This window comes from Dama dama, chromosome 17 (assembly GCF_033118175.1).
Source record: "Dama dama isolate Ldn47 chromosome 17, ASM3311817v1, whole genome shotgun sequence".
Classification (NCBI taxonomy): domain Eukaryota; kingdom Metazoa; phylum Chordata; class Mammalia; order Artiodactyla; family Cervidae; genus Dama; species Dama dama.
The window spans coordinates 20194857-20483214 of NC_083697.1; the positions used below are offsets into that span (position 1 = coordinate 20194857).

The 288358-nt window shown below is 39.9% G+C and overlaps 6 protein-coding genes across 31 annotated transcripts; 2 read left to right on the plus strand and 4 right to left on the minus strand.

Annotated features, from left to right (window-relative positions):
• The first annotated feature begins 6604 nt into the window (after positions 1-6604).
• On the plus strand, positions 6605-7547 carry NEUROG2 (neurogenin 2). Its single transcript, XM_061164174.1, has one exon. The coding sequence runs from the start codon at positions 6735-6737 to the stop codon at positions 7545-7547; it is 813 nt and encodes a 270-aa protein (XP_061020157.1). The 5' UTR covers positions 6605-6734.
• Positions 7548-34112: 26565 nt separating this feature from the next.
• On the minus strand, positions 34113-151868 carry ALPK1 (alpha kinase 1). 25 transcript variants are annotated; one of them, XM_061164190.1, is made up of 16 exons: positions 141386-141531; positions 132512-132559; positions 102033-102130; positions 87977-88156; positions 84156-84310; positions 57459-57657; positions 52730-52789; positions 50586-50672; positions 49516-49592; positions 47235-47330; positions 45548-45652; positions 42468-44592; positions 40159-40312; positions 36645-36807; positions 36090-36276; positions 34113-34758 (listed from the first exon to the last, which is right to left on the minus strand). In XM_061164190.1, the coding sequence occupies exons 4-16, from the start codon at positions 88095-88097 to the stop codon at positions 34559-34561; spliced, it is 3729 nt and encodes a 1242-aa protein (XP_061020173.1). In that variant the 5' UTR covers positions 88098-88156; positions 102033-102130; positions 132512-132559; positions 141386-141531; the 3' UTR covers positions 34113-34558. The 25 variants fall into 25 exon arrangements, with proteins under 25 accessions (XP_061020173.1, XP_061020175.1, XP_061020164.1 ...); XM_061164192.1 differs by lacking the exon at positions 141386-141531 and adding an exon at positions 140753-140947; XM_061164181.1 differs by lacking the exons at positions 102033-102130; positions 141386-141531 and adding an exon at positions 151759-151868.
• On the minus strand, positions 142706-143343 carry LOC133071583 (large ribosomal subunit protein mL39-like; the record flags this gene model as incomplete). Its single annotated transcript, XM_061164082.1, has 1 exon — positions 142706-143343. A coding segment is annotated over one exon (567 nt), but the record flags the coding sequence as incomplete, so codon positions are not given.
• A 165-nt stretch (positions 151869-152033) lies between the features above and the next one.
• On the plus strand, positions 152034-159601 carry TIFA (TRAF interacting protein with forkhead associated domain). The gene is made up of 2 exons (XM_061164205.1): positions 152034-152351; positions 158232-159601. Exon 2 carries the CDS (start codon positions 158256-158258, stop codon positions 158808-158810), a length of 555 nt encoding a protein of 184 aa, XP_061020188.1. The 5' UTR covers positions 152034-152351; positions 158232-158255; the 3' UTR covers positions 158811-159601.
• Positions 159602-167024: 7423 nt separating this feature from the next.
• Positions 167025-192805, minus strand: AP1AR (adaptor related protein complex 1 associated regulatory protein). Of its 2 annotated transcripts, XM_061164203.1 has the most exons (10): positions 192397-192805; positions 182053-182101; positions 180320-180346; positions 177793-177818; positions 175394-175490; positions 174101-174199; positions 171975-172033; positions 171211-171284; positions 170293-170421; positions 167025-167549 (listed from the first exon to the last, which is right to left on the minus strand). In XM_061164203.1, the coding sequence occupies exons 1-10, from the start codon at positions 192477-192479 to the stop codon at positions 167284-167286; spliced, it is 909 nt and encodes a 302-aa protein (XP_061020186.1). In that variant the 5' UTR covers positions 192480-192805; the 3' UTR covers positions 167025-167283. The 2 variants fall into 2 exon arrangements, with proteins under 2 accessions (XP_061020186.1, XP_061020187.1); XM_061164204.1 differs by lacking the exons at positions 177793-177818; positions 192397-192805.
• A 38014-nt stretch (positions 192806-230819) lies between these two features.
• On the minus strand, positions 230820-271920 carry FAM241A (family with sequence similarity 241 member A). The gene is made up of 2 exons (XM_061164207.1): positions 271614-271920; positions 230820-233190 (listed from the first exon to the last, which is right to left on the minus strand). The coding sequence occupies exons 1-2, from the start codon at positions 271779-271781 to the stop codon at positions 232945-232947; spliced, it is 414 nt and encodes a 137-aa protein (XP_061020190.1). The 5' UTR covers positions 271782-271920; the 3' UTR covers positions 230820-232944.
• Between the last annotated feature and the right edge of the window lie 16438 nt (positions 271921-288358).

Consider the following 288358-nt stretch of genomic DNA (forward strand, 5'->3'; position numbering starts at 1 on the left):
CAGCTTTCAGATCTTTTTTCCATTGCTTTGAAAGAGTTTTGTGTTTTTCAGGTTGGGGACTGTCCCTGCGAGAGAGCAGGCTGCCAAATTTCCTTTCTCTCTGTCTAACTCCTTACACAAACCCCAAAGAGTTCTTTCAGCAAATCATTAAATTCTACAGAGGTGGTCAAGCTCGCACTGCTTTTCATGAAACGGAGAAAGAAAAGGGTCCTTGAAGTTTAGAAGATGCCCAAGGAAAACTCCTTGAATGACATCAAAAGAATGAGTTTCCATAGCTGTTGAAGCACGAGGGCCGTGTATCCGCACAAAGAGGGACCGGGGCACCGGGACGGGCTCACAGCTCTGTCCCAGGACAATTGGGTCACTGAAATAGGGAATTAATTACCATTGGAGAGTGGGCAGCCCATTCACCACTGGCTGAGTTTTATTAAACGCCAATATAAATAACAAAACAACTCTTGTGGCTGCACTATTCCTACACGCCAAAGGAAGGATTATGCCGGGGATTAACATCTTAAAGTCTATGAGACTTTCTGACTCAAGGCTCGGAGCTGGTAATCGTGTTTGTCTCCTGGTTCAGCGATTAGTGCTCTCTTTCTTGCACTTTCCCCTGGATAGCCAATGTCCCTTTTTGCAGGCACAGAGTGGGTGAGGGGGCTTCTCTCCCTAGTGGCCCCCAGCCCCCCATTCAAGCGCCGGCTGTTCTTTTCCCCTTACCTGGGGAAAACAATCAGAGAGCTGGCGGAGACTGGCCAAATCTCCTACAGTGACTTCTTTCCTTCGTGGGAAAGAAGAGGAGTGCTCGGGCAGCGGGTCGCCTACCGAGTGCAGAGAAGCCTGCTGGGTGCTGCCTCTCCGGAGCTGCTGGGAAGACAGCAGAGAGGGCGCAAAAGGAAAGGAGCCTTTCCGCACCTGCCGGGTGGATTTCAACACCATCAAGACCTCGTGCGTCAAGCTGGATTCCCTGGATGGTTGGCTTGGGGCGCCAAAGCACATTATACGGGTTTAGTGCAAGGGAATAAGGGTCCCCAGAGAGGGGGGTTACGACCTTCTCTGCCTTGCACCTCCTCTTGTAGATTCCCCCCGCCGATCCCCAAATGCGGAAGGGGGAGGGGCTGGCGCAGTGAAGCTGCCCGCGCACCATCCCAGCTCTGCACCATCCCAGCTCCGACCTCTGCAGGAGGGTGACAAGCCCTCCCCCTCAGGACCCGAGGGAGAGATCCAGGGTGAGACTGAGGATTCCGCACAGGGGCCCTACAGTAAGGCGGGGAGGGAGGGGGTGATGAGTTTACACTGTTATTGTTCTTGACTTCCTTGGCTCCACAGAAGGGCACCCCCCCAAAAATCCGAGCCACTCTGCCTCCCAGCGCTTCACCATCTGCTCATCACTAGTAATGAACTCTGGCGTGGCGAGGAGCCCTCCGCGGGGAAGGGCGGGGGAAGCGGAGGGAGCTAATCGTTTCCACTCGGTCTTCACCCACTCTGGAAACCAGAGTGTTTCTAGTCCCCAACAAATAACTAAAGCTATTCAGGATTGGCTAACTTTTTCTGTCCATCTTTCCGCCTTTCGGAGAGCTAACCGGGTGGATTGGGATTTAGGCTACAAAGCCATCCTTGGCAGACGCATCATCTAGTCCTTTTTAGCAGAGCAGAGCCCCTCCCTTTCCTTGCAGGCAGGACGGTTTACTGTGAGCCTGGGGACGGGAGGCAAACTTATGCTCTTGTGCTTTCTGGGAAAAGGACCTTTCTTCACACCCATCCCCCCACATTCACCTGCAGCAGCAAAAGTGTGGCGGGGTGACCCTTTGTCCTCTTCGGCCACTTGTGAGGTCGAAGTGTGGATGGGATGTAGTCTCTGGCCCCACAGCAACACCTACCCTAAACTTCAGGGCTCTTGGGTCGTCTCAAAGTTCAAGCTTCTTAAAGACAACAAAGACTTTCTAAAGGTCTCCACCCCCCTCGCTGCTCCCCTTACTTCACTTTTCTCTCCCTACACATACTCGGGCCTCCTTTCTTTTTAAGGCTTGGGGATGAGTTTAAATCATTGGGCTCCCATTTCTTGATAACTGCCTGCTTTGAGCTTTTGTTCTCTTAAAGTAGGGATTGCACGCTGAAAGAGGGGCTGAAGATGAACAGTTTGACCCTTTAGGACAGTTCACGCAATGGACAGGAGCGGCCCTCGGTCACCAAATTCACTGACGCTATTCACGCGCTCCCCTCCCCCTTCGCATAACATTTCAGCCTCGTTTCATCTGGACAATCTTTTAGACCACACAAGTGCCTCTTGAATTTATTTAAGTTAAAAGAGTGCTAGAAGGGTCCAGCTAAGGATATCTGGCACTGGCCGCGTCTTTGAAAATCTGAGTACAAATCGAAATTGCTTTCTTTCAGCAAAACCAAGGAAAATGTGGAACAAATAAAATTTTGCGACTGAGTGTCAATGGCTGACTTCTGAATTGCACTACTGTGTTAATAGTTCTTGATGTTCTTTTCTTTTAAAAAACAATACTCTTCATAGTAGGGAAAATTTTCAGAAATATTATCAACAGTGATGCTTTTCTTGAAGGTTACAAAGCAAAAGTAGAAGCAAAATTCTTAAAATTCCAAGATAATGTTATTGTTTAGTCACTCAGTCGTGTCCAACTCTTTGCAACCCCATGGACTGTAGCCCATCAAACTCCTCTGTCCATCGGATTTCTCAGGCAAGAATACTGGAGTGAGCTGCCATTTCCTTTGCCAGGGGATCTTGCCACCCCAGGGATTGAACCCAGGTCTCCTTCATTGCAGGCAGATTTTTTTTTTTAAACTACTGAGCCACTAGGGAAGCTGGAAGATAATATAGGGGGGGTGATTAAAAAAACAAACAAACACAACTTTTGCACAGTAATCTAACACAAACCACTCACTGCATATAGCCAACCAACTCCTTACTTTAAAAAATAGTTATATAAACTCCATGATCTCTTTATAGCTACATAGATTAGAGATCGATTTCTGTCATTTGAATATGTACACAAGCTTATGTTTCTTTGCATATTTTTTCCTTTTGGAAAGAATCTCCTTTCCTGGAAATTTCCAGAATCAGAAATGTGCAATTTACCCTAATAATATTTTACTGTTACTAAATATCTGCACAGGATACTCTTAAATATTCATTATTAACTTCTTACAGACAGTATAGGAAGTTTGGGTTTTAACAAAGAAAAGCATGTACCCTTTCAGTGCATCATAAAAACATAAAATCTTGGAAGAAAATAAAAACTGAGTGGTCAGACACCAAAATAGTTTTAAAAATCATCTAAAGAAATCCATTGTGTGTTTCACCAGCACTAAACATTAAAACCAGCTTGATCTTGGTGTTTGTTTGGAGTTATACACAATTCATCAGGTTTTCCTTTAAGCCGCCACTTAATTGGATTCTGATTCTGTTTTCCCCCCTAATATATTTTATCATCAAATCAACCCAGCACTTCCTAGCCAGACCAAAAATTTAAGACCTGTCTAAAGAAGTATGTTTCTACTGATACTAAAGTAAACTTTCCTTTGTTTCTATTACATTAACCTATTGGCTTGTCTTTCTTTGCAGGCCACTCCTGCCATGAGATGTAGGTATGTAAAAGCTGACACTCCATAATATCTCCCATCATTCCAGTATTTGTTTTTAGCAGTCTTTGATCATTCCCTCAGAACCCAGCTTTCTCATCCTATTTCTTTCAAAATTAATACAAAAATCCTGCATCCATTCCCATGTGTTCCTTCAATTTTTGACTAGACAAGACATTAGAAAGTTTTCTTTTAGGGGGACTGTAAAGAGTATTTACTTATTTGGCCTCAGTGATCATATCCTATAAAATAATGCTAAAGTATGCATCAACCATGGTAAGCACTTTTGGTATCTTTCACTATTGATGCATCTTTTTCTTGAACAAACTCTCCTATGGAGTTCTTATTCTGCAGGTTCGTGATACAGAGAGAGACACCCAAAGAAGGATGGGACAGGCAGATGTTGTGTTCTGAAGAGACTAAACATTTCCCTTCTTTTTTGTTTAATATCTGCACTTCTGCCATAGGAAATTAAGCTGTTCTAAAAGAACTGAGGAGGGAACTGGGGAAATAATGCTATTATGTTTAGGGACTTTGCTTTTAAAGTGTGTGTGTGTGGGGGGGGGGGGATGCAAAGCACAAGTATCAACCAGCAAGGTGAAAATTGTGGCAATTTTCAAATAATTTCAAGACAAAGAAGTCTGAGGTTGGATAGCTGCAGCGGGTAGCAGTCCCTTTCATGAGATTCTAATTTTCATTTTCTTTACTTTATGCCTTCCAAGCCTGCTCATTATCTCCCTGAAGAAAACATTAAACAAATTAAAACCATGCCCACTTTCATCGTCCGCTTCTCTGAAATACAGCTTGTTTCCAATTCCTACAATCCGAATGAGACCGAGACCACAGACAACATTCTTTTTCTCTCACCACTTCTCAAATCTTAACATTTCCATTGAGCCTTGCTGAAACAATCTGCAAAAGAAACGCCTCTGCAATCTACTGGAGTCCAGATCCATTCCCGCTACCCATGCACCATCTAACCCTCGGCCCAGCACACACTTCTGGGTCCTGTGGTTCTAAGAAGCCAGCCACTTCGACACGAGGGTGGGCGTGAGGAGGAGGAGGAGGAGGAGGAGGGAGGAAGGGAGGGAGGGAGGGCTGTTGAGCAATTCAGGACAAGTTCCCTCCGAGGTCCAGTAGCCCTCCAGCTCTTTTTTCCTATTGAAAAGCCGGGAGAATCGGGAGGACGGGCCCCATGTCCCTACAACGCCCCCCAGCGCGGAGCAGAGGTCATGGAAATGTCAACGCAGCCCATTCGCTCTGCCGAGCTACAAGCTGGCGGCTCCTCCCGCGGCCACCGATGCAGGAAGCCCTTTGCGGTCCCGCCCCACCATAAACAGGGGTCAGCCCAAACGCCCCCCACCCTTCACCGAAAACCAAAATCCCCTATGGTGCAAAATCACACGTAAAATGAGGAGGCCCCTTTTAGCTCTAATATGTGAGTGTTTTCAGCTTCACCTTCTCTAAAAGCCCATCAGCTGCTCCTCCACTCGAGCTCCCTGTCAGGAGACGCCTGTGTGAATCCTCCGGCCTCCTCTCTCTCCACCCTTCCGCGTCAGACTTTCTGGAACCTACACATGCTTGCCCGCCAAGTGACCACATCTCGTCCTGCATACCCTGTGCCTCCTCTAACCAAAGGAAAGCGTTTTGAAATACTTCACTATTTGACACCGTTCCTAAGAAGCTTTGCCAAGAGGCGTCCGGCTGCAGCAGAGGGCTTCCTCCTTTTCCTGGGATTCTGACCCCTATTAACTAATTTCTCGGATCCCGACGTCCGGGAGCTCAGAGGCCAGACAGTGCCCGGTGCCTTGCGGCGCGTGCGCGTGCGCGTCGGGACGGGGGTGGGGTGCGGCCGCGAGGACTGGGACCCGGGCGGTCGCCTTGGTCTCCCCACCCGCCCCCAGCGCCCCGGCCCCTAATGAGCCGCTGAAAGGGAGCGGGCTCCTGTGCGCGTGGCTCGCAGGCCTCCCGGAGTCCGGGGCGCCCTGATTGGCCAGCTGCGCCTCGCGACCTCCATTCATTAATAAATTAGCGGCACGCTCCAGCCGAGCGCGAGCCACCAATCACAATGGGCAGCGACGGCGACAACAGCCGCAGCTTGAGCCGATGCCGCCGCTCCAGCAGTCCGACCGCAGCCTCGAGCTCCAACGGGAGCTTTAGAACCATGTTATGCTGATTAGATAAAGGGGGGAAAGAGAGGCGGGGGCCAGGGGAGGGGGGGAAGTGGGTGAAGAAAGAAAGAAATGAATGATGATAATGCAATGAAAAGAGTTAGCCGGGTAGGGAAAAGCGGGGGAGAAGGGGGGGCCGGCACAGGGGAGGGGAGGGGAAGGCGGCGGCCGAGGGTTGGGGTGGGGGGAGCTGGGGGCCCCGGGGGCAGATCTGATTGTTTTCTTGGTGGTATATAAGGGGTTTTAAGGAGAGTCGTGTGCCAGACACGCAGCCACTGAACCACAAGCAGCTTCGCTTTAACTGGAGTGCCTGGGAGTCGCGTGCCAGGAGCCGCACGTCCAGGGACTGACTGACAAGACAGACACGCACCACCAGCACAGCACACGAGACCCGGGCGGGTCGCCGAGGCCGCCGGGGCTCTTGGCAAAGTCGCCGGTCGGAGAGGTCCCCCGCGGAGCCGCGCCGCCGCAGCGCCAGGCCGGGTGCCTCCAGGCCCGCAGAAGGAGCAGCGCTGAGCTCCCGGCTGCGCGGAGAATCGCAGCACGCGCCAAGGAGCGACGCCGGGGCACGTTGAGAGAGAGAAGCAAGTAAGTACCCGCGCTGCGGCTTCCAACTCAGGGCCGTTTCCCGCACGGCGTCCCGCCACATCCGAACGCCCTTCGCTCGCGACGAATCTTTTGTCGCGGGGTCGCAGTCCCGTCCCGGGAGAGAACACAGCTGTCAGGGCGTGTCAGAGTTCGGAACCCAGTTGGCTGGCGACAGGGTCACAACAAGGGGCGCCCGCGAGCTGGGAGAACTCGGGCGGGGTTTCCTCCCCAACTTACTTTCCTCCTTGGCGCGATTCCGAGCGGGCCTCCTTGGGCGCGCAGCAGTAAGTCCCGCCAACACTGACAGCCTATCTCAGCTTCTATATTCACACCCCGTTTGGTTCTTTCTCCGGCTCTGCTCTCTTCTCCAGGATGTTCGTCAAATCCGAGACCTTGGAGTTAAAGGAGGAGGAGGACGTGCTGGTGCTGCTGGGCTCGGCCTCCCCCGCCTCGGCGGCTCTGACCCCTCTGTCTTCCAGCGCTGACGAGGAGGAAGAGGAGGAGCTGGGCGCGGCGGGCGGAGCGCGGCGGCAGCTTGGGGCAGAGGCCGCGCCCGCGGCGCTGGGCGGCTCGCCGGGAGGAGCCGAGGGCTGCCGGCCGGCGCGGCTGCTGGGTGTGGTGCATGAGTGCAAGCGGCGCCCTTCGAGGGCAAGGGCTGTTTCTCGCGGCGCCAAGACGGCCGAGACCGTGCAGCGCATCAAGAAGACCCGGAGACTGAAGGCCAACAACCGCGAGCGCAACCGCATGCACAATCTCAACGCGGCGCTGGACGCGCTGCGGGAGGTGCTCCCCACATTCCCGGAGGACGCCAAGCTGACCAAGATCGAGACCCTGCGTTTCGCCCACAACTACATATGGGCGCTCACCGAGACCCTGCGCCTGGCTGACCACTGTGGGGGCGGCGGCCTGCCCGGGGCGCTCTTCTCCGAGGCCGTCCTGCTGAGCCCGGGAGGCGCTAGTGCCGCCTTGAGCAACAGGGGAGACAGCCCTTCGCCCGCCTCCACGTGGAGCTGCACAAACAGCCCCGCGGAGTCTTCCTCGGCCTCCTCCAACTCCACCTCCCCCTACAGCTGCACTTTATCTCCCGCCAGCCCGGAGGGTTCAGACATGGACTATTGGCAGCCCCCACCTCCAGACAAGCACCGCTACGCACCTCACCTCCCCATAGTCAGGGATTGTATCTAGAACTGCCATCTCTGCTACCCACGCCAGGCCTTAGTGGGTACCCTTTCCTGCCCCCGATCAACCCTCCTCCCACCCACCCCCCCGCTTCCCATGCCCCGGAAACCATCTCACTTCTCTGAGCAAGTGTAGCCGTTCTGATTACTCGTTATTTGTTGCATTCCTTGGCTAAGGGCTTCCTTAGTTCAGCCGGGCTCTCTAATTTATTGGTGTGATGGAGCTTATTGTCAAAGAGGATTCTAGAGTTTAGGGTGGGGAGGGGGGAGGCACTTAAGGTAAAAAGATGCTGGGAAGAGATAAAGGTGAGACGTCTGAAGAGTTTGTAGAGCGGACTCAAGCTCCCGCCCTCTCGGTGCGATTCCTGCGAATCTCCCAGGGGGAACGCAACCGGTTCCTGTGATCTCTTCACCTTTGCTTCTACATAGAGATGTTAATGTCGAGTAGAAAGAAATGTATCTTAGCATCTGAATGATTTTACCGGTAATAATATTATCCACAGATTTGCAATGGCTGGCATCTGCTTTATTCCCAGTGCTGCCTGCGGGCTGTGGGAACTTCACCTGTCAAACCAAACTTTCCCTCTCTGATGTGCACTTTGTTCTGTTTCCCAGATTCGTCACAATGCCTATTGTCCCGCTCTTCTCTTTCCTTTTTCTTCTCCATTTTGCCATCTGTCTCTTATGATTTATAAGGGGGAAAAACTTGTTTTGTTAGAGGGCCAGGTTAGAAGTCATTGTATAATTTGTAGGCTTTGTAATGATTGAATGCAAGCGTGGAAATTTAGGCTGAACTCTCTATCAAAAGGAAAAATGTGGAGGAAAACGGAAAAATCAGGAGGGAGGCTTGCTTCATGAATTATTTATCTCGACCTTTTAGGGGAGAAGAAACTCCCCCATTCTTTCAAGAGATTAAAAATAAATCAACAGACTGAAAACCTAAGCAGACACGGAGCATTATCAGGATCAGCCACACACGTGTTTCCTTCTATTTATTACAAAGAAAAATTTCATGGGAAAAGTATGTATTTTTTGTATATTCTACAGAGTTTATTCTAGTATGTATTTACGTCTTGAAAGAACAAGAAAATTGTTCTTGTGATTAAACTATAAATAAAGTATCTAATTTTCATAATTTTTGTGTGTTTCATTATTACTTTTCCTGTTTAGGTGGCTTTTAGAAGAATGTTTCATTTTTTCCTTAACTCCCTATATCAAATTGAATAGAGTACTTGTTTTTGTTTTTTGTCAATGTTTGTGTGTGGATTTCATTGACACATAAGGTCTAAACAATCACAAGAAGCTGAATTACATTCAAGACACTAACATTGGCATAAAAGTGTAACTCTCCATACAAATAAAAGCTTGGTTTTTAAGAAATCAATTTCTGAGCAAACAGGTTTAGTTTAAAAAAAAAAGTTTTGGGAATTTAAATTATAATTAATGATGAGCACCAAAGTTCAGAAACTTTGCTTTTAAAAAATAGTATAGTTGAGCTATCTAGACGGAGTGTGTAGAAGTTTGGTTCTTACACTTCACTTTGAGCTTGTTATCATCTGTAAACAAAAGGGACTGGACAGTGATCTCTAACATCTGTGACATAACAGAGTGTTGAATAAATTCATTATTGGAAGCTGACTTCATGTTAGCCAATTCAGTCTTTGTTAAAACGGTTTACATAGTCAAAACATCTTCAGAAAGAAAGCAAAAATGGTTTCCTAATCTCCAGGATACATAACTCTGTAACTTGCAGCTCAGTCTCCAAAGCAGAAATCAATGCTCTTTGACTGGCCTTGGGTCAAAGATGACCAAGTGAAGGCTGACCACATTCTAGGTTTAAGTCCCTTAGGGGATGGCGGCCAGGACTTCACAAGCCAAAAAAAAAAAAAAATCACGCCTGCAAAGAAATGTTGGTTGTTCATAGTCCTCCCCCGCCTCATGAATTTCATATCTGCTTCTGGTTTAAGCAAATCCTCCACTACTCTGCATAAACTCATGATCATTCTAAAATGTCCTAATTACTCCTCCTCTCTGTTCATGTAGAAATATTGTGTTTAATAACTGAATAACTATTTATAAGAAAAGAAAGAACCAACCCAAGATTTGTTTGGATTTCATCTCTGGATGTAAGGGAGACTTGTTGGAAAACCCCTTCTAGTTTAAAGATTTTATATTGTTAACCACTCTTGATTATCCAATAAGGAGAAAGAGATATTCCTCTTACACTTCTATGTTTCTAGTGTTTAAAAAGCCAAGCAATTGTGGTATGAGAATTCTAAAACATCACAGTTTTAATGCCAGATCACTGCTCTTTTAGTGCTGGTGATGGTTATTGTGAGAACTTGCCAGGAAACAGGTTCCTGACACAGGTCTGGGGAGGCAACTCTTCAGGTGCAGGTACTCAGGAAAATTCGACTGGGGGGGGGAGGGGGGAGGGGGGGATGGGAATCCTATAACTAGGTGCTGACCCTGATGGCTTGTTTGGAGAGGCATGGATCGAGAGAGGGTTCAATAGTCACAGTTTTGATTAATGGTAATACAGCTAATGACTTAACCTGTGACCCAGTTGAATCTAGCAGCCGCCACCGCACAGCTACTCCAGGGCCAGGGTCTCGTTCAGCCAGAGTGTGCAGGTCCTCTTCCACATCAGAAGCACCTCATATATGGGAGGAATTCCGTCTACCCACTGTGATCTACACTCAGGCTTTCCCTTCTCTGTCTACAACACACCTTATTTTACACTGCTGTTGCTACTTAGCCGCTCCAGTCGTGTCCGACTCTGTGCGACCCCACGGACTGTATCCCACCAGGCTCCTCCATCTACGGGATTCTCCAGGGAAGAGTGCTGGAGCGGGTTGCCATTCCCTTCTGCAGGGGATCTTCCCAACCCAGGGATCGAAACCGGGTCTCCTGCACTGCAGGCATTCTTTACCACTGAGCCACCAGGGAAGCCCTATTTTACACTAAATAGGTGCAATTATTCTTTATGGCGTCTAATCACTTCTAGCGATTAAGAACGTTCTTTCTTCCTCACTTCGCACTAGGAGTTTTCCTTCCCAACCCACCGCAAGCTCCACAACCTGTGGGTTGAAGCCCAGTGGTCCTCTTCCCTCCCCTGTAAGGATGAGAACTACAGGTCGCAGCTTCAGCAGAAGGGAATACAGTCGCTCCTCGATTTAATCCATTCGTCCCTCCCCCATTGTGCCTGCCCCGTGACCAGCCTGGTTTATCTGCACCACGTAGGTTCCTGGGCAAGCTAAGCCAAGCCATTCTATTTCCGGAGCCCTCTGCTGAGAGACGTTTCAAGCAAGACCGTGGAACTGTTCTGATGACAGCCCCACACCGCTACAGTTGCCAGATCTTCCCAGCGCCAGCGGCGCGCGGCGGCGGCGCGTTTACCTAAGCGCGGTGTGAGGATGGTCCTGCCCTGGGTGGATCGTCGCTTTGGCGCCGCCAGGCTTCAGGCATTGATTGTATTTACTTGTTCTGAAGTGCCCAGGACTTAAGGTTGATTTTCCTTCACCAGATTTAAAATACATTCATCTGCGGGCGAACAAGGAGGAAAAGAAAAAACGGAGCGCCGCCAGGCGAAGCAGGAGCCAGAGGAGTACCCGGGTGCCCCTGGGCAGGAGCCGGGTGGGCGCCTTTCGGGAAGAGACCCCCGAGGGCCCGGTGGAGGTGAGGGCGTCGGAAGGCCCCGGGCGGCTTTGGCCGGGAAGGAGCAAGGGTCCCGTTTCCTGTAGAGGATGTCTAGGCCCGAGGCCCGCTTCTGCCGCGCCCACCCTCGGCTCTGGGTCGCCTGGGCTCCCGGCCGCGGCAAGGTCGGGTCTGCTGGAGAGACTGGAAGTTGCGAGCCGCTGCCGCCCACCGCGTGCACCCCCTGCATCGCATAGCCTCGGGCCGGTTGTGACTGCTGGGCGTCGACACCTGGAACCCGTTAAAAGCGCCTCCTCCTCACGCCCGGCCTCGGTCTTTCCCCACCCTCAGGCTCTCCGGGCCCAGGCGAGCTTTGAATGTATTAATTAAATAAAGCAGGCAGCCCTTGAATCGCGCCAATGCAGGGCGCTCCCGGGAGCGTGAAAGTCCTGGCCTCCGAATCCGCCAAAGAAAATGTGTGAAAAGAGAATTAGTGAAATTAGGTTAGACCAATAAAACGTGAGGGCGCCAGCATCACCCCCCCCCCCTCTCCCCCAGCCTGGGGCTAGAAGGGCTATCTAGTCTGATCTATTGTTTCCCGCCCTGGCAGGGGGTTCATTGTTTGATAAATAATTCCCCCTCCATTTTATTCTTAAAAAAAAAAAAAAGGTATTTGCATAATCACTGCTTTGATGTAGCCAGAAATCGGAGGCTTGGTCTCCCCAAGTCCGCTATTGGTAGCGAGGCAACCAAGCTCGGTCCAGATCTTTCACTTCACTGACAGTGTGTGGCAGATTGTCAGAAACAGCACTGTTCAGCTGCTGCCTCCTTTTTAAAAAGGATCCACTTTAATGATTAAACCTAAGGAATGTCCAAAAGGGGGGGGGGGGGGAGGGGAAGGACGAGGGTTCTCAACCCCCTCCACCTCCCTCTGTCCTTCAGGGGTCATTGTTCCCAGCAGTTTCTTTTCCGAAACCCTGGGGGGCGGGGGGGGAGGGCGCGGTTTGCGTCTCCCTTGGGGCTTCTCCACGTGGCTCGCCGTGGGCACCCGCAGGGGTCCACCAGGGCCGAGGAGGGGCGAGGTCGGCTAGAGCGGTCCTGCTCGTCCCTCACGCTTTTTTCTTTTCCGGGTTTGGTTTACCCAGCACCGCACTCCTCTCGCTCCCGCTTCTCCTGGCGGCCCACCTCTGGGTTTCTGCTTTTCCTTCATGTTCACCCCCAGATGGATGACTGGATGCGGTTTGTCTTCTGGAGGATGCCGAAGTGAGCTGCTCTTTGGTTTCCGAGTGGAAACGGAGTGGGGAGGGCCCCTGGGAACGCGACGTGGGGGCAGTTTCAGATGGTTCCCGACAGGCGAGAGGAGCAAAGAAATTCACTCATCCGGAAAGCAGATCGAAAAAGCCAGTGTGGCCGGAGCTGCGATTTCCCTGCAAGGTGGCGGGAGTCGGAAGATGGAGTGGGAAAGAGTCCTGATGGTGTGTGTGCGCTACAATAAATGATTTCTCCGTCTCTCTCTCTCTCTCTCTCTGCGGGAGGAGGGGACGCGATGAGAATGTTGCTGTCTGCTTTCGCTTGCGCCCAGCTTCTCCAACCGCTCAAGCGCAAATCGGGAAAAGTCAGCTTGGATTATTAGAAACACTACGTTAAAAAGCCGGGGCTGCCCCAGCAACTGGACAGGTGCCAGCTCTGATCTCCAGGCTGGGTAGGTTTCACCTGTGGCAGAAACGCACAGCCTCCCCCGCCCTGAGTCCAGAATTTCGGGAGGGCGGGAGTGGGGAGACTCCGGAGGGAAAGAAGAAGGATCCCTGAAGCACCTGAGCCACCGGGTCCCACTACCTGTCCGTCTTCCGAGTCCCCGCATCTCTCCGAGCTGGACCCCGGGCCATTCTTCAAGTGTCTCACCAGCTTTTGGACGCAGAGCTTCAACGGTTGCTTAGCTCATTAGAAATTCTCTTCTTTTTACTTTTGAAGGCTGTAGCCGTATAAACAATCGGTTTTCTTTGTATCATATAAAATAAAAGATTCAAGATTTCCCCCCAGAGGCAGCATACTTGTAATTTTGTTTGGACTTTGAGAGTAGCTCTGTAGACACTATAGGGTATACTGAATTTCAGAGATGTAAGAAATCGAGAGGCAAAAAGCTAAAATTATTTCAAAGGACATATCTCTAAGAGACACTGTTGGACTGTAGCTGGTCTTTGAACGATTTAATAACAAGTGTATCTCTGCTCTGATCTTGTTGAATTGTAGAACAGACCGTGACTCCAGTATTTTTCTTCACTTTTCCTTCCTTTCTAATGACTTCATCACTACTTTCTCCTTGTTTTTCTTCAGGACCTGCAGGCATACTTGGAGACTTTAAACCATGAAGCAAAGAACCAAAACCTTTCACCAATTTTATTTGATCTGGAAACAATTAAGTAAAAGTGCTGAAGTCCATGTTACATGGGGAACAGGAAACTTCAAAATAAGCAGAGAAAGCTGGGGGGCTGGTTTCCATGGTAGCAGCTTGCAGTAAAGCCTAATTCCTTGTGACAAAGAGGTCATCTTCCTTTCCAAATGTGTTTATGATCCCTTTGTGCATTGTATTTTGGCATAAAGGCTTCTATGCCCTGTCAGAGCTCCGCAGGCAGCTCTATGACTCTCAAGGGGGGTTATTGCCTCCTTGGTATAAGAATAGCAGAAAGAAGCCAAACTAGTGCCGGTGTGACAAAAGAGCCTCACGGGCTTGCTGTTGCTTTCTTTCTGTTAACATATAAATCTTGCTACGCATTGAAATAATTTAAAAATGAGAGATTCTGGGATAACTTTGATTGTGTTTTTTCAACTTTTTACATAAATTGAAACACTACGTGCAAACATGTACAAGAAGATTGATTCAGTGTGAGGATATAATTATTTTTGCCTCACTTTCCAGATAATTTTGGAAAAGAAATCAAATGAGGTAAAACCTGGAATATACCTTTGAAAATGTATGGAGAAAGTCTAACCATAAACTTCAGATGACTATTGCATTAATGCATTAATACTTCTTTCGTTTCACAGTGCCTAGAACAAGATCAAGAAGAAGACAGAAACAAATCTGTCTGAACTAGTATCTTCCTTCACTCAAAACTGCCATGGCAGCAGCTTGAAATAGACAAATAAGAAAACTTGAATTTTGCTAGTAGAGCAGTAAAGCCACTGAAAAGTTTTGAGGTCAAACCCAGTGTTTCTTCTGAATTAGAAGGAAGTCAAATCTTACTATGCAGCAGGAAATGGCACCCCACTCCACTACTTTTGCCTGGACAATCCCATGAATGGAGGAGCCTGGTAGGCTGCAGTCTATGGGACCGCTAAGAGTTGGACACAACTGAGCGACTTCACTTTCACTTTTCCCTTTCATGCATTGGAGAAGGAAACGGCAGTCCACTCCAGTGTTCTTGCCTGGAGAATCCCAGGGACAGAGGAGCCTGGTGGGATCCCACAGAATCAGACATGACTGAAGTGACTTAGCAGCAGCAGCAAACCTTACTAACAGAGCTCTTGATGGCTTTGCAACGGAAATTCCTATCACTTTCAGGAGACCTAGGAGAGTCCATCTGACATCCTCAGTCTGGGAAGAATCAGAAAGAGTGTAGTGAAAACAGTTTTATTTCTCGGTGAGCAAATAATTTAAAAGGGGTTTCAGTTCTACTAGGATAAAACTTCTGGAATCTTAGACTATTTTGCTCACTTACATTGGGGAGAGTTGTCGAGACTTCCTAGAGTTTTTTTCAGAGCAACATGGTTCTAAGCTACAGAAGGTGAAGCTGAGCTGATAAAGACACTGGTCAGAGACCCCTCACCTTTACGTTATTCTGAATCTCTCAGATATTTATGTTTTTGATGATAACAACATGTGTAAGATGGTAATGGTGATACTGCATTACAAAGCAGGCTGGAGCAAATCCCTATGGTGACAACTACCTGGTTCATAGTTCTCCAGATAATTGCTAATTCTATCTCTTTCCACTAAAAAGACAACAAAGTTCAATTTTCTTCAGTGGTGCTCTTTTCCAGTCAGTCAGTTCAGTCTCTCAGTCGTGTCTGACTCTTTGTGACCCCATGGACTGCAGCATACCAGGCTTCCCTGTCCATCACCAACTTCCGGAGCTTGCTCAAACTCATGTCCATCAAGTCAGTGATGTCATCCAATCATCTTATTCTCTTGTTGTCCTCTTCTCCTCCTGCCTTCAATCTTTCCCAGCATCAGGGTCTTTTCAAATGAGTCAACTCTTCACATGAGGTGGCCAAAGTATTGGAGTTTCAGCTTCAACATCAGTCCTTCCACAGAACACCCAGGCGTGATCTCCTTTAGGATGGACTGGTCGGATCTCCTTGCAGTCCAAGGGACTCTCAAGAGTCTTCTCCAACACCACAGTTCAAAAGCATCAGTTCCACTCAGCTGTCTTTATAGTCCAATTCTCACATCCATACATGACTACTGGAAAAACCATAGCTTTGACTAGAGAGACCTTTGTCAGTAATATCTCTGCTTTTTAATATGCTATCTAGGTTGGTCATAGCTTTTCTTCAAAGGGGCAAGCGTCTTTTAATTGCATCGTGCAGCCACCATCTGCCCCAGTAAAATAAGTGACAAGATCTTTTGTAAGAGAGCAGAAGGAGAGTATTCATAGATGGTGGACTTCTCCACTTTTTGATATTCATGACACACTTTAGAATTTTGATAGCATACTTGAAGGGATTGGGAATCTTCAAAAAACATACCAAAGCAGCTATGAGTATACCACACAGTATCTTCACCGCGTCTCACGGAATCTGTAATCGTCACAACCATCAGCCACTGCCCTTCAGCACTGTATCACTGTTTGAAAAGAATTATTTCTTGTCGTGATAGCGCCTCCCATATACACTTGGCAATATTCCTACATGTTTCATTGGTGCCATCTTTATTCTATTCTAGAATTCTTAAAGCCTATGATTTCATTTCATTCCATCTGGACAAACTCCTGCTGCTGGATACTGTGGAGGGCGTTTCTCATCTCTACCAATGTGGTTCTAACCCTACTGGGCATGCTTAGGCCCCTTACAATAGGACGAGACTTCATCTGTGGTCTCTATCTCCCTCTTCTCTTGAGTGGTGAGGCCAAAATATCAAAGCTGGTTGGTATTCTGGGTGATCATATAAAGAGTATATAAAGTGTCCACCTCAACTCACAGTGGATGTTACTTGAGGGAGAAAAGCTTTCGAGTTAAAAGCCATGAAGATTGGAAGGTTGTTATTGCATCATAACAGCCCACTTTGATTAACATGGATGTATATTTATTTGAAGACTTTATAACTTATTTGTAGCAAAAAAAAAAAAAGTCTGAAAACTTGGTGGCTTACCTCTGAATGGGGCTTCCCAGTGGTTCAGTGGTAAAGAATCTGCCTGCAGTGCAGGAGTCACAGAAGATGCGGGTTCAATCCTGGGTTGGGAAGATCCCCTTGGGGATGGCATGGTAACCCACTCCAGTATTCTTTTCTGAAGAATTCAATGGACATAGGAGCCTGGCAGTCCTGGCAGGAACCCTACAGTCCATAGGGTTGCATAGTTTGAAGATTCTGTTATAAAAGATAATTTTATTTTTGGACATGCAAGAAAGTTTTATAGCCATTCTATAAGTTATTTTTTAAAATCATCTTTATCATTTTTAACTGTACAGTTAGTTTAGTTTTAAGTATATTCACAGTGTTTTCAACCAATCTCCAGAACGTTTTCATTTTACAAAACTGTAACTCTACACACATCAAACAACAACTCCCCATTTCCCCTCCCCTCCAACCTCTGGCAACCAATATTTTTCTTTCTGGTCCTTTGAATTTGACTATTTTACATACCTTGTGTAATAAAAGCTATTTTATTTTTGAAGCATCTAGTGTCACTGTCCTCATTTTCTCTATTTTATTTTAATAAACTAATTTTATTTCTCCATGCTGCTAATGTAGAAGTAAGTATGTATGAAGTCCTTTTATTCACCACACCTAGCTTTTCTATCTTGTGGGAAATAACAGTACGGAGCTGTACTCTCCTTTACGTAGTGTTACTGATTGCCTGAAGGCGGTTTTCTGGGAGAGCATCCATTGCTTGAAGCCGTCTATCCTTGACAGAATCCTGCACATAATTATGTATTTGCTACGTCCTATCCAGAATGTTCTCCTGCATGCTTAGACGTGTCCAAGTCTTTGCGACCCTATGAACTGTAGCCTGCCAGGCCCCACTGTCTACAGGATTCTCCAGGCAAGAATACTGGAGTGGGTTGCCATTTCTTTCTCCAAATGGAAATCAACCCTGAATATTCATTGGAAGGACTGATGCTGAAGCTGAAGCTCCAGTATTTTGGCCAGCTGATGCGAAGCGCCGACACATTGGAAAAGACCCTGATACTGGGAAAAATAGAAGGCAGAAGGAGAAGGGGGCAGCAGAGGATTAGGTTAGATAGCATCACTAACTCAATGGACATGAGTTTGAGGCAAACTACAGGAGATAGTGAAGGACAGGGAAGCCTGGTGTGCTGCAGTCCATGGGGTCACAGAGTCGGACATGACTTAGTGACTGAACAACAACAAAACTCTGAATGTGATTGACATGGTACCATAGGTTCTGGAGGCTAGATGGAAGAGTAAATTGATTCCTGGGATGCTTAGATAGAACTCAAACAACAAATGAAATGTTATTTGATCTTGTTATATCCAAGCCTATAAGGGAACTATATCGATAAATTACAGATTTAGCTGAAGTACCAAAATCAGCTTATTAACTTTTTAGAGTATGTGATGAGGCTTCTCATTTTAGGGAAGCCAGAGCACTGAATTTTTGATAAGGGTCTTTTTTGTTACTGATTGGCTATGTGACCAGGGGTAAGTAAGTCTCTCAGCCTGATAAAACTAGATATTTCTAAAATTTCTTCTAGTTCTGACTTTCAAAGTTTTTTTGTTTTTGTTTTTTTATAGAATACTATAGGTTTGTTTTTAGAAACACTTTGGACAAACCTCAACAGTTTTATGTTGATACATATATTTTCAGAAGAACTGCTGGGTCGATTTTTTAAAAATAGATGAAGAAAGCAAATTTTAAGTTGCTTTTTATAACTGTGTCTTTAAAAAAGGAAGATGGAGGCTGGAGCAAGGCAACTGAAATGTCCCTCAAGCTAGGGTAATATTTAACAGTCACATCTAAGACTTGTCATGCACTTTGAATCCAATCTTGTATTTAGTCAGCATTTGCACTGAACAGAAAAAGTCAATCATTTTAGGTAGGGAAGAAAAGCAAACCTTTACAAAAAGCGTCTCTTTCAAGTTGTCTCCAAGTAGAAGATGACTATTTCTTTTATTCAGAGACTCGTAATTCTTCATCTGCCTTATTTTTCTCTCATCTTTAAAGGTATATCTTGATTTGGGCATCACGGATCTACAAACACATCACACAAGTAATTTAAAATGGTTTTTCTTGGGGGGAAAATAGATTAAGTCTCAGCTCCCCATGAATGCTCTTGCTCTTTCCTTTTTAATAAAGAAGAGTTAGACTGGACCAGTGCCGATGGCATATTTACCTTCATGAGCTGAAAAAAAAAAAAAAAGAAAAAAGTTAATTACTGCTCGGAGCAAGTTAGTCTGGCTGTCCTGAGCTGTCTTTTATTAGTTGTCCCCTTCATTAATTTCCCTCACTGGATTTGCTGCTAATAGCTGCCCGGTCCCAGTCAGCTCAAAGCCGCATCTGTGCCATTGAGCAGAAAAGTAGGATCCTGGCCAAAGGGGGGTGGAGATGGCATGAGGGAGACGCTATTTACAAATCAACTCTTATTAACATGATGGTCTGGTTTGCTTAAGAGGGGGAAGGGTGGGTCTCAGAGCAGAGAGCTCTAGAGAGCAGAGCAGAGGTAGTAAAACCTGGAGGAACCAGCCCCAAGCATGGCAGTTTGGAGTTTTGCTTGATTCCTTATGAACTAATGTTCTCCTCTCCTTGTTTTCCAAAGGCTGGATGAAGTATACTACTCTGTCACTGAATTTCATGAAAAGTAATAAAAATATGGCTCTTTTAGTAAGGAGATCTGATTTTCACCTTATCATGCAGAGACTTGGAGAGATCCAAGTCAACATATGATTTTGTCCTTTATAAGTTTATAGCTTATTTTTAGATATTAATTCAATTAAAGACAATGTATTGAATACATATATGATTCTTAAAATTCTTGTCCAGTTGTGTACCTTGCTTTGGAAAGGTCCAGCCATCTTTGTTTTTCTCACACCTATCACCAACAAGTACTTACTTACTAACTTATTTTGCTTATCTTGTCTCCCCTCCCTGGAACATCTATGAGGATGTGTGTGTGGGTGTGTGTGTGGGTGTGTGTGTGTTGTGTATGCATATTCATGCTTCCTTCAACAATATCTCCAGCAACTGTAACAGTGCCTCCCACATAGGAGGAGCTCGATAAGTATTTGTTGAGTTAATGCTGACGAAGGAAGGAAGTTTTTTATAGACAAATAACCATCAGCTCCAAATTCCTATTTATATGTATACTCAATTATGACACATCTCAAAAGTTCTCCCCTCCTTTGTTTGAGAAGAAGAAAGTAGGGAGTAGGAATGTTAATCCTCCCCTCGGCCCGTGTCGTAGATAGATGTGGTCATTATTAACAGGTCTGCCTTGTCCAATCCTTTTTTTTTTTTTTAATGCAATAGTTCACCTTTTCCAGCCATACCTAGAATCTTTTGAAGCCTTGACGAGCATACAGAAGACCTGAGAAAGGAGATGGTGGATTAGGTGGGAGTTAGCCGTTCCGGATATGTGCTCTGCAAAAACAGTTGTTTCAACAGGTTGAGGTGACCATAAGGCCTTTCTGTGTATGTTGTAATACACTTGTATCACACATACAATTCACATGGGTCTGTCACAGTAAGATAGAAAATTAAATCTGAATACTCAGAGTATCACATACCCGGGTTTGGGGATCAGTTAGCTTGGGTTCAAACTCCACTACTAATATTTATTAGCTGTGTGGTCACCTTAATTTTAGCTTTTGTTCCCTATTTCTAAATAGAGCTAAGTGAGCTAGTACACAGAATGTGGTTGGGACATAGAAAGTCCCAACAAATGGTTGCTATTTTGTTATTTTTTGGAAATGTGTACTAAATATGAAACCAAGGGTAGTCACCAGTTATCCTTTAAACTATAAATTGCTTAGTATATAATGGACTACAACTTACCTTCTCTGATGAATCTTCCCTTTGAGTATTTTTGCAAAAACTTGCATGTCCTCCAAGTGTCACGTCACCTGAACAATATTTGCTCAAGATGTTCTTTCATGAACTTGGGGTCAGCTGTGTCTAGTTTGAGCTGGTTTTGGCTGGCTCAGACCACTGACCCTCCAGCTGGGCATGCTCAAGTGTCTGCTTGGTGACCTGGTGACATCAGAAGCCCCCAGACATCAGAAGCCCCCTCACATTGTGCTAACCCCACCATTTTCTTCCCATGAAGACGTTTGCAACTGAGTTGTACCTTTGGAATCTACATGGAAGGACCATTATCTCACATTTTCCTTGTTTTTGATCACCTTTCTCCATGCTCCCCATGCCTCAGCTTTATCCCATAAATATCCCCAGCCTCTTGCCTGGGGGGAGGCAGATTTGAGACTTGGTCTCCTTTGTCCTCACTTGGCTGACTCCTGAATAAACCTTTTCCCTGCTTCAAACCTCCATGTCTCAGCACTTCGCATGCTGAACTTTGGGGCAAAGTTCAGAAACAAATATACATAGTATTTTAAGTATAAAAATCCAGATTAGTAAAAATCTAGAATAATCATAACTACTGTTGACTTGAGTGACATTATTTATAGTTAATAACTATAATTAATATAATTCTTTGGAGAGTGATATAAAATATTCATCCTTTGATAATATTATACATCATGGAACAAGAGAGGAGCTTATAGAGGGTGGCTTTGGAGGGGTTGTTTCAATGATTGAGAAGTACATCCCCTTGAACCTAAAATTCCATTTTTAGGGAGTTACCCCCAGAAATACTCTTTTTTGTCTCTTATTGTCTTTCTGTCTTTACATACACAAGTAACACACACACTCAGATGTTTATTATAGTATTACTTGTAGAAAAAAGTTTGGAATCAAGTTAAATGTTCATCAATAGGACATAAGTTAAACAAGGCATGGCACATTCACATGGTGCAATACTATCTACCATGCTAAGAATGGAATAACGCTAAGTGAATTGACTTGCAGTTGACCACAAGCTTATCTTCCATTACTAATACGGCCAATGTGGTTTCCAGGAAACATGGATGTTTCTATTGTCTCCAAACGGGGCTGACCACTAGAATCCCTAGTGTTATATTTTATAAATTCCCAGCTCCTTTTCCAGACTTACTATAGGATGAGACTTATTGAGGCTAGAGCCCAGAATCCGCTTTTTTTAAAAAACTAGAATGATTCTGACACAACCAGCTTGGCACTAGTTCTAGGATGGCCATTCAGAAACTGTGGAGCGAAATAGTACAGATAAATACAAAGGATTATTTCTAGATGGCCTTGATTAAAATGCACATACATAATTTGGAAGGGCTCTTTTGCAAAGTGAGGAGGAGCTGTATTAGGGTAATGCTTCCGATTTACCTTATTTGTGGTTTCTCACAGATGGGCTTTCTGATAGGATCTGGGGATCAGTGAGCCGCATGAAGCAGTTTGCAGCATCCCTTTGATGAATTCTGAGCCCTGGCTGGTACCTCTCAACTTCTCCCAGCCACACAAGCTTGCAGATCACCTTAGTACTAACGGGGTGAGGTAAGAAAGAAGCGGGTTTCTTGGGTAGCATCCTGACTGGCTGGAGGATCCAGGTACTCACACGTGCTCTCAGTTTTCCTGGTGAGAGAAATCTTGGCTGTGGGGGGTCATTCCTGGCACTGCGCCTCAGTAGAAGAACGATGTGGGCAAAGTGAAACTATTCCTCTTACCTCTTCAATGGTTTATTTTTGGATTCTTCAGTTTCAACGACATGCTGTGGTTTCTCTGCCAGACTTCTTGGCTCTAACAAAGATGTTCTTATCTGTGGATGATTACAAAAGTAGATGTACTGTGCGGGGAAGAAGATAGAGAACTCCTATTCTGCCATTCTGCTGATATCACTTCAATTACATTTCTCTGTGCTAGACTGAAATAAGAAAATCATACTATGCACAGCATCAAAGACTATGTATAGCATCAAAGTATAAACTACTCAGGAAAAATTAAATAAAATATGGGCAAAATGTACATGCTGAAAACTAGAAAGAATATGAGAAACATTAAAGAAGACTCAAGTACATGGAGAGATGTATGGTACTCATGGATCAGAATATTTCATATGGTTAAAAATGCCAATTTCCCCCTATTGTGGTCAGTCTGCAGATGCACAATGGAACCCTGCCCCATCCACAGTCTGGATGTCAACACTGATGATGCCACACATGTACCAAAGGGTGTGAGATTATTATTCACATAGGGAAGTTTTCTGGGAAGAACAAGGCAGCCTCCCAAAGGAGGGCAGAATGGCTTGAAAGAATGGGCTTAGGGTTTTATGGTGTTTAGAGGATGAGGCTTGTGTGAGAGTTCTTTCCATGGGTTGGGGTTTCGTGCTTTTAACCTCCTGCTTGTGCCAAAGGAGACAGCACCTGGGCTTTCTGGACAGCTTGTCCAGATGTGGGACAGAGAGGTAAGGCAGAGTGGTGGGGCTTCATTGCTGTCAATCAGCAAACATCAAAAGTCAGAGTCAGACACTTCATTAGAGTTCCAATTTGATTTATAAATCCAATACTAACCCAATTAAAAGTCCTCTTTATCCCTCATAATTTTTTTTCTGAAGTCTATTTTGCTTGATTTTAGTTTTATGATGTACCCTTAATCTCAATGATGCTTAGCTACTCTGGCTAAAGGACAAACCACAGTCTTTAATTCAAGAAACTTGAAAAATACCCTTCTTAATGCACTTTAAAACACTTGGTTTCCGAGCCAAAACCAATAAATTAGGTCTTCTTTATTGCTTATTTTTATAATAATTCAGTTCTTTATTTGAAGCATATTATGTAATAATACATATAATGACAACATTTATCATAATCATCTTAAAAATTAGATAACCAACAAATGTGACAGCATAATAGTAGAATACTCCTTGAGATAATGATGCCTTATCACTAGAATCCAAGAACAAGTAATAATCAATTTCTCCAGAGTCAAATTATTGGTCGATGCATCAAATAATGATAAAAATCAACATTTTAATACAACACTGGGAACCATTATATTTTTAAAATAATTTTAATTCATGTATTCAAAATAATTTAATTTTAAACACTAAAATCAAAATCATGGAAAATAAGAGGGGACTAAATCTCCCTAAGTGATGGAGCACTCATCTTTTTTTTTTTTACCCAGACAAAAAACAAAAACAAATAACAAACAAATAAAAGAAAAAAACCCTGTCCACGTAGGAGCTAATCCATTTTCCACACTCATTATCATTCAGATGAGTCTTTTGTAAGACAAAGATGGCGGCAGAGCTTTTTTCAGTGTCTGAGAACGCCTTTCTTATTTGGATTTTACAAATAAAGAGGACCCTCTGGATCTAATTAAGAGATTTTTCACCTGCCATCATTCATTCATTCAATTCACAAACATTTATGGAACACGTGCAATGTGCATGGCGCAACGTTAAATACTGTATTACACCAGGAGTTATGCCCCAATGGGTCAATCATAAAACTACACTCTTAATTAATCTTGTGATTTTTAATGATTTAATTCTTTCATTCAACAGGGCCTTATTAACGACCAAGTGCTAGGCTAGGCACTGGTGCTGACAAAATGAACTCACAGTCTCTGCTTTCACGTACTCATAATCTAATGGGGGAGGCAGATACATAAACAAGTAATTACTGTGCGATTGAGGTCTCACCATAAAAGGTTTGTGATGATGTAATGGAGACTCTGCAAGTGTGTGCAAGTGTGGATTTGTGTGCATGTGTAACTAGAGGGAAGCAGGAGAAGAGTCAGAGAAGGTCTCCTTGACGAGGTGACACTTGAGCTGAGTCTTGACGGGCAAGTAAGAGCTTCCCAGCAGAGGCAGAGGAGGATACTGCAGGCATGGGAAAGAGCCCCGGGAAACAGTTAAAGGAAGGCAAGTCACACCTGGGGAATTGCAGTCAGATGGGGCTGGGAGGATGTGGGGCTACCGGAGGTGAGATTGAAGAGAGATGGAACAAGAGGATCATGTTGAATATTATTTAGGCTGAATCATATGAACTTGCCAATATAAGATGATTTTGACTTAAAAACAAGTAATTCGATACAGCTGAAATATATTTCAAGGTAACATGATAATGGTGAATAAATATTAGTATTACAGAAAAAAACAAAGAAACTTTTTTGGCCAAAACCCAATAAATAACTACATGAATGGAACCTGCTACTGTTTCCATTGCTATTTACATTTCCTGCTTCTTCATACCCTGATTAGAACTGACTTTTCCTAAATACTTATAACCAATGCTACCAACAGGGGGTTAATTTCCAAAATATATAAACAGCTCACACAACTTAGAAGCAAAAACCTAAATAACCCAATAAAAAAAACAGGCAGGAGACCTAAATAGACATTTCTCCAAAGAAGACATATAAGTGGCCAATAGGCACATGAAAAGATGTTCAACATCACTAATTATCAGAGAAATGCAAATTAAAGCTACAATGAAGTATCACACCAGTCAGAATAGTCAATACTGAAAGTCTACAAATAACAAATGCTGGAAAGGGTGTGGAGAAAAGCGAATTCTCCCTCCCACATCGTTGGTAGGAATGTAAATTGGTACAGGGGCTATGGGGAATGGTATGGAGACTCTTTAAAAAATTAAAAATAGTTTTATTAATACCATATGATCCAGGAATCCCACTCCTGGGCATATATTCAGAAAAAAAACTTTAATTCACAAAAATACATGCTCGCCAATATTCATAGTGATAGTATTTACAATAGTCAAGACCTGGAAGTAACCTAAACGTCCACTGATAGATGAATGGATAAAGAAGATTTGGTACATATACATCATACAATGGAATATTACTTGTCAAAAAGAATGAAACAGTGTCATTTGAAGCAACATGGATGGACCTAGAGATTCTCACACTAAGTGATTAGATCAGAAAGAGAAAGACAAATATGATATCACTTATCTGTGCACTAAAAAATGACAGAAATGAACTTATTTGCAAAACAGAAACAGACTCACAGACATAGAAAATAGTTCATGGTTATCAAAGGGGAAAGAGGGTGAGGGAAGGATAAATTAGGAGTTTGGGATTAATGAGTATGCATTCTTGCACCTCATATAAATAAACAACAAGGTCCTACTATATAGCACAGGGAACTATATTCAATAACCTGTAATAAACCATAATGGAAAAGAAAGTACCGAGTCACTTTGCTGTACACCAGAAATGAACACAACAATGTAAATCAACTCTACTTCAATAAAAAAAAAATTTTTAAAAAGAGACGACTTCTTAAAAGCAAGACTATTCCCTGAGTCTGGGGGAGAATCCAAGATGACATGTAGTTAAGGGGTCTTGGCCACTAACGTTAGTGAGAGTGGGGCTGGGAAAATCAGCAGCACTGCAAAGGGAAAAGAGTTTAGATAATAATGATGACACAATTCTATCCTTTACTGAACACCAAGATATGCCAGCCACTGGACTAAGTCCTTCACATGTGTTACCTCAATCCTCATAACCCTCCAAGATGTCTCTTTTTACACCCATTTCACATATGGGAACTCAAAGGGTCTGAGAGGCTAGGCACTACTCTTCTAGTAAGTGGCAGAGCTGGGGTATATAACCATTGACGCTTCCCTTCAAGGAGACATAATGGGAGTGACTGCAGATAGACCTAGAAGGGACCATCTGACCACCAGCTGGTCTTTAAAAGTTGTTTCCCAGAAGTAGAAAGACCAGAAAATGTGTGTAGCCCCATGCATCATTTCAATGCCAGAAGTTCTTGATTTTTAACTTCCATGCTTTTGGTTTTAGAGAGGCAGGAAGGGAGAAAGAGGAGAGGGTGCAGGAGATTTGATAACATGGGAAGAAAAGTGAAGACAGGATGCTCTTTCCAAACTCCCTGGCAAGCGAGGAGCTGGCTCTATAATTTAACTCTGTTTACTGTTAGAGGACAGAGCACAACCTGCTTAGTGAAGTCCTTCCCAACAACAGCTAAACAGCGAGGCGAAGAAACTGTGTGGACATCATATAATGAAAACATTTTTCTTTATTTATTTCCCATAATATGTGCATAGGAAGGAATTTATAATCACAAAAATGCAACATCTAAATCTGAAACATGTTACCGAGGGAGTGTGCTTAGCCAGGAAACTTCAGACAAGGTTTTCATCTCTTCAGGATGATGGTCCAGTTGAGCTGCTGCAGTTCCCAGCGCCCTCACACACACAGCGGGAACAATGCCGTAGGCGCCCATGTGGTCCGCAATCACAGGGTCTCATCTATTATCCAAGTGGCCTATTCTAGAAACCACCTTTTGGGTGTGTCTTTTCATTTGTTTCTTCCGTCCCACATGCTGAGAGTGATGACAAGGGTCATTTTTAGTTAATACTGTGAACAGTGCACTTTAAGTGACCTTTCCAACTGAGAAGCAGCTATTCAGAATCTGGATTTTTAAACAGATTTCTCCAAAAAAAGTGGGTGTATTTCCTGAAAGGTCATACTTTTGAATTTAGACTTAGGTGCCTGTGGCTCTCTGAGTCTTAGTTATTTTCATAAGAAACATGATGTTGTTAAGTGTCCGAAAAAGAAAATAACTCTAGTGTTATTTTGCAGAGGCAAAAGGGAATATCGATTTTTAGTAGGATGAAATATATAATTAGTCTTTCCAAAGGAAAACACTACAATAAATACACAAACCAGTGGGCAGAGTCTCTTCTCTCTTCTAGCAATTGCCTGAGTAAGCTGTACCAAACTATAAAATGCTTCCTGAAAAAAATATTTTCTTGATGACTGGATTGATTTTTAAAATTTATAAAACATTAAATTTTCTTGAATATGTTTTTCAATTCACCCTTTTAGCATTTGAGATATACTCTGGTAGGAGTTCTGAGCAAGGCATTTTGGGCACATTTTCAAAAATCGACAAGGGAGTAAAACAGCTGACATATATCAAGTGACCAAAGCACTTAAGTCATCTCAATCTTTTAAGTTACTGACAAAAATCTGGCATCTCTTGACATATGGGCAACTTGAAGCTCTCAATTTCCCAATCATCAGCTGCTATGTTAGCCACTTGACAACAACAACAACAGCATGTTACTGGCCTGTATAGAAAGGGTCTAAAACAATAGGCTTCTTTTTGATTGCTTGCAGTTTTCCCTTCCCTCTGGTAACCGAGAGTTAAATGTAATAAAAGCTGATACCTAGCAACACAGAGTTTTAGAGATGCCAAATTTAATTCGACTTTATATGTGATTATGTTGTCTCAAGATACTTAGGAATGATTTTTGCTTGTTGAGTGTGTGTCCTTGCTCAGCTCAGACAAGGCAAAGACTGAGCTGCCAGGATGGAGTGGCAAGAAGAGGCAGGAGGGGATGAGCTCGTGTCTCTTTGCGGTAGGTTGTCGAGGTCATGCTGAACTGTGGAGCTGTCACTAATAGCCAGCTCAATCTCAGATAAGTGTCCTTTGGTGCTTGTCTGAAAGTCCTAGGACTTTGATAATTTAAATTGCCTCTGTCAGTACAATTTATGGCTTTGAGTCCTTGTACAAGGCATGTTTCAACGGCCCCGGGCTCCGTTGCATTTAACCTTTATCTACACCCATTGAAGGATCTTGCTAACTCGTCCACAGTGGGGCAAAGGGGCAAAGCCACTCAGATGATGCCTGCCTGTGTGCTAGTCTGGCCTGGCCTGGCTGCTGCACTGACATGCCCTGAAGGCTGGGGAAGGATACAGCTGGCCAGAGGCTCCCGTCCCTCATCCCATCCTCTGTGATGCAGGTGCCTCAGTGACTGCTGTCCGGCCCAAGGGAACGCTGCTCACGATCCAGGTGCTCGGCCCGGGGAGAATGTTCCCTATTGAAAACATGTTGGGAACACGGCCCTTCAAAGCCAGGCTCTGTGGGTCCTTCTGTTATTTGGAAAAGACCATGTCAAATGTCTAACAAAAGTGTTTAAATAGTCCCTCTCCTCTTTGGTGATTTGTGTAGGAAAAGAAGGTTAAATCGGGTGTTTGTCTTTGGCACAGAAAACATATTCTCTAGCACTATCATCTGTTCTTGCAGGACATGTATAGAACATATAGATGGTTACTAAGTAAGTAACGTTTGAAAATCTAGTTAAAAGTTACAAAATAGGGCATTCTTTGATTTGAAACCCTTTTGACTAGAAAAATGGTCTGCACCATTTAATAAAATTTGGTGTGGCAAAGTATAGGCAAAATGTAAAAACAGACATTTCTAACAACAGTGTTGTCTAAAATTCATGAGGACCTAAAAGTAAACAGAATTCTTTCTCATGTGTCATTTTCAGTGTAAGGCCTAAATGGCAGAACACAAACTAAACTTTAATATTATTTTAAGTTAAAAAATTTAGAGAGAAATGAATTTTTCTTATGATGACTTTAATTAATGCACTTACTTAATCTCAGTTTGATACTTACTCTAGTTTTCTTCCTTTTGAAAATTACTTTTAAAAACAAATATGACTGTTATAGATTCAAATATTTAAAAATCTGTTTTCTGTAATACAATAAATACTTGCCTCAGTGTAGTGAACTAAAGGCTGTAATCCCAGCCTTCCATTGTGAACTCATTTCTGTATGGGAGTCATTAAAAATTTTATCACTGTGTAGATCACACAATGGAATAACAGTGTTAATAACTGGATACTGTAGCTGCAGGATTGTAACCTACTCTTAGGAAGCTAACTGCCCCAGGGCCAGTGGCTGCTCATTTATTTCACTGTATTTAAATCAATTGCTAAGGCAGTCAGACAATAAATTGTGTATCCATCTCTGGTAATAAAATTGGCACCTCAAACAGCAGAGGCTTGTACAAAGATTTAATAGCTCCCCTGTTCAGGATGGATTCTTCTTTGTACCATCTTTTGCAGGCAAGTTGCCTACATGTAAAGTAACATTCTTATTTCTATCTTCTTGTTAAATTTTGTTTTACCACTGTACAGTTGAGCCCAACTTTTTCAGTTTCTGTAAAGCTTCCACTTATTGCTTGAGGGGAATTCTTTTGTCTGGGCAGCAGAACAAGATAACTGACTTAATCTTCCTAGGAACACGTGAGTCGCCATGTATCATTTTAATCTGCAAAACACTAGGGCTGAGTAGTGTCACATGCTGATTTTACTTTTCTATGAGAAAGTGACTCCCTGGTTCAATGATGGATTGCTTGTTCTCTTTAAACAACAGTCAAGATGGTGAATGCCCCGGGGTGATAGACAGGGTGTGCAATGGGTATGGGGGCCAATCTGAAGGCTTGGTTCAAGTTCACCTCACAAAGCTGGAGCAGTCTGCAAGCAGCATTCGAGAAAGGATTATTCACACTGGCATTATCGTTTTGAATGCATTTTTCTCCTTGTGCAGCTGCAAAGCTCCCTCACACTGAAGGTTTATGCACCATAATAAAGAGATTTATTTTTTTTTCTCTCACTTTCTCTGGCTTCTTACACTTTACACCTAGTTTCTACTGAACTGTTCAGGCAGAGGACATCTGTATATCCAAACTGCACAGAACAAGCATCATCTTCAAAACAATAGCAGTGCTGAAAGACAGTATTAAAAGTCTGATATTTTTGATGTCTGAAGGGACAGAAATTAAGTCTCCTTACATTGAACTCAACTCCTCAAACTCAGCTTTTAAAATATTGTCATTTCACAACTTTATACACAAGGGAGTACAATGAAAATGATTTAGTTTGCTTTAGAAAAATTATAATGGAATTTTTCTAAAAATTATTTGAAAATTTCCTAGTATCGATTTTGCTGTGAGAAATTAAAGAATAGGGGAAAGAAATTAGAAAAAGGTAAACAGAATGAAGCAAAATAATTTTCCTTATAAACAGAGAGGTAGGATTGGAGGGAATTTTGCCTTTCTTTCCTTCCAACTTTCCCCATCTTAGTGTTCATCAACTTACCTACCTACAACTCACCTTATTGGAGAATGGCTTTCTGAAAGCTGGAGCTCTCAGAGATTCTTTCCTTCTATAATTAAGACATAGGTTATTGTTGCCTCTTGCCCTATTGTAGCAAGAGGTAGTTATCTAGTAAGCACTTATTGAGCACAGAAAATACATAGAATTGCCACTGATGTCTCATTGATTTACTCACTGATTTAAACAAAAATGAACCATCAACTGTTAAGCAGACTGTATAATACCCGTGTGCGGTGGGGGATACAAAGGGGCCCAAGACTCAGTTTAGGCCAGTGAGACAGAGTCACCTTCGAGCTGGCCTCCAAGCGATTCCTGCCTCTGGCTGGCCACGCCCTTTGACCTCCCACACGGCACCGGGGTTGGTCTGTGTGGCTAATAGGTTATGACAGCGATGGTCTGTCACTTCTGAAGCGAGGTTATAGAAGACCTTGTGAGTTCAGCTTCTCTCACCCTTGGACTTTTTGCCCGGGCTTGAGCCAGCTGCCATGTTGTCATACGGACAGGCCCGTGTGGTGAAGAGCTAAGGCCTCTGGCCACCGGCCATCAGGGAAGAGGCGTCCCGCCAAGAGTCCCATGAGAGGGCCTGGAAGCAGACGCTCTGGTCGAAGTCATACTTTCAGGTGACTGCGGTCCCACTGACATCCGAGAGCAGTCCTCAGGAGAGGTTTTGAGCCAGCACTACTCAGCAGGGCCACTCGCCAATTTTTCATCTTGAGTAACTTTGAGATGGCAGATAAATGCGGTTATTAGCCTCTAAGTTTTGGGGTAACGTGTCATGTAGTAAAACATGAATAATACAACAGATAATTATAATTCTCCTATAATGTAGGTAATATGACACAAGAGTGTATTAGCTTCCATGATAACTGGGCCTGTGCAGTGATACTTGTATAGCTATTTGGGGAGGTCAAAGGAGGGGTAAGTTTCCGAGCTTGTGGAAAGGGAGTGAATGAGGATGATGGATATCAGGGAGGATTTTCTGAAGGAGGTGTCGGTTGAGGTGAGTATTCAAGGATGAGAAGATACAGGGGGGAATTGTCCCCGTCAGTATAAGAAAAACATGAAAACACTTTTCAAGTTACGAAGCATCTTCATGCTGGGGTAGAAGGACGCAGGCTGGATTACAAACTGACGTGATAAGCAATTCGGTGTTCCTAGAGTGTATTACAGGACTGGGAGTAGCAGTGGGCTAAAGGAGAAAGCACCATATGATCGTCCGATAATGTGGATTTTCTACTGAAAAAGAGAATCATTTGAATTTCTCATTAAATACTATTTTTTTGGTATAAGTAATACATGCTTATTGCAGAAAGCTTGGAAAAAATAGATGATAAAGAAGAAAATAAAATTCCCTACCACAAACTCACTAGCTAGGGAAAAACACAATGAAGATTTCCATGTATTATACATATATTATTTTTCCTATTTGCATACATATATATACCGAAATTATGATCAATACTATAATGCTGTTTTAGAGATTGCTTTTTTACTTCAAAGTTTGTGTGTAATTAAATATTTAAAAAATAGACAATTTAAATGAATGAATAATACTAATATGGATAAATTAAATATATAAAACTATTTCTCTGCTGTTGAAAAATTGTTTGCTTTTTACTATCATAAGCAAAGTTATGACAGACACACTTGTATAATCATTTGTTCATATTTCTGTTTATTTCCTCATTAGAGGTTTGTAGAAGTAGAATTACTCAGTCCAACATATATCGGATTTTTCTTGATAGTTTTTCCTTTATGCGATCTCACATTTTAAAAAAATTTTGTGGATATTTAAAAATGTATATAAAAGGGGAAAGATTAGTGTAATGAATCCTTATATACCCTTCTACTTGGCTTCAACACTATCAAGAAAGAGCCAAGCTTCTTTCATTTCTCCACTTCTCTTTGGCTTTTGTATTTTTAAAATACGCCACTTCATTAATTTTTATCTAACACTCAACACAAACTAAAAAATCCCTAATTGTCCCCAAAAAGTTATTTTATTATTGATTTATTATAGAGGTATAGAGTCACCTCATTATAACAAGAGACCTGCCTATCAGGAAATTCCAAGGGATTTAAGAGCTCTGTGCCAGGAATCAGGGGTGGAGACTATATATATATGTATACATATATATTCTGATTTTTCCAGATGTGGATAGGTTTGGGATAGTAAGCACATTTGCTTGTTCCCATTCTCAAATGAAAACTTTTAAGTGTTTCACTATTAATTATGATATTGCTGTTCAAAAGGAAAGTTAAAATACCTTTTTTCAGATTCAGGAAGTTTTTCTTTATGTCTAATTTGCAAAGAGCTTTTTTTAACCATAAATTGATTTTCAATGTTATTAAATAATTTTTTCATTCACCTTTGAAATGATGAATTTTCCCTATTATTTTGTTAATAGGATAAATTTTAAAAATTTTCTTTAATAAAGTTAAGTTTGGGTTTTTCAAGAAGCAAATGCTGAGAAGGAATGTGAGACATATGAGGTACTTATTGAGAGAAATGACTGTAAAGTGTAAATGAGAGAGAACAGGAGTATGCAGGGAGACCATGATGGAGGTCTGGCCCTGTGAAAGGGGAGGGCGAACAGAAGGGAGGTCACAGCAGAGATTACAGCAGAGTTCTGAGAAAGTTCTGGTCTGGCCATGGGAAGATTCTGTGCCACCCCCTGTCAGAAGCACTTTGAGCCTAGCGTCCATGTTTCACTCGGTCATTGGCTGAGGGCCCACAGTGGTGGATCGGATGGGGAGCAGGCTGGAGGTGTCCGCCACCTGTGTTCACAGCAAGAGAACGGGGTGGCTCGCACCAGCTCTAGCTGCAAGTGTAGACAGACATGTGCAGTAACCTCAAACTGAGAAAGGTGCAACCATCTAGAATTCAGAACTCAGAACGCTCATGTATGCAGGTCTGAGTCACATCACTAGATAATGCACTAAGATCTGTTGAAGTAATAGTTAAGAGAAATTTAGAATGAATAATGGAGGAAGGAGAGAGTGTGTACCAGCTGCAGTCCCAAAGACTAAGTACAATGAGGGATTATCTCACCAACCTCTTTTGTAAACTTCAGCAAGATCGTGGAAGCACTGCTCTCCAAACCTGTATGAAGCAGCACATCTGTGTGGTGCAAGGGCGGACTGTGGTGGCCATCTTCCCTCACACCTCCTGCAAATGTAAATGTGCTAGAAGAAAATATGAAGGGTTAAAAATAACAAAATCCCAGACATGGAGAACAGACTTATGGACAAGAGTGCGGGAGAAGCTGGAGAGGGTGAGAAAAATGGAGAGAGTAGCCTGGATGCATATATACTAACATACGTAAATAGGTAGCCACTAGGAATTTGTTGTATGACTCACAGAACTCAAACTGGGGCTCTGTAATAACCCAGACAGGGTGGAGATGGCAGGAGGTGGGAGGGAGACTCAAGAGGGAGGGGACATATGTACACCTATGGTTAATTTGTGTTGATGTATGACAGAAATCAAACCAATGTTGCAAAGCAATTAGCAATCAATTAAAAATAAATAAATATTTTAAAAAAAGAGAAAAAACAATAACAAAACTTGAGGAGGGAAGCTCTATGAATGACATATAACCTAGAAACCATAAAATAAAAGACTGATGAATTCACCTGTCTAAAAGAAATTCTGCATGGAAAAAAAGTTTCTTACAAAGTCAAAAGACAAAAAAATTGGAATGCATATCACAAAGGCCTGAATTCTTTAATATATTGTCTATAAAGAATTCCTAAGTCAATAAGAAAAACGCTAAAAGAATCAGTCTTGATGGATAGTGACTAAAGTCTCCAAATCTCGATGGCTTCAGCTAGAAAAGCTTATTTCTCAGATGTGCTTCATGTTCATTGTGGTCAGCTGGAGCTCTTTCCTATGTTTTTCTCATTGTGGGACTTCTGATACATTCTTGGCAATTGTGCAGAGGGAAAGAGACTCTGTAAGTGTTGCACTGGCAATTGAATATAGGCCTGAAGAAGATACTCTTCAATTCCTCTCAAAATTTATTGCCTAGAACCAGTCCCATGGCCCCACCTGAACCCAAGGACCAGGCTGGGCCATAATTTGTGTGCCTGGAAGGAGAGGAGAGCCCAGCATTGGTGAGCAGCATTGAGTGGTCACTACCACTCCAGACAGTCTATGAATTACTTGGTTTCTCAATTGAAGGTCTTGTCAAAGAAAGACGACGGCATATTTCGTTACATTCCACATGCTGGTTATTAAAGAAGTAAAAAATTCCTTTCTCTCCAAAATTGGTAGTGACGTCTTTCTGACCAACAGAGTGAATCTGGGGATCTGTGAGGTAGATGAGCCCTTTTCCATTCCCAGTCACCCAACCTAAAAAAGAAGTAAATATGTCTGAGAATTAAATCCTCTATACATTTTAGCAAAGTGCTTCAGAAAAAATATAATGTACATATAGTGAAATAGCCATTTTGTAACTTGGTCATCCTATTGTGTGAAAATCGTTCAGTTGTGTCCAACGCTGTGTGACCCCACAGGCTATATATAGTCCATGGAATTCTCCAGGCCAGAATACTGGGGTGGGTAGCCTTTCCCTTCTCCAGGGGATCTTCCCAATCCAGGAATTGAACCCAGGTCTCCCACATTGCAGGCAGATTCTTTACCAGCTGAGCTACAAGGGAAGCCCTATGGTTGATGATTAATAAATTTCTGCTAAGGGATCTGGTGTTGCATATTCCAATTATTGGTCTAAGAAGAATTTAATATTGGGTAATTAAATTTGTCAAATATGACATGCCCAGACAACCAGTTTTCAAGGAATTAGCGGTAGCACACACTTAGAGTAATTATTAAATCCCATTGAATATTTTTTGTTTTATGATTCAGAAGTTTCTTTAATGCCTTACTCATTAATTCATACATTCCTCTGTTCATTTAACAAATCTTTATTGAGTGTACACACTGTGCAAAACACTATTGTGTTTTGTGAACAAGGTAGTAAAAAAATCTCTGTACTTGGTGTCACATTCTTGTGAAGATCAATCAATGATATAAGTAAGCAAAATATATAACACAGAGTGATGGTAAATGCGATGGATAGGGGATAGAAAAAATCTTGGAGGATTATTATTAGAAATAATCATAACAAGACTCATTCATCACTTCAATAAAGTACAGAATGATGGCTAATAATTCTGTTAGATAAAATACCAAACTGAAACAAAATTTACATATTAATGCAGATTTTAAAGGAAGTTAGATTCAGGTATACAGCTTGCTGTTCCATAATGATCCCAGTTATGAAACCCAATATCACACCTGTAGTGAAGGTAAAGGGCTAGAGCAAAGAAAGTGTGGGAAGACTTTGACATACTAAAACACACAATCATAAGAAACCTACATCACCGAAATCCACCTGAGTAAAATTAAAAAAGAAAACTGTTATGGATTTGCTCTAGAAATAAGCTCAACAAAATGTGAGCCAGATCTTCTCACTGATCATCTGACACCCTTAGACACTTGTAGAAGCTTTAGAAAAAATTTCCCATGCATCATTTAGTATATACAGCAAGACTGATTCATTCCAAATAGTAGCCTGTGCACTAAACAACCTATTAAAATAATGACTAGCAAAGCTAGTTATAAAATCTCACATTTACATATAAATAATACTAAAATAAAAAATAACTCCCAGTTTCACATACCTTGTAAATCAACTACAACATCTCTATGATTGGAAAATTCATAAGAAAAGTGGCCATAAGCCAAGCCGTATTCTGTGGCTTTGTATTCTGTTTTCACCACTTTTGTGTTATTTGATAATTTTACAAATTCCCCTAGCATGTAAGGTTCCACACTGACACATCCTTTTATTGTCTTGCCTTCTAAAATCTGAAAAATAGAAACAGGAGACAGTATAACAATGGTGAAAGCCATGGGTTTTGAGGTCAGCAGATCTCAGCCTTTGAACTCAGGCTTCGCCACTTAGGAGCACTGTGGTTGTTCAGTCACTAAGTCATGTCCAGCTCTTTTGCGACCCTGTGGACTGTAGCCCACCAGGCTCCTCTGTCCATGGGATTCTCCAGGGAAGAATACTGGAGTGGGTTGCCATTTCCTTCTCCGGGGGATCTTCCCGACCCAGGGATCGAACCCAAGTCTCCTGCATTGGCAGGCGGATTCTTTACCACTGTGCCACCTGGGAAGCCTCAAAATATATTTCTAGATGTGTTTAATCATACCCCTGATTTCTTTAATCTTACCAGCAATACTGAGGATGGTATGTAGAATATCTGCGTATGAATCTTCTGCTCGTAAAGTCTCTTGTTAAATGCGGTCACGTAGTGTTGTGCGGTCATCTGCCTCTCCACGTCACTGAAGTGGTGCCAGAGCCCCTTTTGCTCCTTATATTCTTTCCCAACATATCTGTGAGTGCAGAAAAGCCACAGCAAGAAATGCAAAGTGATCCTACTCTAGAGTAAGAGAGAAGAGACTAAGAGAGAGATGCAAAAATGCTTGAGAGATGTTACTTTTTCTCTGTCTTAGTTAATATTATCTTATCTCATGACTCAGATAATTTTGTAAGAGCACGCTGAACAATGGAACACAATTCATACTAGCTGCCTGATGGTTAAGTTCATGTGTCATCTCGATTTGACCACAGGGTGCCCAAATATTGGGTCAAACACTATTCAGAGTGTTTCTGTGAGGGTATTTTGGATGAGTCTAACATTTACATCAATAGACTGAGTAATGAAGACTACCCTCCCTAGTGTGGGGGAGCCTCATCCGATCAACTGAAGGGCCAAATGGAACAGAAGGCTGAGCTTATTTCAAGAAAGAGAGAATTCTTCTTGCTGACTGCCTCTGACCCGGGACACCGGTCTTTTCCTGCTCTTGGACTTGAACTGAAACATCATCTCCTCCTGGGTCTCAATCCCGCTGGTCTTTGGGTTGGAAGTTTATATCGTCAGCTCTCCTGAATATCCAGTCAGCAGTAGATGCTGAAACTTGAGAGCATCCATAATTATGTGAGTCAAGTCCTAATAATAAATCTCTGTGCACGCGTGCGCGTGCACACACACACACACACACACACACACACACATGCACACAGGCTTCCCTGGTAGCTCAGCTGGGAAAGAATCCTCCTGCAATGTGGGAGACCCTGGTTTGATTCCTGGGTCGTGAAGATCCGCTGGAGAAGGGATAGGTTACCCACTCCAGTATTCTTGGGCTTCCCTGGTGGTTCAGATGGTAAAGAAACTGCCTGAAATGTGGGAGACCTAGGTTCAATCCCTGGGTTGGGAAGATCCTCTGGAGGAGGGTATGGCAACCCACTCCAGTATTCTTGCCTGGAGAATCCCCATGGACAGAGGAGCCTGGCTGTCGTCTATGGAGTCACAAAGAGTCAGACACAACTGAGTGACTAAGTACAGCACAGCATACACGCGCGCACACACACACACACACACACACACACACATATACATCTTATTGGTTTTGTGTTTCTGGAGAACCCTGATGAATACATTGACCCAGGGGTGATACCGATTTATTTTCTCCTTATAAGAGAAAGTGTTCACTTGTTGTAGCAGTTCACCAGATGTGGGTAAGTCAAGAAAACCAGCCAGGGTACTGGAAAACACATGGACTCTGGAACCAGATCTTTCGTTGACAGCAACATGACCTTATACAGGTCAGCAGATGAGTCAGAAGCCTTCCCCTCCCCGTTCCTTCTGTGATTACTTCATCTCTACAAATACTTGCTTTCTATCCTACAAATACTTTCTTCATCTCTACAAATACTTCCTAATATATGTACAACACTTTTTATACTATCCAGGATTCATTGTGATTCCTGTATTTGAAGATTAATATATTTGGGCAATTCTGGAAAACTATCAGAAATGATTTATTAAAATAATAATTCTTTCCTATTTGCTCTGTTGTCTTTTTCTGATCAGATGTATGTTAGACCCTCTTGCTCCATCTTCCATGTCTCTTCTTCTCTCTTTTATATCCCATCTCAGATCCTCCTATCATGTATCCTGTTGCTTAAGATTGCTGTAACAAAGTGCCACAAACTGGGTGGCTTAAGCAACAGAAATTGATTCCTCATAGTTTTAGACTCTACAAGTCCAAGGTCAAGGTGTCAGCAGAGTCACGCTCCCTCTGAAGATGCAAGGGAAGGAGCTTTTCCAGACTGTCAACTTTTCCAGACAGTTCTGGCTTGGTGGCCATATAGCTACAATTTTCACATGCATTCTCCCTGTGTGTGTCTATCTCCAAATTTCCTCTTTTTTATAAGGATATCAGTCGTAGTGGATTCTGGGCCTACCCTACTCCAGTTTAATCTCATCTTAATTAATTACATCTGCAGTGACTTTATTTCCAAATAAGATCACAGTCTAAGTTACTTAGGGTTACAACTTCAACCTGAATTTAGGGTGAGGGGGGGTCACAATTATACCTGTATCACCTGGCTCCACCACTTTGATGTGCGAACTTGGGGAGGTTTCTTAACATCTCTGTGTCTCAGCTCCCTCATCTGTAAGATGGGATAACAATAGTACCTACCTCATCAGGTTTTGTGAGGATTGATTAAGTTAGTATATAAATTACTTAAAACAGGGGCCTGGCACATGAAATTTACATGTTTACTATTGTTGTTATCATCAACATCCTTTTCAAGAAATGTATTTCTACTATTTAAGAATTTCCCAATTTCTCTCTTTTTTTCTCTTCCTATTTATTTCTTACATTTTTTTAGATTTGGGAAAAGAGCAAGGTCTACTTTAAAAGTCTTGCTCTATAGGTTCTTTAAAATATACATATGGTATAAAATTAGGCCTTATACCAAACGAGGACCACCTGTGATCACTAATTTGCAGGTAAGTTCTTGCTTAAAGTTGTCATCAAGAATTAAGGCCAAAAAAAAAAAAAAGAATTAAGGCCAAGCAAAAAATCTTTCTAGGTTATTTGCTTCAGTGACATGGCATTTTTTTAATTAACCTTTTTTGTTCGTTTGTTTTTGAGGATATAGCCATTCCTGAGTCAATGCTTCATATCAGCCGTCTCTCTGCCCGTCCCCTTTCATGCGTAACTTTTGTCACTAGCTGCTCCCTCATCCCACCCCTGCCCAAAACCTCTACAGAGAGGTGTCTTAAGGATTCAGCATTCATTTACATCCCTGAATATGTTTCGTTTCTGGCCTCAGAGGAGTTTTGTGCCTTTTTTCCCAGGCTCACTCATTTAATCAGAAGTGTGGCTTGCATGGTTTAACTAGCCTTTTTTGCCAGCATTTTCAATGAGAGTGTTCAAGACTCTCTGACTTGTCATGTGGCAAGAAACTCTATTTTTCTTATCTGTACCATGGGGTTAATGTTCTCCAAGGGGTTTAAAATCATGTATATGAGACATCCAGCCCAACGGCTGACATAGTGTGGGCTCTCTATCCATGGTGGTTGTTGCTCAGTTGCTAAGTCATGTCTGACTTTTTGGACTACATGTGACTCCACGGACTACAACACACTAGGCCTCCCTGTCCCTCACCATCTCCTGCAGTTTGCCCAAGTTCATGTCTGTTGAACCGGTGATGCCACCCAACCATCTATGGTAACTGTTATTAATTAGCTAATGAGGAAGAGGAAAAGGAGCTGAATTAGGAAACATTTAGCCACTTTTTCTAGCCCTTTTATAGTCTCATAAACAATTACTTAACAGAAGGGACAAATCAGCCCGTTATACATTATTATATATGTTTTTAAGCAATACCTGCCCAGAGTTTCCTCTTGATGAAGGTGATGTACCCAAAATGCATTTCTTTGTTTGCCTTTCTTCGCCACATGTAGGTAGTCCCCCAAATATGCAACCGTTTCTTGGGCTGTCCACAGTTCAGATTTCTTGGAATATTTTAACAAAAGAGCACCTTGAATAAAAGATAAGATGAATATTGACCTTATCTTTCAAAAAGATCTTGTAATTCATGGATAAGATGAATTGTAACACAGGTACCAACCTGTGTTCATTTGAAATATTCAACTTTTTAATATATTTTCTCAAATTTTATCCTGTTCCATGACTATTACTAAAAAGTTAGTGAAGTACAATAAGAAGGTAAAATTTGAGAAATTACAATGAAAATTGCCTTTGATTCACAAAATCTCTTGTTTGTGATGGCAAGGTATCAAGGCCAGAGCTTCTGTATGAAAGTAATGAAAAACAAAAGGGCTTTTCAAACAGCAAAAGCCCAGAGACCATCTTAGAACAAGTGACATGTGAATACACCTTCCTCTGATTATCTGGGAATCTCAAATAAAAGAGGCTGCTACCTATGTGAGTTCACATGGATAGAAGTCAGTTGAATAAGTTTACTCCAAAAGTTCCTGGCAACTCCAGGGATCCTAGATTACATATGAAAGTTCAACCTAATTTTCTCTTACATATTTTAAGTTGGGAAAGTCCAGGAATTACTGAGAAAATACAGCTACTGTACAAAGATGAAAACTCAACTGAAAAAGAAAAAGATAAAGAGGAAAAAATAAGGGTTATTTTCACCTTAAAGAAAGGAAGGCCAGTGTGAGCAAGAAAGGATCTCTTTGAGGGGAAGACCCAACATGAATCCTAAGAAAGAAATGCAACCTTTTGAGATCCAAGTTAAAGTGGACAAGGACCTCCAGTGACTAGGTTGTGGTAATGAATACATGAAGAGGAGACTCGGGAGAAGAGAGTACTTAGAGTGAAGTAAGCCCACAGGTCTGGGATGGGGGATGGCGAGGAATGAGACAACTGAGGTTGTGGAGAGATGATGCTCAGGGTTGGGTGACTCAATCAGAGAAGCTGGGGAAGGGAATGAAGGTGAACTGCATGTCCACACATGTAGAAAGGGCAGTGAACTAAGGCAAGAATCAAGGAGCAGATGCATAACTTGTCCAGTTTCTTCAGCTTTGGGGCTCGCTTCCTCCCATGTGCTTTTTCACCCATAAAGTGGCACGCAGACAAAACAATAAAGCAGCTCCCTAACTCTCAGAAATGGGACTTTGAAACTGCAGACTCTCACAGCAAGCAGGGAAACCCTATTATTAGAAACTTTTGCTTCTTTTGGCAACAACTTGATCTTCTAGTCTGACTTCAAGGTGGCAGGTAAAACACTGAAATACTTTGAAGCAGAAGTTCTTAACATTGGCTTTATACAAAAATCACCAGGGAGCTCTTAAAAAATACAGATGCCTGGACCCACACCATAGACTCACGAGACCGGAATCTCTGGGGTGAGGGATTGGAAGTTTTAAAGAGCGAAAAAGCCTCTTGGGAGATCCTCATGTGGCACCAGTGTTGAGAACTACTACTTTAGTATCCAGTGCTTACCAATCCACATAGCTTGTTTCCTCTGCAAGGCATTTTGCAATAGTTTTTTTTTCCTCATTCAAATAATTCTTCAGTACCTTGGAGGACATTATAATGTGATCCTCTGGGCTACGAGAAGAACCTTCTTTGGTGTTCTCCCCAGCTTCTCCACCACTTCTAAGCTGGGTTAGCCACACTGCTGGGAGGCCCCGGCTCAGGCTTCCCTGTGCTGTTCCTGAGGCCGGAAGCAGCTGCTAAACGCACACGATCAAAGCAGCGCCTGGCAAGAAACCGCTCAGCATAGGTGCGGACATGCCTGCTAGAAGGACGCTGTGTAACTAGGTCAAACTCCACCCCCCGGGGTTTTGAATGGGAAACAGAGAAAAACCAGCTGTGGCAATGAGGATCAATGGAGTATATATGATCAATGAGTGTATATGGCATCCAGAGCTGTTTCAAACCTGACTGATGACTGCTCCCACGTTCTGTAAGATCCTCCCTTACTGCCTATGTAGCACATCTCCAATGTATGAGGCAGCCTGAGTGAGTCTCTATTCTTTGCAACCTTTAGAGTCCATCAAACACAGAGAGAAGAGGCCCCTGAACTACATCTTTCTCTGTATACTCACAAAGCACCACAGGTGTCTATATCTTTCATGAGCTTTAAGTGATCCACAGAACAGAAACTTCAGAGGGCCCTCAACAAGCAGAGACGCTTCCTGAAAGGGTGTACTTACTATGTGCTCCGTGGAGTTGGCTGGATTTAAAAACGCCTGTATGCTCCAGCCTCTGGAACAGCCAATCATGCCTCACTCCTGCCAAGAGTTTTTCAAAGTCATCAGGCTGCAGGGTGCGGGCCTCAAGGATCGCCTGCTTTGTCATTCCTGGCAATGAAACAAAAGAACTTCCACTGGAATTCAGAAAAGACCATGGATTTTCTCCATCAGAAGAACCACTGGAGATTGCTGGTGATTTCAGCCACCGAGGTGAGGACAAGCTGGAGTTCTGGCTGCAGTTGAGCAGGTTTCCAGGCTCATTTGCTTCCTCCGTGGTAGTGCAGTCCTCGCTGAGGACAGGGCTGGAAGGCTTACTGCTTACTGAGGAATTCGGGATCTGGGCTCCCTGAATGTGTGGCTGCTTCCAAGTGCACGGTCTAGGGCAGCCACGTGTACTCGTGGTGTGAACATCTGCAGTGCCCAGCAGCGGGCTCTCCTCATCCACCGTGGAGGCATCAGGGTCAATGCCCTGCTCTTTGACTGAGTGACCATTTTTTCCCGAGTTAGGGTTTTGAACAAGCCAATGAGGAGTGAAAGAGTTACACGCTACCGTGGAACTTTTGTCCAGAGACTCGTCCACGACTGAGTGGAAGTCTACAGGAACATCTTCTGCTCTTTCTGCTATTTTTCCTTCTGGGTCAACCCAGCAGGGGCTATCTTTAAATGCAGGACCTGTGCCTCCTTTGATTTCTTCTCTCTTCTTTTCTTCATCCCCGTGCTTGGCGTCACCGTTGATTTCTCGAAACTCATCAATTGTTTCAAAGGTTTCTTCTTCTTGGATGGAAGGATATGTGGCCATGTTCTTAGGCCAACCAGAATCAGAAGTCCAAGAAACAGAACAAAATGAGGGTCTGGAATGAGCAGAAGTATTTCTGGACCCCACATTTCCAACTTCCTGCCTACCTTCTTTAAACCACCCTCCACCAAAGGCCAGTGAAATGTCTGTTGTGTTATGAGGTGGGAAGGTTGCCAAGGGCATGGACTTGTGCAGCTGACATTGAGAAGACTCTAAACTGTCATCCTTGGACACCTGGAGAGAGAGACCATGAAGCTCTGAAGACAGTGGATGCTCAGCTCTGCTGGCCCCATTCACCTCCTGCTCGTCTGACAGGGCAGTAGAACACTGAGTGTCCACAAGATGCTCTTCCTTGCTAAGCTCTTTTCCAGCGGACATATCATCAACATGATAATTCACTTCCTCCCAGCTTGTAGAAGATATGTACCCTGATAACTTGCTCCAAGAACTGGAGCTCTGGCTGTCACTCAGAGACTTGTTCAGAACAGCTCCCCCACCACTACTGTGGTCTGTTGACTCAGCTTCGGTCTCCACATCTTCATCCACGGAGACTCGAAATGCATCAGAACCGGCCCAGTTTCTCCTCCCCACCCTCCTGAGTTTCTCCTGACTGTTCATTGCAATTCGGGAGGAAGATATTACTATGCCTTTTTCAAAATGTGGTCTGTCCTCAGTGGCACTCACGGTATCTATGTTTTTTGTTTCTGTTTTTAGATCAGTGATACAGACTCCTGTTTTCATACCTTTCTGTTTATTTTTGTTGTTTCCACAAGTGCTTTCAAATATTTCACACACTGAAGTGTGGTGCTGTGAATAGGCTTCAAGGATTTTTTGGAAATCCACTTGCCCATGTAAGATGGGCTTCTCTAACCCACACTTGAATCCCTCGGGAACGTAAGACTTGTCATCTAAATTTGAGAAGCTTTGAACTTGTAACTGTTCCTTCACCCGGGTGATAACAGACATGATTTCCTGAGAGAGAGCTTCTCTCTCCCGACTTCCGGAGGAATTGCTGAAAGTATACAACTTTCCCATAGCTTCGCTACAGAGCTGACTTGCTGTTTGGACAGTCTCCATCTCCCCATAGAGTCTTTGGTGCACAGTGGTGAGACCAAAAGCAGCTTTAAGAAAACTATGGAGCTCCTGTTTTCCAGTAACTGGTTCATCACGTTTCTTGGCGAGGAGGCCAATTTCAAAGGCTTCTTTGGCTTCACATAGATATGAGTTTTTCATTCCTGGAGGACAGTCCTTAGAACTACTATATGACAACAGGCAAGTGCCACGAATATTCTGAGGAAAACATCAGATACAAAATCAGACACTGAATTAGAAACTGGAAGTGAATCGGAAAGTTTTCATTCCTGGAGGGCAGTCATCAGAAATAGTTTTTTCTTTTTTTAAAAAAACGTGTGCCATGGATATTCTAATAAAAATACATAAACATTGAGTCAAGGACCTGTGATCTTTTTGATGCCTCAGGGGATAGGACTAGGACACATGTGATTGGTTGGCACGAAGGGGTAAGAAATTAGCTTTAGCTTCCATCCTACTGTAGCCCTGATACTTTTGATCAAAGATGATAAAATTGCTGTCACTGTTGCTAATGTTAGTTTTAGCAAACAGAGTCTAAACATGGGACATGGATGTAATAATTTTGTTATATACAAACACATAATTTGTTTATTGATGGTCAAAACAATAGACTTGTGGCTTCCAAATCCCTCTGGGTATTTGAATCACCTGGGAGGTATTCCATAATGAATGATTTCTAGGTAAGAATACCAGGCCTTTACATTTAGTGGATTTAGGGTAGACCCAAAGAATATGTATTTTGAAAGGGCACGACTGAGCGACTTCACTTTCACTTTTCACTTTCATGCACTGGAGAAGGAAATGGCAACCCACTCCAGTGTTCTTGCCTGGAGAATCCCAGGGACGGGGGAGCCTGGTGGGCTGCAGTCTATGGGGTCGCACAGAGTCGGACACGACTGAAGCGACTTAGCAGCAGCAGACATGCGTGGGAGCCCTTGTTCTACAGCAGATAACATCATATCCTCGGGCTGCAGTAACTTAGCTCCCCATCAGCAGGATGTCACTACTCTGACTGATATGACCTCTACATACATGAAGTCTGCTCACAATTATCTAATGATGCACACGAATCCTATCTTAGGGTTAGACTCTTCCCTCCCCTGGTGATGTCTGTCTCTGGGTAGAGGAGCAAGGAGGGCTACGCCCTGTTTACCATAGCCGTGAGCACAAAGAGGGGCGTGTAGGGGCTGAAGGCAGCCGCCAGCTTGCAGGCTTCAGCGGCTGACAGCAAGTGGTGGTCAAACTCCTTCAGCAGGCCCTGCAAGGGAACAGGAGGCCAAGCGTACTGTGAGAAAACAAGAGGCCAAGTGTACTGCTGACAATGATTTACCCACTAGCAAAAGACAGGCTATAAAATTCCTTTGCTTTTCTTTCAAGGTTTTGAGGGGTGCCCTGTGCCTCATCACACTCATTTCAGAACAGTGCCAAGAAAGAGTAAGTGGGTAAAGACCCCAGGGCATTGACCATCCTTTCCCCCACACCCACACACCATCCATCTCCAACTCATACCACAGAGAGAGCCTCACACGTGCCAACATTCACAGTGCCTACCCACGCAAAGTAATTCAGACAAGTTTCTTCAGAGGATCATGCAGCTCTCTGTTCACAGAACTGTGAGCGTTTCACAGTCAGATTCACTAATGCTTTATGCATTGTTCTTGGCAAAGAAGCCTTTAACGTACAATTTCATAGCAATTAAGATTCATTCATTTATTCCAGAAATATGTATTGTGCCAAGCACTGTTCTAGTCATGAAGGAGAGAGGAGACAGTGAGCCTGCAATGAGCTTATTTTCTATCAAGGGAAGGGGATCAATCAGTATACAAAATAAGTAAAATGTGTAATATTTGAGATGGCAATAAATGTTCCAGAGAAAAATACAGCAAGAAGAGGTCAAGGAGGTCCAAGGCGGAAGGGCAGTATGCAATTTTAAACAATCCTCAGAGAACTTCACTGAACAAGGAACATAACCCCTTTCCTGTGTTTTGGTCTGTCTGATAGCAAAAGCAACATTTTGCTAAGCTTCAGAGAACAAGCAGCAAGCTATATAGGTTCTTATGCTATACTGATTAGTACTGAGTACAGTTACTACTGTTGTTTTGGTATTTGAAAAAAGGCAATGTTGATGACACGATTAAAAATGTCAATTTGAGTGCAGTGCAGGAGAAGAGTCAACGTCTGTGCAATGCTCTGAACGGGTTAGAGATCTGGTTTCTGCTCCCAGTTCTCTTTCTTACTGACTATGCAGGTTGCAGAGGTCACCTAGTTTCTCTAGACCTCAGTTTACTTTCCTCTAAAATGGGAGTGACACATTCTGCTCTAACTTATGCCTAGGTAGATGTGGTGTGTGTGGATCACATACATATGTAAACACACTTTTTGAGCTATAAAGCAATAAACAAACATTCATAATCATTATTATTACAGATAGAAGCCTGGACAAGCAACTGATGTGATTTGGACAGACTGTAATTAAAGTCTTAAAGTTATTACTCTCTTACTTTGTCATTGAGAGAGTCCAAGTGTGGAAACTGAATTTCGGGATAATCTGAAAGGAAATCATGGGGTTCAAAGCATTTATCACTTTGATTTCTTTCATTCATTCATTCATCAAGTCTTTTTTCCCCCAGTACCCTCTGTAGGTCTGGTGCTGTGCTAGGTGCTGGGGTAATAAAGTCAAATGGGACAACATAGGAGCTGTTCCTCAGGCTTGTTCACATTAGTCGAAGAGGGGAGATACTGTGCTCCCTGACTCCTGAAGAGAGAACTAGCCAAGAATAACACTGACAGTTTTGGAGGTGATCACGCTCTGCACCGTAGTATTGCCAAGTAATGATTACCAGGTTAATGTCAGGATTGCTTTTAAACTTTTCATAATCTTTCTTGCTCATGGAGATGAAGATGTCTGCCAATATACCTAGTGACGTGGAAATGCCCTGTAAGGAAATACAAACAAAACACAGATGAGGAACTTACAGTCAATTCTTGCTCTCAAGTCCCAAAGTCAACGACTGGCTCTCCATATGAACCATTGTTTATTATTATCATTTGTTATTATGACTCTGAAGATACTTCTCAACTGGATGTCACTGGGTTTGAAAGACTATCATATCCTGAGGACATGGGCATAATGTAAACTCAGCTATTTCTTAGCAGGGCTTTGATCAATCGTCAACATGAACTTGTCCACAATGCTAGGTATAAAGAACTGACCCAAGCAAGAGTCCCCACCCCCAACTCCATTTGTGTTGTTAAAAGGATTGTAGGCAGCAGTGTTGCTGACACAGTTCAGGGAAATGTGTAACCCAAAGCTTCAGTTAATGAGGAGAATATTCTCACAGAGTCACAGAGGATGAGTACACCAAGGAAAGCTAATGGTGCTTCTCAATTTCTCAAATAAAGATGCTATGTAAACGACTGAGGTCTTTCCCCACTTAACCAAAGGAGAATGATTTTACAGAATGCAACTGAGCCATCCCAACTTTGTTATGCAATGAGGTAAAGGCTAAATATATAATAAAATCAATACCAGTAGAAATAAATGAATAAGTAGAAATAAATATACAAACAGATAGTTGCAAATATATAGAGAAACACTAAATGCAGGCCAGGAGTCTAGTTGTGAGTAAGGATGAGCAGGACAGAGAGGGAGCTTTTAAATGTTTCTGGTCCTATTGTTCTTTCATTCATGCTCATGCTCAGTCATGTCTGACTCTTTGTGACCCCATAAACTGTAGCCCACCAGGCTACTCTGTCCATGGGGTTTCCCAGTCAAGAATACTGGAGAGGGCTGAATTTTCTTCTTCAGGGGATCTTTCCAACCTAGGGATTGAACCTGAGTTTCCTGCATTGGCAAGTGGATTCTTTACCACTGCGCCACCAGGGAAGTCCATCCTGGTCCTATTTCCATGTTCAGTTCAGTTTAGCTCAGTCACTAGTCATGCCTGACTCTTTGCGACCCCATGGACTGCAGCATACCAGGCTTCCCTGTCTATCACCAATTCTCAGAGTCTACTCAAACTCATGTCCATTGAGTCAGTGATGCCATCCAACCATCTCATCCTCTGTCGTCCTCTTCTCCTCCTGCCTTCAGTCTTTCTCAGCATCAGGGTCTTTTCCAATGAGTCAACTCTTCACATGAGGTGGTCAAAGTATTGGAGTTTCAGCTTCAGCATCAGTCCTTCCAAAGAATAGTCAGGACTGATTTCCTTTAGGACGGACTGGTTGGATCTCCTTGCAGTCCAAGGGACTCTCAAGAGTCTTCTCCAACACCACAGTTCAAAAGCATCAATTCTTCGGCACTCAGCTTTCTTTATAGTCCAACTCTCACATCCATACATGACTACTGGAAAAACCATAGCTTTGACTAGATGGACCTTTGTTGGCAAAGTAATGTCTCTGCTTTATAACACGCTGTCTAGGTTGGTCATAACTTTCCTTCCAAGGAGTAAGCGTCTTTTAATTTCATGGCTGCAATCACCATCTGCAGTGATTTTGGAGTCCAAGAAGATAAAGTCTGTCACTGTTTCCACTGTTTCCCCACCTATTTGCCATGAAGTGATGGGACAAGATGCCATGATCTTCGTCTTCTGAATGTTGAGCTTTAAAACAATTTTTCACTCTCCTCTTTCACTTTCATCCAGAGGCTCTTTAGTTCTCCTTCGCTTTCTGCCATAAGGGTGGTGTCATCTGCATATCTGAGGTTTTGATTTCTCCCGGCAATCTTGATTCCAGCATGTGCTTCACACAGTCCAGCATTTCTCATGATGTACTCTGCATATAAGTTAAATAAGCAGGGTGACAACCTACAGCCTTGACATACTCCTCTCCCAATTTGGAACCAGTCTGTTGTCCCATGTCCAGTTCTAACTGTTGCTTCTTGACCTGCAAACAGATTTCTCAGGAGGCAGTCAGGTGGTCTGGTATTCCCATCTCTTGAAGAATTTCCCACAGTTTGCTGTGATCCACACAGTCAAAGGATTTGGCATAGTCAATAAAGTAGAAGAATCAACAAAAATATAACCAATAAAATTGATAAATGATAAACTCGATTGTGCCATAAGGTGATAACTTTCCAAAGGCAAATATAGAAAATGAGAAAATAAACAGGAGACAAATAACCTTTTTATCTGGCTGAGGAAGTGTCAGGTATCCCGTGATTGAGGCCCATATTAATTCTGCGGCTTCATACCACATCCCTGCAAAGAAGGAGATAGGACAAACTGCTAGTATCTCTGCTCTTGTGTCAGAAAATACTTTTATTTATTATTTTTTCTTTTAGAAAATACTTTTAAAAACTAACACAGAAAGATGATTTTGCATTTTGTAAGAAAATTTACAACTAGACGAGATTGACAGCAATGAGCAGATAGCAACCTGCTAGAAAAACAACAATCTGCTTTTCTCGTTGGTTTAATACAGATAATTAATTTCTCCTGTTCACAGGGAAACAGTAAGAAATATTACATATCACATGTGTGCATATGAAATATATTAATATATAAATGATTATCTCCATTATTTTCAAGATAACAATTACCATCTTCTATTTAAAAATTTCAAATACATTAGTTTGCATTTTAAAATACAGTTAAGGTCCCTCTAAGCTTTGCTAGTAAAACTCAGAAATGCCCTCCGAGGAACAAACAGGTAAGTTATCATGGTGTGTGTATGCATGCAGTCATGTCTGACTCTTTGCAGCCCCATGGACAGTATGTGGCCTGTCAGGCTCCTCTGTCCATGGGATTTTACAGGCAAGAATACTGCAGTGGGTTGCCATTCCCTACTCCAGGGATCTTCCTGACCCAGAGACTGAACTCGTGTCTCTTGCATCTCCCGCATTGGCAGGTGGATTCTTTACCACTAGCGCCATCTGGGAAGCCCAGTTGTCAGCATAGGTTTAGAATAAGAGAGTCACTTATCACATGGAGTCCTGCTGAAATGACAGCCAGATGCCAGAAATAGTACCAAGAAAAGTCACAATATAGAAACGTGAGTTTCTTTAATAAAACTCACCAGAAAACTATTTTGTTTTGTTAATGCTCATAATATTCCTGGCATCTTAAGTGTCAGTCTCTTTTTGATGAGAAAACTAAGGAAGTAGAACAATATCAACCAGATACAATGAGAAAAGCCCACAGTGGAATCTCTTAGCAAGACTTGGTAAATGAGACTTGAGAGGATGACTGTACCCAACTTCTGCAGAATTTGCCCTCTTATCTGAATGCAGACTGATTGCACCAGGACCTTGTCGCTCTCATTTCTGTACAGCCAGGTACCTACAATAAAAGAGGGGGGCAAAGAAAAACATTTTTGGCCTTGAATTATTAAAAAAACAGCCTGTTGAAATATAACTATGTACATGGAAGCCTTCATGAACACGTGTGACATGGATTCGGTAGACAATCTCTTCTCTATATAGAATAAGGTCTAAACTCCTTGCTATAACCTACAAGGCTTCACAGAAGTTGACTCCTGCCTGGTCCCCACCTCTCCCCATAACCAACTGGGCACTGCTTGTGTCCCTTACAATAGCAGCCAACTCTTGCTGATGATAAAGAATCCACCTGTCAATATAGGAGATGCAAGAGATGCGGGTTTGATCCCTGGACCGGGAAGATCCCCTGGAGTAGGAAATGGCTACCTGCTCCAGTATTCTTGCCTAGAAAGTTTTGTGGACAGAGGAGCCTGGTGAGCTACAGTCCACAGGGTCATAAACAGTCAGACACGACTGAATGTGTGCGTGTGCGCACACACACTTGCTTCACGGTATCTGAACTTGTCACTCCCAGTACCTGGGATTCTGCTCCCTCCGACTCCTACTTCAGGGCTCATCCTCAGTGGTCTTGCCTCCAAGGCTTCCCAGGTTAATTAACTACAGTGTCCCCCCAACTGTCTCGTGGTTCCTGAGAGGAGGGCAGGATCCATCCCATTCACCCAAAATTGGTTTGGATGTTGAAACTGATGATTCCACACATGCACCGAGGGGATATGAAAAGACTTAGTGCTCACATAACGAGCCTTTCTGAGGAGGGCAGGGAAGGCACCTAAGCTGCTCCGTTTGACTGAAGTGAAGGGAGTGGTGGGTGGCTTCTCTTTTTATTTTGATTTGGGTGTGGGGCTGGGGTAAAGGTTTCCACAAGCTAGGCCAAGGTTTACTGATAAATGAGCTTTAAAAAAGCTCAGTCTGTCCAGATGTGGGGCACAAGGGAAGAAGCTGGGGCCTGATAACTGCCAGTGGCCAAACATAAAAAATAGTCAGGCTCTTTATTATAATCTCTCACTATTCTCTACCACATTGACCCCCCCTTACTTTCTCCCTGGCTTTTTATCTACATGTGTATGTGTGTTGGCAAGTGCAGAAGATGGGGAATAATGCATATTGTAGGTTAGTGATGGTGGCCACAGAAGAGAGGTATGTGGTCAATATTTTTATTTCCAATTGGCTTCCCACTGGAAATGTCTACAAGTTTCAGGGAGCTTGAGACCTTATATCCAAGTATATTGAGCTTAAAAGTCAACTAGGGGACTTCCCTAGCTTCAGTGGTTAAGATACTGCACTTTCCACTGCAGCGGGCACGGGTTCAATCCCTGGTCCAGGAACTAAGATCCCACATGCCGTGTATGGCACAGCCAAAAAATAGGAATAAAAAAATTTGACTGGGAATTGTGTTCAACTTGTTGGGAAACTTGTTGGCTTAAGCGCCCAGAAATTCAGACAAGATATCTGAGGCTTAAATTACTTGTTACTCAACTATTAGGACTTCCTTCCTTTCATGTATGATTAGCTAGTCTAAGAAATCCATTTCAAAGTAAGTTTTTACTACAGTTTCTCTGTAGCCAAATACAGTTTATTTTTCAGATCACTTAAATACATAAAACTATAAGTGTATTCTCCTGAACTTACAGGGTCAATTTCCATTCACAATTCTTTTTTTTTTTTTTTTTTAGGGAGGCAACGTGCTGGACCTCAGTTTCGATGAGGAGACGGTAGTGAGTTCTCCACAATTCTTTACAAAGCTTCAGCTGAGCCTTTTCTGAAGCCCAGGGAGTTACCTACTTTCACAGCTAATGCTGATTAGGTACCACACGCCACTCCACAGGGCAATATTAGAAGACGTGGTTGTTTTGTTTTCATTTTTAATAAGAGACAATGGAAACAGAGAAGTAAACTGCTTGACCGTAGCCATTTTTTTCATCAGGGGCAGAGCCAGTTCCAGGGAGCTCTGGGAATATCCAGCGTACACTAACTACGAAGCCCTTAGGTTGCTTCTAAGCTGGAACTCCGGTAGGGACAGTGAGTGAAGGTTATGGTGAAGATACGAGAGCACCTTACCCGTTGCTCCGTTGTTGCTTATTAGACTGCTCAGGATATACTCTGCTTTTAAAAGTTTCCCTGAAAAGAAGCAACCAAATGCCACATAATCAGTTTTGAACACGTGCTTTAAATACTACTGCTGTTCATGCTCTAAGGTTAACACATTATAACAGGGAAACATCCTATTTTAAAATTTAAAATCAGTAACCACATCACACACAAAAGTGAAAAAGAAGACACAGCTTTCAGGAGTTGGTAAGACGGGAAATTATGTAGTAACTGAACCTGCGATTAGACTCACATGTATACACACATGTGTATATGTATACACACACATTCATTTATATGAATAAATAATCCATTCATACAGAGTAAGGCTTGAGAAGTATAGGCAAACCTTTCTCAGAGGCTGCATCTCTTTCTTGTGAAAACTATGCCAGGACTCTAGTCCAAAAGTACAGTTGAGTTGCCTGTGAAGTGAAGAGGACTATTTATAGAATAATTAGGGCTTCCCTGGTGGCCCAATTGGTAAAGAATCCGCCTGCAATGCAGGAGACGGCCTGCAATGTAGGAGACCCAGGTTCAATCTCTGGTCAGGAAGATCCCCTGGAGAAGGAAACAAAAAACCCGCTCCAGGATTCTTGCCTGGGAAACCCCAGGGACAGAGGAGCCTGGTGTGCTACAGTCCATGGAGTCGCAAAGAGTTGCACACAGCTTAGTGACTAAACCACCATAGAATGATCAGGAAGGAATTTTCTAGGGGGTTGGTAGAGAAGTTCTTTGTAAACTTTTCACTGACTTCATCAACACCACATAGGAGGGGCCTAACCTATGAATTCATAGGCCTAACCTAATGCATAGGCCTAACCTGTGAATGTAAGTAGGAATCGCAATCACTTATCCTTTTATCCATTTCTGCTTCCAGGTCCCTCTAAGCCCTCCATGTTCTGGCCCCTGGGACTTCTTTGACCTCATCTCTACCTTCTTTCCCTCATCCTCACTCCTACTTTGGTGATAGTGGCTTCCCGACTATCCCTTGAACTGTCAGACTTGCTCCCACGTCAGGGTCTTTGTATTTGCAATTATTTTAGTTCGGAATGTTTTTATCTTAGATATCTACAAGGCTTGCTCCCTTCTCCTTTAGGTCTTTGCTCAAATGTCACTTCACTGTCTCATAAGGTCTTCCCTGACCACCCTATTTCACAGTGCACACACAGACATATACCTGATTGTGGCAGAGTGTGTTCCAAAGGTGGTCACAACAATCTCTTCCAACCCACATGTTCTTCTGCAATGTGACCCTGCCATTCCTCCAACAAGAAGTAGAATCTAGAATTTATTTTCCTTCTCCTTGAGCCTGAACTGGCCCTGTGACCTACTGTGGACAAAGGATGTGGCAGACATGACACTGTGTACCTTTCTGGTCTGGACATTAAGAGACACCTCTGGAGTGTGGATGTTTCTCTGGAGCATAGGCTTGTACTTGGTCCACTAGGTCCCAGAAATTTCAGTACTGAATTAGTTTTCTCTTAATTACTTGGTGGGGGATTCATTGTGGGTAAATTCAGACTCCACACAGACACTTGGCACAGACTTGTTGCTATTTCTTTTTGGATGGATATATACAAACACATTACTCCCTGGCAAATAGAAGGGGAAACGGTGGAAGTAGGGACAGATATCCTCTTCTCGGCCTCCAAAATTACCTCGGACAGGGACTGCAGCCATGAAATCAGAAGACAATTGCTTCTTGGCAGGAAAAGAGATGACAAACCTAGACAGTGTGTTGAAAAGCAGAGACATTACTCTGCCGACAAAGGTCCATATAGTCAAGGCTGTGGTCTTCCCAGTGGTCAGGTATGGTTGTGAGAGCTGGAGGCATAAAGAAGGCAGAGCACCAAAGAATTGATGCCTTCAAATTGTGGTGCTGGAGAAGAATCCTGAAAGTCCCTTGGACAGCAAGGAGATCAAACTAGTCAATCTTAAGGGAGATCAACCTTAAATATTCACTGGAAGGACTGATCCTGAAGCTGAAGTTCCAGTATTTAGATCATCTGATACAAACAGACAACTCATTGGAAAAGTCTCTGATGCTGGGAAAGATTGAAGGCAAAAGGAGAAGAGGGCATCAGAGGATGAGATGGCTGGACGGCATCACCAATGCAATGAACATGAACTTGGGCAAGCTCCGGGAGATGGTGAGGGACAGAGAGGCCTGGAGTGCTGCAGTCCATGGGGTCTCAAAGAGTCTGACATGACTGGGTGACTGAACAACAACAAAATATATATATATATCTATTTGGCTTCCATCTCAGAGCTTGGGCAGAGAGGAAGCTTCCCTCCCCCACTTCTCTGGCTGGGTTAGTAGAGCTGTTCAGTTCCATTTCATAGCTGTGCAAACTTTTAAGAATTTTATGCAAATATTTCACCCCATGAAGCCCAAGGCCCTGTCCCTGCACAGGAATTAAAGCGGCAATCCCTTAGACTGTAACCAAGTGTAAATCCCTTTGGTATAGAGTCAGGAGCAGTAATCTATTATTCTGACTTTGAACATCTATCTTTTGTGCATTTAAAAAAATTTAATTTACTATATTTATGTAATGGGAGAAGATTCCGCATTCTCCATGTTGATGGAACTGTAAGTCTGACTCTTTATCTCTAACTGTGGCTTGAAAGGTTTTATCTAATTTCAGGCAAGAGTGAGCTGAGCAGGCCCAGGGCATCCTCTCTTGCCTCTGAAATCTCATGATGTTGAATACTTAGACCTTTGGAATGGATTTTGAGTGGATACCAGGAAGGCTGAGTCAAAGGGCAAAACAGGAAGACTGTGCTGTCCCCTCGTATTATTTCCTTATCCGTATAGTATCACACACACACCTCTCCTGCATCAGGGTTTCCCAAATGCTGGGGATTGAGATGCCCTTCCCCTGTACCTTCTTTGCTTTCCAGGACACCGCCCCTGCTCTAAGCCTCCCTTTCTCTCTGGGAAACCCAGCGTAGGTAGAGGCTCAAGAGATGTTTAGGGGCAGATGTTTACAAGTAAGCACCTAATCCTGAGGCTGAGTTTGTTTTCTTCAGGAACTTCTGGCAGTATCTTTGAGGAAATGACAGCTCCAACTGCTGGAGAATAGGATCTAGGACTTTTACCTTAGACATGTGATATGTGGGCAGAGAAGTGTACTGCTCATGATGGTATCAAGGCTTAACCCATCATCAGGAGAAAAGTTCTATACTACCTTGGTGAGAGGTGTGAGAACCAACCAACCAACCAACCAACCAAATAAGTGAAAAGATTATTTGCTTGTGTAAAGCAAAGCTATCAACACGCCTGCCTACCAACTTGACCTTGATTAACAAGTCACACTACAGCAAATCAGTGTATTATAAAACATGCCCTCTGTTCCAAGTTCTATTTAATGAGAACAAACATTAGAACACTGCCTGCCCACACCCAGCCCTCATTTTTGGGTGCCACCACCCTCTCACCATAGAACGTTCTGCTGACACATCATTCCATCTGATGCTGTCAGGAGGAATATTAGCAGTTAGGTTTCTCTCATACCTTAAAGATGATAAACCCCACACATTATGAAAATGTCCCCAATTATGGACATTTGAATTAAGACTTTTTTTTTTCCCTAAGTTCAACTCTGTTGACGTGGTTACTTTAGAAAACTATATAAGCAAAAAAAAAAAAAAGAAAACTATATAATAAGACCCGGGTACAATTTACACACAGCTGCAAGAACTTGAGAGTGAATGAGCTTGGGCTTTTGAAAAGTTAGCCTCCATAAGCCCATTTCTCTCATGCCCTTTTACCTCTGCCCCTCTCTGTATCCAGCAACTGTCTCATTCAGTATAGTCAGTACAGTTCCTTTTCAAAGGAAATGAAGTAGTTAAAAGATATTTTAACCTCTTCAAGTCCAGAGTTATTAAAACAATAGCAATAACTAAACTCAGTTTTAAAAATGAGCCAGTTCTGTTTCTGGGAGAGGCAACTTGCATTCTATTTTTGTCCTTTACCCTTTCAGTCTTGGAAATGAGTACAGCAGGCTACAGGTTTCTAAATCTTATGGTTATCAGTAATTTAAATAATTCAAGAATTCTATGGAAGTGAACTTTGCGGTAACACAGAGCAGGCCCCTGCCCCCACCAGCCCTCCTCTACATTACAGCCTCAGTTAGAATGTCAGCCTCATTTTCCATTTCATTCAGAGTGACAGAAGGGAAAAAAAAGATACTTTAAGGCCTAATCAGGTACTGTACCGGTGCTCCTAGTGATGGAAAAAAAAATCTCAAATTACTTCAGTGGGTTTGTCAGCTCTATTGTTAGCATAGTCAAGTGGCCCTACAGAAAGGAGACAGGAGAGCTAAGAGAAAATAGTAGAATTCTAATCTGCTTTTTAAAGGCTCTTGGTCAGAAGTATAGCAATTCAGATACCCCTGTTTGAAAGCAGCGGGACAGATTTGTTAGACGACAAAAGCTCCAATTAGTATTTTCCACCCCCTTTCACAATTTTCTCTATTGCTTTTGGCTCTGAAACCCTTTATGCCAGGGCCTTTGTGCTGGCAAGAGGCGGGTGGAAGGGCGCCGCGGCAGGCCGGCCGGCGGGAGCGCTGGAGGCGGCAAGGGGAGGCCCGCGGGCCTCGGTTCCCGCCGGCCCCGCGGAAGTCAAGGAGCCCCGGGAGCAGACGCGCCCCGGACCGGGCGCCGCCGGGACCTGGGGGGCCCGCCAGAGGACGCCTACCTGCGTGCATTGAGATTCGGGCCTGGCGGACGACCAGCTGCGGGGCGATGGGCGTCGCGGGCTGCAGCCTGTGCAGCGCTTTGGCGACCCGCAGCAGCTGGCCCGAGGCGTCGAGCCCGTACAGGAGACGGTCGCTCAGGAACACGACGGCGGCGGCCGTGGCGCAGTCCCGGGCGAGGATGGAGGCTTTCAGGGACTCCTGGGGGGAACATCCACCGGACACCATCAACGGGACCGAAAGAGCGCCCGGCAGAAGAGAGAGCAGTCTTGGGACCAGGCTAGTCTAGGTATTGCGATCTAAAGAAGAACAACAAAACCTAGATCTAGGAGAGGAAACGGTAGGCGACTGGAGCCAAAGACAGTCATCATCATCGTCGTCATCCCAGTTCATTTGTGGGAGAAACTATTTTTTATTCCATCTTCCCTATTACATTTCTAAAATTATAGGGGTGATAAAATGCATATATCCTGTTATTAAAAATCCAAACAATATCAAGTCAAAATTAAATGTGCCCCTTTGCTTCCCAATGCTCTAACTTATTTTCCCCCTGCCTCCCACCAATTTCATTCTTGTTCTTCCTGATAATGGTTTCTCAGAGATCTTTCCAGAACTTCCTCTACCCTTTTATGTATATTTAGACATTAATTGATTCCCTGCGGTGCCTTACTTTCTTCCTCCCTTTCTCCTTTTCTCCCCTTTTTCTTTCTTCTCTCTTTTCTCTCCCTTTCTTTTCCTTCCTTTCCTTCCTAAATGAAATTACACTAGACATACTGTTGTGCTATTTGGTTTCTTCAGTCATCATAACATCTAGAATAGCTTTCCACATCAGTTCATAACACCCTGCTTCACTTATTACCTACATTTTAATTAATAAGAAATACAGAATTCTAGGTAATGTTTTATATTTATATGATCATGTTTAGTGAATGAATAAAATAAGAAACAGACATGAAAGTATAACAAAGAGTGAGAAATAGAGATTTAAATGAGGCAAAGTTTTATGGAAAAACACCATATTTAGGGCTTTTAAGGTATTATACAGTGAGTGAAAGTCACTCAGTTGTGTCCGACTCTTTGCAACCCCATGGACCATACCGTCCATGGAATTCTCCAGGCCAGAATACTGGAGTGGGTAGCCTTTCCCTTCTCCAGGGGATCTTCCCAACCCAGGGATCCGACCCAGGTTTCCCACATTGCAGGCAGATTCTTTACCAGCTGAGCCACAGGGGAAGCCCAAGAATACTGGAGTGGGTAGCCTATCCCTTCTCTGGCGGACCTTCAGCCAGATTCCTTACCAACTGAGCTATCAGGGAAGCCTAAGATATTATATTAAAGGCATTATTACACTAAAGACATTAAAAGTCATACAGCTGATAACATAAATGAATTTATCACCCATTTGCTAAACTGAATCAAGTAGAATGTTTTCTGGGCTTGTTAGTTCACATATGAAGCCTAGAAAGCACTGTAAGCATTGCCCATCTTCCTAATCTTTTTATACAAACACTGCTTTCTTCATCACATAAGTACTAACATTTATTGGGCAAAACTAGGTACCAGGCACAGTGCTAAGAGCTTTATATGTATTAATTTATTTAATCATCACCAAAAATTCAAAGAGGCAGATTCTATTTAATTATCAAAATCAGTATTTTAATCATCCAATTGAATTATTTCTCCCATTCTGACTCCAAATCCTACTGGGTTGGCCAAAAATGTTCATTTGGATTTTTCCAGAACATCCTATGGAAAACCCAAATGAATGTTTTGGCCAACTCAATATTTCTTTTCATTTATACCTTGCTACCAAGAGCCACCACAATAATCCTCTTTTCAAACTAATGCATTCTTGTTAAGGCTTTTAACCTATTACTGTGTTTTTTAAGTTTAAAAAGTGATAATGTGCTCTTGTATTTGTTCTTTCGTTCTGAGTTGATCACTGTTGAAATTGTGACATTAATAGTAGTACCACTTGTTAGGGGGATATCTCTTCTCTCCTTTTGATGTTTCCTTCCATGTGCAGGGAACTCAGTTACTGTAGCACTCCTGGCCTCTTTCTACTTATTCTGCCCCAGGAGAGGGGGACGATTTTGATTGGTAAACTTGGGAAGAAACTGGGCATGCATTGCTTAGCTCCTCAGTTTTTTCTTTGGGGATCAGAGTGTCTGAAGGAAATAGGGATTCTTCTCTGCTCTTCTGTGTCAGGCCTTCTCTAGAAAACCATCCTATGTGGGGTGTTCTGCTTGGTTTGGTAATCTCTGTGACTGAATGGGGAAGTCAGCATAATTCTGGGGTTCATCTAGCAGAACCCCTTGCCCTAAAACCTAGCTGTATCTTCCAAGTTAGCCTTTGTCAGAATTAAAGGTAATATTTAATCTCTTGTCTCCCTAACTCTTTTGTTTTATTTCTTAGGAGGGTAAGAGGGTTGTTATTTATGGGATCTGCCCAAAGACCCCAATGTTAATCATTACCTAACACACCATGTGTGCTAAGTCGCTTTAGTTGTGTCCGAAACCTTTGTGACTCTTTGTGTCCAAGGGATTCTCCAGGCAAGAATACTAGAGTGCCCTCATCCAGGGGACCTTTCCCACCCAGGTATCGAACCTGCATCTCTTTAGGTCTCCTGCATAGGCAGGCAGGTTCTTTATCACGAGTGCCATCTGGGAAGTCCACCTAACACACATAACCCTTTCTAAAGGAAACTGCTCTGCCCACAGCTCCTGCCTTTGAAGCAGCAACGTTTTGTGTTGACCTTGATCCCCTCTCCCCATCTTACCACCAGCTGAAGGCTAACCTAAGAGTACCTACCTCATACCTAGCCCATGACTCTCTGGCCTGGATTGAAAAATGAATTTATCAATCTAAACTAAGAAACACAGAATTTTCCAGTTGCTGCAGGATAGGAAGAAGCAGAGAGTAGAGTTTAGCTAAGCTACATTTATGTATAACACCCATGTGAAGGTCCGAGAATGTGACTGTGAATCCAGATCCACATTTTCACCAATGCTATTATTAGAGTTACAGGCTTCCTTTATCATCCCATGTGTATCTTCATAATAATGTACACCCTATTCTATGAATTTGCTTGTGTGCCTCTGTTTAACTCAACCAAAAATGCCTAACTAAAACTGAAATGCTCAAAACTTCTACTGAGGATTGTCAAGTAAATCATCAATCTGAAAAACACAAGTTTTAAAATGAGAATAAGTCAGTCATTTGACATTTGTAAGACATAAATTTAAAGGTAGAAAAGGAAGTTGCTGGCTTTATGCATGCCCAGCTCTGTTTAATGTGGAGTCTCTGATCAAGAGTTCCCTCTACATTAGGTGCACAACAACACGGCCCTTTGGTTTGCAACCTCAGCGGCTATCTGCAGAACGTGCAGCATCTGCCACTGCCAGGCTCTCTTAAACCGTTCTTTGAAACAGCAGCTCTATTCCTGTCACCCTGCTCATGACCCTGTGGAGGGGACTCAGCAAGCCACAGTGAGCCCCTTCTCTCTGAGGTGCGTGCCTGATGTTTAGTTCTGCTCTTCATTCTCATTCTGGATAAGAGTACCTACGTGGAAAAAAAAAAAAAGAGTACCTACGTGGGATGCAATGTTCAGAGGCAGGTCTGTTCTCCAGGGCTGATTCTCCTCCCTTTCCTCCTTGACAATAATGGTTTCCATCTTTGTGAAAAATGTTCACACAAATGATTTCATTTATATTTATAGTAACTACAAAATCTAAGTAGGGTAGGGAAACGGAGACTGAGAGGTCGACTTTCCAAAGTTACAAAGTCAAAAGGGTCAGGGTCAGGCAGGAAGGAACTCAAGTCTCTATCATTTTTTTTTTCCCCCTTTTCTGTTGTGGTAAAAAGCACAGAACATAAAATTTACCATCTTAGCTTTTTTTAAGTATGGCATTCAGTAGTGTTAAGTGTATTCACATTGTTGTAAATTAGATCTTCAGAACTTTTTTATCTTGCAAATATGAAACTCAATACACATTAAACAAACCCTTTCTCCCTTCTCTCTAGCCCCTGGTAACCACCGTTTTACTTTCTGTTTCTATGAATTTGACTCTTCTAAGGTATGTCATACTAGTGAATCATACAGATTTTGTCTTTCTGTGACTGGCTTACTTGACTTAGCATAAAGTCTTTAAAGTTCATCTATGTTGTAGTATGTGACAAAATTTCCTTCCTTTAAAATGTTGTATGGAATATAACAAAATATACCAGTTTTTGTTTATCCATTCATCTGTCAGTGGACATCTGAGTTGCTTCCACAGCTTGACTATTGTGAATAGCACTGCTATGAACATGGGTGTACAAATATCTCTTTGAGGCCCTGCTTTCAATTCTTTCAGATATATACCAAGAAGTGCGATGGCTGGATTAAATGGTAGTTACATTTTTAAGTTTTTGAGGAGCCGCCACACTGTTTTCCATGGAGCTTACACCATTTTACAATACTGTTAGGGGAAGCACACTGATTGAAACCGCCCACCCTGGCCAGGCACCATAGTAACCATTTGCATAAGTTGTTTTATGACAGGAGATCCTGATAAGGAATACGGAACTAATAAGCCACCACCAGCCGGAAGAGTTTGGGAAAGGTTGAAAGGAGACACCGCGTGTCTGTCCACTTCCCAGAATCCCTCTCGCTAGCATCTATCTTGGCTGAGCGATGCGTGCGCCACCAGGAAAGACTCTGAATTAGAATGATTGGCCAAAGACCATCCGGAAACTAATCCCATCACCATAAAACCCGAGACTGTGAGCCACGCGGCAGAGCAGTTCTCCTGGGTTCCCTTACCCTCCTGCTCTCCACCCAGGCGCCCTTTCCCAATAAAATCTCTTGGTTTGTCAGCACATGTGTCTCCTCAGATAATCATTTCCGAGTGTTAGACAAGAGCCCAGTTTCGAGCCCAGTTTCGGGCCCTGGAAGGGATCCCCCTTCCTGCAACAATACCACCAACAGTGCACAGAGCTTCAGTTTCTTCACAACCTCAGCTAATACTTGAGGAACTCAAGTCTCTTGAGGGTCAGTCTTTCTTCTGCTTCCCCCCTGTGTCTGATCAAGGTGATTCTGGGCAGGGCCTAATCCGCACAGGAATCTGGGCATAGGAATCTGAGTCTTTGGAGCTTGAACTCTTCACTTACTGAGTTCAAACAGTGGTTCTTAGGAAGCTGTATCCTGTATTATGATTAAAAAATTTTCTAAGAAAAAAAGAAAAACAGGGGCAAATAAAAACAAATCCCAATTGAAAAGAGTGTTCTTGTTATGTATTTTAAAATAAGGGAAAGAAAACTTTCCAGGAGATGACCTTTAATTTCAGTATTTTAAACCTCTCTAGTGAAAGCTGGTATGTACCATGAGACAAAATGATAATTTGGTGATTAACTGGAGATTATTCCAACTGGGCATTCCTTACACAGCTGAAAGGATGCTCTGTGAGTCTAGTGAAGTTATCTTCCCAAGTTGAGGAGATGGAACTTCTGAGTCTGTGGAAGATAAGGTGGCCAGAGTTCACAGAGCAAAGTACCAGAAGGAGAGAGCTGCACAAAGAAAGAAATCCAGAGATCTGCAGAAGGTCCCCTTGAATCTTCAGAATACTGATCAGCTCATGTTTGGAAAGACACCACCCAAGACTGGGGAAAGAACCACTTGATTGGGACAGAGGGAACAATCCCCAAGCCTCATGTAGTTTGTATTTCTTCCAGCCAGAGTAGGAAATCATGTCGTTCACAGGGCATGGGGTAGGATGTTCAGAAATATAATGCTTTAGTAGTGAGACAAAATTAACTTCAGAGAAAGTGGTTCTTGGCCCACTCTGAAAGTTTAGAAGCAAGCTTGAAATGGATCAAACTATTTCCTAACTTGACTGAGTTCCAGGAAAAAGTTCAAGAATATTTACAGGCACACAAAGAATCTGCCATATTATAAGGTAAAATTTATAATACCTAGAATCCAGCCAAAAATTAGCAGGCATGAAAGAAGCCTATACTAAAGAGGAAAAGAAATCAATAGAAGTTGAACCCCAAATGACACTCAAAACTGTATTTCTTAAGTTCAAGAAGGTACAGTAAAAATTAGGTGGAGTTAGGGACATCAGAGATATAAAAATGATCCAAATTCACTTCTAGGGATAAAAAATGTCTGCGATGAAACCATAAGTATCTGGATTGTGTCCAAGGTCTTCCGTTCATTTGCCATGGCAAGTTACTTAACTTCTCTGAGTCTCAATTTCCTCATCTGTGACATGTGGATAATATCGATTTTTAGTGCTGTTTGAGATTTAGAAGAAAGGTGGGTCAAATGTTCAGCACAGAGCCTGGCACATTATGGGTGCTTCATAAATGAAGGGGTACAAAGTAGGGAAGAGAATTTAATCCCTGTGCTACCATTCCCCTGTATGGCAAAATAGCAACAAGCGAAGATAGACTCCTAAAATAAATGTCAGTGGAGTTTTCAATAGAGCAAAAAGGAAATAACAGATCATTCCTATAGCATCTCTAAGGTTTATCTCAGAAAATGGTGAAGCCTCTCATTTAATTTCTTTCTTCTCTCTACCCTGTCTAAGGAGTGATATTACTAAAAACTGAGAAAAGAAAAGGAAAATGAGCAGGCTCCATGGCAGTTGGTGAAGGAAAGCTGGTGCTTGAAAGACAGCTTTCTCAGCATGCACGGGCGAGCTGCTTTTGGCTGTGGCCAATGGAGGAATCCCCCCGAGCACCTGTAAAGGATGCTGCAAACACCCTATTCTGTGTCCCGCGTGAACACGCCATATATTTGAGCAGAGAACATTGCCTCATCTATTTTTCCCCCTTCCACTCTTAATAGGTTGGAGCACAAAAGCCTGAGAGAGGGTGACCTGCCAGACAAAGGCCCTTTGAGTTCCTTGGAAAAGTAGACTTGGAGGAGGATGGAAGGAATCCAAGTGGCCCTATTATTTCCACTTGCACTAATTAGACATTTTTCTGTCAGCTATTGAGCACTGCTGAGAGGCCAAACTCTCTGAATTCATTTCTAAAGTGTTTACAGAAGTTTGCATCTGTTTGTGTCTCTTCAGGAGGAAAATAAGCACTTCAATAGCATTGTGGAAAATCTAAACGAAGCATCCTATTCTGGAGGGCCTGGCGTCCCCACAGCTGCATAATTTAACTCCGCTCAGGGCCCGAACCTTTCGCATCTCTCTCCAAAACCTAACGACGCAAAATGCAGAGAAAGTCAACTCAGGGGAATCTTTTCTTTCTTGTCATTGTCTTTCCTCTCCCTCCTTTGAAACGGCGGCCTGCTGTGCATCACATACAGATCTGGGTGGGTATCATGCTTGCAGTCCTGCTCTCGCGTTTCTACCAGCACTCTGAGAAATTAATACCCACTTTCATTTGCTGCCAAGTGAGGGGATAGTAAATTCCTCAGCAGCAAAGCCGAATACATCACCATCCTGGGAATCTCCCCCAAGTGTCTGCCCGGGGAGCACTCTGACTTCAGAAGGGGAAGAATGAAAGGGGGCCCCGGGTGTGTGGTAGGGAAGGACGCTGAAGAGAAAGTTTCCCTACATGGCAAACTGTGCCTGGGTTATGCACAATTAGATTAACATGAAAGAGAGCCCCTTTCCCTCCCCCACCCCCCAAAAAAGAAAGAAAAAGAAAACAACACAAAAACCCTAACCCACTGACTACGTGGCAGTACCTTTGAAATGCATATTGGTCTACGCGGTATTTGATTCAGGGGTCTTTTTGTTTGGGTTTTTAGGCCCACGACTGACCTGCCATCACAGAGTACTCAAAAATAAAATCTTCTAAGATGGTGTCACAGTAACAGAATTTTAGTGATGGAACCAATATAGTGTAAGTCAAAATTTTTTTAAAAAAGGAATTCTATTCCTTTATCTTTACTCAGAGGCTGACTTAAGAGAAAGCTTGTCCAAATAGGCACTAAATTGTGTTTTTCTTGTTGAGTGAACCTGTTTAAATGAAAATATATGGACACAGACAAAGCAGTGTGTATGCTGGATTTCTAAAGATAGGCTTACAAATGTGCACACACACATACCCCACATTTTTTCACATCTGTTTTCAGGATGGGAAATATGGGGTTCTAATTGAGTTTATGGTGCAAAGGGGAACTTCGTGGCGAGGAAGCTGAGTCAGGTGGTAAAGGAATTAAACTCCACAATGAGATTTCAATACACAGATGATTGAAAAAATGCTAAAGAGCCTGTTCTTTTACTGAACAGCAGCAAGGAAAAGTGTGTGCAGTTTCCGTAGTCCCTTGCATTAACGCTAGCCCCTCCCAGCGCTGAGCATCAAGTTTGGGTCCCAGCTATGGGTTCAAAGCCATGATGTGTTCACAGCAATGACAATGGCAGCTGTTCTCAAGGGGGGCTGGGTGAGGGGACTCAGAACCAAAGCCATCTGGCATTGCAATCGGCAGGCGCAGTGTAAAGGGAAATTATTGCTGCATAGCAAATTGGGAGATAGGAAAAAGGCAGGGGAAAGGGAGAGGGAGAAACGTCCCGAGGTGAGGAATTAGCAGAATAAACAAATGAAAAGTGATTGATGCCTACATAGTTACATGTCAACAATAAAGCAGAGTAACAGTCAACCGATCCAACTGGACTCCTCAAGGTCAAGGGAAGACCAAGCGCAAATGCTCCATGTTTGTTCACTCACTGAACCATGAGGAGGAGGAGGAGGGGAAAATCCTGAACTTTCTTACAGTTTATGCTCAGGGCTTATTAATATTTCCTCAATCTTTCCTTCATTTTACCAGTGGAACATGCAGATTCAAGCACTTTCAGAAAAGAATTATTGATATAACCTTTTTCTTGATCCCAATACCTGAAGATAATATTTTGGATCATCTATCCCTGCTTTCTTACCCTCCCTCTCACACATCTACTGTGAATGGAATTGTGTTGTCTGTTGAAAGAAAAAGAAAGCAATATCAAAATAGATCCACCAGGATGCTGGTGAAGCTCATGGCCCCTGAGCACCATGGACCTGCACCTGTCTTCTGGATTCCAGGTTGCTATGGCCACAATGACTCCCGTCATCATTCTTGGTGAGTTCAGGTTCCATACTGATGATTTACCCAGCACACATGATTTACCCTGTCTCTCTTGCCTCCTCGTCTCCAGTGAACTTGCTCTATGCTCAACCTTAGTCGCTCTCGTGGTCAGAACTTGCCATTTGATTTTCTGATCTTTATCTCCTATTCTCCCAGCTTTCTTCCTGGATAGCCCAACTTCAGTGATTCCGCAACACTTTGGGGATATCCACACTGCCTGCTAACCCTACTGTTTTGTTTGTTTGGCTATGCCACCAGTCCCTCAGGTCCTCACCTGCCGCTTTAAATTCCATGGTGCATCAACATAACAGCTTTTTAATAAGCATCCTTGATTCCTTTGCCACTTTCTCCTTCCTCCATATTTGTCTGGCAAGTCTAACCATGTTTACTGTTAAGGGGAAATGTTGGCCTCATATTAGAATCACCGGAGGAGGCTTTTTAAAAATCTAGATGCCCAGATGGCACCCTTGGCCTGTAAAATCAGAATCTCTGGACGTGTGCCCAGGCATCAATTGCTCCTTACCATGCCCAGGTGATACCAATGATCCCCAGGTGATTCCAGTGATCCCAGCTTTGAAACCACCTGTCCCTCACCTTTAGCCTCTTTCCCCACCCTTCCCTCCCTCCTCCCTGATGGGAGTGGAGTGAGTTTTCTAATGGGAATGGCACAGCAGGCGCAGACCTTCTTCTTTCTTCGAATCTTCCTCCCTGCTCTACAAAAAGGGAAGGGGCCTGGCAGCCACAAGATGCGTGAAGAATTTTCCAACTACTTGCCCAAAAACCTAAAGCTACGTTCTCCTGTTTTAGAATAATAAAGGTTGCTCTTTTACGTCTGTCTTTCAGTAGGTTCTGAACACAGGAGGAGAAGATGAATGTTATTTATTGTCACTTAATATTTTCAAATTATATCTAATTCTCTGCCTAACCTGGGCTTCTACCTAAGCAAATGAATGTGGCTGGAGAAAAACACACAACTGTAACACTTTAAATTTATGACCATAACCTGAAGCTGGCCCTCAGCATGGCCAGACAATCCAGCTACTTTACACCTTTGCTCCCTAAAGCTGCCACAGCCCCTTTAACCTCCTCTACTCAACTGATGACCTGGCTTCTGAATTCACTAATAGTCAGTGAGGTGAGAGCTTCCTTATTCTCTTCCCCAAATCTGCCAACCCGCTTGTGTTATAACTCATGTGTTCTCTCTACCCCTACTGGCATGTTTAAGACCAATCACCACTTACATACTCAAATCTATCTTGCCTTCTTTACTCTAGGACATGATGCCTGTAAACACCTTCTTTCACTTCTGCATCATTCATTTCCTCATCTCTGCTGGATCATTCTCACCAGCATACAAACACTGTAGCTTCCATCTTAAAAAGTCCTTCCTTAACCATATACCTCTTAGTCCTTTCAGGATGATATAACAATAATGTCATAAACTGGGTATTTTATGAGCAATAGAAGTTTATTTCTCATAGCTCTGGGGATTGGGAAGTCCGAGATTAAGGAACCAGCAGATCTGATGTTGGGTGAGGGTGTTCTTCCTGGTTTATAGGTGGCATCTTTTCTCCGTGTCTCTCTGGAACCTCTTTTTAAGGGCACTAATCCCATTCATGAGGACTCTGTCCTCAAGGCCTAATCACTTCCCCAAATCACCTCCTCCAAAACCATCACCTTGAAGGGTAGGATCTCAACCTATGAATGTGGGAGGAAAGGGTACAAATACCCAGTCCCCAGCATTCTCCTTCTAGCACCTGTCCCATTTCTCTGTCCCTCTTTAGAGTCAATCTCAAAAGAGTTGTCTAAACTCACTGTCATGCCTCCCACTTTTTAAAAAATCTATAGCTTTCATCCCCAACACTCCACTGAACCCATTCTTTTAAAGGTTGCCAACAGCCTCCAAATCCAATGATCGTTTATTAATCCTCATCTTATTCAAGCTCCTAGAATCATTTGGTGTGACAATCAACCCCTCCTTTTTTATTCATGTGATTTCTGGTATTTCACACTCTCCTGGTTTTCTTTCTCCTTCATTGACTGCTCACTCTACTTTACTGGCACATCCTTTCCAGCCTCTGAATGTTGACAGCCCAAGGATTCAGTCCTAAGACTGCTTCCGTTCTCTAGCACACACTCATTTAGACGGTCCCCTGGCCTCAAATATGACTCATGTTGATAACTCCAAACTAAAACACTATCCTATTGTCAAGCAATTATCCTCCAATTAAAAATAAATACATTTAAGTTAAAAAAGAAAAAAAATACTCTTCTGAGTCTCTTTCCTGCAGTGCTGTGCAGTATACGAAATTGCCTATGCAATAAATAGCCTGATGTGGATGTCAGTTACATACCTCAAACTTAATATGTTTGAAACAGAACACTTTAATTTCTCTTCTGTACTTGCTTCTCCATTTCAATAATGACAACTCATTCCTTCATTTGCTGAGGACAAAACTTTAGAGTTTTCACTCTGTTTGTGACTCTTCTCTCATACTCTATATTAATCCATCTGCAAATGATACTGGCTACACCTTTTTAAAAAAAATATTTATTTAAAAAAATTGGAGTATAGGGCTTCCCTGGTGGCTCGGTGGTTGCATTGATCTGCATTGATCTGCCTGTCAATGCAGGGGTCACAGGTTCAATCCCTGCTCTGGGAAGATACCACATGCTGCAGAGCAACTGAGTCCGTGCACCATAACTATTGAGCCTGTGCTCTGGAGCCTGGGAACCGCAACTACTGAAGCCTGTGAACCCTGGAGCCCATGCTCAGCAACAAGAGAAGTCTCCACGATGAGAATCCTGCGTGCCGCAACTAGAAAGGAGCTCCGGTTTGCAGCAACTAGAGAAAGCCCATACAGCAGTGAAGACCCAGCACAGCCAAAAAATAGTTAATTTAAAAAACTGGAGTATGATCGCTTTTCAGTGTTGTGTTAGTTTCTGCCGTACAACACTATGAATCAGCTATAAGTATATATATATATATATCCCTTCCCTCTTGAACCTTTCTCCCACCCCCTCATCCCACTCCTCTAGGTCATCACAGAGTACTGAGCTGAGCTGTATACAGTCGGTTCCCACCTTGAAAATATGCACAAGCCCTGACCACTTTTCATCTCCTCTAGAGCAACCACTTTAATTCAAGCCATTATTGTAAATTTGCCCTCCCTTATCCTGCTGTTCTCTGTCTGGCTGCCCTTTCCAATAAAGTCTCTTGCTTTGTCAGCGTGTGTGTCTCCTCAGACAACTCATTTCCAAGTGTTAGACAAGAGTCCACTCTTGGGCCCTGAAAGGGGTCCCCCTTCCTGCAACAATGCTGAAGCTGAAGCTCCAATACTTTGGCCACCTGATGCGAAGAGTCAACGCATTGGAAAAGACCCTGATTGCTGAGAAAGAATGAGGGCAAGAGGAGAAGGGGACAACAGAGGATGAGATGGTTGGATGGTATCAGTGGCTCGATGGACATGAGTCTGAGCAAGCTCTGGGAGTTGGTGAAGGACAGGGAAGCCTGGTATGTTGCAGTTCATGGGGTTGCAAAGAGTCAGGCATGACTCGGCGACTGAACAACACGCACCGTTCTAAGCATTCCATGTTATACATTCACTGAATCCTCTGAACAATCTATAAAGTGGGTAGTTATACCATTGTAGAAGTAGAGAAATGGAAGCCAAGTGTTTAGGTAAGGTGCCCAAGATAACAAAGCTAATAAGAGGCAGCACTAGGATTCCAACCCAGGTAGTCCAGCCCAAGTCAGCTTCCTTAATCCCTACCTATATGACTTTAATTTCAGCAAGATTGTCATTGCCATTGTTATCAAAACCACATACTAGAATAATGGCAGATACAGAGTACAAAGAGCCGTTTGGAGCTCATTGTCCCTAGGACTTTTCATTTGTTCCTAAAGTAATAATTATCATTGAAAGGTTTGAGAGCTTAATTATGCCTGTTGCAATTTTAAAAGCTATGGATGATCAGAGAAACAAATAGACTGATTTGTCACTTTATAATCTTATTATCCAAGAGAATCACATTTATATAAGCAAAGCAGAAATAAATGTTTTAACAGTAAGGGTTAGCCTTGCTGTAATAAAACCTCATTAAAAAAATCTCATACTACTAAACTAGGAAGTTATTCACAAAGTATGAATGGTTATTCACTAAATCAGAATCTCTGGATAGTAGAACTTGTGGAAAAAAATTTTAGAAGCTAAACTTTTCCTCATTCTTTCTCTCCCTCCCCAGCTAATGCACATTCCCACACAGATACACACAGATATACAGACACACAGACACACAGGTAATCCTGATTCAGTCAGTCCCTTGAGCAGTATTTAGAATCTCAACCATAAATTACTAAAATCATAAGCAAATCTAAATTATGTGCATTTTAAGCATATTAAGCAAAGATTTGGCCTTACACAAAGAATGACAAGAGGCTGCTGTAGTCCTGTGTTCAAAGTCATAAAATGTGAGGCTTACTGAGAGAGAATGTTAGAGGTCTGACTCCTATGCCCCTGTAACATTCTACTTGACAATGACTCCAGAGGCGCACAGGTTTCAATTTTATATACAGTGCCAGTGGGAAAAATTCGTGACTGCAAGGAGATCCAACCAGTCCATCCTAAAGGAGATCAGTCTTGGGTGTTCATTGGAAGGACTGAGGCTGAAGCTGAAACTCCAATACTTTGGCCACCTGATGCGAAGAGTTGACTCACTGGAAAAGACCCTGATGCTGGGAGGGATTGGGGGCAGGAGGAGAAGGGGACAACAGAGGATGAGATGGCTGGATGGCATCACCAACTCGATGGACCTGAGTTTGAGTAAACTCCGGGAGTTGGTGATGGACAGGGAGGCCTTGCGTGCTGCGGTTCATGGGGTCGCAAAGAGTCGGACACGACTGAGCGACTGAACTGAACTGAACATGATAGAAGGTTTTCAGTAACCATGAAAGAAACATATTTTGCTTTCAGTATTTACATGGTAAAGAAATATAAAAAGTTCTAGAACTGGGTCGGTAAAACTTTCAAAATGTGATGGATTGTACATATGTATGGAAAAAAGTCAGTTTGTTTGAGACTATTCTCAGGAGGAAGGGAGTCAAATCAGTTACTAGGGGGAGATACTGTGGGAAAGTGAAAAATACTGGGCTTGGATTGAACTGAGGCACTACTTGCTTTGGACCTCATTGTCCAAACCAAGTAAGTTACTTAATTTTTAAAATTTCATTCTGTTATATATAAAATAAGGATAATAAAACCACAGAGATTCCTGAGAAAATTAAAGAAAAATATATGTAAAGTGCCTTGCACTTAGTAGATACACAATGAATAACATTATTTTGAGAGTGGACTGATGGTAGGTCTGTGGAATCAGTCTCTCATATCTCAAAATATAATGAAAAATTTAAAAGTTTCCACCAAAGTTTACCACTGAGAAAGAAAGTAAGATTTACTGTAACATTTTAAAAAGTGGGTAGACCGTAGCCCCTTCCTTTGCCTGTATATCAGATGGTGACTCATGATGAACTGCACAGAGGAATTCCTCATCCTGGAGGGGCTGATGATGAGGACTCACCCATTGAACTGTTTCAGTTTATTATATTGCAGTTATACCTGGTTAAGTAGATTCGCAGTTTATATTATCACAAATCAAAGACACTTCAGAATAATTCATAATAAGAGAGGGAAAGACTGCAAAAATCTCAAGGCAAAGGTCTTTAAACAATAGTCAAATGTAAAGAGTTTGGACATCTTTGCTTTATAAACAGACAAGTGCTAGTTTTGTGTTTTGGCAGTGTGTGTGTGTTAGTAGCTCAGTCGTGTCCGACTCTTTGTGACCCCGTGGACTGTAGCCCTCCAGGCTCCTCTGTCCATGGGATTCTCCAGGCAAGCATACTGGAGTGGGTTGCCATTTCCTCCTCCAGGAGATCTTCCTGACCCAGGGACTGAACCTGTGTCTTTTGTGCTCCCGTATTGGCAGGTGGATTCTTTACCACTGATCTACCTGGGCAGCCCACTTTGGCAGTATCACAGCCAATAAGTTTTATCTGAGGTGTGATTATTGCTAATGGAAACAGACAAGTGCTCCAAATTTACTAGCCTTTTCTGTGATGACAAGTAGCTGACAACAGTATGTTATCCAACAGGTATTCTGAAAATATTTTTCAGATAATGATACTGGAAGTGTTTTCAGCATTGTCATTTTAAAAGAAAGTATCTATATTAAAAACACTGACACAAATGGGAAACTTTCAACCTGTTTAAACATCTTCCAAATGAAGAATTTGAATGAGTTTCGACATCCTTTGTTAAAAGGTAATTTCCAAAACTAACAAACAGACAAAAACGTAATGTCTTCTGATTACCTTGCAGAAACATACCATTGACATTAAGGAAAGTAGAAATTTGCTAGCTGAATTTCAACAAATGACTTTTCATAATTGGTGGATGGATTGAAATATGAGTAGTGTGAATTAGCAATCATAGCCTACCTCTTTTTTATTTGGATCTACATACCTTTGAGACAATTTTTTCAACTATTACAGTCATTAGAACTAAGTACTGAAATAAACTGTGCTAGCCATATCTTCAATGGGCAGTGCTAAGCTGAGTTTAAAAAATAGTTAATCATATTTAAGAACAATTTTAATACAAACAGAAAGGTTCTTGTGTCAATAATTCAGTTTTTAAAAAATTATTTTAAATATTAATTTAATATTTGTTTTGTTTTTCTTAAATTTCTATCCTATAGAAATATATAACATAGTAATGTTATATGCACATGCATATACTTTATTAAACAAACAAATATGTATTAGAGTGCCTGCTCAAAAGTTTTTACCAATGATCAGTAAAAAAAAATTAAAGACAACTGATTCAGAATGAATTAATCAATGAGATAGTGAAAGACTTTTCTTTTGTCCTATACAAACACATCCGAAAAAAGAAAGAAGTAATTCCAAATATCTTTGAATTTGTTGAGCTTAAAATTTTTTGGTTCCTGCCCTCTGAGGCAAGTTGGTTTAATAACCAAGGCAAGCAATTCTACATCATGAAGGGATAGTGGCAGGCAGAGGCGGGTGGCACAGAGGGGAGGCTAAGGGTCACATCCCAGCTTAACCACACTTTGTAGTGTGGATTGGGAACATCTCTCAAGCTCTCTGAGCCAATTGTCTCATCAGCAAAATGGGCATAATCAGTTCTATTTGCAGGGTTGTCATCAAATTAATATGTTGTTAAAAGCATATCATACAGAATCACATGAAGTTGTCAGTATCTGGTGCTTGTTGATATACAACACAACAGTGTGGTTCAACCAATATAAACAGCATCAGATATGTGGGGATATATATATATATATATTTAGAGATAATATTGTTCAACCTCCTTAATTTACTTAACATAAAATGTAGGAGGTGATGTTATTCCTTCTTGCTGACAGGACAGAATAAGCACATCCCTAGGACTGATAATTTTCTGAAGGTCATCACTTTCTTCTTTCTGCCCGGCACTTCAATCTGTTCATTTTCTGCATTGTGAACTGGATTGCTCTGCCCACTTGTCTTAGTTTGATCAACTCCACCAAGACTTGGCTCAGCTTTTGGGCCTCATTATGAGGAGACATGCAATTCATGCCATAGGGTTAGTCCTCATCAAAGGGATAACTTGCATGCCTGATTCTGTGGCAACCAAAGTTTCATCAGTAGAATTCTAAGGACAAGCCACCATTTTAATTTATCTTCCATTGAAACTTGAAAGTACCGTATTAAAAGGGGTAGTTTTTTGGCACAGTTTTAGAGCAGGGTTTAAATCCTTGGTGATTTTAATCATATTCTATCTTAAAGTCTGAATTCGCATAGGCCTTGGGACTAATATTTATCCTCTGAAGGTTTCATTCTCTTGGTGCCTAATTTTTACGTATTAAATGTAATTCATTTTTGAAGGACCCGAACCTTTTGTCTGGCTCCTTTTCAAAAGAAGGACTATAGTGTTCAGCAGAAGAAACTAAAGTTTTTTAATGTTGATTACTGAAAATTTTAAGATTTCTGTCTTAATTCTGCACTGAGTAAAAAAGTGAAATCACATTAACAGAGAGGAAAGAGGGCAGGTTTCAGGGCAGCTGAGACAATAGGAATGCACTGGGGAAAGGCTGCCCTGGCCCCATAACAGCCGTGTGTGAAGGATGGAATTGTGTAGACTCAGGGAAGACATGCCAGGCTCAGAAACCTGGGTACTAGGTCCTGCTGCCCCCACTAACAGGGGGTGTAACTTACAGCAAGTCACTTCTTACTCTCTCTGGGTTTCATTTCCCCATCTATCATATGATGGGCTTGAAATAGATGACCTTTAAATCTCCCTCCCTGGAAGAAAAGCTATGACTAACCTAGACAGTGTATTAAAAAGCAGAGACATCACTTTGCCAAACAAGGTCTATATAGTCAAAGCTATGGATTTTCCAGTAGTCAAGTATGGATGTGAGAGCTGGACCACAAAGAAGGCTGAATGCCAAAGAATTAATGCTTACAAACTGTGGTGCTGAAGAAGACTCTTCAGAGTGCCTTGGACAGAAAGGAGATCAAACCAGTCAATCCAAAAGGAAATCTACCCTGAATATTCACTGGAAGGACTGATGCTGAAGCTGTAGCTCCAATACTTTGGCCACCTGATGTGAAGAACCAGCTCATGGAAAATACCCTGATTCTGGGAAAGATTGAGGGTAGGAGAAGGGGGCTATAGAGGATGAGATGGTTGGATGGCATCACCGACTCAATGGACATGAGTTTGAGTATACTATGGGAGATAGTGAAGGATAGGAAGCCTGGCGTGCCACAGTTCATGGGGTTTCAGAGAGTTGGACATGACTAAGCAACTGAACAACAAAATTTCCCTCTAGTTTTGGTATTCTATCTTTCAATAAAGAAATAATTTGTATTATGAATATCAATTATATAGATATATATGTATATTCCATAGGTGTCTGTATGTGTATGCACACATATGTGCTAAAATGATCTCCAAAAACTTAACAGGAGAACTTAGCTTATAGCAGGCCATCAAATGGGAAAAGGAAAGATTCAGAAACAAGAGCACTGCATTTTGAATCCTCACTTTATTAGTGGAAAGATGCATGGTCGATGTCATTTAATTAATGGTATAAACTTTTCCATTAGAACCTGAGTTAAGTATTTGTTTTTGCTTTTAGAGAAGTGATGCACCATTACCTTACTATCCTTACTTAGGTTTTTGAATATTTGATCCTATTTAGATTTAAGGACAACTGGACAACAGATGCTTTTCTCTTTCTCTCAATCATCTTCCTTTTTTTTTTTTAAATAACAGTAAAAGATGTCTATTATGGAATTAAAGAAATATAAAAAAATTAACTTGTAATCCAGTCACTTTAATAAAAATGTTCATTCAAATTTATTTAGATTTTATTGTTCAGGATTAGTTTTAGGTGTTTTTGTAAAGTATACATGTTATTTATTATTTCTAAATTAACTGAGATTCCCCCACCCTCACGCCAAAGATTTAAGCAAGAAAAAATGTCAGATTGCAATATTAGAAAGATGGCTTTGGTTACAGTGCAGAGAAAACTTGTGGAGCCATGGCAATAATGGGGACTGTCCACCCATCTATTTCTGGGTCTCCTCCTTCTGCACACGTAGTACCATTGTGTTTCCCTGGCTCCTTGACGTGAGGCGTGACTGCGTGGCTTATCCTGACCAATGGCCACTTCTGTATGAAAATATTTAAGAGCCACTATGCAAGTCACAATTTCTTCTTCCCCTTGCCATAGCACTCAGCAATATTTTAAATGATAGGCATTCCAGGAAGCTGAGTCCCTGAGGAAGAGTGACATAAGGCTGAGCTCCCTCCATTGTCCCCTCAGATGGACACAAAGGAAGAACAAGGAACAAGTCTTTATTTACTTTAAGCCCCTAAGATTTTGGAGTTATTTGGATTTTTTTCCCGCAGCATAACCTTACTATCCTTATGATACAGGAGACATGACTAGATAGGGAAAGGAGTTGGATATGATCTAGGAAAGAGATGACAGGGTCTGAACCAGAATAGCTGCAGCAGGGTTGAAGATGTACTTGAGAGATATTTAAGGGGGAATCAGGAGGATGCGCTAATCAATGAGATATGAGAGTTGAGGGTGAAGATAGAGTTAAAGATGATTCCTAAGTCTTGATCTGGGTGACTGGGTGGCTCATGGTAACGTTTAATTACATGTGGCCACTGGAGGAGGATAAAATGTGATTGGTGGAGGGAGAAGGAGCAGGGAGATGAGGAGTTCAGGTTTTGACCTATTGGGGTGGAGCTGTCTGGAACATGCAAATAGAGATTTTTAGTGGGCTGTTGTATTGTGATTTGTTTTCTCCAATCTACTTTCTCCAGTCATGTTTAGGGATGATATAATACAGTAGATACTAGAACCTACATTTTTTTTTTCTTGTAGAAACTATTTTTATTGAAACGTTCTTTGGAACAAATTCTGTTCTTGACTGTGATTTATTTCACCTTCCCTCCTGTAGGGATATAAGATGACATGCTAAGAATCTTGAAGCCATTTGAGAGCCTTCTTGCTTCCTCATATACTACATGTGCATAAGCCAGCTTTCGCTTGGTGTGTTAGTTTCCTGTGGCTGACATAAGAAAGTACCACAAATGGAGCAGCTTACAACATAGAGATGTGCTATTTCAAAGTTTTGGAGGTTAGAGGTCTGAAATCAAAGTTTCCATAGAGTCATGCTCTGCTAAGGTTCCATGCCTTTCTCTCAGCTTCTGGTGTTGCCAGAAATCCCTGGTATTCCTTGGTCTGTAGCTGCATAACCTTAACTTCTGCCTCTGCCATCACATGGCATTCTCTCTTCATCTTTGTGTTTTCACATGGCTGTCTTCCAATACGGACACCAGTCAGATTGAATTAAGGGCTCATCCTATTCCGGTATGACCTTATCTGAGCAAATTACATCTGTAATGGGAACAGTCTCCGACTTTATTTTTGGGGGCTCCAAAATCACTGCAGATGGTGACTGCAGCCATGAAATTAAAAGATGCTTGCTCCTTGGAAGAAAAGTTATGACCAACCTAGACAGCATATTAAAAAGCCAAGACATTACTTTGCCAACAAAGGTCCATCTAGTCAAAGCTATGGTTTTTCCAGTGGTCATGTATGGATGTGAGAGTTGGACTATAAAGAAAGCTGAGCACCGAAGAATTGATGCTTTTGAACTGTGGTGTTGGAGAAGACGCTTGAGAGTCGCTCAGACTGCAAGGAGAGCAGACCAGTCCATCCTAAAAGAAATCAGTCCTGAATATTCATTGGAAGGACTGATGCTGAAGCTGAAACTTCAATACTTGGCCACCTGATGCGAAGAACCGAGTCATTGGAAAAGACCCTGATGCTGGGAAAGATTGAAGGCGGGAGGAGAAGAGGACGACAGAGGATGAGATGTTGGGATAGCATCACTGATGCAATGGACATGAATTTCAGTAGGATTCAGGAGTTGGTGATGGACAGGGAAGCCTGGCATGCTACAGTCCATGGGGTTGCGAAGAGTCGGACATGACTGAGTGACTGAACTGAACTGAACTGAATGGCCCTATTTTCAAATAAAGTCACTCTGAAGCATTGAGAGTTAGAACTTCAAAGTATTTTGATGGGAAAAAAATCAACCCATAACACTTGAGAAAACTATGATAACACCCAGATTTCAGGGCCTATAACAGTAAAGTTTTTGGTGGTTGTTTGTATTTCACATTTGGGTGCAGTTTGGATCCAACTCTGAGGCTCTGCTTCTGCCCCTTTCCAGGATCCAGACTGAGGGAGTAGCCCTTCTCCTGTTTATGAAGCAAATGAAAGCTTCCAACTGCTGAACTACACAATGGCTTATACTGCTTGGGACTGAGATACGTTATCACTTCTAATCTACCTTTCAATGGTAGGGCAGGTCATATGGCCAAGTTTGTAGGGATTAGAAGAGCATGTGTTGAGTACCTGCCACACATTTGGTGTTCAGTAAATGGAAGGGACCATGCCAATAAGCAGACTTTTGACAAAGGGTTGCCCTATCCATTCTTGCAGTTTTTCCAGAACATGAATTAGGTCTTCTATTTCTCTTACATTACTCTGGGTGATCTATATCAATGCCTGGCATGTGTTAACACTCAGTAAGGTTTTACTGAATGAATGAACAAATATACAGTTTATATTCACTTTGCTTTTTGCATCCTGATGAAGAACATTTTAGTTATTAAAACCCCAAGGCCATAGTTAAAGATGAAAACCTCATTTGAGAAAAATCAGTTGCTGAACAAATCATAATCCCAAATGTATCTATTATGGGTATTGAGTTCTCTATTATTAATATGAAAACTGTTATCTGAAATAAATGCTTTTAAAACGATTTTTAAGATGCTCTTTTAACCCAGAACTTATTCATGGAAGAAATTTTATTGTTCCCATGGAAAGCATCTCACCCTCTTACCCAGTCTTCATACCCTGCATATCTTTCTTTGACTTGACATTTCATTTTCTAATAAATTCATACTTTAGTTATCTTTTGCTAAAGGCCCTTTTTCACCTCTCTACTCCCAGGTTACTCACACTAGACTTTCAAAATATTTCCCTGCAATCTTGTGATGAGCAATTCTTACATTTATTCATGTTTTAATTCTTGACCATTTAATATTTTAAGTAGTTCAAAATCTAAAATACCAACTTAAAGGCACCCAGAATATCTAGAGACTTACTAAAAAATATTCAGAAAGGTAAATTTATCAAACTCCACTCACAAACATTTTCCAACCATATTAGCACAAGAAAACCAGTAATCATTTTTTTAAATCTCTCTTAAAATTACTGCAAGGTAGCACAGATATTTCCAAAAATGTCTGCTGAATAAAGGTTATCAGATTACCCATTTTCGTGGTTGTAAAGTTGAAAAGGAAATGAAAAAAAAATCCTCATTCTGAGCCTGCTTCATCTCCTTGTACTGGTAAGCCAGCCTGTGAAGTCTGCAGTGGGTCTCCTTACAGAGGTGCCACACTAAACTCAGGTTTCCTCCCCCACAGAAGTAGAGTTGGGGAGAGGCCAGTCCCTACCAGCACTAGGACCCCCAAATTTGCAGGGAATGCTCAAAGCCACGGTCTATGAAACAAGTCTTGGCCTGGCAACCCCATCTTCTCCCAACTGCCACTGACATGCAAATCCAAACATGCCCTTAATCCCCCTTTCAGAAGTTTTCTTTTCACATCTTCTCTAAATTATGTAGACATTGTCCTTGTCAGGAGTGTACAAGTTACTGAAGAAATCACAAAAGTTGGCAATCACATGGAGGCCAGGGCGTTCGTGTCTTGGCATCTCACAAGCAAGGACAGTTTTACTAGTTAGAATTCTGCTGTGTCCACCCAAACCAAGCTAAACAGAAGCTAACGCTAAAAGCGTCCAATACCTTTTGAAAAATCCATCAAAGGTTTTTCTGAATGATATTTATAAGGGCCTTACTGTTCCCTTTCAAAAACTGAAATGCCCTTCTTGGATACTTGAAAAAAATTGCTTGTGCTTTTCATCTTTCCCTCTCAGAGTGTAAACATTGTTTTGAGTGAAAGGAGCTGAAGGAGCGCTTACTTTCCCTTGAAATTTTATTTTTAAATAAGAGAGGGAGAAAATCCTTTTTCTGACTAATACTAATAATACAGGTCAAAGTGTCAGGGGATATACAATTAGATAGAAAACAAAAAAGGTTCCCCCTCTTTTTCCCACCGTACAATGGCACTGGAATATAAATTACCGATGAAGATGAAATAATACTTCAAAGCTTCTAGGGCAGGGTAGGGCAATGTTTACAAAGTATTTTCTATGGCACGATGAGACACTACAGATGACGGTAGCCCATGGACTTCAGGGTGTTGCTGAATAGTCTAAACTAGCATGAGGTAAGATTGTATGTCCCTATAGCCTGTGACCCTGTGATGGGCTTTGTTTCACAAGGGCAGCTGCAGTTATCAACAGATGTTTCAGCAATAAATAATTGGTATCATCTCGGAAAACACCCATCTACCTGGGGAGAGGGCATAATACCCAAAACACTGGCCGGCTATCACAGCCGCATTAATCTCCCATCTCTCCAGGTTTCTCGGGGAGCGTACTGCAGGTGTTTTTTCTGGGAGAGAGAGGACAAACTCTCTCAAGTCAGCAAGCTTTGTGTGGAGGGTAAAGGAGGTTGGCCCCTGCCATAAATTTCTGTCTGTGGCCACACAGCAAAGGAGAAAAGATGGGGGGGATGGGAAAGTAGGCGAGGGAGGAAACAGAGGAGGCTGTGGAACAGAAAGCAGAGCACAAAACACATGATTTTTTTGCTAATTAAGTTAAGCCTAAGTGAGAAACATTAGAAATGACCCTTCATTTTACCAACTCAGGCACTCAGCACAGTTTCACGCTTTGCTCTGTTATCTATGGAATTAAAGACAGTGTTTACACTCCAAATGTAATGCTAATTTTTAAAATGGAAGGGAAATTTTTTATGAGAAGGATTCATTTCAAGGCATAAAAGTATTGTGGAAATTTAGATTTACAAAAAAAAAAAAAAAAACCTGTAAGAGGAGATAACTGAAAAAAAAACTCAGCAACCTTTATTTTTTTATGTAAGAATAGACTCTCACAATTAATTGATTATTATAATAACCTGGCCTTCCAGCCTTGGTAAAATGTGATATTGAAACCAGTGGATAACGGGACAAAAACAAATCATGGAATTTCCTTGCGATACTTTTGACAAGCTAAGATAGCTCTACAGTTCTCCGTATTTACAAAACAGAGTGGTTTAGCAATTGTGCACTTGGGGTCTGACACAATAAGAAAGCATCTCAAGACTCTTTGGGAGGTGTGATTGCTTAATTTATAGCTTGCTGGGTAAGCTAAAGAAAATGATGCTCAGCATTCAAAAGGCTCCCAGGTTAAACACATTATGAGCTAAAGCAGCCTAATAGGCTGATTCCTAGAGCTGCCCCTGAGTGACCTTGTGAGCAGGGCATACATTTCTTAAATTCTCTGTGCCTTTATGCTCCCCCAATTGTGATATCTGTGCAATATATAGAGGGAAAGTAGAAGGAATAATGAATGGGCTCCTGAAACAGTCAACAACGATGAGCAGCTTGTCTCTCAACTCACATTAACCCCCAAGCGCAGCAAGACTTTAAAACACCATTTTCAGTTTTTTGGCCAATGTCACTACCAGCTTTGAATGCACCTAGGGCGATCTAGTAAGCGTGGATGGAATGAAGGGAGTAAAACCCTGGTCACAGAGATGTGCTTGCATCTCAGTCTATGCTGGAAATCCCGAGGAACTTTCTAAGCCTCAAAGGTCGAAGCAGGGGTCACTTCCTCTGTGAAGCCACCACACTCTCGCCTTCCTCGGAAGCCTTATGTAGATAGTGCTTATGTGCCACTGGCTGACGCACACAGGGCTTTCAAAGCCCTTCCCCTCTCACATTTTTGCTCAGGCTCTCTGTTTTTAATTTATAGCTTCCTGGGTAAGCTAAAGAAAATGATGCTCAGAGTTCAAAAAGCTCCCAGTTTAAACACATTATGGGCTAAAGCAGCCTAATGGACTTATTTGAACTGCCCTATCAATCATCACCCTGTTCTCTTTCCAACAGTCATTCTCAAACTCTAACATGCATCGGAATCATCTGAAGGGCTTGTCGATGTTGATTGCTAGACCCTCACCCCCAGAGTTTTTCATTCGGTAAGACTAGTAGACGGCCCAAGAATCTGAGCCAGGTTTTGGGTGATACTAAGTGCTTTGTTTGGAAGTCTAACTTACAGCACCACTGCTTTTGAGCTGCACTATCCAATTAGTGCAGAAGGAAATGGCAACTGGAGAAGAAAAATGGCAACTCACTGCAGTCTTCTTGCCTGGAGAATTCCATGGACAGAGGAGCCTGGAGGGCTACAGTCCCTGGGGTCACAAAGAGTTGGCCACGGCCGAGAAACTGAGCACATCTAATTAAATAGTACCCCTAGCCACATGGAAGTATGTACGTAGAAGTTCATTTTAAAAATGAAATAAAACTAAAAACTCAGTTCTTCAATCATTCTAGTCACATTTCAGGTGCTCAAGAGCCACACGAGGGCAGGGCTTAGCCTATCGGGCAACAGAAATATAGAACATTTCCATCATTGCGGAAAGTTACAGCCTACAGCTTGCACTAGAGTAAACGAGTTTCAGGGTTCCCACCTGGGCTCTCAAGTTCACCCCTTGGGGCTTCTGGAGGGAGAATTGGAGTAGGACGGAGGAAGGAGGTGAGTCACAGCTTCAGCCCTCACTAATCTGTTCCCATGAGAAAGTTAATCTCCCTGTACCTTAACTTTGTCATCTGCAAAATGGGTATGATAATGGTAATCATCACTGGAGGGCTATTTTGAAAATTAAATAAGATGATGCACATATAAGCATTCTATAAACCCAAAATGATATATACACTATAATTGTTTTCCATTCCACTTCTCCACAAATAACAGGCACACTTATTTAAAAACCCTGGCTCACCACCAGATTTGTTTGAAGTATTCACTTTCCTTTGCCTGTGGTCCTCAGTCTGTTTAACTTCAGTCTGTTTTTTGGAGGGTGGGAAATATTGATGAGGAGGTTACTGTTTCAATGAAGTCTCCAACGATGCTGTTATGTGTACATAGTTCAGGGGGATCTTTCTGGATTTTTGTTTTGATAGACAAAGATAATGTCTATTTATACATTTATTTTGGGATGACCCCCAAACACATTCCCATGTAAACCAATAAAATAAAAATTTTAAGAGATTATCATCACTTGTAATGCTTGGTCTCCATGCAAATGTCTGTATTTTATGTAAAAAAAAAAAAAAATACAAGCTAACAGAGTCTCTTCTTAGAGAATGTGATGGGGGGGACACTATCAAAAAGCAAATCGGCACTTATGGAAGCATCCCCAGAACCTAAGCCTGAAATCTGAGCTCCAATCTGAGTTCATGTTATTCTTGAGGCTCTTTCCCCTCTGGGGTAGAGGTACCCATTGGATTCATTTCCATTAAGTGAGTTAAGGAATAATAATGCCAATAACTCTGACAATACTTCCCAGACAGTGTGAATCATGAGGAGATAGGGAGAGAATAGGATTTCAGGCAGGACTCAGAAAGGGACATACCAGGCTTCAACAGCTTAGACACCAAGTCACATGAATGAAACAGTGACTGAGTTTATTTTTTTTAGTTACCCAACTCTTAGAAGGTAGCATTTCAAAATAAAAATGCTAGTGAAGCATGGTGGAATCAAAACTACTGCTTCCAGCCCACCAAGAATATGCAGATATTTCAGCATGACAGGTTCTCATTGGCCCACTGACCACGCTTCTCCACTTTTACTTGATCTGCCTTTCCAACAGAAGGTCTTATGGGCAAACAGAGCTCTTTGAAAAGCTTCCCCCCCACCCCCCCACCCCCCCAACATTAGTCAATTTGGCAGAGCTGACCGTAAGGGTAGGGGCTGTCTTATGCTTCAAAGAAATTTAATCTATTACACCATTTAGAGGCTAAATGCCTGACTTGGGGGTATCAAGGAACAGCTGGTGTGGTCTTCCTACCAGTAACTGCTGCAAGCTGGCGCCAATCACATCCTGCAGGTTTGTTTTGTCCTCTGGGCCCACAGCTTGTTTGTATTGCCACTTTTCAGGCACGAAGGGCCATTTCATTTCCTTTGCCTCCTGGATCAGGGTTCTTAACTCGCTGGGGAGTGAGGCTGAAAAGGTCAGAGTTCAGGTAAGGAAATTGCAGTTGAAGAAAAGGTTGTTGAGTTACCAATGTTATGATGAAGCACCTCAGTGGCACAATTTTTTTTTTCCCTACTTCTCACTGGCTGGCCTAACCTGGTGTTCTGACTCAAAGAATAATAGCAAAAAGCTATCTGTCAGGGGGTGGCTCTGGTCTACTTTGCCCTACAGGTAAATTGGGGTAGTCAGGCATTAAGAAAGGTTTTAGCAGGAAGTAAAGCACTTCAGTGACTGTCTCTGCATGAAGAATCAGAGAAAGGAATGAAGGAAATATTATTTTTCCTGTAAAATGAGAAAGGGCCTGAGATGGAATGGCATTTGGGGCTTGTAGCTAATGCAGCAAATCAATCTCTTTTTTACTCCTCTAAGACCTCACCTCGCCTCAGACTTTCACCGTGGACTATGTCTGAATATAGACAATGAATATAAACAAACCCACATCAATTTATTATGAAATAGCCTTGTATCACTTTAGGAGATATATTTAATCTCAATAGACATCAAATTTAATTAAAAATATAAGTCAATAATCTCTTATCCAAACTTGGGAAACCTAGAAAGCTTTGGAAACTAGATTTTTTTTTTTTTTTTAAGTTTGGCTCCCAAACCAGACTTGAATTGACTCAAGACTATTTGTAATCTTGCTATGGTGAGATCAGTCAACATTTTGCCCTGAAAATTTTAATGTTTGATGGTGCTGCCCCTAGCTTCTACTGCAATGTTAGTATAACAGAGGGTATATGCACTTCTTCTTCTTTTTTTTTTTCTCTCTCATACCTCTTTTGTCTTATTTAGCATATCTCATGTAAACACAAGACTAATCTTTTAACCATCATAGTGTGATTTACAAACACGGTAGGACATGATGCCTGTCTTCTGGAAGCTCACAGTCCACAGTCCAATGAAAGGACAGATGTGGCTAGAGAGCAGTGAGATGGGTGCTGAAAGGAGTGTGCTCCTGTGGGTTTGAGAATACTCCTGAGGAGCATCTCTGACTCTGCCTTGGCTCCTGATGCCTTTTTGTGCCCTTGTCACCAACTGGGCAAATGTAAGGAAGCCTCCTGATGGAGAGGGACTGCTTGGCATTGAGGGGATAACTCATGGGCTACGTCAATGAATGACTGATCTGGGCTGGCTCCTAAGCATGACTTACAAATATCACAGTGAAACCACTGTCCCCCCACCCCATTCAGTAACCCAGAACCACCGAGCCTCCTCTGGGCAATGGCTCTCCTCTAATGAAAGCAAAAACAGGGGGTTGGAGACCAACCTGATTCCCCAATCTCTTCTTACCACCACTGACATACTTTCAATCTCTGAAAATGTTTTCGATGTACATGTAGAGAAAATTTCTTAAATGATATTTCTAAATAGTCATGAATAGGATGACTATCCAGTTCTGTTTGCTTAGGACAGTCCTATGTAGTCATCGTGTGCTTGTTAACAGAGCCTTTTCACTCTCCAAAGTATTTCAATTCTGATCAATTATTTGGACACTCTGTCGATGAGTGTCAAGCTCAGGAGTCAAAGGAGTAGTTAAATGACAGAAGAAATGTGATTTCTGGATTCATAGAATTTCACTATGTTTTGGCACTAAATAGCTTTAAGTACTTTCAAACTTTCTTCATGGTGATGAGGAAAATCCATTTGTTATAAATAATATTTTTTCCTCCTCAATACCACTCTTTCCCTATAGGTCATGCCCGAACGTGGATTGTCCAGTGGGGCATACTGAAATAAAAGATGTCCCTGAAATATGTTTTTAAAATATATATCTGTTTGGATTTTAGTTCCTTCTCTTATCTCAGGGGGTTAGAGTCTCTAAGGCTGGTCACCTATGCTGACTGGGACAATTTCTGAGGGAAAACGATGGGGTTGAGAGGAGGAGGGAAAAGAATGAAACCTCCAGTGGTAAGGTTCGAGTCCGCCTGCTGTCCCATCGCCCTAAGTGACCCTGTGCTAATGCCTTTCTCTGGGAGCATGTGCGGGAGACATCGGTGGCCGTGGCAGCCTGAGCCGTGAGCTAGAGCTGCTCAGGACCCACGCCAGGGACAGGCTCTGTGCTCGGACCGCGCCCAGCCGCACCAATGGCTTGGGTGGACCATGCAACACGCAGTGGTGATGGGCAAATGCCGAGCTTGTCAACGGCTCAGCATAGGATTCCTCCCACGTTGGTTTATCAGATTCAGCCAACCCCAGCAGTCAGCCCCTGACGAGCAGGAGCCTCCTTTGCCTCTCTGATCCCTCACTTCCCCAAGCAGCTTACCTGGAGGGCCATGGCTAATTGAGTGATTTTGCAGTCGTGATTTGCCTTATCTGGAACTAAACTGATTATTTCTCCTATTCTGTGGCACTAGAGAAGAGAAAGAAAAAGAAAATGCTTCCCGCTTAGGGGTTCAGAGTCTTCACTACGGAGAACACAAAACTTAAAGGAATTTAAGCTGAAGGGACAAAGGACATGATGTAGTAAAAGGAGAAGAGAAAACGTTCAGGAGAAATAACAGAACACAACACACTGCCCCTGGGGAGAGCGAGGACCAACCCTGGGGCGAGCAAAATCAGACACTGGTGTTTCTGGCCAGTAAAGAAAGGAAACACTAAGGTTTTGAAACAACTGGACACAGGGCATTTTATCTTGAAAAGAGCATGGCTGGCAGACAGGTTACACAAAATTAGACTTCTAAAGGCACCTGAAGGTTCCCCTGTAAAAATATATGCACTTATATACAAGAATGTGGGGAAAATGCTCTCCTAGAAACTTTTCCCATTACATAATTAACAGAAACAAAAGAGATGGGGAGTGTGCATTTTATATGGGAATCTTATTTCTGTAACAAATAGCAGTCAACTAAAAATATAAAGAAAAATATTTAAAGCACATAAGAGAGATACCCTGATAGAAATGAAGGGAAATTTATCTGAATGCTAAGAAGAAATCTAAGGAAGAAAGGTTGCTTCTCCAAAACTAGCTAAAGAAGAAATTAGAATTGCTTTAGCTTTCTAGATTTTGTGATTGAAATTTCCCAAACAATGATTCATCTAAAACTATGTATGGTACAAACTATGAATGAGCAAAAAGGCCAAATTCTCAAATCCTGATAATGATACAATAAGTATTTATTAGTTTGAGTAAATTTATTTTATAAATGGTATGTAAATACAACACGAGAAACGAATTGATGGTCAAAAAAGAGAGATGGGACTGGTGAGATGACATATTTGTGGAAACTGTAGATGTCTATGGAAACTGATGAGGCACAAAACCTATTTTGAAACAAAAGTATGCACCACCATTCAGAAGTTGCTTCAATTTTTTAATAATTGAAATTTACGTGCACCAGCCCACTTGGACCCTTTGTTCTTCTTGAACTAAACTGTTTCTTGTAGCCCTCATGTTTACTGAAGCTTAAAATTCAAACTGACAGCAATTCACTGCAACAAAGTGGGCTTCCTCCCCTGCCCGTCCACCCGCAGCCCATGTCCCATTCATGCCCTAGAAATCCACTCATCTCTTGGTGGTCATCTGCCAAGAGAAGAAAAATAGGGCAGAGATGAGACCGTGTCGTTCAGACAGGGTAAAGGAGAGCAAACCTGCTGCTCCCCGCTGCCCCCAGCGCCTCTCATTGGGACCTCACCTCTGCATCTTTCGTCCTCCCTCTTGTCCTCCTCTGACATATCTGACGCCTCCAGTAGGAGCTGGTCCAGCACTTGCTTACACTCTTGCAGCAGCGTAGCTACAGCTTTTTGATTATTCATGACGATTACCCTTTCTTGATGATGAGTCAAGTGTCCCTGGGTCTACGGTGATCAATTACCTAGGAGAAGACATCGATTCTCAATAAAAGAGCCCCTTCAAGCCTTAGGTACCTGGTGAACAAAAGAAGGGGAAAGATGATTAACTGAAGCATCATCAATTATCTGTAAGACTCAAGCAGGGAGGGATAATAGAGCAAACACATGAAAATACATGACAGCCCCTGAGGACTTTATTAGGGGAGGGTGTGAAATTATTTCAGGCCTGGTCTAGATGGGCAGCACCTCGAAGGCATCAGACAGCAGAAGGGAGAGGGTCCTGGGGCAGACCCCGGTCACCCACAGTGTAGTCAGTGGCATCACATGGAGTCAAATGAAATGAATATACTCTATGATTTATGTATCTTCTGCATACTTCACATCAGTGCTTCTGGATCCCAGTGGCACACCACTTTCTGCTTCTCTGAAAGTCTACAGGAAGCATCTGGCTAACAGTTCTAATATTCAGACATAAGCACATGGTAATATGAAGTCTACCACTCTCATAACCCACTGCTGATTTCCCCTGTGCAGTATCCTTTGTGGTATTCAGCATCATATAATTTGGACCAAAATAGGCAATGACAGATGCCAAATTTAAAGCTCTTCACTGCCAGGCACATTGACAAATAAAATGGAGAAATGAAATCCCAGAAAATCCAATTTCCTAGATCCATCATATGGATAAGATCTACTTACATCCCATTTAACACACATACAGTTGAGAGACTTCTTATGTAAATATGAGTATGTTGTAATGAGCTATTGCAGTCAAGGTAATTTTAAGAACAAAATAACTCACTGACAGTATAAAAAATGCCTGACAAATAAATACCCAAAAGTCTCTTGATTAACAAATTATTTTTAAGTTGAAGCATACTTGATTTGGGCTTCCCCAGTGACTTAGCAGTAAAGAATCTGCCTGCAATGCAGGAGACGTGGGTTTGATCCCTGGGTCAGGAAGATCCCCTGGAAGAGGGCATGGCAACCCACTCCAGTATTCTTGCCTGGAGAATCTCATGGACAGAGGAGCCTGACAGGCTATAGTCCATAGGGTCACAAAGAAATGGACAGAAATGAAGTGACTGAGTATGCATGCACATGTAGTTGGTTTACAATGTTGTGTTAGTTTCTGGTATAGAGCAAAGTGATTCAATTTCATCTACATATTCCCTGTGCCATACAGTAGATCCTTGTTGTTTATCTATTTTATACACAGTAATTAACAAATCCTTTTGCTTTCCTTTTTTTAAAAAAAAATGTACATTATAAACAAAACAAAGGAAGTTATTCTCTTTCTGAATTTGCCAGAATAGACAGTGGAGATGCCATTTGGCTTAGGCACTCTTGTATGGCACTAAGAATCTTATTATCAATGCAAGAGAATCTGAAAAGGAAGAAAGTACAACAGATGTATGGATGACTCGACTCCCTCTGTCACCTAGCAGATCCATGCAACACAATAATTTACTGCTTTAGGAATCATTAAAAATATTAAAGTGGTGAGTTATTGTGTTGTTCTTGGGGAAAATGTGCTCTACTATCCTCACTTTAAGAAGCTGGTTTTGAATTTGAAATTGCAAGAAAGCATTTTTCTATCTTTTTTCTATTTTATGACTTAAAAGGAATAGAAAATGAAGGATAAGCTGTGAAATCTAAATTTTGTAATTCTCATTTTAACCTGAATTGTTATGCTTTAGGTTTTAAAACAGACACACACACATACTTCACACAGATGGAACTGCCAAAGCGAAATTTTAGAACGTGACAGACTTGTTTTGTGAAGACAACCATGTATTTGTTGAAGAAGAAAAGTAGAGGTTTTTCATGCAATGTTCTTGTTACTTGAAAGAGCATTCACATAAGTGAGGTCATGAAATTAGTTACTTGAAGCATTTAAATGTAAATATAAATCTAACTTCTTTTCTGTTTAAGATGTTTCAGAAAGTATTCCTGCTTGGATTGGGTTGTTGGACTAACCGGTTTTCAGTGTCCCTTTAAGCTCAAGTGTTTATAAGTCAGTGTTTCTGTGGTACAAGTTGACCATTAACTTGCTTTTCTATGAAAAGAACTAAACAATAATGACTGGTCAGAGTTAATTAGCAGACTAGAGTGAGCAAGAGGCCATGTAGCAATGATATCCCATTCCACCATTCCCTGAAAAAAGGAGATGGTGATTATAACAGGAAGCTACCTGGAGACCGGGAAATGCAGTTGCTGGATGAGAAGGTTAAGAACAAACATTGCTCAGAATGAGTTATGGGTGAGTAGGACACTTAATTTTCCTCAAGTCCTAAGTTAGATCAAGAAAGGGATTCTCTTTCTCCCTTTTTAAGGACTTCATATAGAAGCATTAGTCGCTTAGTTGTGTCTGACTCTTTGGGGCTCCATGGACTGTAGTCCGCCAGGCTCCTCTGTCCATGGGATTCTCCAGGGAAGAATACTGGAGTGGGTAGTCATTCCCTTCTCCAGGGGATCTTTCTGACCCAGGGATCAAATCCAGGTCTCTAGCACTGCAGGCAGATTCTTTACCATCTGAGTCACCAGGGAAGCCCAAAGAGAAGTGTAATAAGAAAATATGAGAGCTTGTGTGCAAAGAAATAAAACTGCACTATATAAAATTTTACTAGCACACCACGCCTTTGTCTAAAGGCTTATAGTAATGTTTTATTGGTGCTGTATCATCCTCTTAAGGCAGACAGTCGTCTTTCACTATAAATTTTATTTGCTTTGTTTCTGTTACTATTTTAAGCTGAAAGAATGTACTGTAGTAAAGAAAAGAGGACCTAGAAATAGGAAAACATATATGTAATAATGCTCAATGACTAATTCCACTTCATTCTCTACCATTAACTATCTGCCTGAGACCTCTGAGATTCACTTTTGAGATTCATTTTTCTCATCTATATTTTGAGCTGATTGATTAGGAACAGTTGTTAAAATCTTTCCAAGTCTTAAATTCCATACTCAGGAACACAGGGTTGTCTATTGCTAAACAACATCTGATGTTTATTTACTGAAAAATTCCTGGCTCTTTTCAAAACCCTGAAATATAATATTTTTATGCATACTTTCCTCTGTGGTTTAGAAGTGTTGGCTTGAATCTTAGAGGCTAGGTTATTGCTAAATATTCTTCTTTGCTTTTGTTTCCTTACTTGAAACCCTAATTCCTGATGCACAAGATCATAAATCTCTTCCCTTTGTCTAAGTGCAGTCAAAGAGAGATAAGATACATGGTTTTGTGAGGGCAAACAACAGGACTTGACCTAATCATTTGGGTAAGGATAGGGTGGGTTAAAGGGGGCTTCTCGGAGGATGTGATGCCTGAATCAAGCTCTGAAAGAGGAACAGGACTTACTGAAGTTAAAATGGTAGGGAACAGCCCTAACTAAAGTAGAAGGAAGTATAGAGGGAATGAAAGAAGGTCAGGTTGGCTGAACTATACACAAAAGGAGAAAGTTGATATGAAGTGATGCTGGAGGGGTAAGCAGGGACTCTTCAAGGCCTTGTGTACTAGGCCAGGAATTTTGTGCTTACCCAAGAGTCATAGAAAACTACTAGTAGCAATAGGAACACAACCAACTTTACACTTGGGAATGATCATTCTGTTTTGAACATAGTTTGTATATTGAGGGCAGGGAGGAAACAGCAAGTAGATCAGTTAAGTACTTATTGCAATAATCCAGGTGAGAGATACCAGGACTCTGGACTAGAGTGATGACATCAGAAGTATAGAAAATTGGACAGATTTGAGAACTGTTTATGGAATAGGTGCAGCTTTGGTGTTGGATGGCTAGGAATGCTCTTAAGGGTTAGTCCCAAATGTCTGCCTCACCATAGCTCAAAACTGAATGGATGATGTTAACATACTTTGAGACAGGGAATACAGACAAGAAAAGACATAAATACATCTATTTCTAGCAATATAGTAAGGAAGATAAATCATACTGCCCAACATAAGCACTGAGATTTTAATCAAGAAAGCATGTCTAAAAAGGAAGGACAGATTTCCAAGACAATGAATGTTTGTTACTTGTGAATTTCCAAACTGTACTGAAGATATTCTTTATACTTTTTTGAAAGTTACAGCATTTCCCCCTTTCCCTGTAGAATTCAGAAGAGACAATAGGAAGAAAATACTGTAATATGAGAAACACTTTGGAATCCAACCATCTGTCTAGATTTGTATGGTTCATTGTTAGACGTAACAGAGGCTGGAGCCCAGGAAATTTTCCTTCAGGCAACAGTCCCACTGAAAATTTTGGTCAGCTTCATGTATAAAAAGAATCATTTTCAATTTTAACACATATCAATTTTTTCCCCCTTGAATTGCAAAACTTTATGAGCTATACATTATTTCTAAATTGGAAAATGGATGTTTCCCAAAATTTTTTATAATCTATGTATTATTTTTTCTATTTTAATGTCCCCTATATTTTTTTCCTTAAAAATAAAATAGAAAGAGGCCAGAAAAAGCAATGAAACATGCAAACAGACAAATCTAGGATAACAAAGTTAGAATCATACAATTTAAGACACACATGCATACATATAGCCAAATGGCTATGTGTTCATACAGTTTGCATTTGATTTTGGCATATTGATACTTTAGTTTTATCCATGATTAAGAATTTAGCTGAGTGGCTAAGTTACAGAGTAACTGGCAAGTTGGCCATCATTAGAAAGAAGAAAATCAGTGAATTATTCAAAGCCCCATTTCTTTTGGTATTTATGCTTGGGTTTTTTCCACTGTATGATCAGTGCCTCTACTAGGGGATAAATTAGGGAAAATGAAAGAACTCCAAAGGTATTCCATGGTCTACTGGCTACCACCTCAGTAATAATTGACCAGCCAACTAGTGAGAATCTTAGACTTGAAGATGTGGGGAAGCATAAAGAAGTAAAAGAGATGGTCTCTACCATTAGGGAATTTACAATTAGTTAGAGGAATAACACATACATATATAAAAAATTAACTATACAAAGCATATCACACATGATTGTATTCTAAATGCTCAATTTAAATTATCTTTGGAATTCAATGAATGGTTGGTTAAATTTATAAGCAAGCTTATAGAACTCATGTAATTCATGTGCACATGAATAATTATACTAAAAATCTTTTTCATCTACATTCAAAATTATTTATCATATTGTTTTTAGGAAAAAATATATTCTGGTATCCAACATAAAACAAAAAGAATAAGTTTCTCCTATCAGGCCCTAGCAATGACAATCCAGTCTTTCCCACACTTTCACCCTTTTTTGAGCCACACCACAAGTCACCTCTGGCCATAATACCTCTCGTGCCGATTGGTGGTGAAGTGAAGTGAAAGTTGCTCAGTTGTGTCTGACTCTCTGTGACCCCATGGACTAAACAGTCCATGGAATTCTCCAGACCAGAATACTGGAGTGGGTAGCCTTTCCCTTCTCCAGGGGATCTTCCCAACCCAGGGATTGAACCCAGGTCTCCACATTGCAGGTGGATTCTTTACCAGCTGAGCCACAAGGGAAGCAATTGGTGGTGGAAATGGGTAAATAAAAAGAAAAAAAAGTCTGACTGGAGTATAACACAACTGTGTAGCTTGGTTGGATATGTTTGCATGACAGACATTTGTTAGCATTTAAAAACTGCATAAAAAGGGAAGAGAAGCCAACTTCTAAGTCACCAAATAGCTAAAGGGTAGACTTATACTTCTAGCAGCATGGAAGACTATGCTCTGACCAACATTCCTGCTGAAAACAACTAATAATACTGGAGAAGTATGTTAAAATCTCTAAAGTGTATCAGTGAAACAGCAAGAGAGGAAAGACTGCACAGAAGACAAAAAAATCAAGTAAAAACTGGAACCCAGAAAGGTAACACAGAAGCTAACCTTTGCCTTGAGTATATCTGCCGAGCATTGTGAGCTGAAACCGGTTTTCACTATTTTGGCACGTGGGAGGATAGGAAATAAAACCAAAGCCCTACCCAGGAGGGCAGTGTAAGAAGAGACCACCCCTCTACCTTGCATAAAACTGAGATCCTAAAAGCTTGCACTTTTAGCATAGGGGTGAGCTAAAATGTTTTTTCATCTTCTTCCCTTGCTTTCCAGGAAAACGGTCTATGTAAAATAGGCAGCCTCAAGGAAGAGAGCAAAAAGTTTTTCTCTTGTGAATCCGAAGCCACAGATCCAAAAAACCTCTAGCTGATAATTATTTTGAAGTAAATTATTTACAAATAAGCCCAGGTTGGTGATTTTCTTGGCCAACTGGTTGACTGAAACATAATCATCTCTAAAGGAATCTAATTTCAACCCAAGTTTCAAAGACTCTCACCTATAAAATACCAAGAAATATGAGCTCCTGATCAAAGCCATCAAAATGCATAAGGTAAAAAGAAACGATGAATGAAAGCAGAAACAACAGATAGTAAAATTAGACCCACAAGACTATAGATGATGGAATTTCAGATATATACTACAAAATATGCATGTTTAAAGAACTGAAAGAGTATGTTGAGTGTATGAATAAAGATCAAGAAACTATAAAAAGGCATATTAAAATCATAAAATTTCTATTACTTAATTTTAATAATTAAAAATTTTAAACATAAGGAATTGGATATATTTGATCAATTTAGCTCTGACTGAAGACAGAACTTTTGAAATGAATGATACATCAGAACATGCCACCTAGAAGGCAACAGAAAAAAGACAAAGGGATGGAAAATACGAGAGAGATTAAGAAACACAGAGGACTGAAGGAAAAGCTCTAACATATATTCAGAGTCCTAGACGAAAAGAAGCAGAATAAGTTTGGAGAGATAATGACTAACAACTTTTTGGCCAGGAGAAAGACAATAATCAGAATTCCCATGATACTCAAATAAATAAAAATTCATACCTAGAAATATCACAGTGAAACTAGGTAGCAAAAAAGATATAGAGAAGATCCTTAAAATGGCCAGAGAGAAAAGGCAGATTACCTTCAAAGACATAACAATAAATTTATAGATAGCTACCTAAAAGCAACAATGGAAACTAGGAGACAGTGAAAAGATAGCTTTAATATATACTAGAAGGGGAAACCCTGCAAAATAATAATAAACATCAACAGTTCCAAGCATATGTCTATAGTCAGTACTTTAGGTAGAAGGAAACAGGTGAAGAGCCAGAGATTCAAGGAGAAATAATAACCATTAAAGTGGTATGTTACTGGCTAAGTATAAACAAACAGTGATTGCAAAAAGCTACAACAACGTCTGCCTTGTAGGATGAAAAATATAAAAATATATATACAAACACAAATAACAAGCATATATGTCAGAAGGACAGTGATGGACATTTAAGTTTTCTAAGATCCTTGAGTTGGTCAGAAGGATTGGAGACATTAACATTAGACTCTGATAAAATGTCTAAGAAGATCCCTAAAAAATTAAAATAAAACATATAACTTTGAAACTAGTAGAAGGAAAAAAATGAAAAAAAAGTCTAAAAGAAGGCAAGAAAAAGGAAAATTAAGAAATATACTTCTAAATGACTCAAGTCAAAGAAGTCATTATTATGGAATGATAAATACTACATATCCAAGTGGAATTCAGAGTGGAACATAAACATATCAATGCTTCTGATAAAGATAAATGAATTAAATACTATAGTAAAATGATAACAAAATTATCATTATTTCAAATGATGATATCATTATTTCAAATATATCATTATTATAGTAAAATTCTGAAGGAGATGGGAATACCAGACCACCTGACCTGCTTCTTGAGAAACCTGTATGCAGGTCAGAAAGCAACAGTAAGAACTGGACATGGAACAACAGACTGGTTCCAAATAGGAAAAGGAGTACATTAAAGCTGTATATTGTCACCCTGCTTATTTAACTTATATGCAGTGTACATCATGAGAAACGCTGGGCTGGAGGAAGCACAAGCTGGAATCAAGATTGCAGGGAGAAATATCAATAACCTCAGATATGCAGATGACACCACCCTTATGGCGGAAAGTGAAGAAGAACTAAAGAGCCTCTTGATGAAAGTGAAAGAGGAGAGTCAAAAAGTTGGCTTAAAGCTCAACATTCAGAAAACTAAGATCATGGCATCTGGTCCCATCACCTCATGGGAAATAGTGTCAGACTCTATTTTTCTGGGCTCCAAAATCACTGCAGATGGTGATTGCAGCCATGAAATTAAAAGACCCTTACTCCTTGGAAGGAAAGCTATTGACCAACCTAGACAGCATATTAAAAAGCAGAGACATTACTTTGCCAACAAAGGTCTGTCTAGTCAAGGCTATGGTTTTTCCAGTCGTCATGTATGGATGTGAGAGTTGGACTGTAAAGAAAGCTGAGCACCAAAGAATTGATGCTTTTGAACTGTGGTGATGGAGAAGATTCTTGAGAGTCCCTTGGACTGCAAGGAGATCCAATCAGTCCATCCTAAAGGAGATCAGTCCTGGGTTTCCATTGGAGGGACTGGTGTTGAAACTGAAACTCCAATACTTTGGCCACCTGATGCGAAGAGCTTACTCATTTGAAAAGACCCTGATGCTGGGAAAGATTGAGGGCAGGTGGAGAAGGGGACGACAGAGGATGAGATGGTTGGATGGCATCACCGACTCAATGGACATGGATTTGGGTAGACTCCGGCAGTTGGTAATGGACAGGGAGGCCTGGCGTGCTGCGGTTCATGGGGTCTCAAAGAGTTGGACACGACTGAGTGACTGAACTGAAAATGATAATGATGGACTAGATGAAAATTAGCTATGTGGATTTAGCAAAGCATAAGAATATAGAAAAGGTAAAAGTAATTAGATGGAAAAAGATATACTAGAAAAATACTAACTAAAAGTTGATGTACTTATATTAATAGATAAAATATACTTTAAGGCAAGAAGCATTAATAGCATCAATAATTAATAAAAAATTGCCTTAAATGATGCAAAAATAATTGGCACTAAGATAGACCAAACTGATCTTCTAAATAAAATCAGGAGTGCAATACATATGAAAACTTGACTTACTACAGAGCTCAATATATAACATTGAGCTCACTGTTTTTTTTAAATCAATACAAGTCAGATTAAAGATCAAAATGTGAAAAACAAAGCCATTTAACTTCTTAAAAAAATACCTAAAAGATTATGACTTATGGTTAGGAAAGAATTTCTTAAACACAAAAATAGCAAATTATAAAGGAAAAGATTGATACATTTAATTAACTGGAAAGACACGTTTCTCATTAATAAAAAGACATCAAAAAGAAAATGAAAAGACAAGTCATAAACTGGGAGAGAGTATTTGTAACATATGTAACTGACAAAAGATTTCTATCCAGAGTATGTAAAGAATTCCTGTAAACCGGTGAGAGAAGGATCATAGAAGAAAAAGAATGAGCGAATAAATTGAAGAGATGCTTCCCACAAGGAAACATGGTGGTCAATGAACTTATGAACAGTATCCAACCTCATCAGTGATTGTTATTGTCCAGTCACTCAATCATATTCAACTCTCTGTGACTCCGTGGGCTGCAGCAGGTCAGGCTTACCTGTCTTTCACTATCTCCCAGAGTTTGCTCATCAGTAATTAAGAAATATAAACTCAAACCACAATGAAAAAACATTCACAACTTTTTGATTGGAAAAAAAAATGCAAGTTGGTTAACAGCTGTCAACAACAGTGAGCGTTAGTTATTCCCATTCACCACTGTTTGGTATTATCCAGTAAAATCAAAGATGCATACACACTGTGGCTTGGTGTCCACTCTTAGGCATATACTCTCGTTTAGGGAAGCTCTTGGACCTGGGTTGAGGAAATATGTATAAAAATGTCCACTGTGACACAGTTTGTAATAGCAAACAAAAGGAGGCGATTTGAATATCCATTAATAGGAAAATGAATTAGAAAACTGAGGTGTAATTATACACTTGAATAGAATAAGCAAATGAATGATTACAGTTACATACAACAACATGGATGAATCTTGGAAATAAAAAAGGAAGCCACAGATGAATACATGCATAAAATTTATAAACATTCACAGCTAAACAACATACCTAGGATACAAATATATAAGGTAAAATTATAAATAAAAGTAAGGGAATGATAAACTAAAAATTTAGAACACTGGATTTACTGAGGGAAGAGTGAAGAAGTTGGGACGCAGGTATATGGACACAGATTTCAAAGGAAGTGATAGATTCTTTTACTTAAATTAGTTGTTTGATCTATGGATATTCACTGTGTTCTGTGTATAGTACATCTACTTCACAATTTTTTGATACCTAGTTGACATCTAATGAAAAAACTAAAGATAATAAGATGGAAATTCAAGTCTAGGTGTATTGCATAGGTAATAAACCCTTAGGACTGGAGCCAGTGATTTCATCAAAAGAGAGTAAAAGGGTCAGGATTTCAGAGCAGGAAGGCACACTTGCATAGGGGTTTCTCCAGGGTAGGATTTGGAACAGTTGAAGAGAGAAGAGAAGGAAAGAAATCTAGTTGGGGAATGAAGTTCGACTTCAAGGAAGAGATCCTCCTCTTGTATTGGGAAGCCACGAGTATGCACAGGCTACTGAAAGAATCTATGAGACAGGTGGCTTGAACTGTTAGTTTAACAAACACTAGATTGAACACAAATTCATCTTTCATTCCATTGATAAAGCAATGTGTTGTGATTTTTAAAAAATAGTGAAATAGGCTTTGGAAAATTCTATTAGTGAAAATGAAGTTCTTTGCTATGGCTCTTTGGTACCAAGGTTTCCAGCCTCAGGGCCACAGCTTGTTAAAGTGGGAGGTTGGGGCCCAGCGCCGCCTCTTCCCTCTTTCTCTCCTGCTCTTGTATACCACCCTCTCCAGTTCCCTGCATGTGTTCATCAAACTTGACTGCACAGGAAAGTGCAATGAGAGTGTTCCGGGTCACAAACAGGTTACCTGCTGGCCTCAGGAAGAAAGAAGAGGAAAAAGAAGAAGCCATTGTTTCAGGGTCTGCCGCTCTTACTCCCGGCTACAGTTACCCACTTCGTCAGCTATGGTGACATCTGAAGAACTATTAGCCTAGCCCCCATGGCTAGAAAAGCAACTTCTCAGGTCAAGGTGAGTCAGGCCTGCCATCTGGTCCTGCTCTGGTCTCCTGTGCTTATGACTTCCAAATGATCCTTCTAGGAGAGTTTTCTTTGTATTTCTGCACCCTGAATAAAAGAAGAGCAGTCCCATATATGGACTCTGTTAGGTCTTAAATCCAGAACTGCATGATACTGGGAGCCATTCACAGAGTAGGCAAAATTATTCTTACATATTTGAAGGGCCTTCAATCTGAGGCATATCTTTTGGGAAGCAGATATTGTCTATTCAAACTCTAGGTAAAGAATTTGAGCCATGAAGAGGGGTGACGAGGCAGAAAGAGGTCAAGTAACAAGCAAAGATCAGGATAAGAATTCAGGGGTTCTATTCAGTTCAGTTCAGTTCAGTTGCTCAGTCGTGTCCAACTCTTTGCAACCCCATGAACTGCAGCACGCCAGGCCTCCCTGTCCATCACCAGCTCCCAAAGTTTACCCAGACTCATGTCCATTGAGTCAGTGATGCCATCTAACCATCTCATCCTCTGTTATCCCCTTCTCCTCCTGCCCTCAATCTTTCCCAGCATCCGGGTCTTTTCAAATGAGTCAGCTCTTTGCATCAGGTGGCCAAAGTATTGGAGTTTCAGCTTCAGGATCAGCTCTTCCAATGAACACCCAGGACTGATCTCCTTTAGGATGGACTGGTTGGATCTCCTTGCAGTCCAAGGGACTCTCAAGAGTCTTCTCCAGCACCACAGTTCAAAAGCATCAATTCTTTGGTGCTCAGCTTTCTGTATAGTCCAACTCTCACATCCATACATGACCACTGGAAAAACCATAGCCTTAACTAGATAGACCTTTGTTGGCAAAGTAATGTCTCTGCTTTTTAAGTCAGGGGTTCTAACTTGTCCTCAAAGCACACTTTGCTACCTTTTAAATAGTATTAGAGTTCTGGAGATTAACACAGCAAGTGTAATTTGCCAGAAGAGAAACAATTCTCTTTTAAAAGAGAAATTGCATTAAAAGGAGAAATGGAGTCTATGCTGTGGTGGATGAGGCAGCTGAAGGGCTCTGTTTACTTGTACAGTCAGAATGGCAAACTTCCTGAAGTCTCCAGGGATGGAATAGGGAGAAAGTCCAGCTGATGCTATGGGATGTATATGGAAATGGCATGAAGCATGCATGCCTATATGTGTGCTAAGTTGCTTCAGTCATGTCCAGCTTCTTGTGACCCTATGGAAGGTAGCCCACCAGGCTCCTCTTTCCATGGGATTCTCCAGGCAAGAGTACTGGAGTGGGTTGCCATTCCCTTCGCCAGGGAATCTTTTCACACCAGGAATCGAATCCATGTCTGTCTTCTGCGTTGACATGCGGGCTCTTAACTACTAGCGCCACCTGGGAAGCCCCTCATGAAGCGTTATGTACTTCTGATGAGGCCAGCAAATGTGAAGATTAAGATTAATTTTGCAACAAAATATTTTCAAATCTGTATATATAATTCCCACAGCCGAGAGTTATTTTTCAAAGAACCATGTGGATTTTGAAGTTAGAGACGGCCCACAAAGAAGCAGTCTGTACTGGAGAAAAGGAATGAGGGGACTCTGAAACTGTTGGAAGAGAAAAACAAAGGTACTGATATGAAGAACTGCAGTTTCATTGTATAAGTCATCCATAGGCAGTCAAGTGAAGCACTTGCATTTTGCAGTCAGGGTTCTTAGGTTTAAATTTCAGTTCCACTACTTGCCAGCTGAGCAGCCTTAGACAAATCATGTCTCAGTTTCCTCATCTCTAAAGAGGGGGTAGCAATAGGACTAATCCCACAGAGTGCTAAAAGGGTCAATGGAGTCAATATTTGTAAAATATGAAGAATGTTACCTAGAATGTAAAAAGTGCTTTGTAGGTATCGGTTACTGTTATCAATACAATTTTCAAGAAATAAAATTTTATTTTTTAAAGGGTCACCCAGTTCCTCCTTAATCTGCTTTTCTTTGGATTTGGTTTCCTTGTTGGCTTCATTAGAGTTTATGGCTTTGAGAAAAAAATTGCTTGGCTGTGTAAAGTCTGCACGTTCTTGATAATTTTCTCAGTATAAAGCCATGTAATAATGGGATTATCCCCTAAATAATTCTCCAGATCCACATTCAATTAAGGAATAAAATGCTCATAGAAAATTGAAATATTATGACCAGTCAGACAACTTCAGGAAGAAAGATGTGAATTTTATTTACTTTAAAAAGAACCTCTTAAACCCAGCTCACTTGGTTTAATCAGCTGTCTGAGTTGTCAGAAAAGTGAGCCCTGGAGCAGCTAAGGGAAAGGGCGGCCATCGGATTACAGATCAGACAGAAACACCTCTGGCCCCTTATCTTCTTCTTTGCTCTGAGACACAGGCAAAGCTCCTTATTTATTTCACACTTGCAGTGTCAAAGGCGCCTGGGGGTGGGCCTCTAGGCCGGGGATTGGCAGGCCACACTCCTGGACAGACAGAATAGAAGTCCTCCATGTGGCCGTGGGACTCAAACAGTGTGTTCAAGTCACCAGCAACCGATGGATCTTGGCAGGGATCCTGCTTCTGGCCTGGGAACAAGTACAGACTTGTGTTTCCTCCAGTGGCAAGTGGCCGTGATGAAGCAGCACTCAGATACTCACGTGCTTTGAGGGCCAAAAGGTAAAAGTGTTGTTCAGTGGGGCCAACATCCACACACCAAACCACTTAAACACAGTGACAACCCAGAGGCAAGGGGCTCTGTAGGACAAGGAGTTTACAACAGAATCTTGCTACTTTGTCTGATGGTAGAGAAAAAAAGAAGGGTCAGAAAAGGAAAGATAGCATGCTTACTTTTGGGGTATTTACCTCTTGAGGTCTAGCTTCTCTGGTGGCTCAGTCAGTGGTCAAGAATCCACCTGCCAATGCAGGAGATGTAGGTTCGAACCCTGGGTTGAGAAGATCCCCTGGAAAAGGAAATGGCAACCCACTCCAGTATTCTTGCTTGGGAAATGCCATGGAGAGAAGAGCTGGCAGGCTATAGTCCATGGGGTGGCAAAGAGTTGGACACAACTGAGTAACTAACACTTTTGCTTTCACTTTCACCTCTTGAGGTAGGTATCCCACCACACATGCAAACCCACAGAGTCCTCAGCATGGCTCATCTTAGCTAAAAAGTCTAAAGTACTGTCATACAGAGTGAAATAAGTCAGACAGAAAAAAAAAAACCCACAAATATTATAGATTAACACATATGTATGGAATCTAGAAAGATGGTACTGATGAACCTATCTGCAGGGCAGGAACAGAGACTCAGACATAGAGAACAGACTTATGGACACAGCGGGGGCACGAGTGGGTGGGACAAATCGAGAGAGTAACATTGAAATATATACGCTACCACGTGTGAAACAGCTAGCTGGTGGGAAGTTGCCCTGTGGCACAGGGAGCTAACTCAACCCGGTGCCCCATGAAAACCCAGAGGGGTGGGATGGGGTGGAGGTGGGAGGGAGGCTCAAGGAGGGGACACACTGAAGTCTATGGCTGATTCATGTTGATGTACGGCAGAAGCCAACACAACACTGTAAAGCAATTATCCTCCAATTTAAAGAAACGAATTAAAAAAAAATAAACAAAAAGGCTCAATTAAAAACCCAGGCCCACTCTGAACCTGCATAGAATCTGAAGGCCCTCTCTTCATCCGGCTGACTTGGAAAATGGGTACAGTTTTAGAATCTCAGGATTCTATGCTTTCTGTAAGAGTTCTGCTACTGAGTAAAATGCCACTCAGTCTCGGAACAAATGTGCTCAGCGTGTCAATCACCTGATTTGGGGGACAACTTGATGGTTTTTAAGCCACTCCACTCACTTTCTTTGGTAGTTCCTCAAGGCGAAGAAGTCTCATTTCCTCTTTTCTATAATAAAGGGAATAGAGATCTGAGACTTGGTGTTCACTCCTTTGCTTTTAGCTAATGAAGGACTATTTGCCAGTATAGAGTTAACAGTGACACAGAAAAAAGTTTTTTAAAAAATTAGTAAATCAGAAAAGACAAGTGAAACACACTAGTTTTTTACACAATCTATTACTGGCAAAAAATTTTTTTGTTTCCTACTGTTTCCTTAATGCTTTGTTTTAATAACTAACTTTTAGAGTTTTAAAATATAAAATGATACATACTGACTAGTATTTGCAAACTCCTGAGTGGTAGTTAAGCATTTATTGAGTATCCGTTATATACTGTACTTCAAACTTTTGAAAGTTACCAAGAAACAGAATAGACATTTCCAAGCCTCAAAGATAACCTCATTGGGGAAGTAAAATGAGTGTCTAATTCAACTTACAAAAAATTCCAAAGCAACATTCTGACCCACAGGATGAGTTTACTTAAATTTAGACAAGTCAGAGAATTGATTCTATCTTTCCCACTATTATAGAAGAAAAAGTATTTCATAGTACATATTGACAAGAGGAAATAGAAGAATTGGGTTGATTATTTTATTTTTATAAGATTACAATGGGGAAGGTGGCAAGTAATATGGTGCCAATTTGAAGATAAAGAAAGTCAGAAGTTTAGTGATTTGTCCAAGTTCAAATGGCAACTCAGTAGATTATCTGCCGGAGTTAGACACAAGCTTTTAAACATTCAATACACTGGTTTTTTTCATAAGATCACTCTGTGTCCTGTATTTTGTGGGGAAGAAACCAATAAACACACCAAAAAAAAATGTATTATTTAGGTATATGGTGATACTGTGACAGAAATGTATAACCTGATTTGTTTTAAAAAGCAGACTTGATTCTTAAATTTTAAAGTGCTGAAAACACAGCAGCTATGTTTTTTCTTGGGAAAAAAAAAAGTATCCTAATTTGACCTTATTCAAGCAGTAATATAATTCCAGGGGGACCAATGAAGAGAAAGGAAAGATCTGATGAAGTCTAAGTGGTGACTGCATTTATAGATTAATCCTGACAGGGAGGAAACACATCTCCTCCCAGGAGAGCTCAATACAGCCAACTGAGAAGTGAGGTCATTATTTATGAGCACAGTGGATTTTCTGATTACAATAAGCATTTGAATTTCTTTAAGTGAAACATTTTTTTTTAGTGGTAGTAAACTTAAAAATTAAGCACTGCACTGTCTTTTTTTTTTTTTTTTGTTATACTGGCTAAAATGCAATCCTCTCTTATTCTTTTTACTGCTTCATACAGCAATTTGTCTGCCCTGATCAAAATGGGAAAATGCTATACATTTATTTAAAAAATACTCACATACGAAAATCTGCAAGACCCCATATGGGGAAAGAATAGTATGAATGAATGGTCAGCACGATCTCCCCAGAGCAGTATCATTTCTGTCCATGTTCTACAGTGGCCTTCACATATATTAACAGTTTCATTTGAAGCTAAGAAGTTTAGAAAACTTACCTAATTGAATCAGTGAGGATGGGGTAGGAGCAGAATAATGATTCAACTTTTATTTTTCAATCAGATGAAAAATTCTCATTCTAGGAAGACACTACCACATACCACAAAATATACCATCTACATGTATCCCCAGTGAAAGTCATTATGAAAGAGTGTTCATGAAACCACTGTGTCATGGAAGCAAAACAACTAATTTGGAACATGAGAGCCAAGTAATCAAGCTTATTTTAAAAGGGAGGGTGGCAAAATATTAAGTCATATAATATTGTGATAATATTAAGTCACAATAAATTATATTAAGGAGTCCGTCTTAATCTTAAAGGTGAGATAACAGTATTGTGGTTACTGTAAATATAAGTTCATATCTTTTAAGGAAACACTCTGAAATATTTACAGATAAATCTATATGAATGGCAACCCTCTCCAGTATTCCTGCCTGGAAAATCCCATGGACTGAGGAGCCTGGGAGGCTACAGTCCATGGAGTCGCAAAGAGTCGGACACAACTGAGTGACTTCAGCTCAATTCTATATAAATCTGAGGTGTAGGGCATGGAAGTGCAGTTCTCTCATGGAAGTGGGGATGTAAATTAGGCAAAATTGGCTATAGGTTGATAAATGTTGAGGCTGAATCAAATTACATTAGATTTTGTATATTGCCCCCACCACTTCTGCACATATTTGAAATCTCTCTTTATAAAATTCTTTAAAGATTTTGTTTTGAGGACTGCAAAGCAAAAAGGAAGTCTTTCCAGGTGGCTCAGTGGTAAAGAATCCACTTGCCAATGCAGGAAATGCAGAAGCCCTGGGTTTGATCCCTCAGCTGGGAAGACCCCCTGGAGAAGGAAATGGCAACCCACTCCAGTATTCCTGCCTGGAAAATCCCATGGACAGAGGAGCCTGGTGGGCTACAGTCCATGGGGTCGCAAAGAGTCAGATATGAGTGAGCACCTGAGCACAGAGCACAGACAAAAAGGAATGGCTTTCATGACCCCTGAGAAGCAGCGAAAGACAATTCTGAAATTACTTTAATTCGGCCTAGTACCAGCTTTAGACTGGGCCAGCAAAATTGGGCTTCAGTTCCCTAATGTGGAGTAAGGCTCTGTAAAGTGAGGCTATGACTTGATCCAATTCCGTGATCAAGCCCAGGCTGTGATCGTCCATTTGGAGTGTCTGCCTAATGAGTTACCAGTAACACACTGTATTTTTTATCACAGCTCTATTCCACCTACACACCCATCATATAAATATGTAGGGTGTGCTGTTGCATTTCTCTGTTAGTTTGTGCTTTGAAATCACATTCTAAGTTTAATATTATCTTAAGCAAAATATAAACAAAGGGGCAAATGTGGAACATAAATAATCACACCAAATATTTCAAAGCTATTAGCACAGGTAAATGAATTCTGTCTATAAAAACACAAGAGGCTCATGCCCTATTAACACTGTCTTGGGAACTCAGAAGCTAAACTACTGTGAGTAAATAGAGAGGCCCTGCCTGTTTTTGCCAAACTGGGTAACATGCTCCTATTCTACTTTTAGAGAATTAAGAAGTTAAGCAAAACAAAAATTCAAAACCATGGAAGAAAAAAAATCTCCAACTTCATCTGTCTTCAAAAACTTTTTAAATGTGAAAAAGTAGTTTGATTAATTGAATGTTCAGGCATTTGAACTAAGTTAACTAATATTCTAAACCCATAGTTTGCTGACCCCAAAAGGCAGAGTGGAGAGGGAATTTTTCATTGGTTGAATGAATACTTTCTATACTTTATGTACTATATACCTCAGACACAATCCCTTTTGATATAGGCTTTATTATTCCCACTTTAGAAATAAGAAAATTGAGGGTCATGGAGGTTAAATAATTTGTCTTAAGATCACATAAAGAATAAGGGGGCATATTCAAACTTTCAAGAAGATTTTGACCCCATGGGTGTTTTTAAAGCCATTTGCCATCCAGCTTACTGACATAGTCTTGAATATTTCAGAGTGTGTTAATACACAGAAAGATAGGATTAACAGTAGCCTTTCTAGGTACTCTTATCGGACTTCTAATAAAGTAATTCTATAAATATGCATGTGTGTATCACATATGTATGCTTCCATTTTACTAATGAATCAATTTCTACCCAGCCTGGTCCAGAGAAAGTTGATCAAATTTCACAATTTTCTTTAAATACACTAGAGAGAGGCAGCTGAAAAGCCAGAGACTAATTCAGATGGTCACTCCTACTATTATCGCATTGGAAAGACAATTGCTCACAACTGAATTCTCTCTAGATTTCAACCAGCAGTAATTCAGGCCAGAACACGCTCTGCCGTCACACTATATTCTCCGAGTTCGCGGGAGTTTTGTTTCGTAAAGATAATTAAAGACATAGCAGTACCACTTGCTAGGATTCCTCTTTTTCTCTTTTACCTCTTATAAAGAAGAAACTTTAAAGATTAGATTTTTTTTCTTTTTCTAAAGCTGGGTATACCAACTGGCATCGGCTGTATTAAAATCAGGAGAAACCTCAATCAAAAAGCCCCTCGCGGAAGGCAGGCTTTCTTGTTAATATGCACCAACATGAAAGGCTTTCTTTTCATCCTATACAACTACAGTGTGTGTAAATTGCAGGGGGCTCATTGGCATAAATCTCGGCTGCGACCTCTGAGGTAAACTGGATTTACATTACTTTCTGACAAGAATTAAATGAAGGCCTTGTGGATATATGAACAGCCTTCTAGGCTGCAACAGATGGGCCTGAATGTGCTCCCTAGGAAAACTATCAGTGACATCTGTGTCCTCCAAATTCTGGTGGTCTCAGCCAATTAACAGGGGGGAAGAAAAGGTGGGGGTGGGGAGGCCATGACACAGCCCCCAGCCAAACTGAGGCAGAGTGTTTGTGTTTGGAGATGGGATCAGGCTGGCCCTAAGCGGTGAGGTTAGCACTTTATTGTCAGCATTCAAATGGAGAATGTGGCTTACACGCTATTTGTATACCACAGTGAGGATAATATGATTTTTCTCATTTGACCGGAGGAGATGGCCCTCTCTTGCAGCTGATATCATATTTCAGCGCGGTCTCTTTGAGACGGGTGTTTACTGTGGTCTCTTCCGAGGCAGGCTGATGGTGTTGCTGTCTGCCAGTTAATGCGGCGCATTCACGTGTCACGAAGCAGGTGAACTCCAAGACAAAACAGAGATCTCGCTTCAAAACGTTCTTCTTCAAAATCTATTCCTTTCCTCCTCCAAAGGAGCTTCTACTGATTTCTCAAGGAAGTGAAAAATCAAGGTTTTCTGGTTAAAAGCAAGTCAAGATAAATTACCTCACAGAACTTTCATGAAGTGATGGAAGAGTCCTTGAAAAGACAGCAAAATGAACCCTGAACCCTACTGTCTGAATTTATCGGATTTTGGCAGGCCAATCCCCCTGTGTTTAACGTGCAGGCGGAAGGAAAACTGGATGAACCTAAGCGGAGAATAAGAATCCCCTTGTACCCTCTCAGTTCCTTGGAGAGAACGGAGCAGACAACCAGGACTGGGGAGCTGGAGAGACAGCAGGGGAGACGAGTGTGAACATTTACTTGTTCAGGACCAGGAGGAATTAGGAGATGACTATTTGAGTATTCTAGATCCTGTGTCTTCCAGGTCCTAGGGCTAAGAACAGAGGCTTGGAACCCAAAGTACCCACGTCTGGCTCCACCACTTCCTGGATATGAGTCAATGGGCAAGTTACTGAACTTCTTTGAGCCTCAGTTTCCTCATCTGTAAAGTCAAGCTAATAATTGTATCTACCTCTTAATAAAGATAAAATAACCTCACACATGGAAAATATTTCTGACATTGTTTGACAGCTATTTCTATCCTGACTTTACAGAGAAGAGTACTGAGGGCACAAGGGTAGAGTCCCAAACCTCTCAACTGATTTTTCAAAGTGAAAGGCATTATGTTCTACTGGTTTTTAGAAATTCAGGAAACTGATTTTCAAAAGAAACAATTTGTATTGCTTTTAGGAACTTTATCATGCTTTAAAATTACACATTTCTTTTAATGTGTAAGATTTTGAAATTATGATTTGCTGAAATGAACTTATTATCAATAGCATCTAGATATCTCTGAAAATTATAAAATAGCCTTTCAAGAGGCTAATAAAATAGTATAGTTAGACACCTCCCCCAAATTTAAGCCATTTGTTTTAACTCCCTTTTCCTAGCTGTAGAAATAGAAGTGAGTGGCTTGTGCTACAGTCAACTGAGGTTATTATATGTGACGTTTTAGAAGACAATTGTTAACTGTGATAGTTTGGATATAAACTATTCAAAGGATTTACTCCTTTGTCCATGGTGTAGTTTAAAACACAGTAATTCCATGTAACAATTGCTTAGAACAACGGCAAAAAGAGGGCAAAGAGGGTAAGTGGACCTTCTGAACAAGAGAACCAATATCTAACCATACAAGCTCATCTTCCTGTGTTTTTAAAGTCTATTTTCACTTATGGATTCTTAGCCTCTTACTTTCTGCTCTGTATGATTTTCTAATGATCCAATTATGAGAACTTGAGCAAGCTGAGCCTCAAGGATTGCTTCTAGAGAAAGCCAAATTATTGGTTCACAAAGAAGCACTTGCTCTTTCTTCTTTACTCATTTGCTGGCTTTCAAAACTCATGGACTCAGTGATGAGGATGAAGACAATTGTGGGCACAATTTTGCACAAATTGAGAGGTTTTCAAAATCTTTACTAGGCTGCAATGCCAAACATAATCCTGTCTTATTCTGTTGGTATAATATCTTCATGTTGATCTATAGACAGCAGAGGGGCCTTTGTCTGCATAGAGATTCAGAAGAGAATTGACCCTAAACAAAAGCACCTGTTGTTTGGTTCTCGTAATAGCCTCAGAAGTGACCAGTTGGCTGCATTTTCCCCACACTCCTCCTTAGGCTTTTCCCAACACTACCATCTCACACATCATTACTGGACGTAAAAAGAGAATAATTGAGGAGAAGATCAATAAATTTAAAAGCCCTTTAAGGAAAGACATAATGAATTTGGTACAGCACATATTTTTAGATCAAAGATGCCTTTGAAGTGACAAAACCCTAATCCATAAACTGCTGAAGCACTTCCTTTCTCTCCCAAACTGCTTGTTGTCAAATAAAATGGAAGTTAAGGAAATTATCTTTATCTGAAAATGGCCAAAAGAAGCCATCACCTAATGACAGCCTTGTCACAAATGACAACTGGGGAAATTGTCAGGAAGGCAAGGCCTAACAAGCAGAGAAGTGGGCTTGCTGTTTGCACTAATCTGGCCATGCAGCCCCCACACACAATCCCAGTCAGCTTGCTGTGTGAAACAGCCAAGGCTTTGTCAGTGGTGGCAAGGACTGGAAAGAGTGCTCTTTCATGAATATGTATTACCACCCCTTGAAGCCTACAGAGACAAACCCTTCAAAACTGAGATATAAAACACATACACACTACTGAACAACAAAAACCAAGAGAATCTAAGCTATTCGGTTGAGTGTAGTGAAATGCTAGTAACTAATGAAAGATCACGCGTTGGAAATCGAGCCACGACACCCGGTTGCATGTGTGTGCAGGGCCTTTATTTCCTAGTAATTGAGATGAAATCTTTAGGGGGCTTTCAATCTTTGGGAACACGTGTATGGATTCTGAGAGCTACACACAGTTGCATGGTTTGCAAATCACACACCTTATAATAAGTTCACCTTCCCAATGCCAGATATATTCTGAAATTCTAAATATGTGAAAATAATTTTCATATTAACTGAGTATACATACAGTTTTAAGAAACTAATCAAATCTCACATTTGCTTCCAATGAAAGTAGTAAAAACACTATATGGAAAACTATGATAAAGATACAGTTGTCCAATATCAAGCAGAAAGATTGTGCAGGCAAAAGGACCACAAGCAAGAAATTTTAAGGTGAAATAGGGAAAAGACCCACCCCGCAAGCCCTCTGTAATCCTAAAATAGTATTTAAAAAATAGAATTAAATGTTTTTTAAAAATTCATATTATATGTATATCCTTTTCTACAAAGATAAATTATTTCATTTCTGGACAAAGATCTAGTAGGATGCATTTGAATGACTAAACTTTGGTTTTTCTACTGACATGGCAACTTAGTTTAAATATAAATATATGTGAATATATATTTAAATTCATTTTTATAGCAGCAGATGCATAGGCAGAAAAGTATAAGGTTGTTTCCCTTTTACTTGTTCTTCTGATATGATAAAGTTTGGTTTCCCACTGTGCAAGAGACAAAGCTCAGTTTTGAAGGTTTTAGATATTATGTAATGTTTGCCATAGACATTTACATTTCATTAGCATATTCTACTCCACGTGAAATCCAATGTTGAATGCTCCCAGCGCGCTAAAGCTAATCCTCTTTAAAGAGTTACAGGCTATATTACATGTGGCCACAGCAGCAGCCCTGCCATCGCTGCATCACTTTGAAGACGATGAACAGAGTTCTCTTGTGCGTCTGTCTGTATCCAGACTCATAAACCTCTGCTTTCTGTGCTGTGAAATCCTTCTGTTTTCATCAAGGAGAATTACGAGGAGGCTGAAATCCATGTTACCACTCTGAAAGCTGGACTGTACTTGAAGAGGAGATATTATGCTGATTTCACTTTTTCCTAAGTGTCTATCCACAATCTTTTCAACTAAGATTCAAATGAACTATAGTCAAGTGTTTTTGGTCCTTTGATTAGCATCAAGTTCTAACCACATCTTTCATCTAGGGAATCTGACCTTGGTTAATCAGAGGAAAGAGACTCAGTGATGCCACAGGTCTTTTTTTCTTTACCCTTATTTTTACAGGATAGCATTAAACATTTAGGTGCAGTAGTCTATAGTAGCTCACTTTCCTGTAGACAAAGATGGCTTAGCTGGTATTATTTATGCAGCAAATAGATAATCCAGTAATCCAATTTCAACAAAATATAACAAACTAAAAGTTGTACAACATTGCAGAAAATGTAAGTCTTTAGTTAGAAACAAAGAAGCAAGTACATCCTTCTACTGAGGATACTCCCTTACTAATGCTTAAATTATACTGCAAATAAAATTGATCATATTTATTTTATTACAATTAATTTGCAAAAATGGTTTATAAGTTGTCATTTGGAAAACAATTACTTGGTAAAAATTGCTGTTGAATATGTCTAGTATACTGCTTAATGTTATTTTACTTTTAGTTGCTCAGGCGTGTTTGACTCTTTTCGACCCCATGAACTTTGTAGCCTGTCAAGCCTCTGCCCATGGCATTTCTCCAGGCGAGAATACTGGAGTGGGTTGCTCTATTTCCTTCTCCAGAGAATCTTCCCAACCCAGGGATGGAACAGGTTCTCCTACACTGCAGGCAGATTCAATGTCTGAGCCACCAAGGGAGCCCTAATTTACTTAAGGTGGAACTGATCACAGAATCTGAGTTTCCCGGGAGTAAAGGCGAAAAGCGACAATATGATGAGGTTTAGATTTTTTTGGTTTCCATGCCAAATGGAAATATTTCTTTTTATTAGACTACAAAAACCTAAGCCTCATCACAGTGTCCCTTTTCGCCTTTATTTCCAGGAAACTCAGATTCTGTGATCAGTTCCATGTCAACCTTCACTTAGATAATCCATATAAACCATCTAATACAAATCCTTCATTATTTTGTTCACATTCTTTACTGTTGCCTGAGTAGTTCTTTTTTGGTAATTTTCAAATATTTTTGAACATGTGTGCAAGTTAAATACATTTCACAATAGAGTTCCTTATTTAACTTGGCCATTTTCTTTACAAGCATGTGCCAGAAAGTCTTTACAGACCAATGGACAGAATTCAGCATCTGGAGTTATTAATAAATGGGCCTGGATTTGTTGTATACCTGCTATGTGGCAGGGACAATTTCTTCCCTTCTGAGGTGACTGAGCTGTGAGTCAGGCAACCAATTCTTTCTCTCACTGTGGGCAACTTCAGCACTTCCATACACAAAAGAAAATTTTGCTATAAATTTTAAAGCTGTACACCTTTAATCCTGGTAATACATAAGTTCAAGTTGAGGTTTCATTTGCATAACTTGATAAATTTACTAAGAAGAATTAAACTGTACTGTTAAAATGAGTAAATTTTATGGTATGTAAATTGTATCTCAATAAAGATTTTAAAGGGCCTTCCTGGTGGCTCAGATGGTAAAGAATCTGCCTGCAATGCGGGAGACCTGCCCTCCATCCTTGGGTTGGGAAGATCCCCTGGAGGAGGGCATGGCAACCTACTCCAGTATTCTTGCCTGGAGAATCCCCATGGACAGAGGAACCTGGCGGGCTATAGTCCATGGGGTCACACAGAGTAAGGACCCTTAGTTAAAGGAAAGCTTTTAACTCCCCTTAGTTGCAGCCCCTTTAACTAAAATGTTAAAGGGGCTTCCCCAGCGGCTCAGCAGTAAAGAATCACCGGCCAAGCAGGAGACACAGGTCCAATCCCCGGGTTGGGAAGATCCCCTGGAGGAGGGCATGGCAACACACTCCAGTATTCTTCCCAGGAAGAATTCTATGGACAGAGAAGCCTGTGGACTACAGTCCATACGGTCACAAAGAGTCAGACAGGACAGAAGTGACTGAACAGGCATACAAAGATGTTAAAACTATATTTAGCAAAGTTTCATTCATTACGTTTTTATTATCTCTATTTACAAAAGAGGCAATGAGACTCAAGGAAATTGCATCTCAAGGCAAGGAGACTCAAGGAAGTAACCTACTTGCTGTTAGAGATTTTTGTTTTACATGATAGAATTCATACCTTCAACTGTAATTTCTGTCTGCCTGTGCCTCACTGATTGAATTAGCTGATTGAATTCCTACTGAATCTCCCTTCACCCACTCTATGAGTGAATCTATGCAGGGTACTTTCTTATCTATCTCCACTGTATCATGGTTACGCAGATCTATATATGTGTTAAAATGATAAAGACCAAACTAAAGGTCAATTTTACTGTATGTTAGGTTAAAAAGTAAATATAAATAAAGCCAATTTATGCTATTTTCCAACAGAAGAAAGAAAGGAGAAAGGAAAAAAGAGGAGGAAAAGAGGGAGGGAGAGAGAAAGAAAGGAAGGAAGGGAAAGGGAAAATATCAGCAAGTTTTAAGGTTTAGCCTTTTGAAACTGAGGTACCTAAATACCAGAAAAAGAGTCTGACCAAGTCATACCTCAAGGAATAGGTTTACACACACCCCCAAAAATTATATGATTTTTTTCTAACTTGTATCAGTAGGAACCAGGGGAATGTGTATGTAAATAAATTCTAAAATGATAAACTAAGAAGAGAAAAAGGAACATAGCTCCCCTGGGTCAAAATGATTAACATGGGAACGTTTAACAGAGACTTTAGATTCATTGTGCTATCCATGAGGTGGGGTTGGGTACCACAATTTGGTCAGAAAGTGTAAAATACATAAGACACCTTGATAAGACACATATGTCACTGAGGATAAGAGATAAATTCCATGAGAGTTCAGAGATCTACTAACTCACTGATGTTTCTGGGAGTCTAGATGTCGGGGGGTGTGCTTAGGTATCTCCTCCAAACTAGAGGATAGTTAACCGCACCTTGTATCTCTAATTCCATGAAGAAAGAGGCACACACATTTCATGGGACTTTAGTATAAGACAGGAAAAATAAAATTATATTTGTGTTGCTCCTTCCTACTTACTGAATAAACCATAAGGATTCTATATTTCAAGAGGGCCCAAAGCAAAGGAGTAGTCTTCAGTCAGTTCAGTTTAAAGAGTAAGCCGTTTTCACCAGCCGTTAGACCTTGTGACCGGGAAATCTAATGTGTGCAATATTTTGTAGCAGATCACTGAGCTTACAGAATTCCCAAATAAAATAGTACAGCCCCTAGAATTGAGAGAAAAGTCACACCTCTTTGATAAATAACTATTTTCCTCAAGAAACAGCTGCTGTTTTTTTTTTTCCCCCTGCTGCGTCCTGATAAAGACTGAATATCTGGCCATGTAGAATGAACTGATAGTGAGACCTGTGCTCTCTCTTCCAAATTAGATGCTATTTGATGGACCCCCTTATTAAATTGCTTCCCTGGTGGCCCATCAGAACAAGACCCACTTTCCCCCCTCAGCCAGTCTCCCCCATCAGGAAGGTTCCATAAGCCTCTTATCCTTATTCATCAGAGGACAGACAGAATGAAAACCACAATCACAGAAAACTAACCAATCTGATCACATGGACCACAGCCTTGTCTAACTCAGTGAAACTATGAGCCATGCCGTGTGGGGCCACCCAAGACGGACGGGTCATGGTGGCGAGTTCTGACAAAACGTGATCCACTATTGAAGGGAATGGCAAACCACCTCAGTATTCTTGCCTTGAGAACCCCACAAACAGTATGAAAAGGCAAAAAGATAGGACACCAACTCCTCAGGTTGGTAGGTGCCCAGTATGCTACTGGAGAAGAGTGGAGAAATCATTCCGGAAAGAATGAAGAGACAGAGCCAAAGCAAAAACAACACCCAGTTGTTGATGTGACTGGTGATGGAAGTAAAGTCCTATGCTGTAAGGAGCAATATGGCACAGGAACCTGGAATGTTAGGTCCATGAATCAAGATAAACTGGAAGCGGTCAAACAGGAGATGGCAAGAGTGAACATCGACATTTTAGGAATCAGCGAACTAAAATGGACTGGAATGGGGGAATTTAATTCAGATGATCATTATATCTACTACTGTAGGCAGGAATCCCTTAGAAGAAATGGAGTAGCCCTCATAGTCAACAAAAGAGTCCGAAATGCAGTACTTCGGTGCAGTCTTAAAAACGACAGAATGATCTCTGTTCGTTTCCAAGGCAAACCATTCAATATCACAGTAATCCAAGTCTATGCCCCAACCACTAATGCCGAAAAAGCTGAAGTTGAATGGTTCTATGGTGACCTACAACACCTTCTAGAACTAAAACCAAAAAAAAGATGTCCTTTTCATCACAGGGGACTGGAATGCAAAAGTAGGAAGTCAAGAGATACCTAGGGTAACAGGCAAGTTTGACCTTGGAGTACAAAGTGAAACAGGGTAAAGGTTAACAGAGTTTTGCCAAGAGAACGCACTAGTCATAGTAAACACCCTCTTCCAACAACGCAAGAGATGACTCTACACATGGACATCACCAGATGGTCAACACTGAAATAAGATTGATAATATTCTTTGCAGCTGAAGTTGGAGAAGCTCTATACAGTCAGCAAAACAAGACCGGGAGCTGACTGTGGCTCAGACCATGAACTCCTTATTGCCAAATTCAGACTTAAATTGAAGAAAGTAGGGAAAACCACTAGACCATTCAGGTATGACCTAAATCAAATCCCTTATACAGTGGAAGTGAGAAACAGATTTAAGGGACTAGATCTGATAGACAAGAATGCCTGATGAACTATGGATGGAGGTTCATGACATTGTACAGGAGACAGGCAGCAAGACCATCCCCAAGAAAAAGAAATGAAAAAAAGCAAAATGGCTGTCTGAGGGGGCCTTACAAATAGCTGTGAAAAGAAGTGAGGCAAAAAGCAAAGGAGAAAAGGAAAGATATACCCATTTGAATGCAGAGTTCCAGAGAATAACAAGGAGAGAGAAGTAAGCCTTCCTCAGTGATCAATGCAAAGACATAGAGGAAAACAGTAGAATGGGAAAGACTAGAGATCTCTTCAAGAAAATTAGAGATATCAGGGGAACATTTCATGCAAAGATGGGCTCAATAAAGGACAGAAATTGTATGGAACTAACAGAAGCAGAAGATATTAAGAAAAGGTGGCAAGAATACATGGAAGAACTATACAAAAATGATCCTCATGATCCAGATAACCACAATGTTGTGATCACTCACCTAGAGCCAGACATCCTGGAGTGCGTAGTCAAGTGGACCTTAGGAAGCATCACTACGAACAAAGCTAGTGGAGGTGATGGAATTCCAGTTAAGCTATTTCAAATCCTAAAAGATGATGCTGTGAAAGTGCTGCACTCAATAGGCCAGCAAATTTGGAAGACTCAGCAGTGGCCACAGGACTGGAAAAGGTCAGTTTTCATTCCAATTCCAAAGAAATGCAATGTCAAAGAATGTTCAGACTACCACACAATTGTACTCATCTCACACGCTAGCAAAGTAATGCTCAAATTTCTCCAAGCCAGGCTTCAACAACAAATGAACCATGAACTTCTAGATGTTCAAGCTGTATTTAGAAAAGGCAGAGGAACCGGAGATCAAATTGCCAACATCTGTTGGATCATCAAAAAAGCAAGAGAGTTCCAGAAAAACATCTACTTCTGCTTTATTGACTATGCCAAAGCCTTTGACTGTGTGGATCACAACAAACTGTGGGAAATTCTTCAAGAGATGGGCATACCAGACTGCCTTACCTGCCTCCAGATAAACTGTATGCAGGTCAAGAAGCAAGTTAGAACCAGACATGAACAACAGACTAGTTCCAAATTGGGAAAGGAGTATATCAAGGCTTATTTAACTTATATGCAGGGTACATCATGCATAATGCCAGGCTGGATGAAGTACAAGCTGGAATCAAGATTGCTGGGAGAAATGTCAATAACCTCAACTGTGCAGATGACACCACTCTTATGGCAGAAAGAGAGAACTAAAGAGCCTCTTAATGAAAGTGAAAGAGGAGAGTGAAAAAGCTGGCTTAAAACTCAACATTAAAAAAACAAAGATCATGGCATCCAGTCCCATCACTTTATGGCAAATAGATGGGGAAACAATGACAGTGACAGACTTTATTTTCTTGGACTCCAGAATCACTGCAGATGGTGATTGCAGCCATGAAATTAAAAGACACTTGCTCCTTGAAAGCAAAGCTATGAACAAAAGCAGAGACATTACTCTGCTGACACAGGTCCATCTAGTCAAAGCTAAGGTTTTTCCACTAGTCATGTATGGATGTGAGAATTGGACAATAAAGAAAGCTGAGCAGTCCCTTGCAGTCCAAGGGACTGTCAAGAGTCTTCTCCAGCACCACAGTTCAAAAGCATCAATTCTTTCATGCTCAGCTTTCTCTATGGGAAGGAGTAGAACCTCTCAGACTACCCTTCCCCTCCTCCTTACTGAGAGTACATTAAGAAAGTTATAATTGTAATATCATAATCAGTTGCTATGGGGGCTTTGGTCAATATTTATATTTTCCTGCTTGCATGGCAGTGTATATGTTCATGCAGTAACCTATTTCTTGTGCCCCCACTCCTTTTCACTTGTTATTTTACATAGGCTGTATTGGTGGTGGTTATCTTTATAGTTTAGTACATGAATAACATGTATGTAGCTTTCACAAAATCAAATGTTCTCTTATTTATCTTATTTAAGTGTCTGTGCAATAAATTCTTTCTAAAATTTATTTCTAAGGATGAAGGAATGTAAATTCTAAGGAATGTAAATTCCAGATGAATTTACACACTTTGCTGACTGATGAAAACCATACTATATAGCATGTTTCTCTTTTAAACTGGTTGTCTGGAAACAGAGCTTTTTATAAGCACCATTATAATGATCCATTCATTCAGGTTTCCAGACATGGCTTCCTTCCTTTCTTCTGAATGGTTTCTGATTAGTGCTTTTCATTTTATCTTTTCCTGCGCTGGTTTCTACACATTTTTTTCACTTCAGTTTCTGTTTATAAATGAATGTTCCCTTAGCGAAGCAGTTCATGACTTCCCTTAGCAGCAGTTCAGCCTTAGAATGGCCTGTTCATTCCACCAGTGCTTCCTCAGTGCTTATCACGTGCAGACACAATAGTCCTACTCCCATCACTGTACATGGTCCCCATGTCCTCGACCATCCCCATTATTTTATGTCAGATGTCATTGTCAATTCCATGAGCAACACTGGGGTGATGTGTGGCTCCTCTTATTTGGACTGTCTTTCAGGGTCTGCTTCTCACTGTTCGTCACTCCCAACCTCTACGATCTGTCTTTCACCAGTGGGTGCCTTTATACCCAAATCCAACTCTTAGGTAAGATCTTATAATTTCTGGATTTTCAAACAACTTCCCTATTCCCATAGCTTAGATTAACTGCAACTTTTTAGAAGCTACCTGAAAGCCAGAACTGCCTCATCCTGAGAGCAGAGAGGAAGAACTGCCTCTTCCTTTTGAAATGCACGAAGATGCTATGATCCTAGAGTGAAGATCCTGTGATTGTACAGTGGTTAGTACTCTGTGTAATAAAATAAATGAAGATATGAAATACATGGAATTAGGAAACAAGCACCGCGGTCTCTGGAGAGATGTGTTCTCCACTGGCCACAGTTAACCAGGATGTTAGTCAATCTCTTGAGAGTTTGGTTAGTAAAAATAAATGGATTAGGCTGTACACAATCTACTGCTCTTTTCTCTTCTTCTATTCTTTAGGAATAATATTTGTCTAACATTGGTACAATTACTCATGGGTAGGTTGCCTATCTTCCTCCTTTTTTTTTAACCCTAAATTGACATTTCCACCTTCCTGCATGCTTGTCCTACCCAAGCACATATATTAATTCTTTCAACATTTCTGTAAGTACCTACTGTGTGCCAAACACAAACTGTTTAAGGATCAAGAGATGAATATGATGCTGTTTCTGGACTCTGGAAGTCCACAGTTGTGGGGAGGCCAATGTGCAGACAATAATTACAGCCTCATAATAAATGACAGGGCAGAGGTACCACAGAAGTCTAAAGATGTCCCTTCACCTGACCCACAAGCTGAGAGGCCCTTTAGAGACAGTGACCCTGTTTTATAAGGCAGCACGTGGTCACCAGTCCATCATGCTGGGGGAGTTGCTGAGCTTTTTCCACAACTGAAAGAACCAGCAGAACATCTCAGGCCACTGTAGGAGCAGGCAGTTTTGGAAAGTCACACTAATTTCCCTACAGACTCACTTGTTATAGGGAGTTGTGACCTGGAATAGTAAAATCTGTACTCCAAAATAGAAATTTGAGGGAGAAAACCCCACATGCATCTAATAGGTAGGGCACATACATTGTACAAAGTACTACAGAGCTCCCTTAGTAGTCCTGAATGCCAAGTGTGGTGCTCTAGAAATCCTCAGCCAGTGAAATGATATCAATAAAGAATGGTAACTGGTCCCTAAAGAATTGCCTTGGGGAGGGTAACAGAACAAATACACCACAGCGGCAGTAACTGAACAAGGGAGGATATAATTATTTATAATATACAGATCCAAAGATACGGCTATTTTGGACATGCACAGTGGGTTCAGATACAGAATGTTACCTATGGATATTCTGAGAAGGTAATGTTTCTATACCCCTCAAGAGATTTACAAGAAATCTATTTATGTTCCCTACTTGACAGTCCTTTTCCTTGTATTACTAACTAGCAACCAGCATGGCTACTCAACCAAAACATTTCTACCAGCAAATGCAGTAGATACTGTCTGTCAGTAGCACATATGACTGAAGGTGGATTCATTCTGACATTCAGACTGATGGTCCCCTTGGAAGAAAGAACCCAGTGTGTTGGCAAAGGATGCTTTTGGCTTGGTGTGGGTTGTGCAGCTTTTTAATAATGTATCCACTTTTCTTAGTCCTCCCTTTAACAAAACAAAAACCACTGCTTTCTTTTCTATGTAGTCATTGTTTAATATTCACCCTATCCAAGTTCGCCATCTACAGGTCATATAGTTTACAATTGCTTTTAAGGTCTTGAGAACACATGTGAGAATTCACATGTGCCTTCTTTAGGGGGAGTTTACTCTGCTTCTGCTGCTATACTGGCCACCTAATGCGAAGAACTGACTCATCTGAAAAGACCCTGATGCTGGGAAAGATTAAAGGCGGCAGGAGAAAGGGACGACAGAGGATGAGATGGTTGGATGGCATCACCGACTCAACGGACATGAGTTTGGGTAAACTCCGGGAGTTGGTGATGGGCAGGGAGGCCTGGCATGCTGCAGTCCATGGGGTCGCAAAGAGTCGGACACAACTGAGAGAGTGAACTGAACTAAACTGAACTCTGCTGTTGATTGATACCACAACTGATGGCTATCTATTGCATAACTACTATCTTGTTAGCTGCTTCCTGGACTCTTACATTTGTCTACATGCAGGGATTTATTTTGAAAAGAAAGAAAGTGAAGTCACTCAGTTGTGTCCGACTCTCTGCAACCCCATGGACTGTAGCCTACCAGGATCCTCAGTCCATGGGATTTTCCAGGCAAGGATACTGGAGTGGGTTGCCATTTCCTTCTCCAGGGGATCTTCCCGACCCAGGGATTGAACCCAGGTCTCCCGCATTATAGGCAGATGCTTTACCGTCTGAGCTCCCAGGGAAGCCAGATACCAGTAAAGAAGAGCTATGACATACATGTTTCAGTGTGTTTAAGTTTCTAAACTTAAGCTTCTCAGATGGCACTAGTGGTAAAGAATTTGCCTGCCAATGCAGGAGACACAAGAGAAGCGGGTTCACTCCCTGTGTAGAGCCCCTGGGGCAAGAAACGGCAATCCACTCCAGTATTCTTGCCTGAAAAGTCCCATGGACAGAGGAGCCTGGCAGGCTACAGCCCATGGGGTCACAAAGAGTTGGACATGATTGAGCACGTGCTCACACATACACAAACTTAAAAAAATGCAACCTCCCTTCCAGTTAACAGGAAAATAACACACTTTTCATTGACCCTTGTATGACAAAGCACTAATTATCCTAACCACCCTTACCATTTACTGAGCACTTGGTTGGTACCGTTGGCCTAGGAACTTACAGACATTATCTAATCTAACACTTAAAGCGTATTTATAAGTATTTTTTCTCTGCACTGTGTAGATGAGAAATCTGCAGCTCTAAGGGGTTAAGCAGCTTAGTCAACAACACAGAGCGAGTTAGTAAGTTGGAGAGTTGGTCCTTGACATTGGTGTCACCTCAAAACTATGCTCTTGAAAAATATACCATATTGCTGCCAGGTATTTCATTTTTCCTTGTTTCAAGCCTATGATGATTGCCAATGAATTTTTCAACAACTCCCCTGCCTCTCAGGTTTGTATGTGTCCTCCCAGGCAGGGAGCAGGAAAGAATAACCTTTTTCTGTGGTGTGCTATTCAACAGCCAGGAGTACAACCAGAAACTGTCAAGAAGTCTCTGTATCACCAAGTCACTCCAGTAGCATTCCGGAGCTCAGGGTAAAGCTGTGACTCGCTGTTCTTCCTCCACCTGGAGCTTAGGTTGGCAAGTGTCCCAGTCATGTCTGACACTCTCCACTGACTTTAAATAAAGTCATGTTCAACCAACAATGCCTAAAGTCTGACCCTCTCTCCAAAAGGATCCTCAATCTGCAGTTTCTATCATGTTTTTTCTCAAAGGTTGCCTTTTAAGAAGATGAAGAAGCTTTATCTGGGGAGGTATTTTCTTTATTCTCGGTTGAATTTGAGTTTCTATTCATCCCCAAAAGGTGAGGTGCACTTGGACCATGTAGAGACATGCCCACTGAATTGGGAGATTCTTAGATTTAATTTAGCTGCAAAGGAACAGAACACACCCAAACTAACTTTAGCATAAAGGGGAAATTATTGGATGGACATAGGGCTATCTCATGGACATAGGGCAGAAAAAGAAGGTTGTCTTCATGAGGGATTGGAATCAGGAGATGGAAAGCTGTAGGAGGCAAAAGTAGTCTCTCTCTCTCTCCCATTTCCTCTCTCTCTCTCTCTCTCTCTCTCACACACACACACACACCACAGTCTGCTTTATTCATTCCACTAAGACTTACTGAAAGTCTTCTACGTCAGGCACCATGCTAGATGCAAAGACCACAGAGGTGAACAGAATAGACAGAGTCTAAATTATTTCTCTCTGTAAACCATCCTTATCTGATCCACTCACCCTGGCTTTACTTGCCCTCCTGATTCAAGCGCTCAATAGAAAATGACTCAGTCTGAGCATCCTTAAGTTCACAAACAAAGTCTTAGCACAACACACAGCTCATTACCTGTGGGCATCACCTGTCCATCCCTGGTCCAATCAGTTAAAGCAACAATGACTCTGGTGGTGGTGGGGGTTGTATAGGACAACCTCAGCAGTCGGGGAAGAACAACAGAGCAAACTGTGTGAAAATGGGATGTTGGCAATGAGCATATGGCTGGTAAAGAAATGATGATCATCTCTACTGCAAAGAATTCCAAACACAAAAGGATGATAAAAGTTTCCATAAACTCAAGGGAAGGAAAGGAAAGCAACTCAGGAAGCCTGAAAACTCACCATGAGGTGTGGGAGGATCTCCAGACATATGGCCTATGTTGGAGACCAGTTTGACTCGGAGTGGAAGGCTCCAAGTGAAGAATGAGTTACTCAAAAGCCCTATAACTGTGCCTCAGGGAAGCCTGGGTGACTTTCCTTGCAAGGGGAGAGAAAGAGAGCAAGGGAATCAGAGATCTTAAAAAACAAGGCCTTCCTTGAAAAGTCTGAACAACTTGTGGCAGCTTAGAAGTTCAAATTACCTAGGGCTGCTTGAAACATTTGTGAACCTTGGCAGCAGTCAATCTCCAATTTTAAGAGCAACAGTGACACTGCAGTAGTACTTGTAAAGATTGGAAAGCATCCTGAAAAAAATGGGGAGTGGAGAGGCTGAAAGTCGAAATAGGCAATAACAAAATTTTTGTGACTGTTGCCTAAGTTTTTTAGTCACCAGGGCTAATATCATCTTGGGAAACAGGAGTTACAATCATCAATGTAAAAAGTAACTCCCCTCTCAAGTATGGGCTGCCACCTTGCATGTCTCAAGTCAGTTCAGTTCAGTTCAGTTGCTCAGTCATGTCCGACTCTTTGCGACCCCATGGACTGCAGCACACCAGGCTTTCCTGTCCATCACCAACTCCTGGAGCTGGCTCAAACTCATGTCCATCAAGTCGGTGATGCCATCCAACCATCTCATCCTCTGTTGTCCCCTTCTCCTGTTTCAAGTACCTCACCTCTATACGCTGACAAGATATTTCAGGTTAATTCCTTTCCTTCAAGAGGATCTTAAGAGGAAAAGATATTTCATTTGTTCAACTGCACTTATCTAAGGAAGTGTTTAATTCTAACTAATCCAATTTACTAGCATACTCTAATTTGCAGCTCAATTTACCATTTTGAGAGAGTAAAAGTCATCCCTGATAAAAACCCTCTGATGAGTATAAAGTTCTTAACATTTTCAAAGAAACTCAGTATGTGGCAAAAAGGTTGCAGATGTAAAAAAACTATAGTTACTGTAATACTAACTTAGCAAGTTACAGACATTGCCTTAGGTTGTTTGGATTTAGTTGGTGGTTATTTTATATATGAGTCCTAGATTCACTTCTCATGAGGTAAAGTGTTTAGAAATTTTGTTATAAAACCAGGTAGACTAAAAAGTCTTATTCTCATTGACCCTCTGATTTTTTTTTCTTCTCATTGGGTTTAAAATCTAGAACTGCTTTCTCAGGGGACAAAGTGTTAGTTGCTCAGTCTTGTCTGACTCTTTTCGACCCCATGGACTGACGCCCACTGGGCTCCTCTGTCTGTAGGATTCTCCAGGCAAAAATACTGGAGTGGGTTGCCAGTTCCTTTTCCAGGGGTTCTTCCCAATCCAGGATTGAACCAGGGTCTCCTGCATTGCAGGCTGACTCTGGGTATGTTATGCTGCTGCTGCTAAGTCGCTTCAGTTGTGTCCGACTCTGTGCGACCCCATAAACGGCAGCCCACCAGGCTCCGCCGTCCCTGGGATTCTCCAAGCAAGAACACTGGAGTGGGGTGCCATTTCCTTTGCCGGGGTATGTTATGAATGCCTGACGAATCTCTTCTTTCTGGGCTATCTATCAGGTTGTATTTACAGCAACTCTGAGGAGTGAGGCAATGTCTTCCTCTGGGCCAAAGAGGATTCCTCAAGCTCGTTGTGACCCGGCTGCAACACAAACACACCAGCATGGATCTGGACTGCTCAGGATCACTCCTGCGACCCAAGAAGACATGAGGAGCTGACGGCAACATGATGGTCGTGCTACTTGCTGTGCTCTGAGTAGTAAAGTCCTTGGTCTTTGACCCAAGAGTCTCATGCCTTCAGTCGGCATCCGTGGAAAAGTGCCAGGCTAACGCACTAACTCTAAGGAAAGTAAAATAAAATCCCAGACCCTGAGACTTCATCTTGATTTCCAAGAATCATATCACCCTTAAACAAGCCTCTTACAGAGTAGAATTGCCTAAAAATCTGTGTCAACTGAAATAGGATAAAGGCAAAAATGTCAACTTTAGTCAATATATTTGTTTTTGTACTCTCTGCAATCTCCCAAATTTGTAGCCTGCATATTACAAACTGTGCTCTTCAAAATAAACAATTCTTAAAAATTAAGATCTGTGGTACTTTTCTTCCAACAACACAAACTAACCAAAATGTTCAGGGTTTCTGCTATGTGCCGTGGTTTGCAGTAGAGATATAAAGGTGAATAAGACACAGTCCCAGTCCTTTTAGGACTCCGGCTTTGATAGAGACAGCAAGCCCAAAGGTGTATCTCAAATACAAGCCTGAGTATGACCAGATACAGTTGAATTCTAAGCAAAGAATGGGTGAAGAATAGGGAAGAGGAGATTTAGTTCAGTTATTATTTATTCTGAAGGTAAAACAAGAGTCAAACATTGAAGGATGGCAACTGTAACAAGTGGGAAAAATGGGGGAGAGGCAGGGTATAGGAAACAAGGGAAATGGTGTGAGGAGATGCTGTGCAGACAGACAGCATGGGATAGGGACACGCAAGAACAAAGGGCAAAAGGATCTTGCAGATACTGACTGGAATCAGCAGGTGGTTCAGACTGCCTGGACGCCACTGAGAGATGGTGAGTTCAGACGAGTTCTGTTTGAAGTGCCCATGAAACCTCGCAGAGAAACTGCTCTCTACAAGAGGTGGGAAATGTGAGTTAAACCCACGAGAGAGATTAGAACAGGAGATAAACTTGGGAATAAGGGGCAATACTTGAAGCCATGACATGAGAATAAAGGAGGCAAAGTTAGGGTGTGCAGAGGACATGGACTTCTAGACTTCCAGAAGCCAAGTAGTAAAACAGTAGCCTGCAAAAGAAGTAGCCGGCCAAGTGTGAGAACCAGGAGACTGTGGAGACAAGATACTGCAGGAAGCCCCAGGAAGTGACTAGGAAGTGGCAACTAAATTGGGTGATTGGGAAGTTCCCATCAATTCTGTAAACAGACGTTTCAGAAGAGGACATTAGTTGATGGATGAGTGTTAAACAAGGAAGTGAAAGGGATGAAATGTAGACTTAAATAGGGACTACTATTTTGAGAAGTGTGGTTGTAAAAGAAGGGAAAAGATAGAATATAGTCTCAAAGGAAATGACTATTTCATAAAGAATGATTCAATTTGAATATGTGTGCAGGCTAAGGAGATGATGTCAGAAGGGAAAATTTTTAAAAAAGAGAAATGAAAGAAAGGGACAAGGAATAATGAGACAAGTCACAAAGAAGGTAAAAAGATGTCACTTTAACACAGAAAGGAGTAGGCTTGAATACAAGGTAGAATATTGTTTTTCTGAGGCAGAATGGAAGGGGGAACAAATGGCTAATGGTTCAGAGAAAATCTGAGCATTTTCCATGTATAATCTGGTAACCTATGAGTCAGATACAAGGAAATTTGGCAGGAGGAAATTCAGCTTGAAAAGAGAGAGCCTGGATTGAATAAAGTGCTGTGGAGAATTGAAAAGACAATTAAGGATGAAGAAAAGAGTCAATAAGCATCTCTCAGAGCCAGCTATGGTTCCTCATAATGGACCCCGGCAGAGTCAGCTGGGACACTGTATTAGCTCGGGCCTAGAGAGCTGAGAGAACCCGGGTCTGGGAAGTGTATACAATGGAGGTCAGAGACAAAACAGAAGTCTATAGTGCTTGTAGAAATTTAGATAACCTAATTTAACCAAGGGGTCTAGACTCACAGGGAAGCTAGAGAGTCTAGAAGTGGACTCATAGCCTGGGAAAACTGGGAATTGGGGTCTAGAGTGGGCTCACAGCCTGGGTAAACTGCCAATGAAGACAAATGAAAAAGAAGAGGGGGGATTATAATCACACACCAGTTTTTCAGACTTGATAGGGATCTGTAGTTTAGAGTGGATCAAGAGAGGACAGAGTCTCAGTGGCAGCTCAGGCTAGCCTGATGACTGGTGGAGTTGATTGAGGTGGTCTGGGAGGCTCGGGGCATTTTATAACACTTCAAATTGGCAAAGTGTTTTATTGCTGCTTATCAACTACCCAAATACTCTTTTGCAATGTTGTTTTCACACATCTGTAAATTTTATCTGATCCACTTTATGTATTGTTAAAACACATGGATAATACAAATGGGTGTTAAGAACTTCAGAGAAGTTGTTCTTGAGTCCTTTTAAAAATTTTATTTACTTTCCAACTTGGGGGTTGAACCCAAACTAATTTATTTATGGCCCTGGGGTAGACTGCTTTCCATCTTTTCTCTCACCTATAACTAATGAATAATTGTGAGGTTTTGTTTAAAGTCTATCTTCCCCACTATATTATACCCTTCAACAGGTCAGGGAATGTGCCTGTTTTGTTCTGTCCTATAGCCTGGGATATTCAACACTGAAAACAATTCCTAGTACATAAAGGTATTCAAAAAATACTTGCTCATGTGTGATTGCCAAGGGGAAGGAGGTGTGTTGGAGGGATGGAGTGGGAGTCTGGGGTTAGCTCACGCAAACTATTATATTTAGATGGATAGGTAACAAGGACCTGCTGAATAGCATAGAGAACTACATTCAATAGCCTGTGATAAGCCATAATAGAAAAGCATATATTTTTTAAAAAAGAATGGATATATATCTGGATATATATGTATAACTGAATCACTTCACTGTACGGCAGAAATTAGCACAACATTGTAAATCAACTATAGTTCAATTTCAAAAGTTGTGGTTGTTAAATGTTTCTAAAAGAAGATACTGGCTAAATATGGGCAGCCTCTGTTAGTTGATTAATGCCACTCATTGCTTACTGCATATATGATAAACTGGAAATGCTTCTTTTTATTTCATGAATATCTATAATGTTCAAAGAAGATAAGATGCCTTTTATTGTCTCTGTAAACTATTACATTCTCTGCATACACTGTTGAAATTACAAGAAACAGCATGCTTACTTTTAACTCATCCTCCAATCTCTTCCTTTTAAACTGATGTAAAATTTTCAGAGTATTTCTTAGTGTTAATCTTCATCAGTTTTAATAGAAATTTCCATAAATTTCTCATCTCATTGCATTATGAGAACATCAGATTTTCTGAAATTTCTGTGGCAATGTTTATGTCATAGTCTCTAGCTCAGAAAATAAGCCAGTTAATTAGGATGTTAGCCAGAAGGAATGTATCCATTCATTCAAATCATGGTCTTAACTCTGCAACTGAAGCATCTGTAAATATTATTCTTTATAGTGCCTCACTGCCGCCCTCTTCTGGTGGCACATAACAGCTTAGGCATATGAGATAACTCTTAATACATGTTCATTTTTACTTGGGCTTCCCTGGTGGCTCAGGGGTAAAGAATCCACCTGCAATGCAGGAGACACAGGTGCAGTTCCTGGGTCGGGAAGATCCCCTGGAGAAAGAAATGGCAATCCACTCCACTATTCTTGCCTGGAAAATCCCATGGACAGAGGCGCCTAGAGAGGTACAGTCAGTGGGATCGCAAAGAGCTGGACACGACTTAGTGACTGTGCACGCACGCGTATTTTTATTTACGAATGAAAACAAATATGGCATGCCACAAAACAAAAAAGTTATAAATAAATCACAAGACAGTCACCGTGTAAGAAACTGGAAAACTTTTTTGAAATATTAAAATAGTGACACATACCATTTACCTAACCAACAATCTTTTTTTAACCCTGTTTCAGTAAAAATCCATTAATTGTTTTGAATTTCAGTACAGAAAAAAATAATCCATTGTTTCATCTCTAGGATATTCCATTGTAACAACAATAAAAATCACACTGTGCTATGGAGAAATAGTGCTAACAAGGGCTTCCCTTGTGGCTCAGTTGGTAAAGAATCCACCTGCAATGTGGGAGACCTGAATTCGATCCCTGGGTTAGGAAGATCCCGTGGAGAAGGGAAAGGTTACCCTCTCCAGTATTCTGGCCTGGAGAAGTCCATGGACTGTACAGTTCCATGGAGTCGCAAAGAATCAGACATGACTGAGCGATTTTCACTCACTCACTAGCATTGCAAGGCATGTTTAAATGCCTTGAGAGAAAAAAAAAAAAGATCTATTGAACTATTAGAGTATTTTAGAGTGACTAAATATATGAAAGATATACTGGCAATTAAAAGAGTATTATCTGTTTATGAAATGCTCCAGAGGTCCTTCACCAGCAAATAATGCAGTGGTTCTGAACATACACGTGCACTGAAGCCTTTGTTCACGCTCGTCTTGACTGCTACCTTATTCACACTATACATCCTACAGCTGACGAAGCCTGACGAACTTCTCATAAATGCGGTCTCCCCTCTGCCTGTCTCTGCTGTTGCTGCCTGTTCCAGGTCCTCTCCAGTTCACACTGGTTTTCCTGCTATCTGCCTCTCTCTGTTTTCCACGCTCCACCCCTCAGGGTCTGCCAGATAGCTTCTTAAAAACAGAACAGCGTCACTTCTCTACTTAACAAGTCTGCTGGCTTTCTGTTGCCGCTGGGATGAAGTCTAGGCCTCTGATCTTGGCCTGGAGAGTCCACCCTGCCTTGCTCAGCTCGGCAAGTAATGTGGCACAGTTTCTGCCCTTGAGCACTTGCCCTTCGCGTCCCGGAACAGCATCCCATAGCACTCTGTTGCTTTTGACTCTGTGGCAGAGCTTGGTCCAAAGGCTCTGTTATACATCGGTTACTTAATTGTCTCCCAAGAGACTGTGAGGCCTGAGAGTGGCAGGGTCTTACTGGTTCTCTTTTGAATCTCCAGCACACGGCTGGAGCATGCCGTGTGACTAACACACGGGGGAAGCTCAGTGCAGGTTTGTGAACAGATGAATGAATGAACGAAGGCAGTTCTCCCCATCTTTAGTGAAATCTTCAGTTTTTGAGTTTTATAGTGCCACCTCTCTAAAACCTTTCTTGACTCTTACCTAGTGTTAAGTATGTGCCATCACAGTTTTTTGTTCATATAAGTTAGTTGTATATACTCCAGCCTCCTTTCAGGTCATAATTGGGGAAAAGCAGCCCGGGAAAGTGAAAAGGGCATGAGCTGGAGGTAGACAACCCTGAGCTTGTATTGCAGTCTTGCCACTCACTCTTCCTGTCACCTTCGATAGGTAACTCAGCTCTTTTTTAATTTTTTAAAGTTGAAGTATAGTTGATTCACAATATTGTGCCAATTTCTGCTGTTTAGCAAAGTGACTGAGTTAGACATATATTTCTTTTTTTCCTATTCTTTTCCATTATGGTTTATTACAAGGTATTAAACGTAGTTCCCTGTGCTATACCATAAGACCTTATTGTTAAATTATTTATTTTTTTTATCTATTGGCTGTGTCACACAGCTTGCAGGGGGCCTTACTTTCCTGACCAGGGATTGAACCTGTCCCCTCATCAGTGAAAGCACAGAGTCCTACTCATTGGACTGCCAGCGAATGCCCCAATTACTCTATTTTATTTGCTTTTCTAAAATGAACAAAACTTTCCTGGAAGTCCAGGGTTAAGGCTCTACAGTTCCACTGCAGGGAGCACAGTTTCCATCCCTGGTTGGGGAACTAAGATCCTGCACTGCTTATGACACATTCGAGATTTTAATGAAATTTTAGTATTTATTCCCTTTCCCTGAAGGTGAAAGTGAAAGTGAAAGTCACTCAGTCATGTCACTTCCCTTTGTGACCCCATGGACTATATACAGTCCATGGAATTCCCCAGACCATACCTAATTTAAATCTAGGTTTCCAGGGCTTCAAAAACTACAGGGACACAGTAATGTTTCCTGAGTAAATAAATGAATTCCAGAGTTGTATTTGGTCAAAAGTAGTATAAATACACATTGTAACAGACTTTTAAACTAATACAATTTCTTGTCATTCCTTCCGACTCAGTGTAAATATTGCATCTTAACACTCTGACATGGGTCAAATAAAATTTTTCTCATTTTTATGATTATAGTATCCAAAGTATACAGAGGTCACACAATTTGAAGCATAAATATTTTCTAATCTTTTGGGTATACTTCCATTTGTTTATTTTCTTTCCTGTAGTCATTGTAAAGTATCTCTATGAAGTGTTTCAATAAAATGAACTAATGTTTATATTTTAATGGAATAACTATATTATAATGTTAAGTAAGAAAAAATAGAATATAAATTAGTTCATACAGCATTATAGCAATTATATTTTAAAAAGTCACTGAGGATCAATGATTTTTTTTTCCAGAAATAGCAAAAATCCACCCTAAAATTCATATAAAACCTCAAGGGACCCTAAATAATCAAAACAATCTTTAAAAAGAAGAATAAAACTGGGGGCTGCCGTTTTTAGAAAAATTGGATTACATCAAATTAAAAAACTTTTGTTCATCAAAGGACACAGTAAACAGTGTGAAAAGGAAACCCATGGAATGGGGCAAGTATTTGCAAATAATATAACTGATAAGGAGTTTATATCCAGAATATACAAGGAATTCTTACTACCCAACAACACAAACAACCCAACTGAAAAATTAGTCAAGGGACTTCAACATTTCTCCAACGAAGATATACAAATGGCCAAGAAGCATAGGAAAAGATAAGCTCAATAAGCATAGGAAAAGATAAGCTTCCTGTTACTAACCATTAAGGAAATGAATAAGCTCACCTTTACTAACCACTAGGAAATGAAGATTAAAATTGAAATGAGACGCTGCCTCACACCCATTAGAATGGCTACTGTAAAAAAAACAGGAACAGAAAAAGTGCTGGCCACAATGTGGAGAAGTTGGAACCCTAGCACGCTGTTGGTGGGACTACAAAATGGTACAGCTGCTATGGAAAACAGCACGATGATTCTTCAAAAAATTAAAACATAGAAAAATCATATGATCCAGCAATTACACTTCCAAGTACATACCCAAAATAACTGAAAGCAGAGACTTGAAGAGATATCCATGCACAATAAAGATGGAAGCAAACTATATGTCCATTGACAGATAAATGGATATGAGAAATGTGGTATATACATATGATGGAATACTATTCAGCCTTAAAAGGGAACTTTTGACAATGGCTACAATAAGCATAAACTTGAGAACATCATACTAAGTGAAATAAATAAGTCACAAGAGAACAAATACTGCCTGATTCTACTCACACAAGGTACCTAGAGTTGTCAAATTCATAGAGACAGGAAGTAGAATGATGGTTGCCAGGGTTGGGTGGAGGGAAGAATGAAAAGTGATTGTTTGACTGTACAAAATGCAAAGAATTCAGTGGATGGATGGGAATGATGGTAGCACAACAATGTGAATGTAAATTAATACCACTTAAAAGTGTACATGTAAAAATAGTTATAAAAGTAAACTTCATGTTTACACAATTCATGCAAATAATTTAAAAATAGTCAGTAGCCAAGGAGCCCAACCTGGCTTTCTGTGATGACCCAGAAGGGTGGGATAGGCGGAAGTAAGGGAGGTTAAGGAGAGAAGGGATATACTTATAATTATGACTGATTCGCACTGTTTTACAAAATTGTAAAGCAATTTTCCACCAATTAAAAAATAAGGGGAACATAAAAAATTAATCAGAAGGAAATACACCAAAATATTGAATTTTTGCCTCTAAAGTAATACTTCTTGATTATTTTCCTCTTTTCATATTTTCTACAGTGACTATATAGAGTTATAATATATTAGGAGTTATATATATTAGGAAAAAAATAATTTAATTCAAAAGATTCATATGAAAACTTACCCCAAATCTGTGTTAGATTTCAATCCATTTCTGATTTAGAAGAACTTCCTAGTTAAAAAAAAAATTAAACACAGAGGCCTTTGAACAAACACAGTAAGAAACAATCTCTACTTTTTTATTTCCTGCATTGCATCATAAGCATTGCTGCATGCTTGCTATCTGAAACATCCAGATAAGAGAACAGAAGAAACTCATGTTCCTTTGTCCCCTGAGAGAGTGGAGAAGTTACAATTGGTCATCACAGTTCCTCACTTTCGATACACAGGAAGACAACTATTACTCCAATCAGACTTTTGTCCCATCACTCTACTGAAAATGCCTTGATTAAAGTCACTGATGAACTCTACATACCTAAATCCAACGGTCCGTTCTCATTCCTCATCTTAGTCAACACATCAGCAGCATGTGACGCAGACCCTGCCTCCTCTACCGCCCTCCAGGACACCACAGTCTTTTGGTTTTCCTTCAACATTACAGGTCAGCCCTTCATGGCCCTTTTGACTGGTTCTCTTCCTCTCCTAAATCCCATCATGTTGGAATGTGCAAAGACTCAGTCTCTGGCCCTCCTGCTTTCTCAGTCTAAATCCACTCCTTGGTGATTTCATTTATGGTTTTAAATAACATGTGCTTCCCTGGTGGCTCAGATGGAAAAGAATCTGCCTGTAATGCAGGAGACATGGGTTCGATCCCTGGGTGGGGAAGATACCCTGGAGAAGGGAATGCCTACCCACTCCAGTATCCTTGCCTGGATAATTCCATGGACAGAGGAGCCTGGTGGGTTCACTGTCCATGAGGTCCCAAAGAGTTGGACACGACTGAGTGACTAATACTTTAAATAACATGTATTGGTTGAAAATCAGCTATTTCCTCTCTCCTACTCAAACCTCTCTTGAACTTTACAGAAGCATATTTTCAACTGTTTGTTTGATTATGTGCCCTTGGATACTCAATAAACATCACATTTGCAAAAATGTCCACATTGAAATCCTGATCTGCCTCAGCTAATGACTCTACTTTTCCAGGCAAATGAAATGAAAGGCCAGCTCTTAGATGAACTGTGTGGTCAGAGAGGCTGAGTGGAAGCAGATGGGGTGATTGGAAGGGATACATTTTTTGGGAAAAATTTAGCCAGGGGAACTCCTTTGTTCCCTCATGTCCACTGAGTCTTTTACTTTGTATGCATGCAGCTTCAGTCTAAAAAGTCTTTCCTCTGACAACTGTGACTTGTGGGAATTATGATGTTAAGATGCTGTGGAACTTCTGAAATCTGTTGCATAATAAGCAATGCTTTTCTTTCACTCCAACTTCCCTTTTCACACATGGTGGCTACTAGGTTGCAAATGAGAGCTATTACCAGCCTACCAGATGCTTCCCAGAAGCCATGATCAAGAAGTATTTAAATCATAATAGATTTTAAGGTTGTACCACAGTTATATCTGATGTATTTTTTAAGAATCTAGAATTTTGAAACATTATTATGAGAGCAAAACTGTTATTGTAGAAAATTTGGAGAAAAAATATGGTAAAAAAGAAAAGAAGAATTACCCATGGTTGCACTAAGAAATAAGCATTATAGTTTGATAGCATTATTTCTCTGCATAGTTACAATATTTATAATGAAGCTTTAAAAAGTGTAAGTTCTCAAAATTTAAGTATTCTTTGACTATAATCAAGCAGTCTGATATCTCTCTCAACTGTGATGCCTAGATACATTCAGAAGTGATTTAACAAAACATTGTGACTCCATACTTATTTTGGTGGCGCTTCTTTTACTCACGCTGCTGCTGCTGCTGCTAAGTCGCTTCAGTCGTGTCCAACTCTGTGTGACCCCAAAGACGACAGCCCACCAGGCTCCCCCGTCCCTGGGATTCTCCAGGCAAGAACACTGGAGTGGGTTGCCATTTCCTTCTCCAATGCATGAAAATGAAAAGTGAAAGTGAAGTCGCTTAGTCGTGTCTGACTCTTCGGGACCCCATGGACTGCAGCCTACCAGGGTCCTCCGTCCATGGGATTTTCCAGGCAAGATTCCTGGAGTGGGTCACCATTGCCTTCTCCTCTTTCACTCTTATCCTATGGTTAACTCAGAGACAGTTTCTGCATGTGTTTTCTCTGTCAGCCCTACTTCAGAACTAGACTTCCTCACCACTTTGCCTGCCCCCCACATCCCACCTAACACAGATGACTAATCTCAACCCTCAGTAGTAACTGTTAGCTTTTATCAAAGTTTTCCTAAGAAAAGATCTCTCCTATTGTGTATGTGGCTGGCACGGTGCACTTGATAGCAGGATGCAGGAGCCTGGGATAAGGCCAGAACCTCCTTTGGAGTTATCTGTTCAAGTCAGGAAGGCAAGTGGAGGGCAGACAGAGTTGCAGGTACTGGGGAAAGTCTGGTTTGGCACATGTATCATCTTACTCAGAAGGGATATTAAGAGACAATTGGCAGAGTTCTAGTAAATGGTTGGAATTAGAGGTAGAGGAAGTGTATTGCATGATGTTAACAGCATAGCAAAGAGGTGGAAATAATCCCTGTTACCATTTATTAAGTAAATATGATGAATAATAGTACCTGTCTCACAAACTGTAGTGAGTATTAAATAAAATAAATGTATATAAGCCTTGTAGCAATAAGAGTGACATATGGTGGTCTCCCTGTATCCACAGGAGATTGTTTCTAAGACACCCCAGTGGATGCCTGAAACCATGGACAGAACTGATGGGATAAAATTTATATTTTAAAGGAAGACAAGAAAATTTAAGCATAAAATTCTCCCTCCATTTGGGCCTTCTCCCTCCCGGTTTAGTGTGCAGTGTTCATCTGCATTATAAAGGCTCCCCTGTCCATGGGATTCTCAGGATTCTCCAGGCAAGAATACTTGAGTGGATTGTCATGCCCTCCTCCAGGGGATCTTCACACCCCAGGGATTGAATCTGTGTCTCTTATGTCTCCTACATTGGCAGGCAGTTTCTTTATCACTAGCCCAATACATTATCCAGACCTCAAAGGTGGGAATGCAATGATCAAGTTTTTCCTTTCTTCAGTACTAACAATGTTTTCTTCTTTATTGTTAATCAAATTTTGGTTGACAGTATCAAACCCTGTATATACCCTACATACATATCTATGACAAAGTTTAATTTATAAATTAGGCACAGCAGAAGAATAACAATAACTAATAATAAAGGAGAACAATTGTAACAATACACTGTAAAAGAAGTTACATGAATGTTGTCTCTCTCTCAAAATAACTTTTTGCATAAATTTAATGCCTTTCTACTTTAACTACACATTAAGCTCAAACTATGTCAAAACATTTGCAATTTGAGGTGTGGCAGCCAAACTTGCACAAATTTTATTTTCTTTCTTCACAATTTCGTGAATAGAAGGCGTCCTTACAGTAGATCTTAGCAAATTCAGCATACAATTTTTTTCCTTCCCTTACTAAGTCAAGAACTTTCATCTTTCCACTGAGAGGAAGCACTTTATGGCTTCTCTTTGGCATACCTGAATTGCCAACGTCAGTACTCTGGCTCTTTAGGGCCATTATGAAGTAAAATAAGGCCGACTTGCGGCTGTGACCGAGTATTGGATAACCAAGATGGCCGCCAGGTGACTAACGGTGGGCAGCGCTCCACAAACACTCAAATCACGAGATTCACGCCTGGGCCAGAGCGCAGGATTTCCTCATGCTGCTCAAAAGGGAAGGTAATTTAATATTTCAGGGGTTTGTCCCTGGTGGTGCCAAAGGTAAAGAACTGGCCCGCCAGTGCAGGGGACATAAGAGATGTGTGTTCCCTCCTTGGGTTGGGAAGATTCCCCGGAAGAGATCTTGGCAACTCCTTCCGGTGTTCTTACCTGGAGAATCCCATGGACAGAGGAGCCTGGGGGCGGGTACAGTCCCTAGAGTTGCAGAGTTAGACATGGCTGAAGCGACTTAGCAAGCGCCTGATGGCTCCGTTGTAAAGAATCCATTGCAGGAGACACAAGTTTGATCCCTTCCCTCTGGGAAGATTCCACATGCTGAGGAGCAAATAAGCCCAGGCACCACAACTATTGCGCCTGTGTCCCAGAGCCCAGGAGCTGCAGATGCTGAGCTCACGGGCTGCAGCTGCTGAAGCCCACTCTCCGAGAGCCGGTGCTCCTCCGCAACAAGACGCTGCAGTGAGGGGAGGAGCCCCCCCGCCCCCAGCACCTAGAGAAAAGCCCGCTCAGCAACGAAGACGCAGCACAGCTAAAAGGTTTTCTTTTCAAATTAAAAAGAATTCACAAAATAAAATTTAGGAATTTCTAAATTTTTTCATTTAATATTTCTGGATCAAGAGTAACTAAAAGCATGAAAAGCAAAACCATAGATAGGGCGGCCGGGGGAGGGGGTGGACTACGGCACAGAATATGCTTAATAAACATGCATTAATAAATAATGAATGTGTGCATACTCAGTCATGTCCAACTCTTTTGCGACCCCGTGGACTGTAGCCCACCAGGCTTCTCTGTCCATGGGATTTTCCAGGCAAGAATGCTGGAGTAGGTTGTCATTTGCTTCTCCAGGGGGTCTTCCTGACCCAGGGATTGAAGCTGTATCTCCTGCATCTCCTGCACTGTAGATGGATTCTTTACCCCTGAGCCATCAGGGAAGCCTGAATAATAAACATTTATATTATTATTTAGAGGGGCTTCCCTGGTGGCTCAGCGGTAAAGAATCCACCTGAAATGCAGGAGACTCAGGAGATGCAGGTTTGAATCCTGGGTTGGAAAGATCCCCTGGAGGAGGGCATGGCAATCCACACCAGTATTCTTGCCTGGAGAATCCCATGGATTCTCTTGCTCCCAGTCTCTTTTCATTCATCACACATTAGGAGATCTGGTTCTAATTCTGCCTGTGTCACAAACTAGTTGTGTGAATTTAGGCAAGACCTCACTTTCCTCACTTTTAAAATTGGGGGAGTTTTAGAGATTACCATGCTAAGTGAAGTAAGTCAGACAGAGAAAGATGAAAATAGTATGACATCACTTATATGTGATAACTAAAAAAAATGATACAAAAGTACTTATTTACGAAACAGAAACAGACTCACAGACTTCAAAACAAACTTAAAGTTACCAAATGGGAAAGGTGGAGTGGTGGGGGATAAATTAGGAGATTGGGATTAACATATACACACTAGTACATATAAAATAGATAATCAACAAAGACCCCCTATATAGCACAGGGAACTCTACTGAATACTCTGTAATTCTTAGATGGGAAAGAATCTGAAAAAGAATATATATATATATACACATATAATGGAATCACTTTGCTGTACGCCTGAGACTAACACACCATTGTAAATTATACTCCAGTATAAAACAATTTTATGTATTTTTTAAAAATTTATTTAAAAATAAAATTTAAAAAAGAATGTTAGGAAAAGAAAAACGTTTGAATTAGGAGGGTTTGCTAAGGACTCTAAAGTCCTTTCCAGCTCTGTGATTCTACAATCCTATTTCACCTCTCTCAAAATTCAGCAGCAAGTGACTGAGGATCAGTGTCAGACTGGTCTGCTAGCATAGGAGCTACATGTTCTCCATGGGACTTAGAATTATTTCCTCCCTAGAATGAATTCCTTAAAATTGCCAGTATGACTATTTTAATGGTCACTGGCACATACCATGATATATTAATGGCCCTGGACCTAGAAGATATTTACCGTGTCCTCCCCAACTCCCACCCACCCCACCCCAATTTCAGAGATAATGGTGTCTCAGTGAAACAGGCAGAATGGAGCCATAATACTTACTCTGGATAATTCATCCTCTCTATGATTCTTATTTCAAAAACTATTAGCTAGATTCTGCATCTCTCCAATTTTATGACAAGTGGTGAGGGCTGTAGATCTGATAAGTTTGATAAAGCATTTATCTATCTATATTTTGTACATCTATAATTAGGCAATTCAACAGATCATGTTAACATTGAAATCTGTCACCAAGGACCAGTGAAGTTCAAAGATACTTCACTGGTTCAGAAAATATCCACTTCTCAAACATGTTAGGGCTGTATTTCCAAAACTTTAGCCATTTACATGCCACCTTCACAATCTTTACTATATCTGCATATTACCTGTAATAGTTTTTACTTAATCATTTCCTTAAAATCAATAGTAAATTTATTGTTACTTAACATCTTCCTGAGCAATAATATCCATGAAATTATAGATTTTAAAAGCTAATTACGTTTTCAATGTACCTTGAACTAAGCACAACTCAAATTTTCAAAGTTGGGATATGTGTCATCTAAAATTGGTGGTTTGTATACCATATTTTGGGCAAATTAAATTAATATGTAACTGATATTTAAGCTATGATCATCTCTTTCTGTTCTTCAGCCATAGAAGAATGACAGCGTCAGATAGTATTCTTACTTTTAAATCTGTCCATCCCATAGAACTCTAGAAACAAAGTGATCTCCAAAGCAACTTTGCAGAAATAGATGTCACTGTCAATTAAAAGGGACTTCCCAGGTGACTCAGTGGTAAAGAATCTGCCTGCCAACGCAGGAGATGCAGGAGAAGAGAGTTTGATCCCTGAGTTGAGACGATCCCTTGGAGGAGGAAATGGCAACCCTCTCCAGTATCCTTGCCTGGAAAACTCCATTGACAGAGGAGCCTGCTGTGCTACAGTCCATGGAGTCACCAAAGAGCCGGACACGACTTAGCAACTGAGCATGCTCGCATGTCAGTAACAAAGAACAGAGTATAGAGAGGCAACAAACACAATAAAAAGAAATGCGGAATTAGTTTACACCAAAAGTTTGAATGTGCAGTCCTGTTAAAGTTCTTCAACCTAGACACTTAAAACTCAGGAGATAAAAGCATTTCCAATGAACATTTTATTTTGAAAAGCCATCATTTTCTGAAATAGACTAAAGGACAGGAAAAGCAGTGTATGAGCTGTGTTCTGGGAAAGGGGTCAGTGAAATTCTTTAGGAATGGGAGAAGCCATGGAATTTCAGAAATATCTTGAGATGCACACACTTCCTCTTAATAAAAATTCCAGGTGCTAAACCCAAGCTTAGATCACACAGCACTTGAAGGGAGAGTGTTACAGCTTAACAAGTCAGGTGTGCTCATTACACAGTATTATTTTGTGTGGGATTTTATAATATCCATCATAATTTACATATGGCTTTTTCAACTTCAAAAAATATTTTTATATATTTATTGTCTCCCTACCCATGCAAGTGGATGCTATAAAATTCTGGTGTCTTGCTGACACCAGAATTGAAGAATTCATCTCAGGTTCAAAAAGACATTTGAAATAGAAAGTAAATTATTGCTAGAATAATTTAAAGTATTTTGTTTCTTTGCAGCTACAGGTTGATAGAATTTGGACAGAAGAGATGAGAAGAGAGACAAATTTTTTTGGATAGAAAGTGGATATAAAGACTTGGTTTGACAATTAGGTCTGGTGTGTCTTCCAAGTGGTAAATTAACCTACACCCACCCTTACCCCAAATAATGCACACCATACAGTCACCAGTCACATAATCTGTTGACACACCAATCAGACCTAGGGGAACACAGCTTCTGTGGTACGACTACTATTGCTCTTTTTAGATCACAGGGAAGAAAGAGGAGAAACAAAAGAATGTGGAGACCATGCCGAAACATCATGTATGGACTTGTACAGCCAAAGTGATTACACGTGAGGAATTAAAAATGTTTATAACAATAAAGTATCAGCCAACCAAAAGTGGATATTGTTTCTCATAAGACTACTAGCTGTACCAAGTAAAAAGAAAAGGCAGAGGCAGACAAATGCGAATAGTACAGAGATGCCATTATGTTGTGACATAAAGTCCCCTCCTTTCTGATCCTGCCTCTTTGCACACTCACCCACCTGCAAATTCCAAACAATTCTAAAGGTTTTTAATCTGTGGCTTTCCAAAGTCATTTGGAGCCCTAAATTTAAATGCTAAAATTGGCGTTTTAATGAAAACGCTTTGGAATGGAAAGACTCTTTGGAGTAGAAATACAAAGAATTTTAATTTTTCTAGATATTTTCCCTCTATATAATAATTGTCTATATGCTGAATTCCCCTCGGTTCTTCCCAACTGAGAAGCGTAATTCTGCAGCCTTATCTGTTTCCTGGAGAAATTATTGAGCCATCATAAAAGTGATAGCTGCTGTTATCACTACCTACGTACTCCAGCCAAACGTCCCAGGGTTAATTTTTCAAATAAGTAATCCCAACTACTTACTCAAACACCTCAACTCAGTGATAAATGAAGCCAGATTTTCACTAGCAGCTCTAGCATGCCTCCGGACTTGAGGACGTCATCATTTAAACCTTTTAAAAAAAACCGGTTTCTTTTCTTCTCTTCCTAATAACCTAACACCACTACAGGTGGCCCTTCCCCGCCCCCGACTCCTCCTCCCTTTCTAGGGAGTTTTCAGAAGTGCAAATGTTCTAGAAACTCCAACGTTATTTAAATGTAGAGAAGACTACCGGATGGAAACAGGATCACAATTTAAGAAAATACTTCCTTAAAAATTATTCTTTTATACCCACGTATACTGCATTTTGGAGAAGGCAATGGCACCCCACTTCAGTACTCTTGCCTGGAGAATCCCATCGACGGAGGAGCCTGGTAGACTGCAGTCCATGGGGTCCCGAAGAGTCGGACACGACTGAGCGACTTCACTTTCACTTTTCACTTTCATGCACTGGAGAAGGAAATGGCAACCCACTCCAGTGTTCTTGCCTGGAGAATCCCAGGGACGGGGGAGCCTGGTGGGCTGCCGTCTATGGGGTCGCACAGAGTCGGACACAACTGAAGTGACTTAGCAGCAGCAGCATACTGCATTTTTGTCATTAAAAGACTGATACTCACCATTATCTCGAGGAAGAGGAAATACACTTTAAACCAGCAAGTCTAACTCTTAAAAGTTAATTATAGCACAAGTTCCCTGAAATATACTGTTTCTCATAAACAGCCTCCATTTCAGGAAGTAGGGATTTAAAAGAAAACATGGCCTGTTATTGTCTCAGAGTTTGATTGCGTAATTCAGCTCGGGGACTTTTCAGCAGTTCTGCACCATAAGAAACTCCCCTTTAGGAATTGCTTTAGTGAAAGGTATTCTGGGAGTTGTATTGCTACAGAGAAATTCCTTCTTCTTAAGAAAATGCAAGAAAACTCCTTATTTGGATTGAGTCAGAATGGAGAGCCAGTCCACTGAGAGAATGTCAGCAAGAAGAAATGAACATGACATTGTTTTTGATCTATTATCAAAAGAAATTCATGTTAAGGCTCCATTCAGTACTCTATTTTAGAATTAATGTCTACAACTGAGCTTGTCACGAGGACACCTATATTACCAAGTTTTTGGGGGGTTGAAAAATGAGGTTGGAATTTATCTCATAGAAAATCTCATCAGGCTGCTTGATTTAACAGTGAGGACTGTCTAATTGCATCACATAGTGGACATCATCCTTCAATATAAATCTGTGCTCCAAATTCTGACAAAAAATAACAAAAGTACATGAAAAGTTTGGTAAATGTTTAACATTTTATTGAAAAAAATTATTGATTTTTTCTGCCCTCTTCTGCCCAATACTTTTAATTTTCTCAGTCCTTTCTGAGCCTGCTGGGTTAAAGAAGTGTCCTCTCAAGTGAAGGAATAAAAGCTTTCATTAGTAGTAATTTGATAAATCTTGGTAGAGCCCTTTTGATATATTTCCCCAAAACTGAGAAAGTAAATGATTAATACAAAGAAAAAAAAGTTTTAAGTGTTACTCAGTCACTCAGTCGTGTTCGACTCTTTGCAACCCCACGGACTGTAGCCTGCCAGGCTCCTCTGTCCGTGGAATTCTCCAGGCAAGAGTACTGGAGTGGGTTGCCATTTCCTTCTCCAGGGGATCTTTCCGACCCAGGCATCGAACCTGGGTCTCCTGCATTGCAGGCAGGTTCTTTACAGTCTGAGCCACCACGGAAGCCCTGGTAGAACAACTCACTCTCCCAAACTGGCCTTTTTCTTCCTGCTTCCATAGTCTCTGGCTCTCATAGTAAGTGACTGGGGATTCCAGGATCATATCTACTGGGGATCTCATAATCCACTGGGCTCCTTTAACCAAAAAAAATCATATTAGTGTTCTATTGTTACCTAAAAATTAACACAAATTTAACACCCACTAAACAATCTGTTCTATGAAATAAATTATTTTTTTTTTACATAGAAAACTTTTATTTTAATTTACTATACATATTTAAATTTGAGGAAGTAACTAGGTAGATGCACTCTTCTCTGTAGGCTTAGTTTGATCTTCAGTTACCATTTTCCGAGACCTTTCCAATAATTTATTCCATATTGTAAAATGTGCTCTTAAGTGCACAGGTAGAGAGAGACCCTGGAATCTTTGTACAAGACTCGACTGGGTGGCTTGCAGATTGTGAACCGCTGACACTTCATACTGGAAACAAATACTTGTTCTTGGAATAAGAGGGCCCTCGCTCACATCAATGAAGTCACCAAATCTGTGTAGCTTGACTATTCTCTCAGGGTTCTGAGATGCCTTCTCTTCTATGAAATCTACTTTGTACTTATTGTGCTGAAATATTTCTAATGCCACTTTTGCTTCAACTTCCAGGGTTTCAAATGGAAGATCTTTATAAATTAAAGCACGAGCATCTTTTGTGAAAGAACGCAGGTTCTCTTTTGTTGGCATCCACTCATCAAGTCTCTTATCCAAAACGACGTCATAGCAGAAGGCTCCAGCGATTACTGGAACTTCTATAAATGAAGATGCATTTAAAAGTCTATAAACTGTTATTATAACTACAGCATGGACATTTTATAAGTATTTAAGAATTTAAAAGAAAAGTTATAAAGGTTCTTCGGTATACAAAAGCAAAAAAATACAAAACAAAACAACCCAGCACCCATTTATTATTTCAAGTTCTTGTCCGACAGAAATCTGGGCGCATTAGAGCTGAGAATGCTACAGTTCTCATGTGAAGCTTGGAACAGGGGCTCCTTCAAGGCCCATGCGGGTTGTTGGTAGAATTCCAGAGAAAGGACCAAGGTTGCCATTTTCTTGGCCGTTGTTGACCGGGGACCACTTAGCTCCTGGATGTCACCACAGTTCCCACAGTTCTTTGCCGTGTGGTCTCCGCAGGCAGTTTCTGATATGAAAAAAAGAAAGATAGCGCAAAGAGTGTCCGACTCTTGTGACCCCCGTGGACTGTAGACGGCCAGCCTCCTCTGTCCAGGGGGTTCTCCAGGCAAGAATACTGGTGTGGGTTGCCATTTCTTTCTCCAGGGCATCTTCCCAACCCAGGAATCGATCCCAGGTCTACTTCATTGCAGGCAGATTCTTTACTGACTGACATGGATGTTTGCTTTCTAGGCCAGCAGGGACCTGTGTCTCCGACTGCCCGAAGGGCTGAGCCCTTTTAAGGATTCATATGTTTAGATCAGGTGCAACCAGATAATCTCCTTTTGGATTCAAAGACAACTGATTAGAAACCTCTCCTCACAGGAGAGATATCTTATCAAATTCACAGATTTTGCCCACATTCAAGGCAAGGAGATTTTACAAATTGTGTATATCTGGGGATGGGAATCTTGGGGGTTATCTCAGAATTGTGCCTACCACACAACTCCCCCTCAAGTGTCCAGGGAGGGGCAGAACCGATGGCCTGAGACAGGCCGACTCCTCCTCTCTCTCCATCCTTCAAGTGCCCTGACAGTTTCCATCTCGCCATCTGATCATTCTCTTGAGAGCCTGAATTTTATTGCAGTTCTCCACATGTGAAAAATATTGGAGCATCAAAAAATTAAGTGAGAATTTTCTCTCAGGAGACTTCTTTCATGTGTGTTCTTAGTCACGGTCCATTCTTTGCGACCCCTGTGGACAGGCTTCTCTGTCCATGGGATTTTTCAGACAAGAATACTGGAGTGGGTTTCCATTTTCCTCCTCCAAGGGGTCTTCCCGACCCCGGGATCAAACTTACTTCTTCTGTGTCTCCTGCTTTGAGGTGGATACTTTACCTGCTGAGCCATCGGGGAGGCCCAAGAATACTGGAACAGGTTGCCATTTCCTACTCCAGGGGACATCTTCCCAACCCAGGCAATGCACCTGTGTCTTGCAGCTCCTGCATTGGCAGGAGGATTCTTTACCCCTGGAGCCACTTGGGAAGCTTTGGTTTTTCTTAAAAAAAAAAAAAAAAACAAAACTGTGTGTGTGCACATGTAACCATATTGCATGCAAATGAGACCGAAATTCAAACAGTTTGGAAAAGTACCCAATGAAAGATCTGTTCCATCTTCACCTTCTGCCCTCTGTCTCCCAAATTCTTTCTCTCAGATTAACCAATGTTACAGTTCCATTTCTTGGATCTCTTTGTAGATAGTTCACGCATTTACAGACATCTCCCCCCTCACTGCCACAAATATAGCATTTTTATTCTGCACTTTGGTTTTTTGCTTTACTGGTGCATCCAGCAGATCTTCCCACTTAGATCTAACTTGCTTTAACTGCAGTTGCTTAACCCCACAAACAGCAAGAAAGTGAAGTCCAGAGTAGCTTTTCTTCATTCTCAATACTTTGGACCTACTCTTGTCCCCCATTTAGGGGACAATGGGAAAAGAACTGAGTTATCTCAGTTGATCCTGAATGTTTTCATAGGTGGGCAGAGAGCATCAGCCTGACATGGGGCACTTCTGAACTGAGTTAGTCCGAATCTGAACATCTGAGCTGGACTGGGTAAGTTAGATGAGTCTGTATCCAAGGTGCTTAGAGTGCATTGAGCAGAGGGGAGTATCATACAACCTGGTTCCGAGGCAACACAAAAAAGCATCACTTTCTAATTTTTTTTTTCTACTGTGTGCGATTGTTCAGTTCAGTTACTCAGTCGTATCTGACTCTTTGCGACCCCATGAATCGCAGCACGCCAGGCCTCCCTGTCCATTGCCAGCTCCCGGAGTTTACTCAGACTCATGTCCATCGAGTCAGTGATGCCATCCAGCCATCTCATCCTCTGTCGTCCCCTTCTCCTCCTGCCCCCAATCCCTCCCAGCATCAGGGTCTTTTCCAGTGAGTCAGTTCTTCGCATCAGGTGGCCAAAGTATTGGAGTTTCAGCTTCAACATCAGTTCTTCCAATGAATATTCAGGACTGATTTCCTTTAGGATGGACTGAATGGATCTCCCTGCAATCCAAGGGACTCTCGAGAGTCTGCTCCAGCACCACAGTTCAAAAGCATCAATGTTTTGATGCTCAGTTTTCTTTATAGTCCAACTCTCACATCCATACATGACTACTGAAAAAACCATAGCCTTGACCAGACGGACCTTTGTTGGCAAAGTAATGTCTCTGCTTTTTAATATGCTGTCTAGTTTGGTCATAACTTTTCTTCCAAGGAGCAGCATCTTTTAAAATCATGGCTGCAGTGACCATCTGCAGTGATTTTGGAGGCCCCCCCCCCCCCAAATAAAGTCAGCCACTGTTTCCATTGTTTTCCCATCTATTTGCCACGAAGTGATGGGACCAGATGCCATGATCTTAGTTTTCTGAATGTTGAGTTTTAAGCCAACTTTTTCTCTCTCCTCTTTCACTTTCATTAAAAGGCTCTTTAGTTCTTCTTCACTTTCTGCCATATGGGTGGTGTCATCTGCATATTTGAGGTTATTGATATTTCTCCTGGCAATCTTGATTCCAGCTTGTGCTTCATCCAGCCCGCCATTTCTCGTGATGTACTCTGCATATATAAGTTAAATAAGCAGGGTGACAATATACAGCCTTGACGTATTCCTTTCCGAATTTGGAACCAGTCTGTTGCTCCATGTCCAGTTCTAACTGTTGCTTCCTGATCTGCATACAGATTTCTCAGGAGGCAGGTCAGGTGGTCTGGTATTCCCATCTCTTTAAGAATTTCCCACAGTTTATTGTGATCCACACAGTTAAAGGCTTTGGCATAGTCAATAAAGCAGAAGTAGCTGTTTTTCTGGAACTCTTGCTTTTTCGATGATCCAACGGATGTTGGCAATTTGATCTCTGGTTCCTTTGCCTTTTCTAATTCCAGCTTGAACATCTGGAAGTTCACGGTTCACATACTGAAGTCTGGCTTGGAGAATTTTGAGCATTACTTTGCTAGCTTGTGAGATGAGTGCAATTGTGTGGTAGTTTGAACATTCTTTGGCATTGCCTTTCTTTGGGGTTGGAAAGAAAATTGACCTTCTTCAGTCCTGTGGCCACTGCTGAGTTTTGCAAATTTGCTGGCCTATTGAGTACAGCACTTTCATGGCATCATCTTTTAGTATTTGAAATAGCTCAACTGGAATTCCATCACCTCCACTAGTTTTGTTCGTAGTGTTGCTTCCTAAAGCCCACTTGACTTCACATTTCAGGATGTCTGGCTCTAGGTGAGTGATCACACCATCATGGTAATCTGGATCACGAAGATCTCTTTTGTATAGTTTTGTGTATTCTTGCTACCTCTTCTTAATATCTTCTGCTTCTGTTAGGTCCATACCATTTCTATCCTTTATTGTGCCCATCTTTGCATGAAATGTTCCCTTGGTATCTCTAATTTTCTTGAAAATTTCTCTAGTCTTTCCCATTCCATTGTTTTCCTCTATTTCTTTGCATTGATCACTGAGGAAGGCTTTCTTATCTCTCCTTGCTATTCTTTGGAACTCTGTATTCAAATAGGTGTGTCTTTCCTTTTCTCCTTTGACTTTTGTGTCTTTTCTTTTCTCAGCCATTTGTAAGGACTCCTAGGACAACCATTTTCCCTTTTTTCATTTCGTTTTCTTGAGGATGGTCTTACTCACTGCCTCCTGTACAATGTCATGAACCTCTGTCCATAGTTCTTCAGGCACTCTATCAGATCTAATCCCTTGAAAATATTTGTTATTTCCACTGTATAATCGTAAGGGATTTGATTTAGGTCATACCTGAATGGTCTAGTGGTTTTCCCTACTTTCTTCAATTAGTAGCCTAGGAATGTTTAAACCATCCAGAAAGCATTAGCTTACTCTGTATATCTGTGAGCAACACTCACAGCATTTGGCTGTGTCAAATGAAGTTACAGCCAAGCTTTGTTATTTTTGTCGTTTAGTGTTAAGTCATGTCTGACTCTTTTGCAGCCTCGTGAACTGTAGCCTGCCAGGCTCTTCTGTCCATGAGATTTCCCAGGCAAGACTACTGGAGTTGGTTGCCATTTCCTTCTACTGGGGATTGTCCCCACTCAGGGATCAAACCTGAGTTTCTTGCTTAGCTGGCAGATTCTTTATCACTGAGCCACCTGGGAAGCCCTAACCAAGCTTTAAAGCCACCTCAAGTTTTCCTTCATTAAACTTACTGGAAAGGAGTTTAACCACATTATGTGTAATTTGAAAGATGTTTACAGTCCATGAGTAGTTGTGAGTGCAAGAGAAAGTGCTTGAAACTTCAGAATCAAAGAATGGGTTTGTCAAAATGACAAAATCACATTGAAACCAAAACAAAAGTTGTTTTGTTCCTTTCCAGAGAGGAAATCATAAGAGGGCCTCAAAAGTGACTTTTAGCAGGTACCTTCACATGAGCACATTTGTGAGCACATGCTAGAATTCTTACCTTTCTTCAGTCTGATGTTACTTTGGCTGAAGTATTTTCACGGGGCACTTCTATGATTCACTGTTTTCAGAGAAATCATAGCTTGAGATGAGTATATTTTATAAACCTCTTCCTGTTATAGCTAGTAAACTTCCACCACAGAGAGTCCTACTGTACTCCTTCAACAGCAAAGACATTTTCTTTATCAAAGAATGACTTCATGTTTTTCTGTAAATGCTATTGTTACTCTATTTAAACTCTGACCCTTACAACAATAAAACAAGTAAAACCTGTAGTAAAACTTTAAAATAACCTCTTCTATTAAAAATGCTTTTAGTGGTTTTACACAAACAGAAACGAAGTAAACCACATATCGCAAATTACTTTGTCTAATTTAGATATTAGTGATTTAAAATCTCTTTTTTAAAGTGAAGTACAAATAACTTATGATACTATGAGTTTCAGGTATACAACATGATTTGATATTTTTACATTTTATGAAATGATCACTATGGTAAGTCCAGTTACCGTTTATCAACTAAGTTATGACTGTTTATTGTATTCCCTATCTTGTACATTATATCTCTGTGGCTTATTTATTCTATATCTGGAGACTTATAAAACATACCACAACCAGTATGTTCTCTGTATCTATGAGTGTTTCCGTTTTATGTTTTTTCACTTTTCTTTTTTCAGATTCCACATATAAGTACAATTATGCAGAATTTGTCTTTCTCTGACTTATTCCATGTATCTTAATGCCTTGTAGGTTCACCCATGTTGTCATAAATCCCAAGGTTTCTTTCTTTTTATGACTATGTTACATCGTATATATTTACCATATCTTCTTTATGCATTCATCTATCAGTGGACACTTAGGTTGCTTCTATATCTTGGTTACTCTAAATAAGGCTGCAATGAACATTGTGGGGGTGCATATACCTTTTCAAATCTGTGTTTTGTTTCCTTTGGATCAATATCCAGGAATGGAAATGTTGAGTCCTATGGCAGTTCTATTTTTAATTTTTGTGGACTCTCTATACTGACTCCCATAGTGACTGCACCAATTTAAATTTCCATCCATCGTGCATGAGGGTTTCCTTTTCTCCAAATCCTTGCCAATAGTTGTTTTTTGTTTTTGTTTTTTTTTTTGATAATAGCCATCATGGCAGATGTGAGATGATACCTCATTGTAGTTTTGATTTGCCTTTCCCTAATGATTAGTGATGCTGAGCATTTTTTCACGTGCCTGTTGGCCATCTGTATGTCTTCTTTGGAAGAATATCTGTTCAGGTCTTCCATACATTTTTAATTGGATTGTTTGGTTTTGAAAATGTTATTATAATAGTTATATGGGTTCTTTGCATATGATGAATGAAAGCTCCTTATCAGATATGTCATTTGCAAGTATCTGCTCCCATTGAGTATGTTTCCTTTTTGGTTTGTGATGGTTTCCTTCACTGTGCAAAGCCTTTTTAGTTTGATGTACTCCCATTTATTTTTGCTATTGTTGCCCTTGCCTGAGGAGACAGGCAAGGAGACAGGCTCCCCAGCCCCCTCACAAATATTGCTAAGACCAGTGTCAAAGAGTGTAATGTTTATGTTTTCTTCTAGGAGTTTTAGGTTTCAGGGCTCACATTTAAGTTTTTAATCCATTATGAGTTTATTTTTATATATGGTATAAGAAAATGGTCTAGTTCTATTCTTTTTCATGTAAACTGTCCAGTTTTCCCAACAAATTATTGAAGAAATGGTCTTTTCCTCTTTGTATATTCTTACAGTCTTTGTCTAGATTAATTGACCATAGCTGCATGGGCTTATTTCTGGATTATATTGTTACATTGATCTATGTGTCTGTTTTTGTGCCAGCACCATACTGTTTGTTTTTTAAAAAGGCATTCACTCATTTTATTTTTTTAACTAATTAATTTATTCTCTGCTGCTGTGTGTGGACTTTCTCCAGGTGTTCCAGCGGGCTACTCTCTAATTCAGTGTGTGGGCTGCTCATCACGTGGGGCTTCTCTTGTTGCCAACCACAGGCTCTAGGCACACAGGCTTCAGTAGTTGTGGCACACGGGCTTCTTTGCCCCACGGCACGTGGAATCTTCCCAGACTGAATCCATGTCTCCCGCCTCAGCAGGCAGATTCTTTTAACCACTGGACCACTAGGGAAGTCCAGTACCATACTGTTTTGATTACCATGGCTTTGTGGTATAGTTTGAAATCCGGAGTTTGTAGCCAGCACCAAACGTCTCTTCAAACCTTTAAGTAACAAAAACTTTTCAAATGTGCACTCCTGGCTGTTTCTCAACTCACACAAGCCGTTTTTGGTTTAAGGTCCATTGTTTTTAACCAGTTGTCAGAGGGAGGAAAGGATTACTGAGCTTAGAGTCTGACCTGGAATTGAAGGCTTATTCAAATTTTATTTTGGGTAATTTAGCAAATCAAATAAGTTATCTTAAAGGACAGAGAAACATGGAATAATGTTCAGCATTATGAATTTTATCATTTGTCTAATTTTGTCTATTCAGTAGTTTGTCTATTTTGTAGTTCATCAATAGCACTGAGTTAAATAATCCTTTGCATTTTATAGAGCATTTTCATATCTTATTTCATTTTAAAGGTTAGAGATCAGATGCTGCAATTCAGATAACATTATTTTATTGTGTGACTTTATTGGTGTAGTCAAACTGCATGTCTTATCTTCCACCTGCTCTAATGTTCTTTGACAGAAAAAAGGTAGTGACTGTCTCTCTCTCAGGGAAGAAATAGCAAGTGTTGAAGATTAACGAACAAGATTGCAGCCTTACAGGAATCTGCTTCACTTACAGATGCACTCATCCTTCCTCAGCCTTATGGTTCTTGATTATACGTAACTCTGAGAGCTCAATACCTAACCCCTCCTCAGAACCTCTTTATCAAGTGATGAAGCAAGAGCAAGTATCACTGTTGTTTTATGGCTACAGAAATGGACCCATAAACAAGCACTGTGGAGTCAAGGGTGGAACCCAGACAAATGAAAGGCTTTCACCAGACATTTACCAGAACTGGTGGGCGGCTTCCCAAGCCCTGAAGTAAATAGACCAGTACGACCTCGGTCGCTTCAAGCTTTGTCCTCCTGCCGCTGTTCTGGGTCCTTTTCCTCCTCACACGGTCTCCTGTCTCCCTCTAGACACCTATTGTCTTTAAACTCTCTCCACTTTTAGTTCATCGCAAATCTTCTCCCCGAGGCAGGAAAATAGTATCACCTTGTTCACCCTAAGTTATAAAAGACGCTTGGGAGGTTCAGTGTTTCCTCTTGCACCAAGTAACAGCCCTTGTTACTTGGTCCCAGGAACCCGGGACGCTGGGTGTTGAGTGAGGAGTCCCTTCAGGGGGCTGGCGGCGAGAGGAGGCCCCTGGCTGCTCGGGTGTCAGGTGAGGGGACCATGGGGCATTAAGAGGAGGCGTAGGCGCTCTGGGGCGAGTTTAAACCCTGTCGCCCCCCGCCCCCCGAAACCTAACCACTTTCTGGGCCTCAGTTTACGCATCTCGCCACTGTGAAGATTAGCAAAGAATAATGCGGGCCCGGCACCTGGCTTGCTTGCTAGGTTAATTCAGCCCTTCTCCTCTCCCCACCCTCTGCATGTGTTTGTTTGGGGCGGGGGGTGCCGGAGAAAGTCGCCCTTACTGTTGTGGTCATCCCGTCCCCTTTTCAAAATCCACATCCTCTTCGGAAGGGCGCTGGTTCGGAAAGCTGGGTCCCCGCCGGGTTTACCGCGCTTCACACCCGACCTGGGGGCTGGGCTTTTGGCCTGAAGAGGCGGCTGGGGCCGCGCGGAAGGCGCCCAGGCGCAGCGGCGGCGGGGATAGGCGGAGCGGCGGCGATAGGCGGAGCGGCGGCGGGGGTGGGCGGAGCGGCGGCGGGGGTGGGCGGAGCGCGGGGCGGAGTCCGGGAACCTCCGCGCTTTCCATCTACTTCAGGGCTCGGGGGGAGGGGGCGCACTCGGCCGGTCGGGGGAAGGCGTCGCCACGGCGCCTGGAGCCCTCGACTGGGTCGCGTCTGCGTCCCTCCCCGCCTCGGTCCTGTCCCCCCGTCCCCACCCCAAGCCCCAGCGCAGGAGGTGCGGCGCAGCGGGCGGGAGCCTTCCGCGTGGGCGCGGTGAGCGAGCCTGGCGGTAGGCGGTGGGCGTCCTGCGATCCCGGGCCTCCGCGGGCTCGCGCGCATTAGCCCGGTGCCGACTGAGAAAGCGAAGGGAAGCTCACCGACGCTCGAGCCTCGAGGTACTTGCTAGGTGGCGGTCCGGGGGGCGCGGGGGCGGGGTGAAGCGGGGCTGCCACGTGTCAGTTATCGCCTGCAGAAAGCAGCTCTGTCCAGGAATCCTCCGGAGCGTTGCAGGGAAAGTCATCACCTACACCTCCCGCTGGCTCGGCTGCGGACCGACGCTCGAGCGATCATTTACGGCGTGATCTTAGCTTTACAAAATAGAGGAATATTTATAAATGGAGCGGAGGAGCACTGACAGGAAATATTGGGATGCGTGTTCCTTGTACTTTTCTGTGCTTTGCAAAGGCTCCCCTCCTTCAGTAAACAGAAAATAATTCCATTTATGAAGTGTAGCTCACCGCGCGATTGTGTGTATACCTGCCTTGCTTCAGCCTTCTTGGTTAGGAAAATAACGTAATCTGTGGTTTTCTGGGACTTTCTCCAGCTTTCAGATTGAAAGGAATTTCGCAAATTGAGTCTCGCAGCCACTGAGAATCCGACGCAGCAATTTTGGCTGGAAACAAGCCAATCAGGCGGAGTGGGAGAAAGACACCATCTTTGGGGGAGAAAGAAACTGAACTTTTTCTAAGGCTTTCCTCCTGCTGATTTTGGTTTTTACGACTCCTTTAGCAAGACCTGTTGCTTAATCTAGTATTGATTCTGCTGAACGTTCCATTTGTTTTCAGAGCCACACTGCTGGGTGATGACCTGGTGAGGAGGGTCAGGATAGCTGTTTTTTGCTGTGGTTCCAAGTTTTCTCTTCCTTTCCTGTTAGCTCAGTGTCTGCAAAGTTATTGTGTTGATTTGTTAACACAAATATTACTGTATGCCACACATCATTCCAGTGTTTTACAGCTTCTTGATGTCAGAGAACATGGTTTACTAGCTTTGATGATAATCTCCAACTCCATTTAGTTCCATAAAAATCAGGTGGTTTGTGACCTCCCAGTTGGCTCAGATGGTGAAGAATCTGTCTGCAATGCGGAAGACCCAGGTTTGATCCCTGGTGGGGAAGATCCCCTGGAGAAGGGCATGGCAACCCACTCCCAGCATTCTTGCCTGGAGAATTCCATGGACAGAGGAGCCTGGTGGGCTACAGTCCATGGGGTCACAAAGAGTCAGACATGACTGAATGATGAGCTTTCTGACTTTGTAAAGAAAATACTTGTGATATGTTTGAATAGATATTAGATGCACATGGTATAAAATCCCACAGGTACAGAGTGCAGTGAAACGCCTCCTTTCCACCCCCTACCCCAGGTTTCCTCTCTAGAAGCTCCCTCACTATAAAATCTTTGTTCTTAGGTTTCTTTGATAACTTAGGCCAAACAGATTTGAAAAAGCTACTTTTGAGCACCTGCACACTAGTGATTATTTAAATAAAAGAGCCACCAATTTTATTATTTTGATTTTTTTTTTTTGTTAGTTTCTGTCTTTGTTTTTCTCCTGACCACTCTGAAATGTCAGAGATTCAGGTCACTTTGCAGAAGGAACTTCTACAGCAGCTCTGGAAATTAATGAATAGCTTAGTTTCTAAGTTCCCTGAAGTCTGAGACCATGGTTCACTAACTTTGGAGCTCCCTAACCAGCCACCATAATTACTAGAGACATGCCAACATACATACATCAGGCTCAAGGATAACTGATACTCGCTGTAATCTGGTGCTTCACAGCCTCTTCTACAATGAGGCAGTAACAGTGTATTTTTCTTCTCAATACTAGATTCCTGGTGTCTTGCTAATTCTGGCACACCCACCCCATGGCCCTCTTCCCTGTTGATTGGCTGCTGTAGTTTGTGAAGTACCTAACTGGTAACAGGGAGTAGTGATGTTTGTAGTTGGCAAGAGAGACTGTGCATTTCTGTTGTGTTTGAATCCTGCCTTTGGCAGGGCTTTGTGACCTGGGCTACCTAGCTAAACCCTCTGAGACCTAGCTCCCTCATCTGTGATGTGGTGATTTTGACAGGTTATTTTGAAAAGCAGATAGTATCAATAACCTCAGATATACAGATGACACCACCCTTATGGCAGAAAGTGAAGAACTAACATTCAGAAAACTAAGATCATGGCATCCGGTCCCATCACTTCATGGCAAATAGATGGGGAAACAGTGGCTGACTTTATTTTTCTGGGCTCCAAAATCACTGCAGATGGTGATTGCAGCCATGAAATGAAAAGACACTTACTCCTTGGAAGAAAAGTTGTGACCAACCTAGACAGCATATTAAAAAGCAGAGACATCACTTTGTCAACAAAGGTCCATCTAGTCAAGGTTATGGTTTTTCCAGTGGTCACATGTGGATGTGAGAGTTGGACTATAAAGAAAGCTGAGTGCCGAAGAATTGATGCTTTTGACCTGTGGTGTTGGAGAAGACTCTTGGGAGTCCCTTGGACTGCAAGGAGATCCAAGCAGTCCATCCTAAAGGAGATCAGTCCTGGGTGTTCATTGGAAGGACTGATGCTGAAGCTGAAACTCCAATACTTTGGCCACCTCATGTGAAGAGTTGACTCATTGGAAAAGACCCTGATGCTGGGAAGGATTGAGGGCAGGAGGAGATGGGAACGACAGAGGATGAGATGGTTGGATGGCATCACCGACTCAATGGACATGGGTTTGGGTGGACTCCGGGAGTTGGTGATGGACAGGGAGGCCTGGTGTGCTGCGGTTCATGGGGTCGCCAAGAGTCAGACACGACTGAGCGACTGAACTGATACTGATGTATAAAGAGCTAGCACTGTGCCTGGCATATGAAAGGCATACAGTAAGTAGCAGTCTAGTTGGGCTCTGTAATCATTTCATGCATTCATAAGAAAGGTGAATGCATATGCTAGGGAACACCATAGTTCAGTAACTGCTTAGAAGGAGGGTTGATTTCCTGCTCATATTATAGGTCTCTATGGTTCTGTCTTTGGCCCTCGCTTCTGAGACCCCATGCTTGGCTGCTCCTTCCATGGCACTGATGTGGCATGTGGAAGGAGGAGAGACAGGTCTATCCACACAGTGGTTTTTAAATCCTACCCTTGTAAATAAGCTTCCATGTTACTTCCATTCACATTTCTTTAATATGGTTGCCACTGGAGTGGGAAGTATCATTTTTCCAAAGGGGCAGAACCAGTAGGGGTAGGTCTGATAGTGAGGGGCAGCAGATGGTAACAGTCTACCTCAGTGTTTGTGGGAGGGACACAGTTGTGAAACCAGAAGTTCATCAAAAGCTGAGAATTGAGTCACCTGATTTATAAACCAGAATGCCAGGTTTTTCCTCAGCAGTGAATAATGTATCTGCCCTGGGTACTAGGCGTTAAGAGCCTGTATAGGGCAAAATTTTCTTGACGGTGGATTTGCTCAAAAGACTAAATTCTAAGCTAACAGGTTATACAAAGATCACAAGAACAAAAGTTGGGTGTTACCAAAAGACAATATCCAGAATATACTGTGTTTTAAAATCCAGGTCTCCTTTTGGAACTGTTACTGTGCAAAGCCCAAGAATGAATTTGAGTGATGGCAGTGTAGCCCAGACAAGGCGGAGATCATGACGATAGATTCTTGTTCTTTTTAGGCTTTTTACTTTTTAACAGCGAATTTTTTCTGGAGAAGGAAATGGCAACCCACTCCAGTACTCTTGCCTGGAAAATCCCATGGACGGAGGAGCCTGGGCTACAGTCCATGGGGTCGCAAAGAGTCAGACACGACTGAGCGACTTCACTTTCACTTTCTTTTCTTGTCAGCCACTAATTGCATCATCTCATGACTTGTTATAATTATTCTTTAAGCTGTCTGCTTTTTGAATAATGACTTTATTATTGTAATTAAAGTATTTTCAAATCATGGTGATTAACCAGTTCTACCTGCAGTGTGTTAATTCTTGCTGCCTTTGGTTTCATAGCAATTTTTACCACCCTTGCCCCAAGATTTTGAGTATTCTCTTTTTCTGCTTGTAGCTGGGCATTTGTTGTCTGATTGGCTAAGGCAATATGATATAATAATGTCAAGAAAGAACCTGTTATGAAAGCAAATTAAAAATTAAAAATATATTTCTAAATCAATAAAAAATTTTGCTTTGTTATATCATTTGTTGAGTAATTCAATAAACTGAGTTTGATTTTTTAGCAATACAACTATGCAAAACAAGAAAAGATTGTACTTTAAAAGCCAACAGCATGGAAAGAAAACATTGTTTTTTTCCTGTTTAGCAAGCATAATTTTGATAGCAATATCCAATATAGATGGCAGACAAAAACCAGTAAAACTACAGATTTCCTTAAGGCTGTTGCTCCCCAAACCCCACTGTAAATACTGTATAGTATTTAAAGAATGCAGGGAGCACTCAGCATCATTCCATCTACTGGTGTAATTTATCACCACACTAGTTTAAAGGAATTCTATGCAGCTGTTTAAGATTGAGGTCTATTTACATGTATAGATAAATGGAAAAAGATCACCCACTTGTATTATTAACTGAAAAAATGCAAGGTCTAGAACTAAATACAGTATGTTCTTATTTGTGTAAGAAAATTTTTTCTTTGTAGAAAATGTGTTATGTCTTTGAACACAAAGTTTTGCTTGTTGTGTAAAGAATTCTGTAAGGATAAAAGCAACTTTTACAATGGTTGGCTCTGAAAGAATAGAAAAAATGATTAGATCAGAGAGGAAAGATACTTAAAAAGATCTTTTTTAAGTGTTTGAATTTTTAAATCATGTGCATGTAATTCTTTTAAAGCAAATTAGTTTTAAAGTGGCAGTTTTGTGTCAAACCTTTCACAGATTTTAGGAACTAATTGCTTTGTTTTGCTGCTTAAACTACTCTGCTGACTATTAAAGGTACATACAGTGAAGTGGCAGAAAGGTCACCACAGGACCATGCACTCTAGAGAGATGTGGTTAAGAACAGTTAGATTGTGCTGTGTGGGGTAAATGACGGTTTCTCCGTCCAGTCATTAGGAACCATTGACAAAAACAAATAACTCCAGGATGAGTACAGACTATGATATTTAGAACTACCTTGTGGAAATTGATTATTTTTTTAAATAAAAAGTGTGTAGTGTCTAAAAGTTATAGAATAAAATGAACTTTTAACGCACTTACTATTTTTAACCCTTTACCTACTGGAAATCGAAATCAGGATATAAAGGACAAATGTTGCAGTTATTTGTTTCTAACATCTACATTTCTTTAGTCAGGATGATACATAGTAAAAATCACAGAAGCCTTTCTCTGAGTATGACAGTTATTCATACTGTTCCATCCAAAATAATACAAAATTCATAATACATTAAATTTTAATTTAGCTAGTAAACTGTAGGTTTTCTTTATATGTATATCCTCTGAGGATTTAAACCAAAGGGATTCTTTTTTTTTTAAAAAAAATTCATTTATTTTTCATTGGAAGATAATTGCTATATCATGTTGTGTGGTTTCTGCTACATATCAACATGAATCAGCCATAATTATACATATTTCCCCTCCCGCTTGAACGTTCTTCCCACCTCCCACCCCCAAAGAGATTCTTTATTCCTGATTTTCTTTCTAAAGTACAGACAGTTGTTCTGTTTGGTCTGGGCCCGAGTCATCCTATTTAAGTGAGAAAGGAACTTGAAGTTTCTATATGCTTCCCCCCGACTAAATTATTTTATCAGTAATCATTCCTTGTTATTGTTCAGATTATGGTCTTACTGTCAAATTGGAAATGAAAGAGAAGAAAATATAATGCACCAGTTCACATGGGGCTTGGTATAAGATTTCACATATCTACTAGTTAAATGAAAGCATCCTGCATATGTATTATTTTCTTAGAGTCTAAATCAGTTACCTATTGGAAAGCTTTTCATAGAAATATTGGAATCAAAGATCTCAGAATCTGATCTCTGGGGTGAACTAATGTGCTGATTTCACTGTTGCAGGCAGCTCAGATTCCGGTGCTCATCATGTCCAATTTTGAGGATGCGGACACGCAAGAGACAGTAACTTGTCTGCAGATGACTCTCTACCATCCTGGCCACCAGCAAAGTGGAATATTCCAATCAATAAGGTTTTTTAACCGTGAGAAACACCACAGCAGCGAAGTGGTGAAATTTGGCCGAAATTCTAACACCTGTCATTACACCTTTCAGGACAAACAGGTTTCTCGAGTTCAGTTTTCTCTACAGCTGTTTAGAAAGTTTGATAGTCCAGTTGTCTCTTTTGAAATTAAAAATATGAGTAAGAAGACCAATCTGATTGTGGACAACAGAGAGCTGGGCTACCTAAATAAAATGGATCTGCCAGACAGATGCATGATTAGGTTTGGCAACTATCAGTTCCTGGTAGAGAAGGAAGATGGACAGTCATTAGAATTTTTTGAGATTCAGTTTTTTTTGTCGAAAAGACCACTCCTGCAAGAAAACAACTGGCTTCCACAGCCCATGCCTGAGTGTGGCAGTTACTCATCCTGTGTCACTCAAAACAATTCTCCCATGGAAGTGGGTGAAAATGACTGGTAAATGCTGAAAGCTAAGAGAATTATGAAGGATGAAGAACTCTGTACTTGTTTTATAGGCATTCCACTTACTAAGTTTCTTAGTGTAGTATTTTACTGTCATTTGTTAAAGTTTGTCAAGTTTGAGATCTGGTATTGTTGTTTGAAGTCTGCAAATTGTGTTAGTAATAGATTGAGTCACCCGTTGCATTGTGGATGTATGAAGAATTTCTCTTAAGTGTATATATGTGAGCATTAATGTACAAAACGTAATGTTCATGGTGAAGGAACAGTGTTCTTAAAATAAGGTTATGTTCTTTTCTTTTTATGCCTGATTTTGTTCCTGTGTTTTATATTGTTTCATTTTGATTTGTATGTTATCATCTCTTGGTTTGGTCACATTATCTCACAGCAGCCATTTGTTTTTAAGGTCAAGGCTACAAGCAAATTATGATGTGTGTTTTAGCCTGTTGGTATTTATAGTACCAGAGTATTAGAACAGGGCATGTGTTTTAGTCTCTGTGCCATTGAGGTTTTAATATGGGAAGACTGACTTATTTGAGCAGTAATTCCTTGATTTTCTGTGTTTTTTATCTATAGAATTATAGTGTTTATTCCCAAGAATACAGTTCTCCTTTTCTATATTCAGTATCCGAAACTGATACTTTAAACGCTTTAGTGAACGACTGTTTAGAATTATTACTTTGTGTACCAAATTTTAAATATTTTTTAATGTACTACAGGGTTTTTAACTCCATGAATTCAAAATTTTAACAACAGCTATGTACCTAATAAAGTCAAAGTCTAATTCTCTAACCATTTTCTTTGGACTCTTTCTGAAGAAAGAACTGTTTGTTGATTTCTCTAAGGAGGGATGCACGCGGCCACCGGCAGAGGCCGTGAATTCAGATGCATCCTGCTGGGTCCCTCAGTGCGTGCTGGCTCCATCCTCCCTCTTTCCTACCTCCACGTGGCGGCACCTGGCCAACAGGTGCTCCCAGATTTTGTACATTACTGATCAGTCACCTGAAGAGAGCCTTACTCTCAATTCCAGTCCAAAGAAAAAGGGTCAGCTTCGGCCAGGTGCCCCTCTACCGATCAACTCTCCTCAGGCCACTGATTGGCTGCTCCGATCAGTGATCATGTGGAAAGGAAAAGCATTTTCTCAATGGCCATAGTGGGTTGGGGCCTGAGGTTAGACAGTCTAGATAAGGTACGACATAGTTTGGCGGTGAGGGCAAACAAATATATTGGTGTCTGATACCACGTACTGCAGCTGAGTTGTGAAACATTTTCAGTTCTCGAGGACTCATTTGTCCCAGGAACTGATATTTTTCTTGGGCTCTTTAAGTAGAGGGGTGTATTAATTGGTGCCAGTGTTACAGGCAGTGTCTTCTTGAACCTGCAACTTTATGACAAGGGGGGCTTTCCAATGGTGAAGTCTCATATGCTATATGATTAAATAAGTACATTCTAGAAGATTCTGTCTCTGCTATCTACAGCATTGACTGATCTGAGGAAGCATTACTTTTATGCTCTGAGTGTAGTATTTAACTAGTATGCCTTGTAGAAAAGTTAGCTAGTATTTTATTACCAGGAGATAACTAGTGTTAATAATAGTTATTTATGTTGTGTGTATATCTTTGGTAGCTGCGTCTGTGTTATCTGGGCTTCCCTGGTGGCTCAGCTGGTGAAGAATCCGCCTGCAATGCCGGAGATCTGAGTTCAGTCTCTGGGTTGGGAAGATCCCCTGGAGAAGGGAATGGCTACCCACTCCAGTATTCTGGCCTGGAGAATTCCATGGACTGTGTAGTCCATGGGGTCTCAAAGAGTCAGACAGAACTGAGTGACTTTCACTTTCTATGTAATAGCCCTTTTTAACTTTTTTAGTTCTCCAGTTCAGTTCAGTCGCTCAGTCGTGTCCAACTCTTTGTGACCCCATGAATCACAGCACGTCAGGCCTCCCTGTCCATCACAAACTCCCGGAGTTTACTCAAACTCATGTCCATCGAGTCGGTGATGCCATCCAGCCATCTCATCCTCTGTCGTCCCCTTCTCCTCCTCCCCCCAATCCCTTTCAGCATCAGGGTCTTTTCCAGTGAGTCAACTCTTCGCATGAGGTGGCCAAAGTATTGGAGTTTCAGCTTCAGCATCAGTCCTCCCAATGTTCTCCAACATCTGTTTAATTCCTTATAGTAATTGTTACGTTAAAACAACAGGTGAGGTTACTTTTACTCTCTGAACCCTGATGGAAACAATTAGATCTTCCATCTCAAGTGATGACAGAGGAGGAGTGCTTGAAAAGCTGTGGTTGGAATTCCCTGGGCTTCTAGCTGATACAAATTGTCCCTAAGTCCAATCACTCATCCTTCTACTATTCAACCTATATAAAAATATTTATTTGGCCAGTGGTATCTTTTTAAGCAATGCATTTAGGGCAGCGACACTGGTGAAAAAACTAGGAAAGCAGTAATTTTAGTTCTGTTGCTGGTTTCAACATTTTGTTGTGGGTTGAAGGCCACTGAGGGACTAGAGCTGAGCCAGCTTGGCACTGCTTACCGAGAGACCATTTAAGATGCAGGGAAACACACCACCTTTCTTAATAGTTAGCGGGATCACTTCTCAGATGTCCATATCAAGGTAGCAACATTTTTTTTTAATGTTTTGTTCCTGGCTGTGCTGGTCTTCGTTGCTGTGTGGTCTTTTTCTCTAGCTGAGCTGAGCAGGAGCTGCTCTGCAGCTGCAGTGCATGAGCTTCTCGTTGCGGTGGCCTCGCCTGCGGGGCACAGGCTCTAGGGGGTGTGGGCTCAGCAGCTGTGGTATGTGGGTTTAGCAGTTGGGCGCACGGGCTTAGCTGCTCTGGGGCATGTGGGGATCCTCCCAGAGCAGGGTCAAGCCTGGTCTCCTGCGCTGGCGGGTGGGTTCTTACCACTGAGCCCCCAGGGAAGCCCAAGATGGTAACATTTTAAAACAGGAAACTTCTGAGGTTAGAGAGTCAAGGTGAGGTATGACGTGGGAATTCCCTGGCTGTCCAGTGATTAGGACTCCTTGCTTTCACTGCTGAGGTTCAGTCCCTGGTTAGGGAAGTAAGATTCCCGCAAGCCACACAGCGTGGCCAAAAAACAATGATAGTTTTTTCACCTTAGGTCAAAATGCCTTTTTACAATAATATCATTTTTTATATCTTTAAAACAATCTTTCAGTCATCCAAAGTAAGACAGACTTAGTCTAATAGTTAAAAAGCCTCCAAACTTCAAAAAATCCTCAAGAACAATTCTGTTCTAATTTCCACAGAAAGGAAGCAGGTGTGGTATTGAGTGTGGGCTCCGAACCACACTGCTTGGGTGTAGCTACCATTTCCTGTGTAACCTGTCATTAGCTCTGAGTTTCAGTTTCCTCTTCTGAAAAAAACAGTGCCTCCTGTGAAGGGTTTCTGTGAAAATCAACTGAACTGAAGTATGAAGAAACCTTACCACACCGTTATACACAGTACATGTTGTTATGAACAGTGCCGAGCGCAAGCAGGTCCTTGTACTGAATGGTTGCATATACAAGATTTATTACAAAAGACAGTACTGCTTACTTCTGAGTGTCGGAAATGACTCTAGTTTGTAATATTAAAAATCTCACACAGAAATTTAATATCACTTTTCCAATTTAATTTCATTTTCAGCTTTAGTACTTCCTGAGGATATGAGTCAGATACTAGAAATCTGTGTTTTATACTGAACTCTTTAATGACCTCCTTTACTGCCGGATAATTAATCAGAGCTACCAGGTAAATGAATATGGGAGAACACTGTTAATATATTTGATATACAGTCTTTTTTAGATGTCTGTGTTCTAAAATTATGATTAGGACATCTTTAAATAAAGTAAAATGAAAATTCGGACCTCTACTAAAAAGGTGTATTTCTCCAATTACTGGATAAAAAAATGGAAGCAGGTCTAATTGCTGGTTATATCATTTTAAAAGTTCTAGCATCTGAACCCTCACACAACTCCACATACCATCCAGTTACCCCGTTTCTTGCTCTGACAGTAACTTTTCAAATAAATTGCCTACACTGACCATTCTTTATTCTTCATCTCTTACAAGATACTTCTCAGTTTCCATCCTTTCATTTGAAAAAATGATCACAATCAACAAATATTCCTGTCCCCAGTCCCACCTGATGCAGCTGTCCTTTCTCTCAGTGACCAAGTAACATTTGATATCACTGACTCTTCCCTTTTTCTGACTCTGGTGACACCGATCTTTGGGTCCTCAAATTCCTCCCTTATCTGCTGCTTCTGACCCATTCTCTATCCCTGACTTTTAAAGGTCAGCACTTGGGCTTCTCTGCTGGCTTCCTCAGGAGGCTCTCAGCTGGAATAATGACATTACTATTCACCTATTACTGACTCCTAAACTTGTACCCATTCTCTAAGCTGCAGACATATATCCCCATCACCTACTTGACATCTTCATTTCTGTTTTTTATAGATACCTCAAATTTAACTTTCCAAAACAGAACTTTAATTTCCCATACCTGTACCTCCTACTACATTTAAGTCAGAAACCAAGAAGTTATTGTCAAGAGTAGCTGCAGCTGCTAGGTCTGGCTGTCATCCTTCCATAGATTTGGCCAGTAGGGAGGCAATGAGCTCAAATAGACAGCTTATTACTCACAGACAGCGAAAGCAAGACCAGTGTGGAGTGAGTGACCCACATCTCTGGTCTCTAGGGATGTTCCTAGCTGACACTGAACCAGGGGGGCCAGATGACAGATGCCTTAAGTGGAGGGTAGGTCTGTTATTGAGGGGCCAACTGTAAACTCCAACCAAGCAGTTTTATTAGCCTACATACTGTACCTGTATGTGGAAATCCCATGCCACGCTGGAACCAGCAAGTGGGATCAGAAATTGCCTCACAGCAGCCTTCTAACAAGATAGCGAGGCAGATGATAAATGGCCCTGTGTGGCTCCTCTAAGACTGCCTATCTTGCCGTGTTCCAGGGAGGATCATAGGGCTTTCTAAGATGTGTGTCAGGCTATGGTTGAGTGTTGCTATATGGATATGCAAAATGAGCAGGTCACAAGGGCCCCATGCTGACTGCATCACCCTACAGTTAACGGGCAGAGGATCTGAAGATGTTTTTCCAAAGACGACACAGATGGCCAATAGGCACATAAAAAGGTGCTCAACATCACTAATCATTAGGGAAGTGCACATCAAAACCACAATAAGCTATCACCTCACATCTGTCAGAATGGCTATTATCAAAAAGACAAGAAATAACAAGCTGTAGAGATGTGTAGAAGAGGGAACCCTTGTGCACTGCTGGTGGGGATGTAAATTGGTGCAGCCACTACAGAAAACAGCGTGGAGATTCCTCAAAAAATTAAAAACAGAACTACCATATGATTCAGCAGTTCTACTCTGGATACTTATCTGAAGGAAATAAAAACACTAGTTAGAAAGAATATATGCACGCCAGCGCTCACTGCAGCATTACTTACAATAGCGGAGATACAGAAGCACCCAAAGTGCCCATCAATAGATAAATGGATAAAGAAGATGTGTATCACTCAAACCGTAAAAAAGAACAAAGTCTTGCCTTTTGCAACAACATGGATGGACCTAGAGGGCATGATGCTAAGTAAAATAAGTCAGGGAAAGACGAATACTGTGTGATTTCACTAGATGTGGAATCTAAAAAACAAAACAAATAATCAAACATAACAAAAACAGTGTCATAGACACAGAATAAACAACTGGTTCCCAAAAGGGAGGTAGGTAAAGGCAGTAAAGAAATAGGCGAGGGAGATTATGAGGTAAAAACTTCCAGTTGCAAAATAAATGAGTAATGGGTATGAAGATACAGTGTGGGGAATATAGTCAATAACTATGGAATAGTATCTTTGTATGGTGACACATGATAACTAGATTTATTGTGGTAATCATTTTGAAATGTATAATAGAAATACCAAATCATTATGTTGTGTAACAGGAACTAACAGTGTTGTAGGCCAATTATACTTCAAAAACAACACAAAACAAAAAAGACAGATCAGATTTGTGGTTAACAGCAGTGGAGGGGAGGGTGAGGGTGAGTTGGAAGAAGGCAGTCAAAAGGTACAAATTTTCAGTTATAAGATAAATAAGTACTAGGGGTGTAATGTACAACATGATAAATATATTAAAATAAATGCTGCTGTATGTTATATATGAAAGTTAAAACAGTAAATCCTAAGAGCTCTCATCACAAGCAAAAAACTTTTCCCTATTTAATTTTATATGTATAACATGATAAATGTTCCCTAAATTCATTGTGATACTCATTTCATGAGGTATGTAGGTCAGATTATTATGCTGCATACCTTAAACTTATACAGTGCTCCGTGTCAATTACATCTCAATAAAACTGGAAAAAAAATCTTGGTCTACCTCTGCAGTTAATCTGCTGTGCATTCCTACAGCAATTATCAACCCAAGCCACCCCATGTGCCACTGGGAGTACCATATATTCACCCATGCCCTCTTAAAGCCTCTTCTCTGCAGAGCAGCTAGAGGAATTTTTCAAATATGCAAATCTTATCACTGCACACGCTGGCTTACAAAAATTAGTGGCTTCCTATTAATACATCAAATAAAATTCACTCTCCCTAACATTCTACCAGATATAGTAGATTCTCCAATATTTGCTGAATAAATGAATGTTATAGTGTTTTCTATAAATACATAAAGAAAAATGATATCCTTTTCTTAGCAGTTCACACACAAACATTTTCAAGTTTAGTTCCATCCTGCTTTACTAATTCATTCCTTTTTGTCTTCAATAAAATAGCTGTGTCAGGAGTCAAAATTGTTGCATGTTTATGGTGTAAAACTAGTAATAATAAAATAATTTATTATTTTTAAGTGTAAAAATGTGTTTATTCACAATCTTTGAGAAGTCACCATTCCTTCAAAAAATTCTTTATGAACAAAATGCCAAGAAAAATTACAATAGTAGCTTATGCCAAACCAAAAATATACATCTTATGTATACAAACTTTAAAAAGCATAACACAGGCAATGTGAATATAGATTATCTTTAAAATATTTCCAATGACATAGCTACAACTTAAATTATGTTGAGACATAAATAACAGCATTACCTAATATATTTACATATTTAAGGTGTCATATTTATTTCTGAGATTAAAAAAGGAGACAAAACTATAGATGTCATGGCCCAGCTGTTCAAATATTGAAAGGGCCACATGATTTTTTTTTAAAGTACAGCAAGAACTTTAAGTTACTATTTATATCTGGACCTTCCTATATTTTGAGAACATGCACTGTCATTGTTGCAAGAAAAGAAAAAGAAAGGAAAAATTGAAAAAAGTTTGCTTACTAAAATCATACTCAATCCTCAGCAAAATCAAGATAAGCAGTAGGGAGTGTCCTATATTGTTGGTCTTTTAAATTGATACATACACTTTAGAGCAAAAAAAAGTTAACTGTATATCATAAAATACAGTTATATATTGATTTACTTAGTTCCATCCTATTAAAGCCTTGTATTACAAGGCAAAGGAAAGCTTAATGAAATCAATGAGATTCTTTCATATCAGAAAGGATTTTATTTACTTTGAAATACCCATATTACCTTTTTTAGGTTTTCCTTTCTTAATAAACCATGCACAGAGAATATGTTCCATGTAAAATCTTTCAAGACCATTCACTGGAAATATAGAATTTTTTAAAATGACAGCTAGAAATTTAATATATCAATTGACTAAATTCAACATTCATTTATAGACACACAGAAAAGGAAGTGAAAAACCTAAGTATATATATTTTCTTAAATATCTTTTGATACTAACTTCAAGGGTCCAAATTCTGAAAGATTATTTTAATGTATCATATCCTTTGTTCAGACTGAATCAACATTGATATACTAGGATACGCTGTAAGTGTAGGAAGAAACTGATATTTCAGGCTTTCTTTAGGGTCATCTACTCAAATTAATTGTGCTTACTATTAGATGACATAATTTAAGTATGTCATAGGAAAAAATAATGCTGGAAAAGGAACACTATTCTCTCTGAATCTGGCAGTCCCTCTTCATGCTCCCTTCATGTCTGCTGAGAATGAACACAAAATGCCTTAATATTTTCACAGTTAGCTACTAAAATAGGATTGAAAGCATTTGAAGTAAAATCAACAAAATTCTTTTAAAAAGTGAAAAGCAACAAACAGTAAACAGGATTGCTAAACAGTTAAATAAATTTAATTAGTAACATGACAGACCATTCAATTATTTTGAAAAGCAGAAGGCAGATGATGAAATTGCACTTACTTCTGAAGCAGCTCAGACGCAGCCTATCATTCCTATGCCTTTCTCATAAGCGTTTACAAAACAGTTTCTCACCTCCCCTCACAAAAAGGCTCAGCACAACCATTTATACATTCTAATTGGTTTGTAACATTTGGTCATAACTGACAAACAAGATCACACAATTTTTTCCTATCGTTTTTGCTGATCTGAATCATATTGCTTTAGACCAGAATCGGACAGTTCTAATACAGGATTTACAAATCCACAATACTCGGAATTGCCATTATCATCCATTTCAGCACTAACAAAGTCATTTTCCCACTCCAGCCCGTTGGAATCGTCAGAGGCTGACGTAGGATTACTCCCAGTCTTCTTGCAGCTATACTTAAGTGCTGCCCGGAGAATGTCTTCCTCTGTTTTGGAACGTTCTCTCATTGGAAGCATTCGATTCATTCCTATTATATGGGCAGAGTTATTAGAAATCTCAGTGAGGATTTAAAAACTTTATTAAAAGACTGAGACTATCAGGCTTGACCTGTGAATTAACTTAAAAAAACCAATCCTGGACTTCCCTGGTGGTCCAGTAAAGTCCAATCTTCCTTGGTTAAGACTCTTCTTAACCAAGACTCTGCCTGCCAATGCAAGGGACAAGGGTTCAATCCTTGGTCCAGGAAGATCCCACATGGCACGGGGCAACTAAGCCCGTGAGCCCCAACCACTGAAGCCTGCATGCCAAGAGCCCGTGCCCTGCAGCAGGAGAAGCCACTACGAGAAGCCGGTGCACTGCAACGAAGAGGAGCTGTATCTTGAATAAAGACCCAGTGCAGCCAAAAATAAATGTAAAAATATCTTTCAAAATTAAAGTTCTCAAAAACAACAATCCTATGGAAGACTTCTTAAGGGAAATGTTAAAGTCTAATCCTACAGTGAACATTAGCACTCAACAAAGGATGGTTTTGATGCAATACTGATAAGATGAAACTTCTGAAAAGCTGTAAGTAAAGCAGAATGGATGGAGGATTTCAATTGCTATTAGTCTTATATGGCCAAATTAGTGTGTGGGCCAAACTTCTTTCCTACCTAGATGACAATTTCATTTCCCAGAGTTGTAATAACTCTAATGATAATGATAACAATATACACATTTCTAGTACTTACTAGGTTCCAGTTAACATTGCTTGCAAATGACATATGTGAACTGATTTGGTCCTCAACCACTCTATGAAGATACATACATACAGCACGATCACTATTCCCCATTCTGAAGCTGAGGAAAGTAGGGCACAAAGAGGAAAGTGATTTACCTGAGGTCACACAGCTACAGGGGTGGTGGGGCAAGAATGTGATTCCATTCCCTTGGGCTTCAAGGTCTGTGCTCTTTTGCTATTCTGACTCTAGCATAACAAAACAGAGACATTTCTAGGGGAAACTGTTCTAGATCTAATTCTGAACAGAAAGAAACTGGTCAGTAAAGTGAAAGTAGCAAAACTCGTGGAAGAAAAAAAACATCATTCTGGCAGAATGAAGAGAGGGAGGACAGAAAAGAGACTTGAATTTGCATGTGTAGGATCAACACTAATAATAGAATTAAAATCAAGGAAAAGAGATTATAAGAGAGTAATCCCTAGACACAGTCAACAGTTTTGTTTTCTGAGCTTCAAGAATCCAATCCTACAATAATAATAATTAAAAAAATATTTAATCTATCACTGTTATGACCCCCCCCCCCCCAAATCACAGACTCAACCTAGCAAACTAAATCATCTTTGTAGACATGATAAAAATGGGAGCTGGAAATTAATATAATTTTGAGGATTTGTATTTAATTGAATAATACTATGTCTAGCGGAAGCTGAATTGTACATCATAATGTTTCTAGTGAGTTCTCTCTTCTATGAAGTCTAGTTTAATAATTCTATTATAATGGCTTGAATAATAACCTTGAAAGTCATGTTATCTAAAAATTTAATTAGTATACAGTGAGGATGACAAAAGCAGCAATTAAAAGACCTGAAAAGTCTTTAGATCAAATTGAACAAGATGTTAAAATAAAAATAAATTTAAAATTTTCTAATTGGGATCTAAATAAGAAAAATATAGGGCTGGAGAAATGGTGTTTAGTTGAGAATTAATGCAATCTTTGCTAAAGTCTTTCAGTTTCTCTACTGATAAAACTAATGGCTTGTCTAAAGGATATCTAAGGTCTACTCCATCTCAAAATTCTAAGAAATATTTAATGTTTATTATTTTTCTTAAAGTCCTGTATTTTGCAACTGGTTCTTCCTTTTTGGATTACCTATTTCTTAAAATTGGAGAAGGAAATGGCAACCCACTCCAGTATTCTTGCCTGGAGAATCCCATGGACAGAGGAGCCTGGACTGCTATAGTCCATGGGGTCGCAGAGTCGGACACGACTGAGTGACGAACACATTTCTTAAAATAAAAATAAAGGCTTGGGCCTTATTCAGTGTAAAAGCTTTAAACAAAATCCACATTTTAGCTACAATTTTGAGTACCTGCTATGTGTCACACTACATGCTGGAGGTTTTACATAAATTTCATTTAATCCTCACAATCATGTTTTCATTTGTTCAAATACTTATTGATTGCCTATTATGTGCCAAGCTTTTTTAGACCCTCAGTATATAACAGTGAATAATCATTCTTTAAAGCAGCTTTATAATTCCCTTTTTATGATGAACTGCAGCTTAGAGAGATTAAGAAATCTATCTTAAGTACTACAGCTAGAAAGACATACCAGTAAAATTCTAATTCACGTCTGTGTTATGGCTTTTGTACTACCAAAAAACCTGACAAACTGCTTATTTATTTCAGTTCAGTCACTCTGTCATGTCCAACTCTTTGCAACCCCATGGATTGCAGCACACATCATTATGAAGCAAAAGTTAATTAAGTTGCTCACAAGGGGGCAGTGATTCCTACTGAGTTAAGCGGCTGCATTACAAAAATCTTAAAATGAAAAATAACATTTTCTTTCTAAATCTCAAGAAACATTAAGAATTAAGCAACTCTCTAAACAGTTCACCAACAAATGATAATCACTAATACAATAAGAGTCTAAGAAATTTTAAAGACCTTGCATTCATTTCAGTTTAAGTAAAGTAAAGACAAAGTAGATTTCTATAAGTTAACACAAATTAAATAAAAATTTTCAGGTAAAATTTAAACATAAAATACCTTCTTCATCTTCCCATTCTAGATCTAAAGATGTGCTGTCATCATTTCCACTAGTTGATTTAGTTTTGGTCATTAAATCACAACTGCTTTCTGTATTTGGTGTCAAAACTGTGGCATCTGATGAGAGTCCTAGAATATACACCAAACCCAATTAGATATGGTGACACAATACTCCTTTACTAAAACCATTGATCTCTCTTCAAATACTACTACTCCATTTAACATCATAAAAAACAATTATTGAAATCATTAAATTGGTAAGCTTCTGTTAGAAATAGTATAAATGGTTTTCCCCCCTTTCTTTTTACTCTTTGTCATCTAGCACAGTAAATACACAAATTTAAATGAATTACAAATTTTTCAAATATGATGAACTCAATGGAAAAAGGAGGGCCAGACTCCCTATACATAACTATAGAAATAGCCTGAGATTTTTCTTTACTCTAACTCCTTTTATTTTAAAATTTATTTTATTGAAGTATAGTTGATTTATAAGGTCATGTTAATTTCTGCTGTAAAGCAAAGTGATTTAGTTATACATATATTCATATTCTTTTCTACTATGGTTTATTATAAGACATAGAATATAGTTCACTGTGCATAGAGGAGGGCCTTGCTGTTTCCACATTTTATGTATAACAGTTTGAATCTGCTAGTCCTAAATGCCCACCCCATCTCTCCTCCACCCCTCCTCCCCCTTGGCAACCACAAATCTGTTCTCTATAGCTCTGAGCTTGTTTCTGTTTCTCCAACTCCTTTAAAAAAGTAAAAATAAAACTGTATATTTAAGAGCTAGTTATTTGGGAAACACAAATTGAAGGGCAGGAAGTTCGAGAAAAACAGTCAGGATCTTCCATTATCTGTTTAGTGTGGCATAAAATAACCTTAAAATGTACCCACATATTTTAAAAGACTTACTACTACTTCGAAAAACTTCATACTGTGACTTTATATTTCTCAAACAAGATTCAAAGTCATCTTCTGGTCCTGGACTGTAATAAAAGTGAATTTTTTTTATATATTCATAGTCAATACAACATAATGCAGGCTAAAGTTAAATGATGCCATTTTGATTAGAAAAGGTATATTCCACACAAATTCATAATTACTTACAATCAGAATACCCTAGTCAAAACAGGTCTTACTTTTCTTAATACTAGCAATAAACTGAAAATAATATTGGTAAGATTTTGGTTAGTCTTGAAGTCAAATCCAAAACTTAGCCATAAGTCTAACTTTATAATTTACATTACTGAAGCATGAACGAGGTTCTTTGGATGAGCAGGAAACACTCCTGGAAACGTGACACTGAAATTACATCTTCTAAAAAATGATCACACATGAACTTTATTTTAAGAAAAGAGCTAAGGAAAACACAAACAAGCAAGGCATAAATAATCTATCCAAAGCTATTTCAATGTGTTATTGCATCATATTCTATATGAAAGATGTAATCACTCTTAGGAATGCAATAAAGTTAATTTAAAATAAATAATGATGATTTTCCAACATAAAGAAACAATGTTCTCAGTATCTTACAAGACAGTATCTTCGAGAAACAACTGTTCTTTTTACGGAGCACACACACACGAACATGTATACAAACATCCAGAGGTGAAATGCGTTCTGTTTAGAAATAATATTTCCTACCACAAAGGGAAGAAGTATGTTTCATTATTTACCTTTGATATTCTCCATTGCTGGAAGCATGGCATCGCTGCACAGCTCTCTGCCTTTCTCGCTTTGGAAACATAACGCGACACAGGGTCACTCTACTGTAAAACTGTATTTTCTAAAACTATTCATCAAATGCCAAAATTTTAAAACTTAAAAAGTTACTCTATTGAAGTCTTTCTCCTTAAATTCATCGCTGTTCACTTCTATATCATCTTATTTAAGGGTGGAATTTCTCTTAATTTTTCAGTGTATAATCCTTACATGGTCAGAATATTCATAGGGTTATTAAAAATAACTTTAAAGATATTATTGGTAGCTTCCTTATTACACCTAAGAACTTCTAAGATGAGGAGCAAGAAAGTAATAGTTAAAACAGTATATGAAGTTCTATTCTGGGTGAGATAAGTAGCAATAAAATAAAAGAACTAAAAAGATCTGGCTAAGTTTACTCAGAAATAATAAAAACAAAGGATTTAGAAAACCTGTCAAGAGTTGTGGCTCTGACAGTTATTAGTTGTATGTCCCTGGCATGTCCTATATTTTTTGTTTCTTCATCTGTAAATTACAGACGGCTATAATACTGCCCTAGCAAATTCATAGGGCTTTTGTGAAAGTCAAATGAATTTGCATAATGTGTATCCTCTGTGTCAGTGGATGCTGTACAGACTGCATGTGTTCCCATATCTATTTATTCAAGAAGAAAAGAACTCAAGAACTCGAATAGATTCTGCACATGGAATCCTTTTTAGTCTTTAAAAGGCAAGCAGCAGAGAATTATAGTAGAAAGAGATGGTTAAATTAGAATCAGAAAAATATTTATTTTCTTAGTAAAAGGTAGTTAATTTAAAAACTTTTCCATTATTTAGAACTTACTAAACAAAATAAAACTCCCTCATATAATCTGATTAATCTGTCAAAACACCAAAAACAGGAGAAAGAGAGATAAAGAGCACATGTCACACGGAAATCACACAGAAACATGATACATGATTTTTTAGTTTCTCTAAGCTACAATAATTATTATGCGACATAACCCTTGTACTGCACTTCAGCTCACACCGCAGCAGAGTTCATGCGGGCAAAAGATGGTGGAAGACACGAAGCAGAAAACTGGCTAAGCAATGCCTGAACACTGGCTCTGCCATTTATTAGCTGTAGGATCTTAAGTTATTTAGTATCTCTGTCCCTTGGTTTCATCACCTGTGAAATGGGGATTAAAAACACTATCTTTCTCCCAGGATTGTTGTGAGGATTAAATAAGGTAAAACATGTAAACTAATCAAAACAGTTCCTGCCAGGGCTCCATGAATGTCTGATATTAAGCTTGTCTGGCATTATGAGAATGCCATATTTGAATACCACATGGTAAATTATGATAAAACTGTTGTTTTCTCTGATAATATGTCAAAGATTTTCCAAGACCAAAATTGTCAATCTCCCAAAGACAAAAGTACGAAGATAAAAAATATAGTATTCCTATGTGGCGAAATCACTTATCAAGAAATTGTTGGGGGCGAAAAAAAAAAAACTTCACAAAAATAAACTTAAAAATGCTGCAGAAATTGTATTTAAAGGTCAGTTTTGCAGTGTTTCATCAAAGAGTATATTTATTTTTCCAAAAGAATACTGAATTTTGGAGAAGTAAGTTTCATCTTTGGGATAAACAAGAATTGGTGTTGTTCAGTCATTAAGTGGTGTCCAACCCTTTTGCAACACCATGGACTGTAGCCCGCCAGGCTCCTCTATCCATAGGATTTCCCAGGCAAGAATACTGGAGTGGGTTGTCATTTCCTTCTCCAGGGGATCTTCCTGACCCAGGGATTGAACACGTGTCTCCTGTATTGGCAGGCGGATTCTTTACCATGGAGCCACCTGGGAAGCCCTAACAAGAATTAGCTTCTCCTAATTTAAAGCCAAACAATGCTCAATGTCAAGTATAAAATTTGATGCTATTTCTAGTGTTAAAGACCCACTAATTTGCCTTTAAAATTCCTAAGAGTATAGGAATAAATACATTCATTGTTAAACAAGAAGCCCTTGATTCTAGGGGAAAAAATGTCCCAACTAAGACCTGTCAGAGAAGATCAGGAGAAAAGCAGCCCTAGTGTATGCTGGGGTCTCGTCCCCTCACCTCCAAGAGCTTTCGCTGCTTTGCTGCCCTGGCTGCGTCACGCTGGGCAGCGTATAAAGCTTCTTCTTCTAGTCTTAACTTCTCTTCTCGTAAGGCTAACTGTGCATGAACAAAACATAAGGATTAACAAAAATCAGAACCTGTCTGACTGCTCTAGAAATAAAATGCTTCTATTTATAAAATAAAAAGAAATCATTAAAAAAAGAATTGAGCTCTACAAAGCATGACAGAATTGAACTTTTTGTGGTTTATTTCAATTTCTCTTTTTACAAAGTATTTCAAATAGTATGAAACATAGTACTGAATTCTTAAAAGTTGAGTTATAAAGTAGAGCATCTAGTTTGCATAAATAAAAGACTATTTCTTTCTTTAGAATATGCAGTGATCTTCATTCTCAACAATCATTCCAATGCCTATCACCCTACTTAGTTTATTATTTGGGCCCTTGTTAGTTCAAGGTCTTCAAAACTAAGGTCAATCATATCATTTTCTACCAAAGTGAAGTAAGCTTTCACAAAGTTCATGTCACATTGATACATATGTCCTGAATTTTATTACTATCATTAAAAAATTAATTCCAAATTTAAGTTCCTGCCATTCATAGTAGCATATAAACTGCTTTAGTGATAATCTGTTGCAAGTCAAATCAAATTTAAAAATCAAATTCCAACACAATATTTTTATTTAGCCTAATATTAGCATCTATTGTGTAGCTTAAGTTAATGCTGTTGAAATCATTAATTGGAAATAATTTAGCATTAAATAGATACCAAACAGACTATTTTAAAATGTATAATGGAATATGACTAATTCCATTTAGTTTAATGAATAGCAAAACTATAATTACAGGCCATTTCTGTAAATATACTAAAATAAACAGAACATTTATGACTGTTAGAAGTACTTAGTTCACTTACTAAGAGTAATTAAATCCAAGACTAACAGAAAGATTTAAAAAAATGAACCACTTATTGTGAAACACAATCATTTTTTAGTTTTAAACACGAAGGTTCAGGTAGTTTACCACAGTGCCTAATTGTGAGTTCAGAAGATCATTTTCAGAAGGATGTATTCTCTTCACTTACTGGCAGCATATGATTGCTGATAAATTAAACCAAACTAAGCCAAATTATTATAGGCTGGAATAATTTTTTAACTTTTAAATAACTTTTATCTGCATATATCTAAATTTAGGTCCAATGACTATTCATATGCAATATATTATTTAATAACACCTTTCTCCTATAAACAGAGACATGATAAAATATACTTAAGCAACATAAGACTAATCACCTCTTTTTGGATTTTCATATCCAGATCTTTCTGCTTTTCAACAATAGAATCATAATGCTTCTCTCTCAGGTCAACAATTTCTTCCTCAGTAAGAGGCCTACACAGAAAAATGAGGGAGAGAAAGAAAATGGAAAAAAAAAAAAAAAAACAGTGCTGGTAAATTCAAGTTTAAATAAAACACTCAAAAATCAGTGAAATTCTGAAATTTTACTGTTAACAATGTACTAAAGCAATTCAATGCTGATTTCAACTCAAGAGTAAAAAAAAAAATCATACATTCTAATACTTTTTTTAATGTACTTATTTGGTACATAAGTTGAAGATGACATACTATCAAGAGTATTTTTTAGCACTACAATCAACTTTAAAGAAATGTGGACTCCATGTACCTTTACTTTGGTTCTGGTTCTTTTTGACTATATCCCAAGATGTGCATCATAAAATATAAACCTCAGTACACTATACTCTTGACATCAGCCCTCATGTCATTCTGGAATTCTTAACTCTCTTACCCACTGCCCTCCTATTTATCCTGCTCAATCCCCCTGGCCACCTCAGGCCCTTGATCCTTCCCTTTTCTCTCTTGTTTATCTATCCTGATCATCTTCTGGCTTCACTTCACTTACTACCAGTATGATCCCATGGCAAATCTGAAGTACTTTCTTACCCACACATTCACCTTCTTGCATAACCTTCTTTATGCCTTATTCACCCAGATTACTCATTGTCTGACTTTGGATCATTTCCAAGATTAGCTCTTCCTGCTGATAGCTGCTAGAAAAAAATCAAACATACACTTGGGCCTCTACCCCTAGCAATAACCCTTTACTTATACGTGGCCAACTTCCTCTCATATATTATGCTAATTACTTCAAAATCTTCACATACACACTCTTTAAGTTCCTCATGCAGACTCTTTTCTCTTAGAAGTCAATTTCACCCCACTATGAGACATGACGAAACATGTCTCCAACCATCAAATCCCTCCATTTCTCACCAGTCCTCCTCTTACCTAGGTCTACCCTCCCTTCTCTCCTCTCTTTCCTCTACAGAAGTGCCATTCCTTAATTTGTTCAGGGTCACCCACCCTGCTTATACTTGATTCACTCGTCACTGGTGCTACTCCTGTCCCACCGCACTCCAGAGAATTCTGGGACACTGACCATCAACCGGCACCTCTCTTAAGTCTGCTCTTCTTATCTGTTTTCACCTCTCTTCCTTGTGAAGATGGGGAAGAAAGGAAAGAAGAAAGAAGGAAAAACGTTCAATTGATCTATACCTGTCTCTAACTACTGCTCCTTCTCTTTCCCATTTCAGCCAAAATGTCTGAAATTAAGTCTGACTGACAGCACAGCAGGCAGATGCTATGTGTCAGGTTTGCTTTTATGTGCTTTGCATATACTAATTTTAACTCCTGCAACAACCCTGTAAGGTAGATAGATAAGGGAAATGAGACAAAGACAGATTATGTTGAAGTAAGTCATATAGTTCATGGCAAAGCTAGAATTTGAACCCAAGCAGTCTAGCTGCTTGCTCTTAACTACTGTGTCTCTCTTACCTCTGCCTTCTCACTTCCCGTTCTCCCATCAAACAAGGGCAGTCTGCCTATGCCTTCATTACCAGGTAATCAATGGCTTCTGTGTTGCCAAATATAATAGAGAGTTTCAAGTCCTTATACTATTACTTCAGTTTCCTGTGGCAGTGCTGGCCATTCCCTCCACTCCATCTGTTAGTCTGTCTCCACCTCCTTCCTTGGCCTTCTGTGCTCTCCTGATTGCTTTTGCCCACTGCTTCTTGATTGTCTTCTGAATCCTCTTCTAGTGTCTGTCTATTCAATCCCCAAACCACTAAACCAATGCTCTCTCTCCATGATCCAACCCCCCCACCTCCTCATCTTCTCCAACCTTAGGTCTTGATAATTATCATGGTTTTAACCAGCAATGTATATAGTAATGTCTCCTCCTACATGTGTTTCTCTAGCCCTAACTTCTGCTGGGCCTTTTTTTTTTTTTTTAAGTGTTTTGAGGTATTGTTTATACAAAGTGAAAAACATGATTAGTGAAACAAGTTTCAGAATGTCATTAAGGAAGGAAAAGGGGTATAAAGTTTAAAAAATTCAAGGAAATGTACTTATCAGTCTTAATAGTTTTTTAAACTAAAATATACATAAAAACTTAGGTTCAATAAGAAAGCACTTAGGCACATTAAAATCTTCAATGTTCAAAACAATCTTTTGAAACGTTATTATTTATCTCAATCTTACAGAAAGAAATAACCAAGGTCCTGAAATGTAAACTGTTCAGTGCATCAAAGCAAGCAGATGACACAGTCTGGATTTTTAGAAGCTTATTATAGTTTATATAGAAGTCGTTTGTTTAAAAAAAAAAACACCACCTTACCTATGACTGCTTCCTGGGCTTTCTCCCTGTACAAGAATTAATTAAACAATTACACAAATTTTACTAGCTGAATTCTATTTAAGGCAAGCCAATAAAATTTTTATTTAGTCAAAATATTTTCTGCTTATCTATCTTTAACAGATATCATTACTAAAAGTGTTTTAAACAAAAAGCTTTAACATTTTACTATTCCTCAAAGGCAGAATTTACTTTAATATCAATCTTAATTAAAAAGCAACCAATTGCTGAGCATTTCCTAATTTTTTAATAACAAATATTTACTATATACCAAATGAACTTCTGGGTTCAAGATGGTACTAGACAAACATACTTGCTATGCTCTGATCACTTACAACTGATCATTATTCGCAGATTCCAAAACTGCAAATTCACCAATGAGCTAAAATTTATTTGTAACATCAAAACCAATACTCGCTGCACTCCTGTGGTCATTCATGAGCAAGAACAGAGCAGCAGACTCTAAGCTGCCTGACACGCACATTCCCAGCGAAAGCGGCAGGTGACGCTCCGCCGTCCTGTCTCAGCAGTCTTGCCCTCTTTGCAGCCTATGCAGTGCCACTTTTTTGCGCTTTTTTTTTGTTGCTGATTTTGCTGTTTAAAATGACCCCCATGTGTAGTGCTAAAGTGCTATCTATTGTTCCTAATCACACGAGAAGTTATGATATAGTTTATGGAGAAAATATATGTGTTAGATAAGCTACATTCAGGCATAATTTATTAAGCGCTGTGCATAGTGAGTTCAAAGTTAATGAATCAATAGTATACATTAAAAATAAGATGTCAAACAGAAACACAAAACAAGGTTATACATTGTTAGCTGATAAAAGGTGATCGGAAAAAAAAAAGAAAAAAAAAAAAAAAAAAGGTGATCGGAAGCTTGCAGGAAGCTAATGCTGTATTTTCCCTAGGAGTAGTGTTCTGGTATTCACTAATAGAGCATTCACGGCAACTTTATAGAACATAATTACCACGAACTTATGCATTTCTTACATATTTGAGCTATTCACATCCCACAATTAAAATATATGACTAAGTAACTGCAGAAAGAAAATTCCAAATGGTCCACATCAACTTAGGAAAAAGCACTACAAAGCAGGACATGACATTCAATTAAACCAAACACTACGACCTGAGAGAGGAACAGACTGGTCAGCAAACACTCAAACCAACAAAACGCACCTTAGGAAAACACAAGGAATCACATTAAAAAAAAAAAGTAGTAAAATCTGAGGATGAATTGTATTGAAAGTTAAGAGAACTCTTACATTTAGTACTTGTCAGAAAGTTTAAAAATACCATGTTAAGTGTTTGTTTAAAAAAATACACAAAATTAAAGTTATTACTGAAAAGGGAAAGAAACTAGATTCTATGAAACATTAAAACTATTTGGGAGAAATTTTACTGGGAAAACAAAAGGTTAAAAGATAGTTTCTCAAATATGTTCTATCAGATGATAATAAATAGGTATTACTATTTTAAAAATGGATTTATACCCAAATTAATTTGGGAAATGCTAAATTGGACAGGTTGAAATAATTTTTAACAGTTCTTGAACAATTTCTTTATTAGTTCCTCTCAGAATCTTTAATATGCTAGTTTACACTGGGACCAGTATCCTGTACACACTATGGGAAGTGCTGGGCTAAAGAATAATTTAAATTTGGTGTAATATATTTTCCTCTTTCCTCAGAAAACAAAAATCATAAAGAAAGACAAAACCTGCAATGCTCTTCTATATGCATTCACTTTAGAGATGTGAGAAGTAGGCTCAAGGAAGGTTTTGTAATTTGCACAAACTCATATAATTAGTAAAAATGGAAATTAACACACAAAACTCTAACTATATCAGTGCCTAAGAAACATATACCATATTGCACTAATTCTAAAATGTGGTTTTTTTTTTCCATTTTAACATTTCTGTACTTGGGATGCATCTTAAAATTGATTTTTAGATGAGGTGAAATGTAAAAATAAACAAAAAGAAAACTGATGAAAAGATAATGGCTAAAGTCAGAAAGTGATTGTAAAACAAACATACAAATTCTACCCTCAGAAATTTGTGAAAACTATGGGTCAAAGAATGGTTTACTCTGGATCATTGAGGAATTTAACCTACTTAGTGGCAAAATGTTAGAAATATCTTTTTTAGAAGTTCCTCAAGTTCTACAGAATACTGTAAAAACCTGTTTTAAATATATGTATATATAAACACATATGTAAGTTATAGATGAAACTATATATATTATATACATATGTGGTATTTTACAGAGGCTGTTTAAACATATATAGTGTTACATATGTTTCATCATAGAAAATTCTGAGTAATCTGCTAATATAAATTAGTAAGAGAAGGAAATAAGGGACTAAAAAGTAAAAATAAAAACTAAAATGTTAAAAATTCTAAAAGAAAAGATAACATAATGAAAATGTTAAAAAATAATTGTCAGAACTAGTGAGATGCTCTATGAGAACAAATTAGATTTTGTACTACTGTGAAAATACTTACTTCATCACTTTCTACTAGATTCTCAAACTGAAACAACAAGAAAGAAAGTGTTAGGATGAATATTTATCTAAGGTCTCACAAAATATTTTAAGTAGTAAAATGTGAGGATGAATTGTATTGAACGTTAAGCGAACTCTTGTATTTAGTTAGGATATAATATTAAATATTACATTTAACATTAAATATTAATCATTAATGTAACCAATAATTATGTAATGGTATAATTATTATTAATGACTACATCAATAACACAATATAATATTAATATAATATTAAATATTACATTAAACATTAAATATTACAAATATTAAATTTGTCATGTCTCACAAAAAACTTTAAGTCACTTTTTCATATCAAAAATAATATACCTTTATTTTATAAGATAAAATATATGTATCTCTTTATACACCATTTCATTTGATTTATTAAACAAGACAGCCAAGAATAAATCATTTATGACTTTTATTAAAAAAAAAATGGAAAATCACAGCAATTTTCTACATAAATCAGAAACTTATAAACCAAAACTTTCATCTGAATTAGGCGAATTGACTATTTCATGGATCTTTTAAGTCCACACTGCCAGGATTTCCTAATTCACCTGAGTTCAGAAAGAATTAATACTGTAAGTCCCTCAAGAAATAGAACTAAAAAATATTCAAGAATTTCTCTTATGTTTTTATTTATTCATCTATTCATTCATATAACGATTCACTGAAAATCAAGATGGTAGTTGCTATTTCTAAATACAGTGTTTTTCTAGAGATACAAATGTAAAAATTTGATCATAATGTGATGAATGCTATCATGTCAATTGACCAAATAAAAGTCATCATGTTAAATTATATTATGAAAATATTTATACTTTAAATAGAAATAATATGATACATGACTACTTGAAAGAAAGGAAATGTATTTTACTGTTAATATTGTTTTGTTGTTTAAAGATCAAGAAAACAATGAATTCAAAATGTTTTGAACTTATATTTTGTGCTGGTTTGTAATTTATTTAAAAAAAAAAAACCTAATTCCTGGTTCACATGCTTCTTTATTTAATATAAAAGGCAGTTTTGGATTGGCTGTAAGTTCTGCCACATATAAGTATTGTAATGTAATCCAATTTCTTCACCTGTCTAAGCCTCTGATTCTCACTCATAAAGCAAGGTGACAGCCACCTGTTCAACAGAATTGTAGCAAGAATGTGCAATGACATTTATAAACTGTATGGTGAAGGCTGGTGCATAGCAGGGACTGAGCAAATGGCAGATTCTGTCATTATGTTTTACATAACAAAGAATAATCAACTCAGTGATTCTTTTTGTAGAGTTGCTTCAAATCAACTTGCTGCTTTGATTCTGTCACGCCTCTACTAGGGCAGGCCAATGGTGTCTCTAGCCTCACAGCCTACTAAGCCACTGTAACTGATAGAAGAGTACCCTCTCCCTCAGTTGTGCACGGCAGAAAAGACAAAAACAAAACATAAAAACACTACCTCTTAAGCAATTCTATTAGAAGAACAGGACCTTAATCTTCTGCAAACTTGTTTTCCCCATTCACACTTCCTCCACCACTCCAATTCTTCCCTTCTTCACCAGTATGGATAATATTGAAATATAAATAGTCCATACTAAATTTAGGTCCACATCCTTCCCCCTTAATAAAAAAAAAAAAAAAATGTCCCTCTTGCCCTTCTCAAGGTACATTTATCCAATCAGATTTACAACACTACTTACCTCTATAGTTAAGTGCTCACCTCTTGAGCATGTTCTAAAATACTTGGATCTGGGAAGAAAAACAGAATAACAACTTTAAAAATTACAATTAATGCTAAAACTGAGTTACTATGGTTTATAATAAAAATTATTTCCTCAAAAGCAACTTTAAATTCTCCAATATACAGCATCTTATAAAAAAGGAAACATTGAACTTACAAAAGAATACAGATAGTCCAGATTTTTAAATGCAGTTTAAGTGTTTAATCAACTCATAATTTTCTGTTGGTACAGTTACAAAACTTGTCATTGTAAGTTAATTTAATATATATTTATTACATAGAATAGAATAGAATACAATTAAATTTAAAATTTTATCTCATTATTTTTACTGTATCAAGAAAAATATCTTGTTAAAACACTGGTGTGTTAAATAATCTATAAGAGCATGTTCCCAATTTTGTTAAAGAAAATGTATAAACATATATGATCCCACAAAACAATAAAAATCTAAAAAGATATATGCGGTTTTGCTAAGAGTGGTTATCTCTAGATGGTTGGATAACATGCACGCATGCCAAGTTGCTTTAGTCGTGTCTCTCTGTCACCCTATGGACTGCAGCCCGCCAGGCTTCTCTGTCCATGGGAGAATCCCATGGGATTCTCCAGGCAAGAACACTGGAGTGGGTTGCCATGCCCTCCTCCAGGGGATCTTCCTGACCCAGGGATCGAACCTGTGTCTCTTACGTCTCTTGCAGTGGCAGGCGGGTTCTTTACCACCAGTGCCATGTGGAAAGCCCCGGTGGGATCATATATGTTTATACAAAACCACGCCTGCAAAAATAAGAGGAAGAAAATGAAAAACAATATACTTCATATATACATCAACCAAATAATCCATTAAATTAATTTTTCCAACTGGGGCCAAATATTGACTTTAATTTTAATTTCTCCTCACAATGTATACATATGTCAAATCACCATGATGCATACTTTATATGTCTTACAATTATGTCAATTATATCTGAATAAAGCTGAAATTTAAAAATTCTAATCATTTTTTTCTGCTCCTACTAGTGAAACTCACATGCAGTCCAAGTAAGTGTCTCTTATGTAATACCTGCTCCAAAGATATGACCACATTCCATTAACTGTATGTCTTCTAACTATTACAGTATACAACTTGGTCAGAGTCCCTCAAACTCCTTTACTACTGCAAGTGCCTGGAAATTTTAAAACTTTCACTTATAAGTGAATCCTGTTACAAGTGAATCACTTAAAACGTGGATCCTGTTATTGTCGCCTAAACTGATGGCAGAAACACCCGCCATCCTCCCATGGGGATCCAAAACTCACACTGTGGGTTCCTAATGTGTCAGGATTCTTTAACAGAAAGCACCCCTTTGGGAGATGGAAAAATCTAGGAGTTAGGACAGGTCAGAATACTTTGTATTATGTGTATATGTGTGCAGACGTGGCAGACAGGTTTAGTAAAAAAGAATGGTATATTACCATAACTTTATTATCATAAATAATAAAAAATAATTTTTCCTGTACAATCTTTATTTGCTAACAGATACAAAGCAGTTTTATTGCCCATTAAGAGATATCAGTAAAACCCAAAACATTTGGTATTATCATAATAATATTATTACCATAATAATAATATTACCGTAATAATTCATGAAACATATGCAGTGTAAACAAAGTCCTAACATTCCAGGCATCTAGTGCCCCCATTCTTCTGTCTTTCCCATTTCTCAAGTGAAAACAGAAATGAGTTGAGTTTTCCGGTAGCACTGTCTTCTGGTATTAGGACTTACGCTTAATGTGCTACATGCTCTCCCTCAGCAACCATCACTCTCTTCCTTTAAGGAAGAATTTGTCTCTGACTATATGGGGAATGAAAACACCATTATTTCCTTCAAGTTAAGAGAAAAGGTGGGTCCTCATAAGAACTTGCTCCTGTAAGTGTCAGGAACCATGTGAATCATAGAGAAATGAGTGGGGATAAAGGCACAGAGAAAGAGGGGATGTATGAATAATTATGCAATTAAAATTTGAGCCTAGGCAAGAAATGACAGCTTGGACTAGAGTGGTGTCATTGAGAGAAGTGAATAGATTAAAGAAATATTTAGAAGGTAAAAATAATCTAGTGAGGGAGATGGACTGGAAAATGCAAGGTGATGAGAAGTGTCATAATCTCAATGGGGATGTAACAGAAAAGAAGCAAGCGTCAGGAATGGAGGTGCAAGAGAAAAAATAAATGTGGTAAATCCAAGACCCAAAACTTAAATGCCAGAGGGGGAAAAGGAAAAAGGACAAAGTGGTGTAAAAAGCTGCAAAAGCCCTCTGGAATCACAGTATCACATAAAATAAAGCTGAGCTGTGAAATAACTGCTTAAAGTCACATCACATGTGCATCATGAATTTAGTCATAAGCCCTGGAGGGAAGGAGAAGATGACAAATAAAATGGGGAACAATCCACCATTGTATTCAAGAGCATGTAATTCAAGGTGCACTAATTATGAGCTGCTGAAACAGGTTCCAAAACCAATAATATAAAACAAAAGTCTATTTTCCCTCTTTTAAAACACAGTCTAGAACTCTCCAACGCAATCCTTGCACATTTCTGTACACACAATCCTCATGTCCCTGAGAGCTGTCTCTAAGTAATGTTAAGTTTCTGTACAACAATTCTACGGTTGCTAAAGATGTGAAAGTTGACTCAAGTATGTAAAGGATATTAAAGAGGTAGAAAAGATAGGCTATCCTACTCCACAAATGATCATGGTAAGTAAAAGAACTTGTAAGAGTCTGAAAGTAAAGGAGTACCAAAGTGGTGATTCTCGTATATATATCTATTTATCAGTGTTATCAAGGCAGATATCAAGACAATCATTTATTTATGACAAAATCAGTCTCATCAAGAATAGAATGGAAATACAGTTTTTTAATGCTTCTACATGTTATTTTGCAAAGCAGGCAAATACTCTTATATCAAAGTGACTTAAGTAAAAGATAACTTAAAAATCCTCATAAATCCTACATTCTTGTAGTTCCTTTTCTTCATATTCTACTGTATAATATCTGTTAAAATAATAGTCTTTCCTTGTATCTTCTGTTTGACATTATAAATAATTAATGAAGAATCATGGTAAATTTGTTCCATAGTCTATTAAAAATTAAAAGCTCCCCAGGACTCTTCTTTTCTGGACAGAGGATTGGAAAGGTTAGAGAGAGAAGCCCTGGCAAAAACTATTACATTGACAATGATGGACAAATCATTTTTCAAGTAGTATCAAATACTTCAATGAAGGTTTAACCATTCAAATCTCAAGAAATAATCCACCAACAGATTTTCCAGGTAAGAACAGTGTCAACATTGGTGGTAATAATAAAGTAATAATATTTACTGTTAAATAAGTCCCTCCCTAATGAAGGCAAATTTAGGAAGAATGGATGTTCAAAAAACTTATGTTCCTTGGAAGAGAAGAGGCAAATTGTTCTGCTAAACATGTTGAAGACAGAAAACATGGATTAAAAAAAAAAGTCACTGTCCTTTAAGAGAAGCCTGACTTAGAAGAAACCAATAACCAGAAGGGACCTTAGAGGTCTTTTCTTTCTTTCTCATTCATCTTCTGCAGTCTTATGAGCAGCATCTGAAATTGTTGACCACCTTCTTCTTTTAAAAACTGTTGCCGCTTAATGTGTCCATGATTTTGAACCTTCTAATTCTTCTTACTTCCCTGGATGAATGACAGACATAGCTATGTATTTATATTTAAAATATAAAAATGAGTAAAAATTGACCCATGATTCAGGAGATTTACAGTCTAATGGGACAGACACATAGGTGAATTAACAACCACCATGCTCTGAAAGGGCTATGTTCTCAAGAAGAGATTCAAAAATCAGCTGAAGAAGAAGGAATCAGCCAGGCCCCCAGTAGTGGAAAGAAATGTTTAGGGAGCAGCAGTAGCTACCAAAGGCGAAGGGGAATGAAAAGATCAAGACTGTATACATTAATTCTGTCAACAAGTATTTACTAAACATCTACATATTAAGCATATAACCTGGAGTTGGGTAGTCAATGGTAAGCAAAGAAAGCATGAATGTATTCCTTTACACCGAGAGCACAAAAAGAACATTAATCAAATAAGCACACTACTGCAGGTATAATTATAGCCTGAGGAACTGCTGACAAGATAAGGAAGATGGCTCCATTATGGTGAGAACTTATCCTCGGACTGGGAAGAGTTCTGTGGGAAATAATCCTTGAAATGGCAACAAAAAGATGAGTAAGTAGGATTTATCTAAGTAAATAAGGAAGAAATAGACTCAAGGAAGAGTGTGACAAAATGAGGCAAAAACAAACAAAAAAGGCAAGGAATGGATCATGTGAGGTCTTGAAAGCTACATTAAAGATTTCAGTCTTTATCCTGAAGTATGGTAAACCATTGAAGAAAACGGTAGGAGACATTCAGAAGGTATAATCTACAAAACGTGACAACTTGGACTTGGAGAATGAGTGAAAGGGAGGACTTTAACATGTTTCTCAGATTCATGGCTTTGGTAATTCTATATCGTTTTGCCATTCACAAAGTAGGGCACAAAGTAGTAAAAATACTTGGGGTTTTAGAAAATTTGAAAAAAAAAAAAAAAGAAGTAAAGAACTGTGAGAAGAAAAGAAAGGTGAGCTCAACTTTGCAAACTGAATTTGAAGTTTGTTTGATACCCAAGGGGAAATACTCAGTAGGCAATTAAGATAATCAGGGCTCGGACTGAGATGACTGAGCTCATTAGTATGCAGGTAGTAGGTAAAACCATGTGTTTTCCTGCCATCAGCCAGGAAAAGTATATTATGGAAGACAAATATATTAAGGAGGAACAGAGGGAGATTCAGAACAGAGCCCTGGGGAGTCCTCAAGGTACCACAGAATGTCTAAGAAATTCATACTCATTTCAGGCTACTACTAGGAAGGTTTTCCTTCCTAACTTCCGAAATTCCAAGAGAAACATCTTATGCTTATATATTTCTCAAAGCTGACAAATATGCAGAAAACCAAACTGAATCTCTCAATAATGACTACTGATTACTATATTTTAGTAATACACATTATGGTAAAATATTTTAAAATTCTCATTGGTACTCTATATGGTCTCTAAAAAGAAAGTCAACACAAAACTGGTGGGATGTATGTTTCACTGTGTAATGTTTTTTCAAAGTTATGGGATAGCTTAAGAAATAAAAAAGAAGAATACGTACTGTTTCATAGATCTTACAAGTTCACAAGTAATATTCATTTGACAAACATGAGATACTAAAAATGAAGAAAGATAAAACATAGTCCCTGACCTAGAAGAGCTCTCAGCTCATACCACTGTATTTACCAGGAGGCAGCAGACGACAGTCCACAGGCCAAATATGGCCCAATGCCTGTTTCTGTTAATAAAGTTTTAATGGAACACAGTCACCTTCATTTATTTACATATTGTCTATGGCTGCTTTTGTGCTAAAATGGCAATGGTGAATGGCTGCAACAGAGATGTTATGGCCTGCAAAGCCTGAAATGTGTATTAGCTGGTCCCTTACAGAAAAAGTTTGCAATCCGTAATACACAGTAGACTTAAGCCTGTAGGAAATATTATTTCCTCAGGGAGATAATATTGTTTCAGGGGGTTAGAGCAGGTTTCACAGGGAAGGTAATATTGAAGGATAAGTAAAAGCTCACCAAGAACAGGAAAAGAAGAAAAAGATCACATACAGAAAGGCACAAGAGAGAACACTGCATGTTAGGAAAACAGAAGCAGGTAGAGCCCATTTGGTGTACAGGGCACTTGGGATATGCAAGTCAAAGAATGGCAGAGGATCCTCTCACTGATTTCCCCTGCCTATGCCCTGTTCACGTGAACAAGGAGTAAAATCTGCCGTTTTAATGCTATTCTCTAAGGGAACTATAAATGGAAAATGTAATTAGGCTGGTAAAGTAGATTAAGGCGTCTGAACTTCATACTACTCTGAATTGGAAGGTTATCATTTATCCAAAAAAAGTTAAAATACTAAGGTTTACGAATGACTTAAAGTTTTCTGAGATTAGAATAGAGTCAATGTTTTCCTTTTAATGTTATTTTGATTTATATTCCGACAACATTTTCTCAATGAGAGAACAAAGAGTGAGATCACACTCTTTACCCAAATGCAGACCTGCATATAATCCTGAGTATTCATATGGACATTATGTTGTATGTTTGAATGCCATGCAACTCATCATCTGTCACAGGAGGAAAAAAAGGCTGAGCAACTTAGTTGTAGGAAATAGTTTGCAGATGGAAATCATTAAGCCAGGGAAAGCCAAGTATGGGTTTTAGAAAGTTTAATTCCACTGACAGGAAAGGAAGATGGCCCAAAGCACAGAGATAAACAGGGAGAGGAGCCTAGAAGTCACTAAGCAGGTGCTTTGAAAGACAAAGTTTAAGGAAGAAGCACAGAGGGAGGACACAGGTTCAGTGTATATTAAGCAGAGACTGACTAGCAACTTACAGTGGTGCGCGCAGGCTCAAGCAAGTCCAATCCTTTGCAACCCCATGCACTGTAGCCCACCAGGCTCCTCTGCCCATGGAATTTGCCAGGCAAGAATACTGGAGTGGGTTGCCATTTCCTACTCCAGGGGATCTTCCCAACCCAGGGATCGAACCTGCATCTCCTGCACTGCAGGTGGATTCTTTACCCCTCTCCCCCTGGAGGACCATGAAGTTTGTAGCATAGAGACCGAATGGGAGCTGTTAAGGGAGCCCCTAATCTCTGATCAGGGGACACATGAAGCAGAAGAAGAAATCTAGGGGGGAAGAAAATGGATGATTTCAGACACTTAATGGTACATAGCTGTTAGATAGATTCTTTAGATAAGATGATATGAGGAGCCTTGGCACATCCAAGTGTATCTGTTCAGTAGACAAGTGAAAACACAGTGCTGAGCCTCTGAAAAGAACCCTGATCTGAAGATGTGAGACCACAGGAGTGGACGAAATTAAGGGAACTAAATAAAGAAAAGAAAAATTCCATATTTAATAGGCAGATAGAGTAAATACAGCCAGGATAGTCTCAAGAAAAGGAAGACAGCCTATCACACAAAATAAAGAGCCAAGTTTTTTAAATATATGCATAAGATCTTCCAGTGACAACGTATAAGATAATGAAATGAGATACGGCAATAAATGTTTATAATGCTTACATGTTTAATAAAATTTTATAATGTTTAATATAAAGCCATATGATATTAGTGGTTAAGGATAAAGGCTCTCAATTCAGAAGGACCTGGCCTGCACTCCCAGCTCTGCTATCCTGGGCAAGTTAAACTTTCTAACCGTTAATTCTCAAACTATCATGTCTCTAACAGTACGCACCTTCCTCACAGGATTGTGGTGAGGAATAAATGAGATAGTGTAAAATACTTAAGAATAGTGCCTGGAACACAGGAAGTAATCAAACGGTGGCAGTTATTATTAAAATCATTTTTACCAGGGAAAAAAAACAGAAAATCATTGTGAACTATCATCTGAAGGCAACTTTGCTGCTGGAGCCAAAAAGGCCAACACATGTTAAATATCAAAAGGATATAAAACATGACCATTTGTTTCTACAGTACATCTTAGCTGGAACCACTATGTGAAATTATATGGTAAGATAAAAATGGGAATTAAAATACAACACAACAAAATATACTGGATCTTCAGTTTGAGAAAGAAAAAACTAACATGCTAAGTGTCTATGCACCAGATTTCTCCTATCACTCAAGAAAAAAGAACTGACCAGCAGATGGAGCCCTCTAGACTATATGGGTAAGGGAAAACTCCCTATAGTGAAAAAGGATGACTCATTAGGATGTCTAAATGTTATCCCTTAAAGATATTTAAAAGATATTTAACTTCCTTTGTTTTAACCACCAAATAACTTTACTAGTAGCAAGATTTCTGACATAACACTGATATTTACATTCTGACTAGTTGACATATTCTAGAACATAAAATACCAGATTCTCTAAAATTTTACAAATTAAAAAATAGGTAATTCTGGTTTTGCACTTGGATAGTGAAAAATGAGTGATCTGACTCTGAGATACTTATGGGAAATCTACAAGTCTCAAAAACCAGGCCCTGGATTATAACGTACCCTTGTGATGCCCAGCTTAAAGTGGCCTAAGAAAGCCCAGGATTCTTCCTCTAAGGTCATCACATTGACAAACAGAAATCAAGTTTTTGTGATTGCTCCTCAACTTTTTTGTCCTTGGATGAACTACCAGTTAACTACCTAGACCTATACCTGAAAGAAAATCAGAACTACCAGGTGATTAAAACAAAAGAAACTACTAAAATGAGAGATAAAGTTTAACCTTATTTGTAAACAAAAGCAAACTATATTCACCTATCTCTGCATGTTTATCAGAAGCTCCTAAAACATAGTTAAAATGAATAAAAACAATAAGTTAATTGAAGATTCAAGTAGTGGACTGTCCAAACCTACATTTAAGGATTAAAACAGAAGGATGGATTTCATCATTATATTGTTTCAGATGACAGTGTCCACAACCCACAGACTCCCATTGCCTCAATAGAACTTGTTTGTTCAAGTCTGGCCCACAACCAAATGAGTACAGATCCCACTATTAAGATTTTATGGCACATCTACAGAAAATTAGCACTGACAATGATTCACTGATTTTTCCCTTACCTTCCCTAAGCTGCCAAGTTCACGTGCTCAGGGAGTAAAACCTGTAATTTTAATGCTATACTCTAAGGAAAACATTTTTAGTTTGTAAAATCACCATCGAAGAGCAAAAACCCCAAATCCCAAAGACACCAAATAAAGTACTCTGAAGTGAAACACGTTGTTTACTTCATTCGGGTATAAGATCCCATTTTTAATTATCCTACAATGCAACTACATATAAACAAATAAATAAAAACAATAACAAGGTCAAGGATTCTGTGACATCTAGTCCTAAGGCAAGACTATTAAGCAGCCTGACTGAATGAGAGCATCCACAAATAAAAATTGGAAGTAACTTAGATGACTTCCATTGAGAAGCTAAAACAGTTGCCATGCTCCCCCCCTGTAACAGTAATAGCCTTTAAGTTACGGAAATCAAAATACAAAACTAGGCCCAAAGTCTTTAAATCCTTACTTTTTCATTCAAGGGACACAGTGTAAAGCCCTAGCTACTCGGAATCAGAGAGGTGACACAATGCCTGAGGAACCAATGAGTAACTCATATTGGATTTACATCACCAAAAGATCCAAGCGATAAATCATTTGGCTTCAATGTATGTTGAACATCTTATTACCTAACGATGCTGGTTAAATGGGACAGATCCTGAAAACTTGGCAATCTGTTTCAGAAAGTGCAAAATTAATGTCATTTCTTATATAAAGTGGTGTGCTTCAGATTTTCAATTCTAAGTTTGAGTTCCTGGGAAATATTAGACAACAACAAAGTCAATTTCAAAGGCATTTAGGTTTTTCAATATTTTATGAAATGAACACAGAAAAATGGAATAATTATGAAATTCTATTATTCTATGTATGGTGTGAGTAGAAAAATCTATGCATATCCGATTTAATCAAGAGAACTTCAGAAGGGCTGTGATTTCCCTGGTGTCACAGTGTTTGCGGGTAGCAATCGGGGCATGGCATTCCTCTCGAAATTCCAAAAAATTAATATTAAAGAGTTACACACTGTCCCTCTTGTTACTAGCATCACGAATCTGAATGCCCACCGGAAACCTAGCAAATTGCAAACACCGAAGAATTAACTGCTCAATGTCTGGAACTTAATTTTACTCCAACATCCAAATGATTTCTACTAAAAAATACAAAAACAAACAAAAAAACCCTCCCAGAGACATCAACTTTTTGGAAGCAGATTCTTCACCTGCTCCGTCAGTGCCAAAGACAGAAATCAAATACAGAGCTACTATCACCTTCGGCAATAAACCTAAGTTCAACGCAGGGTGTGCTCAGGCTGCCGTGGATTCTCCTGCTCCACCGCCCTTTCTCGGGAGGGTGCCCCGAGCTTCCCAGACACGTTGCCTCCCGTGACTCTCTCCCCGCGTGACAGAGCGCCCAGCGGGAATCTCGCTCGGAGGCGGCAGAAGCGACACCCCACCCGCTTCTCCAGCTCTTTCCCTGGAAGGCCCCTCTAGACCAGGGCCCCACTACGACCACCCACTCGACATCCGCGCAGCCGCCAGGGTCGCGGGCCTCCCAGCCTCCTCTAAGCCAATGGGGGACTGACAGGGGCTCCCCGCCGCGGGCCGAATAGGAGGAGCCAGCGGGCGCCGGGCCCCTCCTCCCGGGGGCTTACCCTCCGCCGCCGCCTACACGCTGCAGCCGCCCCGCTTCCTTGCGGAGGAGTCCGAAGCATTGCGTCCAGCAGCAGTTCCCCATCGCATGCCGTCCAGGCGTCGCCGCTCCTCCTCCTCCCACTCAAAGCCCAAACCCAGGCCCGGCAGCCGCATCCGCGCGGCGCGAGCCGAATGGGGGCTCGGGGGTCGAGGGCGGGCCGGCCGGAGCGCGGCGGCCTGAGAGGCGAGGGCGACGGAAGGAACAAAGACAGCGATTACTCTTGCGGCCGCCGAGTCGCCGCCGCGAGAGGGAGGAGGGCCGGGCAGCGTCTGGGCTCCCTCGCCGTCCGCATGGCCCCTCGGTCGCCTCAGGCCCCCAAGCCCAGTTCGAGTGACCGCCTCCCGCCGCCGAAGGAGGGCAGTCCCCGCCCTCCGGCGCGCCCAGGCCGGCGCCTCGCCACCGACGCCGCCACACCCCCCGGCCTCTCCCGGGCCCCAATAGGCCGTTCCCTCGGCCGCCCCGCCTCCTGCGGCGACTGTCCCGACGTCACTTCCGCCAGCACTGGCGTGTGCGGTTGAATTCTTGAGCGTGTTTTTGTTCTGTTGGACCTTGACCTGACTACGAAATCTTTACACCTTGCAGTTACCCGCCTCTGGTCCCAAGAGTCTCCGGTGTCGTAGGAGCAAGGCTCAGTTTTCGAACTTTGTACCAAAGCCTTGTGAAGGGCGTACCAAAGCCTTGTGAGCCCCACGTCAAGAGGGATCAGGTGTGAAGAGGGCACTTCTCTGGGAGGTGTGTGCTTAGGTTTTGTGTATATTACACCCAAAGTGGCAAATAGTCAGGGAACTGATTGTGGTTGTTTTGAAGCATCAAGGATTTTTTCTCTTTGGTTTCCACTTTGCGTTTCAGTCTCTATACTGTGAGCACTGTAGGGAAGTTTATAAACAGTACCCTACTGGCTTTGCTTTGTTTAAAATCAAATCTTCAAATAATTTCGGAGATCTAGAGGAAATAAATTAGAGGCCTAAGATAATTCAGGGACACTAGACTTACCAGTCCAAGTGTATTTTCCAGAACAGTAGTAGATGGGAAGAGATAGCTACTCTGATGCGACTTGGTTTGCCCCACTGTCCTCAAGTGTTGCTTTAAAACTGGGTTTTTGTCTCTGGTTGACCTTAAAACCGGTGTAAGGCGTAACTTAGTAAACGCATGGTCTAGTAGATAGGATGCTAACTAAGCAGAAGTGTCCATTTTTAGACTGCCTTAATTTAACCTAGGAAAATTGTTACATTAAAAAAATTATTAATGATAACATGTTCTTTGACCTATTCATTTTCTTGCTTCCTGAGTTCTAAATTGACCTGGGTTTCAATCTTAACCCTGCTACTTAACTCATTTTGACCCTATTTTGGTCTTAGTCATTTTTTTGTAATCAAGTGTATAGGGATATATTTGGCCCAATAATCTGCTATCAGTGAGTGTTGGTGGAATGACTTAATAATTTCCTGAATAATGACTATTTTCTTTCTCTCTTTCACCCCTGAAACACAAGTAAATGTGTTTGTGAAACAGTCTTTAAAATTTAACTCTAATTGTTTAAAGAAAATGTAATTTCTATTCCAATGGAATTTCCACTCCATGGAATACTACTCAGCAATGAAAAGGAATATATTATTGATACACATACTGGAGGAGGGCATGGCAACCCACTCCAGGATGCTTGCCTGGAGAATCCCCAGGGACAGAGGAGCCTGGCGGGCAGAGTTGGACAGGACTGAGTGACCAAGCACAGGAGAGACACAGTGACACACACCTTAAGAGAATCTGTAAGGGAAGTATGCTGAACGGATACAGCATCAGATTCCCAACTCTACAGTTGAGGATGGTTATGAAATCACTAAGACAATAGACAAATGTATTCTGGTAAGATATATATGTTTCATTCATTAAATCTAAAGAATTTATTCGTATGGCAATTGCCCAGACACAATATTGAGTTTACCAGTAAGAGACACAAATAGATTATTTACAATGATAGCCACTTAATGTCAACCTTCTAAAGAGATACCACTTGCCCACCTTCCAGGTAGTGGGACTTTTCTGTCTTTGCCATCCCTTTCAGAAGTTCTTTTCTGTCTTATAGTTTATCCCGCAATCAAAGCAGGAGTTTTTCATATAGGTGCTCTGGAGTCAAATCAGGATGCAATCTGTACCTTGAACTGTCTTTTGGATTGCTGCTGCTGCAGCTCCTGCTGCTAAGTCACTTCAGTCATGTCCGACTCTGTGCGACCCCATAGATGGCAGCCCACCAGGCTCCCCCGTCCCGGGATTCTCCAGGCAAGAGTACTGGAGTGGGCTGCCATTGCCTTCTCCGGTCTTTTGGATTATGTAGTTCCAAATTTGAAATCTCTTTTTGCTCATAACTCCTTCTATATTAACTATTAATCACCTTTTGTTGTTTTGAGACTGGTTGCTACCATCATGTTGTTCTTGGGGCTAGGGTTTCCCTGCTTGGGGAGAATTCTCTGTACCCCATTAGCACCCAGGCCTACTGATTTTATAGATGTAAATGCATCCTTTTAATTCACTGAAGCATGTTTGAATTACCAAAATTTGCACAGGATTCTACATATGCCCACTGCAGATAATAATATTTGGCTTTGTCAGTATAAATGATTAAGTATTTAATCAAATGCTTAGTAACATAAAAGTAAGGGCTTAGCAAAATACAATTACACTATAATTCCTGTAATGTGCTTTATATTATGCTATAATTATGTGTAATATCATAAATGTAATATAAATATTAGTTGTTACTACTATCCACAGGCCAAAGGAGATTTTCATCAACAAGGATTCTCTACTTTGTAGCTATATCCTTGGCATTCCGTGAAAAAAAGTTAGCTTTTTCAAAATTCTACCTCTTATACATGCATTCAGGCATACCCTACATTACTTCTTGAAGTCAGGCTCTAAGAAAGTGTGGCTTAAACAGGAATGAGTTCTCCAACTCTCAGGACTTATCTGTCCCATGATCTGCCTCTTTCTAGGATGATCGAAAAGGAGAATATCCACTAACTTAATAGGGAGACCTCATCCCTGGCCAACTAGGAGTTTTTGTCTTGGAAACCCCAAATCTCACCATAACACAATAATCCAGTATCATTATGGTCCCTAAAGTCTTGTTATTAATTTTATTTTTTAATTTTTGATCAGACTGGGTCTTCATTGCTGCATATGGGCTTTCTCTAGTTGTGGTGAACAGGGGCTACTCTCTAAGTTGCCGTGAACAGGCTTCTCGTTGTGGTGACTTGTCTTGTTACAGAGCATGGGCTTAGGAGCATGGACTGGGTAGCTGTGACGCGTGGGCTTAGCTGCCCTGCAGCCTGTGGGGTCTTCCCAGAGCCGGGACTGAACCTGTGTCCCTTGCATTGACCACTGGGACCACTTAACCACTGGACCACCAGGGAAGTCCATTAGTTCTTAACTATGTAAAAAGACCAATAGTCCAGTCCAGGCTTGACTTAACCCAGTTTTTGCCTAGTTTTTTTGTACATATTTACCTGCATTATGAAGTGAAAAATTAAGTTGCACTAAAGCTAGTTTCTGCCTCTGAATAATCAACAATGGCTTGAGAAGAGCATAGTTCTAAAAAATTAAGTCCTAACATTTTGCAGGCATCTCACAGCTTAACTTCAAACTTCAAAAACAAACATTTCTCCAAAAAAAGTCCAAGTGAACCAGCTCTGCCTACAGTGCAGACCACCTTTGCATTATCATACAAGAGAGGCTTAGCTCCTTAAAATCACTCTTCTCAAATGCCTTTAATTTCTGCAGTGGTCTTTTTGCAGAGGTAAATAGCTAAATGGATCCTTTAAGTGATTTTCCAAGAACAAAGGACTACAGAGACAGGCTTAAAGATAAAAGGAAAACTAGAAGGGGAAATTACTTAACTCTTGGCTGAATCACCAATGCCCCATTTATTCTCACTTTGGGTTGTGTAATGAACTTTATTAGTTGCTCAGTATGACTGAGTACAGTGCACATTGAGTGATTTCCTTCCTTCTTTGCTCATTCAACATTTACAGTTCACAAAGTGAGGGATTAATAAGAGCAGTTATGTGATTAATATGGAGTGCTTCCATTGGGTAATTTGTTTCAGACCTCTCTTGCCTGTTCAGAAACTATACTAGTAATTTGAGCAGGGAAAACTTAACAGAAGGCAGCATTAAGTAGGTAAGTAGTGGTTAATTCTAGAAGGAAACTCGAAGGTCTAAAAGATGTAGGTACTACAGGGAGCCACCACCGGCCCAGGACTGAGGAAAAATGAAGAAATTTAGATATTTAGAGGAAGGCCCTACATGGTAGACATTCAGACCTCTGAGAAGACAGTGTGAATGCCATAGAAACATGTTACCCATTACTGTGATAACTCAGAAGCTACATGGGACATGTCCACCCGTGAACCTATTTCTGTGGGCTGGGGGTAAGGGCATTCACCATTGAAGTAGGAGGGCTGTGGCCACTATGGTGATCACTACCAGGGTTCCTTCCTGCTGATTTGCTTGCCACCATACGGAGAATAGAACAGAAGAAAAAGAATGAATTGCTTCTTTCTTCCTTGCGGTGTTCCTCCAGCACCCTTATTAAAAGATCCCAACATAGAACCTGCCTGCAAAAGAGAAAGGTAGTCTGCAAAATTGATTTGTAGCATCAGAAAACAGGGCAAAGAAAGGTGGGAGATACAAAGGAAGTTTTTTTTTTTTTTTTTTTTTCCAGTGGGTTTTGTCATACATTGATATGAATCAGCCATGGCAAAGGAAGTTTTTTAATGTTGATGTGATCTGCGTTAGGAAAAAAAAAAAACCAAACAAGGCTTATCGTCTTATAGTTAAGGAAATGGAATTTACAGTAACCTCAGGGTCTTGAAATGCCAGGCCAAGATATCAACATAAAAAGTGGGTTTTGGTGCAATGATACCCTTGAGATTTCTTGCAAATTAAAAACAGATTCTCTCTGGGGGAGATAACACATCTGGTTTGCACAGGACTTCTGTAATATAAAACCACACTGAAAATGAACCTGCAGTCACATATTACAAACTACCATGACATAGGCAAGACACAGGGATAGCAGAGGAAAAAATTCCTGTTAAAATAAATGTAATAAAGCAATCAGATACTATAAGATATGTTTAAAATACTTAATGTCATAAAAAGAAGACAGGAATACAAGAGAATAGTTAATTAAAACAATAGACATAAAAAATGAAGATAATAAAATTAAACTAATGGAGAAACTTCTGCTTTCAGTTAAGATGTAGAAGGACGTGAAAGACAAATCATAGCAACAAGAAAAACCTCAACAAAAAATCCTATTTTTCAATGAGGTCAGCAAGGAATGAAGAATGCAAGAAAGCCCTGAGGCAGTGCTTTTCAAAGAGAAATGAGGCATTCATAAATACACAGAAAACCTCAGTGATTTCCCATTTGGGAGTAGTCACCTGGAGAGTTGGACTATAAAGAAAGCTGAGCGCCAAAGAATTGATGCTTTTCAACTGTGGTGTTGGAGAAGACTCTCGAGAGTCCCTTGGACTGCAAGGAGATCCAACCAGTCCATCCTAAAGGAGATCAGTCTTGAATATTCATTGGAAGGACTGGTGCTGAAGCTGAAACTCCAATACTTTGGCCACCTGATGCGAAGAGTTGACTCATTGGAAAAGACCTTGATGCTGGGAGGGATTGGGGGCAGAAGGAGAAGGGGACAACAGAGGATGAGATGGCTGGATGGCATCACTGACTTGATGGACATGAGTTTGAGTAAGCTCTGGTAGTTGGTGATGGATAGGGAAGCCTGGCATGCTACAGTCCATGAGGTTGCAAAGAGTCAGGTACGACTGAGTGACTGAACTGACTGACTGACTAAATACAGGTGGATGGATAATTAGCTTGTCAAAGATGGAGATGAGAAGAAACCAACCAAGATTTAGACAATAATGTGGGCTTGTAGGATGCACAGGAATTTGGAAGAAAACTATAGTAGATTGAGTTTTCAACAAAAATGTCCTCAAGAGTATCTTCCATCCTGCAGAATCTTTCCTACAATGTGACAATGACATTCCTTCCATGGAGTAGTAGTATTCATGTTTCTTGCCTTGAATCTGGTCAAATGGTGAAAATAATGATATGTGAATTCTGAGGCTAAGTTGTGAAAGGTGTTATAGCTTCTAGCTGGCCCTCTTGGGATACACGATGTTGCAATTTCCACTGCAGGGTAAGGGGTCCACAGCTGCTATGGTGTGAGGAAAGGTCATGTGGTGGTGTTTGGAATCATCCCAAACTTAATTCTCAGCTAACAGTTGGGATCAACCAGCAGGCACGTGATTGGAGCCTTCTGTAGAAGATTCCTGCTCCCTGGAGACAGGTTACCTTCAGCCTGATTCACATGGTTCCTGAATATAATACAGTGGTCTTATTTCAGTCTGTATTGTTTTATTTCAGTTCAAATGTCAGTATATCAAATGTTTAAACTGCTAAATTTGGGGTAATATGTGATGAAGCAATAGATAACCAGAATAAGCTCCAAATTTGACAATAAATTACCTACCTTGATAGTTCTCCCCTCTCTACATGCCACTTATACTCAATTACCAGGGAAGCAGCAATAAGTAGTAAAGCCTGGAAAATAGGTATTGAAAAACACACTCCTCTACACCCTCACAATGTTTGGATTCTGAACCTTATCAAAGTTGAATCTAAACATGAGCCAAAAATATCTGAAAGTACCCAACTTCCTCCCAACTCAAATACTAAAAAACAGAAAATCAAAGACATAGAGTTAACGTGTTGGGGAGTTAGGCTAATTATGAGTGAATTTAAGTTTGAAATAAACCCTGTGGCTTGACTATTTAACATAACTCGGAATAATCTGAATAATCACCCTCATTTTAACTAAGGAATGGGCTTGCACTCTCTGGTAATAATCAAAACAAAACAAATTACATTTTAGTCTTCAGTGTTTTTTAAAATAAATATCTAAGTTAATTTTTTAATGGATGTGAAAATAAGCAGGAAAAAATGGGACCATAGTCAATAAAAGTAGACCTAGAGTTGACCCTAGACATGAATTTGAGCTATTTCCAGGAGACAGTGGAGGACAAAGGAGCCTGGCATGCTATAGTCCATAGGGTTGCAGAGAATCGGACACAACTTGGTGACTGAACAACAGCAAAGAGAAGACCCACCTATTTGACTCTATAGACTGGAACTTTCACACAACTATAATATGGAAGCATATATAAGAAAGCATAGATACAATAGGTGAAACTATATAATATTTCAGTAAAGAAAAATATTAAAAAGAAGAAAATAAATTTTAGAACTAAAAATTGTATTGAAAAATACAATACCAGAAGTATTCTTTAAAAGTATCCATTAGTCTTAACAGCCAGATTTGATAGTGTAGAAGAAAGGATTAGTTAACTTGAAAATGTTAAAAAGAAATTAACTAATCCCAAGAGAGAAAAGATAGAGGGGGGAAAAGTCAGGTTGTCAACAGCCTATGAGATAATATCAAGTAGTTCAACCTACTTGCACTTGAGTTACAAAAGAGAGGGAAAGAGAGAATTGGGTAGAAAAAGCTATTTGAAGAAGAAATAATAGCAAAAAAAGTTATTTACATTTGATGAAAAACGTCAAACCCTAAACAGGATAAATACAAAGAATCAATACCTATACATATCATGGTCAAATTGCTGAAAATCAAGGATAAAAAGAAAATCTAAAAAAAAAAAAAAAAAAAAAACATCAAGGGAGAAAACACTCATTACAGGATAGCAATAGAAGGACTCCATCTGATTTATTAGAATGAGTGTAAGCCACAATGGAATACTTTAAAGGGCGGAAAGAAGGAAAAAACAAAACAAAACTGTTAACTTAGATGTCTATATTTAGGGAATATATCCTTCAAAAATGAAGGCAGATTTTCTGATAAACAATTTTTAATGCAACAGATTTTTACTATAAAAAGTGCTGATCAGGCTCATCAGGCTGCATGGAAATGATACCAGATGGACATGCAGATTTATAAGAAAGAATGAAGAGTGCTGGAAATGTGGGTAAATATAAACCGTTGGTTCTTTTCTTTAAATATTTAAAAGGAAAATTGACTTTATAAGGCAAAAAGTGCAACAATGTATTGTGGGAGTTATAGCATGCACTAGTTAAATCTGTATAGTAGCACAAAGGAATGGAGAGGTTACATAGAAATATACGGTTGTGAGATTCATCTGTTAGCAGTATGTGTGTGTGTGTGCTGTCTTATCTGACTCTTTTCGACCTCGTGGACTGTAGCCTACCAGGCTCCTCTGTCCATGGAATTCTCCAGGGAAGAAATAATGGAGTGGGTTGCCGTTTCCTGCTCCAGGGTATCTTCCTTACCTAGGGATAGAGCCTGAGTCTCTTGCATCTCCTGCGTTGGCAGGCGGATTCTTTACCACTGTGCCACCTGGGAAGCCCTCTATTAGTAGAAAAATAGTTTAATATAATTTCAATTTCTATGGTAAATTAAGGATGCATATAATAACTCCTAAAACAGGATTGCTTCATTTCAGCGTCACTGACCTACTGGACCAGATGATTCTTCGTCATGGGGGTCTGTTTTGTACATTACCGGATGTTTAGCGGCACCATTGGCTTCTAGCCACCAGATGCATGGTATCCATGACCTCCAGTGTGACAACCCCAAATTCCTTCAGTTATCGCCAGTGTGCCCTGAGAAATAATACTGCCTCCTATTGAGAACTGCTGCCCTAAGGGCAATCATTGGAAGACAAACAATGAACGAAACACCCACACACACCACATAGTAATAGCTATAAGGTCCGTGGAAGAAGTAAAAAGGAATATTAAAAGCAAGGAAATAGGCAAAGAATTCAATCCAAAAAAGTGCAGCAAATAAGAAAAAAGAAGGAAGAATTGATGGACAAATGAAAGACAAATTACAAGATAGTAGAACCAACCATATTAACAATTACCGTAAATGGGCTAAACACTTCAAAAGTAAGAATTTTTTTCACAGATTGGAATAAAAAAAAATCACACTATGTGTTGTTCACAAGAGATGCACTTTTAATGTGGAAACATTAAAAGTAAGGATCAAGATAATTATACAAACACTAATTAAACCATAGAACTGGTATGATTATGTTAATATGAGACAAATTGGATATCAGTACAAGGAACATTACCAGTGGTAAAGAGGGGTGTTTTAATTGTGGTAAAATTGAATTAATCAAGAAGACATAGCAATCGTAACTTGTGCGTGGCGTGTGTGCTAAGTCATGCTAAGTCACTTCAGTCATGTCCGATTCTTTGTGACCCTATGGACTGTAGCCTGCCAGGTTCTTCTGTCCATGCGGATTCTCCAGGCAAGAATCCTGGAGTGGGTGGCCATGCCCTCCTCCAAGGTATCTTCCCAACTCAGGGATCGAAACTATGTCTCCTGTGTCTCCTGCATTGCAGGTGGGTTATTTACCATCAAGCCACTGGGGAAGCCCTAACTTTTGCACATACTTAATAACTGAGTCTGCGAATTTGGCTACCATGTTAGATCCTATGAAAAAGAGCTGAAGTGCTCTGCCCACAGCTCTGGCTGAGCTTCCAACTGGCAGCCCAGACAAATCGCCAGCTTCAAGAGTGAGTCATCTAAGCCTTCCAGTTTTCAGTATCTTAGTTGGTATCACATGAAGAAGAACCACCATGTCACCTTACAGAATTATGAAAGATAATAAGTTGTTTTAAGCCACTACATTTTGGGTGGTTTGTTGTGCAGCAATAGATAATAGATATGATACCTATATATCTGAAAAATCAAGAACTAGCAATAAAAGCATGTTATTTAGTGATATGAAAGTCATATCGAAAGTGATCAGTAAAAAATATTAAAGTGTTTGCCTCTTTGATACTTTAAACTATTACCTTGGTACAAACAATTTTCTTAAAAGAGAACTTATGAATTAATAAAAATTCTGAGTGAGTTGCCCAGGATTTAGTACATAAAGATGGAAATATGAAAAAGAAGTTAATAGAGTAGGAAATAGAATGGCCAGGTATTATAGGAGTTCTAGAAGGAGAAGCAAGAAAAGAAAGGTTTGTTGATACTCAAAGAGATAATAGCTGAAGTATTGTCAATACTTGATGAGAAATGAATCCTCAAATGTGGAAAATAGAATTCCTGAGGAAAAAAGAATCCATATCTAGACATATCACATGAAAACTGAAAAATACCTGCATCATAAAGATATTTAAAAAGGATGCCAAAGAAGAAACATATTACATTTATAGGAATAATGACCCTCAAAAGACTTCTCAAAGCAACAATAAAAACCAGAAGACCATGGAGTAATATACTCAAAGTGCTGAGAGAAAATAAACCGATACCCAAATAAAACATTGTTCAGCAATCAGAGCAAAATGAAAATATCTGTTATACTTGTTATATTAAAAAAATCACACAACTGTTGTTCAGATACTGGCGTACTTTCATGTTGATTGGTAAATAGCTATTGCTCCAAGCCCTCTGGGGGCTTCCTAGGAAGCGCAGTGTAAAGAATCTGCCTGCCAATGCAGGAGGCATAAGAGATGTGGATTTGACCCCAGGGTCAGGAAGATCTCGAGGAGGAAATGGCAGCCCACTCCAGTATTCTTGCCAGGAAAATTCCATGGACAGAGGAGCATGGTGAGCTACTGTTCATGGGGTCACAAAGAGTCGGACAGGACAGCACACACACACAGAAGCCCTTGGAGTGTCCCTTAGAGCCTTCCTTCCCATCTCTCTAAAATCTAACAACTAAAAGGTTAATCCCTGGCACAGAGAGAGGCTTACAGGACCTTGCTCCAGCCCTGTGACTGGTTTCTAATTTGTTTAGTTGAGTCCTGCCCGTCTGCCAAATCCTGCCTCCCAGGCACTGCCGTTGGATGTCCCAGAGAGCCTCCAAAGGACCGGCCTATTCCTTGCCTGAGCCGGTCACCTGCACCGGTTGTGGTGGTGGGGCCGTGTGGGTACCGCTGAGAGTACGTGCAGTGTCTGTGGCTCCCGGGTGCCAGCACCCGTCATGCAGCGTTCTCCAGGCCACAGTGGCCGTCTGTCCCACTGGTAGCAGCGCTTGTACCCTGGGGGACCAACACCCAGCACCAGTCTGGCTCTCTCCCCAATGCTGTGGCCACCTGCTGCAGGCTGACACTCCTTTGGATTCACCTTTGAATGACCACTTGTAGAAACTGTAATCTCCTTAGGACTTTGCCTCTGAGAAAGCTCTGATGAAACAGAAATTAGTTGATAGCAGTAATGGTGGACACCTTTGGCCCTGTTCAGATGCTGCAAGTTCTTCCAGCATAAGACATTCTGTGACAAACACAAGGCCAGAGAGGTTAAGCAGACCTAGATGAGTGGTTTGAAGCCAGAGGAGGCCCCTTTTGTTACCCTATTTATTTTCAGTTCTATTTAACTGGAAGACTTTGTTAAAACCATTTTTACACCCTCCATCATAGGCACACAACATTTGTTCTTATAATAAAAATAAGAACTAAATTCTATACTGCTTCCCCTGTACCAGGTGCATTATGAACATGCATTAACACATTTGGGTCATAGAATTATTACTACAATTCTCATTTGACAAGTGGCAATACTAAAACATAAAGAAGATATTCAAAACTTAAGTTGCAGAATTGAGATTTGAACCCAGGAAGCTTAAACACAGAGCCAGTTGTAATCACTGCAATATTATGTTTCTTCTGGATTGTAGGATTAGCTGTAACCTAATTAAGTATGATAATTCAGTAAGAGACAATAGATTTAGTAACTATGTAAAAATCTTAGATGGCAATATGAGAATTGGGAAAAAATTAATATAAGTCAATATTTCAACAGTTAAAATTGTTAATGTAACTTCAGGACCAGCTCAAACTGGTCCTTTTCTGTCGATAGATAAATGGATGTCTAGTTGTCTTGCAGACACAGCAGAGCCAAAACTGAAAGTCATGAACCTGAGCATGTGCAGATAAGGAAAGTCTCCCTCAAGTAACACTCAGAACCCACATCTTCTCCACTTGGAACCCGAACACTGGAACCCTTTCAGAAATGAGGGCTCCATTGTCCTGGAAGATCCGCTGCTAAAACCCACCATTCTGTACCTTACCATCTATGGCTAAATGTTGGGAAGATCCCCTGGAGAAGGGAAAGGCTACCCTCTCCAGTATTCTGGCCTGGAGAATTACATGGACTGTATAGTCCATGGGGTCGCAAAGAGTCAGACACGACTGAGCGACTAAGCACAAAGCTCTCCAATGGGAAACTGCCCCGCTGGCACTTCTACATACCAGCCTGTCGTCCGTAATTCAAAAAAAGTTTAACCAAACCCCAGACTGGGGAGAAAGACTTGAGCCCTGCCTCCTGCCATGACAGTTGACTTTGCACACAAGCTCTTTTTTGGCTCAAGGGCTGGTGTAATATTATTGGCTTCTCTGCATGTCAGACAGTGAGCCCTTGCTCGGTAGCAATATTAAGAGAACGTCTTTATGTATTGAGACTATTAAGTCACCCAATTACTCTCAGTTTAGCGCAGAGTTTATTGAAAGAAGGGGACGACAGAGGATGAGATGGTTGGATGGCATCACCGACTCAATGGACATGAGTTTGGGTAAACTCCAGGAGTTGGTGATGGACAGGGAGGCCTGGTGTGCTGCAGTCCATGGGGTCACAAAGAGTTGGACACGACTGAGCAACTGAACTGAACTGAACTAAACTGAATTAGTCTCAGTACCTGTTGTTGTTTAACTGCTAAGTTGTGTCCAACTCTTTTGTGACTTCATGTACTGTAGCCTGCCACATGCCTCTGTCCATGGGATTTCCCAGGCAAGAATACTGGAGTGGGTTGCCTTTTGCTTCTCCAGGAGATCTTCCCGGCCCCGGGATTGAACCTGAGTCTCCTGCTTGGCAGGAGGATTCTTTACCACTGAGCCACCTGGGAAGCTCAGTCTCAATACCAAGCATGGGTATTTTGAAAAGGCTCTCCAGGTAATACTAATTACTGTCGAGGTTGAGGACTACTGCTCAGCAGCTGAGGTTGGCAAACTACCACCCAGATCTGCCTATTTTTGTAGATGAAGTTTTATTGGAACATGGTCATGCTCATTTGTTGTGTGTCCTTTATGTCTACTTTTGTGCCACAGTGCAGAGTAATCGCCACAAAGACCATATGGCCTGCAAAGCCTAAAATATTTTCTGTCTGGCCCTTAACAGAAAAAGCTTGCCAGTCCTTTCTCTACAGCACTGAAAATGAACTAACTAGTACTATGATAATATTTTTAAAAATCTCCAATAAAATTTTTAATGAAACAAAGGCAAGCTGGTGAACAATATGTACAGTGTAATACAATTTATATGGAATTCCAAAATATACAATACTACCGTAATGTACTAATTTATATAGTACATTTTTTTTTTAACACACAGAAATGTTAAGCACAACATTGAGGATAGTAGCTACATGTAGGGAAGAAGGAAGCAAAGTAAGATTGGGAAAAAGTACAGGCAGAGGAGAGCTAAACCAAAGAAAGAAACAAAGCAAGACAAGATGGCAAGATCGACCGGAGCTGGAGTAGGTTTATGTCGTTCTCCATACTTTTCTAAATGCTTAAATAATTAAAGATGGTAGACACTGAAGCTTTTGTTTTCTCCCATTACAACAAAATATTTTGAGTATATTAACTGTTTCTTTCTCACAATTATTCAGTGACACAGATTTTTGTTGTTTTTTTTTTTTTAAATTGAAGTATAGTTAATTTGCAAAGTGAAACAAGTTTTAGTGTTAACTCCAAGAGGGTAGGAACTATATCTGTATTTGCTCACCACTGAATCACTAGCAACTAAAGCAGTGCTTGGCACTTAGTATAGGATCAAGAAACATCTGTTGAATAAACGAACTAATGAGTAATGAATGCATTTTAACTGCTGAAGCCCAGCCAAACAAAGTGGCTTATGTGAAGTAAGATTGTTCATTTGTTTGAATTCAGGTTACTGATAACTAGTTGACTAATTCATAGTATTCTAAGTTAGCCTCTTTTCTCCTCCTTTTCTATAATGTCATGCCTTTGGACCAACAGCCTTGGCAAGAAGTGAACTCATGCTAGTGTTTTTCCTGCAGTTATTAGAAACATAATCTTGAGACCATCGAGTTAGTAATTTCATGTTTTTTGTTGTTTGGTGTATATGAGAATGAGCATATGACTTGGTTAACTGTCTCCTGTGGCATTAACATATTTTATGAATTATGCACCTTGGAAGAAGGGCTAGATTCAGTGGTTAACTAGGATGGCTGCCTAGAAGGTAGATTGCTTTAGTATACACATCTAATACTAATATTATTTCTAATGTAATTGTCTTTGCTAGTCATTTATTGAATGGAAAGAAGGCCTGCTCCACCAGACTCCTCTTTCATGATGCCGTTGTAGCATTTTCTTTTTCTTTTAATGTCTTTATTCTATTGATTATAGTTAAGGTGGTAACACTGTCAACCCCTCACCATCAACAACAGTTTCATTAAGGACAGAAACATAGTTTCAAAGCCTTTTAGAATCTTAGTTTAAATTAGTTATTTCATTTTTATTTCTCAGTGAGGAAATTAGATTTACAAATGAGAAAGCTGAAGTTAAAATAATTAGGCATTGTCCAAGCTCACAAAGCAAAAATGTGGCAAAGTTATGATTTAGGTCCAAATATAATTTCAAAAGCACTTTTTTCTTTACTGTTCTAGGAGGCTAACACCAGGCTGGACATGGGAAACTAAGGAGCAAGTCTAAAACAGTACCTTTCCTGATCTTAGAAGATAGGTTGCTTTATTTGTCTTTCAATTAATTTTTAGGTTTTGGATTTGTTACTTGCAGTTCAAAGTACCTAGTGAGTTCTAAAATTGTGTTGGGTTTTTAGGCCAAGGCTGGATTTCCAGAAAAATGTCTGCCACCTATCCTGCACTACAGACTTGCCGACAAATGAGTGTTTACTCCATAATGGACTTTTATCCCCGTCTCTGAGTCCGTGGTGGTCTCGATCTCCCCTACTAGGGCTGGCTCCAAACCAAATGGCTCAGTGCTTCCAGGCAACATCTGTCTATGCTTGCCAGTTCATATAATGTATTTCCCCTAGTCATATAAATCCTCACTTGTGTGGATAGATTATAGCTGTGTTCAATATAGCTGGATTATCTATGTGGCCCAGTGCAATAGTAAGGGTTCTTATAAAGAGTGAGGTAGGAAGGTCAGAATCAGAGAAGAACATGTGATCATAGAAGCAGGCTGGAGCAGCATGGTTAGAAATCAAGACACACAGCAGCCTCTGAACACTGGAAGAGCCCCAAAATATATTCTCTGCTCGATCCTCCAGAAAACTCTCGGCTCTGCCAACACTTTAATTTATGCCCCATACGACCCATTTCAGACTTCTGAACTTCAACCTGTGAGATAATGAATTTTTGTTGTTTTAAGCTACTAAGTTTGCCGCATGTTGTTACAGCAGCAATAGGAATCCATACACCTATGTGCTCTCACCCCAGGTTAAGCAATAGAACATTAACCATGCCTCTGAGAGCCTCTGTCTGCGCCTCTCCAATAACGTCTCTCCCCTTTCCTACCAAGGGTAACTATTATTCTGAATATTAGTTTTATTATCTCCTCACTTTTCATTATATTCTATCTGTATATACTTCTAGTGGTATGTTAAGTGTTATTTATAGTTTTCTGAAATGGCTTTGTCACTCAACATCGTGTTCGAGATTCATCAATGTGATGTGTGAAGCTGTGGTTCATTTATTTTACTGCTGTTGTATTCTATTTTTATGAGTATACGGCAATTGAGTTATCTTCTTGTTAGACATTATTCTACCTTTTCATTCTTGATTTAATCTAGTAAAATAACTGCAGGCTGTCCTCTGAATGGGTAAGAGCAATATATAAGGAAAAGCCCATCAGAGAGATCAGTGTAATATCACAATCTTTTCCTTTCTGTTTACCTCATCTTCTTTCCTGGCAAATGAATATCCTTCTCATTTTTATGACTTAATTTAAATAAGTTTCTAGATGATAGGAATTGTGGTGCTAAAACTGTTTTATATTGTACAATGTTTTGCATAATGTATTACTGCTGCTGAATAATTATGAAATAATAACAGCAATAAATGTTATGTACTACCAGCATGTAGGGGTCAGGATCATTTAGTTGCAAACAAAAGAAACTCAACTCCTACAAGCTGAAGTAGAAAGCATATTGTTTTGGTTCATGTATGTGGAAATTTTGATGGGAGGAGCTAGAACTTTAAGGCACAGATAGATACAAGGGTTGAAATGATGTCCTTAGGACTCTACTTCTCTCCATCACTCAGATTACCCATCTTTGCCTGACCTTCTTAGAAAGAGATGACCATAACGAAAAGATGCCTATTGTTGCTCCAAGTCTACTTCATTTTACAAGTCATTTGTCCAGAAAAAGAGAATATCACATTCCCTCCTAGTGACCTGATATGAAATCTCTGATGATCTGGAGATATTTTAATTGATTTTGCTTGAGTCATGACAGTCTTACCTGCTTTGCAGGGACTGAAAATATTAATATGGAATGGATGAACTTCCACACGAATCCAAAGGAAAGGATGCTGAGCAGAAAGGAAATGTCCTCTACCACATACATCAGAAAACCTTCTCAGGTTTAATATATTTAACACTACGCCTAATGTGGGCCTTCCCAGGTGGCTCAGTGGGTAAAAATTTTGTCTGCAATTTAGGAGACAAAGGAGATGCAGGTTCGATCCCTGGATTGGGACAATCCCCTGGAGGAGAGCATGGCAACCCCCTCCAGTATTCTTGCCGGGAGAATCCTGTGGACAGAGATGCCTGGTGGGCTACAGTCCATAGGGTCACAGAGAGTCAGACACTATTGAGCACATATGCATGTTTACTTAATATGAAGTGGCTGTGGTCTTAATCTAAACAAAAACAATCCTTGTAAGCATGGATTCTCCCAGTCAGTCATAAAAATCCAAATAAAATTCAGTTTTATAACCTATTATCTGATTACATTTTCTCTGGGATCCAGGTTACTCTTAAAATAAAAGCATAACTATTTTATTGAACTTTGAACCACAGAAGCGTTGAGCTTCGAATATTGATTTTTACCGTGTTCATGCTATGAAAATCCCTGTTAAAACCAATTGAGAGTAATAAGGCTTGGATTCTCACACAATTAAAAGTAATGCTTCAACCCTTACTATGTTGCAATTACCTCCCACGTTGTAATGTAGCCTTTTACTAAGTTAATCATCAGTAGGGTATGAACATAAGAGCTGAAACATAGGATTGTATTTTAGTTATTTTTATATTCCAAATCTAGGCCAACATCTGACACATAGAACTCACTGAATAAACATCTATTGAATTCTTATTGTTAACATAATGGTTATCAAAAATATCAATAGTAATCATAAAACTAATAAATATTACTGAGTGACTAATACATGCCATGTTCTGCCAGGTACTTTCCAAGTTATTTTATTGTTTGTTAAAGTATTAACACCACTGCTTGGATGAGTCTTCTCATTTGTAAAAACAGAATGTAGCTACAAAACATAATATCTAATATTATCTCTTTAAAGTTAAATATTGTAGGAATTTATTTTTCTGTTGACTTCCATTATAAGGTTGGAGATGAATTCTTATGGGAAGTATTTAGACCAAGTACAAAACTCTAGAAAAGGACTTCTGTGTTATGCAATAAGACATGTATTTCCAACCTGCCATTCTTTCTTCAAGCTGACTTTTATCATAGTCCACCTATCAATGTATCTCATGTGAACATCAGCAGTAACTAGTTTATTCACACCCACTCTAGTCCTCTCTCTAATCTCTTTTCCACGCTGAGGCCAGAATATCTTCAAAACTCCTATTAATCCCTACTTACAGTACTTCAATGGCATCACATTGTTCTCAGAGTAGACAGTATTCCACAGCCTGGTTCGGAAGCTTCTGCGTGATGAGCCTCTGCTTCCTCTCAGAGACATCTTCATGCTTACTTCCCCTCTCTGCCCCAGCCACCCGGGACATTGAGGCCCCATTCTCACCAAGCCCACGGGGTATTTTCATGTGTTGTTCCATCTTCTTATAATTCTTTCTCTTACCTTTTCGTCTATTAATTCCATAGTTAAGAGTGTGGACTCTTGAACCAGTTGCTTTGGTTTGTAATGCCGGTTCTACCACTTACATAGCCTCAGGCGAGGCACTTCACTTTTCTGTCGCCTCAGTTTTCCAGTTTGTAAAGTAGGGGTTCTTTTTAGTTTTGAGCACCCAATACTAAGTTGCAGGGTGAGGAGTTTGATTCCCCATACCTCTAACAAGCAATTCTTTGACACCAGCTGGGTATTCTATATTTCTACCTTTTTTTTACCCAGAGATGGCACTGGATTCCACAAGTCGAGGGCTTAGTTGCACAAGACTTCCCAATCCCTCCCTGCTTCCTATGCCCATTACAATGAAGTTGTTATCTGTGCTTTTGACCAACCGGTTATATAATGAAGGTTCCCATGACCTCTTCCTTCAGTTTGATTAATTTGCAGAGTGGTTTACAGAACTCAAAAAGACATTTTCTTTATTAGATCACTGGTTCATTCCAGCACAGTACCTTGGTACTTCATAGGTACTGCTACCCATTTATTGAATGAATGAACAAAGGTTTAGGGTGAAGCAAGTCTAGAAAGATTTGGGATGTTTTAGATGGTCTTGAAAACTAGTTGAAAAGTTTGTATTTAATTTGGCAAGCAATGGAGCTACACAGAACTTTAAAATCATGCTCTGTAGTGACATAACTAGAACAGCATGGTAAGAAGCTTATTTTGACAGCAATATATTAGATACCAGAGTCACGGGAACCAACTAGTGCTGCAACAGCAATGCAGGCTAAACAATGTAGACCTGAACTCAGGTGCTGGGTGTGGCAATTGCAAACTGGATACCTGAAACTAGCACAAATTTGTAAATCGACTCTATTTCAATTAAAAAAAGAAAAAAAGAGGAGTGGGAGAATCTTTTTCTTATGGGCTGGAGTATTTCATAAGTTTTCTTCATCATTGGGGTCCTTTCTCCCAGGGTTGAAATCTTCGCAAGTATCTGTAATAGCTGGTAACCAAAAGACTCAAAGTTCAGTTGACAATAAAATCAACGCCTTTACACTGAGTGAAATTAACAACATTGGCAAACAAGAAGATTGCTAAGTGTAGCAGTCACGGGATGGAAATGCAACAATCAGAGTTTATGAGTTAATTATTAGGGCAAATTCCTCACCATTCTTTCTAACGTTCTTCTGCTTTCAGAGGTAAAATCCTTTACTATATAAACCCAGTTTATCAAGGACTATTCTATTTTAGAATAAATATTAATTACAAAGCAGTTTCTAGAATATGAAGCCTAATCTCTAACGTGTTTCAATCTTCAAGCAATTATTCAAAAACTTTTTATTCTGGAAAATTTAAAACATATACAGAATTAGAAAAAAAAAGCATTAATCTCCATCTGCTATCTCTCTTATTTAACAATTATCAACATCTCGCCAGTCTTGTTTCATCTATCTCCTAGCACATCTCCCTACCACACACACACACAAATGTCACTCGCATCCTAACCATGAGAAAAGGCTAGGTAATATCATAATTTATCAAACCTATCAAAGGAGTGAGGTTGCTAGGCAAACAGATAAATTCTGAAGTGTCTCCAAGGAGAGATGGCACGTATGATCTGTTAGAAAACACCGCGGGAAGAAAGAGCCACCTGTAAGGACCGTTGATGAAGGCCTTTATTGGGCGGTCGCTCTCAGGCAGAACTCCCGGGGGCGGGTGAGCGAGGAGACAAAGGGAGTCTGCGAGGTATGAGGGGTGGGGAGAGGTTTTATAGCCAGGGCCAGGCGTCCGAGCCAGGTCTTCCCATATTAGGAAGAAAGCGCGGGCTACAGCGGCGGTTGGTGTCCAAGGGCTCCGGGTCGGCACCTGATTGGACCAGGCTGCAGGGGGCCGGTCCCCGGAAGTTTAGCCAGCCTCCGGAACTTGCCTGCCGCACTTTTCCGGGGCATGCCTCAACGTGCCCGACCTTTCATGATCTGTTTCACCTTTCACAGATCACAGATGGAAGAGGTTGTTGTCATAAAAGCAGGAAAAAGAAAACAGCTGAAGTTTTAACAAATCCTTAAAGGCTGAGTGTGAAGTCCAGTGGCAGTTTAGGGTCTTTGGGAACTTTGGAGTCATTCATTTATCAGTTCTTTTCCATTGGTCTCTACCTGGTGTTCACAAAAATGACTATGAGTATGATCTTGGGTACAGACCAGGGGATCCGAGAGCATGCTCCTTAGTGAAAATCTCTGCACTTTCTAGACTCTTCTTACATCCAAAGCAGAAGCTACACTCCCCTGGGAGATGAGCAGGAAACCATTCCACTACCAGGGCCCAGGCAAAGGTACAGTGCTACTAAGGAAGGGACAGAAGCAAAAGCCACGTGCTACAGTGAGAAGGGCAAGAAACCCCTCTGCCCGACCAGGAATTTTGCAATGAGTAACAAGAGGAGCAGTATGATGATGGAGGAGGGGCAGTAAACCTTCTCTACTGAAGGACTCTCAAGAGGTTGATTCTAAGAGCTGGGAGGGTTGGGAAAGCCTACCTAAGGCCCCAGGTACACATGGCCTGCCTAAGGCTCAGGATGGGCAGGAGAAATAAGAACCCTCTTCATTCCACCATGGGGCTTCCCTGCTGGCTCAGTGGTAAAGAATCTGCCTGCCAATGCAGGAGACATGGGTTCCATCCCTGGGTCAAGAAGATGCCCTAGAGAAGGAAATGGCAACCCATTCCAGTATTCTTGCCTGGGAAATCCCATGGACAGAGGGGCCTGGTGGGCTACAGTCCATGGGGTCGCAAAGAGTTGGACACAACTTAGTGACTAAACAATAATAACAACAACAAAGTCCCATCATAAACTACCCATCAAGTAACAAACAGTAACAGCTTATTGGTGGGAGAAAGGAAAAAATAACACAGTGAAAGTGAAAGTCACATCTGACTCTTTGCAACCCCATGGACTTTTTAGTCCATTGGAATTCTCCAGGCCAGAATACTGGAGTGGGTAGCTTTTCCCTTCTCCAGGGATCTTCCTGACCCAGGAATCAAACTGGGGTCTCCTGCATTGCAGGCAGATTCTTTACCATCTGAGCTATGAGGAAAGCCCAAATAACACAGTAGTAGATTTAAATTCCCACTCCAGTCTTCTTGCCTGGAGAATTCCATGAACAGAGGAGCCTGGTGGGCTACAGTCCATGGGTTTGCAAAGAGTCAGACATGACTGACTAACACTTTCACACTTCACATAAATAATTACATTAAATATAAATGCTTCAAACATCCCAGTTGGATGGCAGATATTTTATCAATAGATTGAATTGAATTTGTAGTTAAAAACTTCTCCATAAAGAAAACTCCATGTTCAGCTGGCTTCACTGGTAAATTCTCCAAATATTTAAGGAAGAAGGGAGAAACATACCGATTTTACTCAATTTTTTTTGAAAATAGAAGAGAAAAGAATACTTCCCAACTCACTTTATGAGACTAGCATTACTCTGATACCAGGTCAAAGACATTTCAAGAAAAGACAATTTATGTCACATAAACATGGACGCAAATATTTTCAAATAAATACTAGCTAATAAAATCCAGAAATATATAAAAAGGATAAAACATCATAACTAAGTTGTATTCTCCCAGGACTGTAGGCTTGGTTCAGGCTAATCAGTGTAATTCACCATATCAGCAGACTATAAAGGAAAATCCATACAACCCTTTCCAAAGACACAGAAAAAAGTATTTCACAAAATTTAACATCTGTTATAAAAATTTTCAGCAAATTAGGAAAAAGACACTTTCTCAGCTTGATAAAGAAACTCTATAAAATACCTGCAGCTATAATCATACTTAATGATGAAAGAGTGAATACTTTATTGCTAAGATTAAAAAACAGGCAAGGATGTCAGCTTTCACCATTTCTATTAAACTGAAAATTCTAGACAGTGAAGTAGACAAAAGAGAGAGAGACATCATATATATACAGATTGGTGATAGTCAATCCTTGTCTTTATTCAAAGATGACATGAACCTGTAGATAGAAAATCCAAATGAATCTACAAAAGAATACTAATGTCAATAAGTGAATTTAGCATAATTTCAGGATATAAAGTCAATACACAAAAATCAACCATATTTCTGTATGTACCATAACAAGCAATTGGAAGTGTAAGAAAAATATGCTATTTACTAAAGTAACAGAAACTATGACATATTTATGGATAAATCTAAATATACTTTTTTTTCCATCTTCTATCCCTAATCCCATTCCCTCTCCTTCATAAACATCAGAACTAATGCATATATGTCCTTTCAATATTCCTTCTTGATACTTATTTAAAGATATATGTACCCTTGAGAAATACACAGTGGTTTTTGTGTGTGTTTAACCCTTTTTATGTGATTAGGATAATGCTAAGTCCCATCCATCCAATCCTGGCATTTCATGATCTGACCTAGAGTACACCAGTGAGTTCTGACAACTTTACAAAAACAAACAAAACAAAACAAAAAGAAATTCAAGAAGTAACTGAAAATTGTTCTATTGGAGGAAACATTATTTTGTTTCTATTGTACCCCTAGAAGGTAATTGTTTTATATTTTTCTTACAATTAAACAATTTTGAAAAGTCCTATTTTAGTGCTGTATAAAGAAATGACTGATAGAAAATTTTGGCTTCTTCCTTTTTTTCCATTTTCATGTGAAAGCCTGTGTTAAATTCTCAGGATTGCCTGCCTGAGAATAGTACAGTAATACTCAGGAACATCTCCATTATACACTTAGTGAGAGCTGCCACCTGCTGGCAAAAAATAAAATAACACATTCACTGGCCTTTTTTCTTTTTAAATGGGATTGAATTTGTGATCAATATATATTTTTTCCCCTTTATTTATTAATAAAATAATCTAGCTCTTTCTTTCTTCCACTGCTTTACCAGTTTTTCCTGATTTTTCCTTGTTTCTAGTTTTCTTAATTCCCATTTTTTTCACTGCTTCTTTCGACAACTTCATCCTCTTCACCTCTCTTATTCAACAGTCTTCCAACCCAAAAGACACATGTGAAAAGATGTCTAAAAAATAATGGTTGGACTTAGAAATCCAGTTTTATATTATTTAGTATGTACATAACCATAAGTCTTGCCATCTCAGATTTTAGCCTCCAAAAATTAGGAATGTGCTTATTTAAATACTGAATTTTTTCTTTTTCCTTCCATGAATTATTTTTTAAGTTATGGATTTAACTTTAAGAAACATCAATTGATAATGAATTTCACATAAAATCATGAACTTATTTTATCATTTCTTTTAATCCCTGGATTTTTCTGAGTTTGACTTGCATTCATTAATTTTTCCTCAAAGCTTTTTTGTACTGGAAGCTATTTTTAAGTCTTACCCATTAGATCACAATTAACTGAGGTTCAGTATGATGTTACATTGACTAGATTTAAATATTCTAGTATCATTTGCTTTTATTTTTTTCTTGAAATAGCTTACTTTTTAATAAGGATAAAGATAATTTATTTAGGACATAAAAATTGTACTTTTAAATATTTAACTGAAGTATCAGCAGTATGAATTAGTCACTTTTTGCTTTGCTATGATTAATTAATAGATTAATCCTCAGACTTTAGAGACTTAACACAATAAATATTTACTTTGCATTCACAAGATAGTTCAATAATGATTGAGATATCTTCTTATAGATTTGGAACATGTACTATTCAAAGTTGCTTTGGGAGAGAAAAGAGCGCTTGAAAAGGCCACCCAACTTTTAACAATCTCATCTCAGCATGACTATTTCCTTCATCACTTCTACTCACAATGTATTGACTAGAACTTGATATATGGCCCCAACCTGACTGTAGGGAATGTGATGACATGAGCAGAAGCGCATGCATATTTGATGATGATGAATAGTCTGTCACATTGCTTTTGCCTGGAATTTCTTTTGATTCATGAAATAGAGAAAAAAAATTCAAACAAAAGAATTAGAATCCTTATATAGAACTTCCAAAATTAGTCAAGTGAAATTTGGAGCCAAATTAATATAACATGAGCTTTATTTATAATGCATTAACTACATACTCTCTCTGTGCAAAGATGGGCAAAATAGAGGACAGAAACAGCAAGGACCTAACAGAGGCAAAAGAGATTAAGAAGAGGTAGCAAGAAAACACAGAAGAACTACACAAAAAAAGGTCTTAATGACCTGGATAACCACGGTGGTGTGATTGCTCACCTAGAGCCAGACATCCTGGAGTGTGAAGTCAAGTGGGCTTTAGGAAGCATTGCTGTGAACAAAGCTAGTGGAGGTGATAGAATTTCAGCTTAGCTTTTGAAAAATCCTAAAAGATGATGTTGTTAAAGTCAGTATGCCAGCATATTGGAAAACTCAGCAGTGGCCACAGGACTGGAAAAGGTCAGTTTTCTTTCCAATCTGAAAGAAAGGCAATACTAAAGAATGTTCAAACTACTGTACAAGTGAACCCATTTCACATGCCAGCAAGGTAATGCTCAAAATCCTTCAAGCTAGGCTTCAACAGTGCATGAACCAACAACTTCCAGATGTACAAGCTGGGTTTGCAAATGCAGAGGAACCAGAGATCAAATTGTCGACATTCACTGGACCATAGAAAAAGCATGGGAATTCCAAAAAACTTCTGCTTCATTAATTATACTGAAACCTTTGCCTGTGTGGATCAGAACAATCTGTGGAAAATTCTTAAAGTGATGGGACTACCAGACCACCTTACCTGTCTCCTGAGAAACCTGTATGCAGGTCAAGAAGCAACAGTTAGAACCAGACATGGAACAATGGACTGGTTCCAAATTGGGAAAGGGGTATGTCAAGACTGTATATTGTCACCCTGCTCATTTAACTTATATTTAGAGTGAAAAGTGAAGTTGCTCAGTCATGTCCGACTCTTGGCCACATGGACTGTAGCCTACCAGGCTCCTCAGTCCATGGAATTCTCCAGGTAAGAGTACGGGAGTGGGTTACCATTTCCTTCTCCAGGGGATCTTCCCAACCCAGGAGTTGAACCTGGTCTCCCGCATTCCAGGCAGACACTTTACCATCTGAGCCATCAGGGAAGTACATCATGCCAAATGCCAGGCTGGCTGAGGCACAAGCTGGAATCAAGATTGCCGGGAGAAAGATCAATAACCTCAGATATGCAGATGACACCACCCTTATGGCAGAAAGTAAAGAGGAACTAAAGAGCCTCTTGATGAAGGTGAAAGAGGAGAGTGAAAAAGCTGGCTTAAAACTCAACATTCAAAAAGCTAAGATCATGGCATCTGGTCCCATCACTTCATGGTGAATGTTTGGATGGCATCACTGACTCAATGGACCTAAGTTTGAGCAAACTTCTGGAGATAGTGAAGGCCAGGAAGCCTGGTGTGTTGCAGTTCATGGGGCTGCAAAGAGTTGGACATGTCTTAGTGACTAAACAACAACAATGCAAAGAGTTGAACAAAATAACTGTATAAACATTATGTTCAAAGTACAGTGCTAAGAAGTTCTCAGTTCAGATGGTTTTCGGTGTTACAACTGACCTTTCTGTGACATTAAGCTCATTTCCCAACAACCAATTATGATGTTGGCTTTGGAGCACTTTGGGGCCGCTTGGACCAGGTGCAGTCTAAAGCAAACAGCTCAGTATATGGGCCTTATTATCCTTTTTGTCATCTAAGCATCGCCAACTTTCCCCATCTGTGTTCAGGCCTGATCACTCATGCAATTTTTATAGTAGTAAGTGAAAACAGTTTGGAAATTTCCATCCTGAAGGCCAGTACCTCATGGAAAACTTTGAGAAGCATTTTTTTAATGAGTAAAAACTCAGTTTATTAGCATTCTTGGTATGTATTTTTGCAGCTTTTCTGTTTCATTAGATAGATTATCCTTTAAAGAAATCACTTTTCTGCCAGCTAGGGAGCAGATAGAAGGTAGAAAAATTTAATGCCAGAAATGCGTAAATTAGCATAGATTAAAAACAATAACCTTTTGTTTTTAGTGGACATGGACTGCATTGTAGAAAAAAAGCTAAGCAAAAATGATTAAATAAGAACACACCTACCACTCAGAGGTCACCACTGTTAACACCTTACTATGTCTTCTGGAAAATGTATTTAAAAATTAAATAAATATAATAAATATTCATAATAAATTATAATAGAATATATAACTATAACCCAATTAATTTAAATATAACATTTAACTAGGGTCAAGATGTTTTTTAAACCTTATCTGGTAATGTTTTATCCCTTTGAGTGCTTAAACTGACGCTGACAAACAAGAATAATCCAGGCACAGCTGGCTTCCTTGAGGGCAGGAGGGAAGAACAGACTGCAAGCAAAATTCCCTTTTCACCTGTTCAGTGTACAGACCGTCTCCATAATCACCAATGGGTAGTTAGAGTCGCTGACTCTATACTTCTCAAAGGTTTTTCAAAAGATGGTAGAGAGTATACTGAAGATATTCAGGCAGAAATAGTTTCGACTTCTCATAAAGCACAGATAGCTTAATGAGAAGAACAGGTGTTGCTGTCCCAAGCAGTTATCAAGCCTGGTAAAGCCTGACACTAGAAAGAGTACCCAGCACCTGTTATCCTCCCCTGGGAGGGCCTCTCTGGTGCAGATATATTGAGGATGCCCCCACGGGGAGTCATGAGTGCAGAAGAAGGTTGCCAGGCTGCAGGACCCATCCCTGCATCCTTCCTCTCCAGGTTCCTTCAGGCCACGGAGTCAAATCAGTATGAACCTGGGAGGTCTCTCTGGAAAGACTTTTAAGATAGTTCTAGTCTAGGAACTCTCTTCTGGGTAAGCTCTGAGATTCAGCCTGTTCTTTGGGGGCTGGTGGCGGAAGGAGATGATGTTCCAGTTTGCTGTGTCCTGAGCAGGCGAGAATTCTCAACAGGGGTGAGGCTCTTCAGGACCTCTGAGCCAGCAGACTCTGACACAATCGCAGTGTGCCCAGTCTCAGGACACACTTCTGGAGGTATACCCCACACCCAGCAGGAACCACTAGAAGGACAGGAGTATATGTCAAACCCAAAGGCTCTCCTGGGCATGACCTCATTGCTTTGTATGAGGACGTTTAGATTCCTATGCCCTTCCCCTGGAAACTTATTAAACATTAGTCAAATACATGGAAAGTAACGAATCAATAAATTTTCAAAGAAGAGTGAATTATTGTGAATTTTGTATGTTGCTCCTATAAAATAATACATAGAAAGAAGAGGACGAAAGGAGAAGTCATTAAGAACTCATGTTGTCTGATAACACAAATTACATTTATAGTAAAGTGGATAATACTCAGTTACTGACATGACTAAGGATTTAGTAGAATGTGTTAAATTGCTTTTTTTAAAAACAAACTTTTTTTAAAAGTTTATTTTTAATTGGAGGATAATTGCTTTACAATGTTGTGTTGATTTCTGCCATACAACAACATGAATCAGCCATAAATATAGGTATACCTGCTGCCTCATGAGCCTCCCTCCCAGTTTTCTGCGTCCCACCCTAAAACAAACTTTTAATTTTAGAATAGTTTGAAATTTATGGAAAAGTTGCAAAGAGTATGCATAGGGTTCCTATATATCCCGTATCCAGTTCCTCCTATTAAAATCTTATATTTATAGTATAGTAATTTGTCACAACTAATGAACCAATATTGATACATTATTATTAATTGAAATACATATATTATTCAGAATTCCTTGGTTTTATTTACCTAATGTTCTTTTTCTTTCACAATCCTTTCCAGGATCCCGCATTATATTCAATAATCATGTCTCCTTAGCCTCCACTTGTCTGGAGGAGTTACTCAGAATCTCCTTGTTCTTGATGACCTTGACAGGTGTGAGGAGTACCAGTCAGATATGTTCTAGAACGATCCTCAATCTGAATTTGTTGAGAGGAAGACCTCAGAAACAAAGGTGTGCTATTGCACTGGTTACCACTGGGGTGTTGTTACCTCTGGGTGCCCTCAGTTTGGAAATATGTGTCTGTGAAATAAACTGACAATAGGCAGACTAACAGGATAAAGGTATATAAATTCATTATACTTTAATATTTCACACACAGAAAATAAAATTGAATACCTTCGCCCCTAAATTGGTGAGATTTGAGAACGTACATACCATCTTAATTGGGGTTCCCCGATGGTTCAGCAGGTAAAGAATCCACCTGCAATGCAGGAGACGCAGGAGATGTAGGTTACATCTCTGGGTTGGGAAGATCCCCAAATGGCAAGCCACTCCAGTACTCTTGACTGAAAAACCCCATGGACAGAGGAGCCTGGCGGGCCACAAGCCAGAGTCACAAAGAGTCAGACACGACTGGATAGGACTGAGCAACTCAGCACGCGCATGATGCCGTCTTAGTGGGGGAAAGGGATGCAGGCAGTTTAGGAAATGATTTTTAGGGAGGGTGAGTGGGCTTTTAGAAGGACAGATGGGACATACTGTATGGTGGTTTGTTTCAAAGTTTGTCTGGCTGTTGGGTCCACTAGTCTGATAGGAGTCAGAGTTCCCTGGTTGATGAAACTCCTGTCAAGGGAATTTATGACAACTGAGTTCCTTTTAGAGGATCTGTCTTTAGGCAGATAAGGGGAGTTCAGAGAAAACCTCCTTAGCATTGGCTGCTTTGTAAGTGCTTTCAGCTCAAAATAATCAATGTACACAAGTGATACATTTTAGGGGTGGCATGACCTGAACTCTTTCAACAGTAACCTCTTGTATGTACTCATATCTATACTTATTTCTTTATCTGTTTATTTATTTATCTTTATCTGTTTTTATTTATCTGTATTTATATTAGGCTAAACATGAATTCATGCTGATGATGTTCGTTGTTCCAGAAAGAAAAAGCTTGGCAGCAGATGGTGCCTCACAGAAAGTTTCCTTTTAGTCTTGCTCTGATTCCATGTGCCAAACCTACTAAAAAAAATCATTGTCCATTCTCTAGGCCTCCTCTGAAGATTAATCTAATCTTGCAATGCAATCTGCATTGAGAAACATGGTTCTGGGAAGCAGAAAGCTCTGCATAGAACTGGAGGCACCGTCAGCATTAGGAGAAATAGAGAAGCCGGGCAGGTGGAGCGACAGCCCTGCTCTTTGACTGGATGGTAGTGAAGAGATTAAATACGAAGTTTAGATATACTTCGAGAATTTACTAGAATCATCTTTTTCCTGGTATGCCATTTCTGACAGGCCTTGCTGAAGACAGAAGTGACTCACGTGGTAAAGAGGTCATGTTAATAGCAGTTCGTCTTTCTTTGGCCAACACGAAACAGCAGCGCCTAGCACTAGTAAGTGGTATCAGTAAGGCATCCGAAATTTAAAACAAGTATTAATGTTCAGGTCTTTTTATGTCTAACTCTTTCTGCATTACAAAAATAATGTCTCCTTTGTTAGCATAGGTTTTTTGCCAAGTTGGTAGAAAAAACCCATGTCATTGACTTGGGCGTCAGCGATACGGCAGGACAGGAAAAGCTCCGTATCTCTGTTACAGAGGGAGAAGGCTGTGGTGCTCAGGTAGCTAGACATGCAGCTCTCAAGAAATGTTTCTTACAAGTTGAGAAAGGAAGAAATGCCTGAGGAGAGCTGTATTTTGCCAACATGAGCTCTATCTGAGCATCTTATAAAAATATCTGAAAGCGTAAACTGACAGTTAAGGGAAATGTGGGAGAACCAGTTTTGAAATACACTAGGAGATGGCACTAAAGATATGCCATAATTTATTATAAAACATTCACAGCCATAAATGTCTGATTTGAGGAACGTTCACTTTTCAGGGAGGGAGAACGGCTTAAAAGAAAAGGAACTAGGAAAGAGAAACCCAGGATGGAACAATGCAGTTGAAGCCTTTAGTGTGTTTTTACTAAAAAGACTAAAAAGATAAGACTTTATGAACAAATTAATAATACTCTTTTAAACATTATATACTAGTAATCTTTACTGGCTTCTACCAGCCTGTGCGCAGAATGTATCCATGTATATTGGCATGTACTAGTTTTCTTATGTGAGAGTGTGTGTTCAGTTGCCGAATCACGTCCCGCTCTTTGTGACCCCATGCACTGTGGCCTGCCAAGCTCCTCTGTCCATGGAATTTTCCAGACAAGAATGGAACGGGCTGCCATTTCCTCCTCTAGGCGATCCTCTTGACTCAGGGATCGAACCTGCGTCAGCTATGTCTCCTGCATTGGCAGGTGGGCTCTTTATCACTGAGCCAGCCGGGAAACATGTGAGAGCACTAGGGTTCAGTTATATTTATCTTGGTGACAGCATTCCTGGTGCACACTGAAAGCATAATATAACATATAAGCCCCAACAGATTAACCTGAAATTTCTTTGTAATCAAAGCAAGATACCGTTTGCAATTCTATAAACTATAAAAAACTTCCCTGGTAGCTCAGATGGTAAAGAATCTGCCTGCAGTGCAGGAGACCTGGGTTTGATCCCTGGGTTGGGAAGATCCCCTGGAGAAGGAAATCTCTCCCCACGCCCGTATTATTGCCTAGAGAATTCCATGGACAGAGGAGCCTGGCAGGCTACAGTCCATGGAGTCGCAAACACAACTGAGCGACGAACAATTTCACTTCACCTAGCCTATGCAGTGGAGTAAAACTTAGAGAGGTATTTTTAGAACTGATTTCGTTTTGTAAACTCTTCAGATCCACAGCAGACCTGTGGATGCACTGGTGAGTGTGTTTCTGTACCTAAGTTTTCTAAGGCAAAGAAGCACAAAACATGTATGGTATTGCAGTAAATAAGTGTTTTGAGAAAATGACATCTCATTAAGGAAGGTGTGGTTGCACAGAGCATATTTTATTTCTATTCAAGTCTTTGCGTCCTTTACTTCTTGTTTTTTTTTTTTTAAATTCCTATTTTTGTGATCATTTTGATTCGTGAAGCACTAATAGTTGAAGTTTATAAGACAATTTGCAGAAGATTTTAATCATGAGGAATTGTGAATGATAGCAGTGTAACAGAATTCCCTTGTATTTATGGATATCCATGGATATCCATGGATAGTGAAGAATGTCCTCTCTTATTTGTGGATGTTTATATTTAATGACTAGCATTTATTGAACGCTTGCTATGGGTAGGTACTGTGATAAGATATGCAATAATTTATTCAGTCTTACATAAAGTTACCCCATTTTACAGAGGAGAATCTTGGAGTTTAAAGAGATGTGGTTATGACTTACACAGATTGTACAGTTAGATACAATAAATGCAGAACCAAGTCTTAAATTCAGGTCTAACATAAAGAGATCATTCTGAAAGTTTGTATGTTGTTCTAATATATTTTTCTATAACCAAAGGGGGAAATCATGCCTAAACAATGTTATAGTTTCAGTATATAACCGGCTTGGGGGCCACTGCGTTGCTTGATCTTGCTCACTCCTAAAATTCCAGGGATAAAAATAGTAAGTAAAAATACTCTTAGGGGCACCCCAAATATTCTGAGCCAAGACTGGAGAAAGTTCATGCCTACTGAATTACCAAATTTGGCTGCTGATACCTTTTGTGCTAACAATAAATAGAAAAGCCAAGTTTAGGGCCAAATCTCCAAGTCATAAATCAGTTGCAGCAGTGCGCTGGGGGCAAGGGGAATATGGTTTCTTTACAAGTGAGTTCTGCTCTACCATTGGAAATTTTATTTTCAACTTGCTCCAAAAGTCTGAGGATTAAAATTGCTTTAACTTGAGAAAGGGGCCAGAAAGCACTTACCTACGTCTAGGCTTAAACTTACCCAGCTCCCGAGACACGCCCTGATGGTTTGTCCTGACGTCTTGTGATGCACTACCTGAGGGACCTACTAGCATAAATTTGGGTGTAAGCAGTAACGCACACAAAATTTCATGGATTTCCTACTCCTGATTTTAAGTAATGAGCTTTTCTGTCAATCATCTGTTCACCTATTCGTAGCAACCTCAAGCCTTTTCTGAATTCTGGGCATACTGTTTAGCCAACTAAAACTGTCATAATCTAACAGCCAAATCTCATAACAGAAGCAGGCAACTCAGTAGACTAAAAAGGCTGCTGATTAGTTGCTATGTTGTGTTCAGTTCTCGCAACCCCATGGACTGGGGCCCACCAGGCTCCTCTGGGCATGGGATTTCCCAGGAAAGAATACTACTACTAGAACGGGTTGCCATTTCTTTCTCCAAGGGATCTTCCTGACCCAGGGATTGAACCCATGTCTCCTGCTTTGGCAGGGAGATTCTTTACAGAGCCACCTGGGAAGCCCCCTTAAAAATATTTAAAAGTATCTTGACCAGTGAGTTTGATTTAAATGAGTCATGTTCATACTGTACTCTTTAGAGCTGGGTTATGGAAGATGAGGTGAGAAAAGAAGGGAGTGTGTGTGGATGGTGTGTGCTGCTCAGATCCTTCCTTTAGAACCAAAGTTCTGAAGACCCAGTCTTCTGTGATGACTGCTGGAATGCTGCTAGCCGACAACCGCCAGGCATCAGTCCTCTCTGGCAGTTTCTTCTGGCTGAAGAGAGCTCTGCTGTCCCAACTATAGGTCAATCCTGAAGGATCATTCCTGTTTGAGAACACCCAGTAGACTCACCGAGGCCTGGCTGTGACTGTACTGAACTGCCCCATCCTACTTCTTTTCCTCGCTTTATAGAATCTTTCTCCAGAGCACTCCCTAGTACATTTCCTGCTTACTAACTTCCCAGGGAACTGGGGCCAACAGCAAAATCAACTAAAACAGCTCTGTTTTTATCATTTATGTTTATGTAGATAAAGCTAAGCTTTATCATAATCACTTACTTATAGTCCCCTTGAAGCAAAACCAACTAAAACCTTTGAAAGCCACTGGTCTAACAATTAAACAATGTTATATTAAACCTTATATGAAAAATCATCATTATGGTTTTGTGCAGGGTTAATTTAGGTTAATCTTTACAAACCAACATCTAGGTGTTTTCCTTTCATAATTGTTTCTTCTTCACCTTTATTTGTATGGTGTGTTTACACACACATATGTGTTTACACAACATATACTGTTGTGCCTTTTAAAGCTGAAAATACTTTAATGATAGTCATGAATATTATTGATATATATGTAAAACCAGAAAAATTTATTGACAGACCAGAGAAGGGCGTTCTGTAGATGGCACATAGTCTCAAATATTGAGTTTTTATATATCTCATTCTCCCCTCCTACAAAAATAATTCTGAAGATCTTGTTTTGAACCAACTATGGTATAAATAAGTATACTGTATATAGAATTTTCATTCTTTCCTTAAAAAATCTCCCATTAAAAAATATACCATCAGCTAGTCTCTTGTAATATAGGGGTAAACCCATAACAAAAAAGGTCGATGGTCTTGTGGTAAAAATCACTGTATTCTAGCTGATGAAGTCAATGAAAGGTTAAGTGATTGAACTTTGCTGAAAAAATAACAATTCAAATTTAATAAGCATTTGAATGACCAAGTTTTGGATCTTAGCTGGCTTCTGCTGAGTTCATTCAATAATTTTAAAGAAGAAATACAGCTTGGCTCATCTAGATCTGGATTTTCCCGGTACTCTATTATCTGGGAAGCTGTACATCCATCAGGCCTTGGCTTTCCGCTCCAGCAATAAGGATGAGGAAAACACACTCTTTTTACTCTCAGGTGACTATACCCACACTTGATGTGGCAGCAATTAACTGACAAGCAGAAAACAATGTAAGGAGTCAGAAGGGAGACTCAGAATGCAGGGCTGTGAAAGGGCATTATTTATTAGAAAGAATAACAAAGAATTTTATACACATGTTATTTAACATATATAATCTGGGCAGCTGGGTTACTCTAGTTGTGAATTTATTCAGGAGCCTAAAATACCAAGCTTAGATACTTGAGAATTCCTGCTCACATTTCTGAGATTTTTAAAACATTAAAGTTTAGTAAATAAAGATCTATTGAAAAATACTGGAAAAAGAAGAAATTTAGGTAGCATGAATTACCATTTGCGTTCTGGAGAAATAGTGATTTCATCAAGCACAACACTGAAAATACATTTTTTTCTAAAAATGTAAGCATATAGTAGCAATACTGTATATGTATGCAAAAAACAGCAATATTCTTCAATTGAAAGTGAATAAACAGCTCTTGATAACATATAAATCAATCCATGCTCTTTATGCAAATAGGGTATATTTTTGGAGTTAATAAACTTTAAAGTACAACCAACTTTAGGTCTTCTTTGTGAATACCCTCTAGGGAGAATATGAATAAATGAAGCTGATTTATTTATTGACAAAGATTTTGAGCACATACTGTATGCCAGTCATTGTGTTAGGTGATGCAATTATGAACATGACAGACATGTCTCTGCCTGTGAAGCCTATCGTTTAATGAAAGAAGCTGACCATAAACTTTTACAATATAACATGACAAACGTTGACAGGGGAAACACAGGGTTCTCTGAAAGCACATTAAGTATCAAAGTAAATAAAAGTGAAAGTCGCTCAGTCCTGTCCCATTCTTTGCGACCCCATGGACTATACAGTCCATCGAATTCTCCAGAATATTGGAGTGCGTAGCTGTTCCCTTTTCCAGGGGATCTTCCCAAACCAGGTCTCTTGCATCGGAGGTGGATTCTTTACCAGCTGAGCCACAAGGGAAGCCCAAGAATACCGCAGTGGGCAGCCTGTCCCTTCTCCAGCGGATCTTCCCGACCCAGGAATCAAACCGGGGTCTCCTGCATTGCAGGCAGATTCTTTACCAACTGAGCTATCAGGGAAGCCCTGTGAAATACCAAAACAGGATTTAAAAGAGGCAGAGAAAATTTCCCCAGGGGACACAATAAGCCTTAAAGCTGTGGATGTGCTAGTCAATTTGGTGGGGAGGAGCTAAAGAGAGAAGGTAAAAGAGTTCTGGAAGAAAGTACAGTTCTCAGCTGAAAACACAATCAGTAGAGTGAGGCTTGGGAAGGAAGGTGGATACATAGAGGTAAGGTATGTAAGAACCAGTTCACGAGGGGTTCATGAAACCTATACTAAGGACTAAGCATTTTATCATAATGGTAATAAGAAGTCATTGAAAAGATTTAGGCCAAGGACATCAGTCATATTTTAGAAAAATTATTGATTATAACATGGAAAAATGAAGGCAGGAGGTCAGTGAGGATTCTAAGATAGCAATCTATGGATGGCAGTGTGGACTAGGTTAGTGATACTGTGAATGGAGAAAAGTGGGAAGATTAAAGGTATTTTTAGGAGATAAAACACTAAGGGCTTCCCTAGTAGCTCAGTTGGTAAAGAATCTGTTTGCAATGCAGGGGATCCAGGTTCGATCCCCGGGTCAGGAAGATCCCCTGGAGAAGGAAATGGCAACCCACTCCAGTACTATTGCCTGGAGAATTCTACCAACAGAGGAGCCTGGCAGGCTAGTCTATGGGATCACAAAAAGTCAGACACGACCGTGAGACTAACTTTCACTTTCACTTTCTAGGAGGTAAAAGAACAAGGTGAAAGAGTGATAGGTTACATGTGGGCTGTGCTAAGACTAGAAACACAGAAGAAGAAAATGTTTGGGAAAAAGATGCCGCGTTCCTTTTCTGGACATGTTATATTTTGGGTACTAAGGGATAAGCAAGAACAGATAGATGTTGGGCAAGCAGTTGAATGTATGAATCTAATATTCTGCATAGAACTCTCTGAAATGGAGGTGTAGACTGGAGAGCTGTTAGTATGAAATGGTAAGTGAAGCCATGGGAGCGGTGGTATTGCCCAAGGTAATGTGTAGACTGGTGAAAGAACAGTCTGGAACATCAAAAATTAAGAGTTGGGCAGAGAAACTGTTATTGTTTAGTCACTAAGTCGTGTCTGACTCTTTTCATCACCATGGACTACAGCACACCAGGCTTCCCTGTCCTTCACTATCTCCCTGAGTTTGCTCAAACTCATGTCCATTGGGTCAATGATGCCATCCAGCCATCTGTCACCCCTTTCTCCTCTTGCCTTCCATCTTTCCCAGCATCAGGGTCTTTTCCAATGAGTTAGCTCTTCCCATCAGGTGGCTGATGTATTGGAGTTTCAGCTTCAGCATCAGTCCTTCTGGTGAATAGTCAGGGTTGATTTCCCTTAGGATTGACTGGTTTGATCTCCTTGCAGTTCAAGGGACTCTCAAGAGTCTTCTTCAACCCCAGTTCAAAAGCATCAATTCTTTGGCACTCAGCCTTCTGTATGGTCCAACTCTCACATCCATATATGACTATTGAAAAAACCAGAGCTTTGACTATACAGACCTTTGCTGGCAAAGTGATGTTTCTGCTTTTTAATACACTGTCTAGGTTTGTCATAGCCTTCCTTTCAAGGAGCAAGTGTATTCTAAATTTCATGGCTGTAGTCATCATCTGCAGTGATTTTTTGGAGCCCAAGAAAATAAAATTAGTCTGTTTCCATTCCCCCCCCACCCATCTGTTTGCCATGAAATCTTAAGAACAGATGTCATGATCTTAGTTTTCTGAGTATTGAGTTTTAAACCAGCCATTTCACTCTCCTTTTTCACCCTCATCAAGAGGCTCTTTAGTTCCTCTTCACTTTCTGCAATTAGAGTGGTATCATCTGCATATCTGAGGTTGTTGATATTTCTCCCTGCAATCTTGATTCCAGCTTGTGCTTCATCCAGCCCAGCGTTTCTCATGATGTACTCTGCACAGAAGTTAAATAAGCAGGGTGACAATATACAGCCTTGATGTACTCCTTTCTCAGTTTTTAACCAGTTCATTATTCCATGTCTGGTTCTAACTGTTGCTTCTTGAACTGCATACAGGTTTCGCAGGAGACAGCTAAGGTGGTCTGGTATTCCAATCTCTTGAAGAATTTTCCAGTTTGTTGTGATCCACATTGTCAAAGACTTTAGTGTAGTCAATGAAGTAAATGTTTTTCTGGAATTCCCTTGCTTTTTCTGTGATCCAGCGGATGTTGGCAATTTGATCTCTGGTTCCTCTGCCTTTTCTAAATCCAGCTTGTATATCTGGAAGTTGTTGGTTCACGTACTGCTAAAGCCGAGCTTGAAGGATTTTGAGTGTTAACCTTACTAGCATGCGAAATGAACACAACTGTATGGCAGAGAAATAGGATTTAGAAAATATTCAGTCCAGCAATAATCCTGAAGCCACAGTTTGTACATTAGTTTATATTCTCCTTGGCCAATTCTAGTACTAGAAGTACTAACAGGTATGAAAGTCTGATTTTTAAAATTCTTTCACCCTGTCAAGCCATTAATTCACAATGAAAACTTCTAAAATAAACTGAAATCAATAAACATTTGTAAAATAATTAAAATTATTAATAATTAAAATAATAACTAAAATATGTAATTATATTATAGAATCACAAACCAGATAAACAGTCCTTGATTGCTCAATACCTAGCTTTGATTATTTTGAGCTTAATACTTTACAACAGACCTTCTGCTGTAATTTGCCCTCTCAGTTCCATAACTGTTTCTTATTTCCTGACCATCTGGATAGTCTTTAATGGACTGGCAGCTTAGTGATAGCCCAGAAAGATTTTCTCTGATCAAAACATGTGATTAAATAGAGACACACTTTGGTCAGAAGACAACTATGGTCCATAGTTCCCACATGGAAAAGATTCAAATGCAATTTTGGATGGGTCTGTGGGGATTTGCCTTGATATGCTTCCTTTATGTTTGTAGGAGTAGAAATGGAAATGTGGCCTCTAGAGTGGCTAATCAGTGATGTGCTGATGATACATGTTTAACAACTGGCTTCCCACCAAAAAAGAGCCCTGATTTGTTGTGTTTGCCAATTTTTATAGTGTAAATACTCCCCCCATATTCAGTGTCAGGCTACCAACTTGATGTCACTGAAGGCAAAGAGGGATTAAATGTATACAGTTGGCTTTTGCAAGCCAGTGTAAGCTGGCTCCAGCACACTAGTGAACTAAGAAATGATCTGACTGGTGGCCAGGAATGGAAAAATACCTTGTATATAACAGTTCAGCATATGAGACAACTGAAATCTACAAAACTTACTTTTTCCTTTAGTGAAAATGGATTTATTCATCTACAGTCAGTTTACTTATAGGTCTTGACCTTTTCCTTTTGAATTAAGGTATGAGTGGTATATACATACACAAATCTAATAATGTAGCACTATAATTTCTATCTCTTTATTCATAACAATAGTAGTTTCTAAAATTGGCTTCTGAGATTGAAATGATTGAGAATGTTTTTGAATTAATTCCTTATACCATGAACCAAAGAAATGACCAGTTTCTTTTTATTTCAAGACATCAGTATAATTTGCATTCTAATATCTTTCATAAAATACTTTATTTCCATCAAATGAGCAAAGTTTGTTTTTTCCCTATTAAAGCAAATGATTTGTTGGTATGCTCTTCTAATAATATATGCAGAAAAGATAGCATCAAAATATCTCATTTCTTTATAGAATTTAATATACATCCTATTAACAGCAGTGTACAGATGCATAGTATTTGACAATTAAAAATTACTTTAAAAAATATTTTCAATATTAGGCACTGGTGGAACCAGAGCTATTATTATGCATACTATTTCTTTTTTACATTCCAAAAGGAAATTAAAACTTCTAGTAGTATTACAAAGAAATACACTTTTTCATATTGAATGCAGATATACAAAATCTCATGACTTCTACTGAAAACCTTGCAACTCTACTGGACATGAATAATGACACCTTTTCAAATAACTTGCACTTATGCCAGGTTCATAAAGGTTACTATTAAAAATATTGCAAACCCAGTAAAAACACAATGATAGAGTACAAAGTCTTTTTTCAAAGTCAAACTTTAAAAGATCTGTATTTACACAAAGGAATAATATTTTTTAGTGCCCTCTGATTGGTACTGTTGTTCAGGATAATCTAATTTTAGAAATCTAAATTGAACATTTTCATCATTTTTCTGCTTCAGGATAGAAGACACTGAGGACATACAGAATAAATTTTAAAAACAGGATTGGGTAAAAACTTTATAAAGTAGAACAGTAAACATTTTACACACTTTAGTTATTACCCTGCCAAAGATAAAAATGACCCATTGCTCTATCTTCCTCTATTTAACTGAAATTTCTAGATAATTATCTCAACTACCTATCCTTTGTCTACATAGAAAGTTTTTTAGACCAAAGTATAAAGATTTTAGATTTTTTAACAAAATCCAAAATATCAGTAAGCCATTTTTCATTTTCTAAATATGTTTAAAGAAATGCTATTTTTCAATATAAAACCCCAAAGTGTTGAAATAAGACACATTAATAACATGCCTGGCCAATTACTGACTTGACTTCAGCAGAGGAATATGATACAATTGGCTGCTGAGTTCCAAATTTAAGCATTTGGTTTTATATTGTAATACTGTACTTTCTAATACAGATATTAAAGAAAATGAGCTTTTTCTTTAAAAAAAAATGAATAATAAAGAATTTTAGCCATAATACAAATCAATTTTGGGGGGAAAATCCATGTCAAGATAGGAAATAGATTTTTAAAATCTTAGACTAATTGCTATAAAAGAATTATAAAAATGTAAATTTCTGAAAAAAATACACTGAAAATGTTTATCTAGGAAAAAATACAAGGAAAATATTCATTACTATGGGGTACAGTCAACTATGGACCTGGCTTATGATACTTTAAATATTCACAAAAACTAATTAGCACCAAAATTGTCTAAAATTCCAAATGATATACTGAAGTGATTCCAAGCCCAAGTATTACATTATAAAAAAGTTACATTTAACTTGGGAAGTTTCCTCAGTTATAATAAATATATTTCTTTTCAATCTTTAGAAAATGTGCTAGCTTTACTGATTTTCATCAAAATATTAAGGTAGTGTATAGAAGTTGTCATTTACATTAGTTTTGGCTGAGCAGGGACAGTGGAAACTCAAGTTATTTCCCAGAAAATATGGATTTATTTGGTTGGGTAAGTGAGGAGCAATTCTCCAGTTAAAATTTTTTGCTCCTTGTTTCATGCTTTTTCTTCTAAAATGTTTTATTAGAGCTTTTACAAGATCTATATTGTCTGATTTGAATTTTGTATCCTATTTTCCCTGCTCACTTTTTGGTGTTATTTAAGGTTTGGCATGGGAATAGAAGTATTTAAAAGTGGGCACAGATCACAGTAGTCAAACAAGAGTTATGAATAAGCTACTATATATATGTTCAACCCTCTTAAAATCGAGTGAATTTAATTTTAAACATTAACCTACAAATTTAATTGCAAAACAACAACACACAATTTGAAACAAGGCAAACTTTTCAGCCTTTATGTAGTGAAATATATAACTTCACTAATTATGTATCTGGCTACCAAATGTCAAACGATAGTTCATTTGGCCATATTTTACTGCTGCACATAAATAATGACAAGGCAAAGAATAGCAACTAGTCCAAGGGCTGGTAGGCCAAGGAACCACAGCATAACCCAAAAGAAGATGACTATTACTGGTTCTACAATTTGTTCTCCAAAATACATCCTTGTGAAGCCCATGTTGACGAGGCTTTTGTTCAGTTCACCAAAAAGTGTCCCCATCCTTTTGTAGTCATCTCCAACAGGCTCGCCAGTGTGGTTTTGTGACTCTTCAATATCCTTTGGAAAACAAAAACAAGACAAAATATAAACATAAAATGAGAAACAGGTGAAGGTCTTTTAAGAGTAATGACCATTTCATAGTTCTTTATCTTCCAGAGTATGTACTGGGCATACTTCTGATAACCATTCAATAATACCTGGGAATGTTCCTTTTGATTGTCACCCAGAACAGCTGTGACTGTGATTACCTTTCAAGAATATGGAAAGCACGGATTTATTGATTTGTGTGGCCTTGACATTGACTGGACACTCAACTACTAGAACACTGATTTACAAGATGAAGGAAGTAGCTGATAATTTCCATTCATTTTCTAGTTCCCTGGAATTGCACAAAACTTATTAAGTGAAAAATCATGTTCATATTTTTCTTATCAATGACTGTGATTACAGAACAACCTTTTTATACCAATCTCCTGTTCTGAGGCAGGCTCTGGATTGCTCTGTCCTGCTATAAGTAAGCTTCTTTTCAGTCCATTCCTTTGACACTAAGACTTCAAGGACCCAGTCTCATCTCTCCGGAACAGAGCTTGCTGCTACTGTTGAACAATTCTCAGCTATTATGGCTGTGATCTTTCAATTTTGGCTGGGAAGCTAAGAAGAATTCAGTGTAGGTCCTTGATGTCCTAAATGCTTATTAATCGCATCAGGAGAAACTTCCACAAAGGAATAGTTTTGTATAGGAAGCCTAAAAGTTTATCTAGGTATCAGTTCCCCAGAAAATGTCCATGTGTACCCAATTACACATACCAAAAATTATGTGGTATTTCTATTACCTCTCAGTCTTACTACAATTAGGGTCTTTATACTACTATCTCTAGTAGACAGATATTAAGCTACAATCTCTCAGCTTCAACCCCACTCTGTGAAATTCTACGAACACATCTGGCTCCGTTAGGCTCTGCCAGTAGAGGAACCAGAGACACCGCACACCAAGAGGAGGAGGACGGGACTTGCTCTTTCCTGTTCGCCTCTCATGGGTTTCTTGAGCCTCCCGGTCTCACTCCAGTGACAGTTCACTCAGGCAGTAGTAGGTCCTTCTGGCAGCAGCCACTGATTTCAGTTTAGTGACTTCCCAACACCTGCAGAAACTCTTTCAATGTGCCTTCCCAAGACACCAGATCAAACCTGTGGGTTCCTTTCCCTCAGATTTCTGGTTCCCAGGGTCTATGGTGTTCCTCCTTTGAGCTCAGAAACACCAGTACCAGGCGAGCAGCGATTGGTTCTTCGAAGTCTGAGTTTCAGCTGCGTGTGATGGGGCCTTCCCCAGTTTTCTCAGTTTTAGTAATTCTCTCTCTCTTCTCTGCTTCCTCAGGCCCAGGAGTGGCGGCTGCTTCCTGGTGTTACTATCTGTGGCACTCTAGCCTACCTTAGTGCAGTGGTTTTTAAACTTTTACATTAGACTCCTTGGAGGGCTTTGAAAGCCCACTGCCAGGGTTTCTGATTCAGTAAGCCACAATAGGGGCTTGGAGTCTGAGAATCTGCACTTCTAACAAGTTTCCAGGTAATGCTTATCATGCTGGTATTTTTTTTTTTTTTTTTCCAGTGGGTTTTGTCATACATTGATATGAATCAGCCATGGATTTACATGTATTCCCAATCCCAATCCCCCCTCCCACCTCCCTCTCCACCCGATTCCTCTGGGTCTTCCCAGTGCACCAGGCCCGAGCACTTGTCTCGTGCATCCCACCTGGGCTGGTGATCTGTTTCACCATAGATAGCATACATGCTGTTCTTTTGAAATATCCCACCCTCACATTCTCCCACAAAGTTCAAAAGTCTGTTCTGTATTTCTGTGTCTCTTTTTCTGTTCTGCATATAGGGTTATCGTTATCACCTTTCTAAATTCCATATATATGTGTTAGTATGCTGTAATGGTCTTTATCTTTCTGGCTTACTTCACTCTGTATAATGGGCTCCAGCTTCATCCATCTCATTAGGACTGGTTCAAATGAATTCTTTTTAATGGCTGAGTAATATTCCATGGTGTATATGTACCACAGCTTCCTTATCCATTCATCTGCTGATGGGCATCTAGGTTGCTTCCATGTCCTGGCTATTATAAACAGTGCTGCGATGAACATTGGGGTGCACGTGTCTCTTTCAGATCTGGTTTCCTCAGTGTGTATGCCCAGAAGTGGGATTGCTGGGTCATATGGCAGTTCTATTTCCAGTTTTTTAAGAAATCTCCACACTGTTTTCCATAGCGGCTGTACTAGTTTGCATTCCCACCAACAGTGTAAGAGGGTTCCCTTTTCTCCACACCCTCTCCTCATGTTGGTATTTTTTACATCTTTTGACTATCACTGCCTCCATGTTTTTGCCTTTCCTGTTCTTCAATGCCTGCTTAACAATTCTTTGTATTAACTTATCTTTGCTAAAATAATTGCTATAGTTTCTCTCTTTTCACTAGCGCCTAATTTGGTCACAAAAGAAAAACTATGTCACAGTGACATAGTTGTAATTATAATTTATTAAACCTAATCTCTTTTAGGCGTGATGATTCAAATCAGTAATTATTTATTGAACATATACTTGCTCATAGTAGGTGCAAGATAGAAAATTACTCATGTTTAAAAAGAAGACTTTGGGTACAGCATTTCATATGATAACAAGTAAGTATTAAAAGCTACTAAGTAGGCTGTCTAGGCCAGAAAGTAGTTAATTAACTTAACTTGAGACACATTTCAAACACATGAATCAAACTTAGATTCCTTTATTAGAAACCAAAACTTAATCATTACAGTAATCAGTAAGTAAATAACTAAAAATATTTTTTCATTTAAAAATGCCTTACTTTTTATCCTACCTAATAGTTTACATATATAAGGAAAAAATGCAAAAATATAACTTCTATGTGCAATAGTCAGACAAAATGATTTTTAGTGTTTTACTGAAGGGTTTCACTTAAAGTGTTTTACTTTAAGGTGGTGTTTTCCCATATAATAGCAATTTATTTTGAGTACACAGTAACATTGATGTAATGAAAAAATGAGACTCAGGGGGCATCATTGTTAAATGTATGTAAATTTAAGCCAGAATTATTTTTGAGTTAATTTATACATATAATTTAATAAATTACTTTTGACTTGTAATTTCTACCAAAAAAAGAATGAGAAAAACAAAATGTTGTTGAGATATCTGGAGAGTTCAAATCTAGGTTCCCAACACTTAAACTGAATGACCTTGATCAAACTACTTCAGTTTCCTGAGCTTCAGTTTTCTAATCCATAAAATGGGATTTATATGAATCCTTTTTGATATTGATAATATACTCATGAATTATACTCATGAATTATAATTTATTTGTTAACCTTTCCTTATTTTTTGTATTTTAACTTCTGAACTATATTTTCCTTCACTGATGTGCTGTGATCAATTTTATGTTTCTTAGCTTCTCACACTTTTTAACGTGCTCCACGATAATACACTATTATTAAAAAAGAAAAACAAAAATCTTGGTCTTACCTGAGATTAAGGCTTTCTTTTCTTTAGGATAGAACTCAAGGAGTTCCTGATTTAATTTATAATTCTTCTGGTCCCTCAACTTTCTCTTCTACTCCAATGTCTAGCATTGCTGGTACCATTTTTGGCCTCTTTATTTTTTTATTTAGCTTTTTTTTTTCTTTTTTATTACCTCTAATTTCTTTTAACCTATGCACTTATTGTACTTGGGGTCTTCTGTTGTTACTAAAGCTTTTAAAACCTTTTTCAGTATTTTGTGGTTTTAGTACAAAGCCAGTACCTTAATCTAAAACAGTTCTTTCTGAAGATTCACTTTAAATTCTTCTACAAACTGTTTGTGGGTTTTTCAGGGGAAGAAGTAGGTGTTGCATTGCTCAGTTAACTCCTCAAGGCCAGGTGGAGAGGCAGCAGCGTGAGATCCGGGGAGCAGCTAGGGGGACGGGGACTAGAAATGGGAGGCCCAGAAAGACTGGCCTGGGGGTGCTGTGGCTGCGGCAGCCTGCTTGTTGTTCTTCTTTTTTTTTTTTAATATGAAAAATTTCAAACACAAAATTAGAGAAAATAGTACAATGAACCCCTAAGTACCTATCAACCAGATAAAATAATTACTAAAAATCTGCCACCTTGCTGAAGCATTTATCTGGGCAATCTGAAGGAGAAGAAAAAAGTAAAGTCACCAGAAAAATGCCTAAAAGTGGCATATCTTCACAAATAAAGTTCTGTGGGAACATCAACGATATTCAGCAAAGAACTGGATAAAGGTTCAGATAACCCTAGGAAAAGAAAACAGGCAACATTCTTAAATCACTGACATTACAGTCAATATCACTGCAGTGTTTTCTGTATCAGTAAATATTTGTTGAATAAATGGGGAGAATTTATCTTGTGACTGCCAAGCTTTACAGCAATATCTTTAGATAGACTTTCTACCTGCTCCACTTCTTGCCAAACAAAAAGATGGACTTATTTTTTCCAAAGTATAATTTATAATTGTAATCTCAAAGCAATTATAGATTTTTATGGAATTATCAGTATGTTTTGTTGTGGATATTATTAAGATCCACTTATTCTTTCCGTAATCCTTAATCCAGTCCAAACCTTAATCTAGTCCACATTCTTTACCTGAGGAAAACCCCATCTATAGCTTCAGAGATGACAAGTCTAAGAGTAATCCCCTGCCCTTTATGAGAAGCTGGCCTTGGAAAGGGCATGTGATCTACTTTGGAATGATGACTTCTGAGTGTCTTCTGGGGAAAATTCTTTGAAGCTCTTCTGATACAACTTTGGAAAGTGATTCTTAACACTTTAGGAGAAACAGAAGAACTATTTCTCCACAGACAGACCTTAAGTAATTGTTTGAATTAGCTTTCTATTGCTGCCATATGAAATTATTACAGACTTAGTGACTTAAAATGACACAAATGTATCACTTTTTTCTAACCTGTTTTGCAGGTTATAAGTCAAAATTGGCAGACTTGTTTCTTTCAGAGGCTCAAGTAGAGAATCATTTCTTTACTTTTTCTAGCTGCTAGAGGGTGTCCCTCTTGCTTGGCTCCTAGTCCCCTTCCTCCACCTTCAAATCCAGCAACAATGAAACTCTCAGACCATCCTTCTGTAGTTAACTGTTTCCTCTGACAATAACAGGGGAAAGTTTTCTGTTTTTAAGGACCCTTGTGATTAAGTTTAGTCCACTGAGATAATCCAGGTTCATTTTCCCATCTCAAAGTCCTTAAATCTGATCATATCTACAAAATCTTTTTTGCCATGTAAGATATCATATTTATAGGTACTAAGGATTAAGATGTGGACATCTTTGAGGGGGGAGAAACCATTATTCTACCCACCTCAATATTTAATTTTAAAATTATTTCTTTATATATCTATTTCCTGTCACTATCTATGATAGGAAGGGTAAGGCCATTGAAGAAAAGAACCATATAAGTTCAAACAAGAGTACTTATTATACTGCATTGTGCCTGGCCCTTAGCAGGCTCATAATAAATATGTGTTGAATGAACAATAGAAATATTCTATAGTAATGACATATTAGGCAAAAAACTCCTCAAAAATAAAAACAAAATTTATAAACATCAATTATTTTATTTTGCCATGAGTACATCTGTGAATTTGTTCAAATATGTATAAATAAATTCTAGAGAGATTGTAAAATATGATAGCTGTTAGCTAAAATTTACATGCTTAGTTCAATTCCTAAACAACTGTATTTTAAGAGCAGAGGCTCATAAGAACAGCTGAGCTCTGAAGTCCTGACTTACTCAGAGGTCTCTAATTTCCAGAGGAAGGCAGTAGCGGTAGCATTACCAGTGGTATAGTAGAACAGTGAACACGTGGCAGGCACTGTGTTGTACATGCATTTTCTTGTTTCGTCTTTCCAACAGGCTGTGAGGGAGGCACTGTTATTTTCCCCATTTGCAGATAAGGAAGCTAAGTTTCAGAGGAGTTAAATGTCTGGCCCTTGACTTGCACTTAGTAACTGAAGGAGCTACGACAGGAACTCAGACATTCTTCCTCCAGCGGCCACACCAGAAATCCCTGTGTTATACCCCCTCCAGGTACCGTATTAGTAAGAGCTAACATCTGTGTAACGCCGCTACGCTCTCAGAGAAATTTTACGTATTTGACCTCTGAAAAAAGAAAAACTACGTAAACACGTTGTCATTTTTCACAGAAAGGGCACATTTAACAGAGTGAAATGAACATCAGTGTCTTTCTGTGCTTTACATCTTTTTCCAGTTTATAGCATACTTGAAGGTGAGTTTTATCAAGCATAAAATTGCTCAAATTTTAATTTTGTCTTATATAAAAATTTAAACAAGGTAAAGCTATTTGCAGCAGTTTAGTAAATCTTTTTATAGTCCATTCAGTATTGACTAGAATTCAGATTCAAATGTGAAAAAAAGAGACTCCAAGCAAGAATGAGGAGATATGCTTGGCAGAATTGCAATAAGGCAAAAACCCAAACCAACCAACCAAATACACACGCGCGCACACACACACACACACAAAACACTTCACACATAAAACACACCAATACGAAAATGCAGATGGCATTTACCCCCATTTTAACATAATCACTTTGTGTCTTTGCCAGATTTTATTCTTTGTATGTGAGGTCCCAATGGAAGAACATTTATCAAATGACAGTTTACTTCATGATCATATAATAGTACAGACCATGACACGCACATTAAATAGTGATATTATTTTGTCCATAATTAATGACATAGGAGTGTATAATTGACTGAAAATCTCTTAAAATATGCAAAATTAGTGATGAGAAATTAAAGGTGAGCCCTGAAATAATCATAGGATTTTTGAGAGCAAAGAATCTTTAAAGGTAATTAAAGTCTCTTACTTCAGAAAGAAGAAATCAGAGGTTAAATCACACAGCTTTATTAACCAAAAACAAAGACTTTGGAAGCAAGCAGGATGGATTCAAATCTTTCTCTGTCATGTATACGAGGCAAATTACTTAACCACCGACTGTCAGTTTCCCCAGGTATAAAAGGAGCATATCACTATCTACCTCATACAGCGTGATAATGAGGAAACAGATAAACTTTAGAATACATACAAAAACCACTCAATGTACGGTAACTAATATTATTACTACATTTTTGGTAGAAATTATGTCCTGTGATTGTTTTTACTTCTGTTCTCTCTCTACTGTAACATGCTGCCTAATACCTTAGTGACCATCTTTCTTGTGATAATTAAATTCAGTTGTATTTTTCTTCATGTGTTATGACAATTTAATTACATAGAAGTTGAGGTGGGATGTTTCCTATGGCACAGCCTTATCTATGGAACAATCTGTGCACATTAGTATGGCAGAATCTGCTTATTCACTTTAAGAAGAGTACAAGCTACATTCTATAAACAGGTTTTCACTGAGTGGGTAACAACTCAAGATTCACTTTCAACTGTTTTTTCCGAGTGTAATATTGGAAGTCTGCTGGTTTTGCCTGTCTGGTTTTTATTCTACTTTCTTCTATTGATACCATCTTGATTTAACTTTGGGAAAACACTCCCCCACCCACTCTTGGTTCCTGTGTTCTGGTAGAGTGTGTGCCCATCCCCAAGTTCCAGGCCTGGTCACTCAGAATATTTCATTTCCTTGAGCACATGATTAGTTAAGGAATGAGCATAGAACCCAAGGCAGGCCAATGAGAGTTCTACCTAAGACGTTTGCTGCAACTACTGATAAACAGGCATCCCCCCCTCCCCAACTGGTTAGCTGCTAAGGTATAGAGCATCTTATTACAATGAGGAGGAAGCTTGCTATGAATGAAGTCAATATAAAATAAAGCCAAGAAATGACATGGTAGATATTGTTTGAATACTTGAATCCAGCTAGGGCATCTACCTCTGTTTTTTGTTTGTTTTGTTTTTTAAAAATAACATGAGCCAATAAATTCCTATTTTGCAAAATCTAGTAAAAGTTGAATTTTTGTCCCTTGGAACTAAGAGTTCTGACTACAGATGATGATGATGATAAAAGCAGTAATAGCTACCATTAGAGACTTCCCTGGTGGTCCAGTGGTTAAACCTCCACCCTTCCAACGCAGGGAGCATGAGTTCAATCCCTGGTTGGGGAACTAAGATCAGGCATGCCTCATGGCATTGCAAAAAAAAAGAAAACTAGTAATAGCATCCATTAACTGAATGTTTACTATATGCTAGATACTGTGTTAAGTGCTTTATATTCATTATGCTATTTAATCATTATTTATTATAATAAGTATTATTAGCTAATTTCAAAGCCCTGTGTTCTTAATTATAGTGCTCAAGAACTTCCTCATTAATTTGGTTTTATTGTTACTAGCAATAATTAACATGAAGAATATATTAATAATATTAAAAAATAATAATGGGGTTAGGCAAGTAGAAAATTTTGGATATAGCTTCCTGAAAGTTTTTAAAAACTATACAAGAATAAACCAACAAAACACTGTAAAGCAATTTTCCTCCAATTAAAAAATAAATAAATAAAAATGGGTAAATGGTGATTGTATTCAGATAACACAAAAGAATAAAGAGTAAAGACTAAAATGCTAATTTCTTCTTGCTACTTTAGGTTAACCTTCCCGAGCTGTCAAGCAGAGCCAGCCTCAATAACCCAAGTCCATGGAAATCATAACTGAGAAGGTAAACTTATAAATGCACAGTGAGCAAAAGGGGAATGATTTTTGGATGAAGTGAAGTGAAAGTTGCTCAGTTGTGTCCGACTCTTTCCAACCAGGTCAGAATACTGGAGTGGGTGGCCATTCCCTTTTCCAGGGGATCTTCCCAACCCAGGGAGTGAACCCAGGTCTCCCACATTGCAGGCAGATTCTTTACCAGCTGAACCAGTAGGGAAACCCAGAAGAAGGTCTTCCCTAACTGGGAATTGAACCCAGGCCACGCTGGTGAGAGTGCTGAATCCTAACCACTAGACCAATAGCACATGGTAACCTGTGAACTGAGGCTTATTAAATGAATGAAGAAATGAACGAATGAATGAACAACTCCTAAATCTTGCTGCAACCTCTTCTCCTTTCACCTGTTTATTCAACTCTAGGTTTTCCCTGCTATCCAAAAGTAGAGTGTTCCTATGAAACCTTCAGTAAACTGAAGTGGTGTAAAGCAAAGAAGCAATTATCTTAGGGCACATCTTGGTGTTAATAATAGATACACAAAACAAATTGAGAAAAAGCACAGATGCTCACAGACACAATTCAAAGCACTGGTGGCCTGATGCTGAGTGTAGCTCCTGAGGAAGGAGCTTGGCGTGGTCACTCTAGCTACTTGGGATGTGTGCTGCCTCTAACAGTTCACTGCAAACAAAAGCTGAATGCTGTTTTTGCTTTACATTTTTTTTTTTCTTATAAGAAAAAATCCTCTTTGGATTTCTCTGCTAATCAAAAGACAGGTACAAAGTTTCATAAAAGTGAAGTGGTGCAAAGCAAATTTTTGAAAGCAGGGACTACCTGTACTCCCACTGACTTCTTTACAACTTTACTGGGATTGTAGTCTGGTCTCTAACTTCTCTTAATTCACTAGCTTTCTTCCTTCTTGGAGAAGGAAATGGCACCCCACTGAAGTTCTCTTGCCTGGAAAACCCCATGGACGGAGGAGCCTGGTAGGCTACAGTCCATGGGGTCGCAAAGAGTCGGACATGACTGAGCGACTTCACTTACATTCACTTACACTTACTTTCTTCCTTCTTCACTTTTCTCCTTCAGCTTGAGTTCTATGACTCAAATCTCTTTAAAATTTAAAACTCCATTGTCTCACAGGGAAACCCTAATCTTGGAGTAAGAATTATTTTCTATGTCTGTACCGGAGTACCTGTGGTATTAGAGAAAGTTATACCATAGGGCACCAACAGTTTATGACAACCCTAAACAGATCTTCAAGTACATTCCTATTTCATTTCTCTGCTCAACGTTGTTTTTTTTTTTTTTTTTTTTTTTTTGCTCTCTACACAGGGCTATTTCAGATCTCTCTTAAAAATCTTCAACTGCCTCCTACTTCTCTCTTTCTTCCTCTCCTCCAGCAAATTACTTGACCTCCTATTTCTCAGGAAAAAGAGAAGTCAGAGAATTTCCTTAACTTTGTGATACTAAATGTATCAGCTACCAAAGTTTATGTCCATTTCTTTTATTCTCTTATGTTAGGAATAAAGAAATAAGGAAGCACTCCTTTCCCGTTACCCCTCTGTCTCATGTATCTTCAGTCTTTCCCTCTGCTGGCTCCTTCTCATCAGTATTTATACATGCTTAGATTTTCCTCCATTAATGCCACTAGCTCTGCCTTGCCTTTTCGTCTTCATAACCAAGCTGTTTGAAACAATTCACTCTGCTTGTTCCCATTTTTTTTATCTTTGTCAGGAACTGTGAAGGGACTGATGTTTTACCCCAGCAGCTCCCAACGTTTTTGGCACCAGGGACTGGTTTCATGGAAGACAATTCTTCCATGGGCCAGGGCTGGGGTGGGGAAGGGATGGTTCCAGGATGATTCAAGCACACTCTATTACTGTGAGCTTTATTTCTAGTTTGTGGCAATCTCAGGATATTCTGCCTTGACTTCAGGGTTACGGTTCATGCTCCTATGGAATCTAATGCCACTGTTGATCTGATAGGAGGCGGCGCTCAGCTGATAATGCAGGAGACGGGGAGCAGCTGTAAGCACAGACGAAGCCTCACTCACTGGCCCACCGCTCACCTCCCATTTTGAGGCCTGGGACTGGGGATTCCTGTTTCATCCTACAAGTCAGGATCCCCATCTTGGTGTCAGACACAGATCTCTGGGGTCACAGACAAATGATTTCACTACTCATGCCACAAGGAGCAGCCTGAGTTTCATGCTGACGTTAGTTCTCTTTAAGTCCCACAGGGTGACAGAGTGGCCAAGAAGATGCGGCATGCAATGTGTTTCTGTCACAGCTGAGGGACTTTGAGCTTAGGGAACTCTCACCTTTTATAATGGGCTGTAAGCAAATCTGCCTGACGTTTGTCCCGGGGGAGACATCATCTTTATTACACTGGGTGGCAAACAATCTGTCCTCTACTCTGAAAGGAGACACTATTCCTATCTTCCAAGTCTGTTCATTTAGCAAATATCTTTGAAAAACAGTCCTTAACAAAAGTTCTCAATGCAAGAGACCCATGGAGAATTGCTCCTAACAATCTTCCAATCAGACCTCAACTTCTGTTGGCTTCTGTTCTTTTACACCACCAAAACAGGTCTTGTAAAGATTACCAATAAACTGCCATATCAGTAAACTAAGAGATTTTTAGGGGGCATTCCCTGGCAGTCCAGTGGTGAGGACCACGTGCTTTCACTGCTGGGGGCTCAGGTTCAGTCCCTGGTCAGGCAACTAGGATCCGACAAGTTGTGCAGCATGGCCAAAAACAAAAAACAAAACAAGACAAAGTTTTTCAGTTCTCATTTGATTCAACTTCTAAGCAGAAGCACATCTACTTCTGTCAGGAAGCATTTAACAGGAGGCTTCCTGTGTGCTGTTTTGGATCTGTCAGGAATCCTCTGTTCCTTATTAATTCCTGAATATTCAGGAGTTAAGAGGAAAGGCAAGCCTTTCCCCAGGGCTGAGGAATCCAGGCATTTCCTTCGTTAGTTTTCCAATATGGTGATAAGTACCATCTTCCTTCTTATCAACTATACAGTAAAAGTGATTGTTTACAACTCTCTCTCTTTAATATGGATCGCCTTATGTTTTATAAGTCTGGAATTTTAATCTTTATCTTGGCTGAGAATAACTGCCTTGTAAGACAGTATATATGCCCACACCATGCTGATTAAAACACCTTTGCTCCATCAGAGCTTGGGTCCCTGTGTCTGTCTTTCTCTCTCTCTCTCTTTCTGGCTGATTCCTTGGAGTGCGAAGGCTGGCTGCGTAACCCAGGGAATATTAGCCTCTTTCCTTCTTTCACTTTCTCATCGTCGACTCCAGACCACCAGGTTCCGGTCCAATAAAGGACCAACATGCTCCTGCTTCATTGACTACGCTAAAGCCTTTGACTCTGTGCATCACAACAAACTGTGGAAAATTCTTCAAGAGATGGGAATACCAGACCACCTTACCTGTCTCCTGAGAAATTCGTATGCAGCTCAAGAAGCAACAGTTAGAACTGGACATGGAACAATGGACTGGTTCAAAATTGGGAAAGGAGTTATGTCAAGGCTGTATACTGTCACCCTGCTTATTTAATTTATATGCAGAGTACATTATGCGAAATGCTGGATTGGATGAAGCATAAGCTGTAATCAAGATTGCTGGGAGAAATATCAGTAACATCAGATATGCAGATGACACCACCCTTATGGCAGAAAGCAAAGAGGAACTAAAGAGCCTCTTGATGAAGCTGAAAGAGGAGGGTGAAAAAGCTGGCTCAAAACTCAACATTCACAAACCTAAGATCATGCCATCTGGTCCCATCACCTCATGGCAAATAGATGGGAAAACAATGGAAGCAGTGACAGACTTTATTTTCTTGGGCTCCAAAATCACTGCAGATGCTGACTGCAGCCATGAAATTAAGATGCTTGCTCCTTGGAAGAAAAGCTATGACTAACCTAGACAGCATTTTAAAAAGCAGAGACATTACTTTGCCAACAAAGGTCCATATAGTCAAAGCTATGCTTTTCCAGTAGCCATGTATGGATGTGAGAGCTGGACTATAAAGAAAGCTGAGCGCCAAAGAATTGATGCTTTTGAACTGTGGTTTTGGAGAAGACTCTTGAGAGTTCCCTGGACAGCAAGGAGATCAAGTCAGTCAATTCTAAGTGAAATCAGTCCTGACTATTCATTGGAAGGACTGATGCTAAAACTGAAGCTACAATACTTTGGCCATCTGATGCGAAGAGCCAACTCATTAGAAAAGACCCTGATGCTGGGAAAGACTGAAGGCAGAAGGAGAAGGGGACAACAGAGGACGAGATGGTTGGATGGCATCACTGTTTCAATTGACTTGAATTTGAGCAAACTCTGGGAAACAGTGAAGGACAGGGAAGCCTGGTATGCTGCAGTGCGCGGGGTTGCAAAGAGTTGGGTATGACTGAGCGACTGAACAGCAACAATTTTTTCTTTTCTTCTGAATTATATGGTATTATATTCTTCTGGTTCTATTTTTCTCTCTCTGGCCATGCTTTTCTCAGTCTGCTTTGTGAGTTCACCATCCTCAACCTAGCTATTAAATATCAATACTCAACATCTCGTCTTAAGCTTTCATCTCTTTTCTCTCCGTATTTTCTTCCCAAATAAGCTCATTCAAATTTTACAGTTTCAATTACCACCAGTACATCAGTTATTTAAACATTATATCCAGCTCAGACCTTTCTTCTGCACTCTAAAACCATATATTCAACTGCCTTCTCAACATTTACATTTGGCTATCTTGAATATGGGCTTCCCAGGTGGCGCTAGTGGTAAAGAACCCACCTGCCAGTGTAGGAGACCTAAAAGATGCAGGTTCGATCCCCAGGTGGGGAAGATCCCCTGGAGGAGGGCATGGCAGCCCACTCCAGTGTTCTTGTCTGGAGAACCCCCGTGGACAGAGGAGCCTGGCGGGCTGCAGTCCATGGGGTCGCACAGAGTGACTGACGGCTTGTACCACAGCAGCACTTACCTTGAATGTATTTCAATATTCTACACAGCCAAGGCCAAACCTGATTTTCCTCCTCAAAACTGGTCTTCATTCAATGAACAGATTCTCAGGAATAAAATCTATCCTTAATTTCTACAAGTCAGAAACTCAAAGAATGATCTGCAAAGCCTTCTTTTTCCTAATTTCCTGTATCCAATTTATCAATGGGTTCTATTGATTTTAAATCCTAAATATTTCAGGCATTTATAGTTTTCTAATCTTTCTTCTTTGTTGGCTGGTATACAGTCTGCCTTCTTAACACCTTCCTTTCTGGTTCTTTTTATTCCTTCCTGTGGATGTGAGCTACTAGTTGGTGTCATTTCCTTATTCCAACACAACTTTATTTCCACCTTGGTATCTTGTGCTGATATTGTCAAATATATTTCAGTATGTGATAGGCTCAACAATATAATTATATATATATATATATATTTTATGCAATTGCTTTTTTAAAACAGTCAAGAGAAGATGTGCTATTATACTATCTTTTGTAATTATCTACATAATTGCCTTTACCAATCCTCTTTTTTTTCTATGTGCGTAGATTCAAAGCACTGTCACTATCAACTGCTTTCATCCTTATAATTTCCTTTAAATGTTCTTGTAAGACAGATGTTTTGGCAAAACATTCTGTTTTTATCTGGGAATGTGTTTCACTTTTATTTTTGAAAAATAATTTTGCTGGATATAGGATTGTGAGTAGGTTTTTATTCTCAGCACTTTTAATGTGTTGTCCTATTGCCTTCTGTCCTCCAAGTTTCTGATGAGCCATCGACTTGACCTTACTGGGGTTTCCTTGGATGTGATGAGTTCTTCTTCTTTTGCCACTTTCAAGACTTTCTCATGCTCTTTCAATATTTTTACCATAATGTGTCTGGATTTCATTGTTATTTCTTGTATGTGTAGCTTAATGCTTTTCATTAAGTTATAAAAATATTAAGCCATTATATCTTAGAATATTTTTTATATATTTTTTAAAAAATTACTTTATTATTCTTACTGTTTATTTATTTTTTGGCCATGTCACACGGCATGGAGGAGCTCATCGTTTCCCGACCAGGGATCAAACCTGCTCTCCCTGCTTTGGGAGCATGGAGTTTTAACCACTTGACCACCAGGGAAGTCCCGAATATTTCTCATATTCTATAGAATATTTCTGTCTCTTCTAATATTCTTATTATTTGTATACTGATGTGTTTAATCATGTTCCACAACTCTCTGAGGCTTTATTCATTTTTTTCTATTCTTTTCTCTCTCCATTCTTCAGGTTGCATAATTTCTGTTGCTCTACTTCAAATTCACTGATTTTTATCTTCTGCCTACTCAATTTTCATTTGGGCTAGTGTACTTTCAACTCCAGAATTTCCATTTAATTAAAAAGAAAAACAATTTCTCTTAATATTCTCTATTTGATGAGACACTGTCATCATACTTTAGTTCTTTAAGCATGTTTCCTTTAGTTTGTTGCATATCTGTATAATAGCTGTTTTGAAGTCTTTGTCTGCTAAGTATATCATTAGGCCCTAGCAAAGACATTTTCTACTGTCTGACTTTTTTTCCTATAGATGGAGCGATCATATTTTCCTGTTTTTATACCATGTTTCATAATCTTTTTTCAATAATTGGACATTTCTGATATATTTTTGCAGCACTAGATACTGACCCCTACCACTACTCTGGAGGTGGTGGTGGTGTTGGTTTGCTTATTCGTTTAGTGACTTGGCTGAACTAATTCTGCAGCCTCTGATGTTCCTATTCATGTTTTCTCCCTTGTTTTCATCTTTTACTCTCATTACCTAGAGGCTGTCCCTGGGGTAGTGTAGCCGTTTATTGGTTAGAGGTTGTGCTTATGGTTCCTTAGCCATTATTTTTATTCTTCACCACTGGCTGTATTGGAAACTGCTATTATAGTTCAGAGACTTTACTTCTTTGCCCTACATTCAGCCAGGGACTAGTAGCGTGGAGGTGCCTACACTTACTGCTCGCGAGAGGGTACAGCCTTGGGCATGTATACATTTTCTGGACTGCCGCAGGGGATTGTGAAATTCCTGAGGCTTGCTTCCTAGGAGCTATCCCTGGGTCAGCAGAGTGTACCGTGCAGTCAGTGTTTGGTCACAGGTCGTAATTAAGCCCCTTGTTCTTACTGAGGCTTCTGCCCTATGTCGGTGGGTCTGTGTGCAGCCTAGGGAATGCTTTCAAGTCTGCCCCACATCCTGCTGTAGTGCTCCCAAGTAGGTGCAGCCTCACGCATGCACACTTGCCGTGCTGATCCTCACAGGTGACTATGAGCCCACGAGGGTTCTTCATGGCTGACTCTCCCTGGTTCTTTCTGTAAAACTTCTGGCTGCTCTGTTGTTTTCATGTATTATGGGACTAGCAGACTCCTTTTAATTGCGCTTCAGCAAGATCTGTACTGTTTCAACACCACCATTAGCGGTGTTTCAACACTCCATTAGGCATGGAGTTCTCCACTCTTTCTTCCCAACGAAGTCAGTCCTCTTAGGCAGATCCAAAGACCTCTTTATTTCTATTATCTGCCTTTCCCCTGGGCAGAACGCCGGCCCCACTGCACGGGAGCTGGGGGCAGAGCCTCTGTTTCCTAGAGTGTCAGCCCTGCTCCGTAAGCAGGCACTGGCGGTGGGAGCAGCTCCTGGCCGGCTTGCTTCTCTCGGTGTGGGACCTCTGCTCTCCAGTGATGTGGGCCAGGGGAACTGGGCCTCCGCGTTCTCAGCGGCTGGGCTCAGCGTGCGGGTTGCTTGGGGGAAGGAAGACTGGGAACAGACTTTGGCCACATCGACCTGGAACAGACTTCCTGTAACACGGAACTGCGAGGGGAGTGGGGGAAGGGATGAGAAGCCCTACCCTTCCAGGGTGAAACTACAGCCCTAGACTGAGAGTTAGGGGGACAGGGGAACCTCATCTTCTTGGCCACACATGCTGGGGATGGAGCTTCTGTAACAGCACTGTGATGGGGCGGTCATAGATTAGGTTGTGGCTCCAATGTCTCAAATACTTACTGTTCTTACCTAGATTTGGTAGATTTTTTTAAATGAATGCTTTTCACTTGCTGTATGCTCTTAGGGTGATTCCCAAAGATTTTAAAAGATATTTTATTTTTAATTTTCTCCTCTTAAATTGTCGTTTTGCTGGGACAAAATCTGCTGAGTTCCTTACTCCATTTTTCTGGAAGTCCTGCCATGGTTGTTTCTGGATGTTAATTACTTTTGATGGTGTATTGAAGGATAATTCCTGTAAGGATAAGCCAGGGGATCCTGGGTAGTACTCAGCAGATTTTCTGGAATTAGCTGTAGGACGTTAAGCACTTTGAAGAGTGTTTATTTTTCACATATGCTGTGATAGTCAAATTCTGGGTATAAAAGTTCAACTCTTGAAGTTCCCTTTTAATCATATGGTCCCACTAACACTTTATTTTTTTTTTAAAGGACTTAAAAAAAAAAACCTTTAAATATTTACTTATACATAAAGCCTAAATGAATAAAAAACAATGGCTTTCTTGTTCTTTCTCATTTCCTCTCATATCAACCATTAAAGAGGCAGTTTTCCTTCTTTACTCAGCAGAGTCTAGCAAATATTTTAGTTGGTAATTAATTCATTTTTAAAAAATTAAGCCTAAGGAAAGTTAACTGGAAATTCAAATCTCAGGGGAAAAGTCTTGCTTTTCCCTTTACTTGCTTCCAATACATTAAATTTTGTACCCCCAAGTCTGTTTTTTAAAATAATTTTTACCATAGTAAAATACTTTGTTCTTTGTTAGCAGTATTTATAACCCTCTGGAAAAGCTTGTAAGAGATGAAGAAATGTCAGAAGTAAATCAAGAATGCTTTGTGAGCATTAAAATCATCTCCTCCTTTCTAACTCCCCATATCATAATTAAATCTTTACAGCCCAGAAAGAAAAAAGCAAACAAAGAAATAAACATATTAATATATGTAAGAACAAATAAGACTATCTTAAGCTATCATGTCTATTCAATAAAACATTTAAAATTATTTTACTTTCAAAACACTTCTGCTTGGAGAACCAATTCAATAAAATTTTTCTGATACCTAAAATGTATTAGATAAATAACACTATATCCTTAACTCCAAGAAGCTAACAATTCAGTAAAAAGGTTAATATTTATATATAAATAAGTAGATTTTTAAGGCAAAATATGATGTGTTTAAGAGTTGCAAAATGCTTGGCATTTAGATAACAAAAAGTCAGTCTAGTAAAAAAAAAAATTAAATCAGGAGAACTGGCAAAAAAAAGTGACTGCAATGTTTTCAAATATTTAGATGATGTCTTTAAAAATGATATAAGCATGTTTAACTGCTTTTGTCTTATTATATAACAGAATAGTGGTTTACAGCACTAATGTACTATAAACTGACTCCATGGTTAAAACATCTTTATCTCAGCATTTAGTTACCTGAAGAGACTAATTTTTCCCCTCTTTATTCCTTTTCATCTCAAAGGCTGGCCCTCTGTGGCGATGCTCTGATATATATGCCTTAAACACAATAAATAATGCTTAAATGAAGTTTTTAATGAATTTCACAACATATTATTCATTTTTAAAGCCCTAATATTTATTGAATAGACATTCAATATGTCAATTATGTGTTGGGTAGTGTTTTAAGTACTTCAATCTTCAAAATATAAAAGAAAACTGAAGAAAGATTATGTAACTTAGTCAAGATCACCTAATAACTGGTAGAGTTAACACACACGTTCAGACAGTCTGCCATAAAGCCCATGTTCTAAAGCCCTACACTGTAAGCTCTCTTATAAATAAATATAAAATCACTCTTGTAATCACTCACATTCTATTTGTTTTAATGCATCAGTTTTAACAGCAGTTCAAAGTTATACTTGTCTGGGTTAATTTATATTCAATAAAAATAATGTCATATAAAAATAGCTTTGAGTAGTTTGCATTTGACTCACTGTACAATATAGCAACTGGTCTTCATTATGATAAAATTTGATTAAAATTTTTCTTTCTTTAAAACTAAAAACCAAACCAACATCGAATTCTTAATTCCACCACTTGAGAGAAACATGTATTTTATTTGAACAGAAAATAAACACCTTTTCTTTCCCCTTGAAATGTTCTTGTCCTCACAGTATGAACAATGAGTTTCTAATACAGTAGAATGTACTCCAATGATCACAGAAAGGCTGGATTTCTAAATAAAATGATTTTTGATTGATTGTAATTAAGGAGAGGCAAAATGAAGCAGCAAGAACAACAACAGAAACAAGCTGGAAGTCAGTTTCAGAGGGATTTTAGACTGAAAGGCTAAAAGCCACCAGCTGTGGCTCAGCTGATAAAGAATCTGCCTGCAATTCAGGAGACCTGGGTTCGATCCCTGGGTTGGAAAGATCCCCTGGAGAAGGGAAAGGCTACCCACACCAGCATTCTGGCCTGGAGAATTCCATGGACTGTGTAGTCCATGGGATCACAAAGAGTCAGACACGACTGAGCGACCTTCACTTTCACTTAGCCTGAAATGTCTCCCCCTCCAAAATATCAGAATTTTGTTTCTCTCAATCCACCTCACCATCCTACTAGACCTCTCAAGAGAAAGACCTGTTTTGAAAAATATCTTGTAGCTTTCTTTTAAATGGGCAGGAGTCTCACATTTGCAAAACCTCAAGAGACAGTATCATACTGTGATAAACAAATAGACAGTAAGAAAGTAGCTATAAAATTTAAAAGCCTCTGGATTACTTCTAGATTTAGCCATTTACTTTCTCCTTGTGGAACCCACAGTCTACATTCACCCACAAATTCATAAGCTACATGTTCTCCCGCACTCTCGGATTTCCAGCAACCTCCAGTCTCCCTGCTCCTTTTAAGCTGCTACGTGGTGGTGGTGTTGGTAAAAACTGTGCTCAGATGCCTCCTTACAAAATCATGTTGCCTCAGCATCTTGGTACTCCTACACAAGTGGAAGGCGTCACCTCTTGGTAACTATCCATCTAATTCCAAATATTTATTGTTCCAAATCTTTCCTACTCTATCATTCTTTCTTAGAGGTGTTGCTATTTATTTTTAAGGTTAAACAAGATTCATAATTCCAAATGTTTGCATCCATAAATTTAAATACAAAAATGGATTATACTGTAACATACTTTAATTCCTAAAGCAAAAGAAGCAATATGGAGATCCTGATTGAAACTGGAACATTTGTGCATCAGGCAAGTCACACTTCCTTCCAAGACAAAATCAAGAAAGGCAAAGACATTACAAAATCAAAGACACTTGTCAGAATCTGAAGCACTAAGTAGGTGAGGACTGATTCTCAAAACCACTGGGTCCACTGTGTTGTCCCAGTTGCTTGACCATTCCTGTTGAAAGAATCATCAACATTTATGACTTTGGGAATGCCCCCTTTTAAAATTAAATTTTATCATAAGAGTTTTAAGTTTGATCCTAGGCTTAAGGAAGTATATAGCTTTATGAAAGTTTGAAAATTCTACTTGCTTATGCTATTATGTATCTTTTCCATATTATATTTAAAGAGTTAAAAATAAATATGGCTACCATGTATACTAAAACTAGGCAAAAATATGGACCGTCCTTGTTAGAATTAAGTTCCCTCTTTCCTCTACGGTTAGCTTTTTATCATTAATTTCTTACTAAGATCTATAATGGGATTTCTGTCTCACAGAAAATCTAAGAGTGCTTACGAATGGGACAATTTTTTAAAAAGCTATGAAAATGCCACTCACATAACAATGTTTGTGAGTGGTTTATTGTGTTCTGTATAATAACAGCTTCTTGTTTTATATACTACACTTTTGTATGATTCAGTGACTTGGCTGATATTTTTTCCTTGCATTCTGAAATAACCACTTCTGTGCAGTTTCTTATGAAATGAAATAAGTGTCTATTGCGTTATCAATCAACCATTTGGACTAAGTAGTGAAAAATTCAACTGCTTCTCCTTATTTATGACACTAAAGAATTTGTAGGAATCTATTCTTGTAAATAAAAGTATGTGGGTTTACAAAATTTCTTACAGAAAACATTTTTTTTTGAAAAATAGTATATCTACATAAGCTACCTTATTTTATAATGAAGGGTATTACTTATTTTAGTCTTGGGTAAATAGTAATATAATGAAAATGACAGGTTTTCTGCCTACTGTAATAAAGCCTGTAGTCATGTTCTAAAGTTACAATCTCCTCTTGGCCTATTTTGTACCTGTGTTTTATGCAAGATGTGCTGTGCCCTACTTGTGGCAAGCCTGCACAGACCTGAAAGATTTGCCAGACCAACAGCTGCTTTCTTTCAGGAAACCACACTCTTGTTCTTGGTGTGTGTCACGTCTTCCCTGAGTACCACTAATCTTTGATTACTAAACTCCAACTCTCATAATTCACAGTCCTTGACTTGCACAATAATCTGGCTTGCAAAATAAATCCTTTAGTCAATTCAGTTCAATTCAATAAATAATAACTGGATGCCTAACACGAGCAAGGTAAGTGCTCTGAGGTACAGAAAGCAAATAGTCTACACTCCTTGCTATTAAGATGCTTAATATATAAGGAAAGATATGTACTCAAATCACCATATTCAAACACAGCTGCAGCTGCCTCAACAATTAAAATGAATTGTACTTTTTATAAAAGATTCATAGTTTTCTTATTTTTCTCAGTTAAGGCAACTTTTCAAATTTCTAGACTTGTACGCTCAATTGCATATTCAACATTTCCATGTAGATATCTGAAGCAGACGATATTAAGAAGAGTTGGCAAGAATACATAGAAGAACTATACAAAAAAGAGCTTCATGACCTAGATAACCACAATGGTGTGATCACTCACCTACAGCCAGACATTCTGGAATGCAAAGTCAAGTGAGTCTCGGGAAGTATCACTACGAACAAAGCTAGTGGAGGTGATAGAATTCCAGTTGAACTATTTCAAATCCTGAAAGATGATGCTGTGAAAGTGCTGCACTAAATATGCCAGCAAATTTGGAAAACTCAGCAGTGGCCACAGGACTGGAAAGGGTCAGTTTTCATTCCAATCCCAAAGAAAGGCAATCCGAAAGAATGTACAAACAACGGCACAATTGCACTCATCTCACACGCTAGTGAGTAATGCTTAAAATTCTCCAAGCCAGGCTTCAACATTATGTGAACCGTGAATTTCCAGATGTTCACGCTGGATTTAGAAAAGGCAGAGGAACCAGAGATCAAATTGCCAACATCTGCTGGATTATCGAAAAAGCAAGCGAGTTCTAGAAAAACATTTACTTCTGCTTTATTGACTACGCCAAAGCCTGTGTGTGGATCAGACAAACTGTGGAAAATTCTTAAAGAGATGGGAATACCACACCACATTATCTGTCTCCTGAGAAATCTGTATACATGTCAAGAAGCAACAGTTAGAACTGGACGTGGGACAACGGATTGGTTCCAAATTGGAAAAGGAATATGTCAAGGCTGTATATTGTTACCCTTGTTATATTGTTATTTAACTTATATGCAGAGTATATCATGTGAAATGCTGGACTGGATGAAGCATAAGCTGGAATCAAGACTGCTGGGAGAAACATCAACAACCTCAGATATGCAGATGACACCCTTATGGCAAAAAGTGAAGAAGAACTAAACAGCCTCTTAAAGAAAATGAAAGAGGAGAGTGAAAAAACTGGCTTAAAACTCAGCATTCAAAAAACTAAGATCATGGCATCTGGTCCCATCACCTCATGGCAAATAGATGGGGAAACAATGGAAACAGTGACAGACTCTTTTCATGGGCTCCAAAATCACTGCAGATGGTGACTGCATCCATGAAATTAAAAGACGCTTGCTCCTTGGAAGAAAAGCTATGTATGACCAACCTAGACAGCATATTAAAAAGCAGAGACATTACTTTGCTAACAAAAGTCCCTCTACTCCAAACGATGGTTTTTCCAGTAGTCATGTATGAATGTGAGTGTTGGACTATAAAGAAAGCTGAGCACTGAAGAATATATGCTTTTGAACTGTGGTGTTGGAGAAGACTCTTGAGAGTCCCTTGGACTGCAAGGAGATCAAACCAGTCAATCCTAAAGGAGTCAGTCCTGTATATTCATTAGAAGGACTGATGCTGAAGCTCCAATACTTTGGCCACTTGATGTGAAGAACTGACTCATTGGAAAAGACCCTGATGCTGTGGAAGATTGAAGGCAGGAGGATCAAGAGATGACAGAGGGTGAGATGGTTGGATGCCATCACTGACTCAACAGACATGAGTTTGAGCAGGCTCCATGAGTTGGTGATGGACAGGGAAGTCTGGCATGCTGCAGTTGCAAAGAGTTGAACATGACGGAGGGACTGAACTGAACTGATCTTGTTGTTGTTCAGTCGCTAAGTTGTGTCTGACTCTCTGCGACCTCATTGATTTTAGCACGCCAGGCTCCTCTCCCGGAGTTTGCTCAAAGTCAAGTCCATTGAATCAATGATACCATCTAACCATCTCATCTTCTGCCATCTCCTCCTCTTTTTGCCTTCAAGTTCTTTCCCAGCATCAGGGTCTTTTCCAGTGAGTCAGCTCTCACATCAGGAGCTGGAGCCAAAGTACTGGAGTTTCAGCTTCAGTATCAGTCCTTCCAATGAATGTTCAGGGTTGAATCCTTTAGGATGGACTGGTTTGATCCCCCTGCAGTCCAAGAAACTCTCAACAGTCTTCTCTAGCACCAAAATTTGAAATCATCAATTCTTTTGTGCTCAGGTTTTATGGTCCAACTCCCACATCTGTACATGACCACTGGAAAAACCACAGCTTTGACTACACAGACCTTTGTCAGCAAAATGATGTCTCTTTTAATACACTGTCTAGGTTTGTCATAGCTGTCCTTCGTAAGCATCTTTTAATTTCATGGCTGCAGTCACTGTCTGCAGGGACTTTTTGGAGACCAAGAAAATAAAATCTGTCACTGCTTCCACTTTTTCTTCCTTCTCTTTGCCATGAAGTGATGGAAACGAATGCCATAATCTTAGTTATTTTAATGTTGAGCTTCAAGCCAGTTTTGTCACTCCTCTTTCACCCTCATCAAGAGGCTCTTTAGTTCTTCTTCACTGAGGACCTGAAACTCAGCATCCCCTGTCCCAAACTCATAGTCTGCCTTAATACTGGTTTTCCTCCACAGGTCCACTACGTCAGTAAATTGCACAACCCAGAAGTACAAGCAAGAAGACTGCTCGTTATTCTAGATGTCTTCATCACCTTTGTCCTTTTTGGACTACTTCTGCCGGCTCATTCCCCTCTGAGTCTGTGTTGGATCTTCTCAGGAACTTATGGGTAGTCTGTCTTCTCTTCTTACCCTATAGTTTTTCTTGATGGCGGTTTCATGTATTCTAAGGATTTTGTTAATTCTTATATAGTTCATATGCTGAAGACTGTTTCCTTTTAAATCATACCCTTGCTAGGAGAAAATTATTAGTGAAATATTTTTAATATCTTCAGAAAAAATTGTAGTTTTGATTCTCTCCCATTTAAAAATAAAATTCTATCCCCATTTTATTCCTTATTAGCCATTTGTTCAATAAACTTATTAAATACACATATTCCGAGTGTTTGCACCTCACAAAAACACCATAAGGTGGGTATTATTAGACTCTAGAGGTCAAGTGACTTTTTCAGAAGTAGACAACTAGCCAGAATTTGAGTTTTGGAAAACAGGAATTTTCTGATTATAAATTCTGAGCTCTTCTCAATAAACTGTACTGCAAATCTCTAAAGACCTTAGTACAAAGGAATCAGGTATTAAGAAGAAAGCAAAATATTTAAACAAATGCATTATAAGGTGTGATTATATAATACTTAAGAAATGTACTTTTAAAAATATATAGTCTTTAATTAATTTACTTAAGTCCATAATTAATTTACTTTTTCCTCTCATCTTTCTACAAGGGAGTTGAATTTCCTTATAGTAGGAACAAATGAATAAAACAGTAATGAAATATAGAAACCTGGAAGGGGGGATGGATAAGAAACAACTGAGAGTCTAGACTGGGGAATGATGTAACCATGATTACCAACACTGATCCTCAAATTTGGTTCTATCCTCCAGGGACTCAAAGCAAGCGTGGTACAGCCAAGTAATTCTTACTTCCTGGAAGTGTCTGCTCAAACATTACCTCAGTGAGCCCTTCCGTGATCATTTTATTTAAAATAGCAGCCCTATCCCATATACATACTCTCTACCCACCTTCCAACCTTCCATTTATTTATTTTTTTCCCATAGCATTATAACTCACTGATGTACTTGTTCATTGATCCACTGTCTTTGTGTCCCTCCTACAATGGAAGATTAAAGAGAGGACAGATTTGGGCCTATTTCTGTTTGTTTCTTTGTATTCTGGGTGTCTACAGCACTACCCAGGAAAGGATAGGAGCTCATTAAATGTTTTAAATGAATGAATTAAAAGCTACCAAGAAAATAAGGAACAAATAATAAATAATATTTAATAAATAATAAATAAGAAATACAACAAATAATACAGAAAACTGCCTATAATACAATGACTATTACCAGTTGCTAAAGCAATTGATGTTCCATATGATACAAATGAGTAATGAAAATGTCTTTAGTATATAGCGAGGTTGTTGGAGCAACTGAAGTCTTAAATTAGTAGCCTCATACAGAGTGCTCAAAGACTGACTTCCAAATACTTAATCGCTTAAATCCCAAAGGGGAAACGCTGTCCTCCGGAAATGGCAGAATCACTACGCCCATCTTCACGATGCTCCTGTTAAATAAACCACATACTGAATAATGAAAAGGAAGTTTAGTGTCTTCTTTTAATTTATTCTTCATGTATTATTTTCATGTGTTTTCCACTGAGTATTTTTATGGATACCAGAAATGGTTATAATTAACTGGCTAATTCTCTATGAAGAAATCACTTCATTCTTGCCCTCCTTTAAATTTAAAAGCTTAAACTAAATGAACGTCTACACTGCCATGAAACTCTTGAGAAGACATAATCACCTGTGAAACCAATAACCATTCAACACATGGAGAAAGTATGCTAGAATGATAGGAACAAGCAATTGAGATTTGTGTGCTGAATAAAAACTAGACATGAATATGGAATCCTCGGAGCAGCCGTCTTGTTCTTATCAAAATTTGCTCTTGGTAGTTATCTTGTGCTGTGCTGTGCTTAGTCACTCAGTTGTGTCCAACTCTGTGAGCCTGCCAGGCTCCTCTGTCCTTGGGGATTCTCCAGGCAAGCATACTGGAGTGTGTTGCCATGTCCTCTTGCAGGGGATCTTCCCAACCCAGGGATCGAACCCAGGTCTTCCGCATTGCAGGCAGATTCTTTATCAGCTGAGCTACTAGGAAAGCCCCAGTAGTTATCTTAGTATCAGGTTAATTTCGGTTATATAACTCATCAGAAAGAACTTCAACTAGAAATCAATCCTTGCTTTTCACATGCATATAAATCATGCATTTCCACACGTACTTGCAATGTATATTATACAGTACTACCATGGAAGACTAGAACTAATCTTTTACAGCAGCACAAGAACATGAGACATTGTAAAGGAAAAGTTCAAGTGCCCTCACAATACACAAATTAATCTACTCTGTGTAGCACATTTTAGAAATGACTTTTTTTATACTATAAGAAAATTAAGAATAAGTAAAAAACTCACGGGTATCTCCATGGAAAACTGTGCATCGTTTAAAAGAATGTTTAGCCTTTATGACTTTCAAGATATTTTATAAGTTGGTAAATTATAAATAACCAACAGCAATGTAAATAATTCTTATTAATAGACAAATTCTGTTCCATTAGAGGTTCAACTGTCTTCCCACCCCACCTATGGAAAAGGCCAGTCTCTCAGCCATTTGTAAATTCATTTCAACATACTTTTTCTCCATATACATTTCTGACTGATTTCTCCATTGAAGCAGTTCTCACATTTGTCTGGTTCCCTCACTACTAATGAGCTAAATAAACTCCTTAACATGTGTTTATTTTATATTTAATGTGCATTATAATTTTACCTCTTTTTTAAAATTATCCTTTAACTTTGCTATTATTGAAATGGCTGATCTGAATTTTAACCTATGTTAGTTATGCATTTCATTTACTGTCCTTCCTCTGTTTAGTTCAAGAAAAATTAAAAACAAAATAGCAAGTTCTGACCACTTACATAAATTAATGCTAGTTAGCATTCCAAGATCCTGTTTGTTAACCTTTCACCTTCTTGATACTGTGGTTTTTAAATACAGCACATCAAGGAACATAATCTTTGCCTAAGTTCTTACAAATGTTTTACAGGGATCTTTAGCTCAATGTGCTGAAGAACTGATGCTTTTGAACTATGGTGTCGGAGAAGACTCTTAAGAGTGCCTTGGACAGCAAGGAGATCCAATCAGTCCATCCTAAAGGAAATCAGTCCTGAATATTCATTGGAAGGACTGATGCTGAAGCTGAAACTCCAATACTTTGCTGCCTGATGTGAAGAACTGACTCGCTGGAAAAGACCCTAATGCTGGGAAAGACTGAAAGTGGGAGGAGAAGGAGACGACAGAGGATGAGATGGTTGGATGGCATCACCAACTCAACGGACGTGAGTTTGAGTAAACTCTGGGAGTTGGTGACGGACAGGGAGGCCTGGCATGCTGCAATCCATGGGGTTGCAGAGTTGGACACGACTGAATGACTGAATTGAACTTAGCTCAATGCACAGCTATGCATTTCCTTTCTGTTGATTCTGACAATAGAGTATGTTCCTGTTATACAAAAAGTTCTCTCTCTCTTTGAAACTAATTTTTGTTATGAAAGTTCCCCCTGGGAAGCCACACTGCTTCAACAAAAACATCAACTGCGTTTATACCAGCAGTGTCATTTTAGATAGAAAATTTTATAGACTCTATACAACTTCACAGATGCCAAAATAATTGTCTGAAGCATTTGCCATATGCAATTTCTGCTCTCATGGAGATGTTTCCTGTGTGAGCCTGTGAAGGGGAGAGTGGGGAAGCTGCAGAGAATAAATATATTGACACAAATAAAATAATCTCAAGTAGTGTGAGAGCTATGAGTAAAATAAAACAGAGTAACGGCAGAGAGGAAGATGGGTTGGACTGGAGGTTCTCTCTATACATTAGGCAGAGCTGGGATCTCAGAGAGGTTATAGTTAAGCCAATGATGTGAAGATTTGCCAAAGGAATATCTGTGGAAAAGAACCCAGGCAGAGGCTTTGAGACAGAACTGAGCTGTCTGGGCTAGTGCAGTGATTTTGACTGTGATCCACAATAAGAAATATATTTTATTTCTTGACCCAATACATATAAACTAAAGTTCCACAAAATGACATTCATACCACATGTGAAGCATTCTGATGCTGTCTGTCCTATTCTACCCTGTTCACAATTCACTAAATTAATTTCATGAACCAACACTAGCTTGACAGTTATTTACCATGGGTTTGAATCTCAACTCTGCAATGTACTAGCTGTGATACTTTCAATATATTACTTAGCCTCCCTGTTCTAAAGTGTTTACACCTTTAAAGTGGGAGGCAACAGCAGTAGATCAAACCCATGAGGTTTCATACCAGATTTCCTTCCAGAAAGACCAAACCAATTTTACTTCTAACTTCAGTTATTGTTATTTCATAAACTGTTTCTTTAAATCCACATTATTCATTTTTAAAATCATTATCAACTTGATAGGTGAAATATTATTCCTAATAGTTTTAATCTGCATTTATTTCCAGTGAGGCTGGACATGTTTTCTTCCTTATTGGATACTAAATGTCGCTGCAGGTTTTATTTCCTACAAATTATACAACAACAGTATGTTAAATATAAAATTTTACTAAGTATATAAAGTGTCACCTAGCTGCAGCATATATAATTTATAACTTGTTTATTATTACATTTATAATTTGTCACTTTAAATTAAATGCAAAGTTGTAACATTTATTTACACTTATCTTACACTAAACTACATATAACCAATAAAGGAGAAAAAAATTTTTTTTGTATCCATTTGGGAGGATGGATATAAATCATTGAGAATATCAGCTAGTTCTTGAATTAGTTTTTGAAATTATTATAAATGGAGAAATACTAAAATTTGCTTTCATTGTCATTTTAATCAACAGAATTCAGTATTTAAAATCATAGTTAAAAACTTAGACAAATGAAACCACCAAGTATTAAAAAATATACACAGAATTTCAGCCATATCTGCCAAGTATATTAAAAGAGTTGCCTACTGCAGTGGAAGAGAACAGTTCTGCAATGAAGAAATAAATTAATTAAATAAAAAATAAATCAATTAAAGTTAATGCTGTGCATGAACTAATGATAGATAATAACAGGCCATGAAGTGAAGAGTATGACTGATTCAAGCTGCTGCTTAAAAATTTCTACCTTTTGTACTTTCCCTAAAATCTGTTTTTTTTTTCTTTAAAGAAATGAAGTTTCTGGTGACATTACTGAGTACCTTGTACATATAGGGAAGTATGCTGGCTACTACCACAGATGGAATGGTTTGCTTATTTAAAGAAGCCAAAATCAAACATTTTTCCTTAAAAATGAATTTTTTCTCAATTCTCAATTTGTGGCATGACAACAGCTTCTGTTAGATTTTACTACCTCTGAAAACCATGGAATAAGGAATTCTGAATTCAATCAAACTGATGAAATTTGCCAGCCATGGGAAATCAAACTTAAATTCCCTGCCTCTGTAGGTGGTGTGCACACATCCCAGTAAAATTTTGATGAAGAGGATAAAAGACAAAAATCAAATTTTTTGAATTGGAAGAGGGAGTTAAAAAAAAAATCTCACCAACGTTAGAAAAAATTATATCAAATGAATATAGTAAAAACCACAAATGGAAACTTAATTTCCTTAACACTATGTTTAAATATAAAGTGTTAATAATAATTTTATCCTCATGTCTTCCATAAAGTTCAAAGCATTTGGACCATGCTTTCCCTTTGATCAGATAAGCTCTAGTTCTTGCCATAAGAAAACAGCAGCAACAAATAAAGCCAACCATTTCCTCTTCCTAAACCAAGACAAGGCATAACTGCCAATGATGTTAAATGGAAAAACAAAAAACAAAAATCCCCCTGGATGCGGGAAAAATTAGATCAGAAGACAGAAAGTATCTTTTGCATTAACTTAATTAGAAATTCAGTTTCTCTGTCCAAATGAAACTACCCTTTGATTATCTTGTTAATTCCCCTAAACACACACAGACACACGAACATACCACACTCTTAAGGAAGCGAAACATGACTAGTAGAGACTCAGAGTTTTTTGAAGATATGTGGCTGTTACTGCAAGATAAGACTATGACTTCAGAGATCACAGAAATTAAAGATAGTGTGGCTAAGGCTTAAAGGAAATATGAAAAAAAGATATAGTTTCTACTTAGGTCTCTTAGTGCAAGGTTAATATCATAGTACTACTTTTGGTTTTTCCCTTTAGCCTTGCTTTGCCACCTCTCCTGATCAGTAAATTGAGAAAACCACGAACACAGGAGGGTGGGTATTTTCCCCATCAAGGATCAGTGATCCACAACAAGAAAAAAAAAAAAAAAAATCATACTAGAGATCTATACAAAAAGCAACATTATCTGCTTTTAAAAAAAAGAAATATGAAATACTTATCTGATTTTCAGATTAGGAAATCTTAATACTTTATTCAATAAATAACACTTATTCTATACATCTGAAAATCACAGAGACTAAAAATACAGTTCTATGATGTGGTTAGATAAAAGAAGAAAAAGAAGGGAACCAAAGAAAAAAGATGACAGAGAAGATGAGGGTAAAACAGGTAGCTAATATTCATTGAGGGCCTACTACATGGTAGGTCTTTCATAACACAAAATGTTCCTGAACCCTCATAAGAACTTTAAGTAGACAGAATTATACCACTCACATGAGGAAACTGAGTCTCTGAGGGATTAAGTTATTAGGATGACAAGACCAATAAAGCAGTAAAGCCAAGACGCAAACTTAGAACAGTCACACTCCAATACTTTTTCCATTGCTCTGTAACGTCAGCTTCTATAGAACAGAGGAGGCAGTGGGGTGGAGAATGTGTATGGAAATGAAGAGAAAGTGGCTAAGATGGGAGGTAAGGAAGAATAAAAGACAAGGGGAGAATGCGACACTCAATAGGGAGAGGTGAAAAAGAGATGGGTAGTAGCGGACAAGGGCAGAAAAAGAACATGAGAGTATGTGGCTGTTGTCATAACTGACTCCATTTTGGGCCCGCAGGGTTCCTCTGCTGACCCCACCCAGGACTGTACTGTGCAGTAAGTCATTTTTCTGTTGTCAAGGGCTTTGGGGCTAATCAGCATTGTTTAATAATCGTCAGGGCCAGGTTGGCCTCGTGCTCTGTAGTCCCCAAACAATGATGAAAACCTTCACTGACTTATTCCCTGTGTCCACAAGACTAGTTATCTATTCCTAAATATTGACTTAGGAAGGCACTTCCTGTTTCCAAGCGTGTACCCCCATACCCTAGGTTAACTGTCAAATTGTCTCAGGGACCCTGTGGCAGTGTGGAGTGCAGCTGCAAATGCTCCCATATCCTTGTCTCCTCAATCCCACCCTGTGAGCAAGTTACCCTATAATACAGTGATCCACTGATTACATGAAACAGCCTGCCTTGTTTTTTTCAGTCTCTATAGATACCTTCTTAGTTTGGTGGGCACCTTGTGTTCCCTCCATCCTCCAAGAGAGAGGGAAAGAAAACTGGACAAAGTTGCATATAAGGAGTTGCTTGAAGAAAAGATGCAAGAAAAGATCTGTTGGGAGACTGCGTGTTTGGAATGTAGGTGTCAAGAAAATAAATAATTATTACGTATCCACTGGAGTATCTATCAGTAGAGCATTCTCAACAACTCAAACCACTGTAACCCTAATTCCTTTTGAGCAGAGTTTCTCAACTTGAGCGCTAGTGACATTTTGGGTCAGACAATGCTTTGCTGTAGGCGACTGTTCTGTGCATTATAGGCTGTTCAGCAGGATCCCTGGACTCTTCTTATTAGATGCCAATGGTACTATACCTCCTCAGTCTTAACATTCAAACATGTCTCTAGACATTGCCAAATGTCCCTTGTGAGTCTAACTGCCCTAAGAGCCATTGATTTAGAGGTTCCACTCTTGAATAATGACAAAAATGAACAAAAGATACCTACCATATACAAAATTATTCTGGGAGTTACTTTAGTGACTAGATGCCCATTGGAAAGAAATTAGATTACGTTCAGGGCCAAGTTCATCTAAACTCAAGGAACTTGCTACAGTATTGTTTGCAGACTGCTTTTAAAAGATGTGAAAGGAAGTGGTACAAACAGATACCCACTTTTGTACTACACAATCTAAAGGGGGGCAGCAGATTTATCAGACTGTTCTTCTATCATGGGTGAAGGCTCTTATTCCTGAAAACAAAAACAAAACCGGCTCTGGAGTTTGGAGACCTGGATTCTGGTGTGCTCTAGTACGAGACGGTTGTAAGACTGAGAGCAAATCACTTGGCCTGGGGAACCAAGGCTTGTTGGCTTCTTACACTTTACCTAGAGTTCAAATATACCCATCTAGGGAAATACTAAAAAGTAAAATAACTTCCATACATTTCTATTACTGATACTATATTGAAGGGAAAGTATGGTGGGTTGGCATGCTTATTACTCCCTGCCACGCAAAGTGTGGTCCATGGGCATAGCATCAGCCTCACTTTAAGAGCTTCTGAGAGATGCAAAGTCTTAGACCTCATCCCAGAACAATGAAATCATAACCTGTATTTAACAAGAGATGCTTTGTCTGCACATTAAAACTGAGGAGCACTGTTCTATTCCTCCTCCTTCCTAGGGTGGCTTTCTAACAGCGGAGTGTGCAAAACTTACAAATAACATTTCTCAGATTTCTTTTTAGTTAGGGTTCTAGTTGAAAATTAGGTCCAAAAGCTAACCCTTACATGCTTATTATATGCTGGAGATCTGGGTTCGACCCCTGGGTTGGGAAGATCCCCTGGAGAAGGAAATGGCAACCCACTCCAGTATTCTTGCCTGGAGAATCCCATGGACAGAGGAGCCTGGTGGGCTACAGAGTCGGACACGACTGAGCGACTTCACTTTCACTTTCATTCTAACATTCTACATGTATTACATATATACATGTATGTATGTAACATAGAACAATTCTGTGAGGTTGACACAACTATTTTCCCCTTTAGACAGATGAAGAAACTGAGGGCCAAAGAGGTTAGTTAACTTGCCCAAAGTTATAGTTAGTACGTAGCAGAGTGAGGATTCAAACCTAGGTATTCTGGATCTAGAATATGTACTGCTAATCATATCTTTAATGACAGATCAAAGAGCAAGTATAAGGCTTTCTGCTGCTGCCACTGTTTTTTTAAACAGATGATCTTGTGGAACATGCTTTGATAAATGCTATTATGCATGTTCCTTCATTTATTTATTTAATTATCTATAAGCCAACACTTATCTGAAAGTTCCAGGACTGCAAAAGGCAAGAAGCAGAAATAAAGCGTTGCCATCTGAAAGAAAGCAAAATCAACCTTATCTATAGAGTGGATGATTATATACCTAGAAGTCTAAGAGATATTAGTATATATTAGTGTTAGAATTAATAGGGACTTCTCTGATGATCCGTGGCCAAGCCTCCACACTCCCAACGCATGGGACCCAGGTTTGATTCTTGGTCAGATGCCATACGCTGCAACTAAGAGCTGACCTGCTGAAACTGAAGAACCCACATGCCGCAATGAAGACAGAAGATCCCACACACCACAGCTAAGATCCAGAGCAGCCAAATAAATAAATAATATGAAACATGCTGCATCCTCCGAACACTCTCTTAAAGAGTGAATTAATAAAAGAATTCAGAAAGGTAGCTAGTTTAAACCTAAATATATAAAAACCAGCAGCAAAAATGTGATGTGGAAAAAGAAATCCCTTTCAGAATGCCAGCAGAAAAATGTAAAAGCTTATTTCAGTATTTGTAAGTGCTATAAAGGACTGTGAACCCAAAGAGAAAGTGGATTACTCAGTGATTAGGGGGAAAAAAAGATTAGCTCCATACCTCACACAATACATGAAGTCATTGTAAAGAGATTAAATATAGAGAGTAAAAAAATAAAAATAAAACTATAAACACACACATAAAGGAAACATTGGTGGATATTTTAATTAACTAGGATTAGAAAGATTGTTCTAAAGAAATATATATAAATATATGTGTGTGTGTGTGTGCATGTGTGAGGGTGTAAGATGTGTGTATGTAATTACCAAAAGTATTCCTTTGGCTAATAAAAATTTAAAGCATTTCTAAATCAAAACCATCATAAAATTATAAAGTAAATAGCAAGCAGGGAAAATAATTATAAGCAATGTGAAATATGGCCATTAATATCTTACAATAATGCCAAAAGAAAAAAATGGTCAAAGAGCATGATTAAAAAGAAATACAAGGCTTCCCTGGTGGTCCAGAGGTTAAGAGTCTGCCTGCTGATGCAGGGGGCTACGAATTCAGTCCCTGGTATGGTAAGAGTCCACCTGCTGCAGGGCAACTAAGCCTGTGGGCCACAACTACTAAAGCTAAATAAATAAATAAATAACATTTTTAAAATAGAAAAAAAATGCAGATGCTCAATAAATATATGAATGGTTTAGTAAACCTCTCTAGCAATATCTTATGACAATAAGATAATTTTTGCCTACTAAATTGGCAAAGATTAATCTATAAATTAAATCACTGCGGTCATGGATGGCTTCTAACTGACACTCTTATATACTAATGCCAGAAGTGTACACTGGTGCAGGCTTTCCTGAATGTAATTCCTTAGGATGTTTCAAGAGACTTCAAAGAGTTTGACTTACTGACCTAGGACTTCCACTTCTAGAAATTTATTCTAAGGTAGAACTGTGAGGAACTGTGACAACAAGATAGAGCTTAATAAGCAAAGGTTTTTATTACAGTGTTATCTATAAAAGAGAGTTTGAAGCAAATTAAATATGTTGTATTAGGGGAATGACAATTAAGCAGCCCTAAAAATAATTTTTGCAAAGAATTTTTGATAAAATTGGAAAATGGCACAATATGCGTAAGTAGATAAAACAAGATACTACATTCAAATATTACATTAAAACCTGTTAAAAAATGTGTGTATATCTGTATACACACACACACACACAGCTATATGAATGCAGTAACACCAAATTTTCATATATTATAGCAAGCACAATATTACTCAGTGAGATTTCAAATGCTCTTTTCTTCTTTAGATTGTTCTATATTCTACACTTTCCAAAGTACATAACACATAATCATAAAGACCTTAAAGCTAAAAATAATGATTCTAAAGCCAATCCAAGAATAGCGGTACCTTCCTATGCTCTAAGATGGCAGGGACATCTTAGGTTATTCAGGTTGTGAATGCCATGTCTAAGTGGATGCCATTCACATTACATACATGAATGGAATAAAAGGACTGGAGACTTTAACTTTCTAGGTATACAGCAGAGTAGAGACTCTAAGGGACCTGGCATTCAGAGTCAGAACTTATTTTGATTGTCTCTCATGCCCACAGTTACCAACACACACTGGGGATAGCTGTGTCCTGTTCCTTCAGTTCCTTGGGCATTTTGCCTGACTCCTGGCTTTCCTCTCTGAGGCCAAATTCCTACTTCAGACTTGACACAGTTCCTTCATCTGGGGAACCTGGTCCAGTCTTTCAAGTCCTCCTTTCCCAGGACACAGGCTGCCTTGTCAGTCATCCTACCTGGAAAGATTCAGGTCAGAAGGACAGAGGAACCTTACTTTTTCTCTCAGATGGAGTAGGATTTAAGTATAAATTGTAAAAAAAACACAAAAAAAATGCTGACAAGATCTCAGCTACTGAGAAAACACCTATATAAATACCAGTATTTTGGTACTACATGAAATAAATACCATTTTTATTTGGTATCATAATAACAATGAACCAAAGATACATTTTGTATAATCAAAGCTGATGTAAGAGTCTTCTAGGTTGAAGGAAGGGCAAGAGCTTGTGAGTCAACAATGTAAAGAAAAATCAGTGAAGGGAAAGATGTACGTGGAGGAGACTTTAGCCTGGGAAAGAGCCAAAGGAAGAAACGTGCTTCATCACATTATCAGGTAAGGGCAAACTGTGAAGGAACTAGAAATAGAAAGTGATTTAATACAGAAAGTTAGGGGCTGACAAAAATCTTTGAAAGAGCTGGAGGAGCAAAAGTCGGGTGCCTTCTGGAGCTATTGTATTCAAGAAGACACCGCCCGTAACCCTGGTCCAGATATAAGGGAGGTTCTGCTATTACTGCAGCGGCTGCTACCCATTCTCTCTTAACATCCATGAGGCTACTCAGATTCTGAAATATTGAGTGCGTCAAGCAGAAAGGACAGCAAGGAGATGGCCTCTGTCTCATTTCCATCTAATTAGTTTTGGTTTTGTTTCTGTTTATATCATTGTTTCTATGGAAAAGTTCACTCCAAGTTCTAAACATTAACAAGTTTACAAGTTTTCAAAAGTACTCCATTTGTAATTTGGAGTCCACATGTTGTCCTTAAAGCATCAAACACACACACACTATCTGCCTAAAGAAAAGCACATTAAAACAACTCTGTAAGTTATGCTTTACAGTTGTTAATTTCATCTACCTCTTCCTCAAATATCTTTATGTCTCTACTGTCATTACAAGACAGTGCATATACATTTTAAATTTCATTTTCAGCACTTGAAAAAAGTTACATTTATTGCTTCCCTGATAGCTCAGATGGCAAAAATGTAGGAGTCCACTTGCAATGTAGGAGTCCAGGAGACTTCCATCCTTAGGTTGGCAAGATCCTCTGGAGAAGGGAATGGCAACCCACTCTAGTATTCTTGCCTGGAGAATTCCATGGACAGAGGAGCCTGGCAGGATACAGTCCATGGGGTTGCAAACAGCTGGACACGACTGAGACTAACACCTTTCATTACCAACAAGTGATTTATCACAAAAGCTTGTTTCTTACCCCAATGGGTTGGGTTGTATCAATTTCTCATTTATTTCTGACTTACTTATGAGAAGTTCTTTGGTGTATATATATTATTAGGAGGGAACGCGTATCTCAGGTGTAATTTTCAAGTATTGTGTATGTGGGCTTAGAGTACATAAATAAATCATGTGATAAAAATAAAATGATAACATTTTCACAGGAGTATAGGGAAATAAATTTCCATGACATACAATGATAGAGGCAGGTATGCAAAGTATATCTGTTTCCTAGGGTATATGTTTCATTCTTTTTTTGTTTCATCCCTTTTTGTGTACCATAAGCAATTCTCTTAAGACCAGAGCTGCTGCTGCTGAAAAATCCACAAAAGCTTAGATGAAGTATTTTACATACTCCCTTACAACTACTTGAAAATCACTTTGGGACCTTCAGTTCAAATATATTTTCCCCACCCCAGGGAGTTTCTGTTGCTGTTTTCTTCACTTTGCCAGTTGAACAACTAGAGTGAAAAGAAACAGCCCTTTAGCTACTGAGTCATGGTGCAGTTAATGGGGGAAAACCGTCAGGAAACTAGTCAGGAAAATCTCATAGCTACCAATTATATGCTTCAGATACCATCTCCTATATCGTCAAAAGAATGAAAAATTACACTTCCACATGGTGAGCAAACCTAATGCTTAGGCATATTTTGTGCCTGCCACACGGTTATTTCTGTTTCCTAAACACAAGGCAGAGAAATTATACTTTACCTATTAATGCATTTAGTGATGTTGGAATCTGTGAAATGTGACAAAAAGATGCTGAAGGATAATGAGAGGAGACAGGTATTAATTGATCTCAACAGTATACCCTGTAATATAGGCAAATGATAATTTTAATGGGATTATGCGCTTTAATGGGATTCTGAAGGTAAACTAATCTCAGGTATTTTTGAAGGTCTACTGTATTTGATGGTGAAAATGCATCCCACTATGTGGGATAATTCAATTTCCTTCATTAAACGTCTTGCCTAATTGTGAAGATAAATGCTATAATGCCTATTATCACCATATTTTATTTAGTGAAAGCAAATTCAGAGTATCAAAAACTGCCCAACTTCTCTTTCCTTTATTATGGCTGGACTCATGCTTTTTCCCCCTTTGGTAACAAGTGAAAGCAATTTTCCGGCTTTTTCAGTTTTTCAATGAAGTTTAGATCTCCTTTCTGTTCCTGTGAAAAACTTGCTCTGGGAGAGTCCCCGGCAAGACATCCATTGTAATACTCGCTCCTACACGTGCCTTCAGACACTGACTGCAGGGCTACAGAAATACACCTACACCGTACAGAGGCGCTAGGTGTGTTCAGAAATGCCAAGATGGAAGGCGGGAGGGGAGTCGCTGGCCCCCAAAACACAGCCCCAGGGAACCGATTCCAAGTGGAAGAGTGTTTACATGTAAGGCTTTCAGATAAGTGACCGTTATGGAGGGCACTTCCCTGGGCTCTGGCCTGAGAATCCTCTCCGCCAGACGGGTGGGAAAGGGCGGCGCTCACCCAGCCAGGCACGCGACTCCGGGTCGGCCCTCGGCACGCGACCCCGCGGCCCGCCCCGAGTGCGCCGCCAACTGCTCTCGGGGTCAACTGTCCGGCTTCCCCGAACGCCGCGCAGCCCAGCTCCCCAAGCCGACCGCAGCCCGGGCGCCGCCCTCACGCCGGGCCACTTCCCTCCGCCACCGCGTGGGGCTCGGGAAACCGGCCGGACCGCGCCGCCCCGCCCGGCTCACCTGCTCCCGCTCCTCCGGCGGCCGCCGCCCGCGCCGCCGCGGGCTCTCCCCGGACTCCGGCTCGGTCCCCGCCGCCGCTCGCTCGGCCAGCGCGTCTCGGTCTTCGTCGCGCTCCCCGCCGCTGCCGCCGCCGCCGCCGCCGCCTAGCAGCTGCCCGGCCGAGCACATCCCACCGCCAACTTCTGCCGCCCTGGACGGCCGCCAAGCCGGAGGCAGCGACCGAATGCCCGAGGGCCGCCGTAGGGTCGTCCGCGCTCGCCACTGACAGGCGCCTCCAGAGCGCGCCCCGCCGGCCGGGGCGCCACAAGTACCAGCCAGGCTCGGCCCCTCGAGTCACGGGCTCGCCCCGCCCCCAGCCGCCGGGGCGGAGCTCGCCCGGGGGGCGGGGCCACGGAGGGGCGTGGCCACGGAGGGGCGTGGCCAAGGGGCGCGCGCGCGTGTGAGGGTGACTGGGGAGGGAGCGTGTGGGAGACTGTGTACGTTAAAAGACTCTATGTGTGTGTGACATTGTGTACGAGAGAGGAGCTGTGCGTGAGGGACCGTGTGAGAGACTATGCGAGAGAAATTTTGTGTCGAGTGCAGTGCAACCACCGTGAGAGACTGTGTGTAAGAGATGGTGTGTGCATAGGAGAGACTGCGTGTTTTGGGTGAGAGCCTGCTAGACAGGGACCGTGTGAGCGAGGCTGAGAAAGGCAGGATGTGTGCGTTTGTGAGGGAGAGAGGAGGGCGTGTGCTGGTGTGTGTGTGTGTGTGTGTGAGAGAGAGGGAAACACCCACAGACACGGAGTTCCACACTCCAGCGAGACCCCTCTGGCTTTGCCTGGCACTGCCCGTGTGCCTGCGTGTGCTGCTGGCTGCCTGTCCATCCTTTGCAAGTAATACACATTCTATGTCTATTGCGTGCCTTTTGCCTCCTTTCCGTGTCTCTCCGAAGGTCTGAAGGTATCCCTCTGTTGAGTGCTTCCCTGGTGTGTGTTGGTTGTCAGAGCCGTGGGAGCATAGGTAGTGTATCTGCTTTTGTGTCCGTTTCTATAAATGGGTAAGAATATGTCACTCTCATGTAGGAGATACATTTAGTTTATAAATGTTTTTCTTTCTACCTGTGGTGGTATGATTTATAATAAGAATTATATATATATAGCCTTTGTCCCCATTCCTGGCACAGAGCTCCTAAAACCTTGAAGCTTCCCAAGTGGTGAGAAGGATAAAGATGCCTTTTGTTATGTTAATGAGGTAACTTTTTGGTAGCACCTTTGTAACTTAAGGATGGGTCCTATTCCCAGAAGAACCAGCCTTGCGATTAGATGGATTGGAACTTTCAGTCCCACCCCCTGATTTCCTGGGAGGGCAGCAGGACTGAGGTTGAGTCTATCACCAAAGCTCAAGAGTTTAATCAGCCTTGCCTACATACTGAAGCCTCTGTGGAAACAAAGGACAGGGGTGTGGAGAACTTCTGAGTTGGTGAACAGGTGGAAATGGGGGGAGAGGGGCAGCTAAGAGTGGGCATGGAAGCTCTGCATCCTGTCCCACACACCTTGCCCTGGGTACCTCTTCATCTGACTGCTTACCCATATACTTTGTACTATCTTTTGTAATAAAATAGTTAAGTAAATGCTTCCCTGAGTTCCGTGAGCAGCTCTAGCAAAATAATGGAACCCAAAGATGGTGATCAAGGGAACTTTCACTATATAGCTGGCTGATATTAATAGAAGCGCAAGTTACAACCTGGACTTGCAATTGACCTCTGAAGTGTGTGGGGGTGTGGTGGAGTTGGAAGGAGGGGAAGAGGCGGGCAGCAGTTTTGTGGAACTGAGTCCTTGGCCTCTGAGATCTGTGATCTTGTCTCTAGATAGGTAGTTTCAGAACTGCGTTAATTGCTTTCAGTTCAGTTCAGTCGCTCAGTCGTGTCCGACTCTTTGCAACCCCATGAATCGCAGCACGCCAGGCCTCCCTGTCCATCAACAGCTCCCAGAGTCTACTCAAACTCATGTCTGTCAAGTTGGTGATGCCATCCAGCCATCTCATCCTCTGTCATCCCCTTCTTCTCCTGCCCCCAATCCCTCCCAGCATCAGGGTCTTTTCCAATGAGTCAACTCTTCGCATGAGGTGGTCAAAGTACTGGAGTTTCAGCTTCAGCATCAGTCCTTCCAATGAACACCCAGGGCTGATCTCTAGGATGGACTGGTTGGATCTCCTTGCAGTCTAAGGGACTCTCAAGAGTCTTCTCCAACACTACAGTTAGAAAACTCAATTCTTCTGCACTGAGCTTTCTTTATAGTCCAACTCTCACATCCATACATGACCACTGGAAAAACCATAGCCTTGACTGGACAGACCTTTGTTGGCAAAGTAATGTCTCTGCTTTTTAACATAACTTTCCTTTCAAGAAGTAAGCGTCTTTTAATTTCATGGCTGCAATCACCATCTGCAGTGATTTTGGAGCCCCCCAAAATAAAGTCTGACACTGTTTCCACTGTTTCCCCATCTATTTGCCATGAAGTGATGGGACTGGATGCCATAATCTTCATTTTCTGAATGTTGAGCTTTAAGCCAGCTTTTTCACTCTCCTCTTTCATTTTCATCAATTGCTTAGTGGGGTTGAAAAATACACATTAGACTCCCCTATCCATTTTGTTAAAGGGAAGGGCACTTAAATCCCATATCAAATTTTGTATGTCTCTTATCTGAACTTTGAGAAAATACTATTGTATAGATATACTAGCAGACTATCTTTCAATGGAAGGTAAGTATGCCTAGGTATGGAGAAAAATGAGTTATTTGATATCTTCTATTAAAATGTCTTTAGGCCCAGAGAAGGGAATTAAAATAGGCAGGAACCTAAAGGCTTATTTTAAAGACCTGTTTTCTGGCTTTGGTAGTCAGGACCGCAGAAACCAGGAAATATGCCTTTGGATATCACAAATTAGAAAGAAAGTGTATCTGATTTATTTCCTTTCTTAAAAGCCTTTAGACTCCAGGAAGAAAGTATTTAATGTTTTATATATATAATCAGAAACAAATGTCACCATGGGAAGCCAAGAGCATTCCCTGATGTCCCTCATTGCTTTCCTCTCATGCCATTCTGTTCTGAAAATTTTGCTTTGGCTCTTAGTAGTGTTTCTTATAAAAAAAAAATGACTTTATATATTTTAGGAAAACTTTAGGATTATGTGTAGTGGTACAGAGAATATCAGCTTTTACTACTAACTCTGTGGAGCTTAAGGCACATTTTGAAGTTCACCCTATTTTAACTTGGTAAGTCAAGCAGCTATGCACACTTCAGTCAGGTTACAGAGTAAACAGAAACTCCTTGTATACATGAGGATTCAGAAGGCACAGGGTGTGTATATGCCAGGAGAAAAGAATAATACAGTTTAGCTTTGCTCAACTTAGGGGACAAGTCTTATTAAAGTGCTTTAGAGTATATGTCTGATCTTTTGAAGAGTTGGGCTTCCTGATACTTTGACAAGTGTATTCTTTCAGTTATGTCGCAGATATTTATTGAACACCTCTAGGCATTAGACTCAGGTCTAGGATCCTCCTCTCATGAAGCTTCCATTTTATTTATTTTGAATTCTATGCTGCTTTTCCTGGCAAAAACCAAGAATTTTCAGCAAAAGTTGGGCAGAATTCTCTGATTCCTGCCTAGAACTGATGTTAGAACCTTCTTTCTTACTAGCTATTCTTTATTTAGTGCATGAGTTTCCTCTTTGAACTGTTATTCATTTGTTTATAAAGACTTTGGTCTTTCTTAGAGATTTAGAGACTCATCTCTTTCCCAAAAACCTAGTAGTAGCATTTTATACAAAAGACATTATTCAGATTGCATCACAGATCACATACTTTCAAGTGCATCTTATTGGGGGGGACCTTTTTACTCTGTTGCATAATATGAATAATAAATACATAAAGCTATTATTGCCAGTTTCCCATGGGAAATATAAGATTTTTTTTTATTACCTAGGCAACTATAACCTGTTGGTCTCAAATTGTAATACAGTTTCAGTTCAGTTCAGTTCAGTCGTTCATTCGTGTCCGACTCTTTGCGACCCCATAAATTGCAGCACGCCAGGCCTCCCTGTCCATCACCAACTCCCAGAGTTTACTCAAACTCATGCCCATCGAGTGGGTGATGCCATCCAGACATCTCATCCTCTGTCATCCCCTTCTCCTCCTGCCCCCAATCCCTCCTAGCATCAGTGTCTATTCCAATGAGTCAACTCTTCACATGAGGTGGCCAAAGTATTGGAGTTTCAGCTTCAGCATCAGTGAACACCCAGTGTTCCACCCAGTGAACATCAGTGAACACCCAGGACTGATCTCCTTTAGGAGGGACTGGTTGGATCTCCTTGCAGTCCAAAGGACTCTCAAGAGTCTTCTCCCACACCACAGTTCAAAAGCATTAATTCTTTGGCACTCAGCTTTCTTCACAGACCAACTTTCACATCCATACATGGTCACTGGAAAAACAATAGCCTTGACTAGATGGACCTTTGTTGACAAAGTAATGTCTCTGCTTTTTAATATGCTGTCTAGGTTGGTCATAACTTTCCTTCCAAGGAGTAAGCGTCTTTTAATTTCATGGCTGCAATCACCATCTGCAGTGATTTTGGAGCCCAAAAAATAAAGTCTGACACTGTTTCCACTGTTTCCCCATCTATTTGCCATGAAGTGATGGAACCAGATGCCATGATCTTAGTTTTCTGAATGGTGAGTTTTAAAACAACTTTTTCACTCTCCTCTTTCACTTTCATCAAGAGGCTTTTTAGTTCCTCTTCACTTTCTGTCATAAGGGTGGTGTCATCTGCATATCTGAGGGTATTGATATTTCTCCCGGCAATCTTGATTCCAGCTTGTGCTTCAGCCAGCCCAGCATTTCTCCTGATGTACTCTGCATATAAGTTAAATAAGCAGGGTGACAATATACAGCCTTGACATTCTCCTTTTTCTATTTGGAACCAGTCTGTTGTTCCATGTCCAGTTCTAACTGTTGCTTCCTGACCTGCATATAGGTTTCTCAAGAGGCAGGTTAGGTGGTCTGGTATTCCCATCTCTTTCAGAATTTTCCACAGTTTATTGTGATCCACACAGTTGAAGGCTTTGGCGTAGTCAATAAAGCAGAAATAGATGTTTTTAGTTGTGATTTTATTAGTGTATTTACCTTGTTTTTTCCTAGGGATTAGTAAGTGGCAAAAACCAGATTCTTTTCTCAGGAGTAGCCTGCGTAGTGCAAATGTATCTTGTGCAGTTGCTGTGGGAACAAGGACTTTGAATCTCTCACTTTCACACCTTTAATATCTTATTTTAAATCTTCTTCCACTCGTGTGTACATCTTTCTAGAGAGAAAAAATGAATCAGAGTGATCTGTACTCATTTAGTAATATAGTGTTAGAAGCAAGTGCAGTTATTTGTAGAAACTGAGCCAAACTTCATTTTTTCAGTTTAATTTTGACATACTATGATGTTATTATATGCTTCTTATACTTTAATTTCGGCCTCTCATTTTTTAAGTTTGTTTTCTTTCCTATTTAGCAGAGCCTTCACTATGGGGAATACTTTTTAAGATGTTTGGAATCGTAAAATCCCAGGAAAAACTATGTTTTCTGGATAAGATGTGAGTTTAAAGGAAAAGGAACTTAGTAGAGGACACTCACTTCCTTTATTATTCCTTTATTTTAAGGAAGCTATATCAGAAATATGTGGAACCAATGGTTTCTCAATGTTCTCTAGCCATCCCAGAGAGCATGTTCTGATTGGGAGAGGGAAAAATTTGCCCTTCTTCTTGGAGTTAATTTCTATTCTTTCTTTTGTTAAAGAGTGTCAACTGAGTACATCTTACTGGCTTTGTTCCCTGGTGGGTCAGTGGTAAAAAATCTGCCTGCATCAGGAGGCACAGTTTCTATCCTTGGGTTGGTGAGAGCCCCTGGAATAGAAAATGACGAACCACTCTAGTATCCTTGACTGGGAAATCCCATGGAGAGAGGAGCATGGCAGGCTATAGTCCATCGGGTCACAAAAGAGTTGGACACAACTTAGCGACTAAACAAAAACAATAATAACATTGGCTTTATTCAGCTGTTCATGAGTCAGACAGCGTCCAATCTAGAAGATAGAAAGGAGCTTCAAAGAACTGTATAATTTAACAGGGTTTTATAGACCAAAGTGAGCAGGAACAGGAAAATTATACGGGGCATTTGCTGATTGGTTGAAAGTGAAAGTGAAGTCTCTCAGTTGTGTCCTACTCTTTGTGACCTCATGGACTGTAGCCTACCAGGCTCCTCCGTCCATGGAATTTTCCAGGCAAGAGTACTGGAATGGGTTGCCATTTAATGCAGGGTTATTCCCTTATATGGAGCAAAGGAAGGTGTCTTGGAGCCTGGTGAGGTAACTTGTGCTGCACAAGTAAGCACTGATCAGTTGATCCAGGCCTTCCTTTTCCAAGGATCAAAGCAGTTAAGTGTTGGTTTGCCAAGGTAGGGTTTAGCATGAATGATTCCATCTTGGGCCTAATCTGTTTACATTAACTGTTTTACTTGGCTTTTCTGATGTGGCTTCTTTGCATCCACATGTACTATGAGTTTCCTCCTAATAGTAGCATTGTAGATTAAGAATTGTGTTTTCATTAAAAAAAAAAAATGTTGAGAAGGCTATTCAAACTCGTTCGTAAAGAAAAAATCAAAATGTAAACAATTATAAAATGCTACTTAATAAGTGTTAGCAGTTTTTAAAATGTTGAATAAAGCCTAATGTGGACAATGTCTTGGGGAAATGGTTAAATCAATTGCTGCTAGTTCACCACAAACTGATGGTATTCTTTTTTATGATTCTGAATGTGGAACATATTCAAAATCATAAAAATATCCATACCCTTTTGCCCAAGTGCAGACCTAGGAAAAAATTGAAAAGAGGTTAAAAAAAACTGTTTGATGTTCAAGGCAAAACTATAGTGAAAAATTGAGAGAAAACTAAATACCCTCCAATAGGGATATGACTGAGAAAACTTTGGTATGTTGTTGCTGCTGCTGCTGCTAAGTCTCTTCAGTCGTGTCCAACTCTGTGCAACCCCACAGACAACATCCAACCAGGCTTCTCTGTTCCTGGGATTCTCCAGGCAAGAACACTGGAGTGGGTTGCCATTTCCTTCTCCAAAACTATGGTATACCAACAATCAAATGTATGAGACCTTAGAACAGTAATGATGAAGATTTTATATCGTTGTGGTAAACATATTTAATATAATGTTAAGTGAAAAAGCACAGCCTGATAGTAACAAAGCCACTTAGTTATCTTATATCTCAGGAGCTGGGAAGGTAAAAAGAGTAATATGGAACTTAACTCTGTTCAACTTAGGCGATAAATCTGACAGAAGTGAAATTATGTGAACATGTAGATAAAATTCATAAGAGAAATTTTTAAAATGCTTTCTGGATTTTGTGTTTCCTTGTAAAATTTATTTTAATGTTGTGATTTAAAAATAGCCATTTTTATATATCTGTTTCTGTTTTCTTTGTAAAATTGGATGGCTGGCACGAAAAGTCTGGTTGACTTGACTTCATAGCTGAAAGTTCTATTACCTTTTGTTGAATAATTTAGTTCTTGAATGGACTTTTGGATCTTTTATTCATGCTGTTCTCAATAATTTAGAATCTTAGAGTTGGAAGGAATCTAAGAGGCAGTTTAGAACAACCTCCCACCCAGTATAGGGATCCCTTCTATAACATTCCTAACAGATGGTCACCCTCCTTCTGTTTGAAGGCTTCCAACTATGGGAAACTCATTACTTCATGATGCCACCTGTTCAATTACTGGATCTCTCTAGTTGTTAGAAAGTTTTTTACATCTACTGAATTGAATCTGTATTCTTGTCTCTGCCTACTGGTTCAGTTCTATCTTGAAATACAAGATAACTGATTAATCTTTTTTTTCCCCTCAAGACAGTCTTTTGGATGTGTTTAAAAAGGCAGTTTTTGTCTTCTCTTAGCCTTTATTCTTTCAACTATTATTTATGGATAGATGTAGAATTTGTAGATTTTGCTGTTTGTTATCTGCCAGACATCCTGGAATGTGAAGTTAAGTGGGCCTTCAGAAGCATCACTACAAACAAAGCTAGTGGAGGTGATGGAATTCCAGTTGAGCTATTTCAAATCCTAAAAGATGATGCTGTGAAAGTGCTACACTCAATATGCCAGCAAATTTGGAAAACTCAGCAGTGGCTACAGGACTGAAAAAGGTCAGTTTGCATTTCAGTCTCTAAGAAAGGCAATGCCAAAGAATGCTCAAACTACCGCACAACTGCACTCATCTCACAAGCTAGTAAAGTGAGGCTTAAAATTCTCCAAGTCAGGCTTCAGCAATACATGAACCATGAACTTCCAGATGTTCAAGCTGGTTTTAGAAAAGGCAGAGGAATCAGATATCAAATTGCCAACAACTGCTGGATCATTGAAAAAGCAAGAGACTTCCAGAAAAACATCTATTTCTGCTTTATTGACTATGCCAAAGCTTTTGACTGTGTGGATCACAATAAACTGTGGAAAATTCTTAAAGAGAAGGGAATACCAGACCACCTGACCTGCCTCTTGAGAAACCTGTATGCAGGTCAGGAGGCAACAGTTACAACCGGACATGGAACAACAGACTGGTTCCAAATTGGGAAAGGAGTACGTCAAGGCTGTACAGTCAGAGTCAAGGAGTACTCCTTGACTCAGGACTCCTTGATGTCGAGTACAGTCAAAGCTGTAATACCCTGCTTATTTAACTTACATGCAGAGTACATCATGAGAAACGCTGGGCTGGAAGAAGCACAAGCTGGAATCAAGATTACCGGGAGAAGTATCAATAACCTCAGATATGCAGATGACACCATCCTTATGGCAGAAAGTGAATAATAACTACAGAGCCTCTTGATGAAAGTGAAAAAGGAGAGTGAACAGGTTGTCTTAAAGCTCAACATTCAGAAAACTAAGATCATGGCATCCAGTCCTATCACTTCATGGGAAATAGATGGGGAAACAGTGGAAACAGTGTCAGACTTTATTTTTTTGGGCTCCAAAATCACTGCAGATGGTGATTGCAGCCTTGAAATTAAAAGACGTTTACTCTTTTAATTCGTGTAGGACAGAATTCAGGCCGGAAATAGAGATATGGAAGACCCTGGAGATGCAAAAATTTTAGATCTTCTGTACATACTAACTGGCTCTTTTCTACCTCTTAAACACGTAACACTAAAACATTAAATACTAAAAAACAAAGTCAAAATTCTATGATTACATGTCTTCTCAAATATTCAAATGATAGGTAGTCCTTAAGTCATAACTTTTGAAATTATGTCAAACCTATAATTTCCACATCATTAATTGACACTCACAAATAACACAGGTGGTGTTATATTCAGCAGCTGGAAAAAGATTATTTTGAGCCATTAGAGGAAGAGGGCTAGTAACTTGGTTTTGGCCCCATTGCTTTCTTTTTCTGAACAATAGTGACAATTTAACTATTCAGTTGAACTTTGATATAAAATTTTTATAGATATGAAGCTGTGTGCTAGAAAAATTAAAGTTCTGTTGAAACATAAACAGTATAGGCCTCATAAACTTAGTTGTGATTTAACAAAAGTCAAACTTATCAGGCATGTCCCTAGTAGCACGATTTTGGCTTTAACAATACACTACCTAGTTTTAGCTTATTCACTTATCTGTGAGGTTCATTTATCAGGGTAAGTAAAAATAAAGAATTGATACATATTGCTAGACATATTTTTCAAATTATACCAATAAGATGTACCTAAAGATTTTTTGTAGTTTTTAGCCTTTTGAGAATGTACACAGTTAACTCTCTTATAGATTTTCAGAACTGCATTACCTGCAAAAGCAGGAGACCATCTATATATTTTATTTGATAGTTGCCTCTTTTCTCAGTTATACTTGAATATGTTTGATTTTTCTTGCTTTAATGATGTATTGCTGTTTTCTGTCTCTGCCTCTTAACAGTCTATCTATCCAGAACCCAACTGAGAACAAAGAACTAAGCAAAAGATCTTCTGAACAACTGTTAAGCCTCTTGCGCACTATATTATAGTTCCTCTACTCAGAGAAAAATGCTGCTTTGGTCCTTACTCACAGTCTATTTATTCACAGTCTATTTACACTCTAATAATCCTGGTGCAAAAAGACACCTATGTATTGTCTAAATTTTGTATGCAACGTGGTTGTGTATGGAATGGTTTATGTGAAGGGGTGCAAAGAATATTGAGACTTCATATTCTCAGGTGCTTAAATAAGCCATATAAAGCATTTACACAACTAAGAATAAAGCAGTGTAGAATGAGGAAAGTGTCATAAGGAATTACACATGAAGTGCTATGTAATTCAGAAGAGAGGAGGATTACTTATTTACCTAACTTCCATACCTATGGTGTACATCTAGAATAGCAAATTTAGAAGAGGTAAGAGCTGCTTTAGGTAGGGATGCTGTCAGTCACTACTTTTATAGCTGATAATTTAACATTAAGAAATAGACTGGCAATATTCTAGAAAGCAGGTATGTGAACTTAGTATGTCCAGGAGCCACTTAGTGTAAAGCCAACTTTAAGAGGCTTTGAGGACATTATTGAATAATTCAATAATCAGTGTTGTAAAATGATACATAGATTTCTAGAATTAGAAGTTCTCTTAAAGCCCATCCTGGCTCCATATTTTATTAATGATATTTAGAAAGGGTAAGTCACTCACTTCAATCTGGTAGCGATGGGGGTGGGCTCATCCTTGACTCCTTTTTACTTTTTCTCCACCTTTTCTATCCTTCCCACTTGCCATCTCCATCTAAGCCATCACTTTGTCTTTTTGCCTCAGTTTTCCTGAAATTTGTATTCCCTTTTCCATCTCAGTTTTCACTGCCTTACACCAGACCCTCAGTATCTCTTGTCTGGAATTCTTCCATGGGTTCCTAATTCATCTTTCTCTTTCCATCTCTTATCCTTCTGAAATACGCATACTGCTTATACAGCCAGAGACATCTGGTTGAAATGAAAATCTGATGGTGACATTCACTGAGTGTATTGCAGTAGCCTCCCATTGCTTGCAAGATGGGAACTTGAACTTTGAATTCCTATCCAGCCCTTCTCTGTTTCCTACCACTCCTTATACTGTATGGGGGTATGTAATGGGGGAGGGGGTGTTTGGCACATTGTCCCCCCCTCTCTCCTCATTCTGTCTCCAGATTTACTTGGCTAATATTTCAGTCTTCAGGACTCAGATGCCATCTTCTCCAGGAAGCCCAGGCTGAGATTGAGGAGGTCTTTCGTTGATAGATTTTCCAGGCAAGAGTACTGGAGTGGGTTGCCATTTCCTTCTCCAATGCAGGAAAGTGAAAAATGAATGTGAAGTCGCTCAGTCGTGTCTGACTTTTCGCGACCCCATGGACTTCAGCCTACCAGGCTCCTCCGTCCATGGGATTTTCCAGGCAAGAGTACTGGAGTGGTTTACCATTTTCTTCTCCAGAGAAATAAAGCTACTTGAATACAAATAGGCAAATCTTCTTCCTCTTATGCTCTAAGTGTCATGAATCTGACTGTGAATCAGGATCACCTGGGAAGGTTTTTTAAAAGCACAGATTTCTAGGCTTCACTCCTGCGCTAGTAAATCAGAGTATCTTCTCCATATTTTTATAAGGTTTCTCAGGTGATTCTTATGAATCAAAAACCTAGAATCTGAGCTCAGGCTGGAGTTTGTAAATTGTTATACAGTGTTTCTTATCATAAGCCTTTAAGACTAATTAATAAAGCAAAGCAATAGATAATCATTTAAAATAAAATAATAGATTTTAGAAAGGTTTGCATTTGAGAAAGCTAAATTTGTTTACAATGTGTCAGTTAAAGGATGACCATCCAGCTCTCCAAAATCTCTGAACGCCATAGTTCATTCACTAGTGATTCTGAAGAGAAATGGTTTGAATTTTTGTTTACATTACTTAAAGTATTTTTTCTTTTTCTAACTCCCTTAAAATGGATTTTACTTTCCATATAAGTTTTCTTTATGTGACCACTTAACCCGTTTTGCTCCTTTTTCCAAGTATAATTAAGAAAACACAATTCCTTCATGTTTTAAGCCTGCATTTTTAATGATATGTATCTTTTCAGCTTTTGCTGTTTAAAACTCTTGATACTTCATTCATCTGCTCTGTGGGTTGATTGAGTCTCTGCAATGTACCTAAATATTTCTATTTACAAGAGAAGCGGTCCTGCTTTCATCTTGCATGCCATGGAGCCTATCGGTTTCTGTGGTTGTCAGGGTGCTGTTGAGGGGAGGAACTGATATGGGTGGGAATTTGGCTGACTAAGGGTTTCCATTTGCACCGGGTGCTCCTCATGCTTGAGCTGGAAGCTGGTCTCCTCGGGCAGACCCGAGAGGAGCAGGAAGATAGCCGCTGTGTGGGTGGTTTTGAAGAAACCTCAGGTTTTTTCTGAACCCAATTGGTTTAAGGTTTCTGGGCAGTAATGCTAAAACAACCTTCATGTTTTACCTTTGATTTAGTAAGATTTTGGGTCTGTGTTAAAGATTGCCATTGGTTTTGGGCCTATGTTTTGGTGTATTTTACAAGACAGTTTATCTCCAGCTTTGGTGTTCCATCGCATATAGTTAATGCACATGTTTACTATTTTTAGTTTGAATTATGTTATTTGGTACAAATCTAATGATCTACCAATGAAAGGATACTATTCTCATCCTAATTGTAGGGGTGGGGAGTGAATTGGTTATAATTTTTCTTTGTGTTATAATTTACATGGACTTAAGTTACATTCTAGGTGTAAGGTTTGGAACTCTTAAGTTTTTTCTAAACTACTCCTTGAAATTTAAAACTTTTGGGTCACCAAGAATATAAGCTTATTTAATATTAATATCTTCTGATATTGTTTTTCTTGTTTTGCTACCTAGCAACACATGCTTGTTTAAGAGCTCCTCCTCGTCATGTGCTAAAAATCTGATAGGGACTATATAACATTTACACAAGTAAGAATAAGAGAGAAAGTGCTAAAGCAATTTAATGGAACATCTCTAGGGTCTTCAAAGATTTCTATTCTGAAAAACATCTTTGTTCTGCCTTGTTATAGACCTACACTGGCAGATTCATGTAAGGAGAAGAGGACAATTATGGTTAAAAACCATATGATTAACTGGTTACTGTGTAGTCCTGAGTATATAAAATGACACATTACTCAACAATTTTTATTTAAGTATTGTTGAAGTGGTTCATTTTTGGTTATTTAATAAAACGTCCTTTACTAAATTTTGCTTGACTTTTCTGTATATCTCCAGGAAAATCTGCATTATATTCTTGCATGTTAAGTTTTGCAATGTTAGGCTTCAAGGTTAAAACATTAAACCTATAATTTGTTAGGTTTAAAAATCCATAAAGGCCTGTGAGTTTTTCCAAGGTAGTACATATTTAGATAATATAGGTGGTGTCTTTTAAAGTGATAGTAATAGTAATCATATGCTGTGCTAATGTATCTTCCTAATGCTGAAAAAAATGGACATTTACACACACACATATATATATGGACTTCCCTAATGGCTCGGATAGTAAAGAATCTGCCTGAAGTGCAAGAGACCTGGGTTCGATCCCTGGGTCAGCAGTGGCTACCCACTCCAATGTTTGTGCCTGGTGGAGAATTCCACAGACAGAGGAGCCTGGTGGCCCATAGTCCCTGGGGTCGCACAGAGTTGAACACAACTGAGCAACTGACACTCCACTTTTCATATATGTTTTATACTTGCATATTTTAATTTTTTTTCTTGATAGAAGTTGGTCTTAAATACCATATGTAGAAATATAGTGTATAGTTTTGGGGTTGTCATTTAAAAATTCTTTTAGGTAAACTAATACTCCTCACAATTGTAGCTATTTCATATTCAAGAACGTAGTCTATTATGAACTATTTCTTAGATTATTGGTCTCAGTAGATGATATTTTTATTTTTTATTTTATTTTTCAGTAGATATTTTTAATACGTGCTAACAAAAATCACTGTGGATGGTGACTGCAACCATGAACTTAAAAGACGCTTGCTCCTCGGAAGAAGAGCTATGACAAACTTAGACAGTGTATTAAAAAGCAGAGATATTACTTTGCCTGACAAATGTCCATATAATCAAAGCTATGGTTATTCCATAGCTTTGGATGTGAGAGTTGGACCATAAAGAAGACTGAGCACCAAAGGATTGATGCTTTCAAATTGTGGTGTTGGAGAAGACTCTGAGAGTCCCTTGGACAGCAAGGAGATCCAACCAGTCCATCCTAAAGGAGATCAACCCTGAATATTCATTGGAAGGACATGCTGAAGCTGAAACTCCAATACTTTTGGCTACCTGATGTAAAGAGCTGACTCATTGGAAAAGACCTGGTGGTGGGAAAGATTGAGGGCAGGAGGAGAAGGGGCTGACAGAGGATGAGACAGTAGGATGGCTTCACCCACTCAATGGACATGAATGTGAGCAAACTCCAGGAGGATGTGGAGGACAGAGGAGCCTGGTGTGCTACAATCCATAGAGTAGCAAAGAGTCAGAAATGACTTAGTGACTGAACAGCAACAATAACAAATATTGAATATACTTTTCCCCCTATCTAAACCAATAGCATGACTATTATTACTTACTATAATAATAAGCAATTAAGTGATGGGCCAAGAGATATCTGTTATAGAGACAGGAAATATGGTATTTTTGTGTGTGTCAGGGCTACAAGTAGAATGACAGATAAGTTCAAAGCTGGGACATTACTTAGTGAATTTTTTAGTTTTAGCTTTAGTTTAGAAGAACCAGTGCCCTGCAGACAAACTTGTTTTTAATTTTGGTTCTGTCATTCTCTAGCAATGTAACATCAGTAAATTTTCTAAGTTCTGTTTTCTTTGTTTGTAGAGTGGGTCTAAGGTACCTACCTCATTTGTGATATAATTATGTGAGAAGATATGTGATGTGCATAACATAGTGCTAGGCGTATAGTAAATACTCTGCCAGTTCAGTTCAGTTCAGTCGCTCAGTCGTGTCCAACTCTTTGCAACCCCATGGACAGCAGCATGCCAGGCCTCCCTCTCCATCACCAACTCCTGGAGTCCACCTAAACCCATGTCCATTGAGTCGGTGATACCATCCAACCATCTCATCCTCTGTCATCCCCTTCTCCTCCTGCCCCCAATCCCTCCCAGCATCAGGGTCTTTTCAAATGAGTCGGTTCTTCGCATCAGGTGGCCAAGGTATTGGAGTTTCAGCTTCAGCATCAGTCCTTCCAATGAACACCCAGGACTGATCTCCTTTAGGATGGACTGGTTGGATCCCCTTGCAGTCCAAGGGACTCCAAGAGTCTTCTCCAACACCACAGTTCAAAAGCATCAATTCTTTGGCACTCAGCTTTCGTTATAGTCCAACTCTCACATCCATACATGACCACTGGAAAAACCATAGCCTTGACTAGATGGACCTTTGTTGACAAAGCAATATCTCTGCTTTTTATTATGCTGTCTAGGTTGGTCATAACTTTCCTTCCAAGGAGTAAGCGTCTTTTAATTTCATGGCTGCAATCACCATCTGCAGTGATTTTTGAGCCCCCCAAAATAAAGTCTGACACTGTTTCCACTGTTTCTCCATCTATTTGCCATGAAGTGATGGGACCGGATGCCATGATCTTAGTTTTCTGAATGTTGAGCTTTAAGCCAACTTTTTCACTCTCCTCTTTCACTTTCATCAAGAGGCTCTTTAGTTCTTCTTCACTTTTTGCCATAAGGGTGGTGTCATCTGCATATCTGAAGTTATTGATATTTCTCCCGGCAATCTTGATTCCAGCTTGTGCTTCTTCCAGCCCAGCATTTTTCATGATGTACTCTGCATATAAGTTAAATAAGCAGGGTGACAATATACAGCCTTGACGTACTCCTTTTCCTATCTGGAACCAGTCTGTTGGTCCATGTCCAGTTCTAACTATTGCTTCCTGACCTGCATACAGGTTTCTCAGTCTGATTGTAAGCTGTTAGCTACTTTCAATCAAGTTTATTTGCATTTTACAAACACACTGTGATTGTAAATGCTTTTTTTTTTTTCCTAAGCAGGAGGCTTAAAAATCTTCTTACTTACAAACATTTCTGATAAAAATCTCACTTTAAAATTGGGATTATAGGATGGTAGAGCCGCACTTAAGAGCTCATATATTCTACCTACTAATTTACTAATGAGGAGTGTGAGTCCTATAGCATTTAACTGACTTTTTCTAGTTAAAATATAAAAGGAAGAAAAAATCCAAAAGTTTGGTCATTGTCCTTTATGGTGATAGACATTAGCCCCTTATGGAGAAAGAAGAAATGGGATGATCATCTGGATAATAGAGGTCTATAAACTCTACAAATATTTAGTGATAACATTTTCTTTTTATAGATCATGGTTCTGTTGTCTTGGTACTTATTGGTGCCCCTTTCACCCTCAAAAGTGTCTCAGTGTGGACAACATATCATGTGTTCTTCCAGTTTAGTTGTGTTTATACAGGCAAAGAGTAGCAACCATCTGGTAATTTGTGGACTGAGTAGATCCCAGAATAAACTATTTTTTCCTTTGATCTAAAATTGGGAAATAGTTGAAATGACTGGACAATTACTCAATACTTTCTTCATCTTCTGAGTGTAGCCCTCTAGAAGAAAACTTATTAATCAATAGCTTGACAGGATTGGAAAGGATCTGTTAACAGCTGGAATTATATACAAA

What these genes read in the sequence shown, in the direction of transcription:
- AP1AR (XM_061164203.1), bottom strand. Translation starts at nt 192,479, where the DNA reads ATGGGGAACTGCTGCTGGACGCAATGCTTCGGACTCCTCCGCAAGGAA. An exon ending in CGTGTAGGCGGCGGCGGAGG is followed by an intron (nt 182,102 to 192,396) that starts GTAAGCCCCCGG and finishes TTTTCTTCCCAG; the next exon opens with ATCCAAGTATTTTAGAACAT. An exon ending in AGCAGCGAAAGCTCTTGGAG is followed by an intron (nt 172,034 to 174,100) that starts GTGAGGGGACGA and finishes ATGTTTCCAAAG; the next exon opens with CGAGAAAGGCAGAGAGCTGT.
- FAM241A (XM_061164207.1), bottom strand. Translation starts at nt 271,781, where the DNA reads ATGTGCTCGGCCGGGCAGCTGCTAGGCGGCGGCGGCGGCGGCGGCAGC. An exon ending in CGCCGGAGGAGCGGGAGCAG is followed by an intron (nt 233,191 to 271,613) that starts GTGAGCCGGGCG and finishes TGTTTTCCAAAG; the next exon opens with GATATTGAAGAGTCACAAAA.
- ALPK1 (XM_061164181.1), bottom strand. Translation starts at nt 88,097, where the DNA reads ATGAATAATCAAAAAGCTGTAGCTACGCTGCTGCAAGAGTGTAAGCAA. An exon ending in CCGAATCTCAATGCACGCAG is followed by an intron (nt 52,790 to 57,458) that starts GTAGGCGTCCTC and finishes GCTTCTTTTCAG; the next exon opens with GGAAACTTTTAAAAGCAGAG. An exon ending in GCAATCCTGACATTAACCTG is followed by an intron (nt 45,653 to 47,234) that starts GTAATCATTACT and finishes GTTCCCTTGCAG; the next exon opens with GGCCTGCTGAAGGAGTTTGA.
- NEUROG2 (XM_061164174.1), top strand. Translation starts at nt 6,735, where the DNA reads ATGTTCGTCAAATCCGAGACCTTGGAGTTAAAGGAGGAGGAGGACGTG.
- TIFA (XM_061164205.1), top strand. Translation starts at nt 158,256, where the DNA reads ATGTCCAATTTTGAGGATGCGGACACGCAAGAGACAGTAACTTGTCTG.